Source organism: Crotalus tigris, unplaced genomic scaffold, assembly GCF_016545835.1.
Source record: "Crotalus tigris isolate CLP2741 ecotype Arizona unplaced genomic scaffold, ASM1654583v1 scf7180000018691.1937549, whole genome shotgun sequence".
Lineage (NCBI taxonomy): Eukaryota > Metazoa > Chordata > Lepidosauria > Squamata > Viperidae > Crotalus > Crotalus tigris.
Window position 1 is genome coordinate 166,742 of NW_024097150.1, and position 249,465 is coordinate 416,206.

The 249,465-nt window shown below is 38.3% G+C and overlaps 1 protein-coding gene across 1 annotated transcript; it reads right to left on the bottom strand.

Annotated features, from left to right (window-relative positions):
* Positions 1–11,396: 11,396 nt before the first annotated feature.
* SLC35F1 (solute carrier family 35 member F1) lies at positions 11,397–235,950 on the bottom strand. The gene is given in 9 exon segments (XM_039355479.1): positions 11,397–18,081; positions 32,969–33,123; positions 37,570–37,622; positions 38,614–38,770; positions 39,683–39,842; positions 62,707–62,834; positions 121,847–122,022; positions 235,210–235,244; positions 235,246–235,950. Coding segments are annotated over 9 exon segments (1,212 nt in total). The 5' UTR covers positions 235,369–235,950; the 3' UTR covers positions 11,397–17,856.
* Positions 235,951–249,465: the final 13,515 nt, after the last annotated feature.

Consider the following 249,465-nt stretch of genomic DNA (forward strand, 5'->3'; position numbering starts at 1 on the left):
GATCACCATGATCCAAAAATCCAGGCATCCCTCCACGAATAGGATTTATGATGCCACTTGGAGGAGCTTTTGTCTCGTGTTCAGGTCACAAGGTGGAACTCTCGGACACCATTATCCCGATAGTTCTAGAATACCTGATGGATGGGTTGGACAAAGGGTTATCCCCAAGCACCATCCATAGACAGGTTTTGACCCTATCCATGGTGCTCCTGTGTGCCAATTCCGCCCCCTTGGCACACCACCCTATGGTGCGTTCCTTCCTAAAAGGGGCAGCTAATTCCAGGCCATCAGCGGTCTGATGTTATCCCTCTTGGGACTTGCCCCGGGTCTTGCAGGCCCTCACCTCGCCACCCTTTGAACCCATTACCAGATGCACTCTAAGGGTGCTGTCTATGAAGGTGGCTTTCCTTGTAGTGGTCACGTCTGCCCGGTGGATTTCAGAGCTGGCTGCCCTCTCCGTCAGAGATGACCTGTGCGTTTTCCACGTAGACAGAGTGACCCTGTGTCTGGATCCTTCCTTTGTCCCGAAGGTTAATTCCTTCTACCATAGATCCCAGGAAGTAGTGCTTCTGAACTTCTGTCCTAATCCATCTCATGAACTAGAAAAGCAATGGCATACTCTGGATGTTCGTAAGGCCCTGTGACATTACATCAAACGGACTTCTGCCTTCTGTAAATCCAAGGCACTGTTCGTTTCCTTTCAGCCCTCTTCCATGGGTCAGAAGGTTTCCTCCATGACCATTAGCAGGTGGATTAGGGCTTGCATTGCCCAAGCATACCGGTCACAGTCGTTGATCGTCCCTGGCCACATCACTGCTCACTCCACCCGCAGTGCTGCTACATCGGCAGCTTGGGTGACCCAAGCTTCTATTGGGGAGAGCTGCAGGGTGGCAATGTGGTCCTCACCTTCCTCGTTTGTCAAACATTACAGAATTGACAAATTTGCCTCTTCAGATGCCTCGTTTGGACGGAGGGTATTACAGCAGGTGGTATCTGCCAGTGGGACTCAGACCCAAACTACTTCCCCCCCTTAGGGATAACAGGGCTTTGGTATGTCCCACTTGTGGATTCTCCATCCAATCATGCTGGAGAAGGGTCATTGTCTTACCTGAACGCCTTTTCTCAGCATGATGATGGAGAATCCACTCCCTCCCTTTTAGTGACCGTTTGGTCCTGTATCCAGTATAGGATGAGTATACGCGTCGGACTAATGTCTGTGCCTCGCCTTCATTGCAAACTGGGGTGCTTTGCACAGCAGAGGCATGGCAACTTTCCAGATTTATTTGAGCAGGAAGATTAAGACAACCCACTTGTGGATTCTTCATCATCATGCTGAGAAAAGGCGTTCAGGTAAGACAGCGCCCCTTTTGAGCTATAAAGATTCAGGGTGGTTGGTGCTATTATTCAACCATTGCTAAAGCACTGTTGGTCACCTTTAGGCAACTATACTGACAAAAGGGATGGTGGGATGATGTAGAATTGTAGATGAAGCTTTCTGTTTATGGTGCAAATACAGAATAATGCTGAAAAGGTAGCATTCAGCACTGACCAAGAGCCAGTAAAAAATCAAAAAGAGGAGACATCCAATACAGTACAGAGGTTCAATTGGGCTTTTACTGGCCAGATTGTAACAGACCACTTGCACTTAACGAAGTACAAAAGTTTTTGACTAAAACTTTACTCAATTTGCTAATCCACACATATTAGCATTGTCAAACTTTCCAAGGCAGCTCAGTCCATTTAAGCTCAGATTGTTATATGAGGACCAGAGAAAGTTGGAGGAGGCTAAACAAACCTCCATTGGTTCTGTTCAACAATAATTTCATCCAGAAGATGTCACTAAAACATACACTAATTGATACTACTGCAGTGAAATGTGTTTGAAGGGATTTTTAGAGAATGTGTGTATAAAAGTGAGAAGAGAATGTGAGATATGTTACAGTATTTTTTGTAAAAACCTATTTGGAATTAGTCCAGCAGAACCGTAGTATATTACTAATTAAATTGTGTAGCTAGGGAAGACTGCCTGTTCTTCATAGTTGGAGATAATTATTGGACAGAAGTAATTGACAATCTGAAAGACTGAGGATACAAAATTATATTCCCAGTGAAATCAGTAACCAAAAGGTTTAAAGACTAGCCTGAGAGATAAGACTATCTTCAAAATAATTGTCAGAGTCCAATTATTTCTTCTCCCTCAACGGACTGCTGAACACACAGAAGAAAAGCTCATTTCTGCATACTCCTTCTCCTTAAATTCTTCTATGTCAGTGTTTCTCAACCTTGGCAACATTAAGAGTGTGGACTTCAACTCCCAGAATTCCCCAATCGTTGATGTCCACACATCTTAAAGTTGCCAAGATTGAGACACTCTGCTGTACATAATGCATGGGAGGCTGTGTGAATAACAGGGACAATTGTATGGATGAAGTTTTGAACATTTCTGATCTGCACCTCACTTTAAAAATGTACTTTTCTTTGCTTTATTCCATAAAACATGCTGCTATTTAAAATATGAGAAGACTAGATTTCATCATAGTATGACTCCAGTCCTAAAGGCCTCTAGTCACAAATCTGCATGTTTTATAGAAATGTGTCTGACAGAAGTATTAATTCTTCACACTTGTTCTGTGCTATTCACACCTCATATATTTAGTATAACTTAATTTCTGAGCCATATTATCTCACTGATATTCTTGTTTAATTTCGTTACAAGCTGAAGATTACATTTTCTGCTTAAATTGAGAATACAGATCCTCTGGTTGCATATTCATTTCATCATTAGCACTTTTTAATCAGTCATAAATGTTCTCTGAAAGTATAAAAATAATGGTGAATTCATATAAAATGTTATATTTGTGTTCATATTACATACAGTATATACTGCATGGTAGAGTAAAACTGATACACTTTGATCCATAAGTTCTCTCCCTTCCATGGGGACAGTGTTGTGGTCACAGAAAAATCACAGTCCAATGTCTATGGAGATTCTCAGTCATCCAGGTCATGGTTGTCCCAAAGAACTTTTTCAAAAGGCAGCTGGACTTTCTTCGTTTTTCCTCGAAAATATTTTGCTGAAGTTCTGAAGAAGCTTCTTGGATGAAAAGCGAAAGGTCTTCAAGGAAAAACAAAATCCAGTTGCCTTTTAAAAAAAGCACCTTTGGGACAGTAGCCCAATTTATAAATATTAACCATCAGTGGAAACAGCTATGTTCATTCATTTTCACCACATGTAAGCAATTTGTGACAGATCAATATTATCTGAAATAGTCCTCAAGGCACCATTACTATTTCTACACAACCTATGCTCCTATTTCTCTTATTCCTAAAATGTGCTATCATTTTACTGATGCTGAATCCAATCCTTTGGAATGACAAAGAAGAGGCCAAAGTTTTCTCTATCTTTTTTTTTATATAGTTGAAGTGCGGATTTCATCTCTCTTTAATCTTGTCTTGTCATGGCTGTACATGCCCAATTCCCACACTTCTTGTAGGACCTGATTTCCAGCCCCCTGATCACTGTTGGTTCCTTCCTTTGAACATGTTCCAATGATCCAAATCCTTAAAGCAGGGGTTCTCAATCTTGGCAACTTTAAGACTTATGGACTTCAACTCCCAGAATTCATCAGCCAGCTTTGCTGGCTGAGGAATTCTGGGAGTTGAAGTCCACAAGTCTTAAAGTTGCCAAGGTTGAGAACCCCTGCCTTAAAGCCTGCTGACTGGGTGCAGGAGCCATAGTCACCATGTTCAGGCTCTGAGCGGAGCAGCTAAACAGTACAGACATGCACTGGAATAATATTTCAATTATTTCCTGTGATGTAAGAGCCTAGAGCTGGGCTAAAAAATCGTATCTCTCTTCCTTGCAGCTTCTTCTGCATTGCTGAATTTGCCTGTGCCTTTGATTCGCTAAATTAACAACTTGATATTTATCTCTGTTCCAAATTCTTCATTATGCGGTGACCAATTTATTAACCTTCTACAACCTTTCTCAATTTTATTTTCATCTTTTTAAACTGTTAGATAATTGCATGTCCTCTGCAGATTTAATAGATTTAATTTTGTTTTCTTTTCCAAGTCAGGGTACTACTGCACAACCCTTAGATACATCATTGATAATTACTATTTGAACAGCTTCATAGAGATTAAAAGAAGGGAGAAACACCTTCAGATGAAAACGCAGGAGTTAAAAACATCTTTTGAGCAACATGTGCAACATGGCCCATCGTAGTGGCTTATATAATGGATTCTCAGGGGGAAAAAGGATTTTCATTTACATAAGAATAAGGCAAATAGTGACATGCCTTTATATGATATGAATTCTGTAAGGCGGCTTAAACAACAGAACCCCAGCTATGAATTCCATTTACCACCACCTGTGATCACAAGAGCTTCTCTGCACCTTTTCCTAATGTGAGGAAAGTTCTATAAATATGAAACTTTGCTACTTTCACTGTCTCTGCCGTATAAGCAATGATGCCATGTCTTTTCATTTGCACGTGATTTTGCTACAACTTTATCTCCCAGATATCACAAAGATCAGTGGATATCATTATGCTGTTTCAACAAAGCTTTTGCCTAGAAATCCTGTGTTTGTTGGAGTATACAAGTAGTCCTTTACTTGTTGTTATTTACAAAGTCATGTCTGACCCATTGCGACCCCATGGACAACGTTCCTCCAGGTCTTCTTGTCCTCTACTATCTTCTGGAGTCCATTTAAGCTCAAGCCTACTGTTTCAATGACTCCATAGAGCCACCTCATTCTCTGTCGTTCCGTTCTTCTATTGCCCTCAATCTTTCCCAGCATTAGGCTCTTCTCCAGTGAGTTCTTCCTTCTCATTAGGTGGCCAAAGTATTTGAGTTTCAACTTCAGGATCTGGCTTTCTAAAGAGCAGTCAGGGTTGATCTCCTCTAGGACTGACTGGTTTGATCGCCTTACAGTCCGGGGGACTTGCAGGTGTCTTCTCCAGCACCATAGTCCAAAGGCTTCAATTCTTTGGCGCTCAGTCTTTCTTATGGTCCAACTTTCACAGCCTTACATTGCAATTTGGAAAACCATGGCCTTGACTATACGTACTTTTGTTGGCAGGATGATGTCTCTGCTTTTTAGTATGCTGTCTAGATTTGCCATAGCTTTCCTCCCCAGGAGCAAGGTCTTTTAATTTCTTGGCTGCAGTCCCCATCTGTGGTGATCTTGAAGCCCTGGAAGATAAAATCTGTCCTTGACTGCATCCCATAGATGGGGCTTTGCTTGTTTGAATGGCCTGGTTTCTGGCATGCTACAGCCTGGTGCCGGTCCACGACTGGGGGTTGGGGACCCCCGATGTAAGTGATGTGACCATCATGGTCACATGCTTTTTCTGCTTAGGAACCCTGGCACTTAGTGACAGAATTGCTGATCCTAGCTGTGATTACTAAGAAAGGACTACCTGGATATGAATTCCAGTTATTGTAATGCTGTTGTAATTGGACAGCTAGTTTCCAGAATGTGAATTTCTCTTTCACAATGAAGCAGGAAGATTTGTAAAATCGAGACAAGCCAGCTTTTAGTTAACATTTCATCAATGTTGCTATATTTGAATAGCAATCAAGGATTGGTTTCTTGACATATACTTCCATCAGTTGATGTGGCAATATTATTTCTATTTTCAAATAAAGATAAATAAACTACTACATAATGGAATTATGTTTAATTAATTGTAATAAATCAAATTTAAAATTCAGCATTATATTTAAGAGTTTTCAGGATGATAACTGTCATTTAGAGTGTTATTGTTATTCATTTGATCATATCTACTAAAACTGTAATGGCTATGGGACAACCCTTAATTCTATTCACAAGCTTCTTAAAAGATAAATGTTGTGCTTGAATAATCTCAAATTAAAAACAAAAAAGCCCCCCTACATTGCATGGTATTTTCATTTCTATTGAAGAGCCTATGCTAATAAGCTCAATTTTAAGAAAATGGAGCACAATGCAGTCTTAGCCACATATGTAATCCAGAGAGAACAGAGATCATTTTTGATACAAATCTATTTCCTTAAACAATTAAACAATCTTTTGTTAGTTCTATGAATGCAATTATAACTTGCTGAAAAGAATTGACAGAAATAAAATGCTTTCTCAGTATAAAATATATATAAAATATTTTCCTAAGGAGAAAAATATTTTTAGAAAAGAAGACAGCTACAGTATATTATGGAATTATATAGCTATCAAAAAAGATAAATCTTTTTGGTCATGCTGAGTTTACTACAGCTTTTCCACCTTGGCTAGTTCTGACATTTTCACAATCCATCCATTCCTCCCCTGTGGGAATTTCATTCTTCTTCCTTTGTTGAGCACACAATAGTCTTGCTGCAGTCACCATATACAAAATCAATCCACCTTGAGTCTTCTCTATTTCACTGACAATAAGCCCCAATTAAAAATGTTGCAGTTTCTTTGCAATATTTAGTAGAGTTATTACGTGTGAATTGCAATCAAAGGTCAAAGCTATTTCCTCAGAGTGAATCAAGTAGGGCAAAGTAAACTTTCATTTTTTCCAGCATTCTCATAACTCTACTACTTTGATAGTAGCTGGACTTGGTGCACATTTATATAGTGCTATTCCTCCTAGTAGGAGGTTCAAACTATGCACAGTACACTTGGTGCAATTACTCTGTTGTGAACAAAATGGAAATGCTTCTGGGTGTAGAAGGAAAACATCTTTTCTTCCTTGAAAAATTTTCTGTATATACTTAATTGAATATTGAACATTGGGGAAAGGGCAATTAATCAGAATTGTTGTCACCCTATTTTGCAAGTTGTCTTTCCTTCTCCCTGTTTTTAATTAATATAGACAAACTTCAGCAACCTCTGAGACATAAAACAGATATTGAGTCCATTAGGTTATCCATGATCTATTTCAGCTCCTAGCAATCTATTTAATGCCAACAGTTACATGAGTTAATTAAAACAAATATTGACTGTGACTAGTCAAACACCTAGGTGTTTGGGATCCTCTTCTCTTAATAATTTCATTCAAGAAAGTAGCAATTTTATGAGCTGATTCATTTGTTTCCTAGTTAGTGTGGAGTTCTTTTATCTGTGATGGAACCCTTTTTTTATTATTGCATTTCACACTTTCCCCAAGACATGTGTCTTGGCTGTAGAAGGTTAACCTTACATTCCCAATTATAATGAACTGACCTAACCAGTAACGAGGCTTTTGGTTTACTCTAGACTTCTCTACCTCTTTAAACTCTCAGAGTTCAGGTGGCATGGAGCCCTTGCCTCTCTGTGGAATTACTTCTACAGCCTCAAGCTGCAAGATGGAGTGGCTGCCAAAGTTGAATTCTAAGCGAAGTGGTTACTGAATATCAAGCTGAGCTTCCAAGCCAAGCTCCAGCAAGGGTTTAAGTGTAATCACTTACCATGGCTTTTAGTTCTGGTAGATCAGGAGTCTACTTGGCCCTTTTATGACTTGTGGACTTCAACTCTCAGAATTCCTCAGCCCTCATAAAAGGGCCAAGTTTGAAGACCCCTGTAGTAGATGGAGGTCAGCCTTGTTTATTACCTGTTTCTGATTTAAGCGTTTCTTGTTTTCTTATCCTCCTCATTACTCTCCTAATTACTTGGTTGGCTTTGTCTTTACTAAGCTGAGAGTATGGTTGGATCAAGATGGGATAACCTGACAGGTTATGGATATTGATGTGTCCTTGAAAAGGCCTGGTGTGGCTAAACTATCCAGCTGAGGAAATTGAGAGTGGCTAGTCAACTGTCTGGGAACACTAAGTGAGTCTGTGGCAGTCAATAATAACTCTTATGCCTCTTTTGGGTGGAGGTGTCAGGATAGATATTAAATTAAGTCAACTCAACAGACCTTTCAAGTTGGGTTAGACACAAGGCATGCTAAAAGAGCAATGCAAAAGCCAACTTGGTTGCCCCAGACACAGCTGAGATGTCACCATGTCTTGGATGAAACCATATGTCTTTGCACCCCGTTTTTACAAATTAGAAGTTTTACATGCTTCCTAAGATAGGCATGACAGCAAGAAGGGTGGTGTATTAATTTAATATAAATAAATAGGAAAGAAAGAGAGAGAGAGGGAGGGAGGGAGGGAGAGAGGGAGGGAAGGAAAGAAGGAAGGAAGGAAGGAAGGAAGGAAGGAAGGAAGGAAGGAAGGAAGGAAGGAAGGAAGGAAGGAAGGAAGACTCACAACTCTGAAACTGTTAGGGATAAATTGCCTACCAGAAGGCATCTTACCCTTGCTATCTCTGCATGGAGAACTTTCTAATGATATCTGTTAAACAAGCTCAAAAAAAGACAAAAAAACCCCACATGGTGATGTCACCAAGTTTGAGTAATGAAATGTCTGCAAGAAAATAACAAGCTCAGAGAGTACCAAAAAGAATTCCTGTGTAGGCAACATAGACACACTAGGAAGGACAACAGAAGGCACCTGTTCTCTCTAGAATTCCATGGTTGTGCTCATATGGTTAAGATCTATATACATATTGATAGTGGTTATATTTAAAACCAAAAGGATTAGGATTTAAGGGCAAGTATGTGGTATTAAAATATTAATATCAATTCTTTGTGTTACCTCACTATTTTACTTTTTGGATATATGTTTTATCCTTGTTAAATTCTCCCTGAAGAAATAAAACTTTTCTTCTTTTAAGTGAATTCTTTTTGCTGATCATTCTTTAATATGGGTAGTAACTGCATACTGAAACCTGTAGTGATCCAGCTCATTAAATCCCACAGTAAGCTTCTCATGTTGTCTTGCTTTTTTTACATTAAAGACAAAACATTATGATTTGTGGTTTTGATGATTTGGGGAAAAAAAACCCTTTGGATAATACAAAAGAGGTATCAAGAGATATCTTTACAATTACACAGGTAATTTTGATTTAACAATCAGTCACTTGGTGGACCAGTCAATGTTATGAGGGATGCTGAAAAAGAAGTGCAGGGAGAACATACAAGACTTTTCTCCTCACTGGTGCAGCTGCCTGAAACTGGGCTTAAAAAAGGTGGGTTGGCTAGCAAGTTTCTTATTTACATGGATCAAGGCCAAGGACCACTCAAATCTGAAAGCTGAGGGTTGGATGGAATGGGAAGAGCCAAAGAACCAACAATACATGTGAAGGAGCAAGGAGAAGGTCCAAGAGAGTGCAAGTTGCCAGAAGTAAGACCTATTTTTGCAAGGCAGCTGTGGTTGAGTATCCTTGTTAAGAAACGAGTTAGGCTATGGAGTGTAGGTACTATGTATTTGGGTATGTACCATACAAGAAAAATGTCCTGTTCTTGTAAGGTATCTGTTGGGATGGGTGAAGCAAATACTTGCAGTCCAATGAGTTCAAAAGTTGCTGTTAAACTTGTGTTTAAGACATTATGCAAGACATTAAAGTAGAACTGGGTCCCATACAAATAATAAAATTGACTATTCATAACAAGCAGTTGTTGTTTGGTCTTACTGTATCTAGGGACAGGGGAATGTCCCTTAGTGCATCTGTTGGTTAATTAGCAGCAGGCCTGATTGAAGAGTTTTAAATAGAAGGGTTTAAAAAAAACTGACAGGGATTGAGTGGGAGTTTCCTGTAAGAAAAATTCTCCAACTTAGCTCTAGCTACTGTAGGACAAGCAAAATGGGTTAGAACAGACATGTCAAACTCGCGACATCACGTGACATTGCTCAATGTATCGGAGCTTTTTCGCCGTTGCCGGCAATGGGGTGGGTGTGGTCTCCCAATGATGCTTCCAGCCCGTGGGGCGGCAGTTTGACAACCCTGGGCTAGAAGCATGTCTATGAAACTGGTGAATGGAGGGAATGAAGAGCTGTGGTCCTTCAGCAATGTTGTATCAAGAGTTTCAAATCCACTTGGTAGTGTTCAATAAAACACCTTTATTTATAAAACTTTATGTGAAAGGAAAAATATATTTCATCTGTAATAAATCCACCCAGCCATGGCAATGGATATAATAAATAAATCCATGGCATGCAGCCATGGCAATATCACTGAATCATATACTCCAAGGTTCAAATTATTCAATGTCAGACCCCCACAAATTAGTAATGCTACTAAAATTAAGGGGACTTTTCATAGTTCAAAATTTTATATCTTCAACTGTGGTATCAACTCTGAGGCATTGTATCACAAACTGCTACAAATTAATGTTGTTAGTTAAATTTGATGGTGTAGCGCTAGCACGGTATAATAATGCGACTTTCACATTCCCAAAGTTTCCAGACTTTGGGAACACTCATTGCATCTTCAAGAGGGAGATATTTTTGCAAGCTCTTTTTTCACCTTGGACAAAAACAATGGTTTCATACACCATTAAAAGGCAGGAGGGATGAAACCAAACACCCATTGCCTAGTTTGTGTGATTAATGTAAGTTTCACTGCTTTGAATGGGTCTGCTCTATGCATGACTAAATCTAGATGTGACTTCATTGGTCTTTTAAATATCCTATCCACCTGCCCATCCATCTATTATGTGACTCTTTCAAGTCATACTAGACTCTGGTGATGTTGTATTTTTTTTTGTCTTCCATGATAGAAAATAGAGTAACAGCTCTTTAATAAATTGCAATACGTAAGAAAAGGAGCAGTAATACAAGTACAGGTGACTAAACATTGCTTGTAAATGTAATTCAGCTAACTGGATGTTGTCTTTTTTTGCTTCCTTTTCAAAGAATTTCCTAAAAAAATGAGATTGGTTCTTCCTTTGTCTTCTCCCTTCCAGACGCTGAATCACTGGGAAGTGTTCTTGTTCTTGTTAAACTATCCAATGTCTGTCACTGCTTTTCCCCACAACATCCCTGAACATTTGTCAAAGCATTCAGTGAAGGTTGGGGGCCCCTCCAGAGAGAAACTGGGTAAGAACTGAGATGGCTGTAAAAACAGGGGAATGTCTTTTCTTAAGACTTTCCATTAATACCCTGCCCCCACTGGATACAAACCAATGTTTGATATTTTTTTTATGACAGCTGTTTTTCAGTTTCAATTTCCATAATTTTATGGGATTAGAATTGAAAAAAAATGTTCCTGCAAAGGGTCAGGCAAAAAGGTAAAGTGTGGATATATTAACTGATTACAGGCTGGTATCTCTATGTTTAATCTCAAGACATTCCAGCAAAGTACAGGAAAATATTAATGGTGTTGTGAAGATTTTTAAGTGTATGGAAAGTTCAGAAAGAATTAAATAACACAAAACAATCAAGTGTCCAACATCAACATGTATGTACATTGCTTCTGGGTTAATATGACAAACGTGTGGGCTACCTAAAGAAAAACTGTGACTGTATACAGTATATTATAAACATCTGTCCCCAGAAGCAAATGGGCTTGGGATGGAGAATGTTCACTTGATTTTAATTCAGAACAAAAACAATCTTGGCTTATATAAAGGATTATCTTTTTTTATTATTTGAAAACATTATACAGGCATTACATTGCCACAGCCAGTCCATGTTGGAGCATGCAAATATCAAAACAGATAATTTGTCTGAGTGAATATTGTGGACGTTCCTTGTTTTTGGTTCTTACTTCCATTTGTAAGTGTCAAAATTAGTGTGCTTTTATTATGGCATTTAACAATTAAAATCCTACCCATGGGGTAAAATTGATATTTATAGCTAGCTTGAGAATACTAATGTCATTTTTAAAAAGAGAAAATACAACACACTGGTTGAAAATGTTAATGGCACAAGTTAGCAATATCTAAAACTATGTACGGAAGCATCTTCATCTGACACAGTGATGCAAAACATCAATTGCTTGGTCTATCTTGGTTGCTGATTGTATTCTTGAGTTTTCTAGTAGAAGACAAACCAAACTGTTGCTACAGCTTCCGATTCAGTTACTGAACTATATCAGTACAGTCAGGATAGCTGAATACCTTTTTCACCTCCAGGAACTGGCCCATCCATTTTCCAATGAAGTCAATGGCTAAACTGATAGTGTAGCTACTTGCTGAACTAAAAGAGCTTTGCTGATGCCCCACCCGCCCCTACCCCCCAATTCTTAGACTGGCAAGACATCAGACAAAGAAACTCTTGCAGATGGACCTGACATTTCATTATGCATCAATCAATTTATCTTGGCATTTCATTTAGGCAATAAATATGTTTAACAACATTGTTCAATTGTAGAAGAATTAAAAAGCCGACTGCTCAAGAGAAGAATTGTTGATTTCTAAGCAGAAGGCAGTGAGGCCAAACACCATTTTCTGCAGATACAGGAACTTAGTGGACTGGCAGACCTCTGCCCCAGATTTGTTGCCAACCAGAAAAACATTATTTGGGTTCAATGAAGCAATAATAATTTAATATAAGGCAGCTTCCATTGTTAAACATACCAGTCTTCCACCTCTTTTGTCTATTCTCCTTGCCCCATGCAAAAAGAATAATTTGAAATGTTTTTAGGGCTGGGGGGAGGAGGTGAAGCTCAATGGTGGCCATCCAGCCTTGAAAGATTGCAACTTGCAATGCTCTATTTCAGGAAGAGCATTGAGTGAGCTGAGTGATGCCTCTCATCGCTCCTACTGAAAGTAATCTACAAATTAGTGTCATAAGAATGAGTTATTTTTAAAAGAGAACCTACAACAACATTTGGCTTACAAAATAAATACTATAAATAAAAGTCCTCAAAAGTTATGAAAGACAAATGCTTAAGCAAGAAAATAAAGGCATAAGTTCTTCAGAAAGTCATTGAGATCAAGCATGGAACCACAGATTCAGAGAAAGGTATTTAATTGGTATAAAAGGTAGCAAAAAGGACTGGGAGATGGCAATGCTCATCAGCTGACTTCTGATTTTTAAAACCTGAGAAAACAGTTAAGGCCCCTGAACACACTTAAACCCTGTTCTTTTAGATACATCCAAGCATATTCAGAATTAAAGCCTACATTTATCAAGAGAGACTTGATGTAATGTGTCAAGCCAATATTTAAGCCACAATGAAATATGATATCAGTGATATTTAAGCAGTGCCTGGAACTCATGTACACCCTCAGGAATAACATGTGCTCTAAATATATGAATGACCACCCAGCAGTAACATTCTGATTCTAAAAGAAATGGTAATTTTGCCCAACTGTTTTATAGGTGAGGTTTCTAATTCTATCCCTCTCCTCTGCACCCAGCTTGTGAAAGACTGTTGCAAAAAGCAGTACAGAATCTTTGTCACAGAATAATTTACAAAATAGTCTTAATAATTTGATTTGTATGCAAAATGAAGCAGAAACAAGGCCACTTGATAGCATTGTTTAAGCAAAGGGCTATTGCTTACACCCAGTTACCTCAGAATGATCCAACCTGGCATCTCTCAGATATACTGGGACAGGATTCCCAACTAAAATGGTCAGATCTTGGGATTTCTAGTTTTATAATTGGAGAGCAGCTGGAATGAGGAAGACTGTCGAAGTAGCTCACAGTCGGATTCTTCTTTGCACAGAAAACCAATGAAGGCTATGTAAATTATAAAACAGGTGAGTCAGTGCAAGCAAACTTCCTTCTAGATGTGTTGAACAGTTCCCACAATCTCTTACCATTGGTCATGCTGTTTGTAGCTAAGGGGAGTTGATGCTAGAGTGTGCGAGGTTGTTATCTGAAGGCATTTGATTGTAAAGAGGAGTGTGTAAAATTTTCCATATGCATATTGTTCTGCACATAAAGCAGAATAGTTGATGTGGTTTATGCCAGGACCAAATTCTGTATTTCAAATGTTTTGGTCGAAGTAGAGGACAAAAAAAATGGGGCATGGACTGAACATGATTCCTCTGGACAGAATTGATTGGGGAGTCTAAGAATAGGAAAAAGTCAAGGCTGAGGGATTTCTCTGACAGCAGCGTATGCAAACATCAGAGGTAGCTGGAGGGGAAAGGAAAAGGGAAAGCACTGGAAATATTGGAATGAGGGCAGGATATTAGTTGTGGATTGAAGAGAGATAGGAAAGAGAGGGTCTGGCCCATTGGCCACATGGAGGAAAATGGAAGAGAAAACACAATGTATACTCTTTGATTTTCTTTGCCATGTAAAAAAATCACTACGGGGTTTCTTTGGATTTTATTTGGGCTGAAAGTGTTTCAGGGGTTGTTTTTTTCTTCTTCTTCAGCGCTAATTCAAAATGGTTCAGTAGAACTACATGAACACAATTATTTGTTTTGAGTGTGAAAAAAAGTGTTTTCAAGTTGTGCAAATCCCTAGTTCTATACCACCAAAGATATACACATTGGATTTCTAAAATGGAACAATGCATGATGGTGCTATAATATGCAGCTCTCAGAGGAATTGGGATTATTATGAAGATCAATTTTCAAAAGAACGGACTTCGTGAGTGTAATTTTCACACATAAAAATGCAGTAGCTTATTTCGACTGTACTGCATACTGCAAGCTTTTGGTACTAAGAACAAAAGAAAGAGGTTCCTTGGCAAACTAAGCTCATTGAGGAAATATTTAGTACCTTTGTAGCCTCATCTCTTTGCTCTTTTTCTCCTGAGATAGGTAAAATAATATTTTTTTATAAAATTGGGCATACTTCAAATATTATCAAGAAAAAATGCTTCAGACTTCTTGCAAACACAACAGCTCTTTGCCACTTATTAAAACAAATGTATGTTCTCTCAGGCTTCTGAGTTAGTCTAAAAAAAGATCCTGCTGTTTTAATGAATCAAATAATTAAATTAGTGCATCTAAAAAAAACCCTGATGTATTTTTTTTCAGGCTAATTCAGAAACCTGAAATCAGCCAATCAGGTTTGCTCTAATGAAGAGCAGCAAGATGCTGTATTCATACCAAGAGGATCCAAAATACTTGTTCTGATTCATATTTCAAATGTACACAGCCCCAGTATTACTGTGATCAACTGTGCAGAAAGAGTAAGTTTTAAAAGAAGTTATTTGATTCTTCCATTCTAACAACACATTTTGAAAAGCTTCCCCATCGTTGAAACAAACAGCTATCCTGATTTTCTTTCAAGAACTAGAAGCTCTAAAGAAATCAGATTTTTTTTTCTGGTTCAGTTTCAAGGTTCATAAGTCACAGGAATATCTTTGTTCTGATGTTAAAAGACAGGAGATGATTCTAATATTGTTTATGGCACTATGAACATAGTATGATGCCTCTTTTTCTTTGTAAGAACTGTAGCCATGATTAAGGCAAGGCCCCAGTTAGGGAAACTGAATCCTGCTTAAGTAAGGCCAATTCTATGGTAGTTGGGAAGTAGTGGTATTTTGAGAACTGTTGTGCCATCAACTTCATTCAGATGATTACATTTCTGAATACATAACTATAAAAGAATGACTCTGGCCAATATTCTTCAGGGAAACAAAGCTACTGCCTAATTGCTAAATTAATTTTGCAGACAGAGAAAAAAAATCAGTTGGGTGCTTTTCCTAACCAGGAAATGAGGCTATATTTTAATTAACCAGTTTGAGCATAATGCATGTGTCACTGAGCAGTGACAATCATAAGAATTTTGTTAAGGAAAGGAATGGTCAATCCTTACTAGAAGACTAAGGATCTAAGCAGCCATTGCATCTGGAACCAGGAATGGATTATTGAGTGAAAGCAAAAACAATGGACAAAGATTCAGAAGAAATATCAGTTATGTAGGTCTCCTCCTCCAAAAAATATGGAATAAGCATAAAGACTCTGAATACACTGAGTTCTAAACAGTTCAGATCTGGCCAGTATCAGATTGTGAATGAGAGCAGCCCAGGTCAGCTATTCCTGTGTTCTTCTCTTGGACAGAATGTCTACAAAAATATTCCATTTCTTTTTTCTTAGTAGCAACTAAATTTGTGAAGAGTAAGGAACCTGTTTATATCTCTAAGGTTAAGACACTGAAGATGGAAACGTACTTTTTTATCAGCAAATCTCAGCTGCCCATAATATTACTGTAAAAAATATTTCAGAGGTCAATGTTTGACTACTATATTATTATGCACATATTTTTAAAAAGGTTAAAAAGTTTCTTTTCAACCTATTCTTAGAATAGAGATGGATATTGGTAGCTGTCCATCCATGGCTTCCCAGAACTTCTTCTGAGTCATCTTCCCAAAACCTCAGCCTTTCAAGAGATGTTGCAGTGCAACTCCTAGGCAGCACAGCCAGAGGTGAGAGAATTCTGCCCACCACATCAGGAGGGCCCAGGCTAAGAAAGGCTTCAGAGAATGGGCAACTAGATAGCTAAGGTAGCTGAATGAACACAATGGCACTAAGGTATAGATTCTGTGTACCTCAGTTGGACAACAGTTGTTAATATCTATGTATATTTGGCCCTACTAGGCATTTCCCTTGCTGCATTAAGTGCTAATTACCAAGTTTTCTTGCTTCCCATGCTTCTAGTCCCTTTCCATCAGTAATTGGCGAACACATCCACATTCATCCTGAAAATATTCAGGTTTTCAAGTCTTCATTCAAACTTACATGAAACAGGCCCTATTGAAAGCCTGCCTCTTTCGCTTCCATTACATCAAAAAGAGGAGATAAGGAGTAGCAGCGCCAGGCTTCTTCTTTTTTTTTTTAGATGCACAGCATTGTCTCTTTTCTTGCTGGCTGCCTGGAACTCGAATGCAAATTTGGCATTAATGTTCCAGAAATTATCACTGTCACTGAGGAAGAGTACCCATTCTTGGTGGAAACTGGTATGCAGAGTGAATTTTCCTGACAAGGATTTGGGGACTTGTAGTCAGTTCCCACATCTCAGTTGGAATCTACCCCTTGATGGGAGCATTCGACATTGTTCTGAAGAGTTTTTCCCCCAGGTCAAGGTGTGTGTGTGGAAGGGTTGTTTTTTTGTTTCAGTTTTGTTTGGAAAGAGCGAAGCAGGAAGACCGGTGGAGTTCTAGAGGTTGAAAAAAAACTGAAGATAACCCACCTGCCGTCAACTGTTCCAATTCTCATCTGGTATTCATTCCCATTTCATCTCTTTTCCCCATCAACTTTACCTGCACTGAAATTCTTTTTAAAGCCCAACTAGACAAAACTGCACAAAAATAGTTCTCAGGACTTCATTTATTTTCTGAATGAAAAATGTGTAACGGTGGAAAATAATCTACCAGTATCATTTTGGTCACTGTTTGGTCAGGGAAAATATACCTTAATGGAGAATTATCTTTCAAGGTTCATCCTATTGGTTAGATATGATGTTCCCAAGTAATGTCTTCGGGCAAAATACATTAAAAAGAAAAACCGTTTCCTAAATCCTTTTGCATAGTATCTTTTGACTTGAATGGCATTTCTGCCAAGAATTAGAACAATTTTAAATCATATTGATTCTGTTCAGAGGCCTTACTATTGTACTGTTGCTTCAGCATTCCAGATGGAAAAGGTTAGCAAAGTGACACTGGGAGATACTTGTCCACTGGTTTCCTTGTGATCTTTTCCCTTCCCCTCCCCCCTCCCTCTTCCCTCAGAATCTACTTATGTATGTCCCCAACATACTGCGAAGGGTCTCAGGGCATATTGTAGAATGGATTTTCGGTTCAGATATGGCTCTGGCCAAGCCTGTTTGCCTCACCCTATGTAAACTAAAGTCTGTCCTCTACAACATACATATGGGTTCCATTCTAATGGAGGCTTTAAGGTAGGCAAACTGTCTTTCAGGAAAGTTTCCCTATCATTTCACAACGTCTCCTTAAGAGATTGAAAAGCACTGCTCTAAGTAAAGGACTGTGAATTATACTCCTAGTCAAGTATTCTTGGAAAGATTTTAATAGTGATGGTTATTTTTAATAAACCTCCCCTATTTGCTACCTTGCAGCTGACTGTAATCACTGCATCTGGAAAATACCTTTCTCTATGAATGATACAGAGATAATGGTGATACAAACTCCACCAAGGGTGGCAGAGCCTGAGTTTAGGCAACACGGACTTGAGATTCTTCTTCCGTTTCTTGGCCGAGGCTGGTGTATGTTACTGAAGGTTCTAGCTGCCCAGTGGCTGGCAAGTCTACAACAGGTCCTGAAGGATTTCGGAACTGCTTGTACACCCGTGGATCTTGGGCAATGTATGTGGATGTAGAGAAGTACAGCAAAAGGCCAATAAGGATTGTGAAGAATGACAGCAGATAAAGTCCTGAAAACTAAATGTAAAGAATACAATTAGTAAAAAAAAAAAATGCAATAAACGCGTTGCACGCAAGAGTTGCATGCAAGAATTTTTTTCCCTGTATTAAGCTGTTCTGTATCAAATCAAATTAAAATTCAGTGCCAAAAATAAATTACTTAAATCAATTGCATGATTATTTTGTAACAATAAATAAACATCAGCAAATTAATTTGGCTTTTACTGCTTTCAGTCAATGATTACTACCATTTTCTAAGACACAAATGTTATGCTCTCATGTAAAATCTTCAGAATTTCAATAGCAGAAGTAAAAATCCAGTGACAATGGAATGAAAGGTAACTGAAACACAAAAGAATCAGAAGAATCATAGCAACTTTGTGAAAAGACTAGACAACTCATGCCCAGTTAGGTCATTGTTCGAGAAACAGAATGATCATGGGTGAGCTTAAAAACAGCAGCAGGAGAAGCAATTTCCAACTTCCTGCTGGCTTCCCCATTGAATTTGCTTGTGGGAAGCTGGAAGGGAGTGGCAGAAATCTTCCTTCCTTCCTTCCTTCCTTCCTTCCTTCCTTCCTTCCTTCCTTCCTTCCTTCCTTCCTTCCTTCCTTCCTTCCTTCCTTCCTTTTTAATGAGGTAATATAAAAGCTCTACAAAACAAACAAGTCTCTGTATGCATATATGTTGTGGTGTATATATTATCTTGCTACTTCCAAGAACAATTAATTAAATATAATAAATGTCAAGATGAAACCAAAATCAACTTCAGCTTCAAGCTAAAAAGTATTATTGAACTGAAAGTTGAAAGATCCTCTCAGAAAAAAACTAAGCCGTTCCAAATTAAATAAAAAAGAACCTTAGAGTCTCTGAATAATTAAGACATGACTAGCTGAACGATTCCAAATATGCAGTTTTACTTGGGAACATATAACTTGCCTGCAAAGGTTCATTTGAGTCAACTTGCCCATTGGAAATGGACAGTAGCCCATCACAAACCTAGTTTTTCACTGTGAAAATCAATATATTATGCATTGATTAAATAGCATACAGTATTTGAAGAAAAATGGAAAACCTGTCCAGAAAACAAAGACATTTTGAGAAAAAATGCAGACCTGCTTTTGTAAAAAAAACTATCCAGCAAATTACAATATTCAGACTATTTCATACAGTCATTGCATATTAACCCAAACACAGCTACCTGGAGTTTACCTTTCATAGTTTGATATGGCCACAGGACTTGTCTTTATGTAAACCATGTCTGGGTATATGTATGCATGAATATGCACACACATACATCTGATAGGTTGACAGATGGTTAAATTTTCTTAAAATGTACACATTCACAGATGCAATGCAACACACCGGCTGTAAGCTCTGATGACATCCCCACCTGCTGCAGTTTTCCACAGTTAAGACTGTAATTGGCTCACTTCAGAAGGGAAGGAACCCTACCGAGGAAACTTCAAAGCATGACGGAGAGAGGCTGTCTAGTGGGCAGGCCAGTTAATTGTTTTTCTCTTGCAATATCTCATTTTCCCTTCTTGTGACATCTCGCCAGCCAGGTAATTTAGTATAGCCACCCTATTGCTTTGGCAGCTAAAAATACAAAGTCAAACATCAACAGTGCTGAAGGACAGCTTTCACCTGGCACTACATGCATGCAGACAAGTTCTGTTTTGTGCAGCTTTCTGCTGTTCTGCATACCAAGTGATCTAAATAATTCTGGGCATCCTGATCACACCTGAAATTCTGCAAGATAGAAAGCAAGCTCAGTACTGTGATCTCTAACAACAGAGATCCCAACCCTGCTTTTAAGAAGAACCTCCTATGGACCTCCAACTCACCAGAACTCCAGACAGTTTTCTCTCCTCATTGTGAATTGCCACTGGATAGATTTTTTGCAAATAATGGGAACAGGAAGGGAACATCAGCACTCAGAGCTCAAAGAACTATGTCTGGTAAAGATCAAAGGCATTCTAAGGCTGGGAGTAGCTGCATAATTAATACATGAGTACATAATTTGGAAGTTCTATTTGCTAGCAACAATGACTTTGCCTTTTGTGATCATCTGGGTTTCTTGCTCTTGACTCCCTGCTCTTTATCCTTGACATCACTTGCCTAATGGATTGTGTATCTGACCATCAACATGTCTCTACAGGTTTCACATTTCTGTTGTGGTGAGTTTGGCTTTCTGCTTTCAGATATAGAGAAGCCAGATACTCATTCATAGCATTAACTATCCACTGGCCTTCACCTAAACTTTGGAGATTTTCATAATGAATTGTGCTATCGGTGGTTACTGCTTATTGCTCTGGTTTTGTCCAGTAACAATCTAGTAATGGTAATGAGCTATAAGAGACAAAAAAGGCCCCAGGATTATTAATCCTGATAATGGGTTTTAAATGATAAAGCACATACTACTACTTCTGTTACCACTACTGGAAATGTTACTGGGAGTGTAAATGGGGAAGTAGAGAGTTACTTGACAAAAACTGGAAGGAAGCATAAACAGCTTTCTTCTCTAGGCTGGTACCCTCCCTGAGTGTGAGGACAATCAAAATCCCCAAGCCAGAAAATCTCCAATACATTGGGGAAAGGTATGCTACAAATATGTTTCCTGATGCACTTCCCAGTCAACTCAAAGCTGTGTTTGTACAGAAGAAGCTCTGCGGCTTCCATAATATGTGTCACGTGGGTTCTCAGGGGAATTATTTCTGGGTAGTCATCTGCTGGAAGTAAGCCAATGCCAAGTCATAAAGAATTTTACAGGCTAAAACCTGCACTTCAATTTCACCACATAACATTTTTCAGCCAGACCAAAAAGTTTTGTTTTGGTCTCATCTGTCCTACATGTTCTTTCACAAACTGTAGGTGGGCAGCAATGTTCATTTTGGAGAATAGTGGCTTTCTCCTTGCTACCCTGCCAAGCACACCATTGTTCTTCTGTGTTCTTTTGATTGTGATCTCATGAACACTGACATTCACCAATGCAAGCGAGTCCTTTAGTTCCTTAGACCAGTGGTTCTCAACTTTTTCTTCATTATGGACCCCCTTTAAATACTTTTTGTGGTCACAGACCATGGCCATGGACCTCCAAGACAACTCAAGATTTAAATCATAACATTTCTTCAAGCCTTCATGGATCCCCTGTGATGACATTGTGCCCCCCCCCTCCCCGGGGCTCACGGACCACAGGTTGAGAATCACTGCATTAGATGTCCCAATGATGCTTTTTCATGAGGCAACTGGACTTTCTTATTTTTTATTTCTTCTTCAGCTTCCTGGATGAGAAGTAAAACGTCTTCAAAGAAAAACAAGAAAGTCCAATTGCCTCGTGAAAAAACATATTTGGGACAACTCTGACCTGGATGACTGAGAATCTGCATAGACACAGCCTTAGATGTTACCTTGGAGTTCTTTGAGACTTCCCAAAATATTACACATCTTGATCTTGGTATATTCTTGGTTAGTCAACCAGCCCTCCTGGGGAGGGTAACAACAGTGCTGAATTGCTTCATTTGTACACAATCTGCCTGACAGTGGACTGGTGGAGTCCAACTCTTTGGAAATAGTTTTGTAATTTTTCCAGTTTGGTAAGGATCAACAATTGTTTTTTGGAAATTCTCAGAAATATTTTTCAGTTCATGACACATATCCACATACCTGTATTGTGAAGACCAGACTTTGATAGTGAATAGCCAGAATTCTGTTCTTTAAATAAAACAGGACCTCCCACACTCATATCTAATTATCATCCCATTGATTAAAACTCTTGACTCTAATTTTCCCCTCAAATGAACTGATAATCTGAGAGGTTTACATACTTTTGCCACATACAAATATATAGCTTTGGATTATTCTCCTCAAAAATAGGGGACTAAGAATATTTTTTTAATTGGGTTCTCATTTCCTAGTTCTAGGACTTGTTGGAGATAACGTTTACCGGTAGGTTATATTTATGCAGAAATATTGAAACTGCCAGCTTCTATGCAAATTCCAACATTTTGGTCCTCAGAGAATCTAAATCCCTCTTTCTACCAGGCTTTTGGAAACGCATCACAGAAAATGCATCAATGTTTTCCTTTGAGGCTTGGGTGAAAACATTGCCTTTATAAAATAGTTTTCATGTAAGATCTGTAGCTCACCTCAGAAACCACTGAATTTAAATATAACAGATGGCTCTCCTAATGTTTATAAATTTTTACTTTCAAAACACCTCAGTTGGCAAGGGTCTCTGTGTTCATTTGACAGGTTTATTCAGGGATGATACTTCAATGCACATGCCAAGCCAGATGGATGCAGGTCTGTAGTATGACACGTTGGGACTTGACTAAAAAGGAAGCTACTTCCCTTGTAGATTGTCTGGAATATTTTGTATTGTTTTTAAATGTTTGTAAGCTGCACAGAGTCGCTATTGTGACATGGGTAGTCATCTAAATCAAAAAAATTCTCTCTCTTTCTCTCTATATCTATCTATCTATCTATCTATCTATCTATCTATCTATCTATCTATCTATAAAACTTTCTTGGATCTTTTAAAGAAATCAATAAGCATTTGGGGGCTAAGTATTAATATAAGGAAACTTTTTTTCTCTTCTCAGTTAAGAGGTATTGTTAATTAATAGTCTCCACATCCCAAAAGATCTGGGGTTGCATTTAAACCACTACAGGTAATCCTCAGTTAGCAAACTATAATTGGGACCAGCAATTTGGTCATTAAGCAAAGTGGCTACTAAGTGAAACAGCAACTGTGCTTACATCCTGCTTCAGATTTCCTTTGCTTTATAGACTTGCGAAGGACATAAATGTGAGGATTGATCATAAAGTTACTTTTTAATCTCCACTGTAACTTTAACATTTAGCAGTTACTAAATGAGGCAGTTGCTAAATGAGGATTGCCCATATCATGTTGAAACTGGTGGGTCATACAGTACTTCTGATTTGAAGGGGTAAAAATGCTCTGAAGCATGTGCAATTGAGCAAGCACATAACACCTCTTGATAACCCTTTGAACCCAAGAACTTTTCTGGGGTTGTGCTGAAGACGTGGCCATACAACCCCAGGAAGCGATGCAGCTGCTTTAAGGAGTTACTGACAGGAGCTAAGTAGCCACCCCTGAATTTTTTCCCCCTTCAGAATTGAAGCACTGCAGAGCTTTTCAAACTTGGCCTCCAGCTGAACAATACTGCAGTCAAGTTCCCCCCTTTGTAGAAGCTGATTTATAGACTCGTCCCGGCTTGCAAGCATCAACTTAAAAAACAGAGTCTATCACCATGTTTGTGGGTGATTAGTAAATAATTGGCCAGGTAAGAATATGTTCAAGAGGGGAAAAAGGAAGAGAACCAACATTGATTTTAGAATTGTTTCCTTGAAGCTAAAATATTAAATTATTGAATTCTATGGTCACCCACTAATGTCTCAGGCTTCAGACAGCCCTGATCTAAGACAATCAATCTTAAATAAGTATGAGACTTTTTTGTTTTTTGTGGCAGTTCAGAAACATGTCTAAATGAAGCCATTTTCCTCTTCCCATTTATTGTTTTTCTAATGTTTTCTTGCATTCATGGTTTCTGCATGCAATGTCGACGGGTGTCCGTGTTTCCCTTGGCTTCTGAGCATTCACTTTTAATAAAGTATCAGCTGCTGGTGATAATCGATACTGCATCACTATCTTTGAGGCTGGTAAGGCTCACCATCAAGGGTGGAGTAATTGATTCAGCCTGGGCCTTTGGCCAATTCCTTTTCTGTTGAATTTTATAACTGGCACATTCAGTCGCGCTGTCCAGGGATTCTGTTGCTGTTCTTCCCCCATAGATGTGGAGCTCATTCGCCTTCGCAGAGGCAAACATTTTACAGCTGCAGCTCATTAACCTCAACCTGAATGTCAAAGTCCCTTGGGGAGAAAACAGTGCAGAGGGGTTTCTCCAAGAGTTTGTTTTCCTCTGACATTGCTTTGCATCTGAGCTTTTGATTGGAGATAGATGTTCCCATTAGCCAATGCCCGCTTTTTATTGCAGATTTGTTCTTGAGCAGACAGTGATTGCAGATAGTGATTGTGTATGAATATACACGCAGATATATAAGATGTGTAAGGATACACCCTACCATACAAAGGGAAAGAAACTATATGTTGTGGGCACAGAGCAGGAAGGAAGATGGGGCCAAAGGTCTCAAAAATAAAGGCAATGCCAGATCTCATGCACTGTTAGCTGGATAATGAAACGAAAAGCAAACTGGTTTCATACTATATCTTTTCTTCCTCAGATCAATAGGATGAACTCAGAGCAGGTCATCTTAAGCATTTGGTACTGATAAGGCAAAAAAAAAAAATCATTTAATTTTAAACCATTCTTTAGCACAAAAGCTTTAGGCCTGATATGAAATTGTTTTGAAGATTTCTTTTTAATTTTAAAGGCAGATTGATGTGAAAGGCCAAGCTTAAAGACCTAAATAGTATGAGCAATAATTAATGCAACTGCATATTCAAATATTTCTTGATTTTAAAAAAGAATGAAGAATCCATTATCTTTGACTACAGCCAATGATCTCAAGAGGCTATTTCACATTCCTCAGTGGTCGAGTCACAAATTTTAGCTATTTAGTAGAAATCTGTGAAAATGCCCGCAGGGCTCACAAAGGAGAAAATGAGAAAGAAACAACTTCTATTGGAGAGCAGGAAGGTAGGCAAGCAAAGAAATTTCAGGTAGTTTCCACAACTCATTGACCATAAAAATCACCGACAGGCCAAAAGAATGTCTCTCCTAATCTTATGTCGTCTATAAGCCAGGGTGGCTGTACTTGCCAAGAGATAATAAGGCTGTGCAGCACTACAACGGCAGAAAGGTGTTTTGGACTGTGTGCGATGCATTGTGAGGGCAACATTTGCCCTCAAACCAAAAGTGTACTACAGCCTTTCAAGATATTTATCAGCACCAGGTTAGGGGAAACTGTTTTAGATATCAAAAAGATTTCTGTTTTCCTAGGTCTTAATCTCAACCATACTCACAATGGATTTTTGTATTAAAAAAGGAGACCGGGGTTTGTTTGTTTTTTTTGGTTTTGAGTTTGCTATATTTTAGATTTATGGAGTCTGTGATTTAAAAATAGTTTAGTAACAGAGATTACAAGGAAGCAACTATATTCATAGGATGCATTCATATCTCATTAGAATGATGGCAAATAAATGGCTTGAGTAATGTAATAAATAGTAGCTACAATACCTCAACGCTACAGATCTGGTTTTGACAATTCCACTCAAGCAATATATAAGCTTGGTTATTAATGTTATTTCACAAACCCTGTTAAGCCTTTTGTATGATATAAGAACATTTTTTTCCAATTTGTTGCAATGCTATTTTTTTGCAGCTGTTCTAAGAAACCCAACACCATGGAAATCACTAGTGTCTCATAATGTGATAAACAACAGGGTGAGGTCTTTAAACCATAATACTCATGTTTCTTTAATTGCTCTTCATGTTTATTTTCCAAAATGCAAAAATAATAGACTCTTGCTATTGACAGGAAACTTCCTCCAGACACTGTTATATGAAAAAAGGGTCCACAAACAATTTCCCCTGTTACCAGTTTTGTGAACAATTGAAAGCATTCTTATTTATTAATCTATATTATCTTATCCTATTTTCTATTTTTCTTATTTTTTTCAAGGGCAGTAATTTCATTCATAGTGATACTTTAAAATGTAGACTCTACGAAGCTAAGATGGATTTTCAAAGCATATTCAGACAATATGGGTATCAAATTTAATTATTGGTTTGTTGCTTCTCGTTCACAAAAGCGATTCCTGATGTTTCCTTCACTTCCAGCTGAGATTATAAGATAACCTGGCCTGCCAGCTGAGTTAAAGGAACATCTTCAGGTATCATTTGGAAAACATTTTATTAATGAGTTAAATGAATTTCCGCTATTTAGAATGCAAGTACTTCTAAAAAGCGAGCTACCGCAAAAATTAAAGCAGAAAGGATACAGAGATGTATTCAAGATGGTTCTGCCTTAGTTGAAAGGCTTCTGCTTGTGTTAAGTAAAAAAAGAAGAATGACTGCATTCAACTAGTTTTCTTGGTGGTGTTATGAACTGTTTCGGAATCCTTTTCTTCAAGGATGTTATCTGGCCTTCTTGGTAGCAGGATGCTCAAAATTCACCAGTCTTACCTATCAACAACAACTCTCTGGACCATATCTTTCCACTGTATTGAGGAGAGTCTATCTTCAAAAACATTTTTCAATCAATAGGAGAGTACAAGAAGATCAGGGGACTGATGAAAATGAAACATTCTGAGATGCTTTATGATTAAGGAAAGCCACAATTTCTTTTAACATAAAATCACAGACTTTGAAGGGATCTTAGAGGTTATCCAGTCTGACCACCTTCTCAGTGCAGGATCCACCACAGCATCTCTGACAGATGACCATCCAGTCTCTTTTTGAAGACCTCTAGTGAAGAGAACTCATAATTGCATAGGGCTGTCTGTTCCACTTACACAAGCTCATACAATCAGGAAATTCTTCCTGAAGTCTAGTTTTCCTGAACTTGCTTCCTAGTCAGGTTAAAAGACCAGATCCATAACTGAAGCTTCAGTTAACCTGATTTATTCATAAAAGCCAATGCACAGGAATCTTCTTAACTAATAGCACCTGGTTAGAGTTAAATAAAGGTCAATGACACTGAAGGGGTGTTTTAGTTCACTTTTGACTATGTAGAGATTGTAGGCTGATTCCTCTTTTCACTCCACCCCCAGGTTCTGTCAACCCAGTGGTTTTTGTCCTGCCATCTGGGCAAGAGAAAACAAGTCCACTCCTTCTTCTAAGTAACAATTCTTCAGATATGGTTTAAAGGTTGAGTCATTACAACTGGATTAATTTTTGTTGTTAGTTTCAGATGTTTTGCTGCTTCATCAGTCAGAGAAAGGCAGTTAGGCAAAGAGTTATTGGAATGTACCAACTCCAACTCCTGAAATCCTTCAGATATTTGGCTATCATATATCCACTTGCCTATATTCTGCATAATTTAAACAGTCTCAGATCTTTAATAATTCCTTACAGGGCTTTGTTTCCAGACTTTTTTTTTTACCAACTTGATAATCCTCTTCTGATGCATAGTCTTCATCTATTATTGATTTTTTTGAAACTTGGTACCCAGAACTGGACACAATATTCCAAAGAGAATTTAGGACTTGTAGAGATATTAAAGCTTTTTGGATTAAGATCTAGTGGAATATTCAAAAGATTTTAAAGAGAAAGATAAAGTTTACTCCACAATTGTTTTTGTTGGGTATTATTGCAGATTTTGATGTTAAAGAAACTAATTTGATGTTGAACCTTATAATAGCTGCAAGATTATTGGTGGGGAAATATTGGAAGAAAAACTTATTGCCTACTTTGGAAGAATGGATACTTAAAGTGTCTAATTTAGCAGACATGGCGAAAATCTCCGCCTATTTGAAGGATCATTCACAAGAAAAATATATTATGATTTGGAGAAGATGGATTGATTACATTCAGAAGAAATATGAGATTGAAAAGTATTATCTTGCTTTTGAGTAGATTTTAGATAATTATTATTAGTTTTAATTATTTTATTATTTTTGACTTAATTTGTTAATATTTGTTGGGAGAAGGAGTTAAAGTGTGTTATGGTTTTGATTGATAGCATAGTTGGTTAATGTTAGTTAGATTATGTTTGTTTATTTTATTTTTTATCCTGTAATCAGCTCTGAGAAGTGGGGGAGGGGGGAAGGGGTGGGGGGGTTTATATTGTAATAAATTTATAAAACTTTTAAATAAAAAAAATATTCCAAAGAGAATTTGCCACAAAAGAGTTGGCTGGATCAATTATTTCTTATGAGGTAAACTCTATGTTCCTCTTAATGAATGGCTACATTTTTAAAGCAAAAGTCTTATACAAACCTAGGAAGATTATCATGAAAAATAAGAAAGCTCACTCACATGTCACCTTGGATTGTATGTGTTGAGGTCCATCAACACATGAGCTATGGTGGCACAGTGGTTAGAATGCAGTACTGCAGGCTACTTCTGCTGACTGCCAGCAGTTAGGCAGTTCGATCTTGACCTTCCATCTTTCTGAGGTCAGTAAAATGAAGACCCAGATTGTTAGGGGAAATATGCTGACTTTGTAAACAGCTTAGAGAGGGCTGTAAAGCACTGTGAAGCAGTATATAACTGTAAGTGCTATTGCTATTGCTATCGTGGAGAGGTAAGATAATAGAGCCCTGCAAAGTGCAATTTGGTTTAGATCTTCCATACAAATTCCCTTTATAATTGACTAAAGGGAGGGACCAAAGTTTATATAAGATTGAAGACAGAAAAAAGCAAAAACCTTGAAGATTTATTTTAACATGTAGTCATTTTTCTCCCTACTCCCCATTTTATGCATGTACTTTCACCTGCTGATCTTAGTCCTTTCTGCAAAAGGTATGAGAGGAAAGGTATGAAAGCGTTCAACAACTTGCTGTATTGTTTACCCAAGTAGTTTTGCAATTCAGAGGCAGAGACATGTTTTCTATGCCAAGACCCAGTTTTAGTTCTTGACATCGTCTATTCAAAATGAAATAACAGAAGATGCAAAAACATTTCTGAGATATTGAAATGGGGACGACAATCAGCACAGATAGTAATAGTCTAACTTTATATAAAATGAATCCCTATGTTTCCTTTGTCTTGTATTTATTGGTTTTTTTCTTCAATGATCTGTTTGCACAAAATCCAATTAAAGCATTAGTCTAAATGTGCATAAACACTGAACAAAGCTTTGAAAATAAAACCCCTAAAAGTGTCCTGAATTACATTTTTTTAATTCTCTGTAGCATTTTTCTCATGTTTTTCTGCATCAGACAAAAAAAAAATGGCAACGGCAGCTGTTTCATAAAATTATCTATTGATTTTCAAAAGTAAAGTCTGTGTTCCAGACAAGGCTAAATCTCTAAGATGTAATATACAGTTTTGCAGTGTCAAAAAGCAGAATCCATTGACATTGTTAATTCACACTTAAAATAACTTTTCCTATGAAGAAAAGAGCAATATAATTTATTTGAAAAAAAACCTTGGAGGCAATATAGTTGACAATTTTATCATTGTTGTATATTGTCCACATAAAATTCATATAATAATTTAAATAAGAACAAAAATATTAGTTTCTATGTATGTGTGAAAATATACACAGGGCTGCACAATCATTTTTGTGCACTCCAAATAGTCATGTCATCACAGGGAGAACCAAAATGTAAGGTTAAAGATGAATTAGCTGCACTAAGCTTAACTTAATCAACTTCTATTAGCCTTTACTTTGAGAAAATGTGACAGATTAACTAGCAGAGTAATCTTGGGTGGTTCAAAGGACCCAAAAGTAAAGTGATGGCACCCAGAATATAGGTTCCATTGTTGCTCTAAAGTATTCACTTTTTCTTGTGTACCTGAAGATCTTCATCAAAATCACCAGCAGAAGTTGAACTGACTGAATGACATCTCTTTTTGCAAAAAATACCTTTCAGACCAGATTAACCATAGTATTGTGGTAATATGACTCGCAATGATCATGACTTCCAAGTAATTTTGGCAATGACCCCAACCGACTTCAGATGTTTTACTGTATGTTGTAAAATAGACTTGCCCTTTGGCCAGGCATCAATAGCAATATTTACTTTGAATGGCATCTTGCAATTCCTACTGTTATGGTCTATGCTGATTCTTTGAGTCAAAAGCTGAAGGGCCTGATCCTATCATGTGGAGAGCTAGTAGGGAATCAATCAACCAAAAAATCAACAAGGGAGACTGTTGTGTCCTGAGCCTGCAAAGGCAGGCTTGGGACGTTGCAATGGTCCCAGGCAGTTGCAAGCTGCCCGGGACCAGACTGAGTGGCGCCGGCTTCACGCGCATGCGCAAGGCGCGGAAGCGCGCCAGTTTGTTACCTTTTTGCCCGGGGATTCTATTAAAGGAGACAGAGAGGCCTGCGAGCCTCAGAGCTGTGTCGGAGAGAGAGAACTACTGAAATAAAAGGCTGTTGGAATTACAGAATGTGCTCTGTTCATTCGCCGTTGACTCAAGGACTCAACAGAGACCATCAGCGGGAATAGACAGTTTTATATTCTGGCAGAGCACTAAGGCCCGGGATGTACCAGCAACTTTGAAGGACAGAGCAAAGATGAGCTGCTTGGTTTCACAGGAAGCAAGGGAAGGCCCCTGACTGAGCTGTGTTTGCAGCTGGGACTACTTAGGAATAGGTGATAGAGCCTTGCTCACCTTTGGAAACAACCCTCCAACATTGTGACATGGCCCATCTTGTGGAACTCTAGCTTGATCTAAACCACTGTTCTTCTCTACTTTGGTGCCTTGCTCCACCTTCCTGGATCTGTGTGTCATTGGTTGCCTACTTCTATCCCTGGATCTTGTCTCTTATAGCTACAATTCCAGCCTGAGCTTTGCAGAATTTTAATTCTGGAAGCCTTCAAGTTTCAACCTACACTGGCTCTACTAGCATTATGCTCTGGCTACCAGACAGAATCTCACCAAGCATTCTACCTACCTTTGTGGTCATTTGTATTACAACTCCCTCTTCTCACCTCATTGAAAAAAATGGAAGAATTGACCAAACTGGAAGGCGTGCAATTAAAATAACTGACTTTTGCCTGAGTTGAAAGTTCTGTGTAAATAATACTAGAAATCATTTGAATTGAATATGAAAGGTAGACATCATGAAAACAAGTTGCAATAGTAGGTATGAGGTATGAGATATGAGGTATGAGAAGTGTAAAGCCATGGGAGAAATGGAAGGAAGTATGTCTACCAGATCTGGGCTGCAACAATCTGGACAAGTACAAAATGAAGGCAAAGAGTGAGTGTGTTCCCTATTTCTTTGTTGCCATCTAGTGGTCATCAAAATTTGGGAGTGCCATACCCCTGTTCTAAATTGTCCTGAAAAACAATGAAGCTGTAAGCTAAATACAATATATCCTACCTCTTTCAGTTCTGAAGAACAGAGGAAAAGGCTCTGAACTATATAGATTGCCATTTTTTCAGGTTTTCCCTGAAGAATGATAAATAATGACTTTTTAGGACTTCTACATCAGGAATTTGATACTTAATTACTTCTAATGAAGTATGAATCCTGCTTTGGCAAGAGAATTTCTGATGGTAGTGTGAACAAAAATCAGCAATAATTTGCTAGAGGACATTATATGTTGTGGGCTTGCTATGTGAGAAAATATTGATAATAGACTATGTTTGGCCATTATGGGTGTTTAGCAAGATCAATTACTCATTACACAGAATTACTTTAGACATAATTTTATAAACCAAATTCACTCTGAGTTTTTTTAAAATGGAATTTACTTTCTTATAGTGTAACTCCTAAGTCATTATAGTTTAATAAAAATATGAATGCAATTCCCCTCATTATAAATAATCTATTCAATTATTCATGAGTCATAATGCCATATTTCTCACTTCTTTTGCATTCATCTTCTTTGCAACAACATAGCCTATGGCACTAATGAATGCAGGGCAGATTATAAATCTTGAAAAGTTCAGTTCTAATGGCAAGTTAAGATGATTCAACCCTTTTGAATGCTAAAATGCTTTTCCAATTACTTTCCAAAGCAAAATAAAGGTAGTTCCTTGCATTTTGTTTGATTTATATTTTCTTTGCTATAGGTCAGAGGAGAGAGAGAGAGACAGCGAAGCCCAGCAGCTCCTTGAAAGTATAAGGACTGTGAATTTTGGAAGAGATATTAAAGTGCTGGGATGGTTCTAATTAACCATAAAGCCTTTTGCTCTCCCATGAAGAGAGGCTTTTGTCTATTGGTCAGTGATTACAAAAAAAAAAAAGGGATGATGTAGCTGAGGTGAAGAACAGCTGTGCTGAAACCAAAGCAAGTGGAAAACATGCAGAGTAAATCATCCTCGGCATGATAATTAATACAAGCAATTTAATATTAATGCTTTATGCCTACGGTGATCGGGGATACTTTCATTCCTTGTACAAGAACAAAGCTAGGGATTACAACACCACAGGAAACTGAAGGCATCTGCTAGTTACAAGTTGAAAATATCACATTAAGTTACTTGCAATCCACAACATCCGGGTTATTCAATTCAAAATTGGAACTCTGCTTTGTCCAGCTGGGGAAATCCCAGAATGCCCTTATGCAGCAGATGTGCTTAATAATGGCTTCTTTTCCTTAACAACACATAAGGTTTAATCTGAACAAATGGGATATTTAAACACTGAATTTAAAAACCTAGTTTATGTTGATCAGCACAACTCTTAGATCAGGGGTCTTCAAACTTGGCCCTTTTATGACTTGTGGACTTCAACTCCCAGAATTCCTCAGCAAGGCATGCTGGCTGAGGAATTCTGGGAGTTGAAGTCCACAAGTCATAAAAGGGCCAAGTTTGAAGACCCCTATCTTAGATGCTATCCCCATTAGTGCAATGTTAATGTTAGCAAGACAGTGATCAATTACTCATATACAGGTAATCCTCGACTTATAGCCATTCGTTTAGTGACCATTTGCCATTACAACAACACTAAAGTAACTTATGACAGACCCTTTCGCTTAAAGCCACCTGGTTATGTGATTGAAATTCCAGTGTTTGGCCCACCAGCATGCATTTACAATGGTTGCAGTGTCCTGGGGTCATGTGATCACCATTGGTGAGCTTTCCACCAATGAGAAAAGTCAATAGGGGAAGCCAGACTCACCTAAAAACTATGTGAGTCACTTTAACAACTGCGGTGATTAACCTAACTGTGCCCCCCCCAAAAAAGTTGTAAAATTGGGCGCAATTAACGACTGCCTTGCCAACAACCAAAATTCTGGTCCCAATTATGGCCGTAAGCCGAGAACTACCTGTAACCAGATCAGTCCATTTACCTTGTAGTAGAAGAGAAAGAATCCACAGAAAAGGCTGTATAAATCTGCAGTAAGAAGAGAGAGGTTGACCGCTGTAGCACTCGTTTTCTTAATGACCACAGGCATGAAGCTGTAGAGGCCGAACATGCAGGCACTAAAGCCAACATATAGTAATCCTATAGGAAGGAAGGAAGGAAGGAAGGAAGGAAGGAAGGAAGGAAGGAAGGAAGGAAGGAAGGAAGGAAGGAACATAAATGATAAACAGTCAGTACTATGTTGCCCACCCTTTTCTGAAGGCAACTTTTCTGCTGAGAGAAAGAAACCTTTGAAGATTTCTAACTACCCAAGGTATGCCAGGAGAAAAGGAAGATGCCCTTATCTCTTTGTGATCTGAGGTAGCAGAGTCAGCCAAGACATAATCCAGGAAAAAAATAAATCTTACCTTCAGCTTTGTACTTGCAAGGATGGAATAAAAAAAAAACCTGAGAGAGTGACCTGTCGGGAGGTTTCAACGTCATGGCACACATTCCCATCCCGAGTTTTCAGACAATACTCCTGTGTATTTGGCTACCTAAAGTACGTGCTCTTGAAATGTTACAAACAAAAAAATAATTCATTCTTAGCCCTTGTTTGATAGCTTATAACCTGCCAGTGTTCACACTCACTCTCTACAGTCCTAACACTCTACCCTCATCCTCCCTGATTTGGATGTTTTATCTTTGTACAATATTACTACAAGAATGATAATCATTGTAAAGCGATTGTATGTACTATATTCACAAAAATAACAATATTCCCAAATTTAGAACTAAATGTAAAAAAACCACAGAAATTCAAAAGCAAAGTTATTCACAAGAATTAGCAACAAAAAAGGGATTAATGAGAGGCAACATCTCCCCTTTATTTATTTATATCCAGCCTTTATTGTTTTAATGAATAAGTCAAGGTGGCAAATATACCTAATCCCACTTCCTCCTCCTATTTTCCCCACAGCAACAATCCTGTGAGGTGCATTGGGCCATGAGACAGTGACTGGCACAAAGTCACCCAGCTGGCTTTCATGCCTAAAGCAGGATTAGAAGTCCCAGTCTCCTGGTTTATAGCCTGGGGTCTTGACAACTAGATCGAATTGGTTCTATCTGTATAAGTAGGCAAATATTGTTTCTTTCCCTGTGTGATTTATGTCACAATCTCATATCAATTTTTCTTGAAGACGGCTCCAGAACAAATATACTATAAATTTACTAAGGGAATGTAATTACTTTTAGGACCTTGGACATATAAAAGTCTATTTACAGCAGGGTTAAGATTCTTTTTTTTTCTTTTCCTTAAGAGTTACTTTCCCCTTGGTTTAAAGATCGAGGTACTAGTGGAACTAATGGCTACTATTAAAATGCAGCCATCCATCTTCTAGTAGTACACAGTACATATTCAGCACTTAATGTACACTGGGGAGTGGGGTGGGGTGGGGAGATTTTTGGGACAGAACAGTTAAACTTCTCCCTCACACACTATATTCCATTATTTCTTAGCTTCAAAGAAAACCACTGAGCTTTTGCAAAGACTCTTGGGTGCATCTTTTGTGATGGAAATAGGTGAGAGGCTAGCAAAACTGAGTAGAGAAGGTTGTTTTTTTGTGGAATTCTGAGTCTAGATCCTTGGCAAGGTCTGCAGAACCCTTACAGGTCAGAATTGTTCTGTTGCCTGATCTGTAGCATACAAAAAACATAATTACTCTGTTTTGACAGTCATAAGCTAGGCCCAGACATTATGCCAAGCCATGACTGAGTGTAATGCACACACTCATAAAAACACACAAAGCAAGCTTTGGCTTATTCGTGTCTGCAAAAAAAGGTGAATGACTTCATATGTGTTATGCAATTCATGTCATTTGCATAATGATGTCATAATATAATATCATTTTTCATCACCATGACTTCCCTGGATTTCTTTATTTAAGTTCTCAATATTTTCCTGCTCCATTTTTTTTTATTGTATTTCTATCCAACTGCAATCCAATATTTCTTTGGAAGCTTCATCCATTGCATGACTAAAAACACTAATGAAAAAATAATCATTAACTGCCCAGCCAAAATACATGATGTAACCAAAAGACATAATATAAACCAGAATAAAAGGAAAAGGAAAAAAAGAAGACACACCAGGCATACTTAGTTAAAAAAATAAAACTCTCCAAAATATTAGTTTATGTAGGAGATGACCAGGCTGAGCTCGAAGGAAGGGTCAAACACGTCATAAGTCACAAGTCCCTGTACCCCCGCAAGAGATCTAAGTCCAGCCCACCTTGAATGCCTCTCTTATCTCCCTCACAATTCCCTTAACATTCAGTTGGCAAGGTTCTTGTGGGGAGCTTAAGCTTGCAATAAATCTTTGTACTCATTTGAACTGTCCAAATCTCTCTATTTCCTGGGCATTTGACAGTTTCTTTTTTAAGACTTGCAGACTTCAATGCCCAGAATTCTCCTGGCCAGTCATGGATACCCTTGTGATACATGTAAATAAAATAAACTTGACTTTAATTTTTATCCCAGTTCTGTTCACTCTTAGCCCAGAAAAGGTTGCATCTCATTGATTTAGTGTAACGCGCAAATGGAATCCAAAATCAAGTGCTCTCTGCTCTAACAAAACATCTGCTTTTACTAATTGAACAGTAGCAAAATGTGCTTCAGAGGCTACCTGTTTACAGACTGGTGAAGCTGGAGGGTCTTTGCCTCAGAAACCACACCGCTGCTGGTGATTAGTTAATTCACACCACCAAACATATTTCTCCCATTTCTTCCTAAAAGGGAAACGAGTCCCAGAAGCCTTGTAAAAATCTCAACTGCTTAATCAAAAAGACCAGTCATGCTTTACATTGATCTGCGTTCAATTGAGGAACCATATTGGGGAGAAAAAAAAACAGGAAGATTTTTGCAACTGAGTGTAACAGCAGATGTGCACAGTTTCATTAAGGTTTGGGGCTAATTAGAGGAAATGATGAGGGAAGGCCCAATGGGAGCAATGGTCGACTGTGTCATTTATAACTGCACTCCTCAGCTATTGCCTCTGTAACCAGTCAGCTTAAGGAGCTCTCCAACCTGCTGCTGTTGATATTCACTTGGAAAGGAGCTGTTGAGGCTTACTGAGCATATGACCTCCCTTATTCCTGATTATAAGTGCAGTTGGGCTCAACGTGCCTTTCTGCATTAACTGGCATTTGTAGCCTTCTAATGCAGGTAATATCAAATGCCACCATTACTGTAGTACAGTGATGGCAAACCTTTTAGAGACTGAGTGCCCAAAAAACACCCCTGCTCCATGCCCCACCCGCTCCGCGCCCCACCCGCTCTGCCCCCGCAAGGCCACCCATCACCTCCACAGCCCACCACAGTAGATCGCCCAGGCGGCCCAGCAGCGTGGTGGCAGCCATGCCCTCCGCGCGTGCCCTGCAGCATCTGTGTGTGACAGGGCGTGAGGGCGGAGTCTTGTCCCCGCTGCCTAGCTGCCATGTGCTTGGCTGTGCTGCTCCACGTGGTCTGTGCCCAGGGGTGACTCCCCTCCAGGGGGGCTGCTGATGAGAAGGGGGCCGTGGGGAGAGGTGGGGCTGGGGCAACAGTGCATGTGCCCACAGAGAGGGCTCTGAGTGCCGCCTCCGGCACACGTGCCATAGGTTTGCCACCACTGCTGTAGTACTTAAGTAATGATCCTTCAAGAGGAAACTGTTTGCTGAGCACAGAAATGGTGTATACAGATGAAAAAAAAATATTTGTATCAATACAAAGATTGCACCCCCTAGTACAGCCTCCTCCCACACATTTTTCCAATTCTTGTACAAGGTGTAAAAAAATTTTTTTTTAAAGAATCCAAAGCGGTGGGGAGAAACAGGAGGTTGCCAAGTAGAGAGTTCTATCTCCTCTTCATTTTAAGTTTTTTTCCCCCTCTTGTTTTAAGTTAAAAACACACACACCAGACTGGTTTTTTTTTTTTTTAAATCAAGAAAGAGAAAAGAGAAAGAAGAAGTGACCAACAGAGCACATCTAGCCAATTCTTAGAAACGAAGACAAGATCTCTCTTGCCTATCCCACTAAGAAATGTGAAAAAAACCCACATTCTCTCAATTTCTATTTGCTTTGCTTTCAATTTGCCCATCATCATAAACAGGGCAAAGTAATGGGAGTGGACCAAATAATGAAATTAAACTATAAACTATGGCTGGCTTATGTGCCACACAAAGCCATTACTGCCTACCACGGTAATTTGCACATCCAAAAATATTTCAGTATTGTTCACTGATGGGAATGCAAATTTAACTAGTTGCCCTTTTTACAGTTCAAACCAAACACCTGTCAATGATGTGGTTGCCACATGATACTAAACTATAAACTATGATTTAGAAAACCCAGTGTAAGCAAGCTTGATGAACCCAGCTAATATTTACAAATTTTTCAACTTCAGCTGAATTCAATATAGGCTGCAAAAAAGGTGAATTCCCCTTATGTTATTTTTAGGCCCATGTGGAGCTAAACAAAGATGTTACCACCACTGTCATTTCAGCAATGCCTATAATCTCAAACATTTATTTTTCGAACAATAACCAATAGTAAAACAAGTTCCAGTCTTACCTATTTGCCAGTCCCAGGGAACTTTTAACAATTCTTTGTGTTCCATTATGGCACTGGAGGGAAAAATAAAGAAATAATTGATAAAGGAAATTCTAATTATTTCCAATTATTTCCATAAAATGAGGTAAATAAGTATATTGTTAAAACAGAGGAAATCTCATGCATGTGTTAATTAACACCAGATTTATACAAATAGCTCTTACTTTCTCTCTATATTTGAAATGTAATTAGCAAAGTAATGAGAGTTACTAACACACAATTCAGGGATGTGTAAGGGCGGGAGTAGCCTCATCTGTGAGTGAAGAGAATAATGTAGAAGGAATCTTTTTCCTCACAGAAACATTCCAGATAGTACATCAAAACAATGTCTAGTTATAATGGTGTATTAGCAATTGTAACAAACATTACACGATTGCCCAAGTTTAATGTCTGTTTATATATTATCTTCTATCAGTTTTTCTGATAGTATTAATACAGTTTTCTTAATGCTGTGGGGAGAATAGAAAGAAACAAATACATTCCTCATAGAAAGAAGCCTCATATTAATGTTATCACTGGAGACAAATAGATTATAGTTTTGTCTTGATGTTGGGATGAAAGTACCAAAAAAAGATATTAAAATAAAAGGACTGAAATCCTCAGTATTACTTAAGAAGTTAATCTTTTCCATATTGATTGTACAGGGAAAGATGATGAAAACGCATGCCCATAATCTGTTATGATAGATAGAAGTGTCACAGCACAGTGTCCAGACCAGACTCACTTTTTAACCCCTTGGAAATGGAGCAAATTATAGTCCTCAATTTGCAACCATAATGAAGCCCAGATTTTCTGTCGTAAGTTATGAAGTTCATTAGTTGAGGCACCCATGTGACTAGTCTAATTTGAAAAACTTTTTTTTGCTGTAGGGGTTAGCTAAATACAGTTGTTAAGCAAATGCCACAGTTGTTAAGAGAGTCAATGCATGGAACATGAGAGAAGATGGCTGTGGAATGTCCTCTATTTCCATGCAACAGTATGGAGTAGATGCCTCTCTTTACTTACAGCTGAATTCCACTGAAGAAGGAACCAAAGAGTCCAATCATCCCTAGGAACTCCACCCTACTCAGATTTCGTACGATGTACTCCTCGCAGACATTGGAGATGCCATAGAGAGTGGCCCCACCTAGTACTAGAAGATCACCTATAAGCTTATTTTCTCCTAGGAGCAAAAGGATTGTAAAAAAATAAATAAATCACAATTTGCTATTAGAAGTTATACTTCATTCCATTCAGAAACATTCTTTGTGAGTTTTAGACAAAAGAGTTTTGGTTACCATGTCTGAGTCTTCCTCTCTGCAGGCAAAGGTATTCAATCCACGTACATGGAAGTTATATCATAGAGCAGCGATGGCGAACCTTTTAGAGACCGAGTGCCCAAACTGCAACCCAAACCCACTTATGCATTGTCGGGTGCTGAATGGGTGTGGCCCATTGGCTGGGTGTGGCCAATTGGGTGGGTGTTGCCCATTGGATGGGCGTGGCTGTGGTGGTAACGGCAGACTGGGTGAGACTAAAAAGTTCAATCAATCAATTCCAACTTTGCAAGATTTTTTTTTCCCGCGAGAAGTTGAAATTGACTCATTGATTGAACCTTTTTTTTTTGCACACGGCGGCAGAGGCCTAAAGCGAAAAGGTTTTATAAAACCCTGCTGAAGGCCTAGGACTGGGGCAACGGCGCGCATGCCCACAGAGAGGACTCTGAGTGCCGCCTCTGACACCTGTGCTATAGGTTCACCACCACTGTCACAGAGCCATGCTACCTCAGGAAGTCATTCCACACATATTATAAAGTGAACTGTGGCTCACAAAAAAAAAAAAAAAAAAAAATGGGGCAAAGTTTCTGCTGCTTGGAACTCCAGGTATCATAGGATTCCCACAGTGGTCTCAGCCAACATGCACAATAGTGAGAGATGCTGGTAAAAATAGTTTAGCAAGATCCTTAGGGCCACTTCTGACATCATTAGGAAATCCATTATTTTCTCAAGCTGCCATGTTTCCACATGCAGACATTATCAGGGAACTTAGTAACAACAATAAAAACCACATTTCCTTCCAATCTGCAAAAACGTACCTGCTCCTTGCTGTCTTCCAACAAGCACATCTGTTCCTGCCATGCAACCCATGCCCAGAATGCAAACCACAATCCCGATGAAGTGCACTGCTTTGTATCGCACCAGGAGGAAGAACCAAGAAAGTAAGATCACAACTGGAATCACAAAACAATCTAGGAGCTGTAGGGGGGAAAAAAGAATAAAAAGTAAAGAAAGCATTCTGAATGGATCTTTTGAATGTAGTATAATCACACAGATCTGTAACTCAGAAAAAGATCTGACTGCAGTGGTTATTTCAGACAAACCTGGAAAATGATTTGGGAGCAAAACTAAAGACAGTCCATGGAAAACCCAGCACAAGAGGAATGCATGATGCCTCTTGGCCCAAATAATGCTTTTAAATCTAATTCTCCTAGGAAATCAATGAACATCTATAGATGGGATCAATCCATTTTCCAGGAAGGATGTTTTGTATTCAGAGCATCCCTTGGATAATATCATCATTAGTAAGTTTCAGATGGTTTCAGTCATGCCACTTATTTAAACCAGTGATAGTTCTTGTGATTAGTGTTTCTTCTCCTCCTCTGAAAAATATAATGCACAGAAATTATCTGTGCAAATATATTGCTAATTATCAGCTTGGACACTTAAGTAAGAACTGTATGTGTTGAGGTATGTACATATAGACACAGATATGTGCACACACAAACATACCCATACAGTTAGAAGTATAAGAGCTAAAATGAAATCTGGAGTTGAAGAGCTTAAGGGCACATTTACCCATTGTAGGAAAAGAGGAACACATAAATCATTGGTCGAAAAGATTTCTGGAATTGTTTAGTTTAACTAAGATCATTTTAAATATGTGAGTTCTGGTGAAAGAAAAGCTTCTGAATTTTCCCTTTTAATGTAAGATCATCATCATCATCATCATCATCATCATCATCATCATCATCAATTCCAGAGGGATACTAGCAGTCAAGCTGGACTAAGAAGGTTTCTTCTTAACACAGACCACCAAATAAAACCTATTTAAGGATGATGGAAATTGTCTTATTTGAGCTATGATAGCATCAGCCCAAATGGATGGCTATACAAGTATATCACAGTCCACTTCCATTTGTTTTGGTTATTTAGACATAGCTACAGGTAATATAGACACAGACATATATTTTCAGCTGATATATCAGTCAAGAATAAAAAGATGTATTATAACTTAGTGGTGGTAAGTAACTTCCAGGTGTATTTAAAACTCCAGTTATCATTAACTTTGGGCAGTGTGATGGTTCAGCAGTTAGGATGCTGGGCTTGTTGACTGGAAAGCTGACAGCCTGATTTGAGACCTGAGTGACATATGATGAGATGAGTGCCCATCTTTGCCTAGCTCCTGCCCATGTAGCAGTTCGAAAGCATGCAAATGTGAGTAGATAAATAAATACCAGTTTGGTGGGAGGAAACAGTGTCATGCTGACCACATGACCACAGAAACATCTTCGGACAGTGCTGGCTCATGGCCTTGAAATGGAGATGGGAGCTACTCCCTATAGTCAGCAACAACTACAGTAATATCCACAGGGATTCCTTTCCTTTCCTCTCCTCTCCTCTCCTCTCCTCTCCTCTCCTCTCCTCTCCTCTCCTCTCCTCTCTCTCCTCTCCTCTCCTCTCCTCTCTCTCCTCCCCTCCCCTCCCCTCTCCTTTCCTTTCCTTTCCTTTCCTCTCTCTAGCCAATAAGATGACTAGGAATTATGAAAACAATAGTAGAAAGAAAGCTGCAAAATATTTGGGTGCCCAATGCTTGCCTCTACGCTTGCCACTTCTGAAAAAGACTGAAAAAGAGACAAAGCCAAGAGAAGGCACCACAGAAAAAAACAAAAACCAACACAAGACTATGGATTAATGAATGTAAAGTTAGAAGAAGGACAGAAACGCCACTTATTTGTTTATTTTTTGCTTTGTTTGTTCCTATAAGAAGTGTGGTTCCTTTACAAAGATAGCTGTAAAACGAAGATGTATATAAACAATATAATACATAAAAAGTTGCCTCCTAAATTGTAAGAAGGAAGCTTGTTTCCACTCCAAAGTTAATATGTTCCAAATACTGTTTTTAAAGAATAAGCCACATAATACCTAGTTTTAGCCTTGAAACCCTAAGCTTTTTTTAAAAAAAAATCTAATTGTTACTGATCAGTGTCTGCTTTTCTGGATACCAAGAAGATCAGCTACAAGAAGATTAAGCTTCTCTTAAAGATCAACCTACTGTACAAACTAGGACATGCCATTTGAAGTCCAAGAGATTGATCTTTTTTTTGTTTTTGCTTTTTGTTTTGTTCTGCTCATTAGTTAACAATTACACATAAAGAGAAGCAAAATTATATCAAGGACTTTCTACCATATGTTACCCCGTCTCTTCAACTGCTAAATTTAATATCATTAAAATAAAAATGATACAACTGACTTACAGAATGGCATCAAAACAAAAGACAACAATTAACACGTAGACAATATGCCAACCCGAAAGCAAAACAATAACAGTCAAAAGAAACATGCCAAAGTCTGTCTATGCTAAGGTGATCAACCGTCCTCCTTTTGGGAGGACAGTCCTCCTTTTTTGAGTTCTGTCCTCTCTCAAAAAGTGTCCTCCTAAATGTCCTCCTTTTCCACATACCGTCCTCCTTTTGGGAGGACAGTCCTCCTTTTGTGAGTTCTGTCCTCCCTCGAAAATGTTCTCCTAAATGTCCTCTTTTTCTATATTTGAAGACTTATCTGCAGGGCTTTTTTTTCCTCATAGGACGCCCAGAAGGCGTTCCGGGACCTTTTTTTGATGGTTTTTTTTAACTTTTGCCTGAGCTGTGCTACTCTCCTTATTGGCTTTCAAAAGCCAATAGGAATTGCTGCTGCGTGCGCCAAAACCCAGGCGGCAACTTTGCACATGCAAGTTGCAGGAACTTTGCACCCCTCACTGCTACCCAACTACACCATCTCTTACTTATTTCCTCAGATAGCTGGAGGAGACTGGAGTGGTAAGTTTCTCTTGATGTTCCCTGTTCAGTTCTACATGGGGATGCACAGGGTAGGCGGTGGTGCTGGGGGGTGGCTGCAGGGCCGAGCCAGCGTGGCTGGTGCTTTGCGAGCCACGGGGCCAGCTCTATAGGGATGCGCAGGGTGGGCAGTGGTGCTGGGGGGACAGGTGCAGGGCCGGAGCAGCTGGTGCTTTGCCTTTGCGAGCCGTGGGGCCGGCTCTACGGGGATGCGCAGGGGGGACGGTGGTGCTGGGGGGCGGCTCTGGGCCGGAGCTGGCTCGGCTGGTGCTTTGCGAGCCGCAGGGCCGGCTCTCCACGGCAGGGCAGCGGTGCTGGCGGGGCGGCTGTGGGCGGGGGCGCGGGGGCAGTTGACCTTCCATGGGCTGCACCAGCTGGTGGTCTACGCAGTGCTGACCTGCGCTACCACCACTTCACCCTGTGCATCTACGTGGCCATCCTGGAGCGCCTGGCTCACAACACCTGCCTCTGCCGCCCACACCCATGCAGTCCAGCCGTGTAGATTTTTGGACAAGTGAGAAATCGAGATTGAATGTTGATACTCTAGCTGCAGCACTTGCCGTAAAATTCAATATGAAGGATATTTCTTGTTCAGATATTTCCAATATATTGTTAGAAGATGATACATTGACAAAAAATATTCATTCAATGGAAAAGTACTCATTTAAATAATTAATAGGCATGTAAGCATAATTACAATATAAAATGTTATTGTTACAAATGTTTTTATTATGCATTGATCATATTATAGTGTATTCTGTATTATTGTTGCAATAAATACAATGTTTCTTTTATTTACAATATTTTTTTCTTCAATTTATTCGTGTCCTCCTTTTTGTTGTAAAAAAGTTGGTCACCTTATCTATGCTCACATTTCTTCTTCAACCTCCTCACCTAGGCTCCATGCACAAATGCGTAATACCATCCCAGAAGTTCACACCAGACCTCACTTCAGTCCCAAATGGGCAGTTTTCCCATCTTCATACTCCATAGGCAGAGTTCACACGTACAGTATATGGCAGCTAGCAAATTACCTCCCCAAAATTTACGTACAATACACAAATACCATCCCAGAAACATCCCCCCAAAACATACACACACACATATATATATAGAAAAAAAATCTCTTCTCACCCCTATGGATGGTCTGTGTCTTCCTCAATCTTGGCTCCTCTCTCAGAAACCTGGGAGTCTGAGCAGTATCTTAGCTATTCTAGCACTGCATTATATTCCAAGACTCTCTCTCTCTGTATGTGTGTGTGTGTGTGTGTGTGTGTGTGTGTGTGTGTGTGTATACACATATATTCCTCCTGATTTCCGCAGCCGCTCAGACTGGTGCAGAATTTTTCCTTTTCCTTTTCTCATTTTTTCCCCCTAAATCTCTTTGCAACAGTGCCTGTTAATTAATGAAAAGAAAGGGAAAAGATATGTGTTATTGAAACTAACAGAAAAAAGAAGGATGAAATAGGAACAATCTATTACAAATACAGCACAATAAAATGAATGAAGGTTGTCTGATCTTTCAGAGTATAATTGATGAATAGTCACAAAGAAGTGGAAGTGTAGATTTATTTAATCAATGAAAGGGCTAAATGTCAGGAACTGTGAGTTGGTGTCATCACAATTGTTGTTCAGACATCTGAAAGTAGGATTTATTAGTTGGTGAAAGATGCCTTTTATGGTCCTGTTAATGGTGATAATAAAAGAACAAGATATGAGGTTCAGGGAACATTCTGAAAAATTATTCTGTTCAATGACATGATGGACTGGAAATGAGATGAGAAAGGACAGAATTAGGCCATTCAAAGACCCAAGAATGGATAAGAAAACTATCTGCTTAGGAAAATATCTTTATTTCAATCATGTCATTTAAGAATAAGACTATTCATACATAAAAGTTTATTTTATTTATTTGATTTTTTTATCCCACCTTTATTATTTTTACAAATAACTCAAGGCATCCAGCATACCTAATACTCTACTCCGTTCTCCTTCCATTTTCCCTACAATGATTCTGTGAGATGGGTTAGGCTGAGAGATAGTGACTACTAGATTAGCCAATTGGTTCTCATTTCCAAAGCAGGAATATAACTCACAATCTCTTGTTTTTTTAGGCCAGCACCTTCACACTACATCAAACTGGCTCAGTCAATCAGAATAGAGCTGGAAGGGATCTTCAAGGTCTTCTAGTCCAGCCTCCTACTCAAGCAGGAGACCCTATACCATTTCAGACAAATGGCTGTTCAGTCTCTTCTTAAAAACCTCCATTGATGGAGCACCCACAACTTCTGAAAGCACTGAAGATTCCACTGTTTAATTGTCCTCACTTTTAGGAAGTTCCTCCTTAATTCCAGGTTGCTTCTCTCCTTGATTAGTTTCCATCCATTGTTGCTTGTCCTGCCCTCTGGTGCTTTGGAAAATAAGTTGATCCCCTCCTCTCAAATACTGGAACATTGCTATCATTACGTATCTTTAGTTACAATAATATAATCGCAAGTGAATAAGAAAGACTAAGATTAAAAGGGTCATTTGATAGGATGCAGATGTAACTAGGTAAGATAAAGGTAAAGAAGTCCCTGCGGATTTTACTCCACTAGTCATTGCTCACTATAGGGGAGCATCTCCATTTCAAAACCATTGAGCTAGCACTGTCAAAGACATTTCTGCGGACATGTGGCCAGCATGTAACAGAGCACTGTTACCTTCTCACAAAATTGGTATCTATTTATCTACTCACATATGTAACTAGAGAAAATGTTAAACTATGAATGTGACTTATTTATGAAGTTGCTTACGTGTGACTTAACATGTGGGAAAACTACATTTGTTCTTGATGATTGGAAGAATGCTGTTACTGTTCCCCTTTTGTTTATTTATTAGATTTATATCTTGACTTAATTCAGGAGCGCAAGGAGGTATAGAACAGCTTCTTTTTCTATTTTTCTCTTTAAAAAATCCTGGAAGGTAGTTTGGTCTGAGAAAGACTCATCCAAGGAACCTCTCTGGCAGAGCATAGACTTGAACTTGGCTCCCTGCCCTGCCCTCCATCAATCCAACACTGAAAAATGGGTGAACATTAAAAAGGAAACTCATTGTATGCTTGTCGATTTACAGAAAACATATGACAAGCGAATAGGTTTGAATTATGGAAGGTTGTGAGTGAATACAGAATTCAAAGTTGGTTGCTGATTAAGTGTAGTCAATGATGGAAGATTGTGCATCAGGAATGCTGAATGTTTTGTTTTCAACTCTGAATAGAGAGTAAAGCAAAGAAACGTGATGTCTCCTTAGTTGCTTAATGTATTGTGGATAAATGTACATTAGAAAGAATATGATGGTATTAACAGTATGTTGGGGATGTGATCGTATATGTCATTTTGGTATGGAGGAGTTTGAGATGCAAAGAATCTGGGATTTTATTGGGATATGATTTGCTGCAGGACAAACATTGGCTACAAGTGCTGGACTAGAAACTGGAAAATTTCCAATCTTGCCTTAGGCGCAAAAACAAAAGCTCTCATTCTGTCTTGGTCATTGGAAGAAGATACTAGCAAGATAGTTCTGAAAAATATTTCCAAGAAAATTAGCTAAATTTATTCCTGTAACCATCAAATGGATTGAAAGGGCCATAACAACAACAGCAAACAAATATTTGAAGAATGGAATCATCCTAGCAAAATCAGGAGAGTTGGCAGATATAATAGATCTGTATTGATTATCTCCACATAATACAGTACTTCATAAAAACATTATGATGCTTTCATTGGAAAAGGTCTCTGATTTCCTCCTTGGGAGAATGGATAATTAAATTGTTGGAATATGTCTTAATGTCTAGAATAATCTAATATTTAAGAACTAAATCTGATGTAGAATATAATATTATTGGAAACCATTTTTGGACTACAATATAATACATGGGATCATGCCACATCTAAAATAAATGTGTTAGGGTTTATATCTTAACCCGATGTATAATTTATAGTGTTGATTTAATATATGGGTTTACTATTTACAGTCTTTTTTATTATTTGAACTGTGTTAACCAACATTTTTAGACTAAAGCTCTAGAGCAGGGATAGGCAACCTTGGCTCTTTTATGACTTGTGGACTTCAACTTCCAGAATTCTGGAAGTTGAAGTCCAAGAGTCATAAAAGAGCCATGGTTGCTTATCCCTGCTCTAGAGGGACATGTAGGCTTTGATTAGAAAACAGATCTAAAATATCTTGCATTATCATAAGCTTCTAATGATGCATTGGATTATATTGGTTTTATAATATTTCAGAATTATTGTTTATTCACCCATCGTTCATTATCTAAACCTCTTTTTCTGTTTGTATCAAATATTTCTTATATACTTTTAAAATAAATAACAATAAAATGGGGAATAAAAGTAAAAAAATAAAATAAAAACATTTTGGCTGCTTTCTATCTCAGTGGCATCCTTGTCCAGTTATCTAACAAGCCAAAATATTATTTAGTTTGGTAGTTCCATTTGCTATCCCTTGTGGGTCCTTTCCATGGACATTTTTCTGAGCACAGATCAATTTTTTCTCAGCTGGCCTGCGGGCTGGTTTCATCATACTGAAGCCGTGCCCACCCCTTTGCCGGCAATGCAAAAAGAGTCGTGATACATTGTGACATGTCATGTGATATGGTGAGTTTGACACCCATGCTCTAGTACAGTGGCGGAGAATCTATGGCACGCGTGCCAGAGGCGGCACTCAGATCCCTCTCTGTGGGCACATGCACCATTGCCCCAACCCCGCCTTCCCCCACAGCCCCTCCTCACCAGCAGCCCCCCTGGAGGAGAGTCGCCCTCAAGCAAGGCCCACGCGGAGCAGCATAGCCAACGACATGGCAGCTGGGTAGCGGGGACAAGACTCTGCCCTCACACCCCATCATGCGCAGTTGATGCTGTGGGGTGCAGCGGAGGATGCGGCCACCATGGCACTGCTGGGATGTCTGGGCGATCTGTGGCAGGCTATGGAGGTGGTGAGTGGCCCTTCGGGTGGGCGGAGTGCGGGCAGAGCGGGGGAAAGCTAGGGGCAGGGTGGGGCAGAGCAGAGGCGGTTTTGGGGCACTCGGTCTCTAAAAGGTTTGCCATCATTGATCTAGTAGGACTACTTAGCTGCTCTGAGTAACATACCTCTCATAGGGAAACTTTCACTCTGTCCTTTCTGGGGTAATCCCCTGGGTCCTTGTATTTTTAGAAAAGGGGATGGAATATGTGTGGTTTGCACAATTTCCCATAATATTCATGCAGCAATATCTGAACCCTATTTGGACTCTAGTCTTTTCCTAAAAAGATGGGTGCCCTTATCTACTCATGGAAACTCAACCTCCTCCGAACTGCAAGATTTATTCTATCCCATCTCAACATTTGGAAAAAGCATGAGGTTCAATCTCACTTTTCATATGATCATAATTATAAGGGAAATCAAAACATAAAGATGTCGTTAATAGTATTTTTCCTGAAATTTCTAGTTGAGCTTAGAAGAAAAATGGAAATGTAAAACACTTTGTTGTTGCTGTTAATATTCCCTAGTTGAATTTGAAGGGAAGCTATTACTCAGAACTCCATCTTTCTCCCCACAAGAGGTCAGTGCTGTCAACTCTTAAAATCTCAGGCAGTGCTGGTTTCTTTTCTGGAAAAATTGTACTACAACAAGCTTCCATCTCATCCTTATGTTTTATAAATTCAGCAGTAAGTATCTATGCAGACTTTTTCTGTCTCTGTTGTTTCCTGGTTTAAAACAAAACAAGAAAAAGGGAGCAGAGTAAGTGATAGAGAGCATGGGGAGAGTGAGATGCCCACAATACAAATTGTTGAAAATGAGAGCAAAGACAATAGTGAGAACAACTTGAAGAAAAATTACTTTACAACAAAAGTTTATGTTGTATCTTGAGATGAATAAAAAATTAAATTTGTGAATTAGTGTGTGCTTTAATAAAAAGGGATAGAAATAATCTGAATTTTTAAAATGAATGTGAGAGAAAGCTAAACTAGAATATATAATAATAATAATAATAATAATAATAATAATAATAATAATAATAATAATAATAATAAAGTTGGAAGGGACCTTGGAGGTCATCGAGTCCAACCCCTTGCTCAGGCAGGAACCCTACACCATTTCAGACAAATGGCTGTCCGGTCTCTTCTTAAAAACTTCCAGTGTTGGAGCATTCACCCTTCTGGAGGCAGGTTGTTCCACTGGTTAATTGTTCTAACTGTCAGGAAGTTTCTCCTTAATTCTAAGTTGCTTCTCTCCTTGATCAGTTTCCATCCATTGCGTCTTGTCCTGATTTCAGGCGCCTTGGAGAATAGCTTGACTCCCTCTTCTTTGTAGCAGCCCCTTTATTTACATAGGGTACTGAATAAATAACCCTTGAGAGTCTAGGTTTCAGTCTTTAAGTGTCTAACAAGTAATTTGTCCTCTCTTTTCTTCTGACAAAATCCCCATAATTTACTACAGAGGCTTGTACAGCATGATTCTCTTGTGCATCTAGGTATGACACATTTTTGGATTGAATTTTTATTAGAAATTACAACAAATCTCAATAAATGGGAAAGAATTTGAGAGACCCTAAGCATATATAAAGCAGACTGGTAAACCTCTGATCAAGGATACTGCCTTCTCTACCAAAAACACCTAATTCACTATTGCACGATAGGCTCATTCTTTTGATCTGAGGAATCAAGAGAAAATATGGGAAATTTCGATTCCAGCCTGTCTTCTTTCTAAGCAGAAACAAAAGGAGCCAATTTGAGCCTGTCCTAAACTCCAGTGATGGAAAAAAGCTCATGGATGCTGTACTGGCAGTGTGGAAATTCGTTAAGCTTGAGTATCCTCCACTGACTCCTAAGACAGGCTCTGGGCACACAAGACTTAATTGTCTATGGAGATTCTCCAGGTCATGGGTTGTCCCAAAGGTGCATTTTCAAGAGGCGACTGGACTTAGTTTGTTTTCCCTTGAAGACGTTTCACTTCTCCTCCAAGAAGCTGAAGAAACATCTTCAAGAAAAACAAAAACAAAGTTAAGTCCAGTTGCCTTTTGAAAAAGTACCTTAATACTTTTCTTATTATCGGTTTATCCTGTGTTGTCAATGTCCACTTATATGTACCATTGGGGCAGTGTGATTCTTTGCAGATGGAAACAAAATAATTACTTTTTTAAAAAATGTTCAAATGAATTTTAAAATTTAAAATTTTCAAATACCTCTTGCAGTGCATGTACATTGGCATATCCATCCATGTATCATAATTATTTGAAAGAGCAGTTTTGATATCTGTAGGGGTAATATTGATCTTTACCAATATCAAAGCAAAATGCTGGTCAATGTGATTCCACCAATATTTAGAAAGCAACATCTGTGCTGGTTTTCTATCACTGGCTCCTCCATCTTTAACAATACTCTCTGTTGTCACATTTGATCAGTTCCTTAATGCTGCCTCCAAGCAAACTATATATCTCCCCCCTCCCCCAACAACTGCCACTTTTCAATGATTGGCATTCTGCTATAGCAACAGCTGTTTCAAGCAGAAATAAAATTTATTTCAGAAAGGATTTTTTTTTCACTTGCTACCTTGCTGCTTCTCATTGTTGTTTTCCCCTCTAGTCATATCTAATGTGACAGATTTCAGAATCAGATATTCTCTACATAATTTTTGTTTCTAATTATAAAATGGTGCTTATATAACCAATCTAGTTTTTTTCCCTAAAACTCAGATTTAAAATTACATCATAAATGAAGCCTGTTTGAAGTTCTGCTCAGCAACCTTTTTTCCTTATTGTAAAACCAAAGAGAAGTCTATTTAAGCATCTGTCTTGCAGAAGGCAATAGAAAACAAATTGCAGAGTGGGACAGAAATTGCTAAACATGAAGCATATTGGCTATATTTGTTTTGCTTTTTTGATATCAAGAATCTTACTTTGGTTTTTATGGCTAACTCTACCATGTGCTAATTTCATCATCAGGCCCTATATGTTCATATTTCCCATTTGAAAAATAATGATGAAAAGTGCCAAACTGCTCAAAAAGAAGCAGGTCAGGGTGAAAAAAATTTAAAGAAAACAATTACATAACTAGATCAAGCCCACCATCAGGGATGCTACAATATACTTTGTCTTATATTTTACAATGGGAGAACATGGTAAAAATCTCCATAAACTAGCATGTCATACAATAACAAGCAGAGCTACTATTTGAATGGGAAAAGCTGAAAACAACAATAATCGTTTGTAAGACCAAGTAAATAAACAATAACAACTTTCAAATTGAAAACTGGTATGGTCGTTGATGCATTTCAACATAATCTAGTTGAAAAGAATCTAGTTCCATCTGAGCAGAAAGGAAGCCACCCAAATAGCAAAGGAACAACAACAGCAACAAAAAAGCAGCTTCCAATTGACCAACTTGAATGTAGCTTAGATTGATTATAAGAAGGCATTTGACTCCCTGCAACGTGATTGGATAAGCAAGTGCCTAGAAATAACAGGCATCAGTAGAAACATCAGACGTTTTATTCAGAGATCAATGGCATAATTATCACAGTTGATCACCAATGATACAGTTGCTGCTCAATGGTAATAGAGTGGAAAAGATTAGATCAAGAAAGGAATCTTTCAAGGATGCTTACTATCACCACTACTGTTTGTAATCACATTATTTCCTCTATCAACAATAGTGTACGAATCAGGCCATGACTATCAATATCAAAAACATCAGTTAATTATCCCACCTCCTTTACATGGACAATCTGAAGCTGTATGGAAAATCATCATCTGATGTGGAAGTGTTCCTCAATACTGTCCAACTATACAGTCAGGATATTGCGATGAATATTGCTGGACAAATATGCCACTCTCATCATTAACAGGAGAAAAATAGTGAAAGCTGATCAAAGTTAAAATTAACTCAAAGACATACAACCTCGCCCACCCAAACCCTGTAGATAAGGTCCTTGGCAATTCATGGAATTTAGGTAATACTGAGGGAAGCTGGGAATTGTAATGGAGACTTTTCCTTCCTCTGACTTTGGTGATCAGGTGTCCTGTGATCTTGATGGCTTCTTATGAAACATGTAATGCTGAAATCGAGAAAGACCATTCTAATTCTTCCTTCCCCAGTAGCTGTACTATTCCTAAATTCATTTACACACAACATTGATGTGAGTTAATGCTATGGTATCCTGCAGTCATGGCACAAAGAGACCAACAATATTGGCTCATATCATTGTCACTAATATTCTCAACTAGTGGAATCTGCTTTTAAGAATTTTAAAAGAAAGATAAAATTGAATATATAATGTCAGGTCTGGCTGGCATTAAAATACAAAAATAGCATTTTTATAACACAGCAGGACAAAAATGACCTAAGACATTTGATAATGTACTGATTGGGAAAAAAGCCAAACGCACAGATTACCATTTTTTTCATCGAATCAGATTCATAAGGGGCACAAATAAGTGAAGAAATTTACTTTCCTTCCTAAAATAAAAGTTATTTTAGAGCATCAGTTGTGATGAAGATTCCACACATTCACTTTGAAAAAAATTGGCAGAACATGCCCAGTAGATGCTGTTCCATATAATGCAGAAGAAAATCTATCTAAAAAAACCAATGCATAATTCATGACATTTTAAAAAGAAACCCAGTAATGTGGAATACGTAATATAGAATGCTGGCATCTACTTAATACCAAGAAAGTGAAAAGCCAGAAAATAGTTCATATATAGGAAGAAAGACCTGAACATTTTGTGAGATATGTGTGGGAGAGAGAATTTTGTCCAAGTGAAAAGTAAGATTTCTAACTGTATTTAGAATATATTGCTTGAGTTATTCCTACTGAATGTTCAGATCCAGCGAACAGCAGTAGGAACGAATTTGGAAATAGCATGCAGGCATGTGCAAAATAGCAAGCATATGCAGAAGCCTTTTCCTGAAATACCAAAGAACTGGCTAACTAAAATGTAATGCAGCATCTACAATAGTTTATAAATTCTTTCATCTCTTTTAAAAGTCACTGAAATGGCCATGTATACTCAAGTGGCTATTTTCTCTGACTTATACTAGAATACACCAAATCTCCAACAGTCTATAGGATCAGAAAACAGATGTTCCTGAAGTTTTTAATTTCACAGGGCTTGCTTACTGATTTGATTATCAGATTTCTGTCTTAATTTTAAACAGTAGATAAAGGCAGAATACAGTACAGTAGATACATAGGTCATAAGAACACGAGGGACATGAAATATTGGAAGTTTATCATGCTGTTCTTTTTTTTCCTGCATACCTGCATACCCGACTTGCAGGAATTCTTAGGCGTTGCCTTTTCTGTTTCTAACAGATTCCAGCTCTCCGTAGATGAGGGCTCATATCACCAAATGTTTCTCTCTATAAAGAAAAGATTTTTCACACCATATGGAAGTGTGAAAGGAAAAAAGAATAGATTCCTTTTTCTGACCAATGTATCTATTTATCAATTTTAGGACAGACAACCAAATAGATAAATCATTACCTCTATTCTGAAATGTATCAACTACCGTATATGCCAGCGTATTAGGTGACCCGGCGTATAAGACGACCCCCGTCTTTATAGCCGGGCCGCATTCCTAGAACGTCGTCTTATACGCCGGAAACTACCAGTATTTCCGGCGTATAAGACGACTCGGCGTATAAGACGACCCCCGTCTTTGGTGCCGATTTCAGCGCTCGCGGAAGTCGTCTTATACGCCGGCATTTACGGTAGATAAAAATTAGACTTCAGGGAAAGTTTGGATTCATATATGCAACTGTTTTGGACAGTAGATATTTGGAATTTAATAGTATATCATAGAAGCTATGGCTAGACTTGGTGTTAAAGAGCAGCTTCCCCAATTCTAAAATGGCCAGTCAAAAAATTAAAAGGGGAAGGGGGACAGGCAGTTCTGAGTAGTTCTGCTTTCTTCCTGTTGCTTGTCACCTTCTTGCCACTTTCTCTCACTAATGGACCAATCATTTCCTTAATTTTTTTCTTGTTTCTTACATGTTAAAAGAAACTTTTTTTTGTTATTTTTTACTTTTGTTGCAAGCCTTAGTTCATTTTGAATCTTAGCTTTCCTCACTTCATCTTTGCAGACTCAGGCTATTTGCTGACATTCTGCCTTAGTTATGTGCCCCTCTTTCCATTTTTTATACTTGTCCTTTTTGTCTTTCAATTCATCAGAGACTTTTTTTATGCAGCCATGGTTTCTTTTGAGAGCTGTTTTTTTCTTCTTCGTTGGTATTGTGCTAGACTGGGCTTTTATAATCTCACTTTTCAAAATTTCCCAACCTCTTATCTCAATGGAGGAAAGGCAGTATAGGGCTCCCACTAAAAAGCTTTTGCTTATCAACCTTCAAGAGTTATGATCCGCTTTATAAATTCAAAGAATCCTAAACTTTGACCAGAAGGAATTGTGGATCTAATTTCTGATGCTCTTTCCATTGTGGATTTATCTATGAAACCAATAGTTAATTAGTTCCTTCATACTGTCTTCTGTGGAACAAAGTTTCTTCTAAACAGACAAGGATAAGAATTGGTGGGTGAGGGTTGCACTTTCTTTGTTCTTTTTTGAGAAGGATGAGGCTATCAGGAAGGACAGGATAATGTAGGTGGGAACATTTCACAAATATGTGAATAAACCTAAGAATGCCTTTACACACATATAAAGCTTACTCTACCCTATCATTTTTTACGTGTATCCCACATTCAGAGCAATAGAAACAATGGTTAATTATCCTTATCAGGCAGACATCTGGAACACTCTAAGCCAAACTGTTTTAGAAAAACAGGATTTTAACTGCATCATGGGTTGAAGGATTGCTGACTTCACAGACATCAAAAGATTTCAGGCAATATGAATCAGAAAGATTAAAAAAACACAATGACATAATAATTGTCAACTGATATAGTTCTTAGCTGTTGTCATATAATCTGTGTCTGCATAACCAATTATCTTCCTCTCCCTTTCTTCACTGTACAGCAATTTATTTATTTAGCATATGGAATATCATACATGGACTAACAATATATGTTAACATTAGTAAAACACAATAAAATATAACTATTAAAAAGATTTATGTTAAAATACCAATGTCTAGTTCATCTAATCATTGAAATGCAGCAATGTTTATATTAAAAAAAATCAGATACTGGATTCAGTTCACATGGAAACAAACAACAAAAAAAACCCAGTAATTTAAATCCTACATCAATTTACCAGTTCTATGCATCTGATGAAGTGATCTGTGGATCACAAAAGCTTCTGTCTTTAATAAAACATGTTAGATGAAGAAAGTACTAACAAACTCCTCCTGATTTTTTTTTCCAATCAAAGAAGCAGAATTATTCTTTCAAAAGTCTATTTAGTTTTTATATTAATTCTGTTAATACTGTATGCAAAATGAAAGGCACAACAAAGAAAAATGGACAAAAGACAAAATATATATAATACAATAGTGTATCCTGAAGAGATAAGGGTAAAGTAGATAAATGGTTTGGTCATGTGTTATCTTAAGAGTTATATTATTTTTTAAATGATTTCTTCCTAATCTATGACTCTTACTATAAAGTGTGTGTGTGCATGCATATATGCATACATACAGACAAATACAGATTCAAAATCCTTGAATTTTCTTTTATAAGCATATTAGTTTGATTAGTCTTTCTCTCCACTCACAATACCTGTTACATGACACAATGAATAGTCTACATGAAATCCATAGACGTTTTTAAGATCCAATTTAACAGACACAATGGCTTTAAAGAGTTGAACATGTAGTCCAAAGTTGTCTAACATTCTTTCTCAAATGATTTTGTTTAGATATTTTTATTCTAAAATTTCCCATGACTAATATGCAGTAATACAATCAGAATTTTATTTGTACTCAAAAAGCATTCCAAACTACTATTAAGTTTGCAGTGTGTTTATTGAACAAATGATTCTTTAAAAGTTCCATTTGTTTTATAAAAACCTTGTCCTTGAATAAAATGTATTTAAGTGCAATATTGAAAAGATTGAATAATAATTGATAAGATTATTGGAGGACAGCTGGATCTTACAGTAGACCCCCATCTGTTCAACTGATCAAGGACTAATAAATTAAGTTGGCATGTAAAGTTGAAAAAAAGTATAATCTTGTTAAGGATTTAAAAATAATCATTTGGCCCTTAATTAAATCCCAACATATAATCTTGTAGTACTTTACATGCATGAGAATTAAATTTAGCTGGAACAGTAATATGCTGTAACTAAGGAATCAAATATAATTAAAATGTTCAGCTATAATTTACCTGTCTGCATCTAAATTTAAAAAAATATCTAAATCACCTATTAAAAACTTCTGGATGGTACTTCCCAAGAGGTTGGTCTCTGAAGTTCTGATGATTTTGTCTGAAAAAGTAAAGCTCAAAATGTGTTTTGAAAGAGTTTCCAAAAATAAAAGGGATATTTGGTATGTTAGAAATAAAAGGAAAGCCCAAGAGAGTGTAGGTCGATTGTAAGGAGAAAAATGATGAAATGGTAAAAAGGGATGTTGACAGGTAGAACTTCTTAATTCCTATTTTCTGTCTCTCTCTGAGAAGGCAAAGGGACTCCCAAATGCTCACAATTAAGCCACTGGAGGAAAGAAGGAAATGCAGCTTAGAAAGACAAGAAGAGAACAGGAGAGAACCTGGATAATTTAAATGAATCCAAGTCTCCAGCGCCATGTAGGTTAATGAAAGAATTAGAAACCAGGAATACCTTTTCTCCCTCCCCCCCTCAATTCGTTTGTTTTGCTGCCAAATTAAAGTTATGGAATAGTTTATCCTTGTGAGCCATTTAGGAAAGCAAATCTAGAAACATGATTATCTTTGTATTCCATTCCAACGAGCCTGCTTGCTAACATAAATACGAGATATGATCCAGTGCTCTAGATATTAAAAATCTCATAACGTAATTGAATTGAACTGAAATAGGTTTTGGAACAAAATTGAAAAAGAAAGCTTTTATTCTAGTTGCAGTGGGAGAAAAATCAAATGCATACATTTTCCTCATAAAGTCTGCTATGAACTCTTCTTGCTCAATTGTAAGGGATATTTAAAAGCCGTGACTTCTCCAAAACCTACAGACAGGTTATTTACTTCACGAGAATCAATCTCTCAGGTTTTTAACAATGCCATTTTATGATCTAAAGGGAAAAAAAAGGTGGAGGAATCTGTGTTTTATCTACAGAGTAGCTATAATTTTATCTGTGTGAATTCAGTCAGTCTATAAAATTGCAAATCATGGGAAATCATTCTCAGAGTATAAGCAACTGTACATAACTTTATACAGGTAGTCCTCGACTTACAACAGTTCATCTGGTGACCAAAGTTACAACATGATTGAAAAAAAATGACTTATGACCATTGTTCACACTTATGACTGTTGCAGCATCTCCACAGTCACGTGATCAAAATGCAGATGCTTGGGAACTGATTCATATTTATGATGGTTACAGTGTTCCGAGGGGGTCACGTGATGACCTTCTGTGACCTTCTGACAAGCAAAGTCAATGGGGAAGCCTGATTCACTTAACAACTGTGTTACTAATTTAACAACTTCAGTAATTCGTTTAACAACTGTGGCAAGAAAAGTCGTAAAATGGGGCAAAACTCATTTAACAAATGTTTCACTTAACAACAGAAATGCTGGGCTCAATTGTGGTGGTAGGTCGAGGACTACCTGTATGCTATTTTCTTTGCTACTTCTTGGTATGAATCATAAAATAAATTCAGACTTGCCTCCTCTTCAGTTTTCACTCAAGGCAGTAGTGATCCTTGTTTTCTCTATGTTCTCAAACCTGAACCCATAATTTCTCACTACAGAGTAGTAATTTAAACAATGAAAAACAAATAGATTTTTCTACTTGCCAATTAAATAATAAAGCAGTCAAAAGATGGGGAGATATCCCATTACAGAACATTAGGTTTATAAATTCACCATGTTTCTATCTCTCATCTTCTTATTTTATTTCAAAACCACAATATCTGAACCTTTACTTATATCTCTACTTTTTCTGAGAACATGGAACTTTAAAATAGAGATATAATATAGATGAAGGCACTCAGTAAATTTTCCATTGTGAATATCTGAAGACAGAGATGCAGATTTCTCCTTGAACTAAGAAAGAACTAAGAAACTAAACTAAAAAAGTAATTCATGAACTAAAAGGAAATATGGGTTAGTGACCATAGGTACAGTCAACAGAGAATTATAATCAACCTCTGTCAAGCCTGTAACTGCTGGGTTTGTGAAATTTGAAACTGGCAAAAATGTAAAAAAAATTAATTGCATTTAATCATTTCATTTCCTCCCATTGTTAACATTTATTCTCTTCAAGCTTGAGGTAGTCCATTTAAGATTTAGGCTGGGATTCAGGACAGAGAGATTAGAAATACTTATATTCTGCCTTTTTTCTTAGGACTTCAAGATAGATTAAATAAAAATTAATGGCATTTTTTAAAAAACTTAAATGATTAAAACCGTTTTTTATTATCAAACTTTATGTTGCCCATCTCACCAAGGCGACTTTCCAATATAAGCATTCAATATTGAAATACTAAAATGTTAAAACAGTAACAGAACGTACTAAAATAGTTTACAAAACTAATAACCCAAAGACATATTTTCAAAAGCAAGTCAAAATCTCATAATAAATGTCTTTTTAAAGAGAAATGTTTTATCCAATTTAATTGAGTAACAGTGAAGTAAGAACATTCTTAATTCCAATTAACTCTGGGGCAATGGGATATACTGTAAAGTGTACCTATGGAGGTTATTTCACCAGCAAACTGATTAGGAATTGATTGATTGACTGATTATTTAGAACAGAACAGAACAGAATAGAATAACAGAGTTGGAAGGTCTTCTAATCCAACCCCCTGCTCAGGCAGGAAACCCTATACCGCTTCAGACAAATGGTTGTCCAATCTCTTCTTAAAAACTTCCCGTGTTGGAGCATTCACAACTTCTAAAGGAAAGTTTTCCCACTGATTAATTGTTTTCTGTCAGGAAATTTGTCCTTAATTCTAGGTTGCTTCTTTCCTTGATTAGTTTCTATCCGTTACTTCTTGTCCTGCCTTCAGGTGCTTTGGAGAATAGCTTGGCTCCCTCTTTTTTATGGCAACCCCTGAGATATTGGAACACTGCTATAATGTCACCCCTAGTCCTTCTTTTCATTAAACTAGACATACCCAATTCCAGCCTTTAGTCCCTTGATCATCTTTGTTGCTCTTCTCTGCACTCTTTCTAAAGTCTCAACATCTTTTTTTATAATATTTAGCTATATTCTAAGTAATTCTGGACTTTAAAAGGCATAGTCATGAAATCCAGTTGTTAGAAAAGATCCCGTTTAATATCTTAAGGAAAAGCTTTATTATTAAGAACCAGTCGAGGATATTTGATCCTGGATGGACCAGAAACAATAATTGTTGTGACTTGTGTTAGAACAGAACCCACTGTGAACTTTCTGCGAGGGAAATACAAGAAATAGATTTTTACAGAGGGTTTAGAAGTTTAATTTAGCTATTAACTATGTTTTAATATATTAGATAGATGTTAGGCTAAATGGGTTGGGTAAATAGTATTGTAGAAATGTATAAATTGTGTACCTACTTTGCAAGGGGGGGAGGAGTTATTATCTTTAAAATACATTTATTAGTATTCAACTGGGAGGGCAATTTATGTATATGTCTATTTTGATTTGTTTATGCACTTTTTTGGTGTAGTCTTGTTTAGCTTTGCTTTGTTTTTGTATTTTTTCTTTTTTTGAAGTATGTATTTTAATGTTTTGAATAAAATAAAAAAATGATTTAAAAAAAAATCATAGTCATGTTAAATCTTACTTATAAATAGGAAGCAGAATAGCCATTTGAAGAACAGGCCCAAAACAGCATTATTTATTACAGGCTGGACCACACTAGTTTCAACATAGTCTTCAAAGATTGTCCAACGTAAACTACATTGTCATAATCCAATGTGATATTACTAAGGTATTTGTTATATGGACTTTTGAGGATCATTTCCAATAAATATAGATGGGACTGCATTATGAGCAGGGCAACTAATTCTTAGCAAGCATCCAAGATTAATGCCAGGTTTCAGAAGATATCGAGATTACAAGCTTATGTTTTCAAGGTGAATAATGTACCATTGCACACAACTTAAATGCCTATTATAGCCTTACTAAGGTTGCTTATTTCTTGACTGGATTAAAATTCAGTTTATTATGACCCAATTAATTCAACATCCCAGCAATGATTTAGTTAACCTCCCTTGAATGGAACGGAAAGGAAAGATGTAGTTGAATATTATTTCATATTGATTACACTATATCTTCAAACGTCAAATGATCTCCACTACATATAAATATTAAATATCATGAAAAAGAAATGTAATTCTGAAGAACACCATCATCTAAACCCTAAATTAAGGAAAGTCTTTCCGCACCACTTTCCAAAAGCAATTATCCCAGAAAAATTAAGTCCCCATGCCCCTTCAATTTCATCTCCATAATTTTATTAAAGACACCATGGTTAAGAGCTATTAATTAGGTCCAGCAGAGTCAATAGCGACTTGCTTTCTCTATTGAATTCTTGGATTAGTTCATTTATCGAGGCAGCCAAAATCATTAAAGTTTCTCAACCAGGTCTAAAGCCAGACTGAAATATATCTAGATTATCTTTTCCTTTAAGGATAAAAACAACCTAATCTATTTAGAGTGGAGAAGTCGTCACACATACCAGCACCCAACTCAAATTAAAGTATTATAGATTACTCAGAAGTTCTATGAGGATCAAAAAACTAAAAAGGGGCATTTCCCCAAAAATAGTCTCATCATAGAATCCACCTCACATGAAGGAACTACCTCCTGGACAAAGGGAAAATGTATATGTAGTTGAGTTCTTTCTGCATGCTTGGGCTTGTATAAACTGAAACACCACCACAATATTGCTCTGTTTACAACAACTAACTGAAAATAGCAGAACCACAAAACAACTTCAGATTTTATGACATATCCTTAAGAAGGCTTAGAGCTATTTCAAATTAAAAACAAAAAAAGCACATGGAATTTCATCTATTTCAGCAATTATTGGCCTTGGCAATCAAACTGGTTTGGATGACTGGATCAAATGAAAGAAATGCCCAGCCACCAGAATGCTACAGCATGCGTGAAAGTTTAAGAAGACAAAAGGAAAGAAATGTTTCTTGAAGACATTGCAACTTTAGCATATTTGTACAGTGCACGACTTTTGCATCATGAAGCAAATGCTTTAAGTAATAAAGGATATACAATAAATGATAAAGCTGATTATTCATTGTGCTGTTCCCCCACTGGGGCCTCGAGCCAATTGGCAGAGCTACACTTTTAGGCCCTTATGAAAGGATAAGGAGGGTAGGGGCCAACCTCACATTGGGGGCGGGGCAAGATGTTCCAGAGGGCCAGAGCAACAACAACAGAGAAGGCCCTTCTGGACCCCACCAGCTGGAATAATTGGACTGATGGGGCCCGCATGATACTTCCTCCGCCTGTGGAACAGGCCAATTTCAGTGAGGTGAGAGAGTTCCTCAAGTAATCTGGATCCATGCCATGAAGGGCTTTAAAGGTGATCACCAACACAATGAACTGCACCAAGAAGCAGACCAGCAACCAATGCAGCTTGTGGAGCAACGGTGTTACAGGGGCAGTTCTTGGGGACCCCCAAACTGCTCACAATGCCTTATTCTGCACCAGCTGTAGTTTCTAAATGATCTTCAGAAATAGAGCACATTACAATAGTCCAACTGTGAGATGACCAGGGACTGAATGATTGAAAATAATTGTGAAAAAAACAGGACCTTGACTGCTTGGCACCATAACCCAATGCTACAATGCAAAGGGAAGAAAATGGCTGAAGGATGATGTGTCTTGAGGAAAATCTGTCACACAAAGCCTTCCCTTTGGATATGCCACCCAAGCAGTTCTATCAGAAGGGACCTGTGAGTTTAAGCCCTTTAGAGAAAATTGGCAATTTTAGCATTGGAAGGCTTTATTACAGTATCTTATTTTGTGTTTCTGACTTGCAGGATACTTATCCATCTGTTTCCTTGCCGTATAATTTAGCTGCCATGAGTACAAAGTTTTTGATTTTTTGAAGAATAATATCTACTAACTATATGATTTTAGATTCCAGTTATTGACTCCTAGTTCTACATGAAATCGGATATGGGGGATGAGATAATAACCTTCTTTTCACATTTCTTAACATGTTTTTAATCCTTTTATGGAAGGCTGAATAGAATTATTACTGCTTTTTAACTTATTTGAAGCTCTAGCTTCATCTTAGCCGGTATAATAAACAAAGTTAAGAAGGGCTTTATGTACCCATAGCTCCATATATGTGATTACCATATACCAGTGATGGCAAAGCTTTTAGAGTCCGAGTGCCCAAACTGCAACCCAAAACCCACTTATGCATCATTGAGTGCCGGCTGGGTGTGGCCCATTGGCTGGGTATGGCCCATTGGGTGGGCGTGGCTGCGGTGGTAATGGCAGACTGGGTGGGGTTAAACAGTTCAATCAATCAGTTCCAACTTTGCAAGATCTTTTTTTCCCTTGAGGTTGAAATTGATTGATTGAACCTTTTTTTTTTTTTTTTTGCACACGGTGGCAGAGGCCTAAAGTGAAAAGGTTTTATAAAACCCAGCTGAAGGCCTAGGACTGGGGCGACGGCATGCGTGCCCACAGAGAGGCCTCTGAGTGCCGCCTCTGGCACCCATGCCATAGGTTCGCCACCACTGCCATATACCATGCCTGGCATAAATGTTAAGATCCATTCTCTCCTTTGAGCCAACATACAGAGGAAATAGGATGGCAATCTCAGGAAGGAAGGAAAGTATGGATCTCTTACTGTGAATCTAGTTTCCTTTGATTTTTTGATTAAATGAGAGAAAATAAACTAGTAGAAAATCTTACCTGTACACTAGTAAAAGTGGTATACTGATAAGCTTTAACTACCAGGTAATTTGCTTCTATATCTATTATTCCAAGGATCATGTACTTCCACCATCTTCGTTTTAAGATTGCCAATAAATTTTCTTCACCTGCATTGGAATGGGGGGGGGTAGATAAGAGAGAAAAAGGTTTAAAACATAAGATTTCTTATAGATGTACATGCATATATGCAATTTTACACAAGCATTGCCTTAAATGCATAGACTACCCTTATAACAAAATCACCAACTGATTTTTTTTTTTTTTTTGGCACTGCCCTATTACGACTTGGTTTGTTGGAAGCAAATGTATGATTCAAGGGCCATTTGATTATTTTTTTCCTTTCATTAACTAATATGACAAAATATATTTCAATTAGCAGTGTAAGGCTTTCATCCCGATTATATCCTGGCATTCTAAACTATGTTGAGATGCAGAAATTTTAAAAATCTGCCATCGTTAGGAAGAAAAGGAGAAATAACGGTGACTATACCATGGGTTATGCATGTCATCCTGACATAATTCTGTGGGTAATTTGAGAATTGATACTGGATGTGCCACTCAGTTTTTCTACATCCTCACATAGTTCCATTAAGCTTCATAGTCTAAATGAGAATGACCATAACATGCTTTTTCTTTGCATAGTGATATACAGTGGATTCAAAATATACAATCAGGTTATTGTATGTTCTGAGAATACAAAGGATAATCCTAGGCTTGGTTGCCCTTCAATAAATCAGTCTACCTTCAATACAGCTTATGTCTAGAATCTTGCTGTGAATTTTGCTCCCAGAAAACTATCTGGCTGTCTTGTTAACTCACATGATGGATAATTAAAGGATGCATTTTCATGAGGGAGCAGCTTCCTAAAAATAAAGTAGCCTCTTAAAAGTAATGTAGTAATTTCAAAATCTATGCTCGAGAGTTATTATGACAAGTATTCTAATACATAGTTGCTATATACACACACCTCTAGGGCAAATCTAATACTACTGATTCTACACATCCATGAACATCAACTGGCAGTCAAAAGGCATGGTGAAAATTCTTTAATTTCACAACGTATAGACAGATTTAACTATAGTTTCAATTGGGAAAAGGTGAAAATCCTAGACCAGGCCAAATCCAAAAATGCAAGGGAATTTCTAGAAGCCTTGCACTCTGAGACACATAGACATTAACAACATCTACAGACTATGCAAAAGAGACAATCAACCAGCCCCAAAAGGAAGAAGACTCCAGCATCTCTCCACTAGTAATCAGCACTCAGATCAGCATAAATTAACTCCAAAGTTACCTTCAGACTAACAGTCAAGTAAGCAATATCCCAATCAAGAAATTGTCAAAGAGCCATTAGAAAGCAGCCCAACCAAAGAATCCCTAAGACCACCCCAACCCACACAGACACCAGAATATAAACAGACCCCAAACAGCACTCCTTACTAGCACTGATGATGCTACATAGTTAGGATAATGAAACGTCTGCAAGAAAACAAGCAAGCTCAGAGAGCACCAAGGATCTCTCACTACTGATTCTTCAGTGCATCATGACCTACAAAGGGGTACCAGGATGCAGATAGAATCCAGGATTTATTCGACATCCCCTCTCTTATTAATTTATCTGAGGTCCTTTACTTCTGCTGTATTTCCCAGCTATGAATACCTAAAGATTGAACTCTACCTTGGGAAGATGCGACTAGTTAGGTGCTAGGCTCTGTCTATAATAGATTTTGTGTGAATAATTCTCCTGTTATAAAACCTCTTTAACAATTACTGCTCAGAGCAAATTCTCAGATTTGTTCGTGTACATACCCAGGATATTCTGATATCCAATTCAGACATGCCTGAAATCTGACCCAACAGATTCAATGCCTTCTTCTCTTTTTTTGTAGGATGAACTTTTTAGAGCAGATCAACATGCAATTTTATTAACCTCATGAAAATGTATTAGTAGTTTGAATCAATCCAGGTTGACCCGAAGCTCCGTTTTCAATGGGCAGGATCCAAATTAATAGTCAGTGAAATTCCAAAGCATTGGAAAAAAGGGATGGGATGATATTTTTATCCATTTCCCCCTTCCTTATGGAGCACATATGATCTGCCAGAGAGACGATCCCTTGATTTTCCAGTACAGTGGCTATAGAGTTACAATAAAAATAGAGAAAAGCACCTTTTTATTTGTTTTTTTCAACAGCTAATAAAGGAAACTTTTTATTACAAAAGAGAGAATATTGATTTGAGTGTATTGTATGCAAATTGGCAGAATATGCTGGCATGATTTATACTGTACACAACTTCTAGTTTTAATTACTGCATGTGGGATAGTGCCAACAGAATGCCCAAATAGATTTAATTACTCTATACAGTAGCCTGTAAGAAAAAAAGCACAGCTTTAGTTAGAACATATTAACCACAAACTAATGGGGAACATTATTAAAAATGTATTCCTCTGTAGGGCAAATAAAACACTTAGAATTGGTTATAAGCATGGAATTTTATGGAAAGTAGAAAGTCCCAAAAATTCAGATAACTTTGAAATAGGAAATACCATCCCCCAAAAGGAAGTGAGGTTCACATTTCTTGTAGTATCAATCTTCTAGTTCTTTTTTTTTTTACTTTTGAAGTTCCAAATAATAAGACAGAGAGGGAAAATAAAAAAAACCACATAAATTTTCTGCACAACCACCATACTGACATTTCCTAAAGGAAAAAGCAGATTAATGTTAAAAATACAATTCAAGGAAGCAAAAAATGATTAATCCACTAATATTTACGGACAAGTAGGGAATACTTCTGGGATCTGTACTATCTTAAATGATCTTTGCCAAAATTCTGAATTCTATTATTGGTTAGGTCCAAAGCCCAAAGTGGCTAGCCTATGGGTGTGATGCTTATTTCTGGTTAGCAAGTCCTAAGGAGGGACATTTGCACCCAGACATTCTCTATCATTTCAAAATGGACTGAACTAGAAGTGTGTGCTGCTAAATTATTAAGGGGGATGGGTGGGAGACTTTCCAGCCATAGTCAGTGAAGAGGAGGCTGAGATCTTGGTGGGGCTGAAAAAGAGACAACCTTTTTATCTTGCTTTTTTTTCCCCCCCCTGTGGTTCCTCTGAAATTAAGTTAGTCAAGAGAGACAAGACTGATTAATGCTGTCACGTAGCAATGCTGAAGCCTGACCTCTCTTGGTCTTTCTCAATCACCCTCCCACTCAGCATTCCTTATGCAGCTTAGAGGCACCCTTTGGAGCAGATGTCATAATTCCTTCAAGTCGGTAGATGCCAGCAAGCTGCCATGAATGCATAGGTCATTGGCCCTCCCTCTGCATCGTTTTGCCATCATCCATATTCACATCATTTTAATTTTATCAAACTTATTTTAAAAAAAAAAGGACCCAAGGAGCTCTAATGCTTCTCCCTCTCAATTTATCAACAGGTTCCTGGAAACGCTTCACGTTTGGACTCAAATTGGGGAAGTCAATTCCCCTTCCTTATTAAAAGCCATCATAATGGGGCACAGGCTAAAATTGTGACAATAACAGAATAGGAAAATGCATTGGTTGTGGAATACATCAAAGTCTTAGGATACAGCAGGGAGAAATTTGCCTCTCTGTGATGGAGTTTGAGGGAAAGCAGAAAGGTCTAAAATTGATCTCTGTGGGGGCAGCTATACGTTGAAGAACTGAGCAGAAGATTTGGACTGCTGGAGTGAGAAAGCTCCTATGTGGGGAGATGGTCTGGGAGGCATAAATGCTTTGCTATGTACACTGTAAATAACTGGTAGGGGGTGTAGGAAGCTACAGAATGAACAATTAATGTTGAAGAAGTTTGCAATGATTATAATCAATCATCTCAAAACTATTGTGACATAAAGTAGCAATTCTTTCAAAAAGACTAGAAAACATATACTGGCTAATACAAAAAAAATCCTCAATACTCACAATTTATTGGCAAGTTAAAGTTCAGTTTAGGATATGGTGTTATCGTAAATGAAAATGAAAATGTACTGTGGTCTTATGAACGCACATTAACATTTTATAAAGATTTATTGTAAAGTTAGCAGCTTAGCTAACTTTTGTCAGCTTCACAAAAGTCTGATGTTCTGGTCATATATATTCATCTCGGTTGTCAGTCTCATCTTCTCTTTCAGAAGACTTAGGATGCAATTGCACCATGTGAAACATAGTGGAGGAAAGTTAAGTGTTATCAATGTACTACACAAGAACAGTTTTTTTGTCTACACTTCATTGACAACTCTGGACATGATTGCCTAGTGTCTAAAAGTCAACAGCAGGCACAGGCTACATTCATCATAGAATAATGAACTCTGTTATAAAACAGGTTGCACTGAATTATTCAGAAACTGCAAGCTTGGGGCAAATAGGGATGTTGGCTTCTCCTTTTATTTTTGGCTCAGAATAGAATACTGTAGGATAAGAATGAGGGAATTACATTTAGTTTTGCCTAATTAAGATGACACACTAAATTTAATTTAACAGTTTCACTTGTGAAGGCAAATTTCTGATTTGCACAAATATGCAATGTATTTATATTAAACAAGGTTTTGCCAGAATCCAGATTTATGGTGTATGAAGCTTAGTATCACTGTTAATCTGGAGAGCAATTAAACAAAATCCTGGATTAATGTGATTAGAATTAGAAGCTTCTAAACCCATTTTCACCTAGCTCCTAAAGTTAATAAGGCTTAACCTTTCCCTCTTCTGAGACCCAGTATTGTTAGCAGCTTCAAGGAGAGTTTTTTAGAAACAGAAGCTGGTGAAAACTAAATGTCAATGGGTCAGGTCAAGTTCTTTTTAATGCTAAGGTTATCTAGGGTAAACTGCTACAGACTTTCTCCCTCTATATTTCTGTGAAATATTTTCTTTCATCAGTAGCTTGTATGTTGTTCAATTACTAAGTTGTGTCTGGCTTTTTGTGACCCCATAGACCAGTGGTCGTGAACTTATGGCATGATGCCAGAGGTGGCACTCAGAGCCTTTTCTGGGGGCACACGCGCCGTCGCCCCAGCCCCACCTCCCCCACAGACCCCTGCTCACCAGAAAGCCCCCCAAAGAACAGCACAGCCTGCACAGAGCAGCGTAGCCAAAGACATGGCAGTTGGGCAGCGGGGACAAGACTCTGCCCTCGCACCCTGTCACACATATATGATGCTGCAGGGTGCAGGTGGAAGGCCTGGCCGCCATGGCATGCTGGGCTGCCTGGGCGATCTGCGGCAGGCCGTGATGGCGGTGGGTGGCCCTGCGGGTGGGGTGGGGCGGGGACAGAGTGGGTGATGGGGTGGTTTTGGGGCACTCAGTCTCTAAAAGGTTCTCCATCACTGCAATAGTCCATCTTCTGGAGTTTGCCCAAAATTCATGTTTGTTACCCTGATGACATTATCTAACCACCTCATCCTCTGCCTTCCCTTCTCCTTTTGCCTTCAATCTTTCCCAACCTCGGGGTCTTTTCCAATAAGTCATTTGGTGACCAAAGTATTTGAGTTTCAGCTTCAATATCTGTCCTTCCAGGGTTGATTTCCTTTAGGATTGCCTGATTTGATCTCCTTGCAGTTTCATCAGCAGCACTAGATAAAAAACGCCTTTGCTTTAACAGAATTGTTATCACCAACTACATATTTCCAAACTTAACTGATACCATTCCGATGTCATCCGCAATCAAACCATACCAAATAATTTAGAGTTAAAAGTGAATCTACAGCTGTGACATTTACCTGTTGTAACTGCATAGATAGAGGGAAAACAGCAATGGAAATGGAAGAAATCAAATCAAATGTATTCATGTGACATTTACATTTGCTGCTGTAGTTCTGCCTTTCCCTTTCCCTTTCTTCATTTGCCCTTTTGAAATTAAGTACTTCCATCTGATATAGTTTAGAAAACACAAAATGTAAATTATGCCTTATTATCATCAGTTAAAAAACCAATATTGCAAGCACGGTCAGGATTCCAGAGTGTTTCGGAATTTCAATCTTGTCTTTTTCTTATTACTGTTCACAATTTTTATTACTTTTATACCAGTGATGGCAAACCTTTTAGAGACCAAGTGCCCAAAAACCACCCCGCCCCCGCCCTGCCCACACCCCATGCCCCGCCTGCCTGCAGGGCTACCCGCCTCCACGGCCCACTGCAACAGATTGCCATACTCTCCACCTGCGCCCTGCAGCAGCATCTGCTCATGACCGAGCACAGGGGCAGAGTCTTGTTCCCGCTACCTGGTGCCATGTCCTTGGCTGTGCTGTGCTGCTCTACGCAGGCCGCACCCAGGGGCGACTCTCTTCCTGGGGGGCTGCTGGTGAGGAGGGGGGCATGGGGGGAGGCAGGGTTGGGGCGAAGGCACGCGTGCCCACAGTGAGAGCTCTGAGTGCCGCCTCTGGCACATGTGCCATAGGTTCGCCACCACTGCTTTTATACTTTTACATAATATGTTCATTATTATTGGTCTTTTTTCTGTTAACTGTTTTGTTTTATTAACATAGTTTATAGATGACAGGCTAACAATTGCTAAGTAGATTTAGTAGGTTAACAGTTTAAAATTCTTTTGGCCTGTTTCGCAAGGGCTGGGAAACCAACATTGCTGTATTATAATAATCAGTATTTAACTAGAGAGGATGTTATGTGTATATGTGTTAGTGTTTTTTTTAAAGACACTTTTTCTTTTTGATGTCTTTTTGTTGTGTTTTTATTCTTTTGTTCTTTTTTAAATATTTTGGTGTTTTGTATTTTAACCTTCTTTGAATAAACTATTTTTTTAAAAGGGGGGATTGGCATTGCAAGAACAACAACTTCATAACCCATCCCCTTCTCTTCCCCCACCTAGGATCAGCATCATTGGAAGAGGAATGGCCCCATTTTTACGGGCATTGCTTAACCACTTTGTATAGCTTAACTGATGCATCCAAGTAAAGAAAAGATTCATTAATACTTGGATGAGGGCTTCCAGAGAGAGGTTAAGGCTGTAAGGTAGAGTATGAAGTCAACAGTCATTTAAGAAGGTGACAATGGCAGCCTAATTCTGTATGAAACTGTGCTTATGTGCCCCCCCCCTTGAGGAGACATATTTAATGCCCACATCAAAGTCTTCTTGCAAAAACGTTTTGCTGTTTTGTTTTGTATTTACCAGAAGGCATCAAAGCAAGGAGAAGATACATCAAAGAGTGAAGTAGGTAGAAATAGAGATGCTCTTGAAATCAAACAAAGGCACAAGGGAAAATTTGAAAATGCAGAAGATGCCAGTACCAGTTACTCCTTTATATGAAACTAAGTAGAGAATAAAATAGAACAAAAATACCTTGGCGGGACTGTATTAAGAAGCATAAACCCACACTGGCAAGTCTGAACACCTGGGCTATGCTCAGGGCTATGAAGCAATCTGCACCGAAAGGGGAAAAGGTGGTTCCAGGCATTGGTGGATACATATATTAAATTTGTCAGCACTTCCTTCACTCAAATATATTTTCCTCTGGGATTGCATCTGGATTTCAAAACCAGTAATGCACATGCTTGAGTTAGTGTTAACTTTTAGCATATCTGAATGATATGATGAAAACCTTCCAAGATCATGCGATAGCAAGATGGGCAGTGTATATAATGTTCATCCATCAATTTTGATGAGGACCTTGACATCTTGTGGATTATGGGCCATCAACGATGTGTCCGTAGGTGGCTGATAAGAGCGATGTTAGCACGGAATGTTCTGCCATATACTGAACAAAGAAATGTAGACACTGTTACTTCAGCATCCACAGCTCTGGCTTTGCGGAGTGCTCCTTCTGTGTTCATATGACTGGCAACCCTGGTACACCAAGGTGTGCCATGTTGGTCGATCATGCGCCAGAAGTTCCCAAGAGATGGTGTTAATATCCAGGGACTTAAGAGAGGCTTTCAGCATGTCTTTGTATCACTTCTTTTGTCCCCCGTGCAATCATTTTCCTTGAGACAGCTCACCATAGAAGAGCTGTTTAGGGATGCGATGATCTGGCATCCTTACAACATGGCCTGCCCAGCGCATCTGGGCTTTCATCAACAGAGTGTAAACTGATGATAGGCCTGCTCTACAGAGGACATCTGTGTCTGATATCTTATCCTGCCACCGAATCCTCAGAATTCTACGAAGGCAAGTCATGTGGAAGTAGTTCAGTTGCCTAACGTGCCTCCTGTACACTGTCCAGGTCTCACTAGCATACATCAGGGCAGTTAGCACTGCTGCCTGGTAAACTTTAAGCTTAGTAGCAAGGCTTATTCCATGGTGGTCCCACACGTTAGTCCGCAATCTGCCAAATGCAGAACTTGCCTTGGCAATTCTACAGTTGACCTCTTTGTCAATTGTCACTGCACGGGAGAGGGTACTACCAAGATACATAAATTGGTCCACTGCTTGCAGCTTTTGTCCCTTTACTGTGATGGTAGGCTCTTGATATTGGGCTTTTGGAACTGGCTGGTACATCACTTCAGTTTTCTTTATGTTGATGAAAAGGCCAAGTTGTCACAAGTGGCTGCGAATTTGTCCATGCTGGCTTGCATTTCCTGCTCCGATCCTGCATTAAGGGCGCAGTCATCAGCAAAGAGGAAATCTCATAGCACAGTCTCCTTTACCTTAGTGACAGCCTGAAGTCTTCGCAGGTTGAACAATTTCCCATCGGTTCTGTACCTCAGATTAACTCCCACTGAGCTGTTCTGAAAGGCGTCTGACAGCATGGCTGAGAACATCATGCTGAACAGGGTTGGTGCCAGCACGCAGCCTTGCTTAACGCTGTTAGTGACAGGGAAGGCCTCTGAGGCTCCACCATTACTCAGAACACGAGCCGCCATGCCATCATGGAACTGCCGTACCATCAGAATAAATCTGTCAGGGCACCCAAACTTCGACATAATGCGCCATAATCCTTCACAACTAACTGTGTCAAAAGCCTTGGTGAGATCCACAAAGGTGTTGTATAGTTCATGATTCTGCTCCTGACATTTCTCCTGGAGCTGTCGAGCTGCAAAGATCATGTCTACTGTGCCACGCTCTTTGTGGAAACCACACTGTGTCTCAGGTAGTATGCCCTGTTCCAGATGGTCAATCAGGCAATTTAGCAACTCGTGCAAAGATCTTGCCTGCGACGGAGAGAAGTGATATTCCTCTATAATTATCGCAGACTTGTCGATTTCCTTTCCTCTTGTAGAGGTGCATGATGGATGCGTCTTTCAGTTCCTGGAGAATGGAACCTTGTTTCCAGAAAGATCGGAACAACTGGGTAAGTTTTTCAACAAGCACAGCACCACCAGCCTTATAGACTTCCGCTGGGATTGCATCAGATCCTGGCTCCTTACCATTGGAACACTGACTGATGGCCTGTGAGGTTTCAGCCTCTGATGGTAGGGCATCCAGGCTATAGTTGATATCTACCTGGGATATCCTGTCAATCGCCTCATTATTGATGGTGGATGGGCAGTTCAGCACAAAGTGGAAATGTTCAGCCCAACACTGTAAAATCAGGGTCTTCTCAGTGATAAGAGTTACACCACTTGAATCCAGTAAAGGAGAGCTTCCTAAGGGCTGAAGTCCATACAGGGATCTAAGGGCTTCATAGAATCATTTGACATCGCCTCTATCATCTGCTTTGGCACTCAACCAGGAGTCCTGCATCTTGCACAGCTTGCTCTGTACAATCCTGCGAGTGTTTATAAAAGCATTTTTCTTTGCAGTTGATGACGGGTCATTCTGATGAGCACGGTAGAGATGGTGTTTTTCAGCAAGCAAGGCCTTAATCTCTTTATCATTTTCATCAAACCAGTCCTGCTGCTTCCTATATGAAGGTTCAAGAACCTTAAGTGCAGAAGAGTGCAAGATGTCCCGGAAACATTCCCAGTCCTTCTCAGCATTTTCCTGTATTTGCAGCTCCAGATTGTCAAGATCTTTTACTAATGAAGCTACTACGTCGGGGTTTTCCAGTGTACTGACGTTGATCTTTTTCATCACAACTCTGTTTCTCTGTGGACGATTCTTTGGCTTGATGTGAATATTTAACTTGGAAATAATGAGTCTATGGTCAGTCCAGCAGTCAACACTCGGCATAGCCTTAGTTACTCTTACATCTTGCATGTCTTTCCTCCGCACAATGACATAATCAATGAGATGCCAGTGCCTGGAGCGTGGGTGCATCCAGGACGTCTTTTTATGAGAAGGCAGGCGAAAGATGGTATTAGTAATGACCAGATCATGAGCAGCACATGTCTTCAATAGTAACAGACCATTGCTATTACACGTGCCAATTCCATTTTTACCAATGACGCCATCCCAGGTAGAAAGATCGGACCCCACTCTCGTGTTAAAATTGCCAAGTAAAATCAGCCTATCGGTGTGCTTCACAGATGAAAGTAGGGCCTCAAGATCTTCATAAAACTTGTCCTTTACTTCATCTGGATTTGTCATTGTGGGTGCATAGGCACTGATCAATGTGGCTTGCTTTCCACTTAATAATGGGAGATGCAGTGTCATGAGTCAATCATTCACACCCTTAGGAAGACTGGCAAGTTGGCGAACAAGATGGTTCTTAAGCGCTAAGCCAACTCCAGACTCATGACGTTGGTCACTGCTATGTCCACAACAAAAAAAATGTGTAACTGCCTCCTGTTTCTGTGAGCTGACCTTCATAGGCTAGACAGGCATATTTTCTAGCCCCTTCCTCATACTACAGAGGTGAGCAGTGTGATCCTAAAGAGGGCTGCTCAGTCGCTCAGACACCAAATCCAGCTGTTGCTTCATCAGCAAGAAGCGACCATTAGACCTGAGCCACCTGTGTGCAGGTCCGTGTCCACAGCTCCCAGTGATTCCACACCTGCTGCTTCTTCGCTCGCCTATCACCACAGAACTTTAAGATTTGTCGGAATTAGGGAAAGTCTAGATGTCAAGACTTGCGCGTGGATTGGATTTAAGTGAGGTGCGCATAGCCAGCCTCACTCTCTCTTCCCAGATTCCATCTTCTTCCAATGGCAGGACAAAAGTCAAGACAGTTGGAGATGGGCTGGGCGCAGTGGTTGACCAGGGCATCTTCCGTGTCTTGCTGTGCTCTCAGTGTACCACGTCGCTTGCAGAAACTGCCTTCATGACCGTTGGTTCTATTTTAATAGATCTCATCCGCTCAATCCGCCAGAGTCTGTCTTCACATGCTCAGGACAGACAAATCCCTTACTCACTGAGTGTGGAAGACACAGTGGCTACTCTCAACCTGGTTTAGCCAGCCTGTCGAAGCTGTTGCCCAGGGTGTGGCCGCTGCGCATGTTACAGCTACTAGGGGCCACAGGTGAGAGCTGAGTGTCAGGTGGGGACCAAAAGTGTACGAGCTGCCCTAAAGAGGCACAACATGCCCTACACCAGAAGTACTACCCCTCCCTGAACACCCCATACACAGTATATAACTAAATAAATAAAAATACCCAAGGTATTTTAACACAAACCCCTGCTGGTTCAGGGCCTGCCTATCTAAGGAAATGTTTCTCCTACAGTGCTACAGGTAGTCCTTGAATTACGGCCACAACTGAGCCCACAATTTATGTTGCTAAGTGAGAAATTTGTTAAGTGAGTTTTACCCCATTTTACGACTTTTCTTGCTGCATTTGTTAAGTTAAATTAGTAACACGGTTGTTAAGTGAATCTGGCTTCCCCATTGGCTTTACTTGTCAGAAGGTCACAAAAGGGGATCACATCACCCTGTTACACTGTTACACCATCATAAATGTGAGTCAGTGGTTGAGCAGCTGAATGTAAATCACGTGACCATGGGGATGCTGAAATGGTCATAAGTGTGAAAAATGGTCATAAGTCACTTTTTTCAGTGCCCGTTATAACTTCAAATGGTCACTAAACAAACTGTTGTAAGTCAAGGACCACCTATATTAAATGAAAATCTGTCTGCCAACCCAGAGCTTTTAAGGGAGCTATCAGGAACTGAGGCCTGGCTAGAATCAGCTAGATTTGCTTAGCCCAGATGCATTGAATAAACTACAATTGACTAGATTTGCATGATAGTCTGCCAGAAAGCATGTTTTACAAGCCACATTGGCTACATTCACCCAACAGGATAAAATAAAATCCCAACATGTGAAGATAGCCATAATGTATCTGAGGTTTTGCTGCCCTATATTGTGAGATAGGGCTTTGGAAAACAGATAAACTATTAATTACACAGGCATTTATATATTGTGCTGCTAAACCCAATAGATCAACATTCTTGAGGTTTGCAATAAATTGTGGCAGCGAGAAGTGGCTGTTTTCCAATAGTCCCAAAGCTTTTGTAGGATACTCCATTTCATTTTTCATCCCTACTTTGTCTTTGGATTATTTCCTAAAGAGCTTTCTTTGCTCAGCAATAGGCCTGCTCTGCTTGGTTCTCTTCCTCATTAGAATCCTCTTTCAGAGTTTTTCACTGAGATTGTTCCCTGTGTGCCTGCGGATAAGAAGCTGTGGTTGGCAACAGACTTCAGCTCAATGAATGGGGATCATCCTATCCTTTTAATGAACACTTTAGAAAAACTGAGAGATTGCTGGACTGAAGGAAAGGACAATTGTGTAAGAGGTAAGTGACTAAAATGCAGATAACAATACAGCAGAGTCAGAGAAGGGTAGAGACCAAATGGCCTCATTCAAGAGCTGGATGGAAGATAACAAATAGTTCAATGTAATCCACTCAGAAGCACTAACTGTTCTAGAAGATCCAGGGGAGCTGGCAACTTTCACCTTCAAATCATCAATGTTCAATGTAGAGAGTCAGGTGATGTGGTGATTAAGGCATCAGGCTAAAAACTGGGAGATTGTGAGTTCTAGTCCTGCCTTAGGCACAAAGCCAGTTGGGTGATATTGGGCCAGTTAGTTTCTCTCAACCCTAAGGAGGCAAGGCAAACTACGTCTGAAAAATCTTGCTAATAGCACTAGTAATAACACTTAAGCTGATATACCACTTTATAGTGCTTTACAGCCCTCTCTAAGAAGTTTACAGAGTCAGCATATTGCCCCCAACTATCTGGGTCCTCATTTTACCGACCTCGGAAGGATGGAAGGCTGAGTCAACCAAGAAAGCTTTGGGGATTTGTCCAGGCAATCTTTTAGAATTGGGCACCATTGAACAAAGAAAAAAAAGTTCAATTAGAGCTCAAGTCAAGCTTGCTTAAAGATAAAGGACAGCCATTCAATCAAAGGAATTCATTACTTTATGAATTCTGAAATCCTCACTCAAGCCCCCCCAAAAACCTATTAGGAATCCCTCTTTATAATCACTCAGTTGGTACAGACTATTTTGGTGCATTCAGCTAACCAAATTATCCAACCTTTTGAACAATCCATCATGTGGTTTGAAATGTTCATGATGCATTCATTCATATTCATCATTAAGCTGCATAACAGGCTTCTACACCGGAACTCAGGGAATGCCTTTGCCTACATATCTGCTTTTAGCATGATGAAATCCTATAATTAATTCAGGGCTCAGCTACCTAGCATGAAGGACAGGCCAAAAATACACTTTGTGTTTAATCAGATTTTTGAAGCAGACTCATCAGTGATGAAATGAAACGAACACTGTCATAAAGATACTGATTGTATCAATCTTACTAACAAATAGTATCTAATAGCCATGTTGCTAGGTTAAATAGTTGACTGGCTGCCTGAGAAAGAAGCTACCAAATAACTTCAGTCCTAGATAAGAAAATCCAGCTGGCTAAGGATGATAAATCTTCTCTGCAATGTGAGAACTGGTGGAGTTACTACCGATGAATGTAGTAAAAGACTATCCAGAAACCAGTTAATGACTTTCAACAGGAAAACAGGATGCTGTTGAAGTTAAAAAAAATAATTGGCAAATGGTGTTCCAAGAAAGAAAAACAAGAAATGTTTTCTTTCTAGCACTCCAATTGCTGATTTCATCGTTGTGATGGGCAGATCTATTGATGTAAAATCAATGCCATTCCTTTTTAAAAAGTTTGCCCAACATTTAAATCATAGGCGACCAACTTTTTTCCTTGCCTGGGCTGCATTGGTGAAGAAGAATTGTGTTGAGTCACATATAAAATATATAATATAGTTAATAAATATAAATCACAAAATAATGTTAAAAGTTTACAATTTTGTGAGGCCTCATTACTAGCTGTCCAGGGCTGCATGCAGCCTGTGGGGCCTGGGTTAGACATGCCTTTAAATGTTAATTTAAATGTTAATTTTCTCTCAAAATACAAGTTCAAAATCATTTTCTGACATATTTAATCTACTGAACATATTACTAAATTCTGCACCAGAAATTAGTGGATCGTATAAAAATCTGCAACCAATCTTGAACCATCCTTTCTGTATGGTTTTGCAAAGAAATGCTGAAGCAACTAGATCTACCTACAGTTTTAAACCTAAATATACCCATGCACACTCTGAGAATGATTAGCTGATATTGCTCAATCTCCACGTGCAGCTGAAATATATGCAGTTAGGACTTTGATTACATTTGCATCTGAACTATTTTTTATTGCTTATTCATGCTTATCTAGCCACTGACAAATGTGTATGTGCCAGCAAGTTACTTTTAGCTAGCAACTATTTGCAAGTTACATTGTTTGCTTTGCATGTGATCCCTAAGGATATAAAATCAGGAATTTTCTTTTATCACTGTTCATGTTTCTCTCTAAAAGGATGTGTGTACTTGAAGGCTGGTTAGAAACACTGCATTTTTTCTTCAAGGCCCAAGAATTGTTATAGATAGGAATCTCACTTTTCAACGGTGAGAAGGCCCCATCAACTGGCGGATGGACTCAATCCTATTATTGACACAGTGCTTGCATATGGATATTCAAAGGCTTGACCAAATTGGAGAGAATCATGTTTAAACAGAATGATCAGTACTTTTTCTATCTATATTTCTGTGAGATAAAAATGGATGTTTAAGTTAAAACTTCAGTAATGAAACCGATTCAGGATAAACCTATTTGTAGCAATAGTAACAAAACCACAAATCCAAAGCCAGAATCTTTCTCTACTATTAATATTGGGAAGATGAGATCTGCCGAGAGGGACATCTGAGGAAATATGCTGAGCTGGCAGCAACCTGGCAGAACTGCACATGAGTAGCCTACTTCTCACAATCAAGAGAAACACTTATCCAAGGCATTCCGTGAGATGAAGCAGTAGCCTAGAGGAATGTTTCTCAACCCAGGTGGCTTTGTGTGGACTTCAACTCCCAGCATTCCCCAACATCATTGAGATCAAAGTCCACACTTTTTAAAGTCATCAAGGTTAAGAAACACTGACCTAGAGTAAATTGGCAGAAGACAAAAGATGGTTCTGACTGGACATGGGCAAGAGCTCATTTCTGAGCCTATACTATGGCAAGAAAGCTATAAAACATCAACATTTTTGTGTTCCTATTGCATTGACAGATCATCATCCAGGAACGTACTGCAATTCTGGCTGAGGTGGTTTCCCTATTGTGGATTTACAGTGTAATGTTCTCCAGGAAAGTAAGCCTTGTGAAGGCTCAGTGGTTAGAATGCAGTATTGCAGGCTAATTCTGCTGACTGACTGGAAGTCGATCCTGACTGGCTCAAGGTTGATTCAGACTTCTATTCTTCTGAGATCAGTAAAACGAGGACCAGGATTTTGGGGGGCAATATGCTGACTCTGTAAACTGCTTGGAGAGGGCTGTAAAGCACTGTGAAGCGGTATATGAGTCTAGATCAGGCATGTCAAAGTCGTGATGTCACATGACATCGTGCAATGTGTCGGGACTTTTTCCCTATTGCCGACAATGGGGTGGGTGTGGTTTTGGCATGATGCATCCGGCCCGCAAGCCAGCAGTTTGACATGCCTGGTCTAGGTGCTATTGCTATTGCTTGTGCCCTGTTCTCCACCAGTGGCCATTTTTGTTTATCCAAGCACTACAGAAACTGGAACACTATGTAATGGGAAACTGATCAATTTTTGGCTTTGAGTGAACTGCTGTATTCATCAATACTAACTGGAGCTTGCAGCTGCTATAGAACACAATGAAAATAACACATTCATAGATCAGTTTGCCCCACTGATGAGCATTATAAAAAATGTGAAATTTGGATATTCTGAGGAATTAGGATTTGAGTTACAACAGCAAATAAAGAAATATAAATGGACTCAAACTTAACCATCTTTATAAATAAATGGTCTAAGTGTATGTAAGATACATGTGTATGTGTATGGATGTGCATATCCATATATTTAAGAGTTTAAATATCTTAATCTGAAATGTTAAATGCATTTATAAATATTGAAACAAAATTACACTCATTGAGAAACAATTTTAAAAAGAAGAAAATAAGATAACTGACTTCAAAAATATTATTTGTCCCAGAAAAGCTACAGCTGCATCACTACTGATTCTATAACATGAGGTATCCTATCATATCTTCTACCAGCCACTAAAAACCTGTTCTAGAAATGTGTGATATTCGAGGGACTAGAAAATTCCTATTCTGTAGCCTAAATTCAAACTCATATCCCCAGCATAACCTTGTCAGAAGAAAATCTCTCTTGCTCTGACTGCTGCCATTCAAAACTAAGTGTTAATTTGAAAAGATATGAATGTTACCTTGATGGGAGTGATTGAAAATGAATAATATAACTGAAGATGTAAGAAGGGATCAGGGCTTTGCCTGATTGGCAAAGAAAAGAAATCCCTATCTCCTTTAGAACTGGTTGTGGAAGGAAACCACTAATTAAATCAGGGGTGTCAAACTCAATTTCATTGAGGGCTGCATCAGCATTGCGGTTGCCTTTGGGAGGGACAGGTGGGTGTGGCCAGGGTGAGTGTGGCTTACTGGGTGGGCGTGGACAGCTCTACATTGTTCGCGTCAAGGGTGCCTGTGAGGGCCTGGGCAGGAGTGGGACAGATCTGAGGGTCTCTGGCAGAAGGGGGAGGGACCAGGACAAGTGCCAAGGCATGGTCCACTGGAGGACCCTCACTGCTCCTCCATGTAGGGGGGGGCTGGATGGTGGTGCGGGCTGCCCAGAGCCCTGGGCAGCAGAGGTCAAATGCCCAACCTGGCCCTTGAGCACCTGCGGCACCAACAGATGGCCTTGTGGAACTAAGACTGATTAGATGGCCACCACCAAATTGTACATTGGCTCCTGGTTGGCCTGGGCCAGGGCCAAGGCAGTGGGGGCCGTTCCCTCACTGTTTCCAGGATGGCTTCATGGGCCACATGAAACCAGTTTGCGGGCTGCATCCGGACAGCGGGCCTTCTGTTTGACATGTCTGAACTAAATTATCCAGTGGCTCGTTACTCCTTCAAAGAAACACGGCATCGTGTAGCTCTTTAACTAGTTGTTGATGTAAGACAACTTATATGCAGAATGTGTAAAACTTAACTGAAAGCAATAGATAAGATATTAGAAGATACATGCATTTAAAAAAAGATAACTATGACCTTTTTCTTATTGGGTATGTTCTCTCCTAACTCTCTGCATATCATTGATCAGCTAGACATATCTCTGTCCAGGTTTCATTTTGTGAAAAGTTTTTCTTAAATATGCTAACAACACTGACAAGGAACCATGACAAAGGACTAATTTGGAAACACACTTAGTTCTAAAACCAGCAAAAATTCTACTAAACTCATTTCCCTGGATGAAAACGTATTTCCAAATCTTTCTTATTATTGTGGCTTTTTTCCATGAACAGTAAGCCCTTGTTGCCTAGCAACTGGTGCCATTTTTCAGGGCACTGTAAATAACTTTTCATGTGAATTCTTGTCTACATCTCTTGTTTTTGTTATTAAAAGTTTTAACAACTGTCTTCTTTTCTCATATGCACATTTCTCTGAAAATCCAAGAGATGCTCATTATATGCTGCTTTCTTAAATTTGATTTGTTTCTTACAGTTGCTGACATTTTAGAAAACCTACAGAAAAAAATAAAGAGCAGCAAATCCAGTAACAGTTTGCTGCTGTTGCTATTGTCATCATTGTCATCATCAACATCATCATCATCTCTTCTGAAGAACATTTAACAAACTCTGATAATTTAGAAGCAAGTCAAGTTTAATCCAAAGAAGAAGAATGTGCTGCAACATATTTGTGATTATGATTATTATTATGATTATTATTATGATTATTATCATTATCATCATCATTATTATTACCCTGCCCTGTCTTGATCTGGATATAGGAATTTACTGGGTGGGAGTGTGATGGTACAAAACAAAACAGGAAAGAATCCAGAGTAATTTTCCAAAGGGGAGGGGCTGGAAGGAATGGAGCTGATTATTTTGGTCTGTTTTAAATTTTGGGGAGGTTTTAGAGGTGGTAATGGAAATGAGAAACCCCTCAGAGACAATGCAACACATGTTTCCACCTATTCAAAGCTTGGTGAATAGGACATTAGTTTTATAGGACAATACAGCATATGCACACTATTTAAAGTCCATATCACCCTCTCAAGAAATCTAATGCAAGGTTTCAACTGAGAATTATAATTAGGGCATTTCTTGTAACAAAACAAACCTGCCAATAAAATATGGGTCCTACTTTAAGAACACTTGGAGAGGAAGGGGGGGTGAGAAGAAAGAGTTACCTACTACAAAGACAACCCTTTTATTTCTATATGTGCTATGCAGTTTGTCCACTGCAGCAATCTTACCATGCATCTATGTGGAGATTCTGTTGCTGTAATTAGAGCCATCCCCTCTGGAGATGGTGAATATTTTACCTTTTTCCTCAAAGTGCAATATGGTTCTTAACTGTTATGTTTCCTGACCAACTCTGTCTGGGTTAGAAATCAAGCAGGGCCAACTCCATAAGCACGTAGTGGGCAGATGCAAACACTAAACCTTTCGAGAAAAGAAATGACAAACCAATTGCATATTGCCACCAGACAAGTACGTTCATGAAATCACTAATCAAGCTCACTTTGAAGGAGGTTTTTAATTTTTTTTATATTTTCCCAGGGGAAGGAATGACAGAAAATTCATTATAAAATCAAAGAGGCACACCTGGAATAACACAGGATCCTAGTTCCCTTAACATCTTGGGAAAGGCTGAGACTGAAATTGCATCCATTCTCTTTGCAACACAGAGCTTAACAGGAGCCATGGAAGACTACACAAGACTTACTCTTGGAGAGAGGTAAGGATTCACCCCAGACAGCAGTTCTCTGAGGGTGGGGGTTATTGAAAGACAAATTGTTACCCACTTAAGCCTGTCCTAACTTCACCGTTACTGTCATAAATAGGAAGAGTAAACTCAGGTAGCAAAATAATGTAGCCAGCCTCGAGTCCTATGTGCAAGATGTTCTAAACTACCAGACCCCATCTCTCAGGTTCTCTGACTATTGCCCAAACTGTTTAGAAGAGGTCCAGTTCTATCACTCTGAAGGATACCTATTTGAACACCCTAGACAGGGTGAAAGTATCCTCAGCAGTGATTTTTCAAAAGAGTGTGGGAAAAGATGTGTAAGTGACACATTGAGATAAGTGCGTAATAACACAAAGTTGCTATATAATCTATAAAATGAAATAGAGTTTGGTACACTATATATATATATATATATATATATATATATATATATATATATATATATATATGTAGGTCTTTGGTTGTTCGGGTTTTCTCCTGCGTAAAATTGGAAGTGTCTTGGCGACGTTTCAACGAAGTCCCATTCGTCATCTTCAGGCTGGTGTTTTCAAAACAATATATATATATATATTCAATGATGCAATCTTCGATCTCCGGGAAGAGTATATTCCAGTTATTTATTGTTAAAACAACCTTTAAAACAATAAAAACAGTTATATACAAGATTAAAACAATTTAGCTTTCGCTGGTCCTCTGCCAGCGTCCTCAGAGTGGGGCTTAGGGGGTGGGAAAGTTCTTTTTATCCCCTTGCTGATCCAATTGCCTACTCATTGCCCTCGTGACAGGGCCACTCTTCCTGATTGCCTATGACTGCCTTAACTGTTCCGCCCTCTCTTTTTTGCACTCTAACATTGTATTTTTCTGCTCTGTCATCCTTGTGCTGTCTCCCCCTCCCTGCGCTGTTATCACCAACACACTCCTCAATTCCTCCTCTCTACCCAATGCAAGGTGCCTCCTCCGATTTGGCACTACACGAGTCCTGTTGGGCTGCTGGTCTGCCTGCCGTTTTTGCATTCCATTGCCAGTTCCTATCTCATCTCCCTCCTCCAACTCCCCTCCTCTCCTAGCCTGCCGATTCATACACCCCTAAGCCCCACTCTGAGGATGCTGGCCGAGGACCAGCGAAAGCTAAGTTGTTTTAATCTTGTATATAACTGTTTTTATTGTTTTAAATGTTGTTTTAACAATAAATAACTGGAGTATACTCTTCCCGGAGATCGAAGATTGCATCATTGAACAAATATGCCCGGGATTCGTATTTTTATAACCATTAAGGATAGATAGATAGATAGATAGATAGATAGATAGATAGATAGATAGATAGATAGATAGATATCGGAATAAAGCAGAATAGGTAAGAGAACTAAGGGAGGTTTTGTGTGTGTGAGAGAGATACACACACAGACACTGTATATATAATCTCACATTGTCTATATAGTTGATAAGACTGTATAGACAAAATAGAGAAATAGAAACAGATATCCCAAAAGTATGTTTGTGTGCACATACACATTGTGTGTTGTACACTCCAAGTGCATCATTGCCCATGACTAAATCTAGCAAATCTATTCAATAACTAAGTAGACAGAATATTAGCAATATGCCTCACCACCAGGCATAGACTCTTAAAAATTGGCTAATTGCAGGGAAGGGAAAGTGAGTCAGCTCATCTGTAAGAGAAATATTTGGGAGTAGTTCATACCTCCCTTTTCAGCCATTCCGGTTTTCATATGCCCATCAGGTTAATCTACTTTTCTGAACAAAGCTGTAAATAACTTCATCCTAGCACCCAGTGGACATATCTTACAACATGGAAAGAATCCAGGAAGCCACTTTATTGCCATTTCACTTTCATCCTGCTGATATAATTATATCATACTATCTATGGTGGTTATAATGTCTACATTCTCCCCAAAGTGCATTACACTGATGATGATAATGATGATGATAAGTATGAGTTGTTCTAATGAAAGCTGTTGTTATTGTTGTTGTTTTTAATTCATCAAATATCCTTAGGATTTCCAGGCTAGAGCCATCTCATTGTCCCTGCAGAGTTTATTCTACTTTTTGAAAGACAGCTTGCCAGGAGAAGAAAGTAACCCTTGAAGGAAAACTGATTGCTGTGTGTATTTTTCTTCTACTTGAAAATGCTACTCCTTTTGATAATTTATTTCCTTAGTGGTGTTGCCTGATAAACAGGTGATTATGCAGCAATTATATGTCTTGTTTATTGGCACAGAAAACTTTTGGGGAAAGCCCTTTGCCAAGAAAAATAAAACGGTATTACAACACACTGGATGTGGTTGCAAATGATAAATCACCTCATTGTGCAGTAAAGCAGCTGAATGATCACAGATTAACATCCATTTGCAGAACAGGTAAACAAAACTCAACAGGATAGGATGAAGACTTATGTGAATATAAATATTTTCAGTTGGTTGCAGGTCCATCACCCTTCTTCCTACATGACTGGGCAACTTAGCCTCAGTTTGCCATTGATGAAGGCCAAGTCTATGAATATTATTACAGGTAGTCCTTGACTTATGACCACAATTAAGCCCAACATTTCTGTTGTTAAGTGTGACATTTGCTAAGTGAGTTTTGTCCCATTTTACGACTTTCTTGTCACAGTTGTTAAGTGAATCAGTCAGTTGTTAAATTAGTAACACGGTTGTTAAGTGAATCTGGTTTCCCCATTGGCTTTACTTGTCAGAAGGTCGCAAAAGGGGATCACATCACCCTGTTACACTGTTACACCATCATAAATGTGAGTCAGTGGTTGAGCAGCTGAATGTAAATCACGTGACCATGGGGATGCTGCAATGGTCATAAGTCACTTTTTTCAGTGCTCGTTGTAACTTCAAACGGTCACTAAACAAACTGTTGTAAGTCAAGGACCACCTATATTAAATGAAAATCTGTCTGCCAACCCAGAGCTTTTAAGGGAGCTATCAGGAACTGAGGCCTGGCTAGAATCAGCTAGATTTGCTTAGCCCAGATGCATTGAATAAACTACAATTGGTACACAGTTGTTAAATGAATCTGGCTTGCCCATTGACTCTGATTGTCAGAAGGTTGCAAAAGGTGATCACCTGACCCCAGGACACTGCAATGGTCATAAATATGAGTCAACGTCCAAGCATCTGAATTTTGATCATGTGACCATGGGGATGCTGCAATGGTCGTGTGGAAAACGGTCATACGTCACTTTTTTCAGAGCAGTTGTAACTTCAAACGATCACTAAATAAACTGATATAAGTCAAAGACTACTTTTATTACATTCATTCATGATCCACTGGTGACTATAAATATGAACCTGGCATATATTATAGAACTTGGTTGAATCAGGATTGGGACATAGCCATGACTGAAGTTTACAGTTTTCCAAGCTTGTAATTATAGAAGATTTCAATCTCCAGGCTTTGGGTGTAAGATCTAGATGTGCTTCACAGCAACTATGAGTTTATCCTGGGTGTTTCCTAGCCTTATACCACGAGGATCAAATGTCAGAGAATGACTTTGGAACACGTGCTTCAGAACATCAAAAAGTTCATGACCACTGCAAGGAAGGGAAACATCAAAATAGAAACTGACAGTCAAGAGATAGAACGTGTGGAAAAATTCACTTTCCTGGGATTTCAGATAGCTCAAAGTGGTGAATGCAGTACAGAAATAAAATGTAGGAATGCACTGGGTCTCAGAGCAATGATGAACATGAGCGAAATATGGAAAAGCAAAGATATCAGCCTAGCAATCAAATGTAGGTTAGTTCACTCTTGTGTTACCTACGGTTGTGAAAGTTGGGCCTTAAAAAAGCAAGACAGGAAGAAAATTGACTCGTTTGAGCTATGGTGCTGGAGAAAACTCCTGTGTATTCCTTGGGCACAAAGGTGATATCAAGGAAGTACCAGAGTACATAACACTGGACATGTCATTAGAAGGCAAAATCAGGAAAATGCATCTCACTTATTTTGGCCATGTCCTGAAGGGAGATTCACTGGAGTGATCATATCATTACCACATGAGGCATAATCTGGAGAGAGGGAGAGGTGATAAACACTTCTTCCACAGAGGAAGTCATACCACCTGCCTTGAAAAGGCAGTGGTGCACCCCCTCCTGAAGTTCTAGCCATCCTTGACAATTTCTAGCCAGTTTCCAATTCTTTTTTGAAGGAAGATTTAAAGAACGTGGTAGTACTTCATTTAAGGAAGATTCTAAATGAAGCAGATTACCCAGATCCCATCCAGACAGGTTCCTGGATGCAATGGTGCACCAATGGATGACCTTCATTGGGCTCCTAAAAGGAAGAAGCATTCACTTTATGATCCTATTAGACCAGTGGTTCTCAACCTGTGGGTCGGGACCCCATTTGGGGTCGAACGACCATTTCACGGGGGTCGCCAAACAAGGCTGTCCGCCATTTTTCCCCCTTTTCTTTGGCCACGCCCCTGGCACCTGGTGATGTATAAGTGGTTGGGGGTCACCACAACATGGGGAACTGTATTATGGGGTCGCGGCATTAGAAAGGTTGAGAACCACTGTATTAGACCTAATGGCAGTATCCAGTACCATCAATCACAATATCTTTCTGGAGCTCCTGCTAGGACTGCAAGCACAATTTTTCAGTAATTTCACTCCTTCCTGAGTGAACTGTTTGGTCAATTATTGGAAGAGGTATTCAAGCCCACAATTCCTCACATTTTAACACCGTCTCCCATTTTATTTAACATTACATGAGATTATTAGGAGAGGTCATTCATCAAATCAGTGTGAGATGTCATCAAAATGCAGATCATTTTAGGCCAGAGAAGAGATGCAGTAGAGATTTTTATTTGGTTTCTTAAGGCTGTGAGGAAGTGGACAGTAAAAGCAGAGTTGAATTCAGTCCTTCTAAGGTAGAGGGGCTGTTCATAAATAAACTACCTGACTCTTTCCCAGGTCTGTATTATTAACAAAGAATGGGTTTATACTCTTCCTGAAGGAGTAGGTCCAAGATTTAAGGATTCTCTTGGTCTCATGGTTCCTGCTTGAGTAGTGGATGAAAGCCATGGCCAGGCCACCTTTTATTCAGTTTCAGCTACTATACAATCTTTCTGAGGGCAGGGAATTCCCTAATGTGGTGATTTAGGCCCTATCACCCTACAGCTAATCAATACTACATACGGCTGCATTTGAAGATGATCTGGAAACTGCAGTTCAGACTGTAATGTGCAGATATTAAAGAGACTTAGCTCCTACTGTATGTTTCAGTTGCCAGTATCTTTCTGGGTTCAATTCAAAGTACTTTGTTTAACCTATAAAACTCTTCATGCTTCACCTCCATAGATCTTTAAGTCTATTTTTCTCTGACTAGACATTGCCCATTTATGAGGTCTTCCTATGACAAGCTTTTGGGGTCCATGACCGAAGACGTCAAAAGGATAGAAATCTAAAAGCATTTTTATTGGTGGTGGCTCTGATATCATGAGTTACCCTCCTGGTGTTCATTTTCATCTCCCTCAATTTCTTGGCTGTTGAAAATAGTTCTCTTTTCTTTTGGGATATATTTGGGCTCTAGCAGACTGGTTTTTTTGTAGTTGAAATTTTATTTTTTTGGCAGGTTCTTTATGTTATATTGTCTTCTTTTTATGGAGAATTAGATGATGGCTGATTTTTTTTTTTGTGATAGCTGTGTATTTTGATTGTCCTCTTGATCTGTTGTTTATTGTCTAAAAATGTACAATAAACAAACAAGTAATTGAGATACTTTTTATCAATGACTCTTAATAGTAAACAGGAAAGATTAATTATTTCATCTTAAATAACTATAATTTAATCTTGGGGTTTAATCTAATTCTTGTTCTACCACATAAAATGTTGGTGAAAACCAAAAGTAGTTTTGAACTTTTCTTATTCCTGCTTCTTTTTTGCATGAAATTAGTTGTTTACAAATAATAGCATTAATCATTCTTGGAAACAGTTGTTCCCAGACAAATGTTTCAAAAAGCTAAGAACTTCAACAAAAGTCTGCATTCAAGCATAACATTTTGTCTTTATGCGTACTGCGCTGTAAAAGACCCATACTCCAATTGGGCAAGTAGGTAAGGGAACTATTAAGCAAGTGCAAAAGAGTTTTTGATTAAAGTGTTCAGAAAAAACAAACATGCTGTCACTGGTTGGTACACAGACACATCTGCTCAATTTTCTCCACAACAGTACCGAAATGGCTTGTCAAGATATGTTTACTGTTCTCAATATATGTTTTCACTACTCAAGGCAGCTTACAATCCTTAGATTCCAGGACCAATCCTATGCTAAGAGGTGGAGAGAAAAAAATGAGAGAAAAAAAATCCTCAACTCTACCTCTTCCAAAAAGCTCCATAAAGACTGGGCATCCTCACTTGGTTGCTTAAAAGCTGCTTAGAATGGTAAAACAAAAAAAGGGGGGGGGAGAGAAGGGAAGGGGGAGGGAGATAACAACTCAGAATCAGGTGTCAACGTCTATAAAAATAATGCATAACATATACTAGAAGAGTATAAAACCCACTCTGCTAAACCAAGACCTTCATTTTCTTTGGCATCTTGTAACATTTTCTTTTCTTGCCAAATAAATTTCAAGATTAATACATTTAAGTCTTCAAATATTTTTTTCTCAAGTTTTATAAGTATTGTTTGGAATAAGAATAAGATTTTCGATAGTATGTTCGTTTTCACTGTAGCAATTCTTCCTAATATTTTTTTTGTATTATATTTTTTATTAATTTTTTACACAAGCATAAGTCATTCAATAGTTGGTAATCCGTGTGTTGTCTGGGTTACATTTGTAAAAACAGTCCTTAACAATTGATTTCTATAGTCTGTATTCCATATATTAATTTTGGTTAATTTCCTCTTTCCCCAAAACATCCTTTTTTGTAAACATTGAGTTAATACAATTCTTATTGTTTTAATAAATGACAATTTAGTATATATTTTTTCCAATATTCCTAAAAAATAATCATCATATTAATACATTTCTTTTCTTTCCAGTCATTTGAATTGCCTTATCATCAATCCTGTTACAATCCTTATTTTAATTTATTTCTCCCACCACATTCTAAATATTTTTACTGGTAGAGATTTTCTCAGCGATTAGTTACATTTACATTGACAGACTTAATTCTATTTTTTTCCATATAAGCCATGTCACATTTTTATGTTTCTTAAGTATTAGATCGAAGAGTAAAAAGAAAGGGGAAAAGAAGAATGAAAAAAATAAAATAAAAAAGAAGAGAGGAAAGCAGTAATAACGGAATATAGGAAATAACATAGTACTTAGAATATATATCCCTCCTAGATTAATAGTATTTATTTTCTCGAATTTCTTATTCTTTTTAATCATAGTTAAAAATATATTTAATCTTTAGACATTCTATTCAATAGATCTAGTCATCTAATCCCTTAACTCTAATTCAAAGCATTTTATATGTATATATATTTGTTTTCTGAGGTTTTCGCGGGTGTTTATATGTAGGTCTTTGGTTGTTTGGGTTTTCTCCCGCGTAAAATTGGAAGTGTCTTGGCGACATTTCGATGAAGTCTCATTCGTCATCTTCAGGCTAGTGTTTTCAGCTTTGTGCTTCGTGTGTGTGTGTGTGTGTGTGTGTGTGTATGTTTTCTGAGGTTTTCGCGGGTGTTTGTATGTAGGTCTTTGGTTATTTGGGTTTTCTCCCACGTAAAATTGGAAGTGTCTTGGCGACGTTTCGACGAAGTCTCATTCGTCATCTTCAGGCTGGTGCTTTCAGCTTCGTGCTTCTAGGAGCAATGTGTGATTGTAGCTGTTTCCTCCTTTTAACTGCCAGTGGGGGTATGAACTGATTGGATGAGAGCTTGGCTGTGTTCTGATTGGATGGAGGTTTGTTCTGATTGGTTAGGAGCTTGGCTGTGCTCTGATTGGCTGGGGGGTTGTCTGTGCTCTGATTGGCTGGGGGAGTGTTCTGTTTGGGTGGGGGCTTTGTTGTGCTCAGGTTAGTCTGAGTTGCCGGGGGGTTTAAAATGGTGAGCTGCATTGCTATTTTTTGGCTTTGCGTTCGTGGTTGTGCCTCATCTTCATGGTGGGTGTCAATTTGCTTCATGTATGGATTGGAGGGGTTTAAAGTGGCTAATGATGCAGCTGTGGTCTGGCTTCTGGTTTGTGGTCGTGCCTCATCATCCGTATGGCTTTGGGTTTGCTTTTTGCGTGGATGTTTGGTGGTGACATCCTGTGTGGTTTTTGTGAGTGTGGGTCTGGTGTCATTTTTTGTGTTAGGGAGTCGTTTGTCAATAAGAGCAGGTTTCCAAATGGCTGGTAGGCGGGAGGTTTCATCTCATTTGTTCATGCTGTGTGGGCGTTTTTCTATCTCGATGGCTTCTCTGATTATTCTGTTATTAAAATGTTCAGTTTTGGCGATAGTTCTGGTCTTTTTAAAGTCAATTTCATGTTCTCTGATTTTTAGGTGTTGGACCAGGGAAGAAGTTGGTTCCTCTTTTTTTGACTGAGTTCTTATGTTCTTCAATGCGTTCTTATGTTCTTCACGCATTGAAGAACATATATATATATATATGTAGGTCTTTGGTTATTTGGGTTTTCTCCCACATAAAATTGGAAGTGTCTTGGCGACGTTTTGACGAAGTCTCATTCATCATCTTCAGGCTGGTGCTTTCGGCTTCATGCTTCCAGGAGCTCCTGGAAGCACGAAGGAGGAGGAGCTTCCATTGCTCCTGGAAGCACGAAGCCGAAAGCACCAGCCTGAAGATGATGAATGAGACTTCGTCGAAACGTCGCCAAGACACTTCCAATTTTACGTGGGAGAAAACCTGAATAACCAAAGACCTACATACAAACACCCGTGAAAACCTCAGAAAACACACACACACACACACACACACACATATATATATACTTTTCTTGAATTCAGTCACATTTAAATATCTAAAATATTTCATCCCTCTTAGAGTGGTGTGTTTCAAATTTTTTCTATTTCTTTAACCATATTCAAACACATGTTTATTTTTTAAATATTCTCTCTGATATGTCCCATCATCTATTTTCTTGGTTTCCATCTTAATCTTTTTTCTTTGCCCAGAATCTTTCTTAATCAATGTACTTTGCTGGATCCAAAGGTTTTTCCATATGATCGTAGGTGTTGCTGTAGATGTGGAAAGTAAATCAATGTCTCTGTCCTAAGCATTTGCCCTCTTCTTTCCATTAAAAAGCTTTTTCCTTCCTCTTTTCTCCACTTCTTTTATAGCACTTTGTCTTTTCATCAAATCCCTTCTCTTGCCTTCCAATTTGTTTTGTGATGTTAAATGTAGGTTGTCTTTCCTTCCACTTGAATTAAATCATACTCTTTTATTTTGTGAAAGTCCATCTTTAAGTCTTTCCCCTCTGATTTATATTCAATCATCTCTGCTGTGTTCTCCTGAGGATTTTTTTGAAGTGAAATTAAATTGGAGATAAATTGATTTATACTTTCAAAGTTGTTTTGTATTTCTTTATGGTTTGAGATCATTGTCCTTTGAATGGATTGCAGCTTATCATATATTTCCTCTTGTAAAACATCCATTGTTTCTATAAATATCACTTTATCTAAGCAGGTGTTTACAGCTTTATAGTTTTTATCGTCCTCATCCACCAGTAGGTGTCAGTGTTGGATCATTTTTCAGTTCTTTCTAATCTTTTTTTCCTCCTTAAAGAGTTAGATTCGTAGCTTCCAATAACCAAAAAGGGCTGATGACACTGATGACACTGCTTGCCGGAACAGGAAGTCCAATTCTTCATAATATTGACAATTGCAAGTTTTTCCATTTTTCCAAATCTAATCTTATTTGATTCAATAGTTTCGTATAATTATCTTCTTTTATCATTGAACATCTTGCTGTTAAATATATTCCCAGATATTTGACCTTTTTAACTATTTGCAATTCTGTTTTTTTCTGACATTTGGGGTTTTTTTTGCTTATCTGTAAGGTTTTTAACTATTACTTTGTTTTTTTCTCTATTTATTTTCAGTCCTGCCATTTCCCCATATTGTTCTATCTTTCCCAATAGTTTAGGAATCATCCCCAAAGGTTTTTCTAGAATAAATACCAAATCATCAGCAAATGTTTGTAATTTATATGTTTCACTTTTTATTTCTAGTCCTTTAATTTCTATATCTTGTCTAATATTTCTATTTAGAACTTCCAAAGTGAAAATAAATAACAATGGAGATAATAGACACCCTTGCCTTGTGCCTTTTCTTATCTCAAAGTTCTCAGTATAGTCTCCGTTCACAATCACTTTCACTGTTTGTTTATTGTATATTGTTTTTATCATGTTTATAAGTTCTGTCCAAAATCCATTATTTTTAATTGCTGAATCATAAATTGCCAGAAAACATTATCAAATGCCTTCTAAGCATCTAGGAATATTAATGCCAGTTGTTTCCCTGGATGTAATTCATAATATTCCAATACATCCATTATCATTCTTAAATTATTTTTAATTTGTCTCTTTGGCAAAAAAACATTTTGGTCTGAATGTATAAATTCAGTTAGGAAACTTCAGTCTCTCTGCCATTATTGAAGTAAAAATTTTATAATCCACATTTAGTAACGATATTGGTCTATAATTTTTTATCTGTCAAATCTGAGTCTTCTTTTGGTATTAAGGTAATATTTGCTTCTATCCATGTATTTGGGAGTTTAGCCTCCAACAAAAGTTCATTGCAAACATCTTTCAGCGGTTCACTTAGTATATCTTGTAAAGCTCCACCGGTAGTCCATCTGGCCCCGGTGTTTTCTCATTTTTTTGTCTTCTTACAGGCCTCTGTTATTTTCATCATTGTTATTTTTTCCTCTAACATAATCTTACAGGTTTCTGAAATTTTTGGAAGATTATTTTCTTCCAGATATTGAATCATTCTCTCTCTTGGAATTTCTTCTGTGTCATATGGTTTTTTGTAATATTCTTCAATTATCTTTTTTATTTCTTCATTTTTAAATTGTAAGCAACCTTTTTTATCTGCTAAATTGTTTATCATTTTCTTCTTCTGTTTTTTAAGTTTATAAGCTAACACTCTTCCTGGTTTATTTGCATTTTCAAAAAAGTTTTGTTTTGCTCTTTTTATTTGCTGTGCCAATTTTTCTGAATCCAACAGATTTAATTGGTATTTTATTGTTTCTATTTCTCTTTTCAGAATTTTTGTCCTCGGTTCAGATGTCATCCAGATCATATTGATTCTGGACCAAGATTTTTGACTGTTTGAATAAAATGTGTATTGTAATTTTCCTGGATTGATTTCCTTCCAAACATCTTGTGCTCCAATTTCTTCTATCATATTAAAAAAGGTCTTAGGTAATCTTTTTCTTCCAGTTTTTCCTGTTTTACTACTTTTATAATCTAATGTCCCATACACTATCGCATTAAAATCGCCTACTAAATAAATATTTTGGTACTCCATTTCTATTATTTTTCTATGGAGATTTTGATAAAATTCTTCCTGGTTATTATTGGATGCATAGATTACTACCAATAATGTTTGTTTTTGATGTAAGTATATTTCTACCATCCTTCTTCATCTGAATAAACCATTTTAGAATCTATTGACTCTTTAATATATACAGTAACACCTCTTTTTTTTCTGCTGTGCTGATGCATAGTAAAGTTTCCCAATTTTTAGATATTCCAACTGTTTATAATATTGTCTTTTTATATATGTCTCTTGCAAACAAATTATATCTATATTTAATTTCTGTAGTTTTCTAAAAAATTTGTTTCTTTCTGATGGGGAGTTTAGTCCATTTATATACACTGAAAAAAAATTTGTTTTCTTTCTCCATTTCAATTATTTATATTTAGGTCTAGTCGATCTCGTAATCCTCTGTTCTCTGGTGGTTCCTTCATTCTCTTGGTCCAATTTCTCTTTCTGTTTTCCAGTTTGTATAATTACTCCTTCAATTGCTTCTTCTGTTTGTTTCTGATCTTTTCTCTCCTCTTGTCGATGTTGCACTCCTTCATCTAAGAATGCTCAATTTCTTCCATCAAAATCTTCTGCTCTCCAAACATTTTGTATAGGTGCATGGTAGTTTGTGGAAAGCTGCAATATGAATTTTGAAGCAAGACAGTGTGCATTAGAAAATTACTTCTGCACAGTTGGGAAATTTTTGACACAGCTGGAAAGAGAACTGATAGGCTTAGTCACCAAGGGAGGTTGGCTAGCAGAGACAGAATGAGAGAGAGAGATTTAAAACTAATTAAAGAGTTCATTTCAATCTAGCCATACCTTTTTACATGAAATAATGAGCATATGTCAATACAGTTTTTATTGCTATTCTCAGCATGCAAATGCTATATCTATCTCTCCATTACGTACACATATACACACACTCAGAAATCTGCATACACAGTTTATATAAAATATTTACATTTAAATGTGCCACAGCATACTGTCAAGTTGATAATGTGTATAGTAGGGAAAAAAGCATGTTTGCCAAACATTTTTTAAAAAATATTCTCTCCACTGGATTGGTTTAGATAGTGATCCCCAACTTTTAAAAACTTTGTGTACTGGCAGGCTGGGGGGAGAGGAAATGGTTCTGCGCAGGTGGCAGGTGTGCATGAGCATATACGTAGCTGCATTTGCACAAGTGCCTGACACACAAATGGAACTGCGTGTGTGTGTGCACGCATCTGTTACTTGTGCGGCTCAGTTCCAAATGGGCTGCGGTCCAGTATGGGGCCACAGCCCAGGGGTTGGGGACCCCTGGTTTAGATTTCTTTTGATGTTGAAATGTGAACCATGATTCCATAATAATTGCAGAGCAGACTTCCCAATGCGGTGCCTTTCAGAACTGATCAATAGAGATCTAGGTATCCCATGACAATGTCTTAATAATGGGAAAAAAAGTTAGCTTAAATGCACCCGTGTCTTATAAGTAGTACTTTTTGCTATCTACAAAGCATCTGGATTTGCTTCCATCCTCACAAATGGCCTCAATAATATTGGGAAAAATCATGCACGCTAGTACTGAGATACTTGCCTTTATTTCTCCTTATCTAAGTTATGTATTTTTCAGACAGTGATGGGACTAAGAAGCTGAAAACTGGAGTGATTGAAAAAGTGGTAGAAAAGTAAAAGAATCTGAGCAACAGTTGAAAGAAACAACACCGAATGAGTCTGATCGGGATGTTACTGTATGTGATACTTGTAAATTATAATAAAAAAGTAGCAGAATAGCTTACATGGCAAATTACAGCAGAGAAAGGCAAGGGGAAAAAAACCCCTGCAAAGCAGCACATGCTTTGATTGAGAAGGCTAAAAATATTTCTCTACTGCAGGAAAGCAAAATCTGTTCCCTCCTTCAGGAATAATATTCTTTTTACTTTGTTGAGCAGTATTTCTCAACTTTGGCAACTTTAAGCTTTGTGGTTTACAACTCCCAGAATTCTGGCTGTAGACTCCTAGGAATTGAAGTCCATACAGCTTAAAATTGCCAAAGTTGAGAAACACTTTTCTTGAGTGATATGTTATCTTGAAAAAAATAGCATGCCCCATGGGATAGTGAACACTCTGTTACTTCAATTTCATTTTTCAAAATGAACCAAATTAATGTTCCTAATTCCTCACAGAGACGTTGCTCTAAAGCTGCCGGGATGCATAATACTCTGCACAGTTTCTTTCTGAGGATGAGAGTCAAGTGGAATATTCGAGGTCACAATAAAACATCAGCAACCGATCACACATATTTCTGTGAGATAGTTTTGGTTGAGAAAGCGTGAAATTGCCAAATGATAAAACAAAAAAACTGTTGCCATTATTACTAGGTGCTTTCAACTCTTTCTATACCAGTGATCGTCCTAAAAAAAAACTGATTCCCATTTGGAAAGCTTTGAGCTATTGATACATGGTTTTTGCCTGTTAAAAATGAAACCCCCATGGGCTGAAAATGTTAGTTCTATGGGGAGTATATAGCCATGCAACAGATATTAAGGCTAAAATCGAGATTGATTGATTGATTGAATTGAATTGATGTGGTTATCCAACTGGAAAAATGAGGCTCCAGGCCCCGTACAATAGATTAAAACCAAAACACAATAAACTAAGTTAAAAATATAATCATAGTTAACCAAGAACCCAAGCCCGTATCCCTCTCCAGATGGGAAAACTCCAATCTTTGCATCTGTAAAGTGCAAAGGAAAAGACACACTTTTACTGTCTTTTCTGAAGGCCAAAAGGATCTGGATGGGGAGGGGGTGGAAACAGATCATTCCAGATATTTGAGCTCCATGGAACTTACTGCATGCATACTTCTAAACTGCAAAACATTTAACAAAATGGTATCAGATTTATATTAGAATTATTTCTTTTATCTCCAGCTTTGAAGAGGATGGCAATAGAAGCCTCTACAATTTCAAAACTGGGGCAGGCTCAAATATCACTGGAAACAAAGCAGCAATTCTTGCCTTCATTACAGGAACATAATCAGAATGCTGGTATATATCAAGGCAAAGATTTGCTTTAAAAAAAACCATAATCCCAACAATGACAGCAACCAATTCATCGTAAAGTTTCTCATGGTGCTATTCTGTGAGAGCGTGCTCTTTTAAACAGAAATATCAATAATCTTTTTATACTTAATATTGAAATTTTAAAAAATACAAATATTTTAGCCAAGTGTTATTTATAGCAGGAGTAGTAATATCATGTACTTTATGGCACAACCTCGTCAGATATATATGTAGCCTCTTCTAGCAGCAAAACCAATTGCAAACGTGCCAATACTTCAGTCAACAAATACTCAGTGCTTTTCAATATAACAACTTTTAAGGTAGGATGTACAGTTCCTTATCAGAAATGGTACACTATCTAAAAACAACACGTATCTACCTATAGAATAGGAAGAAAAAGAAACTCTATGATGATAAACTCAAGTTAAAGTGTTGGGGTTTTTTAGGTTAAGATTTTACAAATAAAATTTACCAGAGCTGGAGGAACATAGAACATAGAATAATAGGGTTGGAAGGGACTTCAGAGGTCTTCTAGCCCAACCCTCTGCTCAAGCAGGAGACCCTATACCAGGGGTGTCAAACTGGTGGCCCGCGGGCCGGATGCATCACGTGCAGGCCACGCCCACCCCGGCTTCGCAAAGGCAAAAAAAGTCATGATATGTCACGATATGTCATGTGATGTGATCGAGTTTAACACCCGTGCCCTATACCATTCTGAAAAACTAGCTGTCCAACCTCTTTTTAAAAACCTCCAGTGATGGAGCACCCACAAACTTCCAGACATAAGCTGTTCCACTGATTAATTGATTTAAATGCAAGTTAAAATAACTAATGTATTTCTTAAAAGGAAGAAGAAAAAGGAAGGCGATAAATATACACAGAAAATTCATTCTAGGTATATGAAAGGTGATAGAAAGAAAAGAAGAGACCAAGGGAAACAGTAGGGAGTTAATTGAAGTAATTGCAGAGTGAGGTGAATTAGGAGAAAAATCTTAAGAGAAACCAAATTACTGGGTGTAATCAACAAAGTCAAGAGAGCTGCTGTGATAATATGATTGCAGCTCCACCTGGTTTTTAAGTGCAATGCAGCTTCAATGACATCATGCTACTTGGATTTTTTAAATTTTTTTTTAGAATACCTGCAGATACTCCTGGTATTAAAACTGAGCATTTTTTTTACTCTCTCCTGAGTATTCAACAAACCTGAAAACCAGGAGAAAAAGATAAGAAAGTCTGGATTACAGCAAAGGACTACCTGCGGCTGGCTCGATGCGCAATCAAATCTGGTTCTGAGCTGCTATAAGCTCTTTTTGCTCTATTAAACACATGGGAGGATGCGGTTGAGAAAGTTAGTGATGGGCAGAAACGTGTCCCTGCATTTTTTAGACACAGGATTTGCTTCAAAAAGGAGAAGAGAATATCAGAGGATATTCTCGTATGTGCAAAGGGTATTCTTGCATTTCTATAGCTTCAGTGTGTACAGTATAACTGCTCCCATTGTAGAATAATCTCTCAGCAGATTGCTAGCTTCCTGACTTCCCATCCTTCAATAAAATCTCCAGAACATGTCAGGAAGGAGTCTGTCCTGCTTAGCTAAAAGAGGGAAATCTGTTCTTGGGCAATTGTGGGAGAAGTTCTTTCCCTAGGGAAATTCAGAGAAATTGCAAGAAATCTCTGCCCACAAATTGGTGAATTTTAAAATAAATATTTGTGCCCACTTTTTTTTTTAAAAAAAGGTAACAGACCCATATATCTCTAATCCTGTTAATTCTATATTGTTAGGTTTGGGTCTCACTCTCCCCAACTATACAAAATTAATGTTTACTTCTCTTAAATGACATATTCTTTTATAGCAGGAAACACAAGAGAAAGAAATTCTTCTTTTACATTTATGGAGGCGGAAATTTGTTCTGCAAACTCTGTTTCTTCATCATGGAGTCAACCATGGCGGTTCAGCCACGAACTTGCTTTCCCAATGATCAGCTTTACCAAATTCAGGAAAAAAAATGTTATTCGCTTTGAAATTAAATGATGCTCCTATTGCATTTTTAAAAGATTCACTTATTTTATTTTTCTAAGTTCTGGTCTTAAAATATGGCAACTGGACTATGGAATTCATAATTGAGGATTCAGAAATCTGTTTCACAATTTTTAATGAATACATCAGAAAGTCTTCTAAAGCAACAAAACCTTTACTGATTGCGTCATTCAGGAATGATTTATGTGAGTGATTTAAGTGAGTTCCTGATGTGTGAAGAATGATTAAGAATGAGAGATCTGGAATCTGGATCTGCATTTAAGTGAGCCAAATTTATTTGTTTGTTTATTTATTTATTAGACCTTATTTATTTATAAATAAGATCTGTATGACTACCCATATGAAAACATAACTCTGAGTTTTTCCTGGCTCAGGAATTAAAATGTGGATAGGAAATACAGTTCAATTTTGTGAAAAAAAAATTCTGCTGAAAGACTGTACTCAAAAACGAGTGCATGAGAAAACATTGTATACAAAACTATGTATTTTTATTAATGATTGCCAACTGAGGCATAAGTCAGGTGAGCTGCCTTTACAACTGAATGCACACAAGATTAGCACAGTTGGGAAACAGACCAATTTATACTTTCCAAGGATCTATTCATGCACTTAGTTAATAGATTGTGAGAGAGGTAAGCTAATTTTGAGAGGGACAAAGTCTCCCTCTTTCTTGAGGGGGAAATGCTTTTAGAAAAACTGAGGTTGTTATTTTACATCACCTGGAGTGGGTCATACCTCCCACAATTGTCATACCATCCTATTGTGAGTAGGTGAAGGGCTTTTCTTTGGGGACATAACACTGGGGAAAGAGTTAGCCTCCAATCCTAATTTAGCCTCTCAAGGCTGTTATTTAACAAAAAGAACAAGGAACCAGAAATATATACTTTTTATTTCATTTTAAGATAACCTGCTTTTCAATCTGTTAGCCAAAAGTCTAGCAAGTCTGATTAAATAGAGTAACAAAGGCATATGGGCATACTAGATAGACAGCTTGGGCAATTGTGTTTTTGACTCTATTTGAAGTTTCACAAGTAATAAAAATATCTTTTAATAACAAAGTTATGCCCCATATATTTTTAGCCTTATATTGCTAAATTGTGAAATCTATCACTGAGACTTGTAAGAAAAAGAAATAATTTACAGCTGTCTGCATTTTTCGTCATAACAATAGAAGGGTAAGAAATATAACAATGTACAGCAATTTTACAGGATGGCGGTTTAATTTAATAAGTAAAGGTGGCTAAGACATGAAAAAGAGATCCAGTTTGGTGTACTGGTTCAAGTACTGGGTAAGAAAATGGGAAATGGTGAGTTCTAGTCCTGCTTTATGGATTATGCCAGTTGGGTGACCGTGGGCAGTCATTCTCTCTCAGCCCTAAAAATGAAGCAGTGACAAGCCACTTCTGAAAAATCTTGCCAAGAATATTGCTAATGCTAATATTAGTAGAAAGAGGTGAGCCTGGATCCTTTGTAGGGAATGCAGAATTTAGGTCAGAGCATAGTAAGGTCATCCCATGATGTTTTCAGTTGTTACATTCTGCCTGGAAAAGTCATGTTGGGATTTACAGTATTTTCTTTATTATTCCTATATGACAAACCAAAAGCATGCAAGTAGTCCTCAGTTAGTTAACAATGGCAATTGGGAATAAAAATTTTGTTGTCAAGTGTCAAAGCACAATATCAGATGATTCGGCCACTTAGCAAAGGGAATTCTGGCACTTCTGTGAATCACCAATGCATCGTAATGCAAGGATGTTATGTGGTTGCCATTTGTGACCTGCTGCCTGCTTTCCCATTGATTTTGCTTGTTAGAAGTTGGCAAAGAAAGTCACAAATGATGATCATGTGACTGCAGGACACTGCAACATTGTGAGTGTGATCAAGTGATTGCAGGAATGCTGGAATGGCCGAAAGTATGAAGACCTATTTTCACTACCACCTATTCAGTGCTGCCGTAAGTTGAAATGGTTGCTGAACATTTAAACATTAAACAACTGATTAAACAATTAAACAATTAAGTCATTAAACAAGCACCACCTATGCCATCTCTGCAGATTTAGCAGAGATGGCTAAATTGTTTTGATGAAAAAAAAGAACATATATATAAGAGCCGAGGTGGTGCAGCAGTTAGAGTGCAGTACTGCAGGCCACTTTAGCTGACTGTGTTCAGCAGGTCAACGGTTCAAATCTCACTGGCTCAAGGTTGACTCAGCCTTCCATCCTTCCGGGGTAGGTAAAATGAGGACCCAGATTGTTGGGGGCAATGTAAATATATATAGATATTGCTTACTGGTGTACACCGCTTAGAGAGTGCTTGCACTTAAAGCAGTATATAAGTCTCATAAATAAATAAATAAATAAATAAATAAATAAATAAATAAATAAATATGTACTTTTGTTTCTACTTGGAAACAGCTTCTGGACTTTGTGCTTGAGGTGGAAAAAATGATATTATGATTTGGGGTTTAACTGATCTGTTGATATAGAAATGTCTAGTTTCTACTACGTTAGAAAAGTAAAAAGTTGAGATTCGATCTTAATGTCTGATTTTACTGCAACAGAGGGAGTCGGAAGTCAACGCCTTTTGTTTCTTCCCCTCTCCTTCTCCACACTTTTTCGCTTTCCCTATTGTCGTTCCTTGCTATTTGCTTTTGTATTTTCATATTTTATGTTATAAATGAATAAAATTATTAATAAAAACCAAGCACGACCTGTGTAACCTGTTTGGGAAACTTCCATGTTTGGGAAACTTCCATGTTCCTTGGTGTGATATCCAGCAAACATCAATTCCATTTGATATATAGCATAGTTTATTGGTTTCTAATGCAAGATATATATGTTTTGGGCAGAACTATATTAATAATTTCCCTAAAAATATACAGTGTTATCTTATACTGTTCTGCTAGGAAAAATACCTGCTTAAATTGGGGACCAAAATGATCGGAGATAGATGCAACAAAGTGTATTTTATTAGCACGCACAAACAACAGTGATCATTTTCCTTGCTAAAGGAACACAGAAGAGCATTAAAAGTAAAATGAAGCTAAGCTGAAGATCTACAATAAGGAGCTGATTCCTAGCAAATTGTCCCATTTGTATGGGGAGGGATGCTTGTCAAAGGATTTTATTTCCTCACACAAGGAAGATCTCTAGGAATAATGTTTTTGTATAGAGGCATAGAATATGGAATTGCTATCTGAAAGAATTGGGTCAAAGTTAAGAGCAGAGAGCAAAGAAATAATAAGAACTGAAATCCCATGCATGTAAACTTGGGAACTATCACACTATTTTGTCTCTCTTTTTTTCGTAACTTGTAATCCATCATTACAGCTGCAGCTGACATGTGCCTGCAGCTTGTCTGCCTAACTGACTGATTCAAGGAGCAGTCAATTTTGAAAGGAAATTATCCTGGGCAATATTATTATGCCCAGCTGGAATAAATAAATCAAATGAAGCTGTGGACTGAGAAATCACAAATGCTATTGTAAGGAGACCTGCATTTGCTTATGTAACACAAAGAGACAAAATGATTGGCACTAATTTGCCATTTCAGAACTGATTAAAAAAGAAGGTTGATTAGAAATAGAAACTGGAGGAAAAGTCAGCTATTATCTCTAAGGAATCCAAAATGGATGGAGGGAAAAAAAAAACATTCAAATACCTAAATTCATTGGGAGTTGGGAAACATATAAATTTAACTCATCCTCATAATTATCATCATTATCACCTTAGTTTTCACATCTTGTTTCACACTGTGCCTCCAAGACACACAGCATATTTTTTTGTATTGGAATAGCTACTGTAGTATATTATAGTTCAAGGGACTTTTTTTGTTTTTTTGCTACATTTGCAAGATATCAGGAATGGAACTTTTTTGCAGAAAAAGGAGATAAAGTGTTAGATGTAGAACTGAAATGAAAATAAGATGCCATATATTGATTTTCAGAAATGTGTGGCAGATCAATCACTCAGTGGAGACAAAGTTTAGCAGGTACAACTATTAAGAAAAATTGATCTGATTAGTTAGTTTAAGGCAGGCTCATCCAATGAGAAAATTAATGGGAAAATTAAAGCACTTTAGTATGTTAGTAAGTTTTAAGATTAATTATCTGAACACAAAGATGATAACAAAAAATATGAAATTAGAAGATCAAATCAAACTGATGGAGAAAATCAGTTTTTAGATTGAGAAAAAAGTAAAATACTTGCATATTAATATTAAAAATATGAATTAAATGTTATTTCAAAATGATTATGTTAAAGCATGGAATGAAATTAAGACTGACATGTTAAGATGGGAGAAATTAAAATTGACACCTTTGATAAAAATGTTTTCCTAAGAATGGTGTTTTTGTTTCAGGCAATATTTGTTTTGACGACTGACAGAAAGATATATCTACATTTATGTGGCAAGGGAAAAAAATTATGTTACATATAAAGTATTGCAAGTTGCAAAGGAAAGAGGATAGGGTTTATGAATTGGTTTATCAGATTTGAAATTATATTTTTCTGCTTGTAGAAAGAATGGACGTTGCTGAGAAACAAGAGACTTTAGAACTAGAAGATAATGATCTGAGGTTATAGGTATTTATGCTACAATAAAGTTTAAATTAATATGGATTTCAAAACATTTTATTAGAAGTGCGATATTGAGAATACGGAATAGATATAAACTCAGGTTGAGTCTGAAAATGCCTTTATGTATCTCAGCTCAAGAAGCATATCATAGCATATCATAGTGCGCACTGGCCAGCCACTCATATGACCTGGTGGCCAAGTGGGACGTGGCCCACAGGTTATGGACCCCTGCTCTGGAACATCTTGCCCCCCCAATGTGAGGTTGGCCCCAACCCTATCCTTTCATAAAGACCTAAAGACCTGGCTCTTTCCAGTTGGCCTGGGAACAACACAATGGTCAATCAAGGAAGAACAGACCCCCATTCCGCCCCCACCTTCCCCACGTGTCCTTGATTTTAATCTCTGGTTTTAATTTCTTCAAATTTTAATCTAGATTTTGTTTTTTACTGAGCTGCCCAGAGTTACCTTGGGGTAAGATAGGCAACCAATACATTTTATAAATACAAAAATAAGCCACTGAGCCATTGCACACATACCCCGGCCTCTCGCTGTAGATATGGATTTAAAATGAGTGGATTTGGTAACTAGGTTGTGTCTCTTGTGTGAATCGCAGGATGTGGAGACCAGCAGTGTCAAGGGCACTCATGGAGCATGTGGTCACAAGGCTTCCTCTTCCCTGTGATATTCAGGTAGCCCTGACCGGCCAAGGGACCAGATGAAAGAGGGTAGGATTGCCTGCACTGGTCGGCCCTGATACAGCGTGCAGGTCTCCTCCTCTGAACCAATGCATTTTCCCTCTTCCTCTCCTACAAGCTCACTTAGCTGGTTGGGAGGGTGTGAACAGTTCTGGCTTTGCAAACTGGAGATAAAGTAGTCTTTCCTTCTCTGCCTACCCTACCTTCTGGAAAGGCCATGAACTAGATGAGTTTCCAATTTGGATCAGGGGTCCCAGTATACCTACAGCTAGTCCTCGACTTACAACCATTCACTTAATGACCATTTGAAGTTACAATGGTACTGAAAAAAGTGACTTAGGACCAGTTTTCAGACTTAACGACTCTTACAGCATCCCCAGGGTCACATGATCAAAATTCAAACTTGGCAAATGGTTCATATTTATGATGGTTGCAGTATCCCGGGGTCACATGATCCCCTTTTGCGACATTTTCTATAAGAAAAGTCAATGGGGAAAGCCAGATTCACTTAACAACTGTGTGACTAACTTTGTTATGATTCCTTGCCAGCCAATGGACCTGGCAGCTGAGTCTGAGAAATCAGAGGAGGAGGAGGTGCCTGGAGTGACATCAGAGTCAGAGGAAGGTTCTGAGGAGCTCCAAGACTTACAATCTGATGAGAAGCCTGGACCCTTTACTCGTGCTCAGACACAGCTGAGCTGGGAGTCTGAGTTGGACAGTGATAAATCACAGCTGGAAGATATCCAGGATGCACGTAAATGCTGGCAAGAAAAGAGAGTAGGATAGAGGAAGGCAATGGGGTAGCTCCAAAGGTAAAGGAGAAGGCATTAGAAAGCCATGCCTTCGCTGCATAATAAAAGGGAAGTGTGGGAGGTGCCAAAGGCAACCATTCGTGTTGAGGATCGAGTTTCTGTGAACTGCGTTTGTTTGCCTTGGACATTGACTCAGGTCTGTGAATAATAAAAGGGAATTGTTTTTTTCCTGCAGTTCCAGCCTGCTTGTTGGAAGAGGGATTTCTCCTTGTGAGCTTAACAAGAACTCACGTAGGCTGAGACAGAACAAACTTATCGACTGCAGAGATTCTCTTAACAACTATGGCAAGAAATGTCATAAAATAGGGTAACCCTCATTAAGAAATGTCTCACTCACCAAGAGAAATTTTGGGCTCAGTTGTGGTCGTAAGTTGAGGACTACCTGTAGCATGTCACACAAATTCACTTAACAACTGTCTCACTTAGCAAAAGAAATTGTTGCTTGATTCTGGTCATAAGACAAGAAGCAATGGATGGAAACTAATCCAGGAGAGAAGCAACCTAGAACTAAGGAGAAATTTCCTGACAATTAGAACAATTTATCAGTGGAACTGCTTGCCTCCAGAAGTTGTGGGTGCTTCATTACCAGAGGTTTTTAAGAAGAGACTGGACAACCATTTGTCTGAAATGGTATAGGGTTTCCTGCCTGAGCAGGGGATTGGACTAGAAGACCTCCAAGGTCCCTTCCAACTCGTTGTTGTTGTTGTTGGAAGAAGAAGAAGAAGAAGAAGAAGAAGAAGAAGAAGAAGAAGAAGAAGAAGAAGAAGAAGAAGAAGAAGAAGAAGAACAACAACAACAACAACAACAACAACAACAACAACACACAACATCAATTTCCATCAAGGGAAATTTAAAATTAAATCAATAAAGCATTAAGTAGCAGAAGAATATATTTGTAAATGTTTTTCTCATTTATGATTATCAGATTCAAAATGGACAAATGGCACAACGTGAGACAGAATTTGAAGAGCATTTGTGTACTGATGATGAACATGTAATTGCTAAAATGTATAAACTTTTGTTGAAATTGAAGCAGAGGAAGAACAGGTTAAAAATGTTTGATCTCAAAGATAATTTTTATAAAATGATGTATCAGTCACATATGATGACAGAGAAATATCTAGAATGTAGAAATACATTTTGAACATATGGTGGAAATGTGAACAACATGAAGGGACATTTTACCATGCTCTGTGGACATTTAAAAAGGTTTAAAATCTGGATCCAAATATATACTAAACTTTGATACAGAGGTTTTTAAAGACTGATATTCAATTGAAGCCAGAATTTGTCCTTTTAAGATTAATGGATAAACAGTTAGGAAAAACCCATGGAAGATTATTTCAATATATGATTACTATGTAAAAATTATTATATATACAAAGGTGGAAAGATCTGACACTAGCTACTATAGAAGAATGATTTGTGAAATTAACAGATTTTGCTGAGATGGTTAAACTAACTTCTTTGATTAGAGAAAAGACGTTATGTACATTTATTGGTGATTGGAATCCTGTTATGGACATTTTGCATAAAAATTAAAATGAACGTGATTTATAGTTTTGATAATTAGACAGGATAAAATATAAAAAGAGAAGCATTATATGTGATATCAGAGAAAAAGAGATTAAAATATATTTGTACTTAAGATTCCTGTGAAGAATACCAGAAGCCACGCTTTGTTTTTTTTTCTATATTTCTTAAACATTTTTCTTGTATTTTTTGTATTTTTTATTTCTTTCTTTTCTCTTTTCTTCTTTATTTTATATTAGTTTGTATTAGTTTTTATTAATTTTATATACATTGCCAGTCTCACACAATGACTTGGTATCTCTGTTTCTCAATGATAAGAGGAAAGTTGGCTCCTGTTGGCTTTCACTACTGTCTATATATTTCTGTGCTTCTATCTCCATCTCAATTCCCTAAAGACTGCTAAATGGAAGGCATCACTAGGACACTATGGAAAAAGTTTTCCTATTTGTTTCAACATAAGCAGCCATAAATCACCGGAGAAATTTCACAACTTGGTAGAAGTACAGATTTACCCATTCAGCCATGCCCTCTCACAGAAATAAATTGTCTTATAGCTTTAAAAAAAAAAAAAAAACAACCATCAGAGGAAAGGAAAGGCCCTAAATCAGAATCATGGCAAATTAGAAAAATAATAGGCATATCATCTTTCAAGGGCAAATGGAATCATCAAATCATAAATCTTCAAATAACAATATTACAAGTTAATTCAATTGTTAACCATCACAAGCTTCCGTGGGAAGGCATTTGTACAGACTGATATAATGCTTGCAGCAATTCCTATGATTGCAACAAAAGATAGCAATAATTGCAGCTCTCTGTTTGATGAGCCTAATACCCTATTTCATGACAAGCAAATAAAAATATGAGTTTCAGGATCTATCTCTCTTCCCCTGTTGCCAAAATTATCATTACTCAAAAAAACTCCATCAGAAACCAAATACCATCGTTTATGTTCTGATCTCTGTTCCACTGTTCTTCTATAATATGCTCTTTCCAAACATCCAGGGCCCACTATTTCACTGGCTTCCAAAAGTCCATAAAGATGCAGCTCTTTAGAAAAATATTTGGGGGTGGGGAAAGCATAGCCTTCTCCCGCCCTAAATACTTGGGTGTGCTATATATATGTTACTTTCATTTTTACAAGTTTTTCTTTTCTTTTATTTCAATCTTTCTTAGATGTCATTTGCTCAAACCTTTGGGTACTCAGTGGCATGGAAGCCACAGCAACTAAATATATTTCTATTTCTTGTAGTATCCTATTAAAAGTAGATAAGGGCTGTCTGGTTGGAGGCACAAACAGTATGAATATAAACTTTTATTTATGTATTAATATCTAAACAAACAATTGTAAATTACAGTTTGTTACGGTTATATAACTGTTAGATAATCTATTGATAATTTGTGTACATACTAATAGAGAATTGGTCAGACTAAGAGCTGTTCTGTATAGTAGTTATTCCAGCTGCAGATTAACACATGCATTCCTTTTTTAAAAAAAATGTATGTATAACAACATGAATGTGATTTTTAATCACTTTCCCCCCTGTTTTTTCCTAGCAGACTAGGGGCCCTTTATAGAATGCATCAGAGAAACTAATCCTTTGGGTTCATTAGGGAATGTGGAGGAACCAGTCCATTTCTGCAGCAATTGTCAAAGGAGCACAAATAAGGTACTAGGCTAAAAACAATATCCTGAGTTTTGCTTTCACTCATGTGTCCAAGAACTGAGTTGGATTAAAAAAAATATTTTCCAATAAAAGATTGTCCCTGGCGATCAATTTCAGACTGTCAGCTCTCTGCTGCCCATTGTTCAATCTGTTGCGCCATCTTGTCTCGAAATCCTTAGCTTGCTTGTCTCCACAATCATTTACAACAGCACAACATTTTAAAGAGTTAACAGTACCTTAACATTTCCCAGCTAATGATTTTTTTTTAAAAAAAAAATCCAAGCTGCTTCATGACTATTTTCACAGGCACTTTCAGTTTTAAATAGATGCTGCATCAAAAAACATTAAGGTCTATTCAGTTCCTTAAAGCAGAAACCTCATCAAACAGTGAAATTAAGCAATGTTTTCCCCTGATTTGCAGAATACATTTGAATTTGGAATGCAGTATATTACACTGATTGTGCACATGCTTTAAATAATGCTAAATAACCTAGGGTTTATATATTTTTAAACACACACAGATAAAATAATAATAAAAGTGAAAGTACAATATTTAGGATTTTGAAAGAAACTCCATTCTGCCTTTCATCATACTTTGATGAAAGACTGCATCCAGCAAATGGAAGAGATGCTGTTAATTTGTATTTATGTACTATGAAATGGCACGGTAGCAAATATGATGAGCATAAATATTCTTTCAAGGTCATCACACAGACACAGATCAGTTGACTTGTCTACTTAGACAAGCAAATTACAGTTCTTCTGAGGCTGTCGACTGTTACAGTTCTTCTGCCCTATGGGGAAAAGCACCAGATTACACAGTTGCCTCCTCCTATGTGAGTAATAGTGAACCTTTTAGAGACTGAGTGCCCAAAAACCGCTGCTGCCCCTACCCCACCCTGCCCTCAGGGCCACCTGCCTCCACCGCCCATCGCAGATCGCCCAGGCAGCCCAGCAGCACCATGGTGGCCATACCCTCTGCCTGCACCCCACATCATCTACACGCAATGGGGCATGAGGACGGAGTCTTGTCCCCGCTGCCCAGCTGCCATGTCCTTGGCTGCGCTGCTCTGCATGGGCCATGCCCGGGGGCGACTCTCCTCCAGGGGGCTGCTAGTGAGGAGGTGGCCTTGGGGGGGAGGCGGGGATGGGGCAACGGCATGTGTGCCCACAAAGAGGGCTCTGAGTGCCTCTGGCACGCATGCCATAGGTTCACCACCACTGTCCTATGTCATTAAAAAGCTTCTATGGTGAATCAGGAGATGGATGAGAATGCTGAATTTGCCCCAACCATCTCCTTCAATGCTTCTGCTCAGGACCTCCACTTGTCAGAAACATGGAAGATACTCCTTTCCAGATACCTCTGGAAATAACGGGCAATCACTGACTAATGAAAGAAAGTATAGACAACCTGCAACAAAACATGTAGAATGCTTGTGCTCGGGTCTCCCAGGACATCTTTATACTCCCGATGAAAACCTGGGCAAATTTCATAGAGTCTCTCTTCAAACACTAGATTTTTATAATCTTTTACAAATGAGTGAGGACTGCATTATAACATTCAAGGAAGGAGGCAGTTCAGTGTCCTGAGAAAAAGGGATCTGGTCAGGATGTTCTTCCAGTGCCCCTAATTCAAGCTCTTCTTCACTCCTGAGGTGAAGAATGTCACAGAGTATTTAATTTAATGAATGCCCTGTAAAAGGTCAAAGGCCCTCTAGGGATGGACTAGTAATTCTCATATGATTCTTAAAAAAAATTGAGAAAGATAATGGTGAGGATAAATTCTATTCCTTTGAATTTTTATATTCCTCACATCCAAAGGCACATTCTGGCAAAAATGAGATTTACTATCCTTGGTCAAAGGAGTTACTACCAAAGAACCACTTTTCAAAATTTGCCCTACAAATGTGGCATGCGTAAACCTCTATGTCTGCTAGCAACAAACAGCCTGAATAGATAAATGATTAAATATTTCATAAACTGCAGTGAAAACTGGTGTTGGATAACATGGGCACCTACTTAGGCTCAAATATTGCTGAACTTTCACAAAATAACCATCAACTATCTTCAGGGCAAAGGAAAAGGGAAATCTGTTTACTAAGCAGAAACCATCTTCTGAATTTTTTACTAATACCAGTCCCAAGTGAGACTTTGTTCCTTTTTATACATTCCACTTGCACTCATAAAAAAGTGCCATCAATAACATTATGCCCAACATAACAAGAAGTAATATAACTAGCACATGTCAGAGGGCTATTCTTTGCATTTGTGTGCTAGTTTTTCTCACAATTCTTGTTTGCATTTGTACAGTACAATTCAAATTGAAATCATTCACTTGGAGCAGAAGCATACCTATGGATCTTCTACTGCCGGAGGCTGATTTGTACATTCAAATGAGTGGTATATTAATGGTAAAAACAAATCCATGCAGCTTTCCTGTTACTATTTGTAGAGATTGGCTTGCTTTGTTGATCTAGGACTGCTTAGCCTTAGGACAAAGTTAAATATTCAGTGGCACATGCTTTCTGAACTGCACCAAAGAGGCTTAAACCCGAGTCCAGGAATCTGATGACCTGCTGATGTATTGTACTGCAGTCTCTACAGTCCTTTATCACTGGTCACACTGACTGGGACTGACTAAATGTGAGCTCTGAGATATTTGGAGAGGAGCAGGTTGATCATCCTGCAGCAAGCTGGGAGACACTCTTTCCTGAAGTTCTGCTAAAGTTCTTCAGAAGACTCAATTCATTTGTTAAAATGTTCTTTTCTGTTTCTCTCATTACACCCAAATAAAGGAGTGGTGGTACAATTTATAGCTGGGCTTGAAAGCTTTCTTGAAACAATTTCTGTTCTGAAAACGAAAACCAGGGTAGATAAGTGAACAGGAAGGGAGGGAAATAATTTGGAGGTGGCTGACTGATGAGCCCTCAATCATGATGGCTAAAAGGTTACATACAGTAAAGGATGTTACTTAAAAAGTCTTTATAGTGATTGTATAGCATCATTGTAAATTGTGAAATGTAATTTTTTTTGTCAAAACTCAGTCAGGAATTTCCCTTATGATCTTACTGACTTAACCCTCTATAAATACAATAAAGGGCTTTTTTTGCTTGTAGCTTTTTTTCTTCCCAGCTCCCAATTTCTATGACTTAGGGCATTTCATTATAGCTATTCTATAATGTTATGTCTGTTTGCTTAATATAAATTCCCCAGAGTTCAATGATAAATAAATAAATAAATAAATAAAAGAAAAAAAGTCAAGGTTATCTAGTTATCTAGTTAACCCATGATGGCTATTCAACAGCTTTTCCTAACACTGCTTGCTTTTATGCTGAGTTAGAGAACCGTGGGACAGACAAAAGCTATGTTTTGCACAGAAAGTCTTAAGTAGGCATTGAACAGAAACATTGTGTACTTTACCACAAAGAACTCTATTTCTCAAGCAACAACTGAGGGAAGGGGATGGGATCTCACTTTTCAAAATGGTGGTAGAGAAAACAAAATTACTACCATCTTCACTCACAGAAAGCACAAGTGATCTACTCTAAATCTCACTCTCTCTCTCTCTCTCTCTCTCTCTCTCTCTCTCTCACACACACACACACACACACACACACACACACACACACACACACACACCCTGCTATCTATTTACCTATTTGCCCAGGTAAAGCAAGCAGATACTTATTTTGAGCAACAGTGATTATAGGAAGATACTGGCGGTGGATGATCAATTTAATGAAGGTATAACATTATACTCTATGGGAAAGGCAGTGGTGAACCATATGTTAACCAAGAAAGTCACAAGGATAGACAACATAAAGTTATTGGCAATATGGCACAGGATGATTGGCCCCTCAGCTATGCTCCCAGAGGCAAACAGAAGTTGTAATCCAAAATATCTTGATGACACCATATTGCAGAAGGAAAAAAAATCAATTAACTACACATCAGATGTCACTAGCCTTGATTTTATAACATGATCAACTCTGTTCCAGTATAACTTGGGCATATCAACAGATAATGTATAAACAAGTTCCAATATTCCTCCCTCAGGATAAGGGAGTATAAAATTGGTGGTTTTTTTCCATTAATCCTTTTATTTAGGTGATAAAATCCAAGCTGTGGCTCTGCTGTTGAAGAACTACTTAAATCATACAGTGAGAATTTCCTTCAGCTGTGAAGCCAGTTGCCTTGGGAAATGACAGTTGACTGAATTTCTGTCAAGTAATAAGGGCAAAGCTACAACTGTTTCTACCTGATAGTTTAACTAACAGCCAATCCTGTTCAGGTTTGCATAGATGTCAGTCCCAAGGGCCCTATGAACTTTCTCTCTGTAAATATGGGACAGCAGCCCAAGTTTCATTAGTTCAGATGTTGTGCTAGACTAACTTAGAACCACTTTTTCAAAGCCAACAGCAACACTTAGTAGTTCAGTGATGTACCAGAAGCTTCACGTCCAGATCTTCAAAACCTAAGTTCAATTTCATTTCGTTTCCATTTAATTAAGAGGGCTAATTTATCTCCAGTGATACATTTAGCAATTTCCCTCTCACAAAATTACAATCTGATAATAACTTTGGAATAGTCTAAGGCAGGGGTCTTCAAGCTTGGCCCTTTTATAATTTGTGGACTTCAACTCCCAGAATTCCTCAGCCAGCATGCTTGGCTGAGGAATTCTGGGAGTTGAAGTCCACAAGTCATAAAAGGGTCAAGTTTGACAACTCCTAATTTAAGGACTGTACCCAAAGCTTTCGGAGGACCTTAGATTATGTATCTCTAGGATTGGCCAGGATTCTTTTCAAAAATGCAATCGCTTTTCCCTCATAGCACTCCTCACTTTTGGGGACACTCAGTTCCCAATGAGTATTTAATTAAATGCAAATTATAATAAAACCACATCAGAGTTTTCCAAACCTACCTTAGTGATTGTATAAGAAAAATCTAAGGTAGAGGTGCTCATAAATTTACAAAGGAAATCAAATGAGATGAGAAACTTGCTACAGGATATTAACCAATACAAAGCCAAATGTAGCACTAGCTGTTTGAGTACTTTGCTCTGTATAATCTTCATTTTTATTGAATTGCTTACATCATTTGTGTTTTTAATTTGTAGTAAACAAGCATAGTACAACAGCGTTCTTACTGAACACTCCATTTCAACTGAAAAGTAATATTATTTATTTATACAATTTGTACCATTATCCATTTCATTCTCATGACTTTGGACAGCAAACAGTATATTAACACTGAATCGGTTTATTTATATCATTTCTATATGAAGAGAAAAACTATACAATCTAAATCTATCTTTCATTTCACAGTACATGAAGAACATCTATTTTCTAAAGATTTGGATTGCAAATGTATGCTTTAAAAAATTCAAACAATATACACCTTTACTTAAAAATGTATTGCAATTTATTACAAGTATTTCTACACCACCCAGTTTAAATAATTCCTGGAAGATGACAAAAATAAAAACCAAATACCTAATTTTTTTCTTCTTATAGAAATGATATAAATAAACTGATCACCTCCTCATTAGATTGAAATCTAAAATATGCTTCACATGAAAAGTGGTACACCCATGTAATCCCACTGCTTTATGAACTGCAATGGCTCCCAGAGGGCTTCTGGGTACAATTCAAACTGCTGGTGATCACCTATATAGCCCTTACATGGCTGTCCAATCCAAGGCCTTACACATCAATCAGTATCCAAAAGCCAATAAGGCTAACTTGTGAGAGCAAGTTTGGTGCATTAGTTAAAGTCCTGGGCCAGTGGTGGGATTCAAATATGTAAACAACTGGTTCTCTATGTGGATGCCGCTTCTGGAAGTCCATTCTGGGCTTGGGCAACAAAAAATTAGCTACCGGTTCTGCCGAACTGGTCAAAATGGCTGAATCCCACCACTGTCCTGGGCTAGAAACTGGGAGACCACGAGTTCTAGTCCTGCCTTAGGCACAAGCCAGCTGGGTAATCTTGGGACAGTTACTCTCTTCTTAGCCCAGGAAAGAGGTAATAGCAAATCATTCTTGAAAAATCTTGCCAAGAAAACTGAAAGGATTTGTCCAGGCAGTCTGCAAATCAGATGCTATCTTATATATAACTGTTATGAAGGGTGCCATGCATATCTCTGGAATCCTGCTCCATAGCATAAGAACCTTTGCTGGTGGCCCATGCTCCACTGATTTCTCTTAAGAATGGAGCCTCATCACCCCACTCTGGGCAGCACCAACTAGGAGGAGATGGTTCTGAGTCAAGACACAGATAGCTTTACCTTCTGACTTGGATTCAGAAGGCTATTGGTAACTAAGGAGAATACCAGTTTTCCAACCATGTGCTCTCCATATTTGCTAGGACTAAAAATCCTAAAATGAAATGTAGGGTAAAATAAAATAAAAAGGCAAAGACAGACAAGGAAAGGAAATGGTAGATGAGCAAAAAAGACAAATGGAGGTGGGAGACAATGCACGTAAGGCTCAAATTCTCCCCAGATAAACTCCAGAATGGCAAGCCACCAGATGTTGCAACTTGTAGGATCTTTCCTACAGGTGTGTTCTGTCTCTGATATTTGGGATGCAGTTAGGATTTATAGTCCTTTTCATTTATTACTCAAACTGTATCCCTCATAACATGAGTCTTAATTGGTTCTCCTCCCAAGAAATAATATTAGATTCCTTCAGGCAGTTTTGTCATGATGTAGCCCTTTGCAGAAGGAGAGGCTGTGTGTGTGTACAATTGTATGTGATTGCCTTCCATACAAGCTGAATATCTTCAAGCTTTTTTTGTTTGTTTGTTTCTTGCAGATATTATTGGAATGACAATTAGTGTGAAGGATTAGCCTGAGCAGTCCCCTGACAAACATTTTAATAAAAACTCCCATTTTAATAAGAACTAAAAATTTTACAGGGTTTATTTTACTTTGCCATATTTCAATATTTGCAATAATTTCTGTTTTGTTCAACAATTAATTTGTACTGATTATAGAGCACTGTTCTTATTCTCATTATTCAGTTTAAATTCCCCTTTCCCTTGCTGCATGAAATAAGAGATATGAAGGGAAAAATATTTCTTTCCTAGATTTCTTCAAGTTGTGGCTAAAATAAAACCACAGCCATATATGTTGTTATTAGATGTAATTACATCTAATGAGCCTCTATATCAGGGGTGTCAAACTCAATTTCATTGAGGGCCGCATCAGCATTGCGGTTGCCCTTGGGGGGCCGGGTGGATATGGCCAGGGTGGGTGCAGCCTACTGGGTGGGCGTGGATGGAGTGGGTGTATCCTACTGGGTGGGCATGGCCAGCTCTACATCATTTGCGTCAAGGGTGCCTGTGGGGGACTGGGCAGGAGTGGGACAGATCTGAGGATCTCTGGCAGAAGGGAGTGGGACCGGGGCAAGTGCCAAGGCATGGTGCATTTCTTCATTCCTCACAAAGGGTGACACCTCCCCAGCATGCACCCAGGGGGCAGGGCCAATGCAGCAGGGGCTGGTTCCTTGCTGTTTCTGTATGGCCTTGTGGAGCTAAGACTGAATGCATTTCAGCATAGATGGCCACCACAAAATGGTACATTGGCTCCTGGCTGGCCTGGGCCAGGGCCAAGGCAGCAGGGGCCGTTCCCTCACTGTTTCCAGGATAGCTTCGTGGGCCACATGAAACCACTTCGCGGGCCGCATCCAGCCCCCGGCCTTATGTTTGACATGTCTGCTCTATATCTTTTGAATCCATCCAAGCATTTACATTGTTTTACTATAGTTATGAAGTGATGCAAACCTGTAGAACTTCTAGCCTCAAATAACAGCATTATTGTGCAAACTCAGAGCTGATTGGACAACAAAATTACACAATTCTGTGGTGACACAAAGTTATAACCTTTTCCTGAGCATTTAAGTTGCACATTATTCAGCTTTTCAATTTCATAAGGCAGAATTTGAAATTGTTGTTTATCAAATGATACTTTAAAGTGAAGTGAAAGATTTGTTCTCTCAGTATGAATCATAAGCCAATTCTATAGTACAAACTTATAGCACCAAAATCTGTTTCAGGTTCCTCCTCCTCCTCTTCTTCTTGTACCATATCCGTTATCGGACGTTGGCGATCATGTTGGCGATCCTGTTTTTATCAGCAGCCACACGAAAAAATGCTGCTGAGTTTTGTCCAAACCAGTCCCTTAGATTTTGAAACCATGATGTTCTTCTTCTGCCTGGACCTCGTTTGCCTTCAATCTTTCCCTGGAGCATTAAATGGAGTATGCCGTATTTTTCTGGGTATCGCATCACATGTCCAAAATATTCTAATTTTTGTTTTTTAATTGTTTTGATGATTTCCTTTAGCTTTGGCTTATCACCTCCTCATTTCTGATCTTGTCAACCCAGCTTATACATAACAGCCGCCTGTAAATCCACATTTCAAATGCTTCTAGTCTCTTCAGGTGGCCTTCTGTCAGAGATCGACTCTCTACTCCATAGAGCAGGATAGAAAAAATATAGCATCTGACAAGCCTGATTTTCAGTCTTAGGCTTATGTTGTGACTACAGAAGACCTTTTTCATTTTGAAGAATGCTGTTCGAGCTTTCTCTATCCTAGTCTTTACTTCAGTGGTCATGTCCAGGCTTTCATGTAAATTAGAATCAAGGTGTGTGACCCTTTCAACTTTTTCTAATGGTATTCCTTCTGAATTTATTGGTGGTAAATTAATGGGTTGTTTGCTGATGACCATGATCTTGGTTTTTGAGGTGTTAAGCTTCAAGCTGTTTTCAGATATTTCTGTGTTGATGAGGAGCTGAAGGTCTTCATGCTTATTGGCAAGCAGAACTGTATCGTCAGCATATCTTAAATTGTTGATCCAAACACCGTTTACTTTGATACCAGAATCGATGTTCTCCAGTGCCTCGTTGAAAATTGACTGAGTAGATATTGAACAACAGTGGGGACAGAATACATTCCTGTCTGACCCCTCTTCTTATTTCTGCAGCAGCTGAGTATTTTTGGCCTAATCTCACATTTGCTACCTGATGCCAATACAGATTCTTTATGATATGGATATCAGGTTCCTCTATGTGTATAGAACTTTCTAAGCAACATTTTGCTTAGCAGTTTTCAGCTCCGAGAGATTCTGCAGGGTTGCCTTAACTTTGTGAGGGTTCTCATAAAGCATAAAAACAGAAATACTAAATTTATCCATCATCTTTTTCCAAAGTCCTCCAAGATGGAGTCAAGGTTCCTTGTTGTTTTGAGACACAGCAATAGCAATTAGCACTTAGATTTATTAACCACTCCATAGTACTTTACAATACTCTCTGAGTGGTTTACAGTGTCAGCATATTGCCACAAGAAACTGGGTCCTCATTTTACCAACCTCAGAAGGATGGAAGCTGAGTCAATCTTGAGCTGGTCGAGATTGAACTCCTGGCAATGGGCAGAGTTATCTTGCAATACTGCATTCTAACCATTGGGCAACCAGACATATGAGATTTATCCTGAAATCCTATGTTCACAGAAATGGGCATGGATTCCGATTAGCATCTTTCATGTAGAACATAAACCTATGAACTCAAGGATTCCCCCAAAGGATATAACAAGAGAAGTGCAGGGTTTTTCAACTTTCATATCTCTTAATCAGATAAGCAAGTGAAGGAAAGGAAGGACAGAGGAGGGAAAAGATTCTCATTCCTAAAGAAGAGATATCCCATGTTTGGATTCCACATATGGGTTGGGAAATACGAAACAAATATTGCCCTTAGGTTACATAAATGAGAAACAGAAACAATCATCTTTGTCTCTTCTACTGTACCAGCTCAAATTCTTCACATATAATCATAATTAAAAATAGTAGCTTTGTACTACCAATTTTGCACCGAGAGAGGAAAAAAAGGCATCACAAGCATTTAAAGATGCAAACGGTAGGCTTTTCAAGATAGCTTTTTATGAGAACATCCCATGGGAATGGAGGCTTTAAAAAGACCTTGTGAAACAATACCAGGATTTTCCCCAGAGTTGTGACTTTTGTTAACCTTTGAAAGTTTGCTTCACACTCTGTGAAAAAGGTGTTAGCTAGATACCAAGGACATCTTCTCACTCTAAAGATAGATCACTTTGACTTTTCACAGTTACTTTTTCAGTGACTCCAAGCAAAAATTAGGAACCACAATAGGTTGGGGACGTGATTTTCCATTTTCATGTGAAAATCTGCATCTTGGAAATGAGATTCTTTGGTGAAACCAACTAAAACTCAGAAATGTTTTTAAACTTTTCATCCAGGTCAGTGATGGCGAACCTTTTAAAGACCGAGTGCCAAAACCTGCCCCATCGCTCCGCCCTGCCCGTTCCACCTCTGCCCTGCCCCCATCCCACCTGCCAGGCCACCCATCACCTACACGGCCCACCGCAGATTGCTCAGGTGACCCTGCAGTGCCATGGTGGCCACACCCTCCACTTGCACCCTGCACCATCTGTGCGTGACAGGGTGTGAGGGCGGAGTCTTGTACCTGCTGTCCAACTGCCATGTGCTTGGCTGCATTGCTCCATGCCCAGGGGCAACTCTACTCCAGGGGGGCTGCTGATGAGGGGGTCATGGGGGAGGCAGGGCCGGGGAGATGGTGTGCGTGCCCAGAGAGAGGGCTCTGAGTGCCACCTCTGGCACGTGTGCCATAGGTTCGCCACCACTGGTCTAGGTCCTGAACATTAACTACAATTGGCTAAAAGCTTTTGCGGTTCAATTTTCAGGGCTAATGCAGAGCCAGATTACAATATATTGCTCAGAATTCTTCAGCTCTGGGCCTCCCTCCTTGGAGATGTTCTCAGATTTTGCCTCTCTTTAGCTATACTGAGCCCAATATTTTGGTCTTAAAAGTCTCCAGTGTTTTTTATGCCAATAGCCAAGGCTTTGGAATGATATATTGAGGGCATACTCAAAACAACAGAAACAACAACAAAACAAAACCTGGTGGGACTACAGGAATGGGACAAAACTTGAACCTGAGATTATTCAAATTTAATTGAACTAAAATTAAATAAAATGAACTAAATATTGCTAAAATAATCATTCTATAATTTTGCCCTATATCCCCATAAAGTAGAGCTTGCAAAGAGAAGGAAAAATGGTTGTTTTTATTTAGCTTAGTAGACCAGCTATAGTGTCTCATAATTTGGCAAGAGGAAAGTCAGAATGCAATTCTCCTTTAATTAATTCCTGGGTGAATTGACTACTGATGAGTAATCAAAGGCAGAGTAGAGCAGGAGAAAATGACTCACAACAAAAAGGGAGGTCACCAATTTGAATTGAATTAAATGCACGCCTTTAAATAGTTGCATAGAATTGAAACCTCAAAGATTTTTGGTAGATAAATGGCTTTCTTGTTGTCTTTTGAAGAAGGTGTAAAACATTTTTTTTGTTTATTTATACAATTGTCTCTGGAAAGGAAATTGAAATGATGTTATTTCTTTACCAAGGACATTGATTGACTATTGCTTCTCACCTAGATATCTGACAGCAGACATACTAAAACTAGATGTAACTCTGGGATTTCTTCAAATGCCAGTAGGAGGAAAAAAAGAAAACTGTTGTTTCTCTGTAATCCAAGAAGAACAGAGGGGGTTTTTTTGGTTTTTTTTATGAAAATAGATGAAAGTTTAGACTCACTCAAAAGTTCACCAAAAAGGAAAGCCCTTCTAGGCAATAATGGAAGTGAAAAAAGGATGAAGACAATTAAAGACAATAAAAAGCAAAATGAAATTTGGTATTCTCATTTAGCTCTAAGTATGACCCAAAAGATGACTCTTGATTTGATAAATACTGTAAATATTATGACGTTATGCCACTCATATTGTGCATCAAACAAAACAGCAAACAGTAAAGATTATACTTCCATACGTGTGAATATGTCTACATGGATAAGTGGCATTCATTTGAACCCATATTGCTAAGCCATTGAGAGTTTGCTCCAGGCCTAATTTGGTTTGGAAATCTGCTAAAAAGTGATTTTCTGATAAAATTTAGCTTTTATTTAACCCACACTTGTTAACATATGGATTTACATCAGCCAAAAAAAAACAGAGATGAGGGTTTGTTTATTATCCCTTTCCTATGTAAACAGCAACTGGAATGGTCTCTTGGTCCACTACAATGGTTCTTTCAGTTGGTCTTTCCAGGCACTGGCCATTTAACTTTGTGTGAATAGCAACAGGGGTTATTGAAATATTTCCCTTGGTATTCAATCTTCTTCCCTGTTTTGTGGCTTCAGCAAGACGATGTGGCAGCATGCTTGAGGGAAGAGTAGAAGTAAACTGCCTCAGCCCATTTTTTTGGAAGTAATAAGTTGATAGAGCCCTTTGCCCAGCTTTGCACTTAGTCAACAAGCAAAGTCCTTACTGCTAACTCTGTAGGTCCATCTCTGTGCCATATCAGTGGGATCTAGGTAGTGTAAGCTACATATCTCAAGTGCATGTTTTAAATTAAGACTGGTAAGATCTTACAGCTGCTTGTTCATTCAATGTGAACTGCAAATTATTTTTGTAAGAATTGTAACAATCTATCCTATTGGTGTTATAGAACCAGGCAAGAGGAACAGAATGGAAACTAACATTAATTTATCCACTGGAAATTAACCAGAGTAAAAAAGGAAGCGTTGATTGCTCACAGACAACACAGAGACTGAAGCATCTGCAAATTCTTGGAAAAAAACCATAAACAATTCAGAGAAGCCAAATGCTGAATTGAGGACTTAAATATTAAAAGGAATTTCAACAAACAGTAAGATAATGTTTTGCTTATGCCAAGGGTCTTCAAATTTGATCCTTTTATGACTTGTGGACTTCAACTCCCAGAATTCCTCAACCAGGCATAAAAGGGCCAAGTTTGAAGACCTCTGGCTTATGCACTCCATTGTTCTTTCCTTGGGTTACAGGAAAATCAGTTGCAGATAATTGTGAATTGCCAAACCATAGTGCTTTTTTAAACCTTGGATTACATCAAGAAGACTGTGAAATTCTGGGTAATTAAGTATTTGAACCAGGAGGTTAAGCAAGCTCTGCCAATAATATGGCTGTTTGCTTTTGGGTGCCAGGGTTGTATGTGGTAGTGGTAGTGGGTTTAATCTTTGTATATCACCCAGAAATACTTTGGCTCTATAAATTATTTAAATAAATAAATCCAATAGGTTCTTCATTCTTACTTTCTGCTCTTGATATCTGAGAAGGTGCTTTTAAGGGCTGTGGGACACTCAGTGGTAATATGACAATGAAGACTACAGAAGCTATGTGGGTTAATATCAAGTAATTCTGTGACAATATTGCAAAGCCACAGTGATATAATGCTAAATCATAGCAGATAGAAAAATATTTAGATTTCTCTAAGAGACAGAAAACACATTAAAGAGAGAGACAAAGAGAGACAGACAGATAGACAGACATGTTAGATAGATAACAGAGATGAGAAATGGATGAGAGAAAGAGAGAAAGAGATGAGAGAGAGAGAGATACAAGTGCATCTCACTGGCAAAGAGCTTGATTCCAGTATCTGAAGATGAAAGCCTGGCTTGCCTTGAGGAAATTCACCATAAACAGAATCCCCTCCCAATTCCATTGTTTCTCACTTCCTGGTTGCAGCTCCCATGTCACACTGGATGCTTCTCAGACATCAAGAATGTTGGGAAAGTGGAAAGTCCATGCACATAGAATTCTATTTATTCACATTACAGTCCAAATGAAAATATTGCCCTTATTTATCAGGAAATCAAAGAAATTCATCTCATCATTTCAGGTACCATTCTAGACCTCCTGAGCAATCACCAATGTATGTTATGTATGTATGTATGTATGTATGTATGTATGTATGTATCCTTTATATAAGCTACAAACTCATCTATTAGCTCTCAAAAATCATAAGAATTTCTTATAAGAATTATATTCATCAAAAGTCTCTTCTTGTGAGCATGTTGCCAGCAAAACATGTAATGGTGATTTTGTACCTTGGTAATTATTAACCTATTCCTGTCTGAAAGAGCATATCATTTTACTACCTTTAAAAATTCAACTCTAGTTATATTATGGAATGATCTGTTATATGACAAAACCAAAATTGGCATAAAGGAAAAAATGAGGCCATGTACAATTTCAGGAATTGATATAATAGCCCATCGACATGCAGCAAGCACCACTTACCTTGTCTAACAGCTAATGTTGTGGTGTAGACCAAAAATAGGAGAATGTAGTTCAGAAAGCTTTGAAAGACAGGAGTGTTGGCATGAAAATCATCTGACAAATACTTGCTGGTTAGGCTAATACCACAGATCAGCAGGGATAAGACTTGCCCCAAAGCTACAGATAACAGGAGCTCCCTAAAAGAAACAAGACAGAGAAACCATTTTGTTAGAACAGCCAATGATGCCACTGATAGAATGATTACTTCCCTCCCTTTGTTGTCCCCCTAGAAGCAATGAGGAGGAAAAGGAAGAGAAATCTGGATTTTGCTGGCTTTTACTCATAAAACAGCATGAAGCCATTATTAAACATTCTTAAGACAACAGAAAAATGACCATGATCACAAATTCGAATCTAACCAATGGAACTCATGATATCAATGTTTTACCAACTCCTCAAAGTAGACCTTGGAAAGTGAGAATACTGAACATATGCGCGCGCACACACACACACACACTAAACATCCCTGTAACAAAAATAAAATGAAGATATACTCTCAGTGTGAAATAAGCTGGGACATTTATTGTTACATGACAGTTCTCTGAGTGTGGCTTAGATTTCCTGTGTCCATTAATATGATCAAGATCTGATGAAAAATTAAAGAGCTGTGAGCTCTATGTTGACATGAAATGAATGAAAAATGAATCATTTTTCCCAGGATCATGTGATCAGAAAAGTCAACACAGGATTTATATTAACTTTTAAAAGAATGCATACACAGAGGCATCTGCTCAATCTAGAAGTTTCACCCTGGTAACAAAGTATGTCCACCTTTTGTGCAATGTCATTACACATGGAATAGTTTCCATTGCAACATCACAATGAATACCCATGTAAAATTTATATCCCATTATTCTGCCAATGGACTGAGATTTAATATTAGAAAAAATGCACATCAAATACTCAATTTTGAATCTAATGGCTCATCAATTATATTCCCCAGCAAATCACATCTCAGTAGAATTACAAGGTATGCTTCAAACTAAGGTTCAGTCTCTAGCACAATGTTTCTCAACCTTGACAATTTTAAGGCATGTGGACTTCAACTGCCAGAATTCCACAGCCAGCAGTGCTGGCTGTGGAATTCTGGTAGTTGAAGTCCACATGCCTTAAAATTGTCAAGGTTGAGAAACACTGCGAGTCTAGCATAAATGCAAAGATTCAGTCATGTTATTTTGCTTTGACAGATTTGAAGACAAATCTAAAACAAAACAAAAAATATATATACAGCATATCTCAGGTAAATCCTCTGTATTTTCCTTTACCATGCACAGACAAAATATTATGTTGCTTGATATGTTGTATGATTAAAATGCATAGAAAAGAGGTTTATATTTTGAGGAACACTTTCCCTGGATTTGGTATTTATAGGTTCCTATTACTGAAATTCAAATGTCTGTCACTCTACTTCAGTGGTGCATTTTCAGAGATCTCCTGTGACTTATAGGTTGCTGGCCTTTGGGCTACATTGACCTCAACTCAGTGGTGGGATTCAAATATGTGAACAACCAGTTCTTTGTGAGGATGCCGCTTCCTGAAGTCCATTCTGGGCCTGGGCAACAAAAAATTAGTTACTGGTTCTGCTGAACTGGTGAGAACTGGCTGAATCCCACCAGTGCCTGAACTCTGTATTCACTGGGACCAGAATCTTAATTCTTCAAGATTATCTCCCCCAGTTGCCATTATGGAAATTGTCTTCTAACACAACAGAATGGTGCCAGCCTACAAAAACAGTTTTGTAGAACTGAAACTGATAGGACAACCCGGTAACAAATGTGAGATACTTTGCTTTTCATAACTGTGAGATATAGAATCTGAGTATACTCTCTAATCCCCAGAGTCAGTTTTAATCCAACCTCTGATCATCTTTATCACCGCCAATCTCAGAATATAACAAACATCACATGAAGCAATCAATGCACCCTCCCAGCTGAGCAACAGAAGGAGACAAATAGTAGTATTGAACCGTTTTCCATCTCTGTAACCATGTTCAATGTTATGGAAAGTAACTGAATTCAGGGAAGTTACCAACCTATCAATTACCATCCATGTGCTCAATTTAAAATGGCATGATGGTAGGGCAAAATTTCTGCAGGGAGAAAAGGGATGGTAAGGCAAAATAAAGAAAAATTTTACATCAGCAGGAAAATAATCTCTCTACACATGCTCATAAACAGAGCTCTAATGCTTTTATGGGAAAGCTGCATTTGAGTCAGAATTAAACTAGCTAAACTACCATATGGGTGCAGAGCTACCCATGAATGTGGTGGACATCACACATGGAGCTGCCCTTAGTTCCACACTATAAGTAGTACTCATTTAATGACCACAAATATTAGCTTTGTTATTAAGGAAACCTACGTTCCTGTGAAACTATATTCCTTGGATGTGCTTCCATACATTTCTTTCATCCTTGGGAACTTTCTTAACCAATTTTTTATTATGCGAAATTTTATGTAGAATTAGTGTTTGAAGCATTGAAAAATTAGTGAAGCTTCAAGATTGATACAAAGATCATTAAAATCATCATGATATTTACCGAGTATTCCTATTGCTTTTCTCACTGTGATTTTAACAACTGATGAGATGACTTAAATCTGGGGTCCCCAACTTGTGAGCCATGGTCCACTACTGGGCTATGGCCCGCTGGCCAGTGGGCCGCAGAACAGGCTGGCCAGTGAGCGCTGACCCCCACTTACACTAGTGCTGCATGGCAAAAATAGGGTACCACATGGAGAAAATGAGGTGCCATGTGGTGAAAATGGGGTGGTGCTAGAGAGTGTCACACGGACACTAGGACCACCTCATTTGCGTCACACATGGTCATGGCCCCATTTGTGTGTGTGCATGCCCGCGCATGTAAACTGCTTTTCCCTCGCTTTCCCTCCAGTCCGCCAACCAAGAAAAGTTGGAGAACTCTGACTTAAATCATCAGCTTCTGACTGCAACATACAAAGTTGTCCAAACTGACATGTCCCCTGATGGCTAGATTCTAAATTAATTATATTGCTTGAAAACTGCCTGCCTCGCATAATTATGTCTTAAATGTAGCAATTTCAGAAGCCAGAAACATAATATAGATAAAGCAGATGTGTGTCTGTATAGTGCTTCAAGACATAAGATGAACAAACCCAATATTAAATCTATAAATCATTTCCAAATTGCCAAAGTCAACAAACCATACTTTGTATTAACTGCACCTTACATTCCTATTGTACTCAATTAATACCTTGGAAAATAAATTAAGCAACTGGAAAATCAAATTTAACAAGGGCTAAAAATAAGCTTTGAATTCACGGGAAATATGGTTCCTCAATTTTAGATACAAGTTAAAAAAAAAACAATGGTTCCAATTCATTGGTTTTCCCTTAGGCAGCGAGATAAATCTTTCTCATACTGGCTGGCTTTCAGCACAGTGAGACAGTTTTTGACAATCTGGTAAATTTATTACAGGCTTGTCACATGCTGGGGGAACACTCTTAGTAAAAGGTAAACACACACACACTGAACTAGTTTTCCTTCTTTTAATAGAATTTTAAATTGCAGGTGCCTGAATGAGTTTATGTTTTGGGGAAAGAAGCTCAAAAAAGGATAGAAAGGCATCTGCTTCATATTTCCAAAGGCTCTGTTCAAAAATATTTCCTGAGCTATGGAAAACAAAGTTCTAATGTCAAATATTCAGCTGCTGGAGCTTATCGGAGCCAGTTAATATACATCAAGAGTGATCCTTTAAACCAGAAGTCTCCCACATCCTCCTTATGGGCACATTACACCAGTAGAGACTTTCCTTGGGAACCACCAGATTCTGACTTCATCTGACTTTTGATATTAAAGATAATTTAAAAAATGGGAAGCTGACATGCTGGCAAAATAAGGAGCCAGGGACCAATGCCATTTTTAATTCTAGCAATGCCTCAAGGCTCAAAATAGGCCCTTTCTTTCAAAAGTAAAAATGATGCATGATGGGCATGGAAAGTGTTGAAATGTTAAGGTTAGGTCTCCTAAGGACACTTTGAATACATACATACATACATACCTACATACATACATACCATTTTAATTAGTTTTTCTTTAAAAAAAGTTTTACGTTGTACAATAGTATAAGCAAAATATTGGTATCTTGCTATAATGTCTTTGTTGGTGTTCATTTTTTATTTTATTTTTCATACATTATTGCTATTTTCTTCTTGCATATTGTGACATTTGTCCTAACATTTTTTTATCCTTGTTCCACTCATGTTTAGCCATGAAATACTATATAGGCAACTTTGTACAGACACTAACTATGTTCTCCATAAAGGCCACTTTATGAATAGTGATGGGATTCAAATATGTGAACAACTGTTTCTCTGTGTGGATGCCGCTTCTGGAAGTCCATTCTGGGCCTGGGCAACAAAAAATTAGCTACCAGTTACCAAACTGGTGCAAACTGGCTGAATCCCACCACTGGAAAGACTCCAGAAGTGACCAACTGGTGACTGCATTAATCAACTGTTCTCAAAACCCAGTGTTTGCAGACTGAAGAGGTTATTTACCTTTCCTATATATATTAAAATAGCAGGTTGCCAAAAGTAGGATCTGATATAAATGCCAAAAAGAGGGCCTGATGAATCAATATAGATGTTGTAGTATATAAATTGAGTAAACAAAGAATGAACTTCAGATATTGCCAGTCTGATCTATAAGACAGATAAAGGTTTTAAGAACCATCCCAGTTTAGTCAATATAGCTAGAACGCAGTGTTTCTCAACCTTGACAATTTTAAGGCATGTGGACTTCAACTCCCAGAATTCCACAGTCAGCATTGCTGGCTGTGGAATTCTGGGAGTTGAAGTCCACATGCCTTAAAATTGTCAAGGTTGAGAAACACTGAGCTAGAGGGATGAATGGACCAATTCAGTCTGAACAAGCTTAATATATTTCCTATTTGCCTCAATAATGTCAAGTATCAGGTAATGACTATCAAATCAACCCTGCTGTTTTATACTTGAAAAGTATTCATTCTACAGAAATAACGTCTTTTGTTAAATATTTGGTGAGAAGCACGATCAAAAATAAACTCAGCATGTATTAATATACTAATATAGAAAATGGCAATGAAGATAGTTGGATACAAAAGTTTAGGTATCCATAGCTAAGCATTATATTTCAATGACTCCTAAGTGAATTGAAGCTGATACAAACTTTATATGGTGCAAAGGCAATTCTACTGGTGAACAAATATTGCAATAGCAATAGCACTTAGATTTATATACTGCTTCACAGTGCTTCACAGCCCTCTCTAAGTGGTTTACAGAATCAGCCTATTGCCCCCAACAATCTGGGTCCTCACTTTACTGACCTTGGAAGGATGGAAGGCTGAGTCAACCTTGAACTGGTCAGGATCATAGGAATCAAATAAATGCCTGACAATCTGAGCCGAGTTAATATGCATTCTAACTACTGCACCTCCACAGCTGGTCCAGCCTTCTAACCTCTCTGATTGTGACTCTTGTTTTATCTGCCTTCAATAAATGAGCAGACTGCTCTAAGCAGCTGTCTGAGCATTTGAAAATGAAGATAATTCACTCTTTCAAAGGGCGGAAATTTATAAAGAATTGTTTTCAGCTGGTAAATTCAACAGTGAGAAACACTGTTAAGAGAAGGACTTTACATGGAACTGTTGAAGTCAATGCATGTCTTGGGAAAACCAAGAAAAATCTTTGCTAGAAGAGCCTGATCATCAGTTCTTCAAAACAGAATCTACTGCAAATGATCTATGGAGTAATTGTCCATAGTACAGAGTGGCTTATAAAACAATGTTCTGCACTGAAGAATTGTTAGGAAGCAATCTCTTTTCTTTTTAATCTCATCAGCCATTGTCTGAAGTATGTTAAAAAAAGAACCTTTAATAACCCTGAAATGTTTTGGAATAAAGTATAGCTCTGTGTGTGTGTTTGTGTGTGTGTGTGTGTGTGTGTGTGAGAGAGAGAGAGAGAGAGAGAGAGAGAGAGAGAGAGAGAGAGAGAGAGAGAGAGCCACTGACATTGAAAATATAGTCTTTGTGAAATGAAAAATGGATTCAACTAAATGTCAACACATCCCAGAAGTGAATGTCCCACAAAACTGAAGCTGAAGAGTTTGGATACTTCAATAAGCTATTTAAAACACACTTGCACAACAGTTATAAAGTGCTTCTGGGAAAGGAATAGAAAAGTTCCTTGACAGTCCTTAGACTTGAATATTATTGAAACTCTGTGACAGATCTCAAGCATGCATCACATGCGAAAAGATCTAGGAATTTTCTCAGAAAACTAGAAAAATTGTGCAAAGAAGAATACGGAAAAATCCAAAAGTAATAATGTACACTTAGCTGGCTACTGAAAATGTTTGGAAACTGTTATTCGTGGCAAAGGAATGTTGACTAGCAGAATTTTTGCACATATTAACTGTTTTATTTTGACTCTGTACCTTAGAAATACGGGCAACTTGTCCTGTGAAAAAGAAAGAGAGAGGAAAATCACCAAATTTGGGAAGTGCAGTGCAACCCTAGATCAACAAGGAACAGAGTTTTGCTTTTAAGCAAGTCATTGAGAAATATATGAAGGTTATTTAATGGAATGCTTAGCAAAGGGCCAAACAATTCAACAGGATGTTAAGAAAAGAATGTGATAGCCACTTTGTTGTGTAATGTATTTATTGGTAAACATATGTCTGTTTTATATTAGAGATCTGTTAGTTGTGGATATGAACGTGCACACACTTCTGTACGTAGATGATATGTTATTGGCTGAGAGCCCAAATCATTTGCAACAAATATTAGGTGAATTGCATGTTGCAACAAGGAATATCAATCTGAAAATTAAGACATTAAAGAGCAAGGTAGTTGTGATTCACAGGGAAACTGGTGTGAACAATTGTAAATTATATAAAATATAGTAGAAAAACTAGCTCATATTTTACAAAAATAATCAAAAGCTAGAGCAAGAGATAACTTTCTATAAGAATATTTACTGAAGTGGAGAAATGGGGAAATTTTAAAGTATGCAAATGAAGGTGCAAAAAACAGAGTGGAATTTGTTGCAAAGAATATTTGTCAAAAGATTCTAAAATAGCTGTGCTATTTTAGAACTTGGTATATTAGTAGAAAGTAAAATTAAGTTGAATGCAATGGGAATAATTTATTACATAATAAAGGACATGGACCGAATACAAGACAGAATACAATGGAAGAACTGGCTAGAAATAAGGAGACTGGCTAGAAATATGGAGACTGTGAGTTCTAGTCTCCAACTGTTGTGTACAAAATGATAGGAGGAAAGAGTATTATGTATGTTTGCCGCCTTGAGTTATCAATTAATAAATACCATGTAAAAAAAATAAATAACATAAAATGATTTGAAGTTATTTTATTATACAAGAAGAATAAATGAGGTCTGAAGAGCAAAATAGATATGTGAAGGAAGACCAAGAATTAGTGGTTGGATGGAAAAGAAAAAGAGGAGAAGTCTAAGAACAAAGGATAATATGTGAAGTGGTGTAATTCTGTGATAGAAGCAAGGATGATTTGTAAGGTAAGCAAGATATGGTGAGCAGTATTAGTGTAAATTAGATAGAGTTGTTATTTATTTTTTTTATCTCAAGCTTTATTTGTTACTACTTCTTACTTTTCTATGATTACTCTGAAAGAGAACAGCACATGGGAAACATATTCTTTCTCCCAAATAGCACTAGCAATAGCACTTATATACCACTTCAGAGTGCTCTACAGCCCTCTCTCAGCAGTTTACAGAGTCAGTCTATTACCCCCAACAATCTGGGCCCTCATTTTACCAACCTCAGAAGGATGGAAGGCTGAGTCAACCTTGAGCAGGTGAGAATCGAACTGCTAGCAGACGGCAGTCAGCAGAATTAGCCTGCAATACTGCATTCTAATCACTGCGCTACCACAGCTCTTGCAATATGATATAATGATAGTTTGTTGCAAGAGAACAGCATTTTATCTTGCATTTCCAATGTCATTTCAATGTAACTATTCTATGCATGCTTTTCTGGTGGTTAAGCCAATTGAATTCATACATGCTTAAGTCTCCAAATCTTTTCTAACCCACAAGGTGTTGAAATGCATTCCGGGCCCTGAACAACAGAGAATGATAATGCTGGTCATCTGCCCACGCAACAAAAGCCACTGGCAGAACATATCCTCTACCTACAGCTTCTCATGTACCTTATTACCTGCTCTAACCTCCCATTAAAAATCTCTCAAATAAGCACTCAGAACATTATCTTTGTATAAAAAAATGAAAATTATGTGACTATGAACTATTTCCTTGAAAACTAAAAAAGTTAAATCAAAACATTTCTTTCTTATAATGCATCAAATAGGCCTTTGGTTTGTTTTTTTTTTTAAAGAAATTAGTAAGTAATCACTTAAACAACTTTAAAGGATATGTTTTTGCTAAACTGTTTCAGTGACACAGGCCTTTTGTTATAACCTCAGCTTCTCTTCTGATGCATCTGCTTTTCTTGAGAATCCAAGATCCCCCCCCCCCTCCTAATGCTAATCTACTTCACCTGATAAAATATAGCATTTAGAAGGCAAGCCAGAAGTTTCCCCATAATTTGCATGCCACACATAAGCCATTCTACAGCCTTTACAAATATGGTTATAATTTTTAACTGTCTAGTTGGATTGCTTGATTTACAGGGATGCTTCGGTTTGTGCACTGTTTGAATTCTCAATATTTCTGTACAGATACCGTAAACACAATCTGAAGCAATGCCTTCATTAATCAGCCAACAGATTTTTTTTTTAAAAAAAAATGTTCACAGCTGACAACTTTCCTGAAAGATTTCTCTACTTTTGCTGTATTAAATGCTGCTTTTAAAAAAAATAGAGCCTATCATAATCATCTCATGGGGAGGCTCTTTTCTACAGATTCCAATCCAAATCAACTGTGGGTATTACTAGGCATAGCTTTTGATTTTTATGGGAAGCAGTCTGAATCCCCCACTGAGTAGTTTGTAATGTTGTTAAGGACATTGTCCATAGTGCCAATTGCTAGTTCCCTCTTGCCGTAACAGCTGGTGTTTGTGTCTAATAGCAGGAAGATGTGGGGACACAAAAGGATGCAAACGCCCTGAACAGGCAGATTGGGAGGGTGCCAGTTCATTTAGTGAACCACATCATCCTCCTTGTTCAGTTCTTGATGTTTTTATTAAAGAAGCTCACTTATTTTTAAGCTTTTCTTCTTATTCATACATCCAAGAAACTCAAATGAGCAGGGGGCTGGACTAGAAGATCTCCAAGGTCCCTTCCAGCTTCTATTCTATTCTATTCTATCCCATCCCATCCCATCCCATCCCATCCCATTCCATTCTCAGCCTTGGATCTAACTGTTGACTCCAGTCCAGTCTATCTCAGCGCATTCACACTGAGGTGTGGTAGGATTAAAAATGAAGGCATATCCTCATGCATGAGCTTTAAGATTATTATATTATTACCATCATCACCACATCATCTGTTCAGTTCTCATGCTACACTTATTTTGAATTCTGAATAACTCATTTTATTGGCTTCATATGATGAACTAAATGATCTGAATGCATACTGTCTACTAAACCATGAATAGATCAAGTTATGCAAATGTAGGACTAATTTTTAACAGATCTAGTTAAGAATGCACTGTGAACACAACCATTATCACTTTCCTCTTCCTATGAATCTTCAAGAGTTTCCAAGGCAAGTATGTGCATTTGCTGTTCATAGTGTCCCCTGCCTCTTTGTCAATAGAATTTTAGCAGGTTTGCTCCGCAGTTAAGCCAGACAATTATGTTGAACCACTATATTCTATGGGACTAATTTCCTAGGACAAGCTAGCTCCTTCCAGGTATATTGGAACAAAAGTTTCCCAAACTGTCAACCAGCATTAGAAGATTGGGAGTTGTAGCCTCAACACATTTGAAGAACACCAGAGTGGGAGACAGCAACCATAAAACCTATATCTGGGACTGTAGAGTTACAGTATAAACCTTTCCAGAAATAAGTCTCAATACATTCTATGGAATCTTTTAGCATTTCAGGGCTAAAATAAATTTGAACCTTAGAGCTGGCAGACATCCATGCACAAAACTGCCCATCAATAGTTTCCAAATTAAATCAAAAGTAGCTTTTTAGATATAGATTTATTTTGACCAAACTTTTGTAATTCTTTAGCATTTACATTCCAATGCAAATTGTATATATATTCTGTAATATACTGTAGAAGCTTTCAGGTGGTAATGCTGTAATCTCAGTGTGAAAAGATCAGAAGGGAGCCTCACCCTTAGTTAATCCAAACAAATTGTAAGCTTCAAATAATCTTGTGAACAAATCCAAATTTCTCAAAGTTCAACATCAAGGTGTCAACCACAGGTATTGCCCAAGTGTTCTCCAAACCATTCTAACTTTATAGCAAAATTCAGCAATAACCCAACAGCTACTTTATGTTTGTTACTCAGTATAATGGCAGAAGAAATGTGATCATCAGAAGGAATAGAATCACACACAAACATGCACACACAAGATACACACACTTTTTTCACTATGAGGCAATTAGCAATTTTTCAGTCACTAATTTCACACAGCCGGAAGAAACCTTGGTTGTATTATTCACATTGGTTACCTGCTTTCGGAATGGGACAACTTGCCATCGGACAACTGGCCGAAGGACAGTTCAATAATTCAATTTAATTATTTAAAATAATTTAAACATATTTTATTTTTTGCTGCTCACATTTCATTTTGCCCCTCCTTTGGCATCCTTTCTTTAATGATTCTATTTCACTGTTTCTTCAATATTAGTGTAACTCTTGTCCCACGGCAAGTTGGCCAATGGAGAGTTGGCCATGGTGAGTTGTCTCATGGTGAGTTGGCCACGGCAAGCTGCCAAGGATGAGTTGTCCTGGAATCACCTGCTTTGCTAAATAGCCCTGTGCAGTTTTAATTTGCACATCCCCATAATTATTTCTCTAGATACAACACTGATGAAAAATTATCCTAGTCCAGATAATCAGGACATAAGAAGATGCCTATTAATTAGAAAAATACTGTTGTATATACTTACTGGAATTTTGTAGGATTTGTTATAAAAATTGGCTGATAGCAAAAAAGTTCATTGGCACTCCTCCAGTGAAGTTCTGACTAGTAAAACAAGGAAGACTTGTATTTCCAATCCACCCCCATAGCCTCTTGTGCTGGTAATCTGCCTGTACGTGCTCAGAAACTCTATTCTCCATTATGTGATGAGTGGAATCAATAACCAACAGCTTCTGTTGAATTGTTCTTCTGTTGCCAGATTCTTGGGGTCCAATTCAACAGTTAGAATGGAAAAAGTTGTTTTGCTTCCTGCAAAGCTCTAAAAGTTGATTGCTAAAAAAAAAGGTGCCAGAACACTCTTAAGGTTCTTTATTAGCCCTGTAATTCTAACCACTTCTCATATTTCAAGAAAAGAAAATGGCATCCATTTTTTTTTAAATAAAGAGCAATGGCATAATAATATTGCCTAACAATGTTAGATCATATTTTAGTAAGATGGGTGATTTTGCAGTATTCTGTTCCCCCCATTGTGTATAGGAGCAGGAGACCTTTTTCTCAGATGTATAGCCAACAGATGATGTCATTTTTCAGCATTTTAAAAGAATGACCTTGCATGTGTTATTTCTATTTATTTAAGGTGCTATCTGATACACAACAGAATAACTTTGAAAAGGATTTTTCTCTTCTTCAAATGAGTAGATCAATCAGTTTCACAGATGCATAAACTATAGAAGGTCACCCCTTTCTCTTTCTGTATGTGTGTGTATTTGTGTGTGTGTGTATGGTTTGTGTGTGTGTGTGTGTGTGTGTGTGTGTGAAAGAGAGAGAGAGAGAGAGAGAGAGAGAGAGAGAGAGAGAGAGAGAGAGAGTTTGCAGCTATATATTGAAGCATAGGGCGTGGTCCAAGATTTACCAGTCTTGCGAGTAAAAGTTTATCTATGTGAAAAGTGTTTCTGATGGAAGAACATGTGGTAAAGTTGCTCTGTAACATAATTCGTTCTACATATTATTAAAGCCTGCCACTGGTTATTTCCATCTGAATGGAATGAATAATGCACAACATAATTTGCATCTTGCAGTTATGGGGCCAAACTCTCTCTTCAGATTTTTGCAGCAAAATAATACATTTTGAATAGTAGGATACCCAGATATTACAACTAACATAATTTAAGCACACAATCAGATAAGATAATATGCATTTCTCTTCCTGGAACTGGAAATTAATTAATACATTGCCATAGACACTGAACATATAGGCAAGTCTGGAACTGCATTACAACTGGTGAAAAAGAAACAAAGGGGCTGGGATTTTTTCATTAACCTGGCACCAAGTTCAGCAATATCTAAAATTATCACAATTTAAAACTCCTATTATATTTCTTAAAACATTCTTTCTCAATCTTAACCAATTCCAGGTATGTGGAATGCTTAGCAAATTCCATGCTGCTTGGGGAATTCTGAGAGTTGCATACTACACATCACGATGGTGCCCAGGATGGGAAATATTGCCTCGCTATCCCTTCCCACCCAATAGGGCTGATATTTTCCCCAAAATTTTGGAGCATTTACAGGCATATCTGCGGAGGTTTAGGGTGTCTCTTTTGCCCTTACAAATTCCCCAAGAGTTCTGAAATTTTACTTATTTTTATTTGTCAAATTTAAAGACCACCCATTTCGCTTTCAGAGCGTCTCTGAGGGATGGATCACTTTGTCCCCCTTTGTTCTTCTATCTGTTAAAAAGTGTCATATATTTTTCTTTAGCAGTAGAGGGAGCTGTAATCCTAAGAAAAAGATTCTACTGTTCAAAGAAAAGGCAGTGGGTTTGCAAAGATAATAAAAACAAATAAAAAAATAAAAACAAAAAGTAGGTCCATCTACATCTGCAGCGAGTTCCTTGGCATCCCACACAAGACGGAACTCAGATAGGCCATAGGAGGGACGGTTTGTGTTGACCAATCGCAAACCCCAACCCAGGTGAGCATCTCAAAAATCTCCATTCCCAGTAATGGAACAGCACCTCACCTAAAACCACATCTAGAACACTGCACGCTTGTGACAACCAAACCTGTTTTGGAAGCAACAGTGTTCCAGACATGCAACAATTACAACAACTTAGCCTTGACCATAAAGGACAAACAAGACAAACAATGTCTTCAAGACTGGGAGTCATGGAGCGTACTCCCAAGATGTCTCCAAAGCATGCAAGTGCAGCGCACATATGTCTCCAGCTCACCCACCACAGTGCAGAAGAAAGAATTGTACGCTTCCTTAGATGTGTCTACGAAGGTGAATGCAGTCTTAAGATATGTCTCACTCTACAGTGGGGAAAGCTACACTTATGTCATCTTGTTTGCAACCATAAGATGCATCAGAGTCTACAGCGGGGAGTGCTGCAGTCTCGGTGTCTTCTTTGGGAAAGCGAGACTAACAATGTAAGAAGGCCACACCGTACCAAAGTTAGAGCTATGTGGTATCACTTTGGTTGTAAAGCTCACCAATTTGACAGCGAAGACGTTGTGCCTTGAACTACAGTCTACCACCTTCTACGCAGACAGCAAGGTGATGTCAAGCTACATCTGCAAACAAAGAAGACACTTCTACGTCCATGTAAGAAACAGAGAGAAAAAGATTGAAACATCTTTAAGCCCTGAACAATGGCAACATGTGAAAACAAATAAGAACTTTGTTAACCAGGTGAAATGGCCCAACCTTGCCACACAGTTAACAAAATTGATCTGGCTAGAAAGTCTTGAATTCTTGGCCTGTCCAAATAGACAGATGCCACAGAGACCAAAACATTATGCACTTCCAGCTTCACTTCAAACTGCCAACCTTCTACCTCAGACACCAGTAAACGTCAACCAATCTGCTTCAAAACCCTGTCTAAGTGGAGACTCCTCAAATTAGGCATAGTTTTGATCGTCTTTTTTTATTGAAAGTTTTTGCAATTTTACAATAAAATCCCTCTCCCACTACCTCCCTACCCTCCCAAAAACCCTCCCCCCTCTTCCCAGAGCTGAATACAGGGTTAGCTAGAACTAAGAATACAAAACATTTAAACTTAAGTAAACCTCAAACAAAAATTACATTAAAAAAATCCAATATATATATATATAATAAAAAAGTCCAATATATATATATATATATATATATATATATATATATAATAAAAATACTTATTATCTTAAACTTTAAACATAAATTATTCAAAAACTAAATAATATCTTTTAATATCATACTTATACTGTATAAAGTTTATCCATCTTTTCCACACCAAGAGATATTTCTCTTGCTATTGATCTTTCAAATAAGCCGAAATTTTTACCATTTCAGATAAATAAGAGACTTTAAAAAACCATTCCTCCAAAGTAGGCAAAAATTCCTTCTTCCAATATTGTCCTATCAACAACCTTGCCGCTGTAATTAAATTTAACATTAAAATAATTTCTTTATCATCACAATCAACAATAATACCTAACAAAAACAATTGTGGAGTGAATTTTATCCTTCTCTTAAAATTTTTTTGAATATTCCACCATATATTTATCCAAAAAGCTTTTATACTTTTACATGACCACCAAATATGATAATACGTTGCATCCAAACAACCACATCTCCAACATTTAGGTTGCAAATTTGAATACATACGAGACATCTTTTGTGGATCAAGGTGCCATCTATAAAACATTTTATAAAAATTTTCCCATAAATTTTGAGCTTGCGTGAATTTAACATTCCTCACCCAAATGATCTCCCATGTTTCTAATAAAACTGGCTCATCAAAATTTTGAGCCCATTTGACCATGCAATCTTTAACTAATTCTGTTTCTGAATCCAATTCGACTAATACATCATAAATTCTTTTTATATGAGATCGGCTTTGATCTTTAATTTGTTTCAACAAATTTTCATCCTCTCTAATCAAACCCACTTTATAAACTATCTTCCACCTTTCCAATAATTGTCTATACTGAAACCACGAATAAATAATATTTTCTTGTGCTAATTCATCTATATGTTTTAATTGCCAATTCTTCCCATCCCAATTAAGTAATTGTTTATAAGAAATACTATCCATCTTCACTCCTTTCCTTATTCCTTCTATTGCATGCCCCGGGATAGCCCATAATGGAATTCTTGAGTCTATTCTATAATATTTCTTCCAAACTCGAAGTAGAGAAATTCTTAAAATATGAGACTTAAAAGCCCTATCTACCTTCTTATTATAAATTAAATAGGCATGCCATCCATATAATAAATCCCATCCCTCCAAAAGGAGTATATCTACATTTGTTAAATTAATCACTAATCATTGTTAAAACCACGGAATCATAATACAATTTGAAATTTGGTACCTTGAGTCCACCTCTCTCTCATACATCTTGTATAATTTTAAATTTTACTCTTGGTTTTTTCCCTGCCCAAATAAATTTACTAATACCTTTCTGCCATTCATCTAAACTTGCCTCGTTCTTCAGAATGGGTATCATTTGAAATAAAAAAAGAAACTTTGGCAAAACATTCATTTTGACCGCTGCTATTCTCCCCAACAAAGATAATTGCAACTTTTTCCAATTGTTTAAATCCTTTTGTACTTTAAGCCACAACCTTTCATAATTATTTTTATACAGTTTTGCATTGGAAGCGGATAGAAATACCCCCAAGTATTTTACCTTATTAACAATTTCAAAGCCTGTCAATCAGACTAAAGTCTCCTTATCCAAATTAGTCATATTTTTGGGCAATATTTTAGTCTTATTATTATTAACTTTGAAACCAGAGACTTGTCCAAATTGATTTATCAGTTGTAACAACTCCATTACTGAGTAAGTTGGTTGAGACAAAGTAACAACCAAATCATCTGCAAAGGCCCTTAATTTATAATTATTCTTATTAATCTCTATTCCTTTTATTTTAGATGATTCACGAATTTTAATCAACAAAATTTCCAAAGTTAAAACAAACAACAAAGGCGACAATGATCACTTGTCTCTTGATTGTCTTGATCACTTGTCTCAGCACCCTAAGAATTAGCCTTGTAGGATCCTGCAAGGACTTACTGACTTTCATGGACTCCATGTCGTTAAAGACATCCACACCCACACATGAAGTCCTCACTACCCTGACGACAACAGTAACAGCCCTCTTCAATACTCCACCACTGGTTCCAGACCCTTCAGTTTTTGAGCATCCTGAGTCTTCTGCAGCAGCTGTTGTTCCTGATTCTTCAGTTTCAGCGGTTGTTCCTGATTCTTCAGTTCCGGCTGTTCCTAAGTTTCCAGATCCAGCTGTTCCTGAGTTTCCAGATGTTCCTGATCCTGATTCTTCAGCCTCAGCTGTTCCTGTGTTTCCAGATCCAGCTGTTCATGTTTTTCCAGGTTCTTCAGTTCCTGAGTATCCTGTGAATCCAGTTCCCTTTGTTCCTGAGAAACTTTCAGTTCCAGTTTTTCTGTTCCAGATTTGGTTCCAGTTTCCTTCACAGAAAGAAGACTTTGTCTCGCTGGGAGACAAGACTGCATTACAGAACTATTGGTCCATGGGACTTGCGCACCGGGCCCACCCAGTTGAGGAACTACTTTGCCAAGCTGAGGTCCTCCAGATCGTGAAGCCACATGAGTCAGGTCGTGACTCAAAGACACTTGTACCAGGCTGATCACCGATTTGGTCCCATTGCTGATGAAGACTGAACCAGAAGATCAAACTTCAAATTATGTATTGTCTTGATGTAACACTTGCTTATTATTATTATTATTATTATTATTTTGGCATAATCGTGCATGTTTTATATTTACTTTATAGTTATGCATGTTTGATACCAAGTTTTTACCTATTTAGTCACAAGTTAGTTACCTTTGAGTATTGCATGCCTTAATGCTATGTTCTTTGCTATTTCAGTTAGTTAGTAGTGGAAATATAAATTTCCAAGCGGGGAGTGTTCTGGACCGTATAGCTCTATGTAACTCTAACCAGAGAGCATGTATCAGTATGTTAGAATATCTGGCAGTTATTGGGTTAAATGCTAGATATGTTGATGGGTCAGTGGGAGGAGTCTCAAATGGTCATTGGTCATTGGGAGACTTCCTGGACACAAGCCAGATGGGAACGCCTTTGTTCATCCAGCCTCATGTCTCCTAGCCACACGGCTTGGAGATCCTTCGCCAACATGTGATGCTCATGAAGAAGAAGAGGGGAAAAGTCAATATCAATTTACCTATAGGAATGAAAAGATATGAAAAGACCAGAAGCATCTAGAGCATAGTAAATCTCTGCTTAGAATTCCTGGACAATAAATATTTGTTATGAAATCATTTCTATCGAGTTATCTGTCTGTTTTAGATTGAACTCAAAGCAATGTGTTCTGTCTGGAACAGAACAATACTGTATTCCTGTCTTAGAGTATTTGTATGTACCATTGTATATACCATTTAGTTTGTTTTTTTATATAAATATTTTATTAATTTTCTAGTTTTACAATCATAAGTACTTAATAAACAATGTGTTGTCCTGGGTCCATTAGTAATTCAATGGTACATATTATCTTCTTCAATCTAGGCCCAATATTATACCATCCAATGCTTCCTCTCTTCTTCCAGTAGTACACATTTTCCCACACTAGGCAAATACAATTCTTATTGTTGTTAATACATATACAAATGAATATCAACATCTTTTTACATTTTTCTAATAATATCAATAATATAGGTTTAAAATATTTTTTCTAACCAAATTATATCTTAATTGCATTTGCACTTAAGATCCATTTGTTTAATTAATATCCTGTTTCTCCCACTTTTTAAAAATTTTAATTTCCTATCAATGTTCAAAATGTCTCTATTGCTTATAATTTCTCATAATATTTCATATTTCCCTTCTCATACCAAAATATAATATTCTAGTTACAAATCCTATCTTTCTAGTTACAACAATACTTCTATTTCTAACAATTATCTATTTTCAGTCATGTTCAAACATTTGGTTAATAGTATAATATCCCATCTAATGGGTCAAAACCTCTATTTTCTTCAGTCTTACTCTAGCTTTCTTCCTTTGCCAACTAACTTTTCAAGTCAATGCATTTGAATCATCAAGTAATTCTTCCTCTATTTTTGTATATATTATTTGGAATAAGAAAGATAATTTGATTAAAGTATTTTTGGAAGGATGCTCAGCCCATTGATATTCATTAAACAGCCTCCCTCCTCCAATTTCCCTAACAGCTCTATCTTCCATTCAATCAGCTCTTCTTATCCTCAAGTGTGTTCTGGGATCTTGACAGGTAAAATATTTTTCCATTTCCAATATCACTACATCTTCTAATTCTTCATATGTCTGAGTCTGTCTGCTAGTTCCTTTCTTTAGGTCCTCCATCTTTGGATCTGCTTCCTCTGATTTTCCTTCTATTTTCTGAGTTCCTAGTTCCTTCTATGTCAGTGGTTCTCAACCTGTGGGTCAGGACCCCATTTGGGGTCGAACGACCATTTCACGGGGGTCGCCAAACAAGGCTGTCCGCCATTTTTTCCCCCTTTTCTTTGGCCACGCCCCTGGCACCCGGTGATGTATAAGTGGTTGGGGGTCACCACAACATGGGGAACTGTATTATGGGGTCGCAGCATTAGAAAGGTTGAGAACCACTGTTCTATGTAGTCATTTTCAGAGTTTGTAGATTTAGATTAAAGAATTCTTGTATCTCCTTTGTGTTATTTTTAGTCTCATCATGAGCAAAGACAATTGTATTGATTTTAACACAGAAAGAATTTCTTTCTGAAATTCATCAATATTTTCTTGTTGGTATGTCAAGCTAGGGACTTTGGGGACAGGTGTTAGGGATGGTTTTTTACCATTTAAAGCTAAGTATGGAACATCCATTCTATTTTTGTATATAGTCTTTATAATCCAATCTATTTAGCGATTTAAAAAGTTTCAGTCAATTTTCATTTGAACTCCAAATTATCCAGCTGGCATATCAGTCCATCCTTAAATCTCCCCTCAGCAAATATAAGTAAAGTTCAATTTTTTCAAATTTTTCTGTCCAATAAAAAACATATCCTTTCTGTCCAAAGAGAAAAGAGCAATTAAAAATTGTTCATAATCAAAGGTTTATAATCCAAAGTATTCCATCATCTCAATCAATAATGCATGTTTCTTCTATAGGGAAATAACTCCATGACACAGCTCTAAAAGTCAGTTAGTATTTATATTCATAGTCTAGGCAGGCCAGTTGCAAAATAGTTTATTGTCTCTGCCACACAAATAAGTGGCCCAAGAGGTGTTTTTCCTCCCTTTTCCCAGCGGCAGTCTTCAAAAGTAAAAGATTCTGAAACAACAAAAGTCTTATCTGAATTTGGGCTTCCAGCCAAGTTTCCTTTAGGCATAATAAATTGTAGTGCTGTAGTTCGTGGCTAGTTGTTGATGCCGTCTTCCAGCTTTTTACATCCAAACTTACATTACACGCTTTTTAAGTCTCTTTTTTTAAAAAAAATTATCAAAAGCACTTTTAGTCTCCAAATTTCAAAGTTATATATGTGTATTGATTCCAAATTAATTTCTGTTTTCCCCCAAGCTATTAATTTGCTGCTTTTCTTTTCCTGAGGAATGGGGTGGAAATTCCCCTTCCTTCTCTCATCAGGGAGGATTCTTTGCTTTGGGCCTTTCTTTTCTCAGGAAAAAGTCTTAAAGTCATAAAGAGAGGATAGGGTCTCACCCAGTTCCATCCACATTGCTGGAAAGTTGCTGGTTAATGCTTATTTTCTTCGGTTGTCAGCAGCTTCTGACTGGCCACACGAATGTAGCCAGTCTTTCCCCTGTCGGTTTGGAGGGCTTCTTCAGATCAAACGAAAGGGCTGCTGCCCTCCCATGATCAACAAGGGTCCCCTCCTTCTCCATTGCCTCTTCAGGGTGACTTTCGACCCTTTTTAGGGTCCCTAGTGGAGCAAAATCGAACGTGGAAGATGAAGCCCCATCTTCCTGCACTCATTACGCTGCAATATCAAACTGGAAGTCCATTTAGATAGTTTCTGTATAACCTTTTCTGCCAACCACTGAGCACCAAGATTTGGCCAAGATGTGAATCTAATATACTTTATATGTAATTGTCTGAAGTGTGGACATCTGTGAGTTTAATTCCCAGTAAAAAAAACTTTAAACCCAATAGAATAGGGACTGGCTAGCCATGTCTGAGGACTCAGTCCTAATAATGTTGAAACTTTTAATCTAATCAATAATCATTTTAGATTATGACTTTCTGCCCAGATATAATTCTTCATGGAGTGTTGGCCAAAAACAATGTGCAGCCAATGGGAGCTTTCTTCTCTCATGTTATATACAAAACTCAACTCCTAAAGGCAGTAGGCTAGCTCAGGGGACATAGAAGAGATTACTAGATTACTAGATCAATAGTCCCTGCCTAACGGCCACTGATTTGCCCACTGATAAGGCTAGCCAATGGGGCATGATGCTCAGAGGTTAAAACACTGAGAGCTTGTCAGCTGGAAAGGCGACAGTCTGGGGTTTGAGATCCAAGCGCTGTGCGATGGAGTGACCTCCCTTACTCACCTCAGCTCCTGCCAAATAGCAGTTCGAAAGCATGCAAATGCGAGTAGATAGATAAGTACTACTTCAATGGGAAGGTTACTGCATTCAGTATTTTCATGCTGGCTACATGATGACAGAAACATCTCGCAGACAACGCAGGCCCCCTTGTTTGAGAATTGGAGATGAGCAATTCCCCTTGAACCAGTCGCCACCAGACAGGGAAACATTTAAACCTTTTTAAGGCTGGTCAATTTCCATTTTGGATCACCAAGCCATCCAAGGGAGAATAAAGCTAACATATTTTCCGTCTGCTTGTGGTTTTACTGATGCTAATAGAAAGCCATAGGCATTTAGACATCACATCAAAGTCTTATGGGACAATTGTAGAGTGTGACAAACAGTATATTGCTACAACACCCAATTAGTGTAATCCCTTTGATAGCAGATTTGACAAAAATAATGTATTGGCATAATTTCAAGTCAAATAAAATCAAACCCCTAAAAGAGGTTTTGACCAAAATCTGTGTTTCGATAAATGGAACCATCACATTCCAGATATATTCAATATTCAAGCTCCATGAATCCATTTCCTTAAGCTAGAATGACTTACACCGGGGGTGTCAAACTGCCAGCCAGCGGGCCGGATACATCATAGTGAAACCGCGCCCACCCCATTGCTGGCAATGGCAAAAAAGTCACGATACGTTGTGACATGTCACGTGCCGTTATGAGTTTGACACCCGTGACTTACACCTTCCTTCCTCCCACCTCATTTCAGCAGTGAAGTCAAACCCTGGGATACAACTCTTGCTTGCTTGAAGATGTCCCAACCCCTCCCTCTCCATTGTTTCATTACATTTCCTTTGATGTAGATATCATTATAATAAATTGGCAAATGCAGTTTATTGATGGCATTTAAAAAGAGGCATTAAGCAAGAGTTTGGAAGAAATCCAGAACATTGCTTTATTCATCCCCAGGGGAGTATGCAATTTTTTTTTAATTTATTTTTTTGACTGAGCAGCTGACACAACCTATGGAGCATCTTTGGGGAATATTACGAAAAGATTAAAAAGCTGCATTTATGTAAGATAAGGGCTTGTTGATTAATAAAAACAAATTGTATGAGCTCACCAATTCACAGAGATAGTCACATAACTCTGAATCCTGGCAGAGCATAGTGTAGCAAGCTACATAAATGAATGACTACTCTACAAAATTAAACATAGTTTATTTATTTTTTAAAAAAAATTAATCAGATCAAAAAGCTTGAAATTTAATTAAAGCCAATTGTCACAAGATTGCAGTGTTCTCACATGAAGCCTAGTAAGATCTCAGGAATACTAAAATCTCACTGAAATCTTGTATGATATGTTTAAAAACTTGATGCAGCTAAAATTGGACCACAACTGGAAAAACTCACCCCCAACCACGGAAACATATTGGAAGACTTTGAGCTAGTTCAGTAGTGGTGAACCTATGGCATTCAGAGCCCTCTCTGTGGGCATGCGCACCGTTGCCCCAGCAGAGTTCGCCAGAATTGTGAGCATGTGGCATTTGGAAGCGACAGGGCAGGAAGTGAGCAAGCAAGCGGCATTGGCCTCCCGGGGATGTCCCAGAGATGGTGAGGGACTGGCCCCGGCCACACTCACCCAGTCTGCCGTGACCACTGCAGCCACACTCACCCACTGGCCCATGCCCCCCCGTCCCACCTGAGGGAACTACAATGCTGATGCAGCCCTGGCACTTTGTGATAAATAAGTGGGTTTTGGGTTGCAGTTTGGGCACTCAGTCTCTAAAAGATTTGCCATCACTGAGCTGGTCATTGTTTTTCAGCCAAAGCAACTTCACTAGGTTATATGGGGATAAAAGAAAGAGAGATCCGAAAGCAAACTGAAGTGTGTGTTTGAGTAATATGTGAATGGCATCAACATTATATAAAATCACAGATGAAACCTACAACATAAAACCTTAACCCTAATTTGACTACTCAGAGGTTAGAAGATGGTGAAGCAAATGTTCTCACACTTTTCTTTCTACATAAGCAGAAATATTTTAACTCATGATCAGAAGAGTCCATGCTATTCATATATTCTTATATTGCCAGTATTGGTGTAAGGATGCCAGTATAATCAGGTATCCATCGAAAAAACTGGACACTTTTATTTCTTCCCCATTCTCCAATAGATCAACTATTCTTCATGTGCTTTGCTATGTTATTTTGAGATGAAAACAAGCCTTTCTTTTAAAACAACAGTGGAAGACATCTACAATAGTGCACTGGAACAATTATACAGAATTATCTCGGGAGATGAAAATCAAAATCTTTATCATACCATCTAGGGTGCAGTGCTGAAATATGAAGCTTGGCATCTCTTGTTTCTTAATTATAGCACATCACTTGACATACTTGCCAGAAAGGAAGCAAAATTAAAGGCTGAGAATAGATCAGCACGCTCTTAGGAGTAAAAAAATCAATGCATAGGGCTTGACATCCGCTTCACTTGAGCTAAACTAGTAATTTTAAAGAGCAATTTTTAAAAAAAGCTAAATAAGGGAAGCCCATTTTAAACTCTCCGCCCCTCTGCTGCATTGTCAAACTACAGAATAGTTCAGTGTGCTTTTTTTTTTTAGCATTTTCTTGAATAACTGCCCCTTCCTTTCAGCCACTAATTAATGCACACCCCGGGTGTAATCAAGCAAACAATAGACAGACCTAAATTCCTTTATATTAACTTATGCACTTAATACTACTTCTACCAGCACCACCACCAAAACTGCATTATATTCTCAACCAGATTAAATACTTCCCAAATGCGTTAGAACATTCAAGTCTACTTATAGACCTTTCTCTGTCCACATTCTTCATCTCTATGTTCTTTTGAAACTAGGAAAGGAAGCAAGTTGGGGGCTATGAGAAAGAGGAGAATTCCAAGTTCCAATAGTGTGACTGCAACCCAGTTTAAATGTAAAAACATAAAGACTGGCTTAACTCGATAGCACAGTTAATATTTCAGGAATATTTTTGACAAAATCAACTTTCATCCAGTGGTGGGATTGAAATATGTGAACAACCGGTTCTCTGCGTGGATGCCCCTTCCGGAAGTCCATTCTGGGCCTGGGCAACAAAAAATTAGCTACCGGTTCTGCATAAGTGGTGTGAACTGGCTGAATCCCACCATGGCTTTCATCCATTACTTATATGCATTCCAAGCTTTTTTGGTCTTTTATTTTCACTTGAAAAAAAAATGGTAGAAGAGTGAATTATACACTAATCTCAGAAAGTTAACATTTAACTTTAACATGCATTTACATATACAAATGCATACTGAATCCAGGGTTCCTGGATTCAGTATGCATTTGTATATGTAAATATTGGTGTGATCTTTGTAAAAGAGAAACAGAAAAGTTGCAGTATTTTTTTTTTTAAAAAACCCTCAAACATGCTGCTTGCTAAGCATCTATTGAATTGCCTTTATTTATAAGTATAAAGTAAACATTAAGGACTGCACTTCTTTAGAACATCTACAGAACCTACAATTCACTCCAATGGCAAATTTAGGTGACTTGTTCAGTGGTGGGATTCAGCCAGTTCACACCAGTTCAGCAAAACCAGTAGCTAATTTTTTGTTGCCCAGGCCCAGAACGGACTTCCAGAAGCAGCATCCACACAGAGAACTGGTTGCTCACATATTTGAATCCCACCACTGGACATGTTCCAACAGAAACAGTCAAAATGTGTACATGCATAGTGTGTACACATACACACAAACACAACTCATCATGCTCAGAAACTACAAATATGTGGTTGTTGAATTAAAAAATGGAGGACTGAATATGATGATAGTCAAATGAAATGCCCCAATTAAGATTCTACCACTGTATCTGCCTACAATCTAGACCAGTGATGGCGAACCTTTTAGAGACCGAGCGCCCAAAACCTGGCCCCGCCCCGCTCCACCCCCTGCCCCGCCCCTGCCCTGCCTCCACCTTGTCCCCCACCCCACCTGTCCGTAGGGTCACGCACCGCCTCCAGGGCCCGCCGCAGATCACCCAGGCAGCCCAGCAGTGCCATGGTGGCCACACCCTCTGCCCGCACCCTGCAGCATCAACTGTGCAGGATGGGGCGTGAGGGCAGAGTCTTGTCTACACTGCCTGGCTGCCATGTCCTGGGCTGCGCTGCTCCATGTGGGCCATGCTTGGGGGCGACTCTCCTCCAGGGGGACTGCTGGTGAGGAGGGAGTTGTGCGGGGAGGCGAGGCTGGGGCAATGGCACATGTGCCCACAGAGAGGGCTCTGCGTGCCACCTCTGGCACGCATGCCATAGGTTCGCCACCACTGATCTAGACCTTTCCTTATGCAAAGAACTTGAGCAATCTTACAGCCATCTAGCTCCCATATTCTGCCACTGAAGTCTTTAGAGCAGGATAGAATATGTTTAAGGAGTATAGAATTTGTTGTGGTCCCAAGCATACCTCATTTTCAATCTGCCATTTACTGATGAATGTTCACTACAAGGAAAGCGGAGGAAAATATTCCTTTTCCAGAATAAATATTGAGGCACAGAAACGAAATTAAAATATCTCTACACATCAATATCATTGCTGTGAAAATATCATTGAATGTTAAAGCAAACATGGAAGTGGATCTAGCTTTACACCTGCCTTTTATCACATTGAGTCTGCACTTGGCTGAGCCTCAAATATCCCAACCAACCATACAGTATTTATCAAACTTGTTATAATGACTGAAGCATTAATGTGACTTAAACTGACTGCAAGTATTTTCTCCATTTCCTAGGTATGAATACAGTATCCAAATGTAATATAATAAAGAAAAACTCAACTTAGAAATAAAAAAAATAAACCCCGACAGTCATGCTGGATAGCATGCAAATGATAACTAAATCATACAATCAAATCTAGCAACCCATTTTTTAGTCCCAGTTTGTCAACTGTTGTTTATAAGTGAGGTTTCCTTCTGTAATTACAATGCAAACGTTTATGTAGTACCAAATGCTATACAGATCATTTTGTTCAGCAACCAAATATGAGTTTTATCTTCAGGAGCAATCAAACTGGAGAGAGAAAGAAAACATAGGTGTAATTTTTAGTGATCCAGAACAAAAACTAAAGAGAAAGGAACTTCTCAGAAAAGAAGGCCAGGTTCAAAGAAATGATAAAGCTCCCACTCAGTTTCCCTCTCAAAATTTCATTTTTATTTATCTCGTTTATTCCATTTGAATAACTACCCATCTCAAACCAGTGACTCTGGGCAGTGAACAATCAGTAAAACAATTAAAACACAATACAGAAAAGAAACTAAAGTGCAGGTGTTCTGCGTTGTATCAAACACTTGCTTACCACACTGTTTTCACTGCACAACTGGAAGACAGATTGCAATATTTTCCTGAGCTCCACCTAAGAGACTTTATCATGCACAGTGTGGTTTAATAAAGGAGAATATTTGTAGCTCAGGTTTGGGGTGTGTGTGTCCTTAGTACTCTCTGAGCTTGCTTGTTTTCTTGCAGCCATTTCATTACCCAGATTAGGTAACATCATCAGAGCTAGTGTGGTTTTAAATATATTTCAATAATTTGAAACGTTATGTTCTTATGTTCATCCATGGTATCCTAACACAAGAGCTCTTAGCAAACCATGGTGATGTCAAAATGTTATTTGCATCATAATTTTATGGCAGATATTTGCATAATGATATCTGATGCAAGTTGCCTCATGACATCAGGAAGTATGCTTCATGCTGCTTGCCATGAATGACAGATCATCCCCCATAGCCTCTGTACCCTTCCCAAACATGAAACTAGTGGAGAACAATCACAACTCATTAAATGAGAAGCATCAACTTGCCTGTGATGGCTAGATCTTTACTTCATTCACAGAATACACCTCTTAAAATTGCAATTAATTTACAGCATTTACTAGAACATCTCCCACATGGAAAAATAAATACTGTATTTAAATAAAAGTACAATCCGTTTGGGAATCTGCACTAAGACTCCTCACCAATGCCTCAATGGAGTAGTTTCTAAAGTTTTACTAATTATTTCTATTCATATTTAATTACTCTGAAGAATGCTGCACAGGATACATGTGAGGTTCTCTGGTGTGGGATGCCTGAACAAACATAAAAATTGCACATCTCTGCTTGAAAATAAATGATTCTAGCAAGTCATTAAACAGTCTTGAATTAATTCAAGGTCTTTTAAAAAGACAATTTCAAAAGGAGCACTTACTAATGCATCATACCCTTCAGATGAATCTATTAAAATATTAAAAGATCATTTGTTTATTATTTGTCAAGTCAATGTAATTTTTTTTTCTTTTTGATTGGGCGAAAGAGACCTTGTTCCTAAATTCTAATCAACAACTCTGGTTGTTGAACCAATTCCTCTTATCATTTCAAGTAATTCTCCCACCCCACCCCCAAAAGTGTTATTTAATACTGTTTCTTCAATCAATTAAGCTATTTTTCTCTCAAGTCAGCTGAATGCGATGACTCTCAAAGGTTAAGGGGAAAATGGTATAAAGACACAGAATCAAAATTCACGTTAAACTACTTCCATCTTCAGAAAAGACTGATGCTAAAGGCTAAATAAACTGCTTAATTGATTCTGTCAGCACTTATAATATTGCAACAATAACAATAGAGGGCACAAGAAATTACACAGGGGAAAAACAATTCTGTGGGGGTTTTTTTGTCCTCCCTTCTAAGACAACTGACAAAAATTGATTTCCTTTTGTTTGCTCATTTAAATATATGCAGATAGAAGAGTAGCAGTAATAATATGCAATAGCAAAAAATTGCGACAAGGTTGAAGGGCCCTTGGGAGAGTAATTTTTACAGCCCCAGGGTTAACTTTTGCCTGAAATGAAGATCAAGGTAGTTTCTCCTCTTTAATGGAGTATAAAAGCTGAATGTACTAGTGGCTGGACTTCACTTCAGTGCTGGGGGTAAAATTGTAAGCCCCACTGCCCTTCAGACAATACCGTTATCTGGGTAAGGCACCCAGGAGAACTCATAGCATATACAGTTTGAACACAGACTAATACACAATGGAGAAATATTCAATCCTAGGTTCAATCTATAAAAAGGCTTGAAAATGTAAGACTTGAAAGCAGTTTGATAGCCTTCTTCCACAACACCTTTAATTGAGATAAGCACCTTTTTTTTTCTTTTTACAGCTCTGTAATCCCTTGCTTCAAGGTAGAGTTGGGACAACTGAATGGAGCTGAATGGAGTTGGGACAACTGAATGGAGTTTACTAGCCAGTTGTCCTTCCTGATGCCCAGCAAATATTTTATCTTTGAGCCCTAATAGAGAAACATCTGTTACTGCTGTGATTGAACTCTCAACCTTTCGAGCAGGAAGCAAGCATCTTCACCTCTAGGCCACCACACCTCCCAACTGAGACAAGCAATAACACGCTCAAATCCTTTCTTGATTCATCTAGCAGCATGTAGTTATGGTATACTAACTGATCTTTTTGGCTTATGTATGTATATACACACATACACAACTTGGGGAACACAGGTAGTTCTTGACTTATGACCATTCTTTTAGCAACTATTCAAAATTACAGTGCTGTTGAACAAAGGAACTTATGACCTGTGTTCAAAGTTAGGACTGTTGCAGCACCCCTGCAGCCACATGATAAAAATTTGGGCACTTCTCAGCCGTTTTGCAGTTATGACCACAGGGCTGCTGCCAAACCCCCATTCCTCATCTTCCTAACTTCCCACCCAACCTTGGGCACTCACACGGCCCACCAGGGCAAACAAAGCGGCCATGCCGTGGAAGACTCACCACCACCATCCCAGCCCAAGAGTCACACAAAACACCCTACTTACGGTCCCCATTTTTCTCCCGCTGTTGACAGCCATACCTATGTGAGGGGTGGACCTCTTACGAAGTCTGCCTTGTGCCATTCTCCAAGCAGGCTCCATTCTCATAGTGCTACGGAAGCCTCCTTCTCCAAATCATAGTTTGGTGAGCAAAGCATCATGTCTCAGTTAGCAACCACTTTGCTCAATGACTGAGATTCTAGTCCCAAATGTGGTTGTAAGTTGAGGACTACCTGTATAGCATCTCTACTAACTTTCTCCAGGCAGTAGCTAGATTCCCATAAGCTCTTGCAAGGCTACCTATCATCATTCTTTAGTCCCTTCCCTGTTAGCCAGGCAGACAACAATACTATAGGTAAGACTGAGCTGCTGCCACCATTTGGGATATGGGATCTGCCCATAATAATAAGTTCTGAAATGAAAAGATTTACCTTCTCAGCCATTCTTTCTTCCCATCTCTTCTTCTTTCAGGGTTAGGTATCTCAAATGGGTCAAATTAACTGTGGTTTAGATGTTACCAAACATAACATGGTGGGTGGACTTAGTTTAAAGCTACATCTGATTAGTTTTCATTGGCTTAAATTAAATTGTGTGGATCGATTGACTCTTTTTTTGTGTGCGTTTACACACACACACATACACACACTCATTAACCCAAGATTTTGACTAAATAGTTGAGACAACTCAATTCATTAATGTAGAAGTCAAAGGCACAAAAATACAGATAGAATTTTAAAGAGCATATGCTGAATTTTCCAATAAACTACATATTTTGCAAATGCGTGTAGGTTATGCACTGTTATTGCAAACACAGTTTATTACCGAGTGGCCAGTCATGAACCTCAATGCATTCTGTATCTTTACTCTCAAGGAAAATTGGTTCTGTGTATCCAGCTGCCCTGGTGCTGTCCAGATATAATGAGATTGCAACTGAGAAAATTTGAGGCGTTAAGAGTTCCAACACAGCTGGATCTGATGAGCTTAGGGAAAATAGCTGTGGAGTATGACTTAACACTGGATATGCAAAGACTTCCTCTAGAATGTTGTGCAAATAGAGCTTGTGTACAACTTGTTATTAAAACTATCACAATTTATTGGATAGATAAGTGCAACTTGCCTAATTGTGATAAAGAATGACTAACGCAGTATTATTTTTTGTTGTTAAACAAACTGTGGCCTGGAATTATCACTGTGGTGGCAATAAGCTGTTACTGATGAGGTAATCTGAAAGAATGTTCAAGGCTGGAGAATAATTGCCACATGAACATGAGAAACCAGGGAGGCTTTTTGCAGTAGAAAAAGGCAGTCTCAGCTAGAGGCAAACAAACACATATTATTAAATGTAAGAGTAGAGTTGTGAATGCACCTTCCCTGCCATGAAAACCAATGGTTCGGAATACATGAATAAGTGTTCAAACTGCTCTCTCTTCCCATCTTGTTTGATTTCTCCTTAAGTTGTATTCTGGCAGCGCCAATTTTGAGAGGCTACATCAAACAAAATGATGATTTTCTGTGTATGAAAATGCTCATTTTACCCAGGAGGGTAACACTGTTCAAGGGATCTCATGTGAAACAAAGTGATACTGAAGCTTAAGAAAGCTTTCTTACATTTTTCATTAGAGGCCTCTAGAGGGAAGGCAATCACCTTGAGAACAGGTGGGTTTGCAGTGAAGCAGGAAAGAAAATGAACATCCTGACACTTTGGGAAATGGCTGGTATTTACCTGCCAGTTCCCATCTGGCATAAATTCAGTATGAGTAAATGAAATTAGCTACCACCTCTTCCTCCTCTTGCAAACATGATCCATTCTCATTTATTTAATGATGCTGTGAGGTAGTAACAAAGCTTACCCTGTAAGTCTTGCCGATAGACAGGTAAAGGTTATTATTCAAACATCCTTGTTAAACCAAAATTTCCAAACCTTTTAAATTCCAAAACTCCCAGCCAATAGCACCATTGAGCATTCCGTTTGGGTATCTTGACAGTTACAGTCTCAATTCTCTCTCTCAAATGCCAGGTTGCAGAAAGTTGCATCAAACCAGGACTTTGAATGTCACAAGTTACTGCAAAACTCAAGACTCTATTCCTGCTCTCAGGGAAAGATCTTGAAGAGAAGTAGAGAAACCTTCACATTTAACTGTAGCTTGTCATGTCTTCTAAACTGTGTCCAATGTTTATTATGGTTTCTTTGAAAAAAAAATGAACATATTATTAAAATGTAGTTATGGGTTGTAGGAAACACTAGAATCAAGCAGAAATAGAAACCAAAGCTGCCATACCCTTCCTTATGATTAGGTCAGAAAAAAAATGGTGGGTGGGAAAAATGCAATCTGGGTGTACTGAAACTTACAATAAGTGGGATGTTCAAGCTAGGATTCAAAGACCAAAAATTAAAATTGGGAAATTCCAACATGCGTAAATAGAAATAAAACAAATAAGTATTTCCCTTTTTTAATATTTGTCAGAATAAAACTTCTAAATTCAATGCACATTTGAATTTCATGTGAATATTTTAAAAAGTTAAATCAGGGTAACTGGACCATTTATATGGTAGTACACTATAATTATAATATATTATAATATATTATAATATATTATAATATAATATAATATTCTTATTAAACTATACGTTACATTACATTACATTACATTACATTACATTACATTATATTTTCATCCAGTTGCCCGGATTTAACTTTTAAAATATTTTTGGACTGGATGATTGAGTCTTCATTGACATATAACTTCATGTGAGTATTATGAGTCTATATTCTATGTTAAGATCTATTCTCATGTTTAATTTATATGTTCTATATGACATTGAAATAATAGATTTTAATGATAGCCTCTTGCCTTGATGCATCTAGATCAGGGATGTCAAATTTGCAACATCACATGACATGTCATGACTTTTTTTCCATTGCCAGCGATGGGTGGGCGCAGTTTCGCCATGATGCATTCAGCCCACAGGCCAGCAGTTTGACACCCTGATCTAGATAATATCTTTCCTAGTCTCATCTAAAATGGATAATCTAACCCATTTTATGTTTCAAATTGATTTGGGGAGATTTTTTTACGTAAAAAACACTCTCCACATATTTTAATTAACTATTAACACTTCAGTAAAAAAATATGTATGAAATAACTTCAATAGACATTACGCAGTGTAGTCCATCCAATCTGTAGTACTTACATCTCCACAGAGAACATAGCAAATTCAAATTGGTTTTCTGATGAAACCGAACATTTTATCTCTTTGACAAGAATTCATGCACAATCTTTTGTTATATTTTGAAAGCATAATTTTAGCTAGCTCAACATTTGAGCAAATTGCTTTTCATTCATCATGAGCTTAGATTATTATAACTCAATTAAAACAAGAAAACAGTAGAAAACATACAAAAAATAAAGTTTACTATATAAGCTAGGAACCAATTTATGCTAGTTTTCAGTTGCTGGCATTTTTTTTTTTAATTTTTTTTTTTAATTGAAAGTTTTATAAATTTTACAAAAGGACAAAAACAATACAAAAACAAAAGACAACATATACAAAAAAAAAAACAACTAAACATTACATATATATATATATAAAAAAAAAAACTCCATCCCCCACCCCTCACAAAAACCCTCCCTTCCCCCTCCTGAGCTTCCCAGAGCAGAATATAGGCTTAATTAAAAATTAAAAAATAAAAATAAAAAATTAAATTAGAAAATTTATATTTATATATATATATATATATAAATATCTATATATATATATAAAAATAAAACTTATAAAAAAGCTATGTAATATTTTTGTATACCCAATCTAAATTGTATAAATTTTATCCATTTGTCCCAAACAGCAAGGAACTTCTCTTGCGTTTGTTGCTTTAAGAAAGCCGAAATCTTTGCCATTTCCGCCAGATAAGCTACTTTAAGAAACCATTCCTGCAATGTAGGCAAAGATTCCTTCTTCCAATATTGTCCTACTAACAGCCTAGCGGCTGTAATCAAATTTAACATCAATACAACCTCCTTTGTATCACAATCTGTAACAATGCCTAACAAAAATAATTGCGGAGTAAATTTTACCCTCCTTCTAAAAATTCTCTGGATATTCCACCATATTTTGATCCAAAATGCTTTTATCTCTCTGCAAGACCACCAAATATGATAATAGGAAGCATCCTTATAACCACATCTCCAACATTTGGGTTGCACGTCAGGGTACATAAGAGACATTTTTTGTGGATCAAGGTGCCATCTATAAAACATTTTATAAAAATTCTCCCTAAGGTTCTGTGCTTGTGTAAATTTGACATTTCTCACCCAAATGGTTTCCCAAATGTCCAATGAGACTGGGACACCAAAATTCTGCGCCCATCTAATCATACAATCTTTAATTAATTCCGTTTCTGAGTCCATTTCAACTAATACCCCATAAATTCTCTTGATATGGGTTTGTCTTTGATCCTTGACTTGCTTAATAAGATTTCCATCTTCTCTAAGAAAACCCAATTTACAATCCACCTTCCATTTATCTACTAGTTGCCTATATTGAAACCAAGAATAAATAATATTTTCTTGCGCTAAATCTTCCCGTAATCTTAACTGCCAGTTTTGCCCATCCCATCTAAGTAACTGACTATAAGACACCATGTCCATTTTTACTCCTCTTTTTATTCCTTCTATCGCATGCCAAGGTATAGCCCATAATGGAACTTTAAAATCACTTTTATAATATTTTCTCCAAATCCTAAGTAAAGAAATTCTTAAAATATGAGATTTAAAGACCCAGTCCATTTTTTTATTAAATATTAAATAGGCATGCCACCCATAAAGTAAATCCCATCCCTCTAAATGAAGTATCTCAGGATTTGTCAAATTTACCCAATCACTGATTAGTGTTAAAACCACCGCATCGTAATATAATTTCAAATTTGGTACCTTAAGTCCACCCCTCTCACGGAAGTCTTGCATAATTTTAAACTTAACCCTTGGCTTTTTCCCTGCCCAAATAAATTTATTAAGACCCTTCTGCCACTCACTTAAATTAATCTCATTTTTCAAAATCGGTAACATTTGAAACAAAAAAAGAAACTTGGGTAGAATATTCATTTTTATCACTGCAATTCTTCCCATGAGGGATAATTGCAACTTCTCCCAATTCTTCAAGTCCTTCTGTACCCTGACCCACAACCTTTCATAATTATTTTTAAATAATTTTACATTAGAAACAGACAACATCACCCCCAAATATTTTACCTTATTAACAATCTCAAAACCCGTCAAGTTAGCCAGAATCTGCTTCTCCTGACTAGACATATTTTTAGGTAAGATTTTAGTCTTATTTACATTAATCTTGAAACCCGAAACCAAACCATAATGATAAATCAACTGTAATAAGTTTACTGCAGAATAATCAGGTTGCGACAAAGTAACAACCAAGTCATCCGCAAAAGCTCTCAACTTATATTCTTTTTTGTTAACTTCTATTCCTTTAATTTCCTGAGACTCTCGAATTTTGATCAATAATATTTCCAGTGTTAAAACAAACAACAATGGCGATAAAGGACACCCCTGTCTAGTACCTTTCTCTATTGTAAAGACCTCCGACAAACCTCCATTAACAATAAGTTGTGCCATTTGTTTTTGATATATTACCGTAAGAGCTTGTAATATCTTTTCGCCAAAATTCATTTCTTCCATTACTCTTAGCATAAAATGCCAATTCAATTGATCAAATGCTTTTTCAGCATCTAAAAATATGAGCCCTGCAGGAACTTGGTTGTTCTTGTCTAAATATTCTAATAGATTAATAATTTGTCTAACATTATTTTTCATATACCTTCCTGTTATAAACCCTGATTGATCTTTATGCACAAGATGATGCGCCACCCTCATAAGCCTATTTACCAAGATTTTTACAAATATCTTATAATCCACATTTAAAAGAGATATAGGCCTATAATTTTTTGGTAAAGTAAGATCTTGATCCTCCTTTGGAATCAATGATATAAAAGCACTACGCCATGAAGGAGGAATCTCTAAACCCTGTAAGATACCATTAAAAAGATCATTTAATGGTTGGATCATCTCCTCCATTAAAGCTTTATAATAAACAGCTGTTAACCCATCCGTACCCGGTGCTTTCCCTAGTTTCAATTGTTGAATTGCTGAGGCAATTTCCTCCTTAGTAATTAAGCCATTAATTTCATGTTTCTGATCCTCAGTCAGTTTAGGAAAACTTGCCTCAGCTAGATATTTATTTATATCTAGCAGTTGCACATTAGTAGATTTGTATAACTTTTGATAATAATCCAAAAAAGATTTTTTAATCAATTCCTTCTGAGAAACTAATTTACCCTTGTAATTTATTTTCTCTATTATTCTCTGTCTCTGTTTCTTTCTTAATTGATAAGCCAACCATCTCCCAGGCTTATTAGCGTTACAAAATGTATTTTGTTTCATAAACAATAAATTGGTTGCCGCTTGATCTGCTATCAACATATTAAATTGTGACCTTAGTAACTTTACAGATTCTTTGATACTTTCATCAGAAGGATTTAAAATCAAGGCCCTTTCTTTTGATTTAATTTCATCTTCAAGTTCTCTACGTTTCTGAATCTGCTTCCGCTTATGACAATTATTCATTTTTATCAAAACACCACACATAAATGCTTTACCTGCATCCCATACCATTGACATTGAAGTCCCCTTATACATATTCAAAGCAAAATAGTCCTTTAAACACTCCTTTAACTTTTGAACATTCTTCTCTTGTCTGAACAAATTTTCATTAATTCTCCAGGATCTCCTTTCCTCTTTCTCTTGAGTCAGCTCCATCCAAACTGGGCTATGATCCGTCAGTGATCTAGGAAAAATCTTTACATTCTTTACTTTATTATACAAATCCGTAGTAATCAAAAAAAAGTCAATTCTTGAAAAAGATTGGTGTCTATCAGAAAAAAAAGTGAAATCTCTCTCCTCTTGATTACATTCCCGCCAATAATCCCTTAATTCCCAGTCTTCCTTCATATCAAAAAAAGCTTTAGGTAACCTTGCTTGTTTAAGAAAAGGAGAGGAACCTTTCTTGTCCCTTTGTATATCTAAGACACCATTCCAATCACCCATTAATACCACTGATCTATAGTCAAGCAATGTTATTTTTTGATGTAACTGCTTATAAAATTGTTCCTGTTGTTGATTTGGAGCATAAAGTCCCACTATAAGTACTTTCTTACCATATATACCAAGTTCAATCATCACATATCTCCCCTGGGGATCTGATTCTACCAGACAAGCTGGTAGGTTTTGTTTAACATATATAACAACTCCCCCTTTCTTCCCAGGAGCAGAAGATATAAAATGAGATCCCAAACGAGCATTGACTAAATATTTCTGATCTTTAAGTAAAATATGAGTTTCCTGTAAGCAAATAACATCATTGGTATGTTGCTTCAAATAATAAAAGATTTTTTTCCGTTTCTGAGGAGAATTCAATCCATTAACATTCCAGGTCAAAAACTTTGCCATCTCCCTTGGCACGCAACCTGGAGAAGACACCATCAAGATCTGAAAGAGCTGCATGTGTTGCATAACTCTTGGGTCTTGCTCCTCCCACCGGCGGTGATGCACTTCCAGAAGAATTCTCTTTAGGCTCTTTTTTACGTTGCTCCTTCTCTTTACGCTTATAAGCTGCACGAGTCATCCTCTGCTCTTTAACCTCCATCTGGCGTTGCCTTTCAGCTTGTATCATCCCAGCGGAAACCAAACCTAATGCCTCAGATTGCTGCTCGACTTCCTTGCCACTCGGAGATTTCTGACCAGATGGAGTTGAGCCTGCACCCAGGACCGAAGTATAAAACTCTCTAGCTTTGTCAACTGTATTCAATCTGTAGCGTGTCCCCGCATGGCTCAAAACAATACCCATCGGAATTTCCCATCTAAATGGCATCAATCTAGCTTTGAGCTCATTGGTTAAAAAAGCGAAGTCTTTCCTGCTTCTTAAAATTTTGGATGGGATTTCCTTTAGAATGATAACATCTTGGGCAGCAATCTGAAATCTTTTGTTGTAAAAGGCTTGTATAATCTCATTCCGCAGGGACTTCTTTGTAAAATAAATCACCACATCTCTAGGCAAATTCTTCTGCTTAGCAATCCAGGAGTTAAGTCTATAAATTTTTTCCACTTCTCTATGTAATTCTCCTTTATCCATATCCAAAACCACTGCCAGATCAGTAAGGACCACCTCCACCAAATCTTGATTCATATCTTCCTTGAGGCCTCTAATCCTCAGAGCATACTCCATCTGTCTGTACTGAAACATCAAAATATCTTCTTGTGAGGACTCCACCTTCCTTTCCACATCTTGAATTTTATCATCAAAGGAGTCAACTTTGTTTTCCACTTCCTCAAGCCTTGCATCGAGCTTAACCACCACAGTAGCCAAACCTGAAACCGCTGCAAGTATATCTTGTCGTAAATCATTATTATTTTCTTGCAATTTAGTCTTTATCCCCGTTATCTCTTCTTTAAGATCAGATTTAATTTCTGATTTAATCTGTGAGGCAAATTGCTTCATTTCCTCTCTCATTTGAACTACAATCTCTCCCATTATGCCTCTGACCTCTTGTGCTGAAAGTCCAGGCAGAGGGGGGGAGGGTGGTGGCTGAGCCGGTGGTACATGTTTAGATTGTTGTTGTAATTGTGCAGTGGAAGTTATAGGAGAAGAAACAACCTTAGGTATTGAAGCAGGCTGCTGTCTCTTTGAAGCCATTTTAAAAAGCACAGTTCTCACTTCCCTTTCCCCTCCACACAAGAAGGGAGGAGGAAAGAAAAAGAAAAAGAATTTAAAAAGAGACAAACTATAGTCCTTGAAAATCCAGAGAAAATCCAAAGAATAAAAGATAAAAAAGCAAACAATTCAAAAAAAAAAAATTTCTAAACCAAAAGCAAAAGCCAGTCTTTAAAAAGGGAAAGTAAAACAAAAGGGAAAGGAAAAAAAAACTCCGACACTTTCAAAACGCCATCTTAAATCCTTTCACTAATATAACAAAGAAAAGGAGGAAAAGTAATAAAAATCAAATAATAAAAAAAATAAACACCTAAAATATATAACAAAAATCCTTTAAACTGCTCCGTCCGTTTAAAAATTACTCACCAAAATACTATAAACACGGAGATAGAAGCGGCGGTTTCTTTTGCTTCCTCAGTTGCTGGCATTTTGAATCATTGCACACTTTAACACAAAAACTAGGAAAAGTTCATGGATAATGGTTTGGGGTAGCAATAAAAGTGCTAAATATGGCAAAATGTGGTCTTGATTAGGCTACCATTAGATATATACTGTACAAAGCTAGCTGAACAGTCATATCAATGAATATACATCAGTGTATTCTTCATACCAAGTTAGAGAGAACTATCACATTCCAAGTGTTAGTCAATGAGTTTATAAATGATAAATATGGAGAGATAAAGAAAGAGGAGAAGAGATCTGAAAGAAAAAAATATGAAGAGTTGGAAGTGTTGAGTATGTTCAGTCTGAAGAAGAGAAAACTGTGGGGAGATAGCTGTCTTCATCTGTTTGAAGGGCTGTTGCATAGAAAACAAACAGTAGAACTGTTCAGGATTGTTCCAGAAGTTAAGACAAAAAAAATACTGGATTTAAATTACAAGGAAACAAATTTCAGTTGGAAACTAGGAAACAATTCCTAACAATAAGAGTTGTTGAACATTTGTGAATTCCTGCACAGCAGTGGTTTGGACCAGACAACTTCCAAGTTATCCTATAATTCTTACATTCTGTGATTCTATGTGATGTGGTTTGAGATATGGACTATGTTTAATTTATCTTGAAGCACAAACTCACTAGATGACTTTGGACCAGTTACTGCATTTCAAGCCAAACTGTCTTCCAGGTTTGTTGGTTTGGGGAAAAATTGGAAGACTGAGTACAGTACATACTTTGCTCCTGGAAGAAAGGGAGGATCTAAAGATAAATAAATTGACTAGCAAATTACTTTGGCTTACAAGGCCATGTCTTTATTTTTAAACTACACAAAAGTATTTGATGCTGAATTTAGATTTCAGACACTCTCTTCCTCCCTCTCTCTTCTGTTTGTTCCATCCATCCACTTTTGTATCCATCCTGGTTATAATCCTGATGATTGCATAGAAATGCTCAGAACTGTCCAGAAATCAAACCATGGTGCATCAGCATCCTGGATAGCTCAACATACTCCTAACCCACCCACCCACCCAAAAAATCAAATATTTTTATTAATTAGTATTTTTATTGAGACCAATTTTGAAACTTTCTGTAGATACTAAGCTCTGTTGTATTGTCCAGTAATATAATTAATTGCGTTACTTGTTAGATGGGGAATGTTAAACATTTATTTATTACAAATATAACATGACTACCATTAAAGGAGAATATTTGTAGCTCAGGGTTGAAATCAGGGGTCCTTGGTGCTTTCTGAGCTTGATTGTTTACTTGCAAATGTTTCATAACCCAAACTAGGTAACATTATAAGTGCTAGTAAAGGGTGGGGTTTGCTCTCAGTGTCAATTTTACAAATGAGCATGGCTGCAGTCATTTTCCTTCTCATTTTTCGGTTGCCACATAGAACCGAGGGAGCGGGGTTGCCAGGTGCTTCACTAGTCAACATAATCATTTTTCCCATGGGAACCAAGGTCATCGGCTGCTCCTGGGACTAGAGACTGGGCGTTTCAGAAAAAGCCCACCAAATAATCATATTGGGGAACGTAGTTGCTTACATTGCTTTTGTGGGTGGGACATTTAACTTTGTATTGGGGAATTGATGCTTGTGTATCCAGACTTGGTTTCACTTTTGACCGTGCTGATACTTTGTAACTAATAAATTTGTTCTTTGAGGAATTTGCATGTCTTGGAATTCTGCTTTATTCATCTCTGTCTGTTCGAACCCTGACACTCAGATGATTCATTATCCAAACTAGGCAACATCATCAGTGCTAGTAAGGAATGGGGTTTACTCTCAGTTTATATTCTAGTAGCTGGCCCTGGTGATTTTAGAGGTTCTTTGGTTGGGCTGTTGGAGCATAGATTAACTCCAAGATTAACATCAGACCAACAATCAAGTAAAGAATACCCCAATCACGGAACTGTCAAACTAGCCAACAGGAAACAGCCCAACCAAAGTACCTCTAAGTTTGGATAATGAATCGTCTGCAAGATAATAACCAAATTCAGAGAGCACCAACGATAGCATGACTAGGTTTCAAAATTATTTTCTTACACTTTCTAGGGGAACAAAATGTTCAAACAGCAAATACAGCAAAACAAGAATTATAAAATATCCTTTAAGGGCTTTTGTCTGGCATCCTAAAATCAAACATATAAATAAACAGTAATAATGAATATATGCCTGCCTTTGGCTGCTTGCAATATTTGCATTTATTAAAAATATTTTCATTAGATTTCATATTCCCAATTTAGTGCAGCTGGAAACATGGGGGAAAAGCCCTGCAGGAAAAGCAAAAATGTTAACATTGTGTATCTGTATTTATTTAGTATTTCTTTTAAGTGCTCCCAAGTGCTTCACCTTTGCATGACTCAATGATCTTTGCAAGCAGCAATATTGTTCCCCTATTACAGTAGAGAACTGAGAAACTAAGAAACAGAAGCTCCATAAAGCCTGCCTTCTAACAGTACTCTCCAGTGACTGCATAAAATGGGTGAATTTTCTACTAGGTAATGTTCAGTTTCTTCTTGCAATCAGAATTGCTTCATAGCAATTGCTACATTGTTAAGGCTAATTTATAGAAGCTTGTTCTAGGACTGATTACCACCATTAACAACTGATAAACCACCTCTTAAAATCAAAATCCATTTTAAAATGTGCCAGTTCTAATTTTTCACCTGTCAGGAGAAAACATCTCTTTAACAAGCAAGGAAAGAAAATAGATTAGATTTACTTCCTAGGACAGTGATGGCAAACCTTTTAGAGACCAAGTGCCCAAACTGCAACCCAAAACTCACTTATGTATCATCGGGTGCCGGGTGGGTGTGGCTCACTGGGTGGGCATGGCTTCGATGGTAATAGCAGACTGGGTGGGACTAAAAAGTTCAATCAATCAATTCCAACTTTGTGAGATCTTTTTTTTCCCCCACAAAAAGTTGAAATTGATTGATTGAACCTTTTAATTTTGCACACAGCGGTGGAGGCCTAAAGCAAAAAAGTTTTATAAAACCCAGCTGAAGGCCTAGGACTGGGGTGACAGTGCACGTACCCACAGAGAGGGCTCTGTGTGCCAACTGTGGCACGCGTGCCATAGGTTCGCCACCACAGTCCTAGGAAATTTGTAGCCAATGAGGAAGTATAGAACTACAATAACATTTTGGAGGAACGGTTTTCTATTTTAAAAGCTTCTTGGAGCAGAGAAAGAAACCACAGAGATTTAGGATATGTGAATAAAAGTTGGTGAACTGATGAAGCTGGTGCAAACTTGCAGTAAGAAGCAAGAAAATTAATTGCTTGGTAGAATTCAGGGTGCCGAAGGTTGATAATTAGGAGGATGTGGAAAAGAAACCTTCAATGTTAAAATAGAGAAGAAGAAATAAGATAATTAGGTCATGGCATGAGGCAATCTTCCTGGTAGAAAAAGAGAAGTTCACAAAGAAAGCAAAATTGGGGACCTTCTGAAGGAAGATGAGAGGATCACCCAAAAAACTGAGAGTAAGAAAGGAAGTGTAGAGTTTACACTTAGGTATAAAAGGCCAGTGTACTGACTAGCAGAAATCTAATGCAAAGACGTCAATTCAGAAAGACCAAGCCTAGAAAAAAATGGCTAGGAAAAAGAAAAGGGGGAAATTAGCTTATTGGCAGTGGTGGGATTCGCACCCCTTCGGCAGAACCGGTAGCTAATTTTTTGTTGCCCACGTCTAGAATAGAAGCGGCATCCACACAGAGAACTTGTTCACATATTTGAATCCCACCACTGCTTATTGGTATCCCAAAGGTACCTCTTCCCATGCCAAAAAAGAAACAGAGATTTAAAGCAAGGCAAGATGATTACTTGAGGGTAAGGGGAAGTTAGGAGGCAAACTCAGGAGAAGGAACAGACATAAAAGATAACACCGTCTGATTAGGAGAATGAATGACAGGCTTGCATGAATGACAGTTCACTTACGAATCAGAGTTAAAGAGAGAACACATAAAGCTATTCTCCCTGCGCCTGTGCTTGTCTGTAGCTGGGGTTCAAAACAGATGGGTCCATGATCAAGTTCCACCTTTGAAGGGAATCACCCATTGTGTTAGCTGGAGTGAGGACTGAGTCAAGAGGGCAGTAAACACTGAGTATACAGTGGCTGGGTTGGCAAATTCCAAAGAGATGACAAGGAGATGTCTGGATCTGGAGAAGCCAGCATGGAGATCAAACTCTTTTGAACACTGGACTCCTTTTCTGTGGCCCAGCAATTTTGCCAAGGGGAGATCTAGAAGACCAGAGGTATGTTGTGGTTGAAAAAGTCCTGGCTGTTTGAAAAACAAAATGTTGGGATGAATAAGGAAAACACTGAAAAGTCTCTGGATAATGAGATGGGGGCCATTAAGTTAAATAGTTACTCTTATGTAAAGTTATTCTTGGATTGATGCTGTAGATCTGTGTGATTATTGTTTTAATGCAATCAGTGAAGTAGAATAATTCTTTAACCTCTTTGAATGGAAAGTTAGCAGTAGGCTCAGTTGAAGGGGTTTGGACCAAAAATCACTAAGACAGTGGTTCTCAACCTTTTTAATGCCGCAACCCCCAACAGGTCGTAAGTCGAGGACTACTCAACTGGTGCAGCACCGTTTGCAGAATGGGACTTTTGGCGGGCTCAGCAGGGCAGAGACAGCCTGGACAATTCCTATTGGCTTTTGAAAGCCAATAGAATTAGACTCTATTCAAGAGAGTCTATTCTATTGGCTTTCAAAAGCCAATAGAATAAAAGGGAGTAGCACAGCTAAGGAAAAGGGGGAAAAAATGGCGGACTGCATTGTTTGGCGACCCCCGTAAAATGGTCGTTCGATCCCAAATGGGGTCCCGACCCACAGGTTGAGAACCACTGCACTAAGCAAACTGACAGGAGCCCTAGGCTTCAGAGTTTTCCCTTGTAAGAGTTTCTTGAATTCAGCTCAATCCACTATGAAAAAGATAATGCTACTCAAAGACCTGCTACAAGGAAAGTCTGGCTATTTGCATGTGTGGGTGCATGTTTTGTGTTTATGTGCCTTCAAGTCAATGTTGACTCCTGGCAACCATCTGGACAAATCCCTGCAGTTTTCTTAGCCGGAAGTGATTTGCCATTGCTTGTTTCTAGGACTAAGAAAAAGTGACTGGCCCAAGATTGGACTAGAACTCTCAAGTCTCCTGGTTTGTAGCCTGTTGCCTTAATCATAAAGTACACCAAACTGGCTCTCCTATCTGCCAACTAGAAGCAAGGGACATTCTCCCATCTCTGCTGAAACTGAAAGTGATTTTATTTGGGTGATCTTCATGATCTAAACTATATGTATAAAAATAGCTCTAAACTATTAGAGTTAACCCCAATCCTAGCCAAGAACAAGTCTTTGGATTGCTAGACTTTCTCGCTGAACTAGGTCCTGTAAAGATACCAGGATTTATTTTTACTTCCATCTGTTAAAATAGATTGTTATGAGTTTTTAAAAATAACTTGGGGGGGGGAGAGAACAATCCTCAGACACTAAATATAAAACATTAACCAGCCTAATTAATCAGAACATTTGAATGTGTAGAACATATGGATTCCCCACCCCCTTTATTTTCAACAATAGTTAAGCTCACGTAAAGAAACCTTTAAAATGAAATTAGGAGAAGCTTGATCAAGGTGCACATTTCTAGATCAAAAAAACCAAAAAACAAAAAACACTTTGACACCTATTTCAAAAAGACCAAGGATAAATATGGCTGCCTCAAAATGTTACAGAATCATGAAGGAAGCAGTTTTGCTTTTCCAGCAAAGGAAAACAAGTGTCAGACATAACTCACTTTGTTTCTCAAAGCCTAAAAACTATCATTAAAAATGATTTTTTTAAAAAACCAACACACCCAAGTTGGGTAATTGATTTCCCTCAAATAATAAGCTGAAGGGTTGTTGGCATGCCTGGGCTATCATAAGCTCCATTCCATTAAATCTAATTGCTATGCAATGGCACTTTCAGTTGATGCGTGTGAAAAAGAAACAATTCTATGTAAATTATACAAGCCTCCAGCCAGCATAGAATAGAAAGCTGATTTCCTTTTATCTCTTTCCTCCTAGGGAGGACTTTGCCCAAGTTACACATTGTTTGCAAATGCACAGAACTTTAATAGTTGTATTAGGATGATACAACTGTTCCTATCCTCCTTCAGAAAAAAGGGCTTGCCCAGTCAATAATTTCCTATCAATGGAGCTTGCCTAGCCTCTTAAAAAGCTCTACAGACAAGGGTTGGTAGAAAGTGATTCTTGAATCCCATCCTCCCTCAGTCCATTAAGATCTCCCAAAAGCTCTCTCAGTTCTGAAAACACTTTTTCCCTGTTTTTAATGCTATCACTCCAGAGTTTTTCAAACTTTGTTCAAAGGGCTGAACTTGATGGGGATCCATGAGATACCACAGACAGAAAAAAGATCTTCAAACACAATCCCATCTCTACTGCTAGGCTTTTGATCTTCTTTTAAACTAAGAGACTGCAGCCTGTTCAAAAACCCTGCCATGGCTCACTCATTCATGATCTATATCAGTGGTTCTCAACCTGAGGGTCAGGACCCCATTTGGGATCGAATGACCATTTCACAGGGGTCGCCAAACAACACAGTCCGCCATTTTTTCCCCTTTTTCTTAGCTGTGCCACTCCCTTTTATTCTATTGGCTTTTGAAAGCCAATAGAATAGACTCTCTTGAATAGAGTCTAATTCTATTGGCTTTCAAAAGCCAATAGGAATTGTCCAGGCTGTCTCTGTCCTGCTGAGCCCGCCAAAAGTCCCATTCTGCAAACGGTGCTGCACCAGTTGAGTAGTCTTCGACTTACAACCAGTTGGGGGTCGCGACATTAAAAAGGTTGAGAACCACTGATCTATATGGTGATTGCAGTGGAAACGGGTGGCTAGCGGAGAAGAAACAGGGAAATTACTGTCAGCAAATTTCCTTCTGTTAAAACTCCTCACAATCCAAATCTTTGTTTTTTTTATTGAGTTAAGGCAAACTGAGTATAGTGAAATGTGTATTGTCCTTGTTTAGCTACCACAACTGGGACCAGCAATTCAGTTGTTAAGTGAAGTGGTTGCTAAGTGTTCATATGCTTATGATCTGATATCAGCTTTTCTTTGCAGATCTGAAAAGGTCATAAATGCAAAGGTTGTTGATGGTAATATCTCACAATTCTTACTGCATTGGTTCAAAAATATATAATTGTATATTATGTCTTCCTAGAACTCTCTTCCATTTTTTTTTCAATATGAAATAAATACTGAATTTGCGCAAATGTATCTATTAGATTTTATGAGATGAAATGAACAAGGATAGACTAGGAGAGGACTCTAATGTGTTTATTTTTATGGATTAGGTAGCAGCTAAAGTCTGAAAAATGGTAGACATTATAGCAAATTCACTATTTAAAAATATGAAATTCCTTTAATATTGAAGGAAGAAATATTGGATAATGGCTAGAAAAGCAGGTGCTGCATGATTCATTTTTACAGTGTCTATATTAATCAACTACAGATATCAGGAGATGAAGAGGAATCAATGGAAATGTCATGGTTCCAACAGATGAAACTCTTCAAAAGAACTTTGAGGCATTGTTTACTTTAAAGAATCTTTTATTCGAGAAACAAAGTATTGGCACTACATAGCTGAAGTCAAAAACTAAATTCCCCTCCCCTGGACACAAAATAACAAAGCACAATTCCCTCCTCCAATAAACAGTCATAAATCACATTTCCCAATTAGCTTGAAGCATGGGCTTTCTCCCCAGCTCTCCAGCCTGCCAAAACTCTATCAACTCTGAGCCCAATGACCTTCAGTTCCCACAACCGAGTTATTATTGTTATGACTAGCTGGACTCTCATCTACATTCCCCCCTCCCATCATCAACTATCTCTAAAGCAATAGAGGAAAATGGCTGCAATTCCATCTGTGGTCAAGCAAGAACATCCAGTGTTAGCAGTGTTGACAGGAACATTACAATTTGCTTTATTTATTGTAGCCTTCCCTTCCTTTGGAGATGGCTACATCTCCCAGAAACTCCACACATTGATGGAGATTATATATCTGAGTGACCCATGTTTGGACAATTCTTGTATATAAGATAATGTGATATAGAAACCATGCATCATTTTATAATAATAATAATAGTAGTAAAGTTGGAAGGGACCTTGGAGGTCATCTAGTCCAACCCCCTGCTCGGGCAGGAAACCCTACACCATTTCGGACAAATGGCTGTCCAGTCTCTTCTTAAAAACTTCCAGTGTTGGAGCATTTACTGCTTCTGCAGGCAAGCTGTTCCACTGATTAATTGTTCTCACTGTCAGGAAGTTTCTCCTTAGTTCTAGGTTGCTTCTCTCCTTGATTAGTTTCCACCCGTTGCTTCGTGTCCTGCCTTCAGGTGCTTTGGAAAATAGCTTAATTCCCTCTTCTTTATGGCAGACCCTGAGATATTGGAATACTGCTATCATGTCCCCCCTTGTCCTTCTCTTCGTTAAACTAGACATACCCAATTCTCGCAACCGTTCCTTATATGTTTTAGCCTCCAGTCCCCTAATCATCTTTGTTGCTCTTCTCTGTACTCTTTCTAGAGTCTCAAAATCTTTTTTACATCGTGGTGACCAAAACTGGATGCAGTATTCCAAGTGTGGCCTTACCAAGGCATTAAAGAGTGGTATTAATACTTCACGTGATCTTGATTCTATCCCTCTGTTAATGCCGCCTAGCACTGTGTTGGCCTTTTTGGCAGCTGCAGCACACTGCTGGCTCATATTTAGGTGATTGTCTACTAGGACTCCGAGGTCCCTCTCACAGTTACTACTATTGAGCATGGTGCCACCTATGCTGTACTTGTGCATTTGTTTTTCTTGCCTAAATGTAGAACCTTGCTTTTTTCACCATTGAATTTCATTTTGTTAGTTAGTGCCCAATGTTCAAGTCTGTCCAGATCCTTCTGTATCTTAAGCCTGTCTTCTGGAGTGTTGGCTATTCCTGCCAGCTTGGTGTCATCTGCAAATTTGATGAGTTCACCATCTATCCCTTCATCCAAATCGTTGATGAAGATGTTGAAGAGTACTGGGCCCAGAACAGAGCCCTGGGGCACCCCACTACACACTTCCCTCCATATAGATGCAGTTCCATTGAGGACCACTCGCTGAGTACGGCCGGTCAGCCAGCTATGGATCCATCTGGTGGTGATTCTGTCTACCCACATTTTTCTATCTTATCAAGTAGTAGGTTGTGATCTACTTTATCAAATGCCTTACTGAAGTCCAAGTAAATTATGTCCACAGCATTCCTCTGATCCACTAATTTTGTCACTTGGTCAAAGAATGCAATAAGATTGTCTGACATGATCTATTTTTAACAAACCCCTGTTGGCTTTTAGTAATGACTTTGTTTGCCTCTAGGTGTTCGCTGATTCGTTGTTTGATTATCTTTTCCAGGATCTTCCCAGGTATTGAGGTCAGGCTGATAGGTCTGTAATTTCCTGGATCCATTTTTTCCCCTTTTTTGAGGATGGGAACTACATCAGCTCTTTTCCAGTCCTCTGGTAGTTCCCCTGTGTTCCAGGATCTTTGAAAAATATAGTTCAGTGGCTCCGATATTACATCTGCCAGTTCCTTGAGAACTCTGGGGTGTAATCAATCTGGTCCTGGCGATTTGAACTCATCTAGGCTGGACAGGTGCTCCCTAACCATTTTCTTGCCTATCTTAACTTGTGTTTCTGTTTTGTTTTTTATGGCACTATTTTTGATAGGTTGGTCTGTTTTTTCCCTTTGTGTAAAGACAGATGCAAAAAATGAGTTAAATAGTTATGCTTTCTCCCTGTTGCTTGTCACCTTCTTGCCACTTCCACCCACTAATGGACCAATCATTTCCTTCACTTTTTTCTTGTTTTTTACATGTTGAAAGAAGCTTTTTTGTTATTTTTGACTTTGGTCGCAAGCCTTAGTTCATTTTGAGCCTTGGCTTTCTTCACTTCATCTTTGCAGGCTCGGGCTATTTGCTGATATTCTGACTTAGTTATGTTCCCCTCTTTCCATTTTCTATACTTGTCCTTTTTATCTTTCAATTTGTCAGAGAGTTCTTTATGCAGCCATTTTTTAGCATTTCAAATGACTGTAGCTTCTATATATATCAACTGGACCTGGAAAATTCATTGTTCCATTTGCCTCCTACATGCTAATAGCTAAGTCATGCTGCAGATGCTATTAGCCAAGGAATTTCATCCTAACCCTGAGGTGAGATTGCCTCTCACCCTCCCACTGTTTTGAAAGAGCCTCAAGATCTGGTTCTGCCAGATGGCTTGGGGACCCAATGGAAGAGGTTCATACTGGAGGGGTTGATTAATTAAAACCTAATCCCACCTCCCCATCCACTGTATGTCTGGCTCCCACCTTTTCCATCTGGTTTTAATGGTTTGTAAATTGTCAGTGATTTTTATCTGCTGTGTGCTGTGACTGTTGGTTTTAATATTTTTTTCTGCTTTAATGATTTATGCCAGTGGTGGCGAACCTATGGCATGGTGCCAGAGGTGGCACTTGGAGCCCCTCTCTGTGGGCACACGTGCCATTGCCCCAGCCTCGCCTCCCCCCATGACCTCCTCCTCTCCAGCAGCCCCCCTGAAGGAGAGTCACCCCTGAGCGTGGCCCATACAGAGCAGCGTAGCCAAGGACATGGCAGACAGGCAGTGTAAACAAGATTCTGCCTTCACACCCCATCAGGCACAGTTGATGCTGCAGGGCGCGGGCAGAGGGCGTGACCACCATAGCACTGCTGGGCTGCCTGGGCGATCTGCGATGGGCCCTGGAGGCTGTGAGTGGCCCTGCAGGCAGGCAGGGCGGAGGATGGAGGGAAGGAGCAGGGGCGGGGCAGGGGGTGGGGTGGGGCGGGGCCAGTTTTTGGGCACTCAGCCTCTAAAAGTTTCGCCATCACTGTTTTATGCTGTAAGCTGTCCAGGGACATTGGATACCAGATGGGTGGCAAATAAATTTAATAAATAAATAAATAGATAAATAAATAAGTCATCAATGCCCTCTAAATATCTATTCTTTTGCTTACCTGTTTAAATCAATGTATCTAACCACAACAGTTTAATTATCAAGCTATCTCCTTCATACTCCTCTACTCCCTCATAACATATGTCCTCCCAGATGTAGCCTGTTACATCATTGAACTGATCTGAAACATTCCCAAAGTTGCAGATCATGGGTGTCTTTACATCTCTCTCCATTCAAAGTAGGATATGGGATTAAAATGTTAGAATAATAATCACCTCCGTTTTCATCCTCACTTCTCAAAGATTAGCTGTCCTGCATTACAAAAGGGTTTTTTTTCCAAACACAGGAACACTCATTTTTCTTATCAGTTGTGAAGCAAATTGTGGTCAAGAGTCAAATTTATGCACACGTTCAGCTTCAAAATAAACCTACCAAAGAATTATGTTGACCAGTTTTTGAAGCAATTTTCTCTCAATAGCAGGAGACTGGCATTCCCACTATAACTTTCTCGCTTCAATAAAATGATTGTTAGATCCTCTCCAATTGTTAGCATGCCCTTAGGTGAGTTTTTTTTCCCAACACCCGAGTGGGAGAATATTTAAAACAATGTGTTCTAGGCATTAAGACATTTTCATGGCCCTGAAATTAAATTGAAACTGGTCACAAAGTTAATTAAAGATTGCTTCTATTTTGAGACTGCGCTCTTAGACTCAGAAGAAAACAAACATTGCCAGAGGCAGGCAGGAAAACAGTAAAGAAAAAAAAACTTGGCAAGAAGTGTGATCGTGAAAACAAATGTTATTTTTTGAAGCTTAATTTTGATATTTATGGGACTGACGATCAAGATGGCTATTGCATGCGTGTCAATACTAACACAATACAGATAAAACAGGTATGGGTGTGATCCAGAAAAGCAGGTAGCCTAAGAAGAGTGATAGAAAGAACTAAAGTATTAATCCCATTGTGATTTTCATTGTCATTGAAACTCTACTGACCCTACTATGGACAAGTTATCATACATGCTAGCCATGGGCACGGATTTGCCTAATCACTAACGTGTGTTAGAGATCTCTTTTCTACCCACTCCTGCCTCATCCATCTTGCTGAGGTGTTTATGGCTGTGCCTTAGCCCCAGAGTTCCTTATTTCAACTGATAGTTGAAATCTGACCCAACAGTTTTTAGGTGTTAGGTATTTCTTATTTTTCTAAATATTTTGATTTTATAAACAGAACATAAACATCTTAAAACTTTTTTAAAACTATGTTAATTTTTTAAAATAAAAATGTTGTTCTTCTTACATTTTATGTTCTGTATCAAAGTTTCCCAACTGTGAGGTGTACATGCAGAACTAAGCACAATTAATAGGCAAAAGGTTAGAAGCAGGCCAAAAGACTCACACTAAAAAGTCTGCAATTTTACCTTGCTCCAGTCACTCCATCTTATGTTGACCTACACTGAATGATAACTAAAAGCATTTTGTATCATGGTTCAGCTGCTGAAATGGCCCAGGGAGACACAGGCTTCAATAGGGTTAATCTCACAGTTCACAGGAAGTGAGTCATTCTTACCCAGCCCAATCCATTGTATTATAGACATTGTCGAGAGGATAAAATCAAGGGTGATACCTGTGTAAGCCATCTTGCTATCTCAAAGAAAATGCAAGAATGCATGGAAGAAATAAATAACAGGGATGGGCGGCATGATAACTCTTCCACTACACAAAATGGACGATAGCCCAGGTTAGGTTCATCAAGTAGATCACAAACACCTATCTTGCTTTCTCTAATCCCTCCTCCCTAATGGTTTCTCATTGGCTATTGGAAGCTGAACAGCAAAGCATGGAAATTCTCCCAGTGGTGCAGCAGCCAAAAAGTTTGTTTCCCAAGAACAAACTTCAGAAATTGTGATGTTCCAACACTGCTAGTTTTTAAGAAGAGACTGGACAACCATTTGTCTGAAATGGTATAGGGTTTCCTGCCTGAGCAGGGGGTTGGACTAGAAGACCTCCAAGGTCCATTCCAACTATTATTATTATCATTATCATTATCATCATCATCATCATCATCATTATCATCATCATCATCATCATCATCATCATTATTGTTGTTGTTGTTGTTTGTTATTGTTGTTGTTATTGTTATTATTGTTGTTATTATATTCTTGTTTAGCTACCTAATGAGCTTAGAGTTATCTCAGGTACTGCTCTTCTCCAATAATGATTATATATAAACTGTCTGATAGTCGCTATTTTTATAAGCAGATGGTAGTTGAGATATTATCATCAAGAATGGATAATGAAATGTTCTCATAAACTTTAGAGCCTTCATATTTTTGTCAAAGATAAGCCACCTAGTGGCGAAAAGAATCACTACATTCCTTTCAAGCCACTGCACCAAAAAACAGATTATTTTATTCCAAGGTATTCAGTGAACATTGCCATTCATGATGCTTGAAAATATCAGAGGCAACTAAATGTAATGTTGAGTGCAACTTTAGAAAAAAAATGTTACAATGGAAAAAAGAAACAACAAGAGTATTGGAATAGTAAAATGAAGAAACTTTTTAAGAGTAATTTGGGAAAGGCCCATCATTTCTACCCTTCTAAGATTCCTTTAAATGGCATCTTCTTGGCATGTGCTTAGTAACTCTGTGCCAAGGACACTGAAGGTTGCCCCTTTCTTAGTTAGACTTCTGTTTTGCACAGTGGCAAAAACAATAGGCCCTCTGTATTGTGGCATCTGTGTTACGAACGGATACATAGTCTGAGAACGAATGAGGTCAGATGAACTTCATCCATCATGAATTGCACTCTTTTTCAGATAGCAGGCAGGAAAAGAGCCCAGGGAATGAACAAGGAAAAGAACACTGTTCTGAGAGCAAAAGGTCAAAAATTATCCAGTGCAAGAACAGGTCACTGCCTCTGACAACTTGAATCTTCCTAATGTTAGCTATGAGTCAAGTAACCGTTTCAGCATAACTCACAATTATAGGAACTAAACAGGAATACAGATACTAAGCTTATGGGATGAATTTTCCCACACCCTTTCTCTCCTGCAGACATGAATTTTAACTTTGTATGGGGAAGTAATAATCGATGTATAAAACAAAAATATGTTAATTTGCTATAAATAGCACATACACACAAAATCCAACAGAATGAAAATGCACAACTTTTTAATTTTAAGTAATTCTTTAAAAAGAGGAAAGTGAGAAGAAACCAGGCTGTGAGCTAGACTGAAAAGCTAAAAAAAAAAATACCTCAGGAGATGTATTAGAAAACTACTTCAATACTGTTACCAGGAAAACCGCAGGGAGGCATCAGGAGCTTAATACAAAAGAGATTTTTTTTTTCTTTTTATCTAGTCTAGCCATAAGCCAAGTATGGGGGTCTTTCTCTAAAAATATCATTGCTGCATTTCATATCATGACCTCTGACCCTTCAGACATTCCTGGGGAAAAGAGAATCTTTTTATAGCCTTTCCAACTATCAGCCAATCAAAAAATTTGCTTTGTGGGAGGCAGGTTGCCTGTATCTTTTGAAGGATAACCAGTATAATGCTATTATACCATGTTGCAAAGGCATTCTCAAGCCTTATAATATGACATGGAATACCCAGCAGAACTATGTGTCTTAAGTTCACACATTACATAAATACATAATGTGATTCGCTTGCTTCTGGTTTTACGTGATGTATAAACTACATCTGAACTGAAATCATAGCTTATTTTAAAACAATTATTTGACTTCTTGTTAGCTGATGGAAAGAGAAATATGTACAGGAGCAAACCCATAATTTCATCTATTCAGAGTTACATAGTTATTGGCCCAAGGGTTGTTTGAAACTCAGTTTTGTGTGACACACTGACTTCTGCATAAAGTGAACTATGAATCCTGTTCATATACTGTACACTTTTGGTCTACATAGGAATTAACCTATTTCAGTTTTCTTTATAATTAAGTCCCCAACAATCTTTTTTTAAATTTCAGCAGCATAGAAACATGTTTTATAAATAAATCTCTTAGTTTCCATTGAAGGTTATACAAAATCCAGCCATTTGATCAATGGCTGATTCAGATTTTGGTTCTGGATAATTTTAGAACTATTTTGTTACCTCAGCATCTCTCCTGTATAACTATGCTGATGATGTCAACCAGTGTTCAGGGGTTGGGAGGAGTAAAAATTATTTGCATTACTTCTTTGACTAATACTTTTAAGCTGCTTCAGCAGCTTAGCAAACAAAACACAGCATACTCCTTTATTTCCATCTTTAAGTAATACTGATTAAGTAATTTGTTGCTTTTATAAAAGCATGTTTAAACTTAGTGTCTTAAGAGTTCCATTTTCCTTGCATGCCTATAACATTGATCAAATTTATTTTGAAGCCTATTTTACGATAAATTCAAATTATAAAATTTATAGAGATGAAATATAGAAATATAGAAATGTTACTTCCTTATTACAGGATGGAATTTCTACTGGAATTTCAAGGCATCTTTCTTCTTAAACATGAAAGGACCAGAGGTAAATAATGTCTTAAGTTGGCAAACACTGCAGGATAGAGGCTGAACCTGATATTTGATATTAAAAGAATATATTGCACAATTCTGTGCATCAACTTTCCACAATCTTCTATTTAACGATTTCCGTATCTTCCCAGCAATCACAAATCCCACCACTTCTGAGACTGTTCAACTGTATTTGACAGGTAAGCCGTTTGGGTTTGTTTACATTCATATACTATTTTGAGCAAATTATTTTAAGGATCACCCAAAAGCCCTGACATTTTATATAATGACTTTAACATTGCTATGTTTTATTTTAATACACTGTAGCTTTTGCACCTACTTCCTGGCAGTCCAAAACATCTTCTCAACTGATATCCACAGCTGTTCTCTTCCTAGGTGACTCGAAGGAACCTATGTTTTATAAAGTTGGACTTTTATCCTAGTGCTTCAGGTAGTTCCTGAATATCATTTTCTTGGCCCTAGGCTGAGATCATTTTATAGCCTCCTATATATCACCTGCATTTCTGGAAATATCTGCTGCTATAAAGCCTACCTATTAGCAATTCTTTAATAAAAAGTTTAATTTGATACATTTTCTCCTCTTATACATATACCCAACTGATCACATCACCAAATAATTAGCAGTGAGTTTTCTGATTATTCTGCGGCAGGGGACACACACAATTTTTACTCCACTAGTCATTGCCGACTGTAGGACAATCTCCATAGTATTCATCTCCTTTTCAAGGCTACTGAGCCAGTGCTGTCCAAAGACATTTCTGCAATTATGTGGCCAGCACTGTTACCTTCCCACTATAGTGGTACCTATTTATCTACTCATATTTGCATGCTATTGAACTGCTAGGTTGGCAGGAGCTGGGGTGAGGACAGGAGCTCACCCCGTCGCATGGAACTTGGGTCTCGAACACAGGCTGCCAACTTTCCAGCTGACAAGCCCAGCATCTTAACCACTGAACTGCCCTCTAAATGTAGCAGAGTTTCAACTTAATTCAAAAGAACATGCTCCATATCAGGAAAAAAAAAAGGAAAATTATTCTCCTGAATGTATGACTCAGCATCATCCATTCTGCATCATCTCATCTATCCAATGAAGTTCTCCCTCCAAGACCTTTAAGCCTGGTTCCTGACCACCAAAATGTTTCCCATTCCTGAAATAATGGAAAAAGTAAAAAATGGGGCTGGGAAAGTAACTTTCAGGAAGTAGCTTGGACAGAAGGCAAGACAAAAATTGCAATTAAAGGATATGAAATGATATCTATCCTCAAAAGAACCAGAAAGATAGATTTTTCCTTAGCTGCAGTTGAAAGATTCTTCTGGCCAAGTAGCAATGAGTCAATGGCAGCTTCTAAAACTACAGGAAGCCAGAAGCTGTGCAATCTAATATTAGATTTTCAATCAAAGAATACCTTGTGCATAAAAGCTGTCTGTTAATCTTCTCTAAGCCTAGGATTTTAAAGAATGATGTAGTAGCACATGGAAAACCACATGCTAAAGTGATGATCTGAGAGAACTCTACTCCATATGGAAGACACAAAACGCTGCACATGGAGTTATTCAAAAGAAATTACAAAGCCATCAATGATTAATGTTTCTATTTAGCAACAGCTAAATGCAGTGGGAAATGTAATGTTGCAGAACTAAATCTCTGTCTCTGGACAGGAGCAGCTGAATTTAATATCACAGATGAATAGGATGCAATGTGGAGTTTTTATCTTTTTATGTTCGCAATAAGAAATTTATAACAATTTCACAGATCAGTTAATAATTTTCAGCATATGCATATTAAACTATTTTTAAACTTGACATTCCTCCATAATATTGCCAAGAATTGTAGCTTTATGAAATTACAAAGAATTCTTAGTGTTTCAACTAAATTCCTAGCATTTTAGTCACTTCACTTTCTTAAAAAAACACCTAAGTATTTCCTTTGCATGTGTTTCATTGATTTCGATATACTGAAAGTATATGTGTATTTTTTTTCACAAATGATGAATTGTTTATTTGGTAATAAACGCCCTTTGTTCCTGCACAAAAGAGAAAACTAAAGAGTTATACAAAATAATGATGTGTTTATAGTTCAGACAGATCAACCTGAAGAAGTATTAACTAAATGAATTAACTGATATGCTTGAATAGAGATGGCTCTGATCCTCCTGATCAACTGCTTCAATTATCTGAGCTCCTATTTCTTAAAAGCCAAAAGCCAATAACATCTGTATCACTTATCTGCAGTATCTAAACAATGGTTGCATATGACAGCTTTGCAAAATGGATTATCTACGAATACTGAGTGCAACTATATGTACAGTAACTATCTAAAAATGTCTATTATAGTCCGATACACTCGTCTTTCTTTTGGTTCCTTTGAGTGACTTTGAGTTACAGTGATTCCTTGGACAAATCTCTGCAGTTTTTCTAGCAAGATTTCAAAAATGGTTTGCCATTCTCTCTTTCCTAAGGCTGAGAGAGTGTAACTGGCCCAGGGTCACCCAGCTGGTTTCATCCTTAATGGGACTAGAACTCATGATTTCCTGGGTCCTAGCCTGATGCCTTAACCACTACTTTAAACAGATACACTAATCCTGTCAAAACTCTGGCAGTACAAAATACCTGTAGGAAGAAGAAAAAAGGAGATATTATATCAACATTGAATGGAAGATCTGAACCATCACTTTGTATTTTTAAAATGTTCTGATTTTTAGTTAGTTATGCAAAAACTGAATTCATATATAGCTCCAGTAGCAACGCTGGAAAAATTCCATTCTTTCTGCTACATATTCACTTACCAAATTAATCTCATCAATCAACAAAGCATAGGAGGCTGAGAAATGCCACACAAAAGAATGCCATACTTTATAATTCTAGAGATGCTAATCTACAAATGAAATTTTCAGCCAATGAAAAATGCTATAATTACTCTCTATTTTCACAGAGCCAGCCCTACTAATAAGCAGGATGGTAGAGTCACTTCAAGAAGCAGTAACATCTGATATATAGATAGAGCTGAATTCAAATATGATTCAATGTAGAAATATAAGATGTAATCTTCTTTTTGCAACTGAAGGGAAGAGGTATCATTTCATTTGCCTCAGAGGTCTTGGGTTGGGTGAGTATCAATATAATGCAAGTAAAATTTTCACAAAAATGGGGCCTTTAGAGATATGGCTCTCATGCAGTATAACCATTTCTTTTAGAAATCAGAAAGACGATTGCTATCTCGGAGAGCAGGAGTTTTAGCAGCTTCTGTCATCCAGACAACAGTGCCAATAGAAGCATGATAGGATCATCTTTCCTGTTAAGATCAAACAGCTTCAGACTTCCAACTTTAAGCAAGAAAGAATACAGGTAGTCCTCAATTTACGATCACTACTGAGCCCAACATTTCTGTTGCTAAGTGAGACAGTTGTTAAGTGAGTTTTGCCCCATTTTATGATCTGTCCTGCCCTAGTTGTTAAGTTAATCATTGCTCTTGTTAAGCTAGTAACATGGTTATTAAGTGAATCTGACTATGCTTGCAGAAGGTTGCAAAAGATGATCACATGACCCCGGGACACTGCAACTCTCCTAAGTATGAGTCTGTTGCCAAGCAGCTGAATTTTGATCACATGACCATGGGGATGCTGCAACGGTCATATGGTAAAGGTGAAAAATGGTCATGTCACTATTTTCAGTGCGATTGTAACTTTGAATGGTCCCTAAACAAACTGCTGTGAGCTGAGGATTACCCATATAGAACGTTATCTCAATCAAGGATATCAGCGTAGGAAAATAAGAAGGGAAGACATTTTAGGATTAGGAAATCACAGGGAGCTTGAAAGTCAACTCGGCAAATACAGAGAGCAACTGAAACGCTTTATAAATGGGGTTGCAAAGTGACAAGTCATTTGTGGAGAGAAAGCACATTCCAAATTGCCTTTCAGCTTGACTAGAAAGTGTGGCATGGTGGGTAATAGGCCAGCTGTCAATAAGAAGATGTCATATGTGGGTCAAATAACCACTGAACTATGCCAAGTGCTGCTCACAGATGAAATACCCTTTGCTGCAGTGAATATAGTTAAGTTTTGTGCAGCAGCATGAAAAAAGTCAGACTCTGATGGGTCAATCTCCCAGAATGCATTACTTGTAACTATAATTCATTTAATTTTTAGAAGGCAAGATTCTGGAAACAATAAACATATATAGGTTAAATAGGAATTTCTTCCTTTAAAAAGTTTCAGGTGAATACAAGCCATTGACAAGAGTCAGGATGAGAAGACCAACATTTAATTGCCAGAAATTAAAATGATGGTACTTAACTAATTAAAAAAGAAGAATGTATAGCTGCATATAAATATATAATATTTATTCTTGTATGTACAGTATGGAATGGCAAAGATATATGTCAAGGATGATACACTACGTTCAATGTTTTTAATTTTGTATTTAATGAAATTATTAAAAATAAAAAGAAGAAAGAAGCAAAACTGCACAAGAAGCCCAGGTTTTCACAAATAATTTCAGCAGTTCCCTCCCTTAAAGCAAAGGAGTTAATGGCAAGGGATATTTTGAAAAGTCTTCTGTTTGTTCAAGAATGGAAACCACCTATCATAATTTCATAATAAATACAGAAGTACTGACATAATTGCTTTGTAAGGACAAATTTATTATTGCACATGGAATGAAAAAAACTGGTTACATTGTTAAAAATGAGCTTTCAACTCCTATGAAACTGCAAATGGTAGCATAATGTAATTATCTTTTGAGAATGAAATATATGCTCCCAAGGTGAATAGAAACAGTCTAAATCAATGTATTTTATAGGATACTCCTGGCGATTACTTATTTTCTGAGATATTATAAATAACCAAGCAAAATATGCAATAATCCAGTTCTAGCAAAGGGGACTAAAGTTTCTAGGCAAAGGAAACATTTACTAGCCTGTAAATTTAGTAACAATGATAACATTATAACAATTAAAATATTGAAGGAGGCTTTTAAAGAAGATAGAAATTAGTAGCCATAATATCAGCAATGGCAGTAACAACGTCGGCTTCTATGGATAGACTATGCTCAAAAGATGTTATTGAAGAAATATTAGATGTAAAAGAAATTTTATCTGACAAAATAGAGGTGCTATTGGAAAGAGGATTTACAACTGACAGGCCAAGAGAATGATTTAAAAAAGGATGTTTCACTGGATCTACAAAAGAAACTGGCTGAGATCTTAAAATTTAAAAGGAAAATACCAATGACAAAGCAAGAGAATGACCTGGATATTTTTTTCCCCCTATTGGGTATTGGGTATAGAAAGAAGGATTGTTAAAGCCTTGAAGAATCTCTACTGTCTAAATTGAGTTTGTAATAAATTTTACTATTCTAATAAAAATTCTTAGTAAAAATTCATAAAAAAGACTTCACACTTCTTTCAAAGAAAACAATCCTGTTCAATATCTGACTCAGGAAGCAGCAGCATTCTTACTTCTGTGGAAGCTAGTTCTTATATGGTTTAAAGCAGGGGTAGGCAAACCTTGGCTCTTTTATGACTCTTGGACTTCAACTCCCAGAATTCCTGAGCCAGCCATGCTGGCTCAGGAATTCTGGGAGTTGAAGTCCACGAGTCATAAGAGAGCCAAGGTTACCTACCCCTGCTTTAAAGTAACCTAATTACCACCATTACCAGAACAAGGAATCTCTTCCTGTTTCTAAATTCACTTCTAGCCCTTTATGTGGAGCAGGTGGAATAAGAGCAACATGAAATTTGAATAATGATCATTGTTAAACAGACTTCTTCATATTTGATACACAGCAGTCACTAGAATTCTTCTAAACTGCCTTTATAATTTTATTACAATTATGCTACTTATCTGAGCTTTAAAATAAATTCCTACATCATTGTGTTTCATAAGGCAAGAGTACCTCCAAAATAGCATTGGCAGAATTGAAATGATTGCCCACGATTTCTGGGGGTAAGCTGTTCCATGGTTGATTGTCCTCACTGTTAGGAAATTTATCCTTAGTTGCTTCTCTCTTTGGTCAGTTTCCAACCATTGTTAAATCAAAGATTGCCCCAGGCTAAGGATCTGGAAAGTTGCTCTCAAAGGAGTATTTTTGAAACAAAGAAAAATTATGAAATATGCAAAGAGTAGTTTTATTCATGGTAGTTCCTTAATTTGATTTGATTTATCAAACCAAAAGGGCATGTATGGTGTGGTGATTAAAGTCCTGGACTAGTGCCACTAGACGCAGGTTCTAGCCAACCCTTGGCCACAGAAGACCATCAAGTGACTTGGTCCACTCATTTTTGCTTGGTCCAAGCTACCAGCTTATTGTCATGAGAACTGTAGGAGGAGGAAGCCCTGGGGGGGCTACCTTGAGCTCCTAGATGGAAGGCAAATAAATAAATGCAAAGAAATAATTGTGGTGATGGCCCCCCGGTAATTGTTCTCCTCCTTTCCAGTTTGGGGAGTATAGCCTACTGCAGTGGTGGCGAACCTATGGCACACGTGCCAGAGGTGGCACTCAGAGCCCTCTCTGTAGGCATGCGCGCTATGCCCTGGAGATGGCAACCATCCCTCTTCAAGCAGCCGCCCGCTAACTCACCGAGGTCCCACATGGCCAGATGCATCCCAGCACGGCTGGTTTCCCTCCTCCCTGTCCCGTCCCTCCTGGCCTCACCTCCCCTCACCCCTCAGGATGAGCCTCCTGCCCACTGTCCCACCCACCAGAGACCTTCTGGATCTCCCCAACCCTGTCCGGCCCCCACAGGAGTCCCTGCCCACGAGCAACATCGATGTGACCGTGCCCACCTTGGCCACACCCACCCATTCTGCCATGACCACCACAGCCACAGCCACCCAGTGGGCCACCCCCACCTGGCACCCGACGATAAATAAGTGGGCTTTGGGTTGCAGTTTGGGCACTCGCTCTCTAAAAGGTTCGCCATCACTGGCCTACTGTGTACAGCACAAATCATTGTTTCTAATGCAAAGACCATTTTCTTACCATTTGGTTAAACTGCTATGCATGCCTCCTCCTTTTAATGAGATATACAGGTGCCTCTATTGATCTGAGTTGTAACAATTAAAGATATGGTACGAAAGACATGCTATATTTCGCATGAAATATTGTCCACTTACTGAACAAAAATCTTCCATTATACTAAATGTTTTGTGATCAGGATATGAAGATAGGTTTTATATCTAATGGGATATTTCAGGCTACAACATACATTTTCATGTTCTTTTGTTCAAACTATCTTTCTTGAAGCCATCAGCAGACCTGCCACATATGCAAGAGGTAAAAGCTGCAGATTCATCAAATTCTCCCAAGACAAGAGTGTCTGATGATCTCATCAGTTCCTAGAAAAAATTAGTCTTTGTTCCTAGCAGGATACTGTGAGTTTATAAGAGATCATTTTCCCACAATCACCACTATTCATCTTAAATGCATCAGGGCCTGCATTCAGAAGAAAAGAAAAGAAAAATTCTGTTCACTGAGCTGCAAAGTAGCAGGGAAATATCTACCTCATTTTGCAGTTACGCTATTGCCATTTAAATGTCATTCTTGTGTGGATTGAAACCGCTTAGCTCCAAAAAGGCTGTGAACCACTTCCATGATTATTGCTGTACTAATGAAAAATTGTTTCTAAAAGAACGTGCCGTGAACATTCCACAAAGATAAAGGCTGCGAGGGGCAAGAGTGTTAGATACGCCAAAATCTCCAACACAGACCATTAGCTGCTCTAATAACATTTTTTGCAACCATATGTACTATAATCTATGAGTCTCAGTTTATTAGACACACCAGGAACAGCTTGTTCATGATAGTCCATAGTTATTTAACCAGAAGACACCTTAATGTCCCCCAGCAATATTTCAAATTAGAGGAGGGGGGCGGTTTAGCATTTAAATAAGACAATCCTGGAACATGCAAGAGACCAATACAGGTAATCCTTCATGTTCAATTGTTTAGTGACTGTTCAAAGTTACAACGGCCGTGAAAAAGGTAACTTAGGACCGTTTTCACACTTACGACCATTGCAGCATCATGTGATCAAAATTCAGACACTTAGAAACTGGCTCATGTTTATGATAGTTGCAGTGTCCCTGGGTCATATGAACTCCTTTTGCAACCTTCTGACAAGCAAAGCCAATAGGGAATTCCACAACATTACTAACTTAACTGCAGTGATTCAGTTAAAACTATGGCAAGAAAGGTAGTAAAATGGGGCAAAACTCATTGAACAAATATCTTGTTTAGCAACAGATATTTTGGGCTCACTTGTGGTTGTAAGTTGAGGACTACCTGTTCCAGCTATTCCAGACTGTCTCATTTCCCCCATCCATCATAAATGGGGTGCATAAATGCAGTCTGCAATTAGAGGGCAGTGAAGAGACAAACATGTTTACCCCTCACCTAAGCCATAAGGAGCTCTTCCTTCTCCTCCTAATTCAGCTGTTGAGGGCAAAAACATCTGGAGGGAAGCTGAAAGCCACTACAAGACAACTTGACTGCATGCTAGAAATACTTACTACAAAGGATCTAAAATAGAGCAGGGTGATCTAAATTAGGCAACAAACTGTTCCATTGATAGTCATCTTAGCTCTTCAGAATGAGAACCATCCAAGTAGTTAATTATCATAATGTATCAAACTGCTTAAACAAGACTTATCAAATAAATACATTTGGCTGGGCTTTGGGATGGTATCTGCCCTTTGTGTAAACCCCAAATTCAATAATGTAACTTTCTCCAAACAATCCTAATGGGTTTAGGGTTCTTCTCCCTTTCCTCTTTCCTCATCAGCCCTGCCATGCTTGCATTCCAGTTCCCAGCCTGTCCTGCGTCTCCTGATTTGACTGCTGGTAGATATTTGTGGTCTACCCTCATTTTTCTCCATCATCCTGGATCTCTTGTAGTGGAAGACTGGTCAAGCCTCATTCCTGAGTCTCAGCAAACACATCTTCCAAGGGAGCAATGCTTGCAGAAGATACAACTGCAGGGATACAGGCAACAAGAGCTCTCCATGCAGCTTGAACCTGCTGGCTTGTGTTTTTTCTTAAAGGCAGAGAAAGAATTTAACCACCTGGTCACGTGAATCAGACCAAGGCAGCAGATATCAGTGCTATTTGAGGAGAAAAAGATCCAACTGCAAAACCTGAGGGTAAGAGAGGAGCAGTTAGTCACTTCCTATGTAACAGTTTCTGTGCTGCTTTAGGCCCTTTGTGCTTTAGGTTAGATGGCAAGTAGTCCCAGACAAGCCAATGAAGTCACTCGTCCTGAAAATGTAGTTGGAACTTTTCTTCCTTGGATATTTTTCATTAACACAGAACAATCCCAAAGCATCTTTCTTAGACATCAAATGGGTAACACAAAGAGTGATACTGAATTTGCAATGCAATAAAGAGCTCTTTCGTTTTAAAATAGTTCAAAGACTTACGGTTTTTTTAATTCTGACAGAAAAAAATATTTTTGAAACTGAATGTTACTTTTTAAATTTTAATACATACATATAGTCATAGAAATCAACCAAGCCCATCAAGGATTAATGTTAAATGTGAATTGGTCACTATAGTTTGATTAATTCCTGATTTTTTTTAAAAAAAAAACCTTGGTTTTCTATAAATATCGCCATATTAAGGAAAGATTAACATTTATTTGTCTCAGTAATTGCTTTAAATATCACATAGTGTCAATTTGGTTCAAATTTAAAAGTTAACTTTATTAACAAATTCTGCTACTGTACTCTGGTTTCAATTCTCATCAAGGTAAAAGTTGATATGATCTTGAAATTACTAATAATTATGGCTGTTGCTAAGTATACTCCATGTAGAATCTGATCAGAATTTTTCATATCTTTTTGGTTCATCTGCTTCAGACCTGAATAGTGCATTCCTGATAAGCCATCCAGCATCTAGAAAGAAAATACAGTTCCATCTGTTTCACAAGCCCTCACTTATAAAATGATTAATAGGTTGTATTCTTAACTCATTCATTTCTGAAACATTGGAATGTTAAAGCACACATACACACAAAATGATACTGAATTAACCAAATTAGTTAGCTGGTGCTTCTAGGAAAAAAAACTTGTTTTTCTTGTTAAAAATGTTAAAAAGACATGCTGAACTCAGTTCTTACTTAGTACTGTACAAGGATATCTTTGTGCAATTTTCTTGGCAACAGATGATTTGCTTTTGCCTGTTTCTAGGCAAATCTAGAAATCCTATCCGAGTATTAATCAAGACCAACCCTGTTTAGTTTTTTGCAAAATCAGCCAAAATTGATTAGGTGGTACCAACTGAAAGAACACAAAGAACACAAGGAAGGTGTTCTGACCACAGAAAGGCAGATATCAAAACATGCCTTAAGACGGGGGGGTCCCCAACCCTCAGTCCGTGGACTGGTACTGGGCCCTGGCCTGCCAGCAACCAGTCCGTACAAACAAGCAAAGCCCCATCCATGGAATGCAGGCAATACACAAAACCACACACCCTCCAGCCCACAGAAAAACCTCTCTCCACGGAACCGGTCCCTGGTGCCAAAAGGTTGGGGACTTCTGCCTTAAGACATTCTTTTACTCACTGATTTAGTATCTCAGAGGTCACTGAAACATTGCTAATCTAAGCCATTATGTCAGACCCAGCGTGATACTTACCTTCCAAAGTCCAGAATGTTCCAGTTAACCCTGTGTTCCAGCCGAGTCTGGTAGCTTCGTGAGCTACATCACCAACAGCGGCGGCCGAACGGGTCACATGAACATCCTATGTTGCCAGCACATAACCGGATGGAGGCTACATAGAAATGGAATATGGAGAAGCCGACTGCTGTTAAAACTGTTATGGCTTATGTTGCTGGAACCGTGACTCTGTGAATGATGGGAACTGGGACGCTGGGTCTGACAACACTTGGATACCGGGAGGGGGTATTATAGGAAGAGGTTGAGTGGGACATTAGGGATGAGAATGGCATGAACGGAACGCATGGACTCAATGCAAGGTTTGAACATAAGTACTAGCTGGATCGGGGCGTGGACTCAATGCAAGGTTTGAACATAAGTACTAACTGGATCGGGGCGTGGACTCAATGTAAGGTTTGAACATAAGTACTAGCTTGTGAAGTTGGTGCGCACTGTGCTGAAAAAATTGTTAGATGCCTGGCTATATTGTAAGCTATCAAAGTGCGAATTTCACAAGGAGCGCATTGAATACCTAGGATTCCGAGTTTCAGCAGCCGGTATAGAGATGGATCCGAGTAAAGTACGAACTGTATTAGAGTGGCAAGCCCCAAAGACCCGCCGTCAATTACAATGGTTCTTGGGGTTTGCTAATTTCTATCAGCAATTTATTCCCTCTTTTGCTGATGTGGCACTCCCATTGACCCAGCTATTGCGTACCAAGCATATTGCAGGGAAACCCCGCCCGGGACAATCCTTGAACTGGACTGTTGCTTGTCAAAGAGCATTCGAGTCCTTAAAGACATTATTCGCTCAAGAACCTGTATTAGTACATCCTGATCCAGGGCGGCCATTTGTTGTACAGGCCAATGCGAGCGACGTGGCAGTCGGAGTGGTATTATTGCAGCGTAATGACCAAGGTATTCTACAACCTTGCGCTTATACTTCCAAGAAGTTCACTGATACAGAAAGACGCTGGGCGGTATGGGAAAAGGAAGCGTTTGCCGTGAAATGGGCCCTGTCCACGTGGCGCCATTTGTTGGAGGGCGCACAGCATCCCTTTGAAGTGTGGACAGACCACAAGAATTTAACGGTCCTCCAGACACCGAGGAGATTAGCTCCCAAACATGTTCGTTGGGCGCAATATTTCCAACGATTTAGGTTTCATTTTATAGTTGTTCCAGGAGGGAAGATTTTCTTAGCGGACGCACTCTCACATCTGCCACAATACGACAGCAAAAAGGAAGAGGTGATCCAAGCTATCATGCCTTCTGGCAGTGTTGAAGTCATACGAGCAGATGCCTGCGAAAAAACGACAGCATTCGAGGATGAAGTAAAGTCTGCTTTGTTAAATGACTCTTGGTCATTAGCTAATCCTGGATTGTTGACCTACCGAGAGGGTTTAGCCTGGCACGGTGATAGACTATACATTCCACAGCGGTTACGGGACTGAGTGTACCACCGGTGCCATGATTCCAAATTAGCAGGCCATTTTGGGTTTTTGAAAACATTACATTTGGCGAGACGGCAGTTCTGGTGGCCGAGTTTGCGGAAGGACATTGAAAGCTATGTGAAAGGGTGTCATATTTGTGCACAGGCGAAGGCAATTCCTAAAAAAACAATGGGATTACTCCAGTCAGTGTCTAATCCAACTCGGCCATGGCAGGACATTGGGATGGACTTTATAGTAGATTTACCAAATGTAAAAGGATATACAGTTATATGGACGGTGGTCGATTTATTTTCAAAGCAGGCCCATTTCATACCGTGTAAGGGACTACCATCGGCGAGGAAATTGGCTAAAATGTTCGTACACCAAGTGTTCCGACTGCATGGGGCGCCTCGCCGGATTATTTCGGACCGAGGTGTCCAATTTACAGCTCATTTTTGGCGGCAATTTCTGAGGTTTATTGGTACCACACAAGGGCTGAGTTCTGCATATCACCCTTGTACTAATGGGGCGGCGGAGCGGGCCAATGCGGCTATAGAGAGATATCTCCGATGTTACGTGTCTTACCAACAGTCCAACTGGGTAGATTTGGTACCATTTGCGGAGATTGCGTATAACAATGCGGTACATAAAAGTACTGGCCTAACCCCATTCCAAGTGGTATATGGACATGATATTACTCCACTATCGGAAAGTAGAAACCGGGAAACCCAGGTCGGTCAACCAAATGAGTGGTTGTCGCGAGTAGGTAAGGTTTGGAGTACAGTACGACACGCTCTGCAGCGGGCAGCTCAGACATCAAAGTATCAGGCAGATAAAGGTCGCAGAATGCCATTTCAATTACGGGTAGGCGACCTGGTATATTTGTCAACCAAGTATATTAAGTTGCAGGTGCCATGCAGAAAATTAGCACCAAAATACATCGGACCATTTCGTATACTCCAGATCCTCAATCCTCTGACGGTGAAGCTCCACTTACCGAAACTACTTGGTAAGATACACCCGGTTTTTCATGTAAGTTTGTTGAAACCCATGGGAGGACCGTCCCATGAGACACCCCCAGGACCTGTTACGCCAGGACGATATGAAATACAGGACATAATTGATTCGCGAGTAAGGGGGGGTAGACTCTATTATCTGATATTGTGGAAGGGATACCCTCTATCCGAAGCCTCTTGGGTAGAAAAACACGATATATCCGCCCCTGATCTAATCCGTCGGTATCACAGAGCACTACCACACAAACCAGGGGGTGACTAGAAAGGTTATTGTATGTGAACATTGGCATGATTAATCAATTTCCCATTTCTCACCTTCAGGGGGCCCTGTGGTGAGGGGGGCCGAATGTCAGACCCAGCGTGATACTTACCTTCCAAAGTCCAGAATGTTCCAGTTAACCCTGTGTTCCAGCTGAGTCCGGTAGCTTCGTGAGCTACATCGCCAACAGCGGCGGCCGAACGGGTCACATGAACATCCTATGTTGCCAGCACATAACCGGATGGAGGCTACATAGAAATGGAATATGGAGAAGCCGACTGCTGTTAAAACTGTTATGGCTTATGTTGCTGGAACCGTGACTCTGTGAATGATGGGAACTGGGACGCTGGGTCTGACAACATTTGGATACCGGGAGGGGGTATTATAGGAAGAGGTTGAGTGAGACATTAGGGATGAGAATGGTGTGAACGGAACGCATGGACTCAATGCAAGGTTTGAACATAAGTACTAGCTGGATCGGGGCGTGGACTCAATGTAAGGTTTGAACATAAGTACTAGCTGGATCGGGGCATAGGTAGGGTGGAGGACTATCACAAGGCAGGTATGGGGAGGGGGACAGGTGGATTCCAGATGACCAATTAACCGTCAATTGGGGTGTGTACTCTGGGTGTGGTGGAGGAATGTATTTAGGGCAATGAATGGAGCTTCGTTCCAGTGCTAACTTAGTTTCAACATAGTGAATAAAGCTTGTTGAATACTGCAACGTTCCTGTTTCCTGGCTTTCGCGAAGCGCGGTTAGGACGTTCTGTTACATTACTGTGGTGACAAATCACCAAGGAAGCAGGGTTTATAATGCCATTGTTGGGCAATTCTATAAGAGGTTATAAATCACTAGTGAGGAGATGGTTTTATTATACAGGGCGGGGAAGCATAATCAAGCAGGGATGGGTAACTTGCAGCCCTCTGAACACTGCTGAGTAGCAGGTCCCCAAACCCCTCACCCAGTGGTGGGATTCAAATATGTGAACAACCGGTTCTCTGTGTGGATGCTGCTTCCGGAATTCGATTCTGGGCCTGGGCAACAAAAAAAATAGCTACTGGTTCTGCCAAAGTGGTGCGAACCAGCTGAAATCCACCACTGCCCTCACCGCTGACTATTTGGGCCTGATAAGAGTTGTAGTCCCACAACATCTGAAGGACTCAGGTTTTCAAAAATGGATCTCTTGGTATATTGTTTTATGCAAATCAACCAGCATTTCTTTATTATCCTAGTCCATTTTACTACCCTCATGATAAACTAGCTACCCTCTCAGCCTAATTGTATAAAATTCCACTGTGGTACAATGGTGAGACCTTACAAGCTACACATGTGTTTCTTTCCCTCTTGATCTTTTCAAGCGACAATTCTCAAAGTTTGATCTGAGAATCCCTAGGGTCCCCAAGATCTTTCAAGAGTCTTCTTAGTCAAATAACCTTTCCCCCTCCCCCCAGTTTTTTAACTTCTAAGTATCATTAGATATAACCCATTTAAAACCAAATCTCTTTGGGGTCCTCAGTCATTTTTAAGAAAACATTGGGATCCCGAGACTAAAATGTTTGAGAACAGCTGTTGTTTTTTAAAGCAAAGAGTGGTCAACAGAGGGCAAGAGGAACACAAACATCCCTTTAGAAAGCTTCATTCTCTTCCATTTTTTGGTGAGTGTATAAATATTCCTCCGGAAGCTAGCAGAAGGAATTTAAGAGGTCCAAGCTCCTATTGAAAAGAGTGAGAATATGTTTGTGGGGCAGGGGAGGTAAGAAAGAAACTGGATTTAAAAAGCAGCTTTCTATCCTTTTTCCCCAGACAAAGATGAAATACAAATTTGTAGTGAGAATGACCCTTTGGAAAGGCCGGTTAATATGGTATGCCTTGGCAATGAGAGAGCAGAGAGGGAGAAAGGCAGGTGCAGCCAGCTATTAGCCTCTGTGATTTATATCACACATAAAGATTCTTGCTAACTTTATTTCTAAAGGCAGTGTGTACCATTGGGAAAGGGGCAAATTCAAGTAAAACAGAGAAAGGATTGATCAGAAGTATGGGAAGGGAAGCAGCCTAAAGAAACACACATTTCTGCTGTATCTTCATGATGAAATATTTCAAATCACCTGATTGCTTTCAGAATTAAGAATGGGATACAGGAAAGAAGATTTATCAAACAAAGTGTTTTTTCCTCTCTTCATTCTGGGGCATAAAGGGAAGGATTGTATGTAGGTATGTAACATAAATGGCATATTATTGTATGCAGTTAAGGTTTTGTGCTGTTATTTACATAACATATTAGATGCTTTGCTTCTATCAAATATTTTAAAACAGGGGTGTAATCCATTTGCCTCCCTACAAATCTCATAAGGACACAAATATACAGTAGATAGAGAAACAAGCTCTGGCTTCATTTCAGGTTTCTTATATCAGTGGCATCTGATGCAATTTTGGTAATTACCTTTAGAAGAAAAGTTATATTTAACAAAGCTATTATTACTTCAGCTGAAGTTCCTCTCTCTGCTGTAGACCTCCAAAGACCTGTGAATGCATTTTTTTTTTTAATTTCACTCAATACAGGGAAGGGACAATGAGCAGGGACATCAAGAAGGCAATCATATTATGTAGCCTCACATATCCTTAGCAATCTCCTTTTTGAAGGTGCAGAGAAACAGGGTTTTTTTTTGTATAGAGCTTTATTAGTTGATAGTATACGATTCAATGAAAATACAAACGTAAATAGTAGAAAAGATGGGGAAGGGAAAAGGGAAGAGAAAAAAGAAAAAAAAGGCATCAACTTCCGACTTCCTTTGATGCAGCAAAATAAAGTATCAACTTCAAACCTCAACTTTTTAGTTTTACAAAATAATATAAGCTAGTCATTTCGATAACATCAAGTCTATCTAATGGGTAAAAAGCAAAATCAAAATTTCATTTTTTTTTCAACTTCAAGCACAAAGTCTAGAAGCAGTTTCCACGTGGGAGATGTCAGGTTATCTAGGTCTTTCTTCTGTTGACCTCACCTCACATTCAAGCAGATCCACTGCCGGTTCTCGCTTCTGCTCAGAACTCCACTAGCTGTCCTACTGGAGTGGTACCTATTTATCTACTTGCATTTTTACATGCTTTTGAACTTATCTACATCAACACATTCAATCTACATTGTCCATTCCCAACGTAATGTGAAACAAATATGCTAATTAGCAAACAGTTTACATCAACAAATGTTCATTAGCATACATTCTTGCTCACGTCTGTCATTAAGAATAAGATCAAACCAACAATGCAAGCATTTAGCTAGTTCAACATGCCAAATGATTGTTCAAGGGTTCAATTTCCTACCCATCTTTTTATAAATTACTGCACTAGTTGCAATAATATATTTAGGCCTGAGCCCTCAAGCAACTATATGGGAGGAAGAGTCCTTCCCTCACTGAAAAAGTGCAATTTTCTTTTTATTTTTTCAGACAGTACCACTTATTGAACAGAATCATTAAATTCTTAAATTTGACACTTTTAAAAGCCAAAATGTATACTACTTTCCCACTGCTTCAGACTGGATTTTTAAAAATTTCTTCTATTTTGAGGATCAAACTGTAGGCTCTTCAATAGTTCCTATTGCAATTTCGAAGCCTGCTTCCATGATTCTTAGACAATTAATGTTTGAGGAATCAGTTAATTCCAGATCCTGATTATTGTATTTCTCTCTAAAAATAAGTTATTTATTCTCTTCCTAAGGAACATATCAAGAATGAAATTTGTTCTGGAATTTAGAGCTCCTTTTCTGAATACTTAAAGAGGGATTCCAATGTTAATTTTCATTAAATATTTTACACAGGTTAATGAGAATTTTTTTTATAAGAGATAAAGCTCCTGGAATATCTTTGGCTAAATTGTGTCTATGTTATGACGATGGTAACTTTAACCTATCATTGGACTTTTTTAATTCATTTTTTTAAATTCTCCTCTTCAAGCTCATTTGGAGAATCCAAAGTACATAATACCTTTTAAAATATTGGCAAATTTTTGGATCCAGATATACTAAACTTGCATCTTCATTTCCTACTTTAAAAGTTACTAGACATATCTGGACACGGTAAACAATAACTCTTTGATCCAGAATCATATGAGAAATTAATGTTGTGATGTAACTCAAATTTGAAAACAGTAAATAAGATTCTATTGGAAAGTTAAACTGTAGATTTGTACTATAAATCAGGGCTTTTCAACTGGTGGTACGCGTACCACTTGTGGTACATTAACAAGTGGCAGGTGGTACACAGCCCTGCCTAGCCAAGTGTAGTGGGGGAGGGAAAGAGCCAGAGCAGGCAAGGACTTACTGTGAGAGAGTCCTCTGGAGCTGCAGAGTGGCTGGGGGGAGGCAAAGGCCCCAGGCTCACTTCTGGCTCAGCCTCCCTCATGAGAAAGGAGGAGGAGGGGCCGGAGACAGGAGCGGCTATAAAAGGAGGCAGTTTTGGGGGGGGAAACAGCAGCCTTGAGAGGAGGTGGAGTCAGCTCTAGCTGCACCGAAAAGGAGGAGGAGGAGGGTGGGGGGAGAGGAGATCAATCAGGCTGGCCATGAGACAATCTACAACTGCTGTGGCAGCCACCTGTGCTGGCAGCAGCAAATGGGCAAGAAATGTAGTGGGGAAGGAGTCGCCCTCCAAGAGGAATGAAAAAAGGCAGCAGTGGCTGGAGGTGAGGCACGGAGGAAGATGGAGAGTGGAAGGATTCTTATGTGCTTTTGTGACTTTGAAGTTCTGGGATTTGTGCAATGTGGGCTTTGTGTTCTTAAGGAGTGTTTGGCAATTTCTATTTGGCTGATGGCTGATGTCTCCTGTTAGCTTCTATTGCTCTGCTATTGTTAGCTGTAAGTTTTGCTGCAAGGGATTGTGAAGTATTTTTCTCCTCAATGGATTTTGCCTGTAGCATTCCTTTACTTATGAATGGAGCCATTTGAGGAGGCTGCCTTAGCCAGCTTCCTTAAGTGCCGGCTGCACTTCTTAACTTTCCTTTCTAGCCAGTAGCTAATTCTTAAAAGGGAATGTGCCTTTTTAACCTAATTCACTCAGCAGTTTGTATTTTCTGCCTCTGGAGGATTTTCCTTATTTGATGAATATATGGAAGAGAGAAAATATGGGGGGGGGGTGTTTCAAATTCTTCCTTCAGAAGGAGGTGGGCATGAGAAAGAGGGAGGCAGGGAAGGAAGGAGGGAGGGAGGGAGGGAAGTCCCGCCTTAGCACTTGGCTACCAGCAGCCCGGCCATTGACTTTGCTTGTCAAAAGGTTGCAAAAGGGGATCACATGACCCTGGGTCACTGTGACCATCATAAATATGAATCAGTTGTCAAGCATCCAAATATAAATCACATGACCCTGGGCATGCTGCAATGGTCATAAGTGTGAAAAATGGTCATAAGTCATTTCAGTGCAATTGCAACTTTGAACAGGGATTTTTTTTTGGTCATCAAGTTTTTGACATCTTGCTAGGTGGTACTCGAATACTGCCATATCCTAAAAGTGGTATAATCAGTGAAAAGGTTGAAAAGCCCTGCTATAAATTAGTTATTTCTAATGGTTTCTTTAAAGATTTCTGAGAGATTGCATTTTATATTATCACAGCTTTATTTTGTATTTCAAGAATTTGTAGGCCTGAATGGCTTTTATATCAGTTAAAAAGAAAAAAATCCCATAGGCTTCCATTAAATGTCTTGAATAGAATAGAATAGAATAGAATAGAATAGAATAGAATAGAATAGAATAGAATAGAGCTGGAAGGGACCTTGGAGGTCTTCTAGTTCAGCCCCCTGCTCAAGCAGGAGAACCTATACCAGTGGTGGCGAACCTATGGCATGGGTGCCAGAGGCGGCACTCAGAGCCCTCTCTGTGGGCATGTGCGCCGTTGCCCCAGTCCTAGGTCTTCAGCTGGGTTTTATAAAATCTTTTCACTTTAGGCCTCCGCCTAAAAAAAAAAAGGTTCAATCAATCAGTCAATTGCAACTTCTCACAGGAAAAATAATCTTGCAAAGTTGGAATTGATTGATTGAACTCTTTAGTCCCACCCAGTCTGCCGTTATCACCACAGCCACGCCCACCCAATTGGCCACACCCACCCAGCACCCGACGATGCATAAGTGGTTTTGGGTTGCAGTTTGGTATTCAGTCTCTAAAAGGTTTGCCATCACTGACCTATACCATCTCAGACAAGTGACTGTCCAGTCTCTTCTTAAAAATCTCCAGTGATGGGGCGCCCACAATTTCTGGGGATAAGCTGTTCCACTGGTTGATTTCCTCACTGTCAGGAAGTTTCTCCAGCATGATTGGATGGAGAACCCACAGATGGGTTGTCTTAATCTACCTGCTCCAATTACTGCCGTTATCACCACAGCCACGCCCACCCAATGGGCCACACCCACCCAGCACCCAACGATGCATAAGTGGTTTTGGGTTGCAGTTTGGGTACTCAGTCTCTAAAAGGTTTGCCATTACTGACCTATACCATCTCAGACAAGTGACTGTCCAGTCTCTTCTTAAAAATCTCCAGTGATGGGGCGCCCACAATTTCTGGGGATAAGCTGTTCCACTGGTTGATTGTCTTCACTGTCAGGAAGTTTCTCCTTAATACCAGGTTGATCAGTTTCCAACCATTGTTTCTCGACCTTCTCTCTGGTGCTCTAGGTCTAGTGAACAAAGGGATTCTTGGTTTAGATATATTAACTGACTCTCTTAAATGATAAATTTGCCTTTCTCTTGAGAGAAGCTGGAGCTTTCATCAATCATTTGATTATTCCCAGTGGGTCATGCTTTCCTAAATGCTTTACAATTATGCTTTCAGAAATCTTATATGCTAATTAAAGTTATTTTACCACCTGCCCCGTTCTGCCTATGAGAGTTTTCTGATGCCATGCACATTAAAATTCACTTCAGTTCAAAAGGGCAAGCAAAGCAAAAAGATTAGGGCTTATATTTAACCTCAATTTCCACTAATGTAAAAAAAAAAATCAGAAACTGAAGCATCAACATGTATAAGAAAACTTTTAAAGTAGAAATGGAGTAGTTGTAATATTAGAGAAAGTAACAGATATTTTGAGTTCAAAGTTTACAACCTTCAGGATGACAGAACACAGAAAAGTTGATAGGGTGATTATATTTATTTATCCTTTCTTTAAACCTGCTCTGGCATTTTAACTGCAGCATTAAAAAAATTACTGGATATTTTCATCTCAGAATATTTGAAAGAAAATTAAAAAGAAATTAGAAGTCTAATCTAATTAGGACTTAAATACATAGTACAGAGTTCCCCAATGTTTCTGGCTTTACCCACCAGCGGGGGGACAGAGGGGAAGGTTCTGCATGAGCGGCCAGCTCATGCAAATCAGGATGTGTGTGCACGTGCTCGCTGGCCATTTCTGTGGCCCACTTGCAAACCCTCATGGCTCACTCATGGCCTACAGATTGGGGATCCCCGACATAGCAGTACATTAATACAATGTGTTCTATGTGTATGACTGAACCTTTAAATTTATATTTAATTATATAACTTTATATTTATGTATTACTTACAGGATTTACATGGCCACTGCAAAAAATGATTCTAAATGGCTCATAACCAGAGCTTTTTTTTTTTTTTTTGTCATAGAACACTCAGAACGGAGTTCAGGCACCTTTTTTGGATGGAACCTTGTAGGGTAGGCAAGGCGGGTTGTATGACATGTGTGAGTTCTGGCACCTTTTTTGGTTTTTGTTTTTTTTTTTTTTACAAAAAAAGCACTGCTCATAACTATCCATAAAAATATGGCTAAAAACTAAAGCACCCTTCCTTCTAGGCACCAGATTAATCATCCTCGCAATTCAACCTTTATCCTAACTCAATGCTTGGGGAACAGCCAGATCTTCACAGCTTTCCAGAAGTCTAAAAGCTTAGGGATCCTTTAGAACAAGGTCCCCAACCCCCATTTGCAACCAGGCCACAGAAGAGGCGGGCGTGTGTACAAGTGTATCCCGACGTGCAAGCACCTGCACACGTGCCCCATTTGGGCAAGCGGCAGGTGCACTTGCACACCACTTGTGAAAATGGAGCTGTGTTGCCAGCCACTCATGCAGAACCATTCCTTCTCCTCCCCCAAAAAAAGCCGGTCCGCAAAACTGCTTTAGGTCTCAGATGGGAGACTATTTTAAAGGACAGCCACAAAGATGTATGCTTTCTGAGGTCCCATTAGGTGGCAACATTTAAGCAAGGGGACTTAGAGCTCACCCACCCCTTCAATACTGGTCTGTACTTTATGAATCATACTTCATATAGGTGGCCATGCAATATGGGATGGAGACATTTGTATATCTAATGGTGCCCCCAGAAAATGCTTGACTGGTTACATGAGAGTCCTTTGATCCATAAATAAGCATTATTACCACCAAATTGCACGGCTTCTTACTTTTTAAGGTACACAAAAAGCTCTGTAACTAAAAAGGAAGGAAGGGAGGGAGGGAGGGAGGGAGGGAGGGAGAGGGGGAGAGGGAGGGAAGAAAGGAGGGAGGGAAGGAAGGAAGGAAGGAAGGAAGGAAGGAAGGAAGGAAGGAAGGAAAGAGGGGAAGGAAGGAAGGAAAGAAGGGAAGGAGGGAGGGAGGGAAGGAAGAAGGGAAGGAGGGAGGAATTAAGGAAGGAAAGAAGGGAGAGAGGGGGAGGGAGGGAAGGAAGGAAGGAAAGAAGGAAAAAAGGAAAGGGAAGTAGGGAGGGAGGGAGGGAAGGAAGGAAGGAGGGAGGGAGGGACTAAGGAAGGAAGGGAGAGAGGGGGAGGGAGGGAGGGAAGGAAGGAAGGAAGGAAGGAAGGAAGGAAGGAAGGAAGGAAGGAAGGAAGGAAGGAAGGAAGGAAAGAAGGAAGGAAGGAAGAAAAGGCGGGAGGGAGGGAAGGCAGGCAGGCAGGCAGGAAGGAAGGAAGGAAGGAAGGAAGGAAGGACAGACTAGCATGTCACAAAACACTTAAATCTATACTATGAACAGCTAGTCCTTCAACTTAAAAAAATCAACCGGGTGATATTTCTGATGGCAATCTTCTGACAAGCAAAGTCAATGGGGGAAGTCAGAGCCACTTAAATGTGTTACTAACTTAATAACTGCAGTGATTTATTTAACAACCATGACAAGAAAGGTTGTAAAATAGAGCAAAACTCACTTAATCACTTTCTCGCTTAGCAACAGAAATTTTGGGTTCAATTGCAGTCGTAAGTCAAGGACCACCTGTACTCAGTGGTAGAAAAAAAGAGAACAGCTTATGTTTAACAGCTCTAAGACTCCTGATTCCATAGCCACATTTGGCAAACCATCTGGAAAATCAGATTGCATTAACAATGTATTTATTTCAGAAAGACTATTTAAAAACAAACCAAAAAACAAACCATGTTAATACCATCTCAGACACCAACAATGTGATGTAAAGTTGTACACTCCTTTTTATGAACCATCTGCCATTCTCTGAATTACCCAGTCCCAAATGCACTCTAGGTCATTATAGTGGAGAGTCTGTTTATGTAGTATTGTCAACAGCAAAACAGCTGGGGCTGGGGCAAATTCATGTCGGGAAGCTTACCCAGGGCTGAAAGATAATAGACAGCCAGCAAACAATAAGGCGACACTGATTACTGAGTGTGCTAAGCCAACTTTGAATAACATGTTTTTCTCTTACAATAGGCAACATGTTACAACTGAAACAGTTTAAATTCTAGGCTGACAAATATGTATGGCATAAAAACAGTCCTCCATTTCTCAGTTCTAAATATATTGGACATATTTAAATAGAAAACATTTACAAAAAGACAAGGTAAGCATCTGCAAGATAAACAGTTGCAAACAGGCATTGAATGCAAGCAAGTTTGAAGGCATCATCTGTTTTTCTCTCTCTCTTTTTGCATAAATATTCTATGAAAATGCCATTTATGCAACATTTAAATAACGACTAAAAGATCAAAGGAAGCTAAATGGCTTTAATTATTGCTTACTGAGGTGCTCCCTCTCTGAAGCACACACACTCACACACTACTCAAAGCCTTATATTTTCCCTTTGCTTGTTTTCCTGCTGTGGCTAAAGTGCTCTCCAAACTTGGAATTCATTTCAGAATGTTTGCACAACACTCAATATAGGAAGTAGAGCCTAGTAAGTAGTCCATGGGGTTTGAAATTATATGATAAGAATAGCTTGAAGGCTATCATGGGCCTTCACTATCATAGTCACTTCAGCAGCCAGACGTCAATCAGTACCGGTACATATGCTTCCTTTCAGCTGGTTTTTAAACCTCTTCCTTTCCAGGGCCAACCCCATCACTACCAGATTGAAACATGTGTCTCAAGCAGAAAATTCTAGTGGAAGGGGAATGTGACAAGATGTTGGAAGGCAAGGCTATATGAGCCACTGAGCCTGCTCCATAGCCTTTAGCTAGCTGGGTTGAAGAAAAGTTCAAGTTTCACCTGCCACCTGCAGGATCTAAGAATTGAATCCTCTGAATTGGAAGTGTTCTTATCTAATAAAAGGATTGCTTTGTTGGTGTGCAAATATTCACATTTATCAGAAGGCACCTTAGCCATTAAGTTAAGCTGACAATTAATCAGAATAGAACTGGAAGGGATCTTGAAGGTCTTCTAGTCCAATCCCCTGCTCAAGCAGGAGATTGTATTGTATCATTTCAGACAGGTAGCTGTCCAGTCTTTTCTTAGAAAACTCCAGTGATGAAGCACTTACAACTTCTGAAGGCAAGCTGTTCCACTGGTTAAATGTCCTCACTGTTAGGAAGTTTCTCCTTAATTCCAGATTGCTTCTCTGCTTGAATAGTTTCCATCCATTATTTCTTGTCTTGCCTTTTGGTGCTTTGGAAAATAAGTTGACCTCCCCCCTCTTTTTTGTTGCAGCCCCTCATATACTGGAATACTGCTATTGTGTCACTCCTAGTCCTTTTCTCTAGACTGGCCATATCCAATTCCTGCAACCGTTCTTCATAGGTTTTTGTCTCCAGGCCCTTAATCATCTTAGTTGCTCTTCTTTGCACTTTTTCCAAAGCCTTAACATCTTTTTTGTAATTTGGTGACTAAAACAGGATATACCATTCCAGGTGTGGTCTGATTAAGGATTTATAAAGTGGTACTAATACTTCATGTGATTTTGATTTTATGCCTCTGTTTATACAACCAAGGATTGTATTAGCTTTTTTGGCTGCTGCTGCACACTGCTGGCTCATGTTCAGGTGATCGTCCACTCCAAGGTCCTAGAAATTAGTAGAAATGAGTGCACTGACACTCTCAGCTGAATATAAGAATTTCAGGAAGAGGTTTCAAGGGATGCAAATCCAAGTGTGCAAAACTGGAAGTGTTTTGGAATCCATTATAAAGGTAAGGAGTATGTATGATTTGCTTCAGAGATCAACATTCATTTCCCCCAAACATTCTATATTACCTCAAGTTTCTGAACAGCATGTTCTCAGCTTGCAAGTCAGCCCCATTGGGTAGACCAGACCAAGAAAGACTAAAAGAAGGCTAGAACTACTTTGATTAAGATTGGCAATAAAAGACTCTTGCAAGTCAGGTTCTGCTCTACTTCCTCTTCAGTGAACTGGGGTGGGGTTTTCTAAGCCACTTATGAACATTGTTATGGACTTACGTTTTTCCCCATGTGGCTTAGGCATGCAATGTCTGTGCAATGTGGCTATGAATGGGCAGGTTTCCTGAAAAATAACTTAATTTCAACAACAACAACAAAAATCCTAGAATTCTAAAAGATACAGAAATACAAAATATTCAGTGTTTAACCAATGTAATGATGACATTATTATACTCTCAGTGAAAACACTGTAAATCTATTTAAAATCTGGGTAGGTATGAGTATGTCTGAGCACCCTTGTGTATAAAAGCAAAAGACATTTATTTTCCTTTGAGGAACAAATGGTTAGGAAGAAAGCCAAGATGATTTATTCATGCTTTCAAGGGATAGAAACCAAATAAAAAAACTTGTAAGAGGATGTTCCATTGATAGGATTGGTGACAAGAAATGGTACAGGTAAGAAGAAAGCAATCTTGTATATATGTTAGACTAGAATTCCTTTCATTCTCAATTGGATTGGCCATTGAAAGGCACCAGATTAGTAAAATTGGGTGAAATTGTAAACTGACCGAAAACTTGAGAGTCAAAGAGCAAATTCCCAAAAGCATTTGGAGGAAATCTTGATGTTTCTTTGTATGTAAACATTTTATAAACTAAATGTACGAAGTAAATACTTAAGTATCAGTGTTGTTTTGTATAATAGCACCAACTAATTTTATCATAATTTTTATATAGTGTTTTATAGTTCAATGTTTTATTGTACTCTGTCCAGAATCTCTCTATGAAGAGATGGATAGTTCAGAAATGCGAAAAATATATACATATATACGTACATACTTTTTTTCACCATGTATACCAAACTTCCAACATCACGTGACGTGTTGCGACGTATCGCAACTTTTTTTGCCACTGCTGGCAATGGGGTGGGCATGGTTTCGTTATGATGCATCCAGCCCATGGGCCGGCAGTTTGACACCCCTGATGTATACATATACATTCAAACTAGACTGTGATGTTTCTCTGTGTCATATATGTGTGCGTATATGTGGATATATGCGTAATGGTATTTTTTTGAGAGCTGAATGCAATGAAATTTCATTTTAATGTATGCTGATTAGTGTACATTTAAAGTGACAATAAAGATTTTATCCTATCCTATCCTATCCTATCCTATCCGTGCCTGGTCCACAGGCTGATAGTTTCCTACCCCTGATATCTATTATGCCCATGCACCCATTTAAATTAAGAAAGGGGAAAATCAGCAAGGCAAAACCGAAACAGAAGATGCCCCCAAAGGTTTATTGAAAAAGTAGCATCTGCAGTCACAGATGCTGCCATGGAAAAGCCCCAATACCAACTAAGATGATGACAGGACATATGGAAGAGCTTATTAGGGCTTATCTTTTAATGAATAAGGAGATGCATTTGACATTATAAAAAGTAAATTGTTAGTTTAAAACAATTTAATAACAAGCTTTTGAATTGGGGGAAATGTTGATGATTAGGAAAAAAATGGGTAGTATAAAAATTGAGCATTTTTGTAATCATAGAGTAAGAGATAATTTTTTTAATTTTGAAACTCGCTCTTTCTTTTCTGTATTAGTTTTGTGTAGTTTTTATGCTCTTTGCAAAACTTTTAATAAAATATCTATCATCTATCTATCTATCTATCTTTCTATCTATCTATCTATCCATCCAGTGCTTTTTTTGTTTAAAAAAAAAAAAAAAGGTGCCGGAACTCACACACGTCATACAACCTGCCTTGCCTACCCTACAAGGTTCCATCCAAAAAAGGTGCCAGAACTCCGTTCTGGGCGTTCTATGACAAAAAAAAAAAAGCCCTGTGTCTGTCTATCTATTTATCTACACTATCTATCTGTCATCTAAAAAAAGAATTAGGGGCAAAATGTCTGAAATCCTAGGCACTCTAGTAACTGGCACAGGACATTGCTGTTGCTGCCTTCCCCTCTTTTAAAAAGTCCTCACCTTATTTGAAGAGATACTGATAAGTGGGCACATCACCATAAAAAAATGATATTTCCAGGGAGGAGAGGACATTTACGTTTCCAGAGTGCCTTGACTAATGGTACATAGGGAGCATTATGAGGATTAAATCACCACAAAAACTATCTTCCCTCAGTGCAGGAGGGTGCCCAGAGTTACCATAAGGCTACAGAGTGTGCTAATTGAATCAAATTTGCCCACAAATGGTCTAGTAGCTCTGACCCTTCATCAGGCTTCAAAAAACCAAGTTCATCAGAGTTAAGAAATCTTTCACTCTTCAAATATTCAGATCAAAGTTCAGGGTCAAAGTCAAGTCTCTAAAAGTTCTGATTAGGTAACCACTAACTCAAACAAGTCAGATATTGGCTACAGCACATTGAAAGGAACTAGATTTTCTTGGGCACAAAGGAACAGCCATGCTTTCAGTATAAAGTTTTATCAATGAAGCGACCAGATTCCAGGCTCTGTTCCCCTGTTGCCTAGGAAAGGGGCACTTGCTGAGGATTTAATCACAGAGCGCATTGCCTAAAGAAAGAAGCTGGACTTCTTCCCAGCACAACGCAACTGAGCAGCACATCAAAGAAAACAAAACCATGGCATTGCCCCAAATTCATCCCTGTTTGTTTTCCTCCATTCAACTGGGAAGAAAGATCTCCTTGTGAGAAACCCATACCCACTCCTGGACAGTTGGCAGGCATGTAGGGAGGAGATGCTCCATCCAGGTAGCAGCTGAAAATGAAGAACTGGAGGGAAGGACTGCTCTGATCTGTTGTCCATGCTGCTTGGAATCTAACATCTTCATGCTTGTGAAGAAGAATGAATAATGAGGTGAAGAGGTGACCCTTCCTTAAATCAAATAGTTAGAAATAGTTAGAAAATAGCAATCAGCTTCTTAAAAAAATTTTCTTGGCTTTAAGTAACCAAGAAATCTTTCTGATAAGCAGTTTATTAAAATGGTACAATTTAGAGCTGAGAAAGAGCTCTACAATTATCTCATATTTCCTTTCCACAAAGTCAATACCAAGTCATAACTTTTATCTTCCTTTGGAATGACTGCTTGTAGTTTGACTTTACATTATTTCAGCCATTTAGATTCAAGGTTTTGTCCATAATCTGCTCTACTAGTATTTCCAAGCATCTCTGTAAGCAAAAAGAACTGATATATGCCTTGAAAAATCAAGACTATAACCTCAAACCTACCCATTTGGGAGGAAGCCTCAAAGAATTTAATGGCATTTTATTCCATTCTCAGTAATCAAGTACATGATTGTGGAGCATGTCAGAAACAAGCAACCAGCAATACATTAAAGGTCCTCTTATCTCAAGGCCATCAAGCTTATTCAAGAGTCTTTCATGAAGAACTTTGTCAAAAGCTTTTTGAAAATCCAAAAATGCAATGTTGATGGAATTAAGACTCTTTTTAAAAAAAACCTCTAAAAGGTTGGCATATCATGATTTACCTTAGTGGAATCCATGCCTAATGAACAAAAGTAATAGTGATAGTCTTGTAGCTAATAACATCATCATCTATTGCTATTGCTCATGTCTTGTTGGAGGCCAACAACTACAATTATTCTTTGTCTGCCCTCTGCTGTCCTAGGGATGCCACTGACCTGCTTGCCCAAGTCAACTGGAAGTGTCCAAATTGACTGACTGAACAAAGAAGAGTAAGATAGAAACAGGAAGTATTATCTGAATGTTCTCACAGATGCGAGAAATATGCCCATCTCTCTCTCTTTTTTTTTCCCCTGAGGGCAAGCAAGCAAAATGTTCCACTAGGTCCAATCCAATCCAGAATTTAGTCCTGTCCAGTTTCAAAAGAAGGGGGGCAAGTAGCATTCAGATACCTTGCCACAAAAAAGTTCTACAGTTATGGTGTTGCTTCCATTACACCGCTGAATCTGAAAGGAACCAAAGTTAGCTATTTTGCTGTGATGTTTAATTCACTCACCTATTTAAAAGTATAGGCTGATAGCTGTAATTTGTTTCTTAAGCTGTTTTCAATTACTCAGGCATGTAGGGCAGTGTGAACCAAATTAGCCCTTGGTATTCTGAAAACCAATATAAGGCTTATTTAATGTATTTCAGAGCAAACTGTGACCCTGCAACAACCTTACAATTTTGCATTCCACAACTCACAATTCACCCTAAGTGACTCATTAGTGTTCATGAGTAAATTACATGTGATTAACATCCTGTGAATTTTGTTTATGGACCGGTTGAAGAAGTGGAATGTGGCAATTTTGTACTTGTTTCCTGGCTTTCCCCAATATGCTATGCCGGTGGCACCAGGCCAAACGTCTACATCTGCAAGGCTCCCCTACACAGATCTGCATTTTTCAGAGAAATATGATTGCTGTGGTTGCATTATTAAAGCACTTGTGTTACCAAGGAACTGCCCGGCATATAAGGTTACAGCTCAGTGGATAAGTTAAATCAATGCTTTTTTTGTAAGAAAAAAAGGTGCCAGAACTTACATCTTGTTAATCTTTTATTTACCTTTTGCACGTAGTCAATCGCTGTACACACACCTACACATGTCAGTTGTGTAACGAAACATAATGGTCACCGCCTACAGTAAACACTCAGTGCGCAACTACACGACCAATCACAAGCTGAGCAGTGCCACAACCCAAGCAGCCAGACGAAGTACGCATGCATTGGACTCAACACACAAGCAGCCCACACGCACCATTTTAATGATTTTGCCGCCGACCTCTACGCTCGACAGGACAATTCAAATTTTCAAAAGTTGCTTTTAAAACTTGGAAAATCCGTCAAAAAAAGATGCCAGAACTCCGTTCCGGTGAGTTCTATGGCAAAAAAAAGCACTGAGTTAAATACTTATATTGCAGTGTTATATTAGCTGGAATGCTTAACATTTATGCTTAGCCCCCTAAAGCAGATCTGGACATTTTAAAACCCTGGTCCACATCCAGCTGTTTGGTTTCCCTGTCCAGCCTGTGTAAGGTCAAGCAGAAATTAGAAATCAAATATAAATAAGCACAGCTCAGGGGGCAGGAGAAGAAGCTGGGTCAGCTCCTTCAGTCAGTTAGTAGCCATGGCAGGTCGAGATTTTTGCCTGGAGCAATGTGAGGAGTTCATGTGAGGACATCAAAACGTTAATTCGGCCCTCCGCATTTCTCACTGTGGCCCCTTGAGTAAATTAATTGCCCCCCCATCCTAAAGCAAGAATTGGCAACTTATGTCCTATGGGTGTTCTGAAATACAAACTCCTGGGGGTTTCTTGCTACTAGCCTATTGACAATTGGGACTATGAGAGTCCAAAACATCTGGAAAGATCAGGTAGTCTGTTTCAGCAGAATACTCAAGATAACTTCACTTCATTCCATTCCCGTTGGGAGGTATCATAGGATACCTCTTCCATCGTATAGAAAGAGGATACATTTTGAAATATACACTGGAATTTATATCCTTATGACAATAAGCAAACCTCCAAGACTTTTCCTGTTCTAGCACCTTCTATTCCTACTCCCAGATAGAATCAGGAATTATCCAAGCAGGAGCAGAGTAGAAGGTCCTGTAGCTGGAAAAGTCCATTGCTGGGATTCAGAAACTGGGCAGGGAAGAAACAAGTCAGGTTTTGTTTCTTTAGGGGCAATTTGAGAAGATAGATTTTTTGGCTTGGGTTCACTGGTACACAACTTGAAGGCCCAGTTGAAGGTTAATGTGGCTGAAATGCATGGCAATAACCATATTAACTGAGTTGATTCAATTTTTTTTAATTAAGCTAATTCAATTAAAGTTAATTCAATTTAATTAACATGTATAACATATGGTAGAGAGACTGTGAGTTCTAGTCCTGCCTTAGCCACAAAGCCTGCTTGGGCCAGTCACACTCTCTTGACCCTAGGAAGTAGGAAATGGAAAACTACTTTTGAAATCTTGTCTAGAAAAGCACAGAAGCTTGTCCAGGCAGATGTCAGGAGTCAATAGTGACTTGAAGGTACCAAAAAATAATTAAATTAAATCAAATTATTTTATGTCTAGGTTATAGTTACTCATTGGGGTGAAGTATCCAGACATATCACCAAAGGTAAAAGTGAGCTGCAAGTTTCTGATTTAAATCCTTTTTGAATTAGGGAATTTACACATGAACAGCATTGCCTTCTGCTCACTCCAGGGACAAGTGCTAGAAATGTGCTTGGCATACATTGCAAATCTGACTTCAGGTGATCTTGGATGGGAAACCAGCAGGAACTCCTAAAGGCACAGGTTAACTGTAGAAATCAAGAAACAAAATCCCAGAAGGGAACAATAGAAAACAGTCTCCATATTGTTCCCAGGAAAGCTACTTGGACCCAAAGCTGAGCTCAGGGGACTCTTTACATGTACGTAACTAAAATAACTCTGAGAATCAGAGAATTGGAATGAACTGAATGGGTCACTTCACACCAGAGGAATATCAGATTTTATACTGCAGTCAAGAAACATCTACAGAAAAAAAAATAGTAGCCATCATTATTAACAAAAGGCTGTCCAAATTAGTGCTTAGATACAATCCTGCTTCCATATATAGGTAGTCCTTGACTTATGACCATAATTGGGAATCAGAATTTCCATTGCTAATCAAGGCAGTTGTTAAGTGAGATGCACTCAATTTTATGACCGTTTTGCCACAATTAAGTTAATCACTGCAGTTGTTAAGTGAATCATATGGCCATTAAGTGAATCCCACTTCCTATATTGACTTTATCCATTGGAAGCCAGCTGGGAAAGTCACCAATGGCAACCACATGACACCAGGATGCTGCAACCATCATAATAAATGCATGCCGGTTACCAACACCCAAATTTTGATCATATAACCATGGGAATGCTATGATGGTTATAAGTGTGAGGACCAGTTGTAAGTGACTTTTTTCAATGAATGGTTGAAAGTTGAGGATTACCTGTAACAGAGGCATCTCAGTTTGACTTCAATGCAGCCCAATTAATATGATGGTGATCTAAATGTTATGTTCCAAACACAGAGAAAGAAGAAAGAAAAGCGGAACGGTCCTCTAGTGATTGTCAACTCCTTGACACAACGTCAAAAAGATATACTAATTATAGGAAATTAGAGTGCCAACTTTGGAGATAAAAGAAGAGCAGAAATAATAGGAAAAATTGGTGCATATAATAAAGCTGCCTCAAAAAAAAATTCAGCCTTCTTTAATTTATATTAAATTTATATGTTGCCCATCTCGCAATTCAAGGCGACTTTGAGCAGCTTTTTATGATTCAAATGATGACTCTGCATATGGCCATCATCTGATGGGCAACACCAAAATCAGAATGACCATATACTCAGCATGTAAAGTCACAAAACCCTATTCAGCCAACAAAACCAAGACCTACTGGTCCCTGCAGGTTTGTGCAAAATTATTATTTAAACCAGGGGTCTTCAACTTGGCCCTTTTATGACTTGTGGACTTCAACTCCCAGAATTCCTTAGCCAGGCATGCTAATTCTGGGAGTTGAAGTCCACAAGTCCTAAAAGGACCAAGTTTGAAGACCCCTGATTTAAACTAAAGAAGCAAATAAAATTACCAGAGCAACAAGATATTATTTTGACATATTTCACAGTGAAATTAAATAATAAATTTAATGGATTAGATTTCATAAATAGACTGACTAGAACATTCTGGGCTGAAAATATGTGACATCATTAAAGATGAAGCAAAAAAAAAAAATCCCAAATCCTGAAATACAAGATCAAAAGGCAAAATGGCTGCCTTTTAAGAATTAAAAATAGCTGAAGAAAGACAGAAAGGTAGGAGAGGTGGAGGGACTCTGACAATTGATTAAACTAGTATTAAGTTCAACAAGCAATGCCAACTGAACACAAATGGATGGAACAATAGCTGAAGCAATAACAGATTTCACCTTTCTTGGCTCAAAGGAATGAAGATAGCCATGAAGTAAAATGATCTTTGCTTGGGAGAAAGTCCACAATGTCACAGATGTAAACGAAATATTGCAGTACAGAAACATCACACAACATTTGTAGGTCTTGTCAAAACCATGATTTTTTCCATTTGAAACATATCTGTAAAAGACTACCAGAAAGGCTGAATGAAGCAAAAGGGAAGTCTTTGAACTGCAGTGCTAAAGAAGGCATTGGATCTCAAGAAGAACAAATAATTCTCTATTAGATGAAGCAGGGCTTTTTTTCCTCATAGAACGCCCAGAATGGAGTTCTGGCACCTTTTTGGGATGGAACTTTGTAGGCAAGGCGGATTGTATGATGTGTGTGAGTTCCGGCACCTTTTTTTTTTTTTTAGAAAAAAAGCACTGAGATGAAGTAAAACCAAAACCGTTCCCAGGAAGTATTAAGGTAAAGCTTAAATATTTTGGACCAATAATGCAAAAGCAAGAGTCATTGGAGAAACCTTGAGACTTGGCAAAATGGAAGGCAATCGAAAAACATGCCAAGGAAAGACAAGAATCTGATGACAGAAGCAGGAGCTTACAAACATTCGAAGAAGTGGTCACTGACAGGAAAGATGTCCCTCAGTTCATGATGAGTCAGAAGCAGCTGAAGAAGAACTGAAGACTAGCATCAACCTGAGTACAGGTAATGCAACAGCACTGAAAAAAGTGACTTATGATTGTTTTTTATACTTATGACCATTGCAGAAGCATCATGGTCACGGGATTAAGAGTCAGATGGTTGGCAACTGACTCATTTTTATGATGGTCACGGGGTCAAGTGATCAACTTTTGTGACCTTCTGACAAGCAAAATCAATGGGGAAGCCAAATTCACTTAACAACCATGTTACTAATTTAGTAACAACAGTGATTCACTTAACAACTGTGGCAAGAAAGGTCCTAAAGTGGGACCAAACTCACTTAACAAATATCTTCCTAAGCAACAGAAATTTGGGGCTCAATTGTGGTCGTAAGTTGAGGACTACCTGTGTTTAAATCAGGGGTCTTCAAACTTGGCCCTTTTAGGACTTGTGGACTTCAACTCCCAGAATTCCTCAGCCAGGCACGCTGGCTAAGGAATTCTGGGAGTTGAAGTCCACAAGTCCTAAAAAAGCCAAGTTTGAAGACCCCTAGTTTAAACACTACCAAAATCTGTATCTTGCCACTGTTTGAAGATAGTTGGCTTTGCATGTCTTTTCAGGCTCAAAGCTAGCTTTCTTTGTGGATAAACTTATCCTAACATATTATATTCTGCTTTTCTTTGGGAAAGGCAGGGTACCTTTAATCATGTAACATGGCAATGGGCTCACAAGAGCAAATGGTTGTTTTATAAGTCTCTTCATTTTGATTAATTAGTCATCTTCATTTGAGAAGAAAAGTTAATTCAACCCTCCCACAAAAAATTGAAATGCTGAACTGTACTATATCACCCTCCTATTCAATCTGATTAGATTGAGCAAAAGTCCAGAATAAAGCAAGACATGCCATGCCACAGAGAACAAGACATCTAATGAACCGCTACTTGCATTTCTAGCCAGATCTATCTTAAGTTTACTTCATTCTTATGAACATATCTGAACATTTCTCTGAGGTATCTAATGAATGCCCTGTCTTGCTGAGGGGAAAAAAAGTGTATCCATTGCACAAAAGCATGACTCTTTCGGGAAACATTTCCCTAAAAATCCCCCCACCTGCCCATCCTAATTCACCTTTACATCTAGCAGGCTTCCCCATCCTAGCTCACCTTGCCATTTAAAATATAGGAATAGAATAGAATGGAATGGAATGGAATGGAATAGGAATAGGAATAGGAATAGGAATAGGAATAGGAATAAGAATAGGAATAGAATCCAGCTTTGTGAACAGGTTTATAAACTTTTTTTGAGGGCTGGAGCAGTGTCCATTTAGAGATAGAATGGGAGGGGAAGAATGCCCAAACAAAAAAGATTTTGATTAAAAGGATTAAAGAAAACCCCAATACTTCCAAAGGATAGAAATGACAAAAGGAATGGAAGTCTTTTTGCCTTACAGAAGGGAAATGTTAGCAAAGTGTTACTTAACAAAACAGAGCATTTTGGTTGGTTAAAGTTAGTTTTGCACAGCAACCCAACTTAACTCTCATCATCCTACCCCAGTGTGTGTGTGTGTGCCCCTGCACATATCTGTCCATTGGAATGCAGATCACAATCCCAAAGCTATTGTTCTGCCCCCCCCCCCAGAGGGGAGAGACTCATTCAGGAAAGCTGTAGCAGATGGCTGCATGGCAGACAAGGAGCAGCATGAAGTAGGACCACCAGCTGGCACCAACCACACAGGCAGCATTCAGTCACAGCTGCACTTTTACTGTTCCTTTCAATCTCCCCACATTCCTGAGAGAGCCACTTAGCGGGGGATCCCCCTTCGCATTTAATGGACAACTTTAGAGATGGACCATTCGGTTAAGCCATTCTGTGGACGCCACCTCCAGGTTTAATAGAAAGGAAGCAACTGGCATGCCTGTGGGTGGGAATATTAATTACAGAGGCAACATAATTGCTCAATATTTCTCCCCATCCAGCTTGTCTGAACTGAATCTTTACATGACATGTGGGATAAGGAGTGTCTACATCTCAAAGAGAAAGTCCTGCGTGCTTTCTCTGAAGTGTCAGCGACATGGGTTAAGTTTACACACATGTGAACACGGCACTATTAAATCCTGTGGAGTCATTTACAAAAGCAGTGGGTTCGTGGGGCCTCCGGCTGAAATGCAACAGATCTAGAGGAACTGCAAAGGTATACAATAGTGCTGTGACAGACTGGGAAAACTCTCAACAAATTGATTGGTCTGCTCTTCTATTTCAAGATACATCCATCCCAGGACTTCTCTATCCACATTGTTTTAAGGAATAGAATAGCCACCTGTTGGCATCGGTGTTGACACTTTTTCTGAGTGGTTGGTGCAAAAAGATAGGACAAAAGTTAAACAGCTGGAATTTATTTATAATTTATCCATGCAATGTATAGGGCCACACAACACTGGCCATGCAACTCTATCAGCCAATAATATGTTTTTAAAAAGTATTCCCCAAATTAAAAAAAAATTGAAACAACACGTTACCTTTTAGGTGACTCCTAATCCACACAAGAACTTCCCTGAAGTTAGAGAAGTCTTAAAACAATTGCTGAAATTTCAGCAATCCTTAAATCTTGCAAGATACCATGTGAAGTTTTATGACATCTGGTGATATCCTTCAGCCTTTAGATAAATATTTTAAGGTATTTCTGAAGTGTTGTGGGTGCAAATTAGGGAAGCTGTGTTGCCTTAATGACCCTGCAATATATTTGCCTTATTTTAGATCATGTATGTTGATGGGGGGATAATGGTCATTGTGTTCAAACACGTTTGAGTATCAATACCATGGGGAAAGGCTGATAAAAGGGCTAAAAAAACTTAGGCCAACTGCTAGAGATATGAAGATACAGATGATTACATTATAATTTTAAAAGCACAATATTGTAACAAGTCAGTTCAAAGCCACTAACATTTATTAAAGCAAGAAAGAATTTTATAACACTTAGTCTAATCACTATACTTCCTATGGTATAATAATATTAAGTAGTACTACATTTATTATTGTCTGCTATTTCCTGGAGCATAGCCTACTTCTCTTGTTAACTATCTGAGAAAGAAGTATTTGAGCAGCTGTTTTGGGTGGTGAGAAGGGAAAAGAGAAAAGAAGTGAATATATCTTATATATAGTGACACAAAACAGTTGTTAGGCATAACAAAAACACTCATGAACAAGTGCTACCATTCCAGATTCTAGAAGTTTTCTACCACTGAAAATATAAGACTGATCTAGGCTTAATTTATTGTTTAGAAATTGAACTGTAATGATGAAATAAGCTACTTTTTTCTCTGATGTTCATCTTTTTCTGACATTTATTTCTTTTTCGGTGGTATGAATTTTTCTTCTTTCTTTCACCATTTTCTGTATCTAGGTTTATTGTGTTAGGTGTTTGTGTGTGTGTGTGTGTGTGTGTGTGTGTGTGTTTAAAGTATATTGATTTTTATATAATTGTAAAATAGTTACACAGCCATGTAGTTTTTATATATTACTGCAAAGTAATGAACAACCCTGTTCAATCAAAGGTTAATTGTTTTTATTTAAAATGACAGAAACAATCTTGATTTGATCAGTTGGTCAACATCAGCATGATTATCATTATGTATCTGTTAGAAAGGTTAACTACCTGAATGACTTCTAGCTCAACTGTTTGATGTTAAAAGCTTATGCAGTAATAAACGTGCTAATGTCACAGATCCCTAATTGGTTTTGCTACATGGCTGTCCCTGTTGTACTTTAAAATAAATACAATTATTAGTGTTCTGAGTATAATTTCTCAAGGACTTTCTCATACTTCCTTCCTTCCTTCCTTCCTTCCTTCCTTCCTTCCTTCCTTCCTTCCTTCCACATTGCACTGTTTGCTTCCATTCAGTCACATAAACCTTGCTACTAAATTGTGTCCTTGTTATAGTGAGATCCATGAATTCCTTGGGCTGGTAGTTCCCAATCTTATATTACTTTATTATAAAAAGCCACAGCATAACTGCCCGTTAAAATAAGAAATTTCTTTTCTAAGCTATCTATTATAGATTACAAGCATATTCTCAGATATTCAGTTTAATTTTTTTTAAAAAATTATTAGATATCCCAATGGCACATAATCATTATCACTTTTGTATCTTATATTTTTATACTTTGAATTCCCAATAAGCAAAAATAAATGTTGAGAGACAGAAATTGGAAATAATTGTTCATAGCTATCTCATAGTCTATGCAGGGATAGAATTTCAATGGATAAGGACTTTGTAATTTTTTTGAGTTTAGTAAGAAGAACATATTCCATGTGTTCACATTTGCAAGATTCTGTTACGGTAAATTTATAATAAAAGTAGTATTAGCATGAATGACTTTGGTTTCCTAGGCTGGTCTCAAAATATTGGCAATACCTCGTCTGGCATCCTCTTTAGCCCTGGTGTTTAAGAGAAATAATGATCACACAACTGATGTTGCTTTTCTGGCAAATTAAAAATAAAAAAGAGAACAAAATTAAACTAATGAGATAGTGCCACATATTGATCTTGTAGCATTCAGTAATGTAGCTCACGTAGTCAGCCCTTCCCTATTCTTGGGAAATAAACTCATCTCACAAGAAACAGATAAAATCAAATTTTATTTTAAGAAAAAAAATAAAACTAAAATTAACTTAATTTTTTTTTAAATAGTCATATGCAAAACATGCAGTGGCAAAGAGGTGAAAGATATAGCGCTATTCAAATCACAGATTATGATTTAAAAGGACTTTCCATAGAAAAATATAAAGGTTTGAGAAACTGCAAATTTGATGCTGGTTTGCTTCCAACTTAGAGGCAACTTTGATGTAAGGAGATGTTAATTTGCATAGTTACAAGAACTGAACTTGTATTGAGAAAATAAATACGGGGGGGGGAATCAGAGTTAAGTACAGACAATAAAAAATAGTTTCATGCAATATTTCTAACAAAATGTTCTGTCTATATTTTTAGAAATAACATTTCCTGAAATAGTTTCTCTCTATCTCAATTTATGCCTCAATTTTCTCTCCTGATCTCAATTGTTTCCTTACTTTCTCACTAGATCCCTGAGGATTTCTGTCAGTTAATTCTGAGGCTATTGGAGAAATGGAATGAAGCCCCATTTCTCATCTCAGCTTTGGTTCCCAGCTTCTGCCTTTGTTTTGAAAAGACAAAACCATGTTCATTCCAGTAGAAAGGGAGAGGTTTGGAGATAATCTTTCTGCCTACACGATCCCAAGTTGTGCCTCAGTGGGCTTGAATAGGGATTGAAACTCAGATGAGCCTGGCTGTCAGTGAATGTAGCTTGGGGGCTTGCTAACCCATTCACGACAGTTATGTAACTTCCTTGCTGGGAGAAGGATTAGGTTGCCTGATGGATCATGTTACAACAATCCAACAGCCTTTGCTTCTACCACAGTAGTGATAGGGACATATTCTATTAACAATGTCACCCAAGATTTTTTTCACCCATTAATAACACTAATTAAGCACAACATAGCAGCCTATTTTATTGTAGGGCTTAATTTACATATGATTTGTTGTTTTAGATTTCCTCGACATTTCTTTTTATATTGCACGGTTCAAAAGATGGGATGTCTTGCTACTGCTGAATATAGATACAGATTTGATTGATAAGAGGTGGTTAAGCTTCTCTACTATCTTTCTCATAGATATAGAACATTAATATCTAAAGAAAGCCTGAACTGAAAAGGAACATGTATTGGTGTGTTCCCACAAATGAGGATGGTTAGGCTTAGAAGTGACATCTGGACCTTAAACCTGCACTAGAAATAAATAGTGGAGGCTTTGTTTTTTCTAGTTACAACCAGCCATATTATTTTCTAGGTCAACTAATTCTGACCAAACTGGGAAGCAAACTTTGCACTATTATTTTGTGTTCCAACTACATGAGTTTAGCACCAACCATTTTAATGTTTATGTTCCAAACTTAATATATAGCTGCAAGATTTGAAACCATGTTGAAGTAATTCTATGCAAATATAGTACAGATCAACTGGTATTCAGAGAATGAAAATTCTATGGCTAGATGACCTAGGACACAGCAATGTCTATTTTGGAAATCTAACTCTACACATTTTCAAAGGGGTATTATTTTTTAGGTTCTGTGGGCAGGTGTCTAATTGTCCCAAGTATTTTCCAATGAGGCTTCGTGCCATAATACCAATTAAAAGCTGATGCCGAATGAACTATGGGAAACGCCACAGTGGGCCTTAATCTGAATTGCATGATTCCTTAATGTGCCCATGTGCTTTAAAGAAAAAAAAATCTATCCAGAAGTTGTGTTAATGAACTGCTGATGACTGGCTTATTCACAAGATTTCGCAGAAGTGTTGCCGTGCCAACAGATGAAGTCAAGGTTTAAAAGAATAACACAATATAGTTGGATTCTTAAGGCGGGAAGGAGAAATACACGCGCAGAGAGAAAAATGCACATTTCTTGGGAAAGGGAAAGAGTTCCTGCCTCTTATAAAGAGATTCGTGTAACTTCCTTGTAGAAAGCGGAAAGGAAGAACATAATTCAGGGATCTTATATACCTCATCACACAAAACACTTTTTGTACAAAATTCACATTAAAATAAACAGAAATCCTATTATTGCAAGATAGACATCCTAATATGATTCTAGCCACTGAGACTCACAAAGGACATCACTGTTTATATTCACTTTCGCTGTTCCTTATTTGCTACTATCACTAGTTATTTAAAAGCAATATGGGGATGCAACACACTTGGTAGCTTCATATCTTCTGCCAGATCACTTTATAGCACGATCTTAAGTAAGGTAAGCTTTCAGAAATACTGGTGAAGGACAGTGTATCCTTCAATCAAAAGTCAGAAGGAACAGGTGGAAACACAGCAATAAATAAATGTAATTAAATGAATACAAAGGAAGTAAACTGAATGGTTTGCTTTGTGCACATTCTACATCAGGCTTTTTTTTTTTTTAAGTAAAGCAAAAATCATTTTGTAGATTTTAAATTGTGCAGGTGATGGAAGCATTCTCCAACTATTTTACTGATGTCAGCCACGCCAGGTAGACCAAACATAGAACCAATTTCACAGCAAGTCTAAAACTACTTTTAGTGAGAGTGGCTATAATAAAACAATCTTGAAAGTCTGATTGTGCTGTGCCTCTGCCCTTTCTTAGACCATGTGAATTAAAGAGGTGTTTCTTTGAACTGCTGGTGCATATTTTGTGCTTGTTTTGGACTTAAACTATGCTTCCTTTTGTTTCTTTAATAACAGATCATCTATTTCTATCCAAGTCATCTTCCTTACTCTTTATATCTAACTAGCTCAGACAAGATTACCTCAATAATCCTCCTCAACTTTTTGCAATTCAGTGACTGACTCTCAGTTATATGGAGTCATGGGAATTGTATTCCAATAAATCTAAAAGACACCAGGTTGAGAAAAGCTGTTTTCCAACTTAAACTGTTTGTTATACAATACTGAGAGAACAGAACCTGGCAGGATTTCTTGTGTTGAAAAGAGCATAAAAAAATACCTAGTGCTTGAGGATAATTTAAGGGAACTTTCAGTAAATGTACCAGCAGAAACAGTCCTGCCACAATTATCCTGCAAGAAATGGAACATTGATGAACTCTCACAGTACCATAAAAAGCATTAAGGGTCTCATGCAATAAGATGTTAACTAAGATAACTTTACATCCACTTCCCTCAATACCTATTTGTCTCCTAACCTGGTGTCTCCACAAGGGAGTTTGGGAAGTTCCAGTCCCACTATATGGAAAAAGGAGGCTTTCCAATGATGCTATATCCAAACCATCAATGATTGTTGTAAAGAATTTGCTACCCTGGACAACAGGAAGACACCACAAATCCATCTTACAGAGTATGCTTTGTATACAGAAATCTAAAGCCATGATTTATGCTGCTAGCCAGAGAAGAATATCCAGATCTTTCATGAGATATCTATTATCACCAAATTATTGTGCAGCTTCAACAAAACAATGTAAAATTCATCATACTGGGAGCTTATACATTTTTTTTCAGTTTTTTCCAGCACAATATAAAACATCACTCAGTTTCTTGATGTGAGAAATGTATCATTTGTAAATGTTGAAATTATCCAACCTTGGAGTTGAATTTTATTTCTCACATTGATACACTGGCATCATTGCTCCTTTGACAAATTAACATTTTAATGAACATTGAACATTGCCTTCTGCACCCAGTGAAAATTGGTTTATAGGTTGCCATTAATTTGGGTACTAGGGAAACAATAATTTGGGTCTTATTGTCAAACCCAAATTAGTCCATTTATCAGCATTAGAGCAGCAGCTATTGGGTTGCTACTGTGATACCATTTTATAAATAACATCCTTAATTCTGAAAAGCCTTGTGAATATATTGGCATTTATTCACTAAGATTAGTGAATACTGATGCTGAATTCCATGAAATTATTAGGTAGATGTGTAATACAATTACAACTTCACAATAAAGTATGAGTCAAATGAGCTTGGTGCAACCAGTGTAATTGCTAGTTAATATTACTACCTGTTGCATCAAGCCCATTTGACACATGTACTGTCTTTGAAGAAGTAGCAGAACTATGAAATTTCAAAATCTATATCTTAGGTTTTATTATTCATTCTTATAATAATCCATAGACTCTATTTGTACAAAGCAATCCAATAAGCCTTGTTATTGCTTTCACAAAATGGATACACATTAATAATGAATATCAGCCACACATATGCAAAACATATAAACTATAGCAGCCAATATCACATAGGCAAACTGCACGTCAAGCATTTTCGGACTTCTACCTTTCACTGCAAACATTCAACAAAGTCTTCATCTACTTGGACCAGTACTGCTCACTCCAGCACTCTGTGAACCCTAATCCATATACTGTATTTCCTAGGAATGCATTAATAAGGGGTGTGTTACATCTTCAGGTTTCTTCACTATTATAGAGCTATAGTATGTCCACAGAACATCATTTAACATGTTGTAAATATGATTTTACTTAATAAAATTAGCTGCATATATGAGCTTCAAATTAAAGATTAGCAATCTATGAAAAAACATTCCACTAGATCACGGGAGTCAAACTCACCACGTCATATGACGTATCACAACGTGTCGCGATTCTTTCTGCATTGCCAGCAATGGAGTGGGCGCAGCTTCAGTACAATGAAACTGGCCCACGGGCCGGCAGTTTGACACCTCTGCACTAGATGAAAAATAACCAAAGATGAAAAATAACAAGAAAGCTTGGTCAATAATAACTGGTGTGTGAATGTCTCTGTTTTCACTGGACAACAAATATTTTCCTTTCTGAACCCTTTTTGGTGTATCTTATAGATATTTGGCTGCTGATCATGAAAATAACTGTAATTTAACCTATTACGTACCATTTTTATAGAAGTATTCTGTTTGGACAATGTGCCACTTTCAGTAACTGGGTGGCTATGCTGCACACGTAAAAGAAACATACAGACTCAAGGAATTGTTGCTGAAACACGTCAAGTACAACTGGAATGTCTAAGATTAAAAGTAGTCACTCTGCTTCTTGGAATGTAACTCTTATCTACCAAGTATTGCTGCTACATATGCAAATGGGACAGCTATGCAAGAGAGTTGTATTACATTAGAAAGAAATGGCCACTCAGAAAGAATTTGGCCCCAGGACAGAAAGATGTGGCACATGATCCACTTGTTGAACCAACAAAGATATTTTTGTCTCTGCTTCTCATAAAATTTGGGCTGATGAAAAATTTTGTGAAAAAGAAAGGTGAAGGTTTTCATTGAGACAGATGTTTCCAAGAATAACTGATGCCAAGATTAAGGAAGGCATTTTTGTTGATCCACAAATCAGATATATCATCAATATATCTAAGAGAGATCTGAAGATCTGTTAGTGAGGCCAGAAAAAATCACCTGGAAAGCATTCAAAAATAACGTTGAGAATTTTCTTGTCAATTACAGAGTACCCAACTACAAACTCCTTACAACATACAAGACCATGGAGTGCAACATGTCACTGATGATTCATTTTTTGCATTCACATTTGGACTTCTTTCCTAAAAATCTAGGTGTAATCAGTGACAAACACAGTGAAAAGTGTCACCAGGACATTGCCAAGATGGAAAAATGATATCAGGGCAATAGGAATCCATCAATGCTGGCCAACTGTTGTTCGCCACTGCAGTGAGATGCATCGGACATTGAGTACGAACAAAAATAAACAGCAAAACACTTTTTAGCCCTGTTGAACTCATGCAGCATGTCAGAAATATTATGTGATTAAGTATATTATAATCATTCAAGTTAATTTCATATTTCTCAAGATTCCTACATGATAGTCATTCCAAAATTATGTTTGTGTTCAGTTTGAAGGAGTCATTCATGACCACCAAAGTTTTTCAGGAAGCAAAACTTTCAAAAAATAAAATATTGTCCAGTAACAGGTGGCAATGGATGCAGGTTTAATTATTTCTTACAGCATGTCAGAGGTCAGTGTACATCATTATGTAATTCTCCATAGCCATGCAAATACTAAAAATAAAAATAAAAACTGATCCACTAATTTAAAATAGCTGAAATCTTACCAGACCTCATGCGTTCTTACCTGAAAACTGTTGAATTCTCATAAAGGATACCTGGTTCTGGTACCTGGCTTGATCTAGCAGCCTGGTGATAGAACAGAACTGTTTACTAGCCATAAACCCCCTGGAGACTCCCTCCATTTATACTGCTCACTAAGCCACAAGCAATATAAAGGCAATTATCAGAGAGGGAAATGTCAAGTCCTATGCAGTTGAATGGTCGATGTACAAGCTACTGAAAACTTGCAGCTGAAGGCAATCAGGAGAAAAGGGGAAAAAAAGAGAAAGCAGGAGGAGAGAATAACTCAAGCACTGTGCTAGTCTCCACAGAGTAAAAACCAGTAGATGCTGTAGTAACAAAACAAGAACAAAAAGAAGTTTCTTTATATAAACTAACTTGGTGGTGGCTATATTCATGGAGACAGGTTGTGAACCTAGACATCTTTCTGGCACATTTGACCAATGCAAACTTGGAAGGGGATTTAAGGTATTCCTTGAAGATAAGACTTAATGCTCATTTTTTTCCTTTTAGATTAGTTTTAGTTACCAGCAAATATGGAGAGAATATTGTCGCTGAAGTTGCTCCTCATTCCAACCATGCACAAGCAATGGAGATGGTAATCTCTGTCCTGCAGAAAGGTCCGGGCCAGGGGTCTTCAAACTTGGCCCTTTTATGAATTGTGGACTTCAACTCCCAGAATTCCTCAGCCAGGCATGCTGGTTGAGGAATTCTGGGAGTTGAAGGCCACAAGCCATAAAAGGGCCGGGTTTGAAGACCCCTGGTCCAGGCTGACATATACTTTTCATTTCTCTTTGTGGAACAAGAACACCCATTCTCTACTACAAATACTTCCTGACTCATTCTTCATACCTACATGATCTTGATGAAAGAGCCAGTGTGGTATAGGCAGTATGGTTACGGCACCTGGCTAGAGACTAGGAGACATAAGTCCTAATCCCATTATAGGCATGAATCCAGCTGGGTGACTTTGAGCCTATCATTCTCTCTTAGCCCTAGGAAGCACTTCTGAAATCCTGCAAAGAAAACATCAGAGTCTAGTCCAGGCAGTTGCCAGGGGTCAACATTAATGTTAAGGCACAATCAACAAACAAATAAACAATGACCTTGGTAATATTGTTACATTTCAGGCATATTAATGCATTTTACCCTCGAGGTTGGCCAGTAGCACTTTTTTTTATAAAGCCTCTGAAATCAATGAGATTTAAATTACTAATTTAAATCCCAGTGATTCTATTGGGTCTAGTTTAACTTTGACTTACATCTGTGTTTATTCCCACACAATTAGATCAGTATGCTACCAAGATCTCTATTCCAGAGGAATAAATTGAAGGAGTTTTGATATTACAAGTTGTCTTCCCAACAATTAACAAATGGAAAATGCCATCTGATTAGTGACTACTGCACACACACACACACACAAAGCATTGTAAAGTGTTCTGATGAAGATGTGTTCATATTAGGCCAACCCAATGAAATAAGTAAAACGAGGTAGATTTAACTCATTATCACCTCCATCATTTTTGAAATATCATCATGGCTTATCAACATAACCTGAACCATAGTTCAACATATTATAAGACTGCACATTTTCACCATTAAAAGAAATCTGAAGTCTGGTTAAAGGAAAGTGTCAGAGCATGCACAGTCTTATTGTGATAGGAGTAAACACAGTAAACAGTGGTCTATATTAAATGGTGGTTTATCTTACACTTTCTACAATATCATACACCAGGAACAATTTACATACACATGCTAATACAGCAGTCTCCAGCACACAGCAATTACAGCAGGAAACAGAAGAGAGAGAGTACATCTGCAGAGCGTTCCCTTTTATACAAAGCTCTTAAAGGGATACAGACCCAAATGGCTCTTAAAGGGACATAGATCCTGCTGAGTCATTCCCATCATTACATCATACATCTTAATCAGTAGGTTAGTTCTAAATCAGGAGTGTCAAACTGCTGGCCCGTGGGATGGTTTCATCATCATTTGCCAGTAATGCAAAAAGAGTCGTGACACATCATGTCATGTGACGTGACAAGTTTGACATCCATGTTCTAAATCATTACCTTGACAGATAGTGAGGGAAATGTGCAGAGGAAAAGCTAGTCCAGTACCCTGACAATATGAAAAGTAGACTTTAAAAGATTTATTCAATAGTTTCCAGAGGGAACCAACCAAATCTCCTAAGGAAGAGTGGAATTTTACTGCTAAGAAAGGTGGAGTTTTCCTTCAATGCAAATTTTCAAGAAATTCTCAAAAACATTGGGATTAAGGAATAATTTTGCAGGATCCAATCCGGGACCAGAAATTTTGTCTTCTGAGCTTTTGAACTCACACTGGAGCCCATGTTCAGGGAACTTCTCTCTAGCCAAAAGACAAAAATCCCTGGTCCCAGTGACTGACCCAGATTGGCATTACCCTGATATTTGCCTTTATTCGTAGGGAATAATTTGTCCATTTCAGTCATCAGTATATTAACCAGACAGAACTTGTGAATTATAAAATCTCAGTCTTCTCCTTTGACTCAAATAGTCTTTAATCATCTCTTTTGGATGGACTTAGTACAGAACTGTAAAATCTATCAGTTGCCATCTCCATGCCTACCCCCATTTAGATTGAGTTAATCTGGTGCCCTCCAGCACCTTTGAACCACAACATCCACAAACCTCAATCAGCAGGGCAACAATCAATGAGGATGGTGGGATATAAATATAAAATCAGAAACCCTGGATTTCAAGGCAGCAGTCAAAGTTGATCTTCCTGACATCTGCCCCACCCTGATGCCTGCAGAAAAGTTCTGTACACCAGACCATCGATCTGACTGCCTTTCCGCCTTTGCTTTGCCCTGATGAATTACCTTCATCAGCATTCGGATGTTGATTTATAGGGTTCTTTGCTGAGCTAAGGCGAGGAACACCTCACTAAGAGCCTCAGTGTCTCTCCCCGGCCTGTGAGCAGCAGCAGCAGCAGCAGCGATAAGGACAGAGGCTTCAGCCATCTCAAAGAGACAGATTCACAAAGAGCTCCTCTGATCACTTCTGGCATCTGGTCTCCCCCTCATTAGCACATTAAAGCTGCTCTGTCCATTCTCCAGAGTTCTCTATGAAGTCATTTATGTGCCTGCTCTTTCGAAGCCTCCCCGGTTCAAGAGGCATTAACTAGCCCCTTTCCCAAAGCTGAATCTGGGTAAGGGGAAGAAAATTCCTCCGCGTACCACAGGTACCCAGTAAGCATACCTCTTCAGAATATCACGCTAAGCAGTACACCTTCACGGGAATTATCCCACCAAAAGGTATGTTGCAAGAAAGCTCCTGTCCTTCCCCAGATTCCCTTCCACAAATCATTAGGTGTATTTAGAATGCAATATTTTATTGGCGCTCTATCACTATTTTGATACTGAACTATGCATAAACATCTCTTATTTTCCAAATACACTGAAATAGATGCTAACGTAGTGTAAACTAAAATACAGGACAGAGAGAACTCCACTGCATTATACCCAGGGTCGAAGAACATTTAAGTGCTGAGCATGACTCTGACAGTCAGAAGTATCTGCAAGGGAGGTCAAGTGGGGGTAGAGGGGGGGGGGAAGGATAATGAAAGCCGAGCCCATCCATCATGATGCAACTCTGCTCCTTTTGTACATGTGCTTGGCACAATGCTGTTTTCATTATGTGACAAAAAGATCAGAAACTGAAGATGCCTCTGATGATAATATCCTTCCACTTGAAAGCCCCATTAACACCATTTACATATTGTTCTTTTGCCTTTTTTCTCCACTTTAGGAAGTCACCTCACTTCATCTCTAGCACATATGGAAAAAGATTTCCCTCCATTCCCATCTCCCAATTCAATGTTCCATATTGAATTGTGACAAAAGCAGGGCGCAATCCCACAATGACTCTCTGGAAGCCTGCTAGCAACCTTTGTGATTTAAATGTGCTTGCACTGCCTTGCGAGGCTTTCTTTTTCTTTCTTTTTTCAGGGCAAATGGCACAGAAGGGCTTTTTTTTTAAAAAAAAAAGCCTGTAATCCACCAGTTATAATTGCATAAATGTCTTGAGGGCATTGTCACATATTTTTCAAAACTCAAGAGAATTTAGCCTTTTTTGCTTCCAGGTCAATCTGCAACAACAACAACAAAAAATCTCTCCTGAGTTATATAGTTTTCCATGCTGGGAGGGCAGAGTGCATTTCTTTTAAGAGGAAAAAAATGAAGAAAAACTTTGATTAGATTGAAGCTTCATATAATCCAAAAATTAATAATCTGGGACCTTGTACATATTACTAGACAACAACTTCTATCACTAGTCTTTTTGACTGGGGCTTTTGGAAACATCAGACATCATCTAATGCAGTGGTTCTCAACCTTTTTAATGCCGCGACCCCCAACCGGTCGTAAGTCAAGGACTACTCAACTGTTGCAGCACCGTTTGCAGAATGGGACTTCTGGCGGGCTCAGCAGGGCAGAGACAGCCTGGACAATTCCTATTGGCTTTTGAAAGCCAATAGAATTAGACTCTATTCAAGAGAGTCTATTCTATTGGCTTTCAAAAGCCAATAGAATAAAAGGGAGTAGCACAGCTAAAGAAAGGGGGAAAAAATGGCAGACTGCGTTGTTTGGCGACCCCTGTGAAATGGTCGTTCGACCCCAAATGGGGTCATGACCCACAGGTTGAGAACCACTGATCTAATGAATAACTGTTGTTTCCTTCAGCCCAAACTCCTGTGTCCTGAAGTATCCAATTAAATACCTTCAGGGAATGTGAAAATGTACAGTGTCCCCTGATATTATCACAGGGCTACACTGAACAAAGAACCATCCAGTGAACAATCCTGTCTAACAGCTATTCACCGGAGTTTGGATGTGACTACAGTCCCAGGGGAAAAAAAATGAAGAAGGAAATTGTTCCGTAGAAATAAACACTGTACAATATTTACATGACAACCACCATCACCTTACTTCAAAAAGTTTGCTTGAGAGTGCAGTCCTATTTTCAATGCAAAATGGATGGCAGCTTCTATCATTGTCATTAATACTGAGTAATTGTTCCTTCTCTTTTGCCATGTAAGAAACTAAGGTTATTTCCAAACTATGTTTTCCTCCCCGGTGGCTTTCCCTTTGCCTCACACAGTCCCATTTTTTACAAGTTGCTGGTTTTTTAGCTTATTTATTTATTTATTTATTTATGAGACTTATATACCGCTTTAAGTGCAAGCACTCTCTAAGCGGTGTACACCAGTAAGCAATGTATATATATATTTACATTGCCCCCAACAATCTGGGTCCTCATTTTACCTACCCCGGAAGGATGGAAGGCTGAGTCAACCTTGAGCCGGTGAGATTTGAACCGCTGACCTGCTGAACATAGTCAGCTAAAGTGGCCTGCAGTACTGCACTCTAACTGCTGCGCCACCTCGGCTCTTTTAAAATGCCATCATTTAATCAGGATTGTGTATATATTGAATTAATATCCTGACACATCTTGTCTGATATGGACCAATGGGCAATGATAAAGCTGATGCTTTATTGCTCGCTCTCTCATCGCTACCCTCTAGGAAGGAAGAACTTTGAGTCCTTATATATGGATGAACTATAATTCCCAGCATCTTAGACCACTGCTGGTGCTGATTGGGATCACTGGAGGTTCTGATTTAGTGACATCTGGAGGAGCACAGATTGTGCAGCTCTGCTCTGGTGAAATTTATAAATATGACTACTATGCAGTATACAACCAGAAGAGGAAGAGCAATATTTGAAGAAATAAAGGAAACAATTTCTCAAACTGGTTAGCTCCAGATTTCTGAGAATACAATTTCTGGTATCTTAAGGTAATTTCCTCAGAAAGAGAAAATGTCTATTTCAAATCCCCCCCCCCCTCAGTACGGTGTGAAAAAGGAACAGAGTTTTAACTGAGGAAACAAACCTTGCCATGAGCTATACATCAGACAGATGGAAAGAAGACAGCACAGGAGTTCTCAGGCTTTGCTATGCTATGACTCCCTAAAAGAATAAATGAATTTGTGTGGCCTTTCCTGCCCATTAAGGAAAGTGTCAGACTGCTCTGATAAGATCCAGATATGTGCAAGCTAGGTTCGTGCAGACAGAGCTAGATCACTCTAAGAATTTTCTTCAGTGGCCTTTGACTCAGAGCAGCCTCTGTTGCAGTTGGGGTCTAGGCCAACTCGCCACAGCCATCTCATCCCCGCCATCCTGCCATGGCCAAGCCGGCACACCCATCTTGTTTTGGCTATTTCGTCGTGGGACAATTTGCTGCAGGACAATTCCATGTGGGATAACTCAACGCAATATAAATATTATCCGCCACAGTTTCTTTGACACTGTTTCCATTTTTGTCAATAGAAATAATGGCAAAATGTTAACCGTGGAGGATAACATTTATCATGTTGAGTTATCCTGCAGCATTGTCCTGTCGCAAGATGGCCGTGGCGGGTTGGCCACAGCAAAATGGCTGTGGAGAGTTGACCCATTTTGTGTTACAGCACCCTCAACCCAGTCTTGAGTGCCCTTGAAGATCAAAAGAGAGCCCCCATGCCCCAGCAGCTCAGCAAAGACCACCCAAGTTTAGGAAGAGGAGAAGTCAATGTCATCCCAGCTTTCAGCAATCATAATCATGGCCCAAAGATTGAGAATATCTGGATTATCATATGGAAACTTTTCTACAATGTCTTTTCTAGACATTGCTCTTTTCACAAAGTAGCATGTTAGTAAAAGGATGGTAACTGGTGATGCTTATTCATTTAAGTCCAGCAGATGCTAATAGGAATGAAGGAAATTTTTCTTCTGAGAAAGAAGAAATCAATATATTCGAGGATAGGGTGGGAGACGTCATTTCCAGATATGTACAGTACAGTTTCATGTAAACAGTGATAAGTAGAAATCGAATAAGTATACATTCACACAGAGGAATATATAGCATTTATTCAGCTAAAGTTCTATATATTGATTGAAAAGCCCCAAACAATCATAATTTAAAGACTGTTTCTTTCATCACGCAAACACATAAAAATAGGGATTCTGACATGTGTCAGATTTTTGGTTTTTTTGGCTATGAACCATTAGACCGGTTCTCTCCCAAAACCAGCATTTTCTTCCAATTTTTGGCAAAAACACCCCAGAGTAAACAATGGATTTGCTTAATGACCATAGAATTGCTTTACTGTATCACTGCGGTGTTCGTTTTATGACCACTGCAAAAGAGGTTGTAAAATTGGATTAGTCACATGGGTGACCTGCTTTACCACTATCACAACTCACAACCATTACTGGCAGGCTTCATGACAGTTGTAAGTCAAGGACCTATGACTTACAAATGCACTTGCACTCATGTTTTAAGAGTGAGATTCTGCTGTTTGAGATACATTACTAAAGATGTTTGCATTCTCCTGAAGTCTATTTGCTACATTCTTGTAAATTCTATACTACAAGAAAAGAAAGGAAGGAGATGAAAATAATCTACCTAATTAAGTCTGCTCAATTTATTTCCTCAAGATTATCAGAATTCCCTTTAACTACCTACTGTGATTGTCAGGTTTATGCCAGCCATCAATGAACTTCCCTATGTAACTAACAAATCACAACTTGTTCACTGCATGCAAATCTGGAACAACCCTGTAAGAGGTTTAAAAACAGAAAGAAATAGAAAATCCAATTAAAACCACTTTAAAGGGAAATTTAAAGAAAGAGTTAAGTTGCACTATTAAAATAAAGTGACATTAAAAGTTTTAACCAAGCCACCTCCAGTGCAGGTGTAGAACGCTCCAAATTTAATAAATAATAAATTTAATAAATAAGTAAAATAAATAGACAATCACAAAACTAACCTTATTTCCCAAACCAAACCAAATGCCTCTCCACTTTCTAAATTAAGAAAGGTTGCTCACACTAGGAATGGGGAAAGTGTCACGAAAGTTATAAATGAAAGGATGTGTGGGTGACTTTCAATTTCTACGACTGAAAACTGGGCTAAACATAATCTCATGAGCCCATTTCTCCAATTCTATATTCAGCTTCCTATATATTTTGCAGCTGACTCTAGTTAGAGCTCAAAATATGCTCATCCCTATATTTACATATTTAGTTGTCACCACCAGATATCTCTTGAAAAAGTTCTTATTTTGCTTGGAGTCCAAATCTCAGACCATGGGGTGCAATAATTTATACACCTCTGAATCTTATTAGTCTTGCACAAAACAATCATAGTTCAAACATAGTTTTTGATGAGAGAGAAAGAGAAGGGGAAGCAATGTGATATAAAAGAGGCTTCAAATTCATACTTTTCCCAGTGCTCTAATGGGGGATGAAATTAAAGAGCTCTTTGTTCCCTCTTCACACAAAATTGCATCAGAAGATCATTCTTTTATTTTCCCAAGAAAGCTCAAGTGTTCAAGGTTAGGAGCATTCATTCTGCAAGACTTGAAAAGGCAAACCCATCTGATCCTCAAGTTTCTTTTAATTAACAGAAGAAATGCCATACAGGTGGCATTTCTTTTTTAAAAGAAAAACAATAAATAAATTGTAATTAGAATTATTTTTTGCAAAATACTCTGTGTTTACATGTTTTTAAATAACAAGTATGGAAATCTGGATATCATATTTCTGGCAAGCACCCTAAATATCCATGTTTGGCCATATTGGGATCCTAAAATGATTTCAATGGAGAGTCACTCCAGGTCATCAAATCACTTCCATTGGCTTTGTACAATTTAGTCTAAATTAAAATAAATCTTTCTCTATAATTTCAATAATTCCATATAACTCTGGACATATTTTCTGACTTAGACAGAAATAATTAGCATTAGTAAGACTGCTGTGGCAATTAATTTGTGAAGAACCGGCCACTACTACGAGAAACAATGTTGTGAAGCATCCATGATTTGCTTCAAAATTCTCATTTTCATTTTAATTCTATTTTTTTTCTTGCTGGCTTTTTTCTCACAGGTACAAGGTCCACTTTTTCGGATCAACAGTACATTGACCCATCAGCTGCAAAAAAAATTGATCAACTGACTGGTCACCTGAGCCTGATACTGTGAGTTGAAAAAGAGGTCTTTATTTTTTTTAAAAAATTCTTATTTTAATTGTAATAATAATTCCAGCTCTAATCATAGTGAGTAAGGCTGTCTCGTTCCCATGGCTTCTCCAAGCACATTCAATGGAAGAGAGTTAATGAGACTCAGCTAATTTAAGACTTTTATTTACAGCTTTTATTTTTAGCTTTTTGGTATAAATTATTACTAAGTTTTATTTTCTGGAATAAAGCTATACTCTGGAATACTTTATCCCCTGATTCATGGATCCTTGACCTCACCAACATTTTAGAGGTCTTAGAGAAGATTTAGATGGACATGGGTGCATTTGTATGTCTGTATGTATATAAAGTTAGTGTAGAGTTCAGGGCACTGAAGGTAAGCGTTCAATTTAAAGTAACCTTATTTTAATTATGGTTTTAAATTATGGATTTAAAAAAAGAAAACAGTGCTAAATTTAGATGTCAAGAATCAGTATCTACAATCTAATTTTTTTTTTCAGATATTCAGCCCAATTGGTATCCTGAGTTTTAAACACTCAGAATTTTAGGGATGAAACTGGATTTCTCTGGATGCTTCCTCACAAGCCATAAGGCAGAGGTCTCCCAACTTGGCATCTTTAAGAATTATGGAATTCAACTGTCAGAATTCCCCAACCAGCATGTTAAAATTGGCTGGCTGGAGAATTCTGAAATTTGAAGTTCACAAGCCTTAAAGTTACTAAGTTTGGAGAAAAACCTGCTGTAAGGTTTTGCTTAGCAAAGTTGAGGTGGAAGATATAAACTAGATTTAAATAGTCAACTAGTACAGAACAAGTTAACTTTAATTAGCAAGGCTCAATACTATTCTTCCTATTTTTGCTTCTGGAATCTTGTCATATATTTGAAAGCTGATTGCTAGGCATGGAGAACATCCAGCAACACACATATTGCAATCAAGAATCTGGCAAAATTTGATATTAGAAATATCTATATATTTATTGAGGTACAATATGCATTTTATAAAGTGCTGAAAATTGGAAAACAAAAGAAGATTTGAAAGGATGAATAATATCAGTCATGTTCAGCTTAGTGACTCTTCAGCACCCTATTAAACAGTTTTGGAGGAAATGTATGTGTGTGTGTGTGTGTGTGTGTGTTTATTTATTTATTTAATACCCCCACCTTATTATTTTTATAAATAAGTCAAGGTCACAAACATATCCAACACCTCGCTCCTCCTATTTTCCCCACAATAATAATTCTGTGAAGTCAGTTGGGTTGAGAGAAGGTGAATGGCCTAAAGTCATCCAGCGGCTTTTCTAGCTAAGGCGGGACTTAAACTCCTGCTCCCCTGCTTTCTGGTATCTTAACCATGTACTGTATCATTTTTAGGATAAAGAATTCAAAGCCATTTTTAATTTTGAAAAAAAATATGCTTACTAAAGAATTTTTGGTATTATTTATCTCTTATCTTATCAGCTTTCCACACTGTTACTTGTAGGAAAGCAGAGTAGACTGACTTAAAATTTTCTAATCCAGTTATTAGACTGCTGCCTGACCCCTTCTAATAGTATTGCTAGGCTCAAATCTGCCTCACTCTAATGCAGTGTTTCTCAACCTTGACAATTTTAAGGCATGTGGACTTCAACTCCCAGAATTCCACAGCCAGCGTTGCTGGCTGTGGAATTCTGGGAGTTGAAGTCCACATGCCTTAAAATTGTCAAGGTTGAGAAACACTGCTCTAATGCCTTCCAGAAGCGTAAGACTTCATCTCCCATAGCCCGACACATCTGGAGGCCACCGGTTTGAGAAAGCTCTTTAGTCTGAGTAGCTAGGAGACAGCACATAGAAATATTACAAGGGGAATCTGGTACAGAATTTTATGGGGTGCTATTTTCCTGTTTGCTGTTCAGATTGGTCATGCTCTCTTCCATTGTATCCTATACTCTTTCAATCTGCAGCATCTAGATAGTATTCAATAGACAGAGAACCCTCTTTATCCTTATCATTTCTTTTTAGATCTACCCCTTCACAGAATAATGTGCGAACTGACAAACTAGTACCATGAAGTCATTAGATTTATTTGTTTATTTTTCTCATTTCTGAACCACCCTTCTCCCTCAAGAAGGACTGTGGGAGGTGTAGAATAAAACGTTAAAATAGGACACGAATTTGGTAAAACAGATTAAAGATCAAACTCGAGCCCATATAAAGAGAATTTATAATGTTTTAATAGAATTGGATTCTGAAACGGAGTTAGTTAAAGACTGTATGGTGAAATGGGCACAAAATTTTCAAGAGCCGATTCTATTGGACACATGGGAGACAATTTGGGTTAGAAATGTAAAATTTACTCAAGCTCAAAATTTGAGAGAAAATTTTTATAAAATGTTTTATAGGTGGCATTTGGATCCTCAAAAGTTGTCTTGTATGTATCCCAATTTGCAGCCCAAATGTTGGAGATGTGGTAGTTTGGATGCAACTTACTTTCATATTTGGTGGACTTGTAGATATATAAAAGCTTTTTGGATTAAAATTTGGTGGAACATTCAAAATATTTTTAAAAGAAAGATAAAGTTTACTCCTCAACTATTTTTGTTGGGTATAATTGTAGAGTTTGATGTTAAGGAAACTAATTTGATGTTGAATTTAATAATAGCAGCAAGGCTGTTGGTAGGGCAATATTGGAAGAAGAATTGTTTGCCAACTGTAGAAGAATGGACACTTAAAGTGTCAAATTTAGCAGAAATGGCTAAGATTTCTGCTTATTTGAAGGATCATTCACAAGAAAGATACATTTCGGTTTGGAGAAGATGGATAGATTATATTCAGAATAAATATGGGACTAAAAAGTTCCATTTATTTTATGAATAAATTTTAGAATATTATTATTGTTACTATTATTATTAATAATAATAGTTTAGTATAGTGGAATTTTTATTATATTGTATTGTTTATGAATTAGAATTTTAATTTGTTTATATGATTAAGTTTATTCGCAAATTGTTTATTCTGTGTTAAAAGGGAGTTAAAGCCCATTATATTAGATCATCTACATAGCTGGTTAATGTTAGTTAGATTATGATTATTATATTTTTTACCCTGTATTCAGCTCTCGGAAGTGGGGGAGGGGGGAAGGGTGGGTGGGTTTGGGATATATTTTGTAATTTTTGTAAAACTTTTTAATAAAAAAAAAGTTAAAATAGAAAACAGTACATATAAAAGATAAAAAAATTTAAGAGGAGGCAAGAGATTAAAATTAGTTAAAAGTCAAAGGGACTTTGGGAGGGGTTTAACCAGCTCCACATCTGTGTGCTCCCCTGCAGAAAATTCTGTGGGAGCAGGGCAATGGCAGAGAAGGCTCTTTCTAATTCCCACCAGTTGGAATTCTTTAACCTGACTGGCTGGGACAGGCTGATGTAATGGGATGAAAAAGGTTTCATAGGTAGCCTGGTCCAATATCATGTAGGGCTTTATACTGTAGGTCACAACCAATGCAATCACTTGCTTTACAGCTGTCACAATTTACACTTGCCCAGCTCATTTAGTCCAGTAAAAAGTCTAGGTTGGCATTTATTTTAGTTAAAGGAGCTATCAATTACTATAACTGTTAAGCAATAAAAAGGATATTTATTCCAGGCACCAGAAAGAATACTAGAGTGGTATGTGAAGCAAGGGCAACAAAGAATGAATATATTAATTCCCTTTAAAGGTATCTGGAGCCAGAACCTTGAATAAAATTTTCAGTCAGATGTATATTCAATCAATATACATCTGACTGAACTATATACAGTACATCTGACTAAACTAGGAGTGAGGCTTAATTAAGACTCTACACTGAGATATCTGTTCACTCAACGATAAGATTTGAAATATCAATTTAAAAAAACTTTTAAGAGTTATTATTTCTACCTCATTGAAAAATGTTGCATTCACAGGTATTCCTCAATCTCAAGGTAGGTAACATGATGCCTGTTGAATATTTTTAAATTTATTCATCACATTTCTATAGCACCCATCTCGCCTAAAAGGTTCTGGGCAACTTACAATTAAAACATGTCAAAAAATATAAAAGCATAAACAAGAACAAAGTTAAAAGATAGAATTAAAAGACAAGTCAATGGTACTAAAAGTTAAAAAGCTAAAAAGGGTAGAGAGAACATCTTAATGACACCAACTAATTACATTTCCCATCATTTGCTTTCTAATTCTCTAACTGTAGTAGGCTGCAGTAGTCCAAGACTTCTTCATGGCAACATGTACCTATTCATACAATATTCCTACCCTCTTCTCCTCCACTCTCATAACTATTTTTAGCCATGACATCTAAATAATGCAACTTACAATTATCTCTAACAATACCTCATTGGAATTGAAAGTGTATTTCAGGATTTGGGTTTTAATTTTGCTCTGGAGGTGAGCAGTGGTTAATACTAACTTTATGGCTGGTCATCATGAGAGTGAAATGACTGGTAATATAATGGATCAGCCTATGTGAGGAACAGAAAGTAATCCATAAGCTAGTCATAGGTCAGCCAAAACTATGATTTGACTATGATAGATGGATTAGATCAAAATATCCCCATTCACACAGAGTTAAGCAGCATGCCTTTATGTCAGAATGAATTATCTTCTAACAAAAGATCTTTATGAACACGCTGGCTGAGGAATTCTGGGAGTTGAAGTCCACAAGTTATAAAAGGGCCACTTTGAAGACCCCTGAGCTAAGGAACAACTTGGTCAAGGCAACATGCAGAACCACACACAACCCCCAATCCAAATCTTTTATAGGTTTGTCTAACAGTTTTTTTTTTTCAACCCTAGTCAGCATTTGTGGAACTGAATCCTGCTTCATAGCAGTCTTAGCACAAAGCACATCTGCCTTCTATACACAATATATTGCACATATTGGTAGACTGAAGTTTTAAAACCTGGTGTTTTTCTCCCATCTTTTTGAGTTAAAAGATTGGAGCCATTGTTTTTCCCAGTCTTAAAGTCAGAAACATGTGTTCTGTGTTCACATAAAATCCTGTCTGGTCTGACAATCAGTGACTCCCAGCTCATCAGTTTTAGCCATTAACAATTGGGACTTAGGAAAATCAGAGTCCAACAACAGCTGTAGGGTCACAAGTTGCCCATTTCTGAAACAACAGAAGGTATTCACTTTCCCATCAAATCGGGATACAAGGCCCATATGCTCATCTTTCATGGAACTATGGCAACCTAAAGCCAACTGCAGTTTTGTCCTATTTCCATATGGCAATTATAAGAAAACTAAACTGTACATCTTATTGGTTAAGTAATGAATACATTACTCAATACTGCTCCCAAGTGTTTCAGCCCATCCACTTTGACATATCAGCTCAGCCCCCCCCCCCCAAAAATGTTAGGTGCAGCTCATGGCCATCAAAAGGTTGTCCCTCTCAATCTAGCAACAATGAATTCACAAGAAAGTCTGCCTGTTACATATCTGATTAAGGAGATTATGCAAAATAATCCATTCATTTTTCATCAGACATAGAACAAATAAACTGAAGATTTACCGTTTGAAAGAGATTACAATTTTAAAATTAATTGATCTTAAAACAGAGATTCTTTTGTAAATTTATGCAATTCCTTTCCTATATTTTCCCCTTATTTATTATAGGCTGCCTGCCAAGGCAGTCTTAGCTTTGCCTCACCAACATGTTCTATTGCTTTGTATGTTATAAATGCAGATCATTCTGACAATGAGAATTTTCCTCTATCAAGAACAGGTAGACTTGAACTAATCCAAGTCCTATGAAAGTGTTGGGAAGCAAAAAGCTTCACTTGTTTGGAATACTAAAAATAACCACAATGCATACCATTGCAAATAAAATTAATCAACTTGGATGGATTTCCAGATCCTTCCCTCTTCATAAGTTCCTTGGAGATTTTCCCGCTGAGACTTGACATGGCACTGCACAATCATTTCTCACTGCTGATGATTTTCACAGGAAAAGAAGGAAATGAAGCTATATTATTCCAGAACCACAGCATAAGCTACAGGAAAGATTCCTGGTCCTGTACAAAGGGCTGTTTAAAAAGATCTCTTTCTTAACAGGTTGCAAATGCTAGATAGTTCCCCAACCAAATCTGCTGTTTTCTAACTGCCAGGATCAGAAGACACTTCAGTCATAAATAAAGAAACTTTGCCTTCATCCCTACACAAGGAAAGGAGCTCCACAAGAGTTAGCCTTTCCAGTTCGGCATTCCTGCCCTGCTCCAGGATATCTGGATCAACAGGGTCAAGTTTCCCCTGCACTTTGCCAGATGCACAAAAAAAGCAGGGACCAAAGCTAGTTTTCCAAAAACATCTACGACAATGTAAAAATGCTTGGGGCCCTTCCATTCTGTGAGCTGAGTTGGAGGAGGGCAGAAAAAAGGAAATGGCAAGATATTGGTTTTGTTGCCATCCCGTCTTTTCTTCTGGTGAGGATGCATTTGTGGGTTGTGATCAGTATTTTAGTGCTGCTTCCAAAAATCAGCTACACTCCATCATGACAGATGCTCTTTAATCAAAACCATTGTACTGAAGAAAATGGATGACCCTTTCTGACACGCCATCCCTGCTCACAGAAATTCTAAACAAAAGCACCCAGGCTGAGACTTCTTCAGTGGGAACTCCACTAGATGTAGTGGTGCCCAGAGAACCTTTTCTACTAGGACTTGCATTCGAGACTGGGCTAGGATTTATTGCGTTGCGATTCGTTTCCATTCAGGCCAGGGCCGACTCAGCTACTCCGAACATGTGCAGAGTACCCTTTCTCACAATGCTCGATTCTGCCCCACCCACCCAACGTAGGAAGCCGCGGAGAGCCTGAACCAGCGTTTTCACCGATTATTAAAATACACACACACACACACACACACACACACACACACACACACACACACTCCACAGTAGGATTCTGGATCTGGCCCTTTCTGCAGCTTTTGCTCCCCTTCCAAGTAAGGCGACCCCAGGATGTGTGCGACGCCTTCCAAGCCAGCTCACCTGTTAAACACTTTACGGATCTTCTGGCGCACACCTGGAGGAAGGCGGGGCGGAGATGCAGCTCCGACCGCCGCCGCTGCCCTCGGAAGGCAGATTCTCAATGGTCGCCACGACATGGTTGGGCTGCTGTAGCTGCTGCTGCTGATCCGGAGAGATCATCGCGGTGGGGTTGGCGATCAGAAGAGAGCAGCAGGGCGCATCGTGCGCCGCCCGGCCGCCGAGGCGAGAATCCCGCGGAGGATCCAGAGAAAGCGCCCGCGGGGGCGGCTGCGGGGGCTCCCGCGCTTCTCTTTGGGGCTCCAGCTCCAGCCGCCGCCGCACGCCTCAGGGCTGCTCGGCCATGGAGTGAAGGGTTTGGGGTTTTTTTTTTGTAAAGGGGGGATATCCTTCAGTTGCAGCCGCCCCTGTCCTTCCCCAGCAGCAGCAAGTGTCCGCCAACGAGAGGTGCCGCGAGCAACCGGAGTGACGGCAGCCGCGGGAACCCGCTGCCTCGATGGGGTTGCCTGGTTCTTCTTTTGTCTCTCCACAGCTCAGCTCAGCCCAGCCCAGCCGGCGTCTCGCTCTTTCTCGGCGAGGCGCGATCAGGTGCAGCGCTTGCTCGGCGCTAGCTGCACAGCCCGGACAAGGGAGCCGCCTCTGCGCGCGCGCGGGCACGCGCGAGGATCAGGGAGCTCTTAAGGCAAGAGAGTGCGGCTGCAGACAGCCGAGACCAGCCGAAGCCGCCAGCTCCGTGCGCCCCCCCCCTCCCCAGCCCTCTCTGTCCCCTGTCCCCGCCTTCCAGTTTAGTTGCGCCCACTAGAGGGAGCATGCAGGATCGGACGTCCTCGCCTACCCATCCGCTATCTTTCCCCCTGCCCTCCTTTCCCTTTCGGAATTGTTTGCCGGGAGTTGTAGTTTCCTGCGGCTCTCAGGTGCTCAGAACCCTCCGCTTACCTTCAGAACCATTCGTGCCTGGACAGCTCCAAGCCGGCTCTTGCGAGCGGGGGCGTAAGAGCAGGAAGGAAAGAAAGAAGGCTAAAGAGTAAGGCTTATGTGCGGGCAATAAAGTCCATTTGCTGGGATGCATGGTGTGTGATCTGTATAGGGGTTATTTGTGGCAATTTCACTGTATACTTCGGTTAACTCCCAAACAGGCTGTTTCTTTCTTTAAAAAAAAAAAAAAGTCAAGCAGAGGAAATGGTAGGGAAAAAAAGGTCTGGTAGAGAGAAACGATGTTAAAACAGAACCAAGGAGCGTGTATTTGATCCACGTGTAGCTATCTGATCCAAACGATAGAGAAGACAAATTGAGGAAGTTGCTGGGTGTCTCTCAATGTTACCTGCAAGGCTACTGGGTGTTGAATAAAAGTTGCGCCTGGACTCTGTGCACAAAATGATCTCGTCTTACAACTTTTCCCAATTTATTGGGGAAACACCTGGGGATGAATTCCTTCTGGAAGCACAGCAGAACTAAGTGTTGCAGAAAGAAAGGGAAGAGTGGCTTCCTAACCTATGTATTTCTGATTCAGGAACCACAGCTGGGTTGGATTTGTGGAGAACTAACTTCAACTCACAACATAAGACATCTTTGTGGGGGTTTTTTCTCTCGCATGGTGCTCACATAGTTGAAGGGAAATCTGCAAGAGTAAACAAAAAACAAGCAGATGAATCTGGGTTGGAGCATCAACCATTAGGATAGCCAGTACCTCATTTGGAGGCCCATTTACACTGGAGAAATTGCTAGAGACAGGAGTGCTGATTGGAATACAGATCTGGATCGGGATTCCCAGGATAAATGAAAGTGCAGTACAAAGTATTGAAGCAAAGGAGATACGTGGGATGCTTGCTCTTATTTGCTGCTACCAACTTCCTCTGGAAAATCAAGGAAAGAGCATCAGAAGATTCTCTCCCATCCCCAAAGCTCCTTTGCATGGCAATAAGAAAAGCACTTGCAGTGTGAGCTACCTGGATTATTTCCTTCTGAATTTATTTGTTAATGACCAGAGCTCTTTTTTCTCATAGAATGCCCAGAACAGAGTTCCGGCATCTTTTTTGGATGGAACCTTGTAGGGTAGGCAAGGCGGGTTGTATGAAATGTGTGAGTTCCAGCACCTTTTTTTTAAAGAAAAAAAGCACTGTTAATGACTATTACATTCTGTGTTTCTGAATAGCTGATTTCAGCTTTATTTGAATCTGCAGGGATGTTTTATTTAAAAAAACCACAATTCATTCAACAATGAAGTTATTGTGCAACTACTAGGACATGTTTTAGTATTGAAAATGGCATATCAATGATAAATAACAATATTAATGTTTCTCTTGCTATTGTTGCAATGGTGTTTTGCCCTAATCAGTCTTGGTTGATCTGAGAAAACTAAGCAGGATCAAATCTGTCTACTGGTGGACTGGGAGACCACCAGGAAGTCCCAAGTTGATAGGCTAGACCAGGGGTGTCAAACTGCCAGCCCGCGGGGCGGATGCGTCATGCCAAAACCATTCCCACCCCAACTCCAACAATGGGGGAAAAGTTGCGATACGTCACATCATGTGACGTGACGAGTTTGGCACCCCTGGGCTTGACTGAGATATTGGGGAAAAACTTGGAAGTCAGTAAGGGGACACTCCTGCATCCCTGCCAAGAAAATTGCAAGGACTTTTTTGTCCATATTGTCCCCAGGAGCTGAGCTTGAGTTAAAGAAAAATTAAATGCAAAATTGAAAAAAATGAATTTGTGATTTGTGACTTTGATGATTAGACAGGATAGATTATAGAAAGAAAAGAATCATGATGTAACTTTAAAGAATGAACTTAAAATACAATTGTACCTATAACTACTGTGAAGACTGTTGGAAGCCACTTCTTTGACTCTTTGTTTCTATTTTTATTCAACTTTTTCTTTTCTTACACTTATTGCTTTCTTTTTGCTTTCTTTCATCTTCTTTATTTTATATTAGTTTGCGTTAGTTTTTATCTTATTTTTTAAAAGCTTCAATAAAAATATAATTGTTTTAAAAAGAACTTAACAATAAAGTTTTTCATTTTCCATTTGTTTGCTGAATTAACAATGATTTTTTTTCAGAGCTTCCTTGTTGAAAGTAACATACTTTGTTATTGTTCGTTGTTGTTTGTTGTTGTTTTAAAGCAGTAATCATTTGTCTCAGACCATTGGGATTTAGAAATCACAGACAAATGAGATAATAAAGCATGCCAGCTAGAAATGTATAACAACAACAAAGCTCTGCCTTTCAAGATTATTCCATTTCTAATAACTCTTAATTAATTAAACATAGACATGTATCCAGGTCTATTCCAAGCAGAGGAATTAAATTATAACTACTGTTCAGTTTGCCATCCCAACATACATGAATGCAGATTGTAATCCAGAATATCTACAGTTCCAGTCTGAGGAATGCTGATTGATAAAGAGCCCTTAAACTATGACTTCTTTATAGGTCCACTAAGATGAAAGTTCTTTGCCACTGGGTCATGGGATTAGATTTACCCCTTCAAGACTGGAAAACAAAGCTATGATGTTGATGGGATTAATCCACCACTAGTTCCTTTCTTTCACCAAGCTTACTGCTATGCCAAATATCAGAAAAATTGATGCTAACAAAGAGTTGAGACTGAGATGAGTTAGTGTTAGCCCTGTGAGGTAATTTATAGAAGAAGCACAACCAGAAATACTATCTCTACTTTTATTGTAAGATTACCTTCACACAATCTTGCAAATTGAAAGTATTTCTCCCCTCTTGTCCTTTTATTCTCCAAAAAACTAGGAAGGAGGCCTTTTCAAAGGTTTCCCATACCTTTCTTCCTTCTGTGGGCTGAGACATTTTTTACATTCCAATTGTCCACTTGGCAATTCTCCTTCCTATCTCTTGAGGTCATTCCCACATACCGTTAGGAATTGGGTTAGAAAGACTGACAATATAAAAAATTATGAATTTTCTCATCCTTCATACCATCAGAAATTTAGAAATTGGAGAACAGGTCTATATTATTACTTCCTGTTCTGTCCCAGCCTGTGTGAGTCCTTGTGAAGCTCACAAGGAGAAACCCCTCTTCCAACAATCAGGCTGGAACCACAGGAAAAAACCAATCCCCTTTTATTATTTACAGAACTGAGTAAGATGTCCAAAGGCAAAGGCAAACAAAACACAATTCACTGAAACTTGATTCCTTAACACAAATGGTTGCCTTCAGCAACCAGTACCTCCCACACCTTCCCTTTTATTATGCAGCCCAAGGCGTAGCTTCCTAATGCCTTCTCCTTTGCCTCTGAGCCACCCCATTGCATTCCTCTGTCCAACTCTCTTTGCCTGCCGGCATTTACAAGCATCCTGGATGTCTTCCAGCTGTGAGTCCTCACTGTCCAAGTAGGCCTCCAGCACAGCTGTGTCTCAGCCTGAGCGCAAGTGGAGGGGCCAGACTCCTCGTCAGACTGTAAATCTTGGAGCTCATCAGAGCCTTCCTCTGACTCTGATGTCATTCCAGGCGCCTCCTCCTCCTCCTCTGATTCCCCAGACTCAGCTGCTGGGTCCACTGGCTGAAGAGGAATCCCAACACTTCCCTTTGCTTATAATCAGACAATTTTTAACTTACAAACCAAAAACAATAGCAGGAAAAGCAGCAGATACTGCTTTTCTACTCATTTTAAGCTACCCAGTGCAGTGTTATTGCATTTTTGCTGGGTGTTCTTATATTAAGGGGACTAACAGATGCCTTTTATTGTGTTGCTTCTTATCATTGTCTGATTGTTTTGGGTTTTTTTTTTTTAAATTGTTCTGTGATTATTTTAGTGCTTTTTAAAAAGTGCATTAATCTTACCTGGAGTGTTTTGGTCAACTGGTAAGTCCATCTTGTAGCAATTGCTTTTTTTTTTTGTAGAAGAAAGAAGAAATAGTTATTTTGGATCACTTGTTTTGTTATGAACCCGGAGACTTTTTCAGAAGTCCTGATTAATATAAACAACTAGAAAGTGGAACAACAATCCATTTCAGTTATTTTATCAGCTGTATTAGTAAAATCAAGATAAAGTTGACAGATGGGATTTGCTCCATGTTTTAACTTGTTTGATGATTAATGTAGGCAAGAAATCTGAGAAGTGATTTCTCATAAAATCCTCTGCCATTGGCCTTCATTTTTGTGCCCTAAGATTATTATAATGCCAGGGAAAGGATTTGTTAGATGAATACACACACATAGCATGTGAATTATGGTGGGTAGTTTTATAAGCTAAATTAGCAAGCTATATTCTATCAGGAGAAATTTTCTTACATGAAGATTTGTGTTTGTGTTAGTAAAAACTGAACAAATAGCTTTGCAGTTTATTACTTTGTTCCATCCTGCCCAACACTAACCAACCCACATCCAACTAACCATGCCTTTTTCCTCTTCCTCCTCTTCCTCCTCCTCCTCCCAACCTAGAGTATTCTGGATCACGTGAACAGGATCCTTCCAGTTGGTTCTTTTCAATTTTGCCCAGTTTGGGGCTTCTTTTTTGTTTTTCTGCTAATTTTGAGATTCCCTTATGTTTGCTTACTCTTCTCAGTGGGTGATGCCACTGGGCATATATAAAGATCCATTCAGAGAATGAGTCTGAAGCCTTTGCCATTCTTGTACCTGGAAGATATTTAAACTGGAGTTTCCATAATCCTCCAACCATTGGCCTTGTTGATTTTGATCAATAAGACATGAAGTGTTCCAATATCTAAGGTGTTGCCATAAAGAAGAGGGAGTCAATCTATTCTCCAAAGTACCTGAAGGCAGGACAAGAAGCAAAGGATGGAAATTAAGCAAGAAGAGAAGCAACTTAGAACTAAAAAGAAATTTCCTGACAGAACAATTAATCAGTGGAATAACTTGCCTCCAGAAATTGTGAATGCTCCAACAGTGGACGTTTTTAAGAAGAGATTGGACAATCATTTGTCTGAAATGATATAGGATTTCTTGCCTGAGCAGGGGGTTGGACTGGAAGATCCCATCCAACTCTGTTATTCTGTTAAATATTGGACAGGTATGTGGTACACAGCTATTCATATTTTTCTTTTCAACACAAAGGGTGTTCTGTGTTCCCAACATTCAGATGCCTTTAGAACCAAGATTCAAAAAATTGTTTGGGAAATTGGAGAGAACTTGATTGATTTTTACCAGTTCACCTTGTCTGTTGTTATTTATTAACTATATAGTCAAGTAACCCCTCTATTATGCTGTATGTTCACAATGGTAGTTCTTTCAATGTGTTGAGTCTGAAGGCAGAGGGAGTCAGGTTGTTCACCAGAGCACCAGAGGGAAAGTCGAGAAACAATGGTTGGAAACTGATCAAAGAGAGAAGCAACCTGGAATTAAGGAGAAACTTCCTGACAGTGAGGACAATCAACAGCTTACCCCCAGAAATCGTGGGCGCTCCATCACTGGAAATTTTTAAGAGGAGAGTGGACAGTCACTTGTCTGAGATGGTATATGTTCTCCTGCTTGAGCAGGGGGCTGGACTAGAAGACCTCCAAGGTCCCTTCCAGCTGTATGTTATTCTATCCTCTTCTAGGGCTCCCCAAAAGCTGTCCTGTGGGCAGAATGATTCTACCAAAAGAACAAATGACATCAGGAGATAAACTTTCTTTTCCCAAGCTTCACCTCTGGTGGCATTTGGCCTCTTGGAGAAGATGGAGACCAAATCATATGTGTTTCCCTGCCCCTGTCTCACTGGTTTCAGCTTCTTGGTATAGAGACTATATTGGTGGAAGGCAGACTGATGTTGCTAAAGAACGAGGTTGCAAAACTAGCTATATATACTCTTCCAAGTAATTCTATGGGAGTACAAAGGGTAATTTATAAAACTTGTCACTTCTAGTTTTTTATCTTTGTAAAATTAAAATCTGATTTTAAACCAACAGGTTTTGTGGGATTGTTGGTTTGTTTTGAAATCACTAACATTCCCTGATTTTTTTAAAAAAAACATTTGTCATTTGCAATGATAAATCACCAATTTCTTCTTCTCTCCAAAATTTGATTTCCCACAAGTTAATCTATGACATAAAGTGGATTAGCTAAATATGGTTGTGCACCATTCAGGAAAAGAATTGTTAGGTGTACATCTCAAACAATAAATGCTAATAAGCATCTAAGACTGCTACGAAATCATTATGATTCATTTATTGAAATAATAGGAATGACTATGTCAATTAGGCTATTCAAAGTGGGTGTTGGACTGCTTATTGGGTGCCTCCCTGCTACAGGTAATAATGAATGATTGCAATCACAATTCTACAGTTGTACATGGCTTTTAGATATATTGATTTTTTTTAAAAAAAAAATCCTCCATGTAGTTTATCACAGACATGTAGTAATGTTTAACAAAACTTTCCATTAAGATAGAATTTAAAAAAACAATAATAATTAGGGACATTAAAGAAATATCATTATCCATGATAGTTTTGCTAATCCTGGATTATGTATCACTGAGGCAGTGGGGGGGGGGAAAGGTAGTTCTGCTGAAGTTGCTTTATTTCTTCCCAAAAAATTCCTCTGCTTTCAGAAGAAACATACAAGCCAACAACTATCTAGCAGCTTAACATGTTCAGAGATGCACTTTATTTTACTTCCTAAGTATGTATCATTCCTCTGTATCAATAAAGGAGATTAAGAAGTAAGATAAAATAAAAGGGGATAAATTTAATTTAAGCAAAAATACATTCAACATGCAATTTCCTGAATGAGGATCACAAAGCCAGCAACTCTAGGACTACTAAGGTAATAAATGTTTTGAAAACCTTGGTGCACCACCTACTGACCAATTTGATATATAGCTTTTATTTTTCTTATTCTAACACAGAAGGGTAGAGATAAGCAAGTTTTGGCACTTCTGTTGGGAAGCCAGTTTATGGGTTGTGTTGCTTGGAACAACATTCCTCAGGAGATACTTAGCAGGAAAAGTTGGCTAAGAAGCTTTCAACATTTCATCTAGTAATCTCTTGTGATCTTCCTCCCTCCCTTCCTACATTTTTAATCTGGGAATAATATACAGGCTGATTTGAAAACATTTCTGCTATCAAAATTAAAGCAACAGCATGAAAAAGACAGCTATCACAAAGGTAGAGATATCAAGATACACCATTACATTTGCACAGAATTGGTTTAAACAATGTTTTGCATCAGATTAGAAGGAAATTCAGGCATAATCCACATTGCATATATTGTCTAGTTCCTCATTCCTTAGTTTTAGGATTTTTTTTCCTCCCATTCAATCACATGTCTAGTTTAATGAAGAGAAGGATGACGGGGGACATGATATCATGTTCCAATATCTCAGGGGCTGCCACAAAGAAGAAGGAGTCAAGCTATTTTCCAAAGCGCCTGAAGGCAAGACAAGAAGCAACAGGTGGAAACTAATCAAGGAGAGAAGCAACCTAGAACTAAGGAGAAACTTCCTGACAGTGAGAACGATTAACCAGTGGAACAACCTGCCTCCAGAAGCAGTGATGCTCCAACACTGGAAGTTTTCAAGAAGAGACTGGACAGCCATTTGTCTGCCTGAGCAGGGGGTTGGACTAGATGACCTCCAAGGTCCCTTCCAACTTTATTGTTGTTGTTGTTGTTGTTGTTATTATTACATCCAATTCTCAGAGATCACCTGGAAAAGTCCCTGCAGTTTTCCTCAAAAGATTTTTTCAGAAGTGGCTTGCCATTGTCTTTTTCCAAGGGCTGAGAGACAAAGACTGATCCAAATCACCACAGTTGGCTTTGTGACTAAAGTAGAGTTAGAACTCAAGCTCTCCTGATTGCTAGCATGATGCCTTAATGATTACATCAAACCACTGCCCAGCTCTCAGTCTTAAGATACGGGTTTCCAAAAGCTAAAGCATTGAGGAAGGGGCTATAGATGGTCAATTACTCTATGACAGTTGGGGCAATCGGTAGCTTCCATGTGTTTGTCAACTATTCCTCTTAGCATTCCTCACCATTAGCAGTCCTCCCTAAGGATTTTATAGAATTATAAAGTTGCCAGAGGATAAGAGACATGCGATATTTATGAATTCAACTTAGAATAAATTAAAGGTATCTTAATCCTCTGCTTCAATAGATTAGTGAAGGACAGCTCACTATATCCCCGTATTATGAACTCAGCTGTCAAAATTGTTTTAGCATTAGGAAGAGTTGGGTTTGTTTGGGGGTTTTTTTTGCCATTCAACTGGAATGTATCTCCTTGTAACTTCGATTCCATTTTCTTGTCCTCCAAGAAAATAGGTCCTGCGCTTTAGTCCTGAAGAGTATGATCTTTTCTCCTTAACTATTTTATCTCAGAGGTTTAAAAAAAACCCTCATTCCCTCAGCCTTTCCAGTTACTTGTCCAGGAGTATTGGTAGGGTCTGGTAAAAAAAAAAAAAAGTCAAAGTGACAGCACAATTGTACAATTGAAGCTCTATTCATTTTTATAGGTGCATAAAGAGCACATCTAACACACCTGTTCTGGCATCCTCATCTCCTCTTTGAACTCACTTGATTTGTTTAATTTTGTTTGTAAGATCGGGTCCAAAAACATCATATTACTGACTCATATTAATTTTACTTCCAATGGCAATTCCACGATCCAGCATTTTCTCTGCATTTTATTTCTTTTTCTGATCAAATTCAACATTCTTTTGCCAAATTTCTTCAGTTTTCTCTCCAAAGAGATATCTATCTCATGCCAGCAGTACATCCTTTAGGTAACTGGGCTACATTATCTAGGATGATTCATCCAAGTAATGTAGCCTAGTTGTAGTTTATCAGTATCTGGAGAGTCCTTCCATCTTGCCTTAAGGAATGTTACTTTGTAGAAAGGCTAAGGCTAATCATCATTTGATTCACTGCATTATTGAAAACGGCTACATCTAAGTTCCAGTAAGAAAGTATTTACAATCCCCTAGATATTTCAGAGTGGATCTCAAAGTTCCCTACATCAGAAACAAAATATTCTGAGAGGAATGGCAGTTTATAGCAAGATCTTTACTAACAACGTTCTTGCTGCAAACCTTTCTTTAAAAAAAGATAGTAAATCTGTGAAGTAAGCCTAAAGTAATCATGCCTCATTTGCCACCTCCAAATTATATCAAATTGACATTATCACACTTTAAATAATCCCAACCATATCAACACTAAGTCCCTCTGCAATTATTTTTTTCAAGCCACATAAAGTACCACTGTCTTGCTATAAACAGGCAATGTGCCTGCTTCTTTGCAAAGTGAGCATTCATCAGATAATTGGATAATTGAAGAGAAAATAATGTCTTGGTTATTTTCTACTATGTAATTAGCTTATTTATATGTGTTCTTTCTATATCAGGTTTTCCTATCAGGAAAGCTGGTCTAATCCACAAACTATTTGTCCTGAGAACTAAAAAAAATCATGAAGTTTATATTCTGGAAACATTTTTGTGTCAAATCAAAACAAAGCAACATGTTCCTTTAAAACTGGATCACACCCTTGGTTGTAATTTGTTCAGCCTCTGAGAACTGCCAGTGATGATGTAGTGATGTAGATGGTGGAGTTTTGGTTTATTATATTCAAGAAAGAAAAATGTAGTTTTAGGAAGCATAATGCTGAGCAAAGGAAACCAGGAAAATCCATGGTTACTCCCCAAAATTGGTGCATTAAATTAAGTTCAGGTCTCTGCCTCAGGTCTCTGCCTAAGGTCTCAGTTTAATTGTAGTAATTTGGAAGTCCCTAGGTAGGACATGAAGGAATTTATTTCATAAACAAGTAGCAAAACAGGCAAGTGGCCTGATTTTGTATTTGTTGTTTGTATTTGTTGTTTTTCAATCTTTAAAATACGTTTTGCTAAAAATAAATACTGCTGTATATGTTCAACCAAATAAAAATAGCCAAGTGGCCCATGTTCTGTTACTTTCAAATCCACATGAAATAAAAATTATATGGTGTTCTGGACAAAGATGTGTATCTCCAGAGTAGACAACATCTCCAGCAGTTCTCCACAAACCTTCAATCTAAAGGGAGTCCTTTGGTTTTAATCACGCATTCAATGACCATTCAAACCTGCGATGGTGCTGAATAAAGGGGACTTATGATAGGTCCTTGGAGCGCTGACCATGGCAGTATTCCTATGGTCATGTGTTCTTTCTGAGATTCCCTAACGTTCTCCAAGCAAAGTCAGTGGGAAGCTGGCAAGAAGTTGGAAGCCATGATAATGTGAGGTCCTTCCATAAGGACCCACAAGGTCCTTGCTTAATAATGGTAACTGGGGCTGACAGAATTGATCATGTTTTATGAATGTATTGCTTAGTTATGGCAATCCTGGTCTCAGTTGTTGTCATAGCCTGAGGACTAACAGCACTCTGTAAGATTGGACATGTACAAGAAAAGAGAGCAAGAAATCCCATTCTCACAATTTTGGGTGGAGCTCAGGGCATTATATGTTACAGGAATATGCTCCTGATTTCATTAAAGTCAATTGTTTTTGAGAAAGATTTTTTTTAAAAAATAAACTAAAATTGTCAAGGAGAATGGCAAGTTCTAAAATTCAGTATACATTTGGTTGTAAATTATAATCTGTCAGAGTTCTGATCCTGCTACTCTGCTTGCTTATTTTTCATGGAAGTGTAACAGATCTTATAGTGTATTCCTATTCAGACTTTTTTTATTCTATGCATTCTTCTGGATTTAGATAGCTTTTTAAAAAAAGAAAAAAAACAACCTATAATGATTGGTTTAGTAGAACCTGTAAGATTTAGTAGTTCTACAAACTTGGGGTTATTTGCTTAGTGTATACTTTGTTTTATACACAATTTCTGGACACAGGGAATTAAATATAATTATGTGTGTTTACATGTGTGAAAGAGGAGGGGGAGATTTCTAGTCAGTACTGACTCCTGAAATCTGCCTAGACAACTCCCTGCAGTTTTCTTGACAAGATTTTCAGAAGTGGTTGGCCATTGCCTCCTTCCTAGGGCTGAGAAGTGACTGGCTCAAGGTCACCCAGTTGATTTTGTAACTCAGTCTCGTTTCTAGCCTGTGTGCCTTAACCACTACATCAAAGTGGGAGTGGGGAGGACAGAGAATTATCTTTCTGGGAAGACTGGAGAAACAAATTTGCAGTTTTGGAGTGCTTTGGTATATTTTTGGTAATGTATTTCTAAGAATTAAGATTCCTACATATTATGACAAATTTAATTAGTTAGGAAATTATTAATTTGTCTAATAGCCAGAGGAAATGAGTGAGGAAATAGATGAGTAGAGTCCAAAAAGTTACTGCAATAAGTTTGCCTTGCTTTTTGAAGTAGCTGGATTTGTTTGAAATACTTTTTGGGTCTTGGGTATGACATTACTTGTATTCACTCCCTATTAATCTCCAAAATTAGAATCATAGCCTTGGAAGAAGCCACAGATGTTGTCTACTGCAGCCAGTGCTCAGTGGATGATCCACTACCTGACAAATGATACCCATCCTCTGTTTAAACACCTCACAAAAATGCACATACCACATTCAAGTGGTAGTCTGTTCTACTAGCTGACAGCTTATAAAGTCAGATGTGTCACCTGATGTCTAGCCTAAGTTTGCTTCCTTGTATTTTAAACCAATTGGTTCAGATCAGTGGTGGATTAAATAGAAGATCCCTCAGCCTTTCCCCCCCCCCATAAATAAGAGGAACATAGCCTAATATCCAGGGTGAGTGTGAGGATGAATCTATCCCTCTTTTGCTCACCTGAAGTGTGTTTTTTAAAAATACATTTCCATTTTTTCATCCAAATCTTTTTCACATCTTAGATGAAGGAATATATGGGAGGAAAGTACAATATTCTAGATAAAATTCAAGTGTTGTGCTTTACTAGAAATTAAATACATGGCTTTTTTTTCTTTTTTCTTTAAGTTGGTAGTTTATATTTAGTAACTCTTAACAAAAAAGCCAAAGAAAAATTACCAGACACAACTATTCCTAAGATCATCAGAATGGACGAATTGGTGGTCCCATAACCTCAGAAGCTCTTTCATCTATTCCTGTCATAGCATAAGGAGACCTTTGCCCTGTCAAATCTTTTTGGGCTTTAGACTCTAGTATACTCAAGTAGCATGACCAGTGGAGACACATACCAGATGTGGTAATTTAGAAATACCTGGAAGTCTTAGGATTTCCAGATATAAATTAAGTACCATCATTAGCTCCATTGTTCGTTTTTGTGTTATAGGAGGAATCTGTGGGATTGAACATTTTTATTTCCATCCTATAAAGAAATGGGATATGATGAGAACTATAATTCTGTGCTATAACTATTAGATGTAGTCATTCAGTATATGAATGCTTCAATATTTACATTCTCAACATTTGTATTTACCATATTTTAGATCTGAAATTTTGCTTAGCCTATCAAACCTGGCTATATGTTACTTAATTTCCCCAGAGTATTAAAGCAACTTTCATTGTTTACTTTGTGCTTGGTCAGAATTTAGACAAACCCTGAGATTGGGGAGACGTATTTTATACAATTGCCACATTACAATAAAATCAGTGATATTGTCATTTAAGATATTTACATATTTATTTAAGGAACAGTATTTTAGGAAATGTTTTCATAAACATGGTGTGAATAGAAAATCGCTGTGAGGAATAGGACCCATGACACGTTCTAGTTGAGGATTAGGCAATGGGAACTGCAACTTAATTGGATTTCAACACAAAGCTAATTATTTCACTATAGCTCCACAAAAAGGATTAAATTAAAATGTAGTTCAGGGAATCTAGTAGGGAGCATCGCAAGCCTAGAAACACATTTTGTCATTAGTGTTGTATATCAATTTGAAGTTTTAACATGACTTTCATATGAAGGTTTGCCATAACTATCAGCTATTTGAAAATACAGTGAACTTATGAAGAAATAAGGCTGGTCCTAACTGAATAAATCCATCCTATAGCTTATATGTTTTAGATATCTGAGTTCCATTTATTTTTTTGAAGAAACAGCCTTTCTTAGACTGGTTTGTGACAAAGTATAACTTCTCAGATTTGTCTGTTTCAGCATGTTTGCAGCCAGCTTATCATAACTTCCAGACACCGATTAAATATTTCCACATCCTCTTTAACTGATTGGGAAAGAAAGAATGTGTGTTTCATGCATTCCTAAACTGCAGACATTTTTTAAAACGTTCAAAAAGGGATTACAAATCAGTCCCTCCAGTCCACCCAAAGATGAATTTAGATCTAATTTAAAATATAATATCCAGAAATACTGGTTTTATTTAATGAAGGATTTCAAAAAAAGCCTTTGAGAATTGTTTTCTAGAAC